Below are 282308 nucleotides of genomic sequence, written 5' to 3'. Positions count from 1 at the left end.
TGTACGTCCTCTTCGCTGTCATCGCCGCCATCGTTGTCACCGTGTATGAATAATAACAATCTCACACAGATGGCCAGCGGATGGTTGGGTGATGGCGGTGGGAAACTCTACGGCACGCGCGTTCCTATGATACAACGAGTCCGGTCCTTTATCCTTCCACGGTGGCCTTATGCTGTGTATGAAAGCAAAAGGAAGAAAACAACAAAAACATCACTGGACGTAAAACAGCGGAGCGGAAAAAGCTTAATTTGCAAAGCGACTAATGACAAGCTCTTGCGCGCTGGAGAGTTCTGATTTGATCTTTTATTAGTTCCTGTAATTCCACTCCAACGAGCAAGCAATGGAAGTTGCCAATACAGATTGCGATGAAAACTGCATCCTTTGGACTGCAGATCCGTCTGTTATTCTCGCTGATCAATTTACATGGAAGCCAATCAAAGTTTTAATCAATCTTTAGCTTGTTTGTGAAACTTTTTGTGAAGTCTGTTTATGGACGTAGATTGAAAAATACTTGCAGTGTGGATAAGGAAAAACAATTCGGTGAGGCATTAATGACAACAAATAAATCAAAACGTTAAAGCGTGGCATATGATTAGCAAATAAATCAAAACGGGTCCAATGCAGATGCGGATTAAGCGTTCTAGGGGCTCCAAGCAGCAATAAGTTGAAGGCCACAAACACATGCAATACATTCACTATTCAGTTTTATATTTCAACATTTATAAAATTGTAATTTTGACAAAACCACACGTTTTTAATAAATTCGAATCGAATTTAAATTCAAGTAGAATTTTCCTTGATGTTACATTTTGAAATGTTTTCATCGCCTAAAGTTTGATTTACGAAGCTATATTTTATGCGAAACGATCAATAACTTTTCAAGAGAACTTTTTTCATCGAATATAATTTTCTATGAATCAAATTGCCAAGTAATTTATGTTGTTACTTTTCAATAGAATATTAAGTGATTGAAAATTGATAATCGTGAAATGTTTGAAAAAGAAAAAGCAGAAATAATGTGAAGCAAAATTACTACTGCAAAATAAATACTTAATCAATCTTATATTTTAAGCCAAAAGGGGTCCGCGACAGCCCAGCGGTAGCGCCAGATAGAAAATTGGGCCATGAGCGCCGGGGCTCACCACCTTGACGGCGTGGGTTCGAATCCCAACCGTGACCGGACCCTCCCCTGTACGAGAGGACTGACTATCCTCGTACACATCGGGTCTCGTAAGTCTCGTAAGCCCTTAAAGGGCAAGTATGATCAACAAAGTCGATACGCCAAGAAGAAGAAGATTTTAACCCAAAACCTCATCACGCATTAAATAAAACATGCAACTGCATTCCTCAAAAGCTCGGGGCCCCAAGCAGCTTCTTTGTTTGCTTATCATAGGATCCGCCCCTGGTCCAATGTTTGAAATGTGAGTACTAACATTGACTACTATTATTGCACTAGTTACTTTCCGTCGGAGACACGCAAGTGTTACAATTTGTAAGGATCTAAAATAAGTCATTGTGGTTTCCATTTCGTTGGTTTAGTTCAAACTATAGAAACAGAAACAAAACACATCAATCAAAACTTTCAATATTCTCAAATGGCCCTCTTCGACCATAAATTAGTTTGTACCACCGTATGATAAATGGCTGAGTGAATCCTACGTTCGCATTCTCGTTTTTGTTGTTCCTGCTCCTTCATTTCGAAAACGGTTCCCTCCCTCAAGGTACCGCACTACCTACCATCCCTCTCCTGGCACCCCTGATAGATGGGCACTTCCCCTCCGCAAAGGGCGATGAATTTTCCCGAGTGTAAAACGCATAGTTCATGCCCAACACCGGCGGAGGGGAAAAAGGATCAACTTCGTAAATGGCTGCATGCAACAGTTTTCCTTCCGGCCACCAAAGTGCTGTCCTGGGCGCCTGGAAGCGCTGCTCGTGCTCGACCTGGAAGTGTTTACAGTATCCTGTTTTCCGCAGTGCCCGCAGCAGGCAGACTTCAGGTTTGGCTAGCGCCAGACAGTAGGTCACTGGACGGCCAGTGACGAGCGTCGACGCTCTGGGACAGTGTATGAACGTTTTCTGTTGGGCAAGTGCTGCAGAAGTTTGCAAGTCTACCAGATTGTGGTGTCTTTTGAGTCGCAGTAACAACATTTGTTCAATGTTGTTCCTTGCTCAAAAGGGAACTTATGGCAACGATTATTTCTGTTTCCCGTTTTTGCATTTTCTCGCAAATTGGTTTTGTTTCTAAAAGTACAAATAAAAGTCGTATAAGATTACCGAGAAGACTACAAAATACATTGTTTACCTCACACCAAACAGACAAACCTGCATGCTCCCGGCCGATCCGCCCTTTACATTCAAATACCCAAATTAATACTTACACAGTTAAATAGTACCTAAGATCTCCTCACAAGGCGCATACTACAACAGTAATCCACGCGATGTCTGCGGTTTGACCCGCATGAGCTCCATTAAATGCACAGCAAAACGCCATGCCGATGGAGCCGCCTGGTGGCTTTTGGTGGCGTTCGGGCTTTTACCGAGTGGTTTCTAGCAACGAGCCAAGGCACGGTTGGCGCCAATGATGGAATTTTATGCCCATTAATTACCATGCCCTGACAAAATTGTCCAATCGTGCTACGGTAATCGCTGGTACTTTGTGGCCGCGGGATTAAGGCATTGATTAACAACAGCCGTAAACACTGATTGAAAGATTCAATTGCAGGTTGAACGTCGTGTTTAAAACGGCTTTAAACAATTTTTAACATTGTGATGGTTTCAATCATCTCTTTTTTTAAATACAAAATAATGTAAAACAATGTGAGCAAATGGAGTTATGTATGTAGCGTTGTATTGATTAATATCTGAATGTTTAACATAAGTTTAAATTTGAAACATTAAATCTTTGTAATCATGTAAAAAACCCTCCTGACATTGCTTGAAACTAAAAACTACAAGCAGAAGTATTTTTTCTACTGAAAAAAAAAATCGTAAAAGATGTGTTTTTTATATCGTAATATGTACTAATTTGAAAAAGCTCCTATGGAACACTATAAGTTTACTGAAATCTTACTATTTTAACATACAAAGCTTTAATTGTTTGCAAAACTTTTGAATGGTATATCCTTACACTCAACAGTCGCGTGCAATTAAGCTTTGAGACAAAGTTATTTGAAGTTACGCTTCTAGCCTTTGAAGGACATGCTCGAAAATCGAGTAGATGGCGCTCAGGGTTGATAAGAGAAAAGAGTTTAATGTCCTTAAAGATAAGCTCATGGAAAACCCACTCAATTGACATATGATTTGTTAATGACAAACAAAACTGTTGCCGTGTCATCAATAGTAGCGAACAGTAGGAGGTATTTCCTCTGATTACTTATCTCAAAACAGTAGCTCGATTGACGGCATTGTGAGTAGACCTTACTGTTCATTCACAGCCAACACAACGAGTAATCTTCCAAGATAAGCGATTGGGTTGAAAAGCCTTTATCGTCATCATTTAAGGCCAATTTTGCGCATCACTTTGTCGTGATTTGTACGTCATAAGATTGCTGCGATCCGGTAGACATGAGATTAGACGCGAGTAGCCAATCTTATCGGTTGAATGATTGTTCTATATTTATATCGGCTCAAACAAAAACATGAGATGCGAATTCGTGCGTTAATTCGTGCTTCCGTAGTCACTCGCGTATTGGTTGATAAAGTCCACGTAGTACGACACCTTGGTCAGCACGCCCGGGTACGGTGCGATTGTGCACGGTTTGATACTCCACGACACGATTCCAACCTGGACGCCATCGTACAGCAGAGGTCCGCCAGAGTCACCCTAGAAGAGTTAATAATAGATCTATAAGTTTCGGGGATGTAGATAGCCAAGAGACTTTGGACGTACGCTGCACTGTCCCTTGCCGCCACCTGGTTCGGCAGCGCAGATCTGAGTCGGATAGATGTGATTGCTGTGGATGCGATTGCACTCTTCGTTCGGGACAAAGTAGTAGTCCACCTCCTGCAGCGTTGTCTGCACCGGTCCGTCGGAAGCGTTACGACCCCATCCGATTAGAGTTACCACGTGGTTCGGCGTCGTTACGTCGATCTCGGAGAAACGCTTCGGAAGCCGTACGGGCTGGACACGTTCGTTGAACTCCAATGGCTTGCGCAGCTTAAGCAGGGCAATGTCATCGATGTAGCTGTCCGATGGGTTGTACCCCGGATGGATGACGACGTCCTCGATCTGGTACACGGACTCATCGACATCGCGCGAGATGTCGGACCGGCCGACCTGGATCGACTGCGTGAGAGGCGTGGTGTAGTCGACGCAGTGAGCCGCCGTTAGAATCCAGCGGCTGTTCAGGATGCTTCCACCACACGAGTGTCCTCCGCTTCCTCCTCGCAGGGAGATGATGAACGGATAGTCTTCGATCCGCGCATCAGTACCGTTTACGATCCGACCAAGATCGAGGGGGCCAGCTGATGACACAAAAATGGTAAATTTTCCACATATCAATCACACCAAAACAACACACTCAACTCACCGTGAGCTAGCCCACAAATCGCAATAAACACTGCGAGCGATACGAACATTTTGCCTCTTGTCCTCTATCTCCAAATCGAGCTTGGATCCACTTCAAGGCACTTGGATCAACTGGGTTTCTTGGGTGATTAGCTGATGGTTTATATACGAACGATAAGCGTTATACCGGTTAAAGAAAGTGTTTCGTTCAGGCTCGTCGTGCATTGTGTTACCATCGTAATCGGCCTATTGTGAACGTTTGGTCGAACGGAATGTTTAAGAGCTGGAATCCGTCTAAGTATCGAACATACTCACGATGCTTCACTATCTACCTTCACCCAGTTATAAATCATCTTATCGCTTGATTAGGTTGCATTTGCTCAATATGTTTCGAATTATGATATCACATTCAGTTCGTTTATCAGACGGACGATAGTAATAGATATAGCGAAATATAAAAAGACAAAATAAATGTAACAAGTACATCTGCAATTCGCTATAACATTTACCTTCGAATCTTTACATTGTTTTCTGCCTCATAGTCTTTATGGTTATCATTTACCTAGTCCTACAATAAAACCATTCTGTACCTTGTGCTAATATGGCTGAGAAGCTACATTTAATTGATAATTAGTAAAAACCCATCAAACTAAACCAAAACTATCATTTCGTGAACTTTCTGTGAATGCTGTCAAAGCAAGAATCTGTTCTTCCTATCAATAATCACTTGTTTGTCACCCCTGACATTGGACACAATCGAATAGCTCTTGTATGCAAAGTTGCACCGAAGCTTTAATGCGAGCCTCGCATCATTTTGATTCATTTCTATCAAAAACTCATAGTTTTTTAGAACCTTTCTAGTGTGTGATATGATATGATTGTTATGTTCCATATAATAAACAGATAAATTCTTATTCGTATTTGATTTAAAGTAGATTGTAATTTCAACAATTCTTTTCTTATTCGGGTTGCATTGGCACTGGTACTTTGAAGGATAGTAATGTGTTGCATCGCTGTATGCATTTTATTTGTCTATTGGAAACTGCTGTGCAAATAAACCACATCAGCAGTGATCGGTCTCGCGGTGGTGATCATCGTCAACTGTAAGATCAAGCATCGTTTAGTCATAAGTTAACCGTCAAGGTAGACCATCACAATAGCTATGTTCAGTATCATACGCTTTCTAATATACGTGACAACTTTGACCGCTCTCAGTGCATCAACATCCGGGAAGAGCAAGCCTCAAGGAAGTTCTCTCAACGACGATCTGGTAAGATTATGGCCATACCAAAAAGTTTTAATCGCTGGTAATAAAACGTTCACCCTCGATGGCGTAGTTTCCAATCTACCAATGTGACGATCGGAGCCGTGCGTGGACGAAACGCTGTTTGGTTCCGCTGACCAATGCTCAACTATCGCTGGATCTTTGTGGAACCGGTGAGGTGTGTGACGCATGTATTAACTTAATATGGAATGCATTATAACTCTTACTTCTCTGCATTGGAATTTCACAGAAAGTCGAGCTAACGTTTGTCAAAGGTTGCGCAAAAGAGTTACAAATCCTGGCGAAGTCTTGTCCGCAACCCGGACCTTTGTCGTCGATGGCCATGGATATGTTTGTCCACAATCCGCCACCAGCCCGTCCTTCCGCACCATCGTACGAATCGCTGAACACTCCAAAAGTGCCAAAACCTAAAATACATCCTGAAACGGGTGATAGTAAGAGAGATAAGTGGTCACTTTAGTGTCATTGAACGTCAAGCATTTCAAAGATGAAGGAAAAATACTTTACCAAAATGTATGATAAATCAAATTAAAATCAATATCGAATCAAAACATACAATCAATAAACGAACAAAAACGTCAATCGACGCAGGTTTTCGTATCGCCATCGTACATGGTGCCACATTTTATCCCTCCATCGGCCTGGAGAGGACGTTTAAAATTTCCACTCACGAAAACCCTATATTATTCCAGCTGGTGGCACATGTCATCAGCAGCCACGGCTGGCCGGAAATGGGCGATCAGTCAAGTACCTTCGGGCGGTTCCACAATCGGAATACGGACCATTTTCGAAATCGTGCCATGGCCGAGCTGGAAGCGAATCGTGCGGTGTCGTAAATGAAAATTTAACTGCACCATCGCTCGTCCGCACAAGTGGCAGGCCAATAAAACTGGCCAATTTTTAAGTAGCCGCTGCCCTTTCGTTTATCGTACGCGTGGGTTGGAAGTGCATCCGGATGTTGGTGGGGGTCATGAGGAAACATATCGGTTTGGGAAAAACCTCGGTACGCAAAATACGCATCGTAACGTGCGTAAATGCAATCCTGAACCCGCAGCAGTTCAACAACATCGTGCGTTTCCCACGCACTGCCGCATTGCATGCGTATGCACAGCTGCACGCTAGAAAGACAATCACACAAACAAACACACACACATGCACATGGACATAAAAGTGCACAGCACTTGGAGTGCGCTCCTCCGCCTCGTGCTGCAGTAAATGGTGCATGTGCATGTTGGATTAGAGGAATCGCCCCTCTGGTGCCGTGATGCCGGGTTTTTGCTGTTTACGATGCACAAAATGCTTCCCGGAACGAAGTGGGTCGATTTGAGGTTGACCCGAACCGCCCGAATATTGCATACTGCAGCATACACATCCGCTCCGCCAGCTGGCTTTATCATCGGCGTCGTTAAAAACTAATTGTCAGAATGTGTGATGCAACGAGGGAACAGTGGGGCAGCAGCAGCAGCGGATGGGATGTTCTTTGCCAAATCACTCACCATAAGCTTCGGTAATCTCCTGTGCCTGAACGGAGGAAGGGATGGAAAACCATATGATGCGGCGAAGCCGGCGAAAAGCGACAATAAATGATGGATCTTTCCATTCTTCCGCGTGCTTAAATGATGATGAGCGTCTCGTGGGAAAATCGCTTGAGCTTGGGCTATAAAGTATCGATGATGGGACGTTAGGTAAATTACTTGCAATCTAGGCTGATTTTATTTGGGTCATGTGTGCTGAATATTGAATAATTTGGTTTTGGAAAACATAAAAAAAATTATAACAACGAAATAAATGCTCAAACAATCGAATTTGATTCAACTCTGATACAAGGCACAAAACACCAATTGAAATCAAATTTTAAGTAAATTCGTTTACTCCGGATATTTTTGAATTTTTTTAAACATTTGATTTCCTACTTTTTGTGAGCTTTTGGAAAGTGTGATGTGAACAAAATGTTTAAGAATCGTTGAACGCATAGTTTAAGGTGATTCACGATATAAAGTGATTCAATTAGTTGGAAAAATTTTGAGTAACTTTTCAGTCGTTTCCACCTATCTTTGCCACTAATCTATCCATGATTGAAATATCGCATCAACCTCTATCTCTAACGCATTTGAAATTGTCTCTAACCTACGCGTGTTTTTCTCGTGTTTATGTGGTTTTGTATCCTGATTTGAATTTCGTCCTTGTCGAAAATGTTGTTACTTAGTATGAATTTAAATATGAAGATTATTGTTTGCACTAGAAGTTACTTTACAAAGCTGTCTACAAAACAGAAGCTAGGTAAATTTATTAAGAAGTTTAAAGTTTGAAACTCACCGCTTCTGTGCGGATTTCGAAAAAATCAAACAACATTTTACTTGAAAAATCGGCACAAGGTAACTTTAAATCATAATGTAATTGGTATTTATTGGTATTACAGCGCAATTACCCAGCAAACTAACAGTTGCGCTATTCATTTTCATGTTTCCGGCAACAGACAAACACTGTTGAGTTAGATACAAACTCAAATGCGTTGGAGGTAGAAGTATTTCAAAACATAGACACAACACCACTTTCTTTCGAAATACATTTTAGTGGCAACAGGTGTATTTATTTCATTTTGCAATATTTTTTTGAAATTTTAACTACAAAGATCACGAATCAAGCAAATCAATCAATAATGTTCCCGAGGAAGCCTGGTTTTAAAAACTAAAACTGAAGTATGACAACATAAAAACATCTTGTGAAGTATTGTATGGGTGTCTGAGTTTTGTTTGTTAGCTGATGTCCTCCTTACCCCTTCAACATTGTATCGGTTTGACAGCCTCTATTAAGGCGTTAATGATCATTTGAAAGCTTTGTGCCATGCTATTAGTTTTGGTTCTTTAATGCTGCCAGGTATTTTATTTATATGTTAGTTTATTCAGATTTATTAGACCTCAAATTATACCACCTTCAAAAGGCGTGGGAAAACGAATTTCCCCTGCACAAAGCTGGCGGAAAATCATAAGCTACATTTCATGACGACAGCAATCCATTCATTCTAAACCGCGCCTGCCCGCGTTATGGATGTTCGCTAGCGTGAATGAGGAAATCAATAAGTACCGCATAAATCCTAATTAGTGTAGTATTCGATTCCGATATCCTCGCCTCCACATCGGCCAGATTGCGAATGTTTTATCGACACTTCAATCCATTACCCAGCGCCGGCCGGGGAGGGTTCGATGGGACGGATTTTCCTCCCGAATGCCCGCGCAAAAAGAAAAGAAAAGAAAATAATTCCGGTCCGACGACAACGGGCCAACGGTATTCCCAGCTTCTCGTGTTTTCTTTTTCCTTCCCTTTTCCGGTCCGTTTACCTCCTCGGAGAAGAGGACGGACATCACGAACCATTCCGAAAAAATGGCCAAATGCCGAACCCGCCGATGGATGACAGTGATTTAGTCAATATTGCTCTGCTCAGGGCTTCAGTCGAAGGGAGGGAGTGGGAAGGTAACTGGAGCTGCTTGGAATTTGTTCTGAAGAAGATACTCCTCCCCCGCTTCCCACCCAACTACGGGTGAGGATGTAGCGTCGCCCGGTTCTGTGTGACGCCACACTCCACTTCGGTTTCCGGTGGGTGTCGAATTTTATGGTCAACCGGAACCCTCCAGAAAACATGGTCCGGAGTGGGTGGGCGCGAGTGCTGGGTGTAGGGTGAATGATGGTACCGGGCTGATGGAAGATGGTGGTAGTAAAAAGTATTGACGGTAGACACGTTTCAAGTACGCACTTTTTCTTCGTCGCCTTCCACCGTGAGCGTACGGTGTTGGGAATAAATAGAACACCGTCGTTAAGTTATCCAACTGCAAGTTTGATTAAAATATTGAAAGAATGAATCATGCGAAATTTAATAAAATGTGTTTAAATAAAACCGGATCGATGAATAAATAATAATAAAATTTAATTGCAATTCAAATATTGATGTTTAAAATTCCGTTGTTTGAACAACTGATTTCAAATAATGGATTTTATGTTGTTCAAATAACACATCGCTGTTAAAATAATTCCTCCACATAAGGTCAACCAAAGGCAAAGACATGTAAGTATCGAGCCATAAGAAAAAGACTTGGTGTCGTCCCGCATTCCCGCTTTTATTCGTCCTGTCGCGCTGGTGGTGCGTGACGAAGCACTTTCCTCCGAGCCATTCCCGAAATAGACGGTTAACCGGAATGCAAACACGCATTCCGAGGTGGTGATGGCGGTGGTGGTTGTGTCGCATGTACTGGAGAGGATGCTATTGGCCTTGGAGAGAAGGATACATTTGAAGAAAAAACAGAAAAAAGGACGCTCGTTAGCGGAGCCAATACATTCTTTCGAAAGAAGTGCGTGGTGGCTGAAGTGGCCATAAATTTGAGCTTCGTCGAACGCCAAAATGGGGATTCATTGGTTTTTCTTTTTGCTCCCGACCAAACGACGGATGGGAAAAGACGGGAGGGAGGGTTGTACGAGCGGTGTTCGTGACTGACTTCGAGACTTTGCGTTGTTGTGATTTGGTTAGGCTGGGATTTCTTGCTCTTTCCCCCTTTTCCCAAATTCACGGAGATGTGATTGACGCCCGGTTGGTACAGACCCTTCCCGCATGCACCTTCCTTTAGGTTCATTCGAAACTGATTCGACGCCGACAGAAAAGTTGCTACCGAAGCAGCATTCCCAACTCATCAGACACGGCCGGCTGGCGGAAACGTTAAGCAGGAAGTTCCTGTCTCTTACTCCGCAACCCCACCCATTCCTGCGCCTATCTGTCTGCGCCGAGGCATTTCGTTTGGCCCGCTCGAAAGAGAGCAAGCTTTTTCCAAAAAAGACACGACGGCTCCTTGGGCTTCTTGGTCAATCAACTTTGCGCTCGGGAAAATCGAATAAACTCGCTGGAATGACTCCAGCAGCTTTGGCGAGCTTCCGGGACGGCGGACGGCTGAGTTTTGCCGGTGGCCGTTACTTTTCCGTTCACCTGGTCACAGTCGAACGAGCCTGGAAACGCAAATCGGAATGATTGACGTTCGGCTGTGGAGAGTGGAAGCCGAAATTTTGAATTCCAGACAGAAACAAGAAAAACAAGGACTACCTGAAGTACTACCAATAGCGATCAAAATCTGGCTTTTCATCTAACTGCTTGAAGTTTCACAGGTTTGTAGAGAAACTGCTTAACTTGTTTACTGACAGTTAAACTTGATTCTACATTTAGAAACTGAATTATATTCGGGTAGTTCCAAACATTCGAAATTCCTTGAATACGGAGGAAGCATAAAGTATCATCCAAACAGCAATGATTTCATTTTTCTGAATAGATTATTTGCCTCATTTGTAGCGTTTAAAAGTGATGTTTGGTAATTGCATGATAAAATACCCAACAGAATAAATAAATATGACTTATTTTATATTACATTTTGACGTCATCTCAATAAATAATTTTTTTGTATGACATAAATAGTGCATTAACCTGTTTCTTTTACATTTCACGAGGTTATTATTATAATTCAGTTGAAATGATTCATTCTGATAATGTTTATTATTATCAAAACGCCTTAACCTAATGAATAAGATAAAAAGTACAAGTTCAACTTACTTCTTATTACAACAAAATAATGATAATAAAAACAAATATGATTTTGATTTATATTTAGTTTGTTAACTAATAAAACTATGAAGCTATTGCTCAACGACGTAATTAGTTCGTGAATATAGCTTGTTTGGTATTTCTATTTGTGCTTCTGACAAAACACTCAATTAATTTTGTTCAGCTTTCCAACATTAACTTTCATCATCCACGTCCTAATGACGAACCATGTTCGGTGGATAATCAATACCCGGTATCAAAGGGGAACCCAAACACCGGCGGCCCAAAAACATGTCGGTCGGGTTAAACAGGGTCAAACAAGCCAATAACAGCCACCGGCCACAGAACAAACGCAAACCCATCCCACACCGATACCTGATCCATGGTACGCTGCGTCAAGAAACTCGAAACCCATCCGATCGACCCTCTCGGACTGGCTTCCGTTCCCCCCTCGTACACCTCTCAGAGTGGTGCGAATGTTGATGACAACCGAAATACCGTATGATATGCGTCCGAACCATGTATCGCTGGGCGAAAGTCCGCTAAACGAAGGCTTCCGAATATGAAATTCTTCCCGATGCTCCCTCCACCACGCGGCCGATTCGAGCGGAAACCGTTCGAATGGTAATTTTACACAACATTGACTATTGATCCTGTCTGTACCCTTCGCCCACCATTCACCACCACGTGGATGACCTTCGTAGGCGTTCAAGTGGTCCGCATGATGGACGAGCGAATGGATTAGTCGCGACGCCGGGGTTGGATTCGGTTACACTAATCGATTTTCAAGTCTTACCCGTCCCCTAAAAGGTGACGGAAATTAGAAGAACGTTACGAGGCGGCTAATGGTGGAAGTAGTTTAGTTTCGATCCGAACAAAATGTCAACCGAAGGCCGGTCGATATTGTGTCCTATTACATATTTGTTTTGTATGTATATTTTGGCACCCGATGTCATTTTATTGAAAAATTTTTGGTCATAAGTTTTCAATATTTTTCGCTTGATTTGATAGCTTGTGTTGAGCCAAGAAGTTTTTTGTTATACCAAATTGTTCTTCTCTACTTCTTATTGAAACCGAGGACTAGGAGTTTCAAAATTATTCGTTTCTACTAGAATAGTTTTACTAAATTTGTTGCGCAATAATTTATTTAGCCGTCTGCTTGAAGACATTATTTTTCCATTTTTTTTTGTCATAAAAACAATATTTCCCTTTCCTTTGACGACAAAAGCAAAAGGTGGACCAATTTTGAACAAACCAAAGTTGAACTTTCAAAAGATCCGCTTAGATATAAGTATGAATGATTGAACGGGCCTGGGTCCGATAAGAACACACTCATACTCTTGTCAAACAGAGCCGAATTGCCGAACCATCCAGCACCTGTAAAACCCTCCGCCGTTCTGGCCAATGTTTATCGTCAATCATAGTTTTCAGAAACCGGAGAAGTCCGACCCCCTAGGTGGGGGAGGTCAAAACGTAGAGGCTTGCTGGAAAATTGTAAATGGTTCGTCCACTTCCGTTGTGTGCGGAAAATGGTGCTCGTAACGGAGTCAGAGACCGGCACTGTTTGCCTTCGCCTACGAATTGGCCCTAAACCAACAGCGTTCGCTCGTGTCCTATTGTTCTGTAGTTGTGCCATTCAAATACCATTCATAAACGGAGCATGTGTGTGTGTGTGTGTGTGTATGTGACACATTTCTATGTGGTTAGCCAAACCTTCCACAGTCTGACGGGTCTGGGTTGACCACGCAGCAGCAGGGCCAGTACAGTCTCTCGTTTCCGTCGCTGCATCCTATCGATCGATGCTGAAGATGCAGTTCAGTGCACGCACGGCCCACTCACCTACACACACACACCCACACCCACATGCAGCCCCTAGTTGCATGCGAGCGACCTAATAATGATGCACCGCTGCAACAGATCGGAATCGTTGGAGGGACGTGACCGGATGTGGCAGCGTGTGTGACCAATGTCCGGTGCTCCCTTTCGTACTGTGTGCATGGAAAACTGTGTCTAACTGCATCTCCATGCGCAGCAAGCTCACGCCAGCAGCAAGAAAGGGAAGCCTTGGTCCGAACGCAAATTGCATCCCAATCCCGGGCCTCGGAACGATGGCCACACCACACACATCGAACTAATTGGGAATCCGAAGCGAAGCGGTCGGCGTTTGATCCGGTTTTCGGGGCCACTTGGAAATGCACATAAATGCAGCAGAGTACTTTCGGCCATCGTTGGCCATCGTTGGTGCCACCACCAGGGAAGTCCGGGGACAGTCAGCAAAATCCCACGAATGAAGGGTTTTTTTAATCGGGTTTTTTTTAAAGAGGTGTTCTCGCGCCATCTGTCGGGTCTCTGGAACCGTTCTTCTCTGAACTTGGGGATTCTTTCCCGGGGGTTGCAGGAAAGAGTGGGTAAATACTACAAGTAGAAAAAAGCAAACTCAAATATACACACTACCTGGAAAAAGGGTTAGAGCCAGGGGAACTGGAATATTGATTAAAAATTGTTCCGCTTTTTCGACTATCTCGTCTCGGCGACGCAACCGCAAATCCATTTTCCGGTTCTCGGTCAACGGCTGGTGGAACCACTACCGTTTTTCGTCCGTTTGGCAAAAATCCCGCTGCTGGAAAAATAATAGCAAAAAAAAAATATTGACGCGCACAACGTCCTTGGGAAGAGGATTGTCGAAGACTGCGTTTCATTATCGCTTTCAAACTCTGCTGTGCAATGTGAAGTTTTCTGCTTTAACTCATAAAACAATTGGTTAAAAGCTCTACGCTGTTATCTTTATCTTAATCTTTAAACACGATTCTAGAATAATAAATTTTGTTTGTCGATAGTGAGTAGTTTCTCCAAATTCAGTTAAAACAAATCACTAGTAATGCAGACAGGGGTAGTGAAAGTACGTTTTACAATACCATTTCCATTCTGCAAGCTGTAATTCTTACAAACACCATGATAAACTTAAGATTGATGTTTAAAAGTTAGCCGTAAACCTCAATTTCTCCCTTTAACCGTGGTTTTTAACCCCTTCACAGTTTTTGTTGCCTGCTTCAAAAACACGTCATTACATGTTTGTACATTTTAACTCATTTATGTGATAGTAATCAATGAAATTGAACAACATTAAACACAACATTGATCTAAATCACAAAAAATCTCAAAAAACACTGTGACTGTTAAGGCGTTAATTTCAATCTAGAGCAATGCACCATACAAATGTAATTTAATTTCCGATTGGTGTTCTTTGTTTGCATTTTCCACTGGTATCTAATTTCCCTATAGTATTTGTTCATACGTTAATTCCGGGAAAGATAAATGGAACCAATATCTATGTATTTAATGCAACCATATACGTTGTTGTTGTTTACTATCACATTTATATTTCCTCAAATTTGAAACAACAACCGAAGCTGCCTTAACAGAAAAGTTACTTAGGAGAAAATATGTTGTTTGAGAAATAAAACGAGAAAGTTTACTCTGCTGTAAAATAAATCTATCTGTTTCATTTTTCATCGCTTTCCCATGAATCGGTGCAGATGTTTGAACAATCAATATAGGTCGCTTTTGGTTTTTCAACAAAATGAATCTATTAAAAATGCTGAATGGATATCCTAGAGAATACCTGACTATCTGGAATGTTGTTGCCTCACTTAACCCGACGATTTAATTGGTAGGTTTAGAATGGCCAATTTAGCTTGATAATAAATTTAACCGTACAGTGTAAATGGTCAGAAGATTTCGTAGTGAATTGATCCATCGACAATCAAATCATTTAACAACAACAGAAAATGCTTACAAATCAGTTTCGACAATATTTTCTCACGATCCAAACACGGTACCGGCAGAAAAAAGAGAACCAAAAAGGAGAAGAACGAAATGTAGAACTCAACCCTGATGTATGTTTCCGCACGCTCTGTATCTTACAAAATCTCAAATGTATTGAAATCCATCATCTCGGGTGTGGTGGGCGAACGAAATTGGATTCTCCGGCGCCTTGTGACGCTTGCCTCCCCCGCGCTATTCTTCCGTTTCCCCCAGAACCCAGAATGCTGTCACTTTGTCAGTACGTGAAAATGTTGATTAACGGCATTCTTCGCACCAATCGGGCCACCTCCAGTGCGACCCTCATCTCGTTATCTCATAAATTTACATTACACGTACCGCGACCCTAATAATACGAGACTGCGTCCATTCACCCTGGCACTGGGGAGCCCTTGGAGTAGGGGACGGGCTGACGAAGCGAATGTTGTCCTGCCTGTTCCATCCTTCAGCCAGGTTCAGGTGGGGATGTTTTTTTTCCGTTGCATGCAACGGAACTGAAGTGAAGTCTCGAAGTAGAACGTCCGGACGATTCTCGTACACGTTCCGCTCGGGATCCACGTCCGTTCCCCGGTGGAAATGCGCCCAAGATGGAAATATGCGAGACGTTTGCATCCCTCTCGAACGGCCCGGCACCTGTCGTGTGTTATGCTAAACGAGAGGTGCATGCACTTACAGTACGATTCCGCATAACCGTTTCGTGTAAAACTGTCACACTGTGGACAAGACAGTTCAAATCCTACACCGGAAACGAAGCAAGTGGTAAAACGTTTTACATACTTGCTATGGAGTAGTTTAAAGGTTCCAGTTTAGAAATTTGTCATGAAAATGATAGGAGAATTTAAACAAATAGTTCAAATGTTGAATTGAATTGGACAGAATATTGTTTGATGCATTAAATGCTAGAGTGGATATTAATAATAAAAATGTTTAAAAGCTTGCTGAGACCAATTCAGATTTTTCTCAGTGCCTCTAAACCAGCGATGTCAAACTCGTTTGACCTCGCGGGCCGGATTTCCATTCAAAATAGGCTTGCGGGCCAAAATGTGTAATTGATTGGATTGATGAAATTATGTTCTTATCAGTGTGGTTTTATCTTAACAGTCAATCATAGTTTAAACTTTCACAATTTTTTATATTTTGTATTATACTTCATATAAAATTACAATTTCTATTAAAAAAGTTTCCTGATCAATCGCTTTCCAAATGTTAACCAATTCAAATAAAGTTTATTTAAATATATGTTGCAGTTCAACACTATTGTGCATTATAGAAAAGATTTAATAAAAGTAAAGGTGTATTATTACTATAACTAACTTATTGCTCCCCATCTATTATTTTATTTAGAATGCTCTTGTAGTTCATCACGTTTGTGTAAAACCTTTGCTCCTGTCAACCGCTATATATCGGCGTGATGTGGATTATTGTAGATTTTAAGTTTTATATTTCTTTCTTTTTGAAATTGTTTAAATTGACGTTCGTTCAGTTCGCTTGCAATTCGCAGTTCGTGAAACGAAAACGGATACTCAAGGATCCAAACTGTATTTTCGATGCATTGTTTCAAAGGGGTCGCAGGCCGCATCCAATGTTCTTGGCCGCATGTTTGACATCCCTGCTCTAAACATTTGACAATTTATATCTATTTGCCAAACCGTGGAACATAAATTATGCGGTTCTTCTAGTGAAGCTAAATTGCTCGTGGATGCGAAACTTCCTGGATCGTGAAGGTACGTTTTGTGCATGTGTTCGACCGAAAGTGTCCGCAAGGATTAACGTGTCACAGTTTTGACCCCTTGAACAAATACAACACGAAAATATGAAGGGGCCCCAAATAGCATGCAGTTTCCCAAACGATTAATGTGCTATTTACGCACCACTGAACAATACGAAAACAAGTCCCACGTTGCACCCCCCAACCTCCACCAACGAACCTTCCAGCCACCCGGTTCGATGCGGCCGACATAATGTAAGTGGCCACGCCCGGAACACCCCGGCATCGTTTCCAACCCGATCCGAAGCGTAAGCCCAACTGTCACGGCATCGACAACCGTGACCCCTCTCGACGACAACGGCAGCAACCATCCTGCAATCTCCTCCGTTCTTCCACCGCCCCCTCCCTCTCTTGTTGTAAGCATTTCCCAGCGCCAAAGGAAACGGCCTCGACGGTCGTTGTCGCCGTCATTACTGTCGGATGGCTGGTGCGGTTCGTTTTTCAAGAGCACTTGAAGTCTTTCCGATGCTGAAGAGTTTTCGGGGGCCAACCTTTCTCTCCCTCTCTCTCTCTCCATCTCTCACTCGTTCTTCCTGTGTGTTTTTTTCTGTTGCTATCATTCCATCCCTTCCACTCCATCTCGTTACTTGTCACACGCAACGGTAACGACCGCAGAAAATGCAAAACAACACCACGTTTTACCACCAGCAAACCTGCTCCTTGACAGCCTGTCAGCGAATGCCAGCGAACACACCGCCGACCATTCCGCGGCCGATTTTTGTCCACAGTTTCATTTCTGCCGGCCCTTCATTGCCCCCTGCTTCTTGCTTTCTCAATTTCCCGGGCACATTGACACCAACGCGCCATCGCGTGGGGCCGTTCGCGATGAAGCTGTCGAGTTGGGAGTTGTTTCACTTGTGTGCTTCTGTCGAGATTTTCAAATCCCAATGTTTTTCGCCAGTTTTTCTCATCCACGATGACGGTGTAAATTTTGTGAGGACAACGCACCTACCCTGACGTAGCTACGGGAACAATTTTTCGTATGTCTCTGATGGGATCGGCAGTGGCGGGATTTGCTGTTGCTGGTTGGAACGGTGCTGATGTTGCAGTCTGGCCACGAAAATACACTCGAGAATGTTTGCGACTGAAGAGGACAAAATGCTCCTCCATATACATATTACACAAGGCATTCTCAAACATTCGTAGTTTGTCACTGTGTTATTGCGCCTTCTTGTTATGAATGTTTGTGGGATCAAAGAATGAGTTGTTTCAATTTTATGCAAGCATGATTATATAAACCAACGATGTACGTGTAAATAACATGTTCAAAATTTACGATCTAAAAAATTTCAATTACATTAAACATCATTTTCATTTCTTTTTACTAATTGCTGTTTAATTATGCTCATAAGCCATGGATTACTACATTGGCGTTACAGCCGGTGATCTTTCTTGACATCACGAATCTCAATGAGAAACCACAAACATCGTCAAACTGGTTCAATTTATTATCAACAGTTTAATTATGGCTTCGCCTATGCCATCTTAATTTTGTATCTAAATTTTCAGTCCATAAGTCTTCGAATCCTTGTAACTTTACGATCAAGTAGGGTGAGTTACATCCATTGTCGAAGTCGTCATACTTTTTCTTAAGGACAAGGTACTTTATATCTCTCCAGCCTCGTATTCATAGGACAAGTGCGTGTACTCTATTTTGCATGTTCTGCAGAAAATAAAGATTCAAAAACTCTCGTTTTCACCTCCCCTTCGACGGTCTACTCTGTTTGGAAGGCATCGTAAGCATGTACCTACAGTTGCAGCATTTGTCTACGGCGGATGCAATCTGCTGGGAGAAGCGAATATAAAGAAATATATGAAGAGCTTGAGAGAATAAGTGCAATAAGGTACATAGGCAGAGAGAAAATGATGAATGGCAAGTGGACTCTATACTCGCACGTACACAAACAACCCTTCCAAAAACGCAGCCTGCAGTTTTTGAAATAATTTTGCCTTCCTCTTCGAGCTTCATTATGCTGCTCGTTATGGTCTCGCTCGTCACCCTTTGACTTGATTTGCATCGACATGGGCATCATTTCTAATTTTTACGAGTGTGTGTGCATTTGCGCTGCGATGAAAACATTCCATGAAACATCGAGAAAATATGAGTGAAAAAAAATTTACTCCTTCACCATCGGTTCTTTTCATTTTCATTATGCTCACAAGCGGGGAGTTACTGCATGGTGCAGAATTTTTAATTCCACAACTGAATGTGCACCCCTCACCACGTTCCCCGTCCTTTACAAGACCCTGCATTGCACTCAAAAGGGCTCTCGGTTCGTTGCAAGGGCAAAAAATAGGGGCTTTTGCAAATGGGGCAGTGCGAACCTCACCGACTCAAACAACGTACGAAGGGAATTTTTGTGTTGTTTTTACTTTTCAAGTGCAACCCGGGACCGGAGTTTCGAGGGTTTCGTCGATCGATTTTCGTGTTTCACCACTTGCACCGTGGAAAATTACAAAAAAAAACCTGAAACGAACCCTGCTCATATCAGGTTTTCGGGGAAGCGCTCCGTGATGTAGGGATGTGGGTCGATAACGGATTACGGAGCACTATTCGCCTGTACGTAGGACTTTTGCCCGGGACGCGATGTGTTTACTCAAAACTTTGGGTTTATATGTCCATATTTCGCTAATTATAGGGCAATCAAATAAAAAGAGGGTAAATGTCAGCATTTCCATTTTATCGTTGTGTCCTGGATTATAAAGCTGATTATAAAGATTCGTAGAATGATAATAAAAATCCCTATTGTTCAAATGCATAACATGGAAATAAGTTAACTGATGATAGTAAAACTTACGAAAATCCCTATCGATAGAACTGTTTTATGAAATTTTAAATAGAAACTTTGAATAGCATTATGCCCTGGAAATAACTATTTAAATTAAAGCGTTAATTCAAGGAAAAAGTTTTAAAATATCATCAACAATTCCGCAACAAAATTGGACCATTTGTTTTAACGATATAGGGTAAGTGCACCCATAGTGGAGCTAGTACCAATAGTGGTTGTAGTGGAATAAAATCCTAGCTCTACGCCGATATATATACAATGGAGTTATTTGTTCTTCTATGAAATGTTCTTTGATCTCCTGCGGAGTGTTAAAAAGATGAACCATCTCATTCCGTAATATAGAAGCTCCAAAATTCATATTTTCAAAACAGGTTGTCCCAACATGCTGCATTCCTTAAGAATCTATAACGAATATAATGATTTCCTTAAGGCTATAAATCACTGCAAAATCATTAAAACTATATGATTTCGCTACTGACATACCCCAATATAATTGATTTATACGAACTTAGTGCATTTTAGCATAATTTTATTATATTTTTATAGTTTTTACTATAGTGCCACTATAGGCACAAAAACCCAAGTTGTTCCAATAGTAGCCATAGATTTTTTTCACAAGTATATTTTAGTTTCATTCCGGTTTTGGCCAATATAATCAGGTAAATTTAGTGATTTTATTCTGTTTCTACAAAATACACAAAGCGGAGCTGGAGAGAAGGCTCAGCAGAAGAAGCAGAGGAAAGAAAAAAGAAAGCGGGCGAAGGATACGCTATAAAGCGTATACTATAGTTTTAGCTGTAATATTCAGAGCATTTTTTATGAATTAAAATTGGACATATTTCGGTAAAACAATACAGTCTTTTCAATGGCAACGCATTGGTCAAGGAGTATTTTACGTTCTGTTTTAAATATGCTTCAAAAATAAGTAATAGTCAAAATATATTAAAGTTTTTCGTACTACCACCACTATAGGAACACGATACCACAACTATAGGAACCATACCACCATAATAGGAGCAACCGACTAGGAAGAAAAATACGCTTTTTTTCGTGTATTTTGTATAGTTTACGGTGAAAACAGATGTTTTTCAGAAGAAAAGGCATGTTTCGATCATTATTGATTCAAATATGTAGAATATTGTGTTCTTAACACTCGTAAATTACACCTAATTGGTATTTACATTACTAAGTGCACCACTATTGGTACAGTTACCCTAAAGAGAATAATTCGAATATAAATGAGCACAAAATACTGTAAGAAAGATACAATTTCTCTGTTCTTCAATTTACTTCATCTCCTTGAGAAGTCCCAGCGCGCCCTTTCGGTATCCCGTTTTCCTTTTTTTGCGGCCACCAAGATTAATGTGTCTTGAGAAACAGGCCCGTCAGGGGGTTGGAGAAGGGGGGGTTGCAACAATCTTGTTGATAATGATAAGTATGTCTTAACGACAAAAATTATTCAACTTTTCTCCTTCTCACCGGGAAAACGGCACGCCGGACGAAGGAGGAACGAAAAAAAATCGGAGCCACAGTCGAAAGTGAGCTTGCGAAATCGATTACGCTTTTTAACGAACCAAACTTCGTCACGGGGAAGCGAAAGTTTCCCTGCTCATGCTCTGCCTCTTCGTGTCGTTTTTTTCTGTGTGTGTTTTGTAAAAGTTGCTTTATTTTTTTCTTCTTCTTGGCAAAGCCGTTTCAACCGTTGCCAAAGTATACTCGACTCGTCTTCAGCCTGCCGATGCACGCGGTGCAACGTGGCTGTCCGTCGGAAAAGCAGTGCCGACCGATGCTGCCGGAAACGTGTGCCCCCCTCGAAGTGTGAGAAAAGTGAAGGAGCGAGCAAAAAAACGCAACGCGGGAAAGGAAAACAAGATCCTCCCATGCCAAACGGGCAGACACAGACGACGCTGGTTCCGATTCCGAGTGAAAGCACAAAAATCAATTTGACAAGGGAAATTGCATTTCTTTCAGCGCGGCTTGCTCGGCGGGAACGACGACGGACGACGGGAAAGTGCGGCCCGGCGACTCGGCGATAGCGTCAACGATGACGCGACAAATTGAATTTGACAGAAAACGCAGAGAGTGAGCGCAGCGCACGAGATGCAATGCTTATTTTCGTAGCCTCCACATCACTTCGTCGGTGTGGGAGGGAGGGAGGGAGGTTCCCAATGGGTGGATGGGTGATGATAGCACCGTGCGGTATGCTAACGTTGTGTCCTCGTGTGCTTTCCGCGCTGGTTCCGTGATGTTTCCCGGGCTAGTACAAGTTTCCACATGGCAAACTTTTCGGCTGCATGGAAGTGGCAGCGATAGTGGCATGTTTACAAGATTTGGTTAATGTTGAGATCAGCGCTATAGATACCATTCTTCGATGCTGTTCAATACGATACCGGATGTGAGTTTGCATTCCCATCGTTGGACGTCTAATGCGAGCGGTTTACATGTTATCTTCTCCCAGAAATCTTGTATAGAAATTCGATGGTACGAGTGTAATACGTCATTCTGCAAAAGATGGATTTATCCTCAAATCTGATGAAACCCTTCTGGAAAATGCATTGCTTAAGATTGTTTTAAAACATTTGTTCGGCTTTTACAACGCATTAAAGTCAAATTTAATGGAAACTTTTTATTTATTTGAACTTACCGAATAGCTTTTCGCTTGGAAAAACTTAAATGTCACCGATGTGACATTCTTGCGTGGGAAAAGATTCAATCGTTTTACGTAAATTCCACACAATGTCAAACATCAATCGCCCCTGTTCGTCGTGGCATACCCATTCGATCCTTTCGGGCTCGATTTTTCCCGCGGCTGAGCACTGTGTCTGATTGCATTCCTTCTGTGCAACGCGGTGAAACCCGGAAACGAACCGCACTCCATAATCCGCCCTCCGAATCCACGCTCCAGCTCTCAAGGATCTGGCCCGTAATCGTCTTGTGTGGGTTTTTTTTTGTGAGTGCGTTTGTTTTATCCGCAACATATCACAAACGAGGAGCAATTCATTTCGTTAGGGTTTCCATGCAATCCTTGAACCTGTTTTATTTTGCCCGTTCGTATGTTTTTTATGTTTGCGGTTGCTTTGCAACATTTTATTTAAAGGAAGATGCACCGTTCTGGAAGGGAAGGTTCGAAAAATGTTGGTTATTTTTTCCATCTTCCCTCGATCTCGCTGATGCAGCGGAAGCTTTCCTTCATTTCGAGATCATTTGCATATTTTGCTGCAGTACGAAAGCGAGTGGGAAAAGCGCATCCATGTTTGAGCGAGGTCGTTTTTGTTAATATTCAAATGTTGATTTCCACATCCATTTAAGTTCAATAAAATTGTGTTTTGAAAAGTGTAAGAGATTTATCGGGGTTTGTTGAGATGCATTCAAATATTCGATTTTAAATAAAAAAAATGTTGTTTTAAAATATACCAACATCATGTTATCCGTTTCAGTCTGCTGGCTAAGACATGAATGAATTGTTTTTGTGACTATTAAAATAAACCACTCCGTAGAAAATGCACAACTCTTGACTTTGGACAGGAAAACTCATATATTCCATCGAAAAAAGGAAACGACAAAACAGCAAACCAAATACTTCGTCATTTCCTCGTACGGCGCACTTGAGAAATTTTCCATCCGAAAAAAATAGCTAGACTCTTTTCGGTCGATAAATTATGTTCTTTAAATAATAATTTCTCCGACCAGGCATCTTTCATGCTAGTGCCGCCATGCATAGTTTCCTTCATACAACGGTAGAAAATTCAGAAACAATTCATCACCATCGTTGAATCACATTCTTCCTACCGAGCACAATTGAGAAAGGTCTTCCAGTCCGGTCCGGAAGGCGATCTATGTTGGTTCACGCTGGGCAAAGAATAATTCATCCTTGAACGATTTCGGACAAGAATGTTGTCTTTCTTATCTCCTCAGCTGACCAAAGGTTAGCCAGCCTCCGGTGGCTTGTGTGATAAGAGAAAGACTGTTTATACTTTATGACTCAACCAATCCCTGTGTTATCATGTGCCCACCAAGAAAAGCTCACTTGCAGCTGGTGTGTCATCATTTCGTTATCATAGATCAAACACAGGATCGGTGGACTCGATGCTGCCGAAGATCAACAGTGTTGGCCAAAAATATACTCTACCTCCGTCGCGATAAGCGATCCGTTTCGTCTCATCGATATCGATTGGGGTTTCTTCCTTCTTCCCGATTTTCCGGTAGAATTTCGGTATAAAAGTGATCGCCAGTGAGGAATGTAGCATCACAGCACTTCCGGACGTGTTGAGGAAGGGTGTGTGTGCCGGGGGCAGCCCAGTAGCCGATAGTCAGCGATGGCGGACACATTCCTGGTGGATGTTAAGTAGGCACTTGCAGGCAAAATGAAATTCCAATCGTTGACTGCTTTTTCCTACTTTACATTGAGTGCAGGATTATTCAGCGTTAGATCCGCATCGTTTTCGTGCCTGTGATCGTGCCTGTGTTTATACAATTGCCTTTGTGTGTGGTGCCAGAGAGCTTAAAACAAAAACCGGAAATCGCCGAGAAAGGATTCCTCCTTGGCCACCCCGTTTTGGAGGGGCGGAGCAAAAACTCTTGTGAATATTAATTTCGGGTGAAAGCAAAGACTTAAACTGTGCTCCATCAGACGTCATCAAATGGTCGCACCTTCTCTCGCCACATCAGCAACGTGCTCGCATTCAGGATTGTATGGCTTCCGCACGGGTAGGTATTTAACGGAAAGTAATATCAAACCCGTATCAAACCGTCTCTGCCAACCCTTTGGCGCGCCGTGGACGTGCCACCCAGGGTCGGGCACGTGTGCATACACTTGAGCACCGTTTTGCGGGCGATTCACTTTCGGGTGCAGTAACTTCACCGAAACCATGTTGACAAGCTATGCTAAGCTAAGTATTTTTAATAGCAACAGATGCTCCGGCAGGATACCAGATCGTGTACGAACGTGCAACGGCGGCGGCAGGCGAAAGTTAGGTGCGAAATTTCCCACAGACCACATGCACAGCACATCCCGAGACCCTGGTCGCAGGTATTTTCCGTGGACTGGGTTGGGTTGTGTTTCTCCGTTGCCGTTTTGGGGAAAAGGAGAAAGTTTTAATTGCTTCAAGATCACCGGATCTCAGCCGGACGAAGGGGTGGTGCAGGCGGCTGGTGGCTTTCGGCAACGACGATGTAGAGTTTCTTTAGAGGGTGATTATGGGTGGGATCATACATTGCTTAAACCATTCGAGAGTGGTTTTGTGTTGCAGCGATAGGCACATCGTATGTTATGAAGAATGTGGCTAAAAGAACTAGAAAGAATATAATACTTTTCCATCGAGCTGTTGAACTGTTTGAAACATGAATTAATAACTCATAAAAATAAAAACAGACTGCTTTTACACGAGCAAAAGTGAAAACATGAATTAAACCTACGTTTAAAGTACAGCATAAATGGACAAACTGCAATATTGATGAAAAGGTAGTTATACAAAGAACAATCATAGTTAATGGATGGCAATCGAGAATGTTTCAGCAAAACACCGTTCAATCTATCAAAAGGGATTATGGAAAAATGAAGATAAACCATCTCCAACTAAAGGAACAAGGTTCATTTATCAAACACACAAGCTGCCGTAGCGTTGATCTTTTCCGGAAGCAATTTGTAAAAGTAATCAAGACAAAGATAGTTAAATCGGCTTCCCGGAGCCGATGTTGAATGTTTGATAGTCCTTCTGATAGTTTCTGCTGCCAGGAAAGCGAATAGAATTGTACTAATTGTATTTAGTACTGAGCAACGACTGTACGGCACGGTTTCGAGCACGAGGTCCACTTTAGCAATGAGTTGTTACATCTTTGATAATATTTAAATTTGATTCAAAGGTTATCTGGTAGTACAAATGTTTAGCCGGAAGTGTTACTAATTTATCTATATTTAAATATTTTAGGTCATTCCGAAATTAACGGAAATCACAAAATGTGAAAAGTATTACAAAAAACTAAAGTAATCTAGGTAAATCTTTCTTCTAAACCCGTACCTACAGTTTTAAGGTAAAATTCTTCCATCAGTTGAATTTTCAGGTAGTACAAGAGTTATTTTGAAATCCAAAATATGAAACAACACGGGTTATTTTTTTCTGTGATGATACGTTTGGTTGCCACCTTTGAATAACAGATCCGAAACAAATGAACGATTGAATACGAATGAAAAAAGTAGTTCAACTAGGTCGTTATCTAAAAAATAAATGTACAAACTATTTAAACAAAAATAAATGTTTAGCTTTATGCTATTTTTAGGTAGAAGGACTTGAAGACAACCACACTTAATTGTCCCAAGAAGCTTCCGATCGCCATGGCAATGGCCTACCAGCTTCCTCTGATCCCAATATGAGATCTTTCTCAGAGCAGTGAATCTAGAGATGCTGAGAAATTCCATGACCTTTCGCTTGCAGTGAGCAACATTTGTCCGTTATCTGTAGCACGAGAAGCCGGAAGAGCAAACGGAACCAAAATGCACGACGAGCAGCTGCATCTAGTGCGCATGTCCGCTCAGTGCGAGTTTTCCCCAACCGGAGGCAAACCGTTTGACAGTTGACAGGTGCTTCAAATAGCCGGAAGCATGTCTGGCTCGGTGCTCACAATCCATTATCGTCACAATTTGCAAGACGGAGGAACGTGTCATTTCTAACGTTTGTTCTGTGGTCAATTATTGAAGCAAGTAGAATGGAATGAAAGATGATAAAAGGTACAGGCTTCATAGAAAATAAATCTAGAGAAAAACATAATAAAGCCTACGACTAGCCGAAAACCTATCTCTGTATCCTTATCAGCTCTTTAACCGACGTCAAAACAATAGACGAAAGCTCACTGGATGCTGCCGTGTAAGCGTAAGTATCATCGGGAGATTTTTCCTGTCCCTGTTCGATCTCTTACGCTCCCATCAGTTGGAAAAGCTCGCTCCAGCAGAAGTCCTCCTGCTGCCGTGTGCCGGCGAGCGTGTGTGCGTGACTGCAAGGCAAAAACCCCTTTCGGGGTGGCATGTCAGGATTTTCGCAGAAGCGCACTCGGCGGGCTCTCAGTTGTGGAGTAATCGTTGTGTCGTTCGGATCGCAGCAGGATCAGGCACCGGATGCCATCAACATCAGCGGCCTGAGGTTTGTTCTCAACCCTTGAAAGCCAACCGCGACGCGGGAAACGAGGGCTGGTACCGGAAGGGGTCGGTTCGGCTGCGGGAAAGTGGTTGTTAAAAAAAGGAGCAAGAGTAAAATTAAAAACCTCACGCGGGAGTTTTTGGACAAAGTCCTTTCGAACAACGCTTCTGGACATCCAAGTGCACCGTAGGGATTTTATGCTGCTCTGAGTTTCACGCGTGTGTAAGTTTGTGTTTGTGCATCAACGGGTGAACGGTGGGCGAACTGTGTTTCATCTGTGCCAGCAAAAAAAGAATTCGCGTCCAATACATACCATGTGGTTGCGCTCGTTTCCATACGACCAATTTTCCCATTTTCCAAAGCCCCGCATCCGAACGGTGGTGATGAAGTTCGTTCGGTAGGCAAGCAGAGATCGGATAACCTGACACAATACAAGAAATAGTAGGCTCTGCCTCATATGCGGAGTGTGACGAAGGACCTGTTTTACGCGGGAAGTTTGGAGGCTTAGCAATGCAAGCTATTGCTGAACTTGCACGGAAAACGATGAAAGCGAGAAACCTATGAAAATGTGTGAACATGTTTTCTGAGTAGCAACTGCAGTGAGTAGAGCATTTTTAACAAGTTTTGAAAATAGTTCTCCGGTGAATCGCTTTTTATAGAAGCGATCCAATCTAGTTGCCATAGATGAAATAAATTTGAAAGAATTTAGCGTTCGGTCAGCTCATCATCGTACTACTCGTTTTTTCATACAATCCCACAGTTTGATTGAAATGAAAATGATTAGAGATTATCAAAAAACCATAAAACAATAGTCTGTATCCCCGGCAAGGAGTGCGGTGAAAAGAACGACCCGATAGCCTTTCCGCAAAGTGATTGGAAAGGTGTAGTAAAGGAGAAAAACATCCGAAATAATTAGTGCCACTAGTTGATAGGCCACTCCTTTCCAGGAAACCGGAAGTGATTGGAATCGTTTTTACAATCGATTTAAAAAAAAGGAACACAATTCAGTATTGGCAAGCGGCAAGCCTTGATTGCCCCCCTTCCGCCGGTCAAGTGTCCGTGAGTGAGTGTTTGCGGTGGTGGAAAAGTGTTTGAAAAATGGTAGCGGGTAAGCAAATGCTGCCGGATGTCGCAAAAGTACTGGCCGCATCATGCAGGCCGTTTCCGGCCTGATGGGGGCCTCGGACGTCCAGCGACGGAGGACGGAGCGTGTGAAGTGAGTGTTTGCAACCCTTTGATGTGACGGTGCACTGGTGCCCGATTACCGGAGCGTTTTCCAGGTATCCAGGTTGGTGGTATGTTCGAACGTGTGCAGTTCCGAGAAGCGGCTGGCAATTAGTGTGGTTTTGAAGTGGTAGGAAAGCGGTGCGGAAGGAAGGGAAAGGAAGGGTGCGAAACAAGTGACGGAATCAAAGCACGATGGCACATCGCAGCGGCAGGATGTGGAATAGCAGTGTTTCGTTGGTGTTGTTTCTCTTCGTTATTTGGATTAACTTTGGTGAGTAGATTCAATAAAACATACCTATTATGAACATATAAAACATCAATGATCCCACCATGCTGTTAGTAACAGTAGGTGTTATATAAATCATATTAAAACCCATAACCACACACATGCTGAATAAAGATCCCGAACCAAGATTTGCATAACCTCACGCATTTGAGCTGATGCGTCAGCGTCGGTGCGTATTCCCACCGTTATACAAAAGCATATCGGAGCAAAAGTTTATGGAACACCAATGAAAAATTCAATTCTCCCCACCAACACACATAGCCCTCTAGTATTGTATTAAACATTGATGCAAAAACAGCAACAGAGTGACCGGCACTGTAAAACTAAAAATAATCTCGCCCTTGCGCACCAAATCTCGCCCAAGTAACAACCGGCAACACATAAAATGCCCTAAAATCCGTAACAAAAGGAAAGAAAAAAAAAGATGTTCGAAAAAAAACTTCATAGCTGAATTATTCAATGCAAAAAAGGAGAGACACCGTTCAAATGTCGGCATCACGGTGATTTCGGAAAATATCGAACACGCTGCGAAAAACAGCAAATCGAAAAATGGAAACAAAAAACCATTCCAGTCCTCTAACAGAGGGACGGTGGGACGTTGGGGTGCATGATGGAATCGGAATCTGGGAGGTTATTGGATTCTTTCGTGGTTAAAACGAGTATCACAACGTGCGACCCAGCGACATGGCGATGCCGCCGTTTGCATGGGAAATCGTGTCCTTGAAATGAAGTGTACTGGAAACCGAACCAGAAAACGAAAAGAAAAAAGGGAGACCAAAACGCAAGTCCCGCAATATCCCGTGGCGTGCGGTACAACGGATTTCTTGGAAGACATTTATTGGCCGCATGAACAAGGCAACCGCGCGTCCGCATTGTGTAGTTTTTCGCATTTTTCAATCCCCGGAAACCTCAAGACCTGCCGAGTGGGAAGCTTGTATAGTGTTCCAGTTCCTCCATGGAGATCAGGGAAGGAGGGCTTTGGCTTTTGAAGAGACACAGATCGCAGCATGCAAACGCACCGCACGAGCTTCGGCGGCTCGGGAGCGTTAAGCACATACACGGGACTCCGGATTTCCGTTTGGGCGTGACGTGGTGCGCTCTCGGCGGCCGTGGCGTAACCGCAGAATGTTGCGTAATGCACGGTTGGGCTCGGGATGACCCCGCTGCGTTCGGTCGTTATTGTGATTTGTCGGTAAATCATGGCCCTGCGTGAGTTGTGCCGGGATGATGTTGCAAAGTCACACACCATCGCCCAGCGTGGTAGGTCACATGGAAAAAGGGAATTTGTATACACGCTATGTTTATGTGCCATGTTTTAGAGAGAACAAATATTGTACGGATTACGGCCACCGGAACTAAACATTTTGAACTAGTAGCATGCAGGAAGACGGGGAATTTATAACTCAACTCACATTCAATATCGACATTTAATTATTGACTTGATAAACAGTTGATCCCTGATATCTTGAATTTTGTTGCTGTGAAAAATACTTGCAACAAACAAGCATGTTCAAAACGAACCTTTTTTGGATCGAAAATATCAGCTTTAAAGTCGATAAACAATCATAGCATAGTTCAATAACCCTGCACTGCGTTAATAGTTTCAATACAAGCAATATCTATAACAATGTGTAACCATATACTACAACACAGTATCATATTGTGAAACTTGATCAGACATTACACACTAAACAGCAACTGTTGTTAAAACAACACACTAAAACAGCAAAAAACAAAATTAGTTTGACGAGCTTGCTTTGTTGAGTAGTCAAAACGAAATGATGAAAGAGCAACGCAATAATTGATAATGTTTGCTGTGAATTATTATTATTTAGAATTTCTGAAAAGAACGTAACATTTTTTAAATCTTGGAAATTTCTTATTGTTTGCCATTCTTCTACACTTAATTGGTTTCAAATATTTTGAATAATCTCGTTTTTTTTAATAATTTAATCTCAATCAAGTTCTAGAAGCACGTTCTCGCAAGAATCAAATCAAAGTGCAGCCGGACGAATATATTTAAGTGAATAATCATTAGAATATGAAAATTTCTATCATAATATTGTTCATCAACACAAAATAAATAACCTGAATTTTTAAGTGAATCGAAAATCAGGTCTCTGTTATCAGATCTCATTACACTTTTCATAAAAAAGTTGTTTTTTTCTATGAATAACTTTAAAGATTGCTAAAGTCTTTCGTTTTTATCGTACACATTTGTATCGTGCTTTTATTCCAACTACATTCTTTCGCATGTAATTTATGGCATTTTTGTCCGGGAAACACTATTCTACCAAAATATCTTTCCTATCTGCAACTTCACAAGAAACTAACGCACGTCATGGGAAGTTGTGTCTTTAGTTCGTTTTCCCTTTTAATTCCTCGCCGGCAAATGTGAACGCAACAAATGCGTTCCGAAACAGAAACGAATCTAAAGGATGGCCCGTTCCGGGGCCAAACAATGCTGCCAACGTTCGTCCGAAGCAGTTGCGCAAACACTTGAAGCAAGTGTGTTGCAGCATGGAAAAGGTTTTTAAAGAATCTCTTTGGAAAACACCGAAATGCTTCTCCCTACCGGCGTCTCGAACGGTTGTCGGTGATATTCGATGCTTCCTAGGGCCGAGTGGCCGAATCTGGCCGAGCACCTAACTGACTGCTAATATGTTTATACGTCCACGGGTCGGTGGCTGCACTGTGTCCGCATCCAGCACTCACCGCTAACCCCGCCGTGACGTTGGCATTGGCAATATTGCCTCAAATAATGGAAAACCCCTCGTCGGCCGAACATTTCCTACCGAACCCTTGGGACGTAGAGGGAGGTTTTCCTTTCCGATGAGGCTGGCACTGGGAGGAAAAACAAAGCATTACAAAACCCCCAGCCGGAGCGAAAACTCACTGCCACGGCATCGTAACATCTTGGGGATGCTTTTGTTGCTTCTCTTCCACCCCGCATCAAAAACCATTCACATGAGGCTGGGAAAACGGATGAACGGGTTGACAGGTGGGGAGGAAAGCGTGGTAAAAGTTCGAAGTTGAATCTGAATCCCTCGGCCTCACTCGCTCCGCAGGCACGCCATTGCTTAAGCGTGCCAAGATAAATATTTGCTGAAAAAACAACGTCTCGCGCGGGTCCTGTGTCTTGCTCACGAATTCGAGACAAGGATTTTCGCTCCTTTACGAGATTATTTTTCAAACCCGGTGCCGCCTTGCCGTGCGGCTTTCCGATTCGCGTGGTTTGGGATGTTCACTCGCCAAAGTGTGTGGGACGATTTAGACGATCACCTTCTTGGCGGTTTTCGCAAAGCAGTGTTTGTTTCTTCGTTTTCCGCTTTATGCAGGGAAGTAAATGTTGATCTGTTTTCATTCGGTGGTATCGTTTGTTTCTATTCCTGGAAAATAAACTCCCCTAAACGACCCACTTTTAAGGTCTCGGAAGTCGAGATTTGTTACAGGAAGAGTTTAAAGTTCTATTAAAACAAATCCATGCTGGCACATTATGTGAGTTATGTCGAGACTCTGGATAAATGTTCTCATCCAGTTATAAACTTTTATTTATAGCCGCTGTATAATGTTGTTTTCTTCATTCGTTGGGTTCATTATCCATTTTTGAATGGGATTTGAATAACAAAAATCTTATTTTAAACATTTGTACATACGCTTACGAACGTATCTCGGCCCAGAGAAATACTTATTAAGTTTCGCAAATTAATTCACTCTGTCACTGGCGGTTGTGAAAAGTTATCAGCACGATTCAATGAAGACGTTTCGGCCCGTTAAGATGCCCTTCCCGATAAGACTGTGGACATTAAACGTCGCTGATCAAACACAACCTAATTGTACGGCGGCGCCATAAAACCATTCAAAGTCGAATCGGGCCGGCTTCCTGACTTACCCCGGGACTCCCGGGGTCGTAAAACGCTGCTTACGCATGTCCCGCAACACATCCCGCATACTATAAAACCCCTTTTTCGGGGAAGTCTTTCCCACGTCCCAAACGAAGCCCGAGAGTGTTCGTTTCAATTTTCTTACCACCCTTTTTTTTACTTTTTGGAAGGATTCGGGTGACCCGAGGTGTGGTGAAGGGTTCGCAATTTTATTTATGATTTGCGCTGCGCTTTGACGCGTCCATCCGCAACCCGTCCCATTTGGCCTGGTGAAAAGCTCGTAAAACCGTCAACATCCACGACCACAAGACTGCAGAGACCGACCCGGGGGCGAAGTAAAGGAAGGGAAGGGGCGAGCAAAGAAGGTGAAGAATATCCCGGGTACGACAAGGCCTTTTCCGTCTTCGGAAAGAACCTTATCTTTGGGTATCGTGTTGTTGAGGCAGGAGGAAAAACAATTTCCTTAGGCCCGGACTTTCTCCTTCCCTTGCGCCATCGTTGTTTGTTCTTTGTGATGCGCTCGACACGACTAAATTTCCCACCGGACCAACTCGGGGTCCCTTTACGCTCTGTCAGTGGGAACCACCCGGCCCGACCAACTCGCTCTGCGCACCCATTTCAACCCCCGCTACTTTGCATACCCCTCCGAACAGTTGTATGGTTTGTTTTCCTTTCTTGTCGTTTGGCATTGTTCGCAATTTTGAGATTTTTATTATTTCTCTGTTTTTCTCCAAGTCGGTTCGCATAAGAGGTGTAGGCGTGCGTCCGGAAGAAAGTTTTTAAATTAAGCGATTCAAACACGAGATTCTCGGGCAAATTTATGTATATTAAGCGAAGTACACTGGAAACGCAACACAAAGCTAAATGAGCGTAAACAGCCGAACAGCAAATAAAATCGTTGGTGAGTGTTTAAGCGTGTCGCAATTGAATATCTTGGAAAACCTTCAATCTGTATCCTAGAAAGCTCAAGACGCGATTGATCGAAGAATAAATTATTGATTCGTTGTTTGGACAGAATAAAACAGAAGCAAACTGCACTCAACTAATCTGCATGAAAGTCTGGGCATTGACCGTACGGCAAGGTCTGCCATTTTAAAATGAATAAAAAAAAAACTTCCCTTTGCCAAAAATTCCATCTCAAATGGAAATGGATATAATTGCAGGAATATATGATTCTTTAGATAGCTTACTAATTCTACGCTATTTAGAAGAAAACGTTATATGGACTGTTTCTAGTAAAGTAAATAGTGGATTTGATGGAATCATATTTGATTGATTAAAATATTTTAACCTTCATCCCATAATCGCTTGGTGAAGAAGGTTTTGAATGAAATTATAATCTTCTTGTTTGAAAAGAGATTTCTTGATATTTGCATCGAATGGAAACATGGAAGACTTTCAAGCTTTCCATAACTTCATTGAATATCGCAAAAACTACGCTCATCTTGATGGTGCGAATGTGTTCTTTCCTTCCTCCCGGGGATTCTAAACAACCAAAGTGTATTTCAATACGGTCTCATCATACATTTCACTCAGCGAAACTCGATCCAATTATCGATAGCAGAGGAATTTTCCGATTTTTCCTTCCTTCCTGCTCGACGCTCGTCGCAAGTGCTTTCGATTCGTAATTTTCTTTTTCAGTACGAAAAAAGATAGGACGAAGCGTTTCCTTTGCCACCCTTTTCAGTTATCGTAACAATGATGAGGACGAAAAGCTAGAGCTGGAAGTTTCATCTGTGTGAAAATTGATCAAAAATTTCCTTGCTGTGTAACGGAAGGGAAGTTGTTTTTTCTTCTTTTGGTTATCACAGCCTTTCTCCCTTCAGTTGATTTTGATATAAGCTACGGGTTTTGGGAATCGAGCGCCCGCGATGGATTAGCATATTCAATAGGATTGGAACTGGTTGTGTCCCATCGGGCAATGATTTCTTTTCCTCGACCAAACCGATGAAAGAAAATCGAACCGGATAAATCGTTGACCAAACGTTCCCCGGCAGTCGCCGGATGCAGCGTCACGGTAGCGATGAATATGGAAATTCCTGCAAAGCGCATCATCGCCAGGGCCGGCAGTGACGGTGGGATGCAATTTATTCATTTGATGTCACGTGCAGCTCGAATGATATATTATTCAGCAAATATTTACCCATGCTCAGTTATTTGCAGTTATTTTGTCCCTTGCCTTTTGTAGTGTCACCACCGTTCCGCACCTTCGCCCGGGTTTGGCTTCCGTCCCGGTCGAGTGTGTCGGAGATGATGGGCCCTGTAATGAAAATGGGACACACTCGATAGAACGGTCCCGCCTTGCATATTCCGGTTGTGATTCCTTCTTGAAGGATGCTAAAAAGCAATCGAAGCATTTCCATTCCAGTACCCTTCTAACGGACTTTCAACACCTTCTATCCCTTTTCCGGACACACAAGAACGTTCTCCTGCCACTCCAAGAAAGGCACTCGTGCCAAACCGGTGAAGCTTATGATTTTTACCGAGATTTTCCTAGCTCGAGAAGGATAAACACTGAGAAGGCGATCCTAGGCGCCCGGGGTGGGAGGTTCACCAGGCCAATATCTGTTCACTCCGTACCTTCTTTGCTTTCCGGACGGGCGGGCAGCGTGCGGAACGAAAAGCGAACGGCAAGCGGATGCCATCATGACCGTCCACCTTCTCCCCCATCGGAATGACATCACGTAAACGAAATGATGTTGCTTAACGGGTGATTGGATTGTGAAGAAATGCTTTGTTGATTCTTCACGTCCACTTTGTAGACGCCTTTACGAGCAGCTGGCGAGCTTTACGAACGACGAACGAGCGTGATGTGCGATTGTTTTCCAGTCACGTGATTTTCGTTTCCCTTCCGGTGTTTTCTTTTATTTTCTCCTATTTTTTTGGCTTGGGGTTCGGAGGAAGTAGCACACTTCGTGCATCGCACGCACACGTTTCGGGCTAATTCCATTTCGCAAATAATTCGCCACCGTCAAACCACCACGATTGCTCGCGTTAGGTTTCCGCTGCCAATTGGAAATCTTCTCCACCGTGTACGCGATTTAATCTGCCTACTTTGGTTGGAGGAGCAAATTCGACCACATCGCGCGCATCTGTCATTGGCGCTCTTTCGGAGCATTGATACGTTGGCTGCTGCTAGAAAATCGTGCCCACGTTTTCCGCGCCGTCTCAACCGTATACCATCTTGCGCGGTCGGAATCGTTGGAGGCACGACGTGGGAAAGTCCTCCAGAAACTTGCTTCATGTTACACATGGGCAATGAAAATTTATGAACCGCCTTCGAACCGGCTCGGAAGGTTACGCTCAATGGCACGGAACTGTCAAACGAGCAACAACGCGCTTCCCCGCCGCCTCCCAGCCGCCTGCCGTGCGGGGTTGCAGTCAAACCGCGAGACTTTGCCCAACTTTTGCCGCAACAAGCTGCCTTTACCCCCGGCCCCTTCCTCTCCCCCTTCCTTGGATTCTGACTGTCGCGTGCTGGGTCGGGTGTCGCCTGGGGCTTCTTTATCATTCGTCTTATCGTAATCTGGGATCGAGCGCGCGCGCGCGCGCTGTCTTACACGCTCCGGTGAAAGTTGGTTCCTTATTGCCGGCTGGAGCCCTTCACAGTGCGATCGGCTCGTACGGTGGGGCCGGACGTGGAAAGCTGTGGGACAAATTTGGCTGTTTAGCTGTGGGGAAGCATGAAAAACAAACCAGCACGAAGTATTCAGCAGGTGTTTGCGAAAAGTATTAAGCGATTGAATATGAAATCACACAGCATTAGAATGTGTTCTTTTGTACTTCATGTTGTTATAGACGAATTTTAAAATTGTTGAAGCCTTGTAGCGTTTAAAGAAATTGTTGGTTTTATATAATTTTCCTTTGTAAAAAATACCTGCAAAGTTAAAAATGTTCCATAACCATTTGGAAAGGATCATATTTTCATTTCAAATGTTTTTGAACGGCTATCTTACGTAATGATTAGAACCTAAACAATGTCCATAGTGCAAATTTTTCAATTGGGGTTTGTGAACAAAGCTATAATAATCTGTTCCTTTATTATGAAGTTCAAACAGGCTTCTTTTGGGAATGGGATCGGTTATGTTAACATTTTGTTATGTTCGGTGTTAATATCGGTTATGTTAACAACATTAAAAAAAATATTTGTTACGGTCGGTTTTAAGCGAGTTTATATTTTATTTCAATAATTTAAATGTCTGTGCGGTTCATGCGTAGTTCACAGTATTATCAAGTGAAAATGTTCAAATATTACCTTTCAACCGATTTCAACGTTTAGTTCATTTAAATTGCCTGTTATTTCGTCATCCGGGATTCTATTGGAGCAAGCTTAACAATTTCTAAGTAAGAAAATGTTTTCTTGTTATTGTAAATGTTATTTTTTAAATTTGTTATTTTGTCCACTCACCAGCCCAGAGCGATCCCACCGTTATTATCCTGTCTGCGAAGTCTATCACCTTGTTGTTTATTATTCCACCCGCACGGACACACTAATCCGACCGCCGCGCGACACCTAGTGGTTAAACCTGGCGCACCAAGCGCCTCCCAGTTTCGCCATTGTTGTTTGCTTCGCCGTTCCTTTGTCAAAGTTGTTTGATTTTTGGACATTTATTATTCCCACAGCAGCGCCCGCCTGGTCGCCGTGGACCCGCTATGGTTTGTTCATTTTGGGGATGAATTTTCTTTCATCTCACACCGGCCGCTCGTTCTCCCCGTCGTTGAAAGACACAAAGAATTGGGCAAGTCAAACCGTCCTCCGGCACGGGGTTCTCCGAATGGTGTGGTCGCCTTGGGAGGGAAGTGGCCCTCTTTTCCATCGTCGTTCCGAGCAAAAAGCTGGGAAGAACAAGAAAGATGGAGTACAAATAAGACCGAACCGAACCGCCCAGTGACACAACCTTCGACAAGAAAACAATAAAAACGAAAGCAATAAAGCCGCCCTTCGGCGCTGGCGGAAGCGGGACGAGACAATCTCGGCAGAAATTAAGTTTGTTTTCTCGGTCGGTCAGCGGCACACAGCAAGAAGCATGGCTGTGGTGGACGCGTTGCGGCTATATCTATCGGCCCAGCGGACCGGGACGGCGTACCGAGTCGTGTTTTCCAAACGCTCTCCGAGGAAACCGTTTGCGCTCCTTTTCCCCACCTCCTCTCTGTTTGCCCCGGGTTCGCTTTCGGCCACCGAATATGTGCCTCCAAGGAGCAATCAATTAAGTGGGTTCTATCTTTTTATGCTGTTTACTGTTTTCGTGTTATTTTGTTTTCCTCCCCACACTGAGAGGGGGGGGGGGGGGGGGGGTGTCTCTGTCGAACGACCGGTCAACCCTGGATCAACCTGGAAACGGTTGTCAGGGGAGTTTGCAGCTAGACTCGCTATCGGAGATACGGCTCCTGGACGGCTCCGGTCGGGCAAATTGTGGCGCCGTTTTGTGCGCAGGTGATGATTGCAATAACGTTGCGAATTTCCCTCTGGCAGCCCGCTGGCGGACGAGCGAAGGCAATCGCACGGCGAAGATGTGTTCAACTAAATGTTGATTGCCTATAAGCGTCGCCGGTGAATGGCGTTTTGGGGGAAAACGGAAATGAAATGTTGCGAAAGCTCGTCGACCGTACGATGAAAATAGATTCTCCGACAATGGTGTGCGTCTCTCTGGGCATCGATTGGTTCACTTAAATGTGCTCAGTACCTTTAGTTTGCACATTTTCAACCAAACAAAGTATTTTACATTCATCAGGAAACCTTTTTCCTAACATTAGAGTTCCCAAACTGGTTCACCTTCTCGGAAAGAAAATGTCCCCAAAATCGTTCGGTCTACCTTTAAAAACACTGCCAACTGGCAAAAGTCGTGGAGCGTCGAGGGACTGTTTACCCGCGCAAACAACTTTGCGTCCCGGACGCTTAGTTTTCATCCGCCTAATTGCGCGTTAAAATGAGTGCCGCGTGGCGCAACAAAGACCGGCGTCCGTGGGCGTCTACATTACCCCCTCCACACACCCGACCCGGTAGCAAACAATGGGCTCTCTCCGAAACGGCACCGTTACCGTTGGAGAGATTTTCCGGATTTTCCGGCGAACCTGCGAACAATGGCACACGGTCCTTCACGGTTGTCATGCGCCACAACGCCGGCAGAGGTGTTCCACTCCTTTTTACCCCAATACGAAGAAGAATGTGAGGGGCCAAACAGGTGCATCGGCGAAGGAGAGGACGGGGGGGGGGGGGGGGGGGGGGGAATGGAGAGAGCTATGTGTGCAATGTGATTTACCATCTTGCGACGGTCTATTAAGCTAATACACGACGCTGGAACGTGTCCCCCGGAGGCAAAGCATAAAATCCTTCGCTTTTCTTCACAAACAACTCTCCCTACCTTGGGTTCTCTTTTTCCTTTTTTCCATTTCACCTGGCACATATTCACTGTTTCTGCCATCTTTTTTTTCCGCTCAGTATTTATTTATCGCATTCAACCGTGCCTTTGCTTCACTTAATCTTTCGTCCTTTGATGGCTGTGTGATTTAGTGAGTGGTTAAAACATTTCGCTGGAATTTTCCGGCTTTGAAAAAAGCAAAGCTAAAGAAAATTTTACCCCCTCTGAACCGGACCACATGAATAGACAAATCCCACGACGCACGTGTACCGCCTCGGGAACGAGCACTACTGTCCCGTTTCCGGTAGAGTTTCCATACATTTCGTTTCCCGACCGGGTGCAGTGGAGAACATATAGTACGTAGTCTAACGTATCCTTTATCCCAAGCGATTTTTGTTATGTTTGTGGAGAGCCAAACCGGATGTGCAAGGCTTGAGTTGTTGAGGGAAACGAATAAAAAAGGAGCTTCTAGGAAACATGAACCTTTCAAGTGTATCGTTCAGAAGCACAATGAATTTGTTTACAGTTGCTAGAGTGTGTGGGTATACACTTGGGTACTGATTTATAGACATATATTTATTATGTTCTATAATCAGTTTGTATCGTATTAGTATTATATTATATATAAATTATATTTGTTTATGCCAATCTTGAAACGAATAGATGAAAATATTTGGATACAGGAACATCCTACCTCAACAGTTAAATGGTTAAGAGACGACACAACAATTCAAGGAAAATGCGAATCGCAACCGGGGAGGAAGCTTACCGTTCGGAAAAAAATCCTTCTTCCCACTAATCCCCTTTTAACCGAGCGAAACGAATCCCCGGAGGAAAGATTTGGCGTTCCCCAGCAGGCGAGACGAACTCTCCGACAAATGCTAACGACCTACAAAGTAGAAAAGCACATCAATCAATCATCTTAACAGACTCGCAGCGCCCCGGCAACGTCTTAGGCTCGAGACAGTACCGACTTCCCCAAAAAAAGAAACCCGGCTGCCCGAGAGATGAGCCGACAATTTGGTGCCTGCTGACTGCTGAATTTGCAGCCTTCAGCTCGGACCTGACGTTCATCAATCACGCCTAAAAACCGTGCCATCGCAGCGAAGGGCACGGTGTGTGTCTCAGGATGTTCTTTTATCCCCGAGCGGGTTCGGGGCGCCAATTTCCACTCCTAGACTAATGGCCGTCACTCAAAGTCGACACGTATCACATGTGGTGCTGGTGCTTGGAAAGGGGAAGGATGCGAACGGTAAGGTGCTTTTGACCTGACGGTGTTTGATCCGAAAGGGGGGCTCCAACTCAGAATGGTGGAGATCAGCCATGTTTTGACAACGCCTGGCTGACGAGACACGGTTACTCCAATTACTGGGATCCCTGTGAGGGAATCCGTTTTCCATGCGTAGTTGGACAAGGGAAAAAAGCAGTCCTCAGGTCAAATAGCCTCACTAATTGAGATGTTCACGAATTTTATTTATAGTACTGTGATCTTCATAAGCATAAACGTTTCTTTTTAAACCAATATTCCTCGAAAAATTATCCATCAGCTTGACAACACCATTTACCGCACGATCGCGTAATCAAAAGAGGAAAAGTAACTCACCTAATGACTCACGGTCCTAATAGCTACCCATCTTCTGGCACAACAAACTCAGCTCGGAAGGAAATAGAGTGCGCCAGAGCAAAGTCCCACGACGAGCGAAAGAAACACATTATCAGGGATAATACGATTTTTATGATGAGAAACAATTCCGGCAACAAACGATCGCTTCCCATGCGGCCTGCCGACGTGCCCCACCGTTGGGACCGGGCCTAGAGACCAAGCCGACCGACGATCTCGGCCGCTCGGAAGGCCCCGGGTTGGCCACACCGCATGCCACAAATGTTGCGCGTGGGATGCCCCGTGTGCTGGACCGGGAGAGATAAAATAAATGGAAACAAGTACTCTCGTTTGGCAAAGATTTACGAAATTCAATTTCCACCCTTTTGCTGCCTCACCGAGAACCACTCGGCTTTCGCCGGAAGCTTTTCCTTTGCGTTTCCATCCATTTTTTTTCTCCCGCCTGGTAGAGTAAATACTTTCAGATCGGTCCTCAAGTGGTTTGCCGCACGTCACTCATGCTCATGCACCTACCGTGCCGTATCTGGCGAGATGTAAACACGACAGTGTGATAATCCTTGTTATGGAAGGACGTTTTTCTGCCCTTTTTCTTCAGCCTCGACTCGGGCAACACGCTTTCGTGAACTGTTTTCTGCTTACTGCTTAAAGACACGAGCTGAAATTTATGTGTGTCATCAAAAAAGCTCAGGAACTTTTCTTTTAAAATTTATTTCTGATACCTCTCTGATCGAAAAATAATTGTTGGTGATCGTTTTTACGTTCAGTGAGATGTGTTGTTAAATTACAATGAAGTATACAAGAAATAAACTTCTTTCAATTTCATTTCTGCTATATTTTTATAAACAAAAATTTATTTGAACAAAAACATATCTTAAATGATGTGAAAAAAGTTCTATTTCAAACACGTAATTTTTCATAAAGTGTTCCGTCTAGATCGGAAGTTACGGAACGCCTAAAGGTAGGCAATATAGTTTAGAACCAAACCTGTAGAACAGAGTACAGAATAGAACTGTAAAACGCGAAACGATATGAAAGACGTAGCATAAACGATCAGTAACCAAATTACAGCGATAAGAACTGTTCATCGCTAGCCCAGCATTGTACAGAACTAGGCAGTAGTTAGTATTTAGGTATCACTATTATAACATCGTATCGTGGGATGCCTTGAGGTTACGAAACTATTGAAATACATGGAGAACTTGGAATAAAGAAGCGTAGGCATTATTTATCAAGGCAATCAGATCCGAAACAGAATCCGACCCACGGTAGTTCTATTTGGACACCTTTTTGCCGTCTAAGTCTCCATAAGTTGGAAAGGTAGAGTACTAGTCTGTTGGCCTGCCCATCGACTTTGCTTTTATTTCCAGAGCGAGTAACCTTAATCCACGGAGGTTACTTCCGAGCTCTTTTCCGTCCAGGCAGTGGTGGCTTCCATCCGCTGAAGTCACTCCCTGGATCCTTCCTCACGCCACGAGGAAGATCGGTGCAAGTCTGTGTGTAAGTTCGTTCGGCCGCACACCGAACATAAAGATTGATTGAAATTATTTTAAAAACTACAAACGATTAAACATATGATTGTTCGAACATAGATTCAATAAAAAGTATAATTAAAATTAATATGAAATGAAACCAAAATCAAACGTAGATGGTTTTTAGATAACGAAATTATCTCAAATGTTATATCTCATTACATTATACAGGGTGCCTGACGAAATGTTTGCAAAAAATTATTCCTCATGTTTGTGTAACAATATTCGTATAAGTCTGACGGTAATGAAAGGTTTATTGTGTTGTTTATCAGGAAAAAATAAATAGAGAATGTGAAACGTATCTACATTGACATGAAAGAGCATTCCGTCAACCACTGTCCTTTCATTTCGCGAGGGATCTGGATTTTTGTATGAATATAGCAAGCCTAAACGCGTCTAGTGAACTTCTTCTCTTCGACCTAGTCATCCAGCTTCATTAGAGTACAGTTAAACTGTTTAAGGTATCGCTAAACTTCGGTAAAAAATCAATAACATCGATCCGATATCTTTAAACGTCATTAGAAAATTGTCAGACCAAAAGCCGGTTTGTTTTGATTTTTATTCCTTATCTGCATCCTCAAAATGCTAAAAAAACCGATTTTCAATCGTTTAATTTACTAATAAAGTTAAAAAAATTCATTTTGGTGTTTATCGACTTGGTATCAAAGTTTAACGCTGATGGGCTAAACAGTGCCCCAGTCATGTTTAACAATTTTTTTCAAAGTTTAAAGAGACACTCGATATGTTTTTGTTTGGTCTATATGTATAAATACCCTGTGTACGGATCTTTCCCACACTTTCCCCTGGCTAATTAAACTCCTTTACACTTGCTCCGATGCAACTAAAAGTTTATATCAATTTTTAATTTCGTTATTTTGAAATAAAAAGACAACAAAAGGAGATGACGTGAATTAAGCAAAAAAATGAGCAACAAAAAAGATAAACAAACTTTTTTATAATGAACAGAATCTTAGATAAAACTTACTTAAATGTATTGTCCTCGATCCAAGGTCCTTCAAAACAGCCGGCAGTGGATAGGTGCACGAGATGTACGTTACTTCGAGGCCCTTTGAACACAATGGCAACATCTGAGGCGACTGCTCTCTTATACGCCAGACAAAAGATATCTTCTGCCACAAAAGATTTCTCTATCAAAAGGCCTTCCTTCCGTCTTCTTCTCTACCGGCTACATACCGTGTACGGTACGGTGTAACACTAATTACAGTCAAGTACGTCTGTTCAGCGGAGCCATATCATATCCCGGCCCAAGCGTCTTCGACTGCTTTTGGAAAATAGCGTTCTTCACCGAACGAGGAATGGAGCGGGATGTGAAACTCTCCAAAACATGCTGCATCTTAGACCAGTGGCAACAAAAGGTCTCCCTGGCTCGAATGGCCAAACAACAAAAGTGTCAATGTAAGTGACGCTGAAGCTCGACGAAAGGATTTCTGCATTCCACACACACATATACACTGGAGGAAACAAGAATAGCACCACCCTGTTTTTTGACCATATTTTTTATATTTTCATAAAATTGGAGCTTTTTCGAGTTTGGTACGTTATTACAATCAGTTTCACAACTTTTTAGTGGATTACGGTCGCATGAACGTGGGCTAATAACGTTAAAACCCAATAATTCATGAAAACGGGGAGGAAATAAAAATAGCACCACTTTGGTTTTCTGTTGAGCAATTGAAGATATTCTAACAAAACCTCTATTAAAATATAATTTAATGATTTTATTAGTAAATATAAGAGTATTTGTATCTAATCCCTTCAATACGCGGTGATGTGGAGGTACAAAATACATTTTTTCAGAGAGTTCTGCACATGGCGCTCCCAGCATTCACGAATACGAATTAGCACCTAATTGTTGCTTCATTGTTTGACATTTGAAGACAACCACGATGACCATGAATAGGCCAAAGGTTTTTTATGAGATAAGGATACAAAGAACCTGCTGGCCATCTTGATAGCTCCATTCTTATATCAGGAATCCAACCTGTAGTTAACATCAACTCATGGAATCTGGTATATTTTTATTGTAAAACGAAATCTAAGCTCATCAAAGTTTAATTTTGTTCAATTAATCCTGTTTCTAGTACATCAAACTTCATTGTCAGTCAGATGCATGGCAAGGTAACTTTTCGTTGCAGTGAGAGAGCTCCCCATAGCAATGGTTTAACACCACCAACGTTCCAGCTCGTTTTAACACCAGGTTCTTGTTCAAGATCTAGCTAAAACTATTGTCAAACATGTAGGAAACCAAGAATGAACTTTATTTAGCAAGAAAAGAACTTTCTTTCAGGCATCGCTGCAACAAGTATACCTTAAAGCGAATTTGAACCGATTCAATGCATGTCGCTCGGTCATGTTAGACTTGCGGAATCTTTGTGGCTACTTGTAGTTTTCCCCGCTCAACGTAATTTGCTGCAAATGTCTTATTGGCACCTTAAGTTGAATTCTGCATGATTTAGAATCACTATTCGTCCCTGGTTTGCTCCTTATTTATAAATTATTCGCATATCCATCTCCGTAAGCTGGGTTTAACTCCCGCGTTTGTCCTTGTGGCCGTCGTTACCGGAATGTTTCATCAACCCTACTGCTATGATATGTAATCGGAAGGTTTTTAGACCGATTTTCAGGGAACAACCCTCTACTACCATGGTCAGTTTTGATGTTTAGCTCGGTTTTAGCGAAGCGATGCTGTTCCTGACCCATGTCTTCTAAATGGCTTGGAAAATCAAATAACACACGACTAATAATATTATATTTCTGTAGTTTAGGTTCCATACTAACTACTTGTGTCTTAAAAACTCATTTAAGATTATTAGTTTTTTAAATATCTTCAATTGCTGAACAAAAACCAAAGTGGTGCTATTTTTATTTCCTCTCCGTTTTTAGGCTTTTTTCGGTTTAAGTGGTAATTCTCCACATTAAAGCGACCGTAATCCACTAGAAAGTTGTGAAACTGATTGTAATAACGTACCAATCTCGAAAAAGCTCCAATTTTATGGAAATATAAAAAATATGGTCAAAAAACAGGGTGGTGCTATTCTTGTTTCCTCCAGTGTATACACTAAAATCTCACGCTACCATGTGCAGCATCATTTCCTTACTGAACGAAAAAGGGATCGAATCGATTTCCACGAAGGAATCCCCAAGCACCCCTTTTGTTCGGTTCGAAGCTGGGGGAAAACCCCCTGCTGGTCCTTCATATGGTGTTCGATGGCGGCAAGGGTTGCTCCTCACGGATTGGCCACAAACGAGGTTGGTGTGTGAATATTTCTCGATTGAAATCTCAAGTTGCTGCTTTTTATTACTCCGCTGAAGTGTCTGCCTGCCGCCCGTTGAAGGATTTCCTTTGTGGCCACAATTCCCATTTCCCTTTCGATGCTTGCGATGTCCTCGTTTCGACTCGGTATGCAGATCAATCTCTACCATACGGGAGGAGGAAAACGGCATACTCCAGGGTCTGAATCAATCTCAGGCCACACTACTCCTTCGTGGAACGACGAAGTGAACCGAAAAACATGCTCTGGCACATGTTGGGATTCTTCCGGTGGCCTGATCTGGGGAAGGTTGCTGCACAGACTGGCGCGGTTCTTGACAACCATATTTTCAATCAAAACCATACCACTACAACATTCACCACCACCGTCACCGTCATCCCCAAGAACGGCATCTGTTCGATGCTCCAGTGGTATGTTTGATGGATAGAATCGGGCGCAACCATGCGAATAAGATTCTTTGGAAGACCCGTCTTTTTTATGTTCATTTCTATGAAGCGCACCATTTTTCCACAACAAGATTCCCAGTTTGATCAAAGGAAATGCTTAACGGCACGTAATGTGAATCAATAATAAGTAAACGCATCAATGCGTCGTATCCTCTTCAGGTCACTTTGTTTACACGCAAGTTGAAGCAAAATCTTTATGGAAAGAAACAGCAGAGAGTTTAAAAACTTGAAAAAGAAAACACATATGTTTGACGTCATGATGGACTTTTAGAAAACATAGCAAGTTAAATATTGGGTGGACTAGGTTATATAAACACGGTTTTGGTTGGTTTATTTTTATTTTTTCCGTATTTCACCAAAATTATAAATGGAATTACTTTATGAAGCGCTCCTATGTCCTAAGTATCATTTCATAAGCATTTTTTCTTAATTTTTCTTCTCTTCCAGAAATAATTATTTTGTTCCCCAAATCGTAAAGTTTTATTCTCTAATAAACGGTAAGGATTAGGTTTGTTCAACTTGATATTAAATTATCGCTTGTAAAGATCAGTAAGCAAAATTTGTAAACGGAAGTAAAACTATTTGAAAATAGTTATATCGACGATGTGAAAAATACAATAACCAAAATATATCAGAACAGACACTAACGCTAAAGAATTTATTAAATTAAATATTTGCAAACGTCCTGATAGTCATACTATCAACCAAGAAAAAACAGTGGTTCGCTCACGTATCAACAGAAGCTCCACCTGCGGCCATATTAAATGCACCGGGGACATTATCCTTATTGCCGAACCGTGCAGGGTTGGCAGGTCAAAGTTTCCTTATCGGTCGACTCAACGCCCACTCAATCAACAAATTAGCAACCGAGTCTACGCGGGTTACCGTCGTCTTTCGTTCGTTCCGCTTTCTTCTACCTTCGCGGTTCGATTTCTGCGGTGGAAAATCTGCGCGATTTTCTTTTTGACTATTTTTAAAATTACCCACACAAAATTCTTAGCACGATTCCGCTTTCGCCAGGAACTGGAGAAAAATTGCAAATATAAAAAATAGAAAAAAAACAACCTATAAGAGGCAACAGTTGCTGCGTGTCTTGCAACTTCGACTGGGATTTGTTTCTAGTGTCTTTCATTTTATTTTTGTTCACTTCCTTATGGGGCTGAGCCAAATCGTACGGGGTACTTCCTCGTGTGGGACCTTCCGAAGGCGCCCGGAATACGCTGCACGCGCAACCAAGCGAGACCCGACACCACCGAGAATGTCGCAGCCAAGCCCGCACGTACCTAATAAAGTCTTGAAGATAAAAGTTCGTCCGGTTTTTTTTTAGGTTTGGCACGAGGTTCAGTCGCGTGTGTGGTTTTTGCACTGGAAAGCCAGAAGATGTTACTTGTTGCACTCGTGTCTTGACGGCACAAGGTGTGGGTGGCATCGAAGAATCATCGCTTCTGGTGAACCATCGCACTGCATTTTGCCAGTGCGTCGTTCAGTTTTCTGCTGGTACCTTCGGGGTCCGCCAATGGCCAAAAGACGGCCGAGACCGCATCGTTTTATCACAATCTAAAATGGTGCAATTTGAGACTTCACTGAAACAGTGTATTACTAAAGCCGAAGAAGCGGGCGAATCGATGTGAGAGGAACGCCCGTGGAAAGTAGGTTATTCCCTCTTTCGCTCTCGCTCCCTCTTTACCTCTTTTGCATCACATTTCCCGGCCAGAACTCTAAATCCGGCAACGGCACGGGAGTGCATCCGCTTCCGAGCATCGGATTCGAACGCGCGAGTTCGTTTGGGGTGGATGATAAAAAAAACTGGCATGGAAAAAGGATATCCAACCAGCAGCCGGTCGTCTTTGCCGCGCTGGCAGCGAACAAATGGTGTCGCTTAATCACTCTCCCACCCGACGCCACCGAAGCTCGCGAAAGTTACACCATGAAATCCGGTTTTAAGGTTGTAGAATCTGCACCAGATCAGCTCCATCGGCGCGACGGCCTGCAACGGCATCCGAGATGGGTGATTTTAGGATGGCACCGGAGCTGGAAAATTTGAAATTGAAATCCGCGAAACAAGATAGCCAGCACGGTATGGCTCAGACACCGTAGTTTCTTAACATTGAGACTTTTAAAGAAGAAAGTCTTCTTGTGACGGAATGCTAGCTAAATTATTTCATGAATGTTGCTTCGGAAATTTGGCCGTTAAAGTTACCTTTTATCCAATTTTTTCAGCATTTCAAACCAAAGCATTTCAACCAATATTGGATACTTATTTACAGAAAATAGTGCTCAATAGTCTTACATAGACATATGTAAGGTTTTGAAATAATATTTTTACATTTTTGGGTTATTTAATAATTGAAACATGAGAATAGCCGTTAATCACATCAGTTATCACAACTTACAAAAACAAGTTTAATTGTTCCTAAGATTACAGAATCAAACAGTTTCTGTTCTAATACACACAGTTTTATTCTAATCTTGTTGTATCTAGTTTTGGACAATTGTTTTTCAATACAGCTATGTTTTCGATTGTGTTTTAAACTTGATTTTTACGAAGAGATTTGGTTGTTAGATTAAAATACTAAGAAAACCCTTGGTTGCTGGCAGTAAACATTAGTTACTTTTTTTTAGGTATTTTTTCTTATAGTTTTTACATTTGTTACAAACAAATTGTTACCTTTTTTGTTACAAACAAATATCGGAAAATACAAAAGTAAAATTTTCGCTATTCCCCCAACCAAAGTTGACACAACTATCAAAGATTTTTTTCTTAATTCACGATTGTTTGTAACAGTACTTTAGTGAAAATTTACATCACATCACTAAATAATCTAACAAATAGTAGAGCTTTAATGTTGAGTATAAAAATATTAAATTTCTAATCTGTCGTAAACCCTACTACTAAACTGTAGAAAGAAAAATTTGGGCTTGAAAACCGTGCAGTAACTTGAACAGGCTTCAAACTACGGTTGAAAAGAAAGCAACAGTTACTCCCAATCACGCATGCAGCTGCTCACTCGCCCGATGATCCCATAATAGCCAAATTATTAGTACATAAAGTTAATCAAACATAAGCACCATCTTCTTCTGAGTTCTTCCCTCCGTACCAACCGCGCTAGATTCCAAAGCAAACACGAAAAGAAAAACAATCGGTGACAGATTCACTATTCTATTTTCATCCTTCCCTGTGCGTGTTTCATCCAGCTTTTTTCCCCCGAGAAAAGCTCTCGTTGTGCCACTTGCCTAGCGTTCGGTTTTCGTGCGTACGTGACAGGCATAGCAAGCGCCAGGAGGAGCGTTGTACGACGAGCAGAAACTTTGCAGACTCGGAAAAGGATTCCAAGCTCCCCGAAAACACCGTTTTGGTATTTGTGGTTGTGCGCCGTAAGCAGGCGCTCAGTATCGCAGCGAACCCGCGACGAGTATTTATTTCATTTGCCTCAAAAGATAACGATTTTACGGTTGTTAAACCGCTTTGATAAATCATAGAGCCCACTAGATCCAAATCCATGCTCCTAGCTCTGCGGTTGGAAGGAAAACAGATGCTTCTTAAGCTGTTTCTTTTTGCTTTCACCCGTAAAACCCTTTCCCTCAGAAGACAAAACTATTGCGTCCACGGCCTGCTGGGAACGATTTCCTTCGCCGCCGGAAGCACGCTGGGTTCGAAATAAATCGTATCCCATGCGTAAACTAAACAGAAAGCGCGATGTGCGGAGTAGGATAGTATGGCGACGTCCGACGGAGCTAATTCTTCTTCCCCCTCCCTCCACAGCGGGCACAAATACAAAAGACTAGGACGGGAAGGGCGGAAAAGTGCTTTTTCCTCCTTTCATCGGCTTTTACTAAATCCATCCATTTCCGGGATCCGGCCCTGCCAATGCCCGGATGGCCGGGCAGAAAGGGCTGGTTCATATTTTATGCACAGTTTGGTCCACTCGCTTGCTTTTATATTTATCGGCGGAAACCGGGCTCGGGGTTGGGTGGCCATTTGGCGCTGGCAGGATGAGCATTCCCTGGTGGCGCGGTGTGTGGGAAAACGCAACAGTCTCATTTTCGCTCGGTGCGGTCGATTTATCCACCACCCGTCTTACGACCGGCCGTAAGTCCGTTTCCTTACGCTTCAGCTACTTGGCGTACTGCGTCTTGATTTTGCCTCCTGCTTTTTTTTTCTTTTCTTATTACCACTTTTTTCTCTCATTTTTCCCGCCATCCATTACTCACCGACGGGCAACAAAAAGCATCCCAACCGATCGGGGGAGGAGGGAGAGGAGATTTGAGGTTCGGGTTCGGGTCGGTACATCTTACGCTCAACAGGCCATATTTCTTTCCCGGGGCCGGCGCGCTTCTTGGCTTTCCTTCGGCATGTGTCGGAGTGGATTTAGTGCGGCTGCCGGCCACCAGAGCTGCAGACCGTTCCGGCGGGAAGGCAGCTGGAGCCTGTGCGCTATCCGGACACGCTGGTATTCAATTCTCTTACCACACCGGGCTCCGGCAGCATTCGGTTTCATCCGTCCGAGGGCGAAAAAGAAAATCGTATGTACGGAAAGGAAATGGAATGGAAAAAGGGAAAAGGCCGTGGCTCAAGTTGGGCTTTGGCAAACCGATTTTGCACACCCCTTAATGGGCTCTGGAATCCGGCCGCAAGTGAGAGGCGAAAGCGTTGAAGGCCCTCACATTTTCCCGAAAAGCTGGGGAGCCGAAAGAACACCCGTGCACCCTAAGGTCGAAGGGGGCATCATTCCTCGGCACCATTAAGCGTAAAACGCCCGGCAGGGCCAAAGGAAAACCACCGAGGAACGGTTCGGTGTTGATGGAGAACATATTTTTCCAGTTGTTGCACCCGGGAAGCAACAATCCGCCACGGGATGCCAGGCGCCAGGTTGTTTCTCCCGGCGGCTTCTTCGTTCGGAATCGAATTCTTAAATTTTCTTTTTCTGCTTGCGGAAGTTCACAATCTTAAGCGACGTTTGGTGGCGATCGCTTGGGAAAAGGGGATGGGAGTGCGTACCACGGGAGAGACTTCGGCAATGCTGGCCTGGCAATGGCGCGTGGAGCGTGGCACACATTGCAAGATTTATGTTACACGGCACAATAAAACTAACATTTTTACAACCTCCGCTTTCCGCGCGAGGGGGAAAAGCGATTCGATTCGCCTACCGGAATGCCGAAGGTTGCAGCTTTTTTCCACCGCTTTTGGAAAAGCTGTTCGAAAACGCGGAAACCAAACCGAACCAGAATCACTTATCACGCCTTCCGTTTGTGAAAGGGAAAGGTCTTTTCCCTCAGACTCAAAAAAAACTCCGACATCGAAGGGAAGGTTAACGGAATCTGTACCACACCACACTCTGCAGCCCTTCGAGGAAGGAGCTGGTAAGCTTTTTCCGGCCACCGTTGCCACTAGCGACGTGCGAGAAATATAAACATGCGAAACACCCCGAAGTGTTTTATAAATTTTCGCTACTGATTCTTTTTTTTCTTCTTTTTATTTACACTACACTCCACCGACAACCCTTCCGATTGAACAGATGCAATCGTATGGTTGTTCAAACACACACGTTTAAGGGAGTGAGAAACACATAAGGTACCCAAATTTATGTCTTTCGGTACAGGAAGCTTAGATTGTGTGGAGTTTCCATTTTGAAAAAAAAACTCGTGAGCATCATGTTTTGTTGAATTTAATAAATTAACGAAATTTAAAATTCATGAATACATATAATTTTTATATTGTCTTATTTTTCGCAAAAGAAATAAATGTGCGGGTGATACAAGTTAAAGTATAAGAATATTTTCAAACCCAATACAGCAATTTTAATAGATTGGTAACTTTCTAACTATGAACATAATACAATTCAAACCAAAATCATTGACATCAACAAGAATTTTAAACGAATAGTCAAGCATTAACTGTCAACAACAAAAGTTGAAGAGCAACGCTTTAGTAAACGAAGCTGTCCCGAGAAATGTTTCCTTTTTATAGTAATTTAGGTTTGAAAAATCCAGGCTAGAGGATCAGGAAACGCTCGACAGAAAGTTAAAGAGCATTATATGCGTGCATATTCAAGGTATGGTTTTTAATAATCTTCATAACAACTTGGTCACATATGAAACTATTTTGTTAACCAGTTAGCTATAAATCGGGCCACACATTAATCAATATTTTTTTTTTATATTTATTTAGACGGCCAGGCCGTATTGTAAAATCAATTATTAAACCATCTTTAAAAAGTTTGAAAAAGTGTAGCAGAATGGAAATAGAATAAAAGCAGTTAAAGGTTGCTCGGCAATGGTTTTTTTTACGCTTTTCTTGAACTAAAACAAACGCTAGACGGGACAGCCCTCATTCCTACATATTCTATTGGACCACGCATTTTTCTGGCATGTTTACCATTTTGGCAACGGCTGCGATCACTTTAGCCTCATGTCGATTCTGCTACTGCACGTTGGCCGTTAACATATTCCATGGCATTTAACCACACAAGCCCAAGGCAAATACTAATAAAACGCCTCGCTCGAGCGCCTTCGTACCATCGAGTTTTTTTTCGCGCATCGAGTGATTAAGTAAAAGCATCCAGCGACTCGATCAAACTGAACGACCTACCAGCGGCGCCTCCGGCGCCTTGACGGAGGACGGGTGTTTTCTTATTTCGTTTGGTTTATGATGGTATTTATAGCGGAGTGTTTGGGGCCGTTTGTCCCCGGTTTGTCTTTAGAAGTGATGGGGCTGTGAGATGTGAGGGAGAAAGAATGGCTATGGAAGGATGGGAAAGATGGATGTGTCTGCACACGTTTTAATTAACCCAAATGATGTGGCTTGTAAACGCATTTGCTGAACGAAATATTAATATCCTTGTTGCAGAATTAATCAACGACAGAAACATACCAATATAGAACCAATTAATTTATCATTGATGATATTTTAATGATTATCAAATGCATTCGATGGATATGAATTGATGTTTTTGGTTATGTATAAAACAAAAATAAAACGAATAGTAGATGTTCATAAGAGACACGTTTGTATATTAAATGATCTTTTGTGTTCTCAAATTTGGCAAAGAAATTGACAATGTTTAAGACAATGTTTATCATAAAGAGTATTTGAAGTCAAACGGAATTACTTTAACCAAAAGATGATCAAAACCCGGATAAAACAAAAACAATTGATTGCAGTAATAAAGAAATCATGTACTTTTTCATTGCATCACACTTCTAACCATCAAACCGAACTCTTCATCTTGTTCTCCTTTCGTTACCGAACCAAACAGCACAATTGATTTTTAGCACACCTTTCCATTCTCTTTATTTCTTTCGTTGCCTCACAAAAACCACTCCAAATATCGACCCTACCGTGGGCGAAGCAGCTGTGCAGGGATGAGACAAATAAAGTACGCCCGAAGTTGATGCTGGCCACGCTCATTAATTATCTACCATCTGCCATCAGAGACCACCGAAACATTTCGTTCGACCCTGGATAAAATTGCCTTCCGATCACCCACCGCGCGCGAGATCGGGGAAGATTTATGGCTTTCAATATCGATGCAGATTGTCATCGTACATCACCTGGGCTTTGCGAGACGCGCAATGTTATTTTTCCCTGCGATTTTCTCCCAAGAAGCCTCCCCCACGCAGCCAGGAAAGCGGGCCTTTCTCCCCCGTGGTCGTGTTTTGAAGCCTCGCTCGCCGGTGGCTTGATTGTGCTCGTAAACAAGCCGAAACAAAAACCTTCATATTCCTTGGCGCCGCGCAGAGTTTTGCGTAAAGTTGGTGATGGCGCACCGGCGAAATAAAACAGCTCGTCTATTCGGATATTTGGCCGAAGGTAGATTTTCTAACACGCGCTAAAATCTTATTTACAGCAATGGCTTACACCAGAACCATTTACGCAAGACATAACGGGCGCACACAAACACACACATACCGTCCACCGGTGTTGTCCTACCGACAACACGGGCGTAGAGTGGAAAGTTTCCCGAACGACTACGGCGACGACGCCCGCGGCGGAAAAGTGTGGCGTGGGGAAGGAAATTGAGTTTACGAGCTCAATTTCAGCTGTGAAATTACTTAGATAGCGTCAGTGTCAGGCGACCGAGATCCCATTCCCGCCGACGGGGCAACCAAAACGCCAACGAGCTGTAAAAATGTAATTCCTCGACAATTTTCCACCATATCGCTGCAATGGCGAAACTCCTTCCCGTCCGAAGCACCTCGAACGGGACGCAAAACCGTCAATGTTTCCATGCGGGATGATGCGACGCCTGAACGTTGGTTCGTTCCAGGCTGCCCGGCGTGTTTATAATTCGTAATTTTATTTTTATTTAGATTTATGCACTCCGGCTCATTGCTATCGCCCATTCCGTGCCCATTCCCTAGCTTCAGGTTGTCTGAAGTCGTGCAAGAACCATTACTGCGGTTATGGTAACAACACTTATCTACAAAAAAAGAAGAGAATCTAAGAAGCGTATCTCCCTTTTCATCGTTCACTCAACGATCGAGAGTGGTTTTCACTTGCCTTCAACACTCTTGCCGTAAAATGTTCGTACACCAATCGATTTTATTCATTTATTTATTCATTTCCCTCCCACCAAACTGTCGCTTCTTCCAGCTGTTCAACGCCTTAAGAAATGAAAGTGAAGCCGTTGCTGCTGCTAGAAAGGGCCCGTGTCTATGGTAACATTTCTCAGCGCTGGTGGACGATGCTTTCGCTGCCGTTATGATGTCGAAATTACCGACTTGTACCATAAAGCGAAGGGGAACCCTGGGCATAATATTTATGTAGGCGATTAATCTCCCCCCGGATGGTCGGGGGAAGCGATGGTGAAATGAAAGATAGCGCTCGTTGCGATGGTAATTGATATACCATGGGAAAGAAGGTGAGAATGGCAGCCCGGAGGGCAGCGGAGGACTCTCCCTCATCTTCCCTGAGGAGTGGAATAAAAAAACATCGAAACGGCAAGTTTTCAATTCATCATATATCGGTACAGTAGAGGATTTTTTTTATCACACAATTACAATGGTTTGCAGCTTCCTGGTATGCAAATGTGAAACAGTTTCCAAATGAATGCTTGTGTGTGATAAGCCCTTCTAGAGTGAAACATCCCGAGCCCGCATAAAACTGGTGTTTTAGATTCTGGTACCTTAACCTTCTTTCGTTTGGATTATGCAAAGTCCAACAATCTACGGCAATGTAGAATCATACCACTTCCTCATTGCATACCATCGCCCTTTTCGCAAAAGTTTTCCAGCGTGAACGTTCTTAGAGATTGGGGAATCAACAAGGTGGAATGTATATTCTTCCAAAGCCGTATTTAACGGGTCATTAGCAGATAAATGAGCGTGAAATGGCACGGTACACATGGCCACATTGGAACCGGGCTTCTACGACGTCGTGGCTGAACCAACCGAAAGCAAACGCCCGCCCCGAGTAAAGTTTCGTCAGGCCCAGTACGCCTCACTGGATTGTTTTAATCACTATCCAGACACAGGGTTTTCTGGGGTAAGCTCAACCTCTGTACCGTAAAACTCCGAGCTCCGGGGTACCGTTTGGCACAAGCTAAACTGCTAGCGAGCTTGCGGCGAAACTGCAAACAACATACAACCTCAATAAAAACGGTTTTGATTAATGGATTAAAATTTAATGCTCCAATTTACGACTTACTGGCGGCCGAAGCCGGAGTCCCGGTGGCGACGAAACGTAAAAGAATCGGTACAATTTACTCTAACACTCGCCACCGGGGAAGGAGACGTAGAAAGGGCCAGGATGGAGAGAAATCGTGTGAAATTTTTATTAAGATCCTCCTTGTCCCATATCGCTACCGATGGAGGCGCCTGGTCGCCTTCGGTGGGAAAAATGGTTTAGCGCAGCAAAAAGTGGACCGTAGTAAATAATAATAATAAGAAAAGGAAGCAACACCACGACGGTGGACCAAGATTAATTAATCATTTGTTTTTATTAGTCAGCCCACCGAGCTGACGACTACATCGTTCCAGCCCCCGGTTTGAACTGGTAGCGTTTGATATTTGAGATTGGTGTACACAAACATAAAAAAAAAACAAACCCGGAAAGAGTCTTGGACCTGCGTAAGATTAAGAAACACGTCACGATGCGCACAGCTTGCCAAGTTTCTTGGGTGTCCTTGGGGTCGTCGCGCCCTTTCCGACGAACATTACCGGCCAGCTAATACGCAATCGCAGTTGACGAGTTGACACCCGTGGGCTATTAAGATAAATGCTTGCCGGAGGTTTGCACAATCTCGAAAATCCCTTTTTCTCTCGTTGGAACGGCTCACGGAGCGGTCACGTCATCCGTGTTAATTAGTGCTGTTTGCGTGATAAATGAGCCCTTCTGTGACGGATGAGAAATAGCCCCACGGAACGGTGAGGGTGGGATGGAGGAGAGGGTGTGGTGGTACACGCAGTTCAGATTGTGAAAGGATAAAAAACATCGTATCAAAAATGGCTGCTTTATTGCAAATGCAAGGTTAAGAACGGGAAAGAAAAACACAAATATAACAATCCTTCCAACAATGTCCTGGTTCATAAATAATAACTGTTCTTGCCAGTTGGTCTGGAGTTATTTTAGAAAAAGCGCTTTACTTCATGCACTTAGTTCTCCTTAATATCTTACTGACTTTATGAAATACCATAAAAAGTTACACAATACATTTCCGCACCGCGCTGAAAGATACATTTGGTATTTAATTTCCTTTTCAAACCCCACCTCTTTTGTTTTCCACGTCAGCAGCACGGTGAAGCAGTGATAAGGGGTGTGACAATGTGTCCATGTACCTCCGGCCAACGTCCTCATAAAAGCCAGATCGGAGGCTGAGGTTAATATTTTTACACAAAGCGAATCAATCGATTTTCATCACCGAGTCGCTTCTTGCTGTAAAAGCGCCGGTGTGCGCTCCCCTTTTCATCATGTTTCCGAGTCCTGTGCCACCGACCCGGTGCGCGGAGTTTTCCGGCGTCCCAGCAGACTCGGCAGTTATTTTACTGCAGCAATTTTGCCCGCCAAGCGAAGCTAATGCTGCTCATCGCACACGCACAGGGAGGATAGGTCGTGGTGCATCCAGTACGGAAGCGACCGCCTTTGGCAAGTAAGCTCAGTAAGGGCGAGTGTTGCGTGTGTGTGGATGTGTGTGATACCATCGGCAGTGTGTACAAATGGTGTATAAAGTGAGCATCGGATGCCGGATATGGCAAGTCAGCCATTCGTTCGCCTACCGAAAGGGAGAAAATAAACTGAAGCCCATGGGGCAGCGGTAGCGCGAGGATACAGCACGCCACAGTCTGGCATACTCCGGTATTACGAACAACTGACCACCGATCTATAATATAACGTCTTTCGGTCACAGTAACTCTCTTCAGAGAGAGGCTATGTCCCACTAGGGAATGTTGTAGCACATAAAAAAAATATATTAACAATAATTATTAACCATTGTTCATTAGTACCAATTCATAGGTTTTCAGACTACAGGACTACGATTGCCAACCTTAGCTCGATTAGTTCAAACCATTACAGCTTCTAACGGAAATGCAACTTTTTAGATATTTAAACTTAATTGATGTATGCCACCCATTGCATAACGTTTAGGCGCAAATGTAAAAAAATATGGCAAACATACGGCGAAAACACGAGGCGAATCACCAGCGGGACTGCAGTTGATCTTGTGTTTTCTTTTGTGTCTTCACTTGTCGCACTTAAGATGGGTGCACTAATCTGCCATCCGATTGGTTACGAAGTAATGTAGTTACACGTGTTGTAGGATTCTTTCACCAGGTAAACTTCGTTCTTGCCAAACATATACTACAAGTTCAGAATTTTCGTAACACGAGGTTCGCGGCTTAGATCACAAATTGAGTTGGGAGCGATCTCTAGTTCAAGGTATGGCCGATTGAAAACTTCAGTGGAATGAAATGTAAAATGAAAATGAAATTCGGTACGAACAATCAGTTGATGAAAATAGTGGTTCCATCAATTCAAACGAACTCGGTCCGTTGTACATCGCATTTCCGGTACTTTTCCAGTATTTCTGTAATGGAAGGAATCACTCAGCGGTAGTTTCCATATTGACTGATGTGACCACCATTTTCACAGCATCTTATAGGTTAGCATAAAAGAAATTCAACTGATCGTAGAGTTGAGATACGTTACAATGGCATTTCAACGTTAAACGACTATCGCAGATCTTAATGTCGTGCGGAAGGCATTTGAAGCTTTCGGACCAATTAAGCAACATATTCGAGAAACAGAATAATTAAGATATGCGAACAGCGATTTCGTGGGTCAAATAGCGGTGCGTTTTATTTTGCCATAAAACATCGATGTATTAGATCAGGGCCGCTCAGCGTCACTACAAAGCGAGGTGTACGTTACATCTCTGCCAGTTTGGCAACCTGATGCTGGAGTTCCCTGTACGTAGGCCGGTTGACCGACAATTGTTGCGACCGAAAAGTTGCACACATAGGTGATATAATGATTGCCATATTCATTATCATGCATCATGGCGCATCCAACCTTAGACGCCTTATCGCCGAACACATTGGTCCATGTGTCGGGATAGCCGCTAAATTAATAGAGTTTTGTAAAGAAAATTATATCATTTTTTCGTTAATTAAATTATGTTGAATATACATTCATTCAAACACACAATACACAATACACAAACATACTTACTTATCCACATAAAGATTAGTAGTCGGAGAAAGCAATACGTTACGAATGAGGTCTATTTTTGTTTTACTTAAGTAATTTTGGTCCATGATGGAAGACAATACTTGTCCAACATTAGGGAAATCAGCTGTATTACGGCAAGCATCTTTACCGTAGGTACAAGTGCGCACATGGTGACCGGCCTGCGTTGCTAATTCAGCATCCCATTTCAATTTGAGCATTCGTGTAGCTGAGGGCAATGAAGGTGTACGGGCCCCTCGTGCGATTTCATTTCGTTCTGCATTAAAAACATCCAGAAACGCTTGTTGCTCAGCTGGACCGACCTCCAATTGTACTGCATTAATTGCCTGACATCTTGCGCTTCCAGCGGGAGGTAGCGGATTGCAACCGACGTTCACTACACCAGCGGGGCAAAACGAAGTTTCACAGTAGTTTACTGGTATTGGAGGCGGTACACTGAGGATGAAACATGCTAGAAAAGAACCGAAAATGAATGAAAACGACAAATAACTGCCAGAAAGCCACCAAGGATACCCCAATTTCACAAAACGTGTTCATATTCGTTCTGGTTTCGATTGAATTCATATAAGATCCACTACTCCCGCTAAGAAAGAAACAGCTAAACTAGGAACTGTTTAAACTTCTTCAAGGAGCACTAAATATTAAAAAAATATACATATTCCTCACTGATGCTATAAAAGTTCACAAACACTGAATTTTAAACGATCTACATACTTACAGAAAATCAATTTGGCCATCCTGATGAATGCGGCTACTGTCACTTCTTTGAACGAAGTACCACGATAACTTTAGTCATCGCACCGAACCAACTCCCTTTTAATTTGCTATCGGATAGATGTATGCCCGCCTAGTGTAACAGATTTACAAACAAAGATATCTACGTGTGTCCTCGACGTAAATATGCGTCAACATTGCTCCGAGCGGTCGACATACAAAACGATAAACGTATACGTCTTACGTATTCTGCACCTGAGTACATTAGCCGAAAGCCGCTCCTTCGTCGGAAATTTCCTTGGAATTTTGTGGACGTAAGACGTTTTGCACCAAGTATTGCGCACCATCATCACTGAGGTTCAGTGAGGTGACGCATCTTTCAATCGTATTGAGCACATTGAAAACAAATTGTGGCAAGCGAGATCCTATCGTTATAAAATGCTGTGCAAACATGCATATAGCATTGAACTGTTGTCATCCAAAACGAACGGTAGCCAGCACATTTATTTTTTTTTTTTTATTTATATCCCTTCAGTTATACGTGTACCATATCGCCGTCGCGTAAGATTTTCAGCAAATTAAAACACTGATCAAAATGTAGCATCATTCATGATGGGATTATTTAATCCTAAATAAGTTATAATAAATAATAAATAATCCTAACAAACGTTAGGCTTTCTGATATGAACTAGAATCCAAATTGGGGTCATTTTGACCCCAACGCAGTTTTCGATTTTAATATCTCGAAAACGGCTGAATATTTTTACATAAAAAATAAGGCTTTTCTTAAAATCCAGCGTTATATCGCCCTCTTAAATTACAGTTAGACGTAACGATGGCATTAGATAGCAATAGCGAGAAGTGAGCGAGCGATGGGAGGGTGAAAGTGAGATGGACTGTGCTGACGCGTCAGGTTCCCCTTTACAGCGTCGGAATTTCCCCTTAACCGCTATGCTGTTGCTAAGGGAAACCAAATACCGTATGCGTGATAATGTTTGCACCACCGTGTACCACATTTACCGTATGCGTAATAATGTTTGCACCATCGTACTGAAATAGTTTCCGTTTTCTCTGAGCATACAAAAGGAAATGAAACGTTTTCGTGATTTTGGGGATAATTTCGAATCGAACATTGCATTTACTCTTGGGAAAGGTGGCAACGAGATGAAAATAACCAACGCAGAATAAAATTAATAATATAACTACTTCCATAAGGTTGGGCCCTGTTACCGGGCCGTGTAACGGGGTCCTGTAAACGGGCCGCATTACCGGGCCCTGAAAACGGGCCGTGTTACCGGGCCGTGTTACCGGGCCGTGTTACCAGGCCATGTAAATGGATTCTGCAACCGTGTCCTGTAAACGGGCCGTGTTACCGTGTCATGTAAACGGGTCATGTAAACGGGTCCTGTAAACGGGTCCTGTAAATGGGCAATGTAACCGGGCCATGTAAACGGGCCGTGTTACCGGGCCCTGCAAACGGGCCGTGTTGCCGGGCCCTGTAACCGGGCCGTTTTACCGGGCCCTGTAACCGGGCCATGTAAACGGGACGTGTTACCGGGCCCTGTAAACGGGCTGTGTTACCGGGCCCTGTAAACGGGCCGTGTTACCGCCGTTTACCGGGCCCTGTAACCGGGCCGTTTTACCGGGCCCTGTAACCGGGCCATGTAAACGGGACGTGTTACCGGGCCCTGTAAACGGGCTGTGTTACCGGGCCCTGTAAACGGGCCGTGTTACCGCCGTTTACCGGGCCCTGCAAACGGGCCGTGTTACGGGGCCATGTAACCGGGCCATGTAAACGGGCCCTGTAAACGAGCCCTGGTACCGGGCCCTATAAACGGGCCCTGTAAACGGGTTCTGCAAGTGGGCCGTGTAACCGGGCCGTTTTACCGGGCCCTGTAACCGGGCCATGTAAACGGGCCGTGTTACCAGGCCGTGGTAAACGGGTCCTGTAAACGGGCTCTATAACCAGGACCTGTAAATTGGTCGTGTTACCGGGCCCTGTAACCGGGTTCAGTCAACGGGCCCTGTAACTGGGATCGTGTAACCCGGGCCGTTTTACCTAGTCCACTCTAAAATTGCGCTTAAAGGTGACGTTGGCATTAGATAGCAATAGCATGGAAGGCGAGTGAAGGGAGCACCTAAGCGAGATGCAAACAATTTCGACAATTTCGACCTTGAGCTTAGACAGCAATAGCGAAGATGCCGAGCGAAGCAAGCGCCAAAGTGAGATGCACTGTGCTGACGCGTCAGGTTCCCCTTTACAGCGTAGAAATTTCCCCTTAACCGCTATGCTGTTGCTAAGGGAAACCAAATACCGTATGCGTGATAATGTTTGCACCACCGTGTACCACATTTACCGTATGCGTAATAATGTTTGCACCATCGTAGTAAAATAGTTCCCGTTTTCTCTGGGCATACAAAAGGAAATGAAACGTTTTCGTGATTTTGGGGACAATTTCGAATCGAACATTGCATTTACTCTTGGGAAAGGTGGCAACGAGATGAAAATAACCAACGCAGAATAAAATTATTAATAAAACTACTTCTATAAGGTTGGGCCCTGTTACCGGGCCGTGTAACGGGGTCCTGTAAACGGGCCGTATTACCGGGCCCTGAAAACGGGCAGTGTTACCGGGCCGTGTTACCATGCCATGGGTTACCTGGCTCTGTAAACGGGTCCTGTTAACGGGACGTGTCACCGGGCCATGTAAATGAATTCTGCAACCGTGTCCTGTAAACGGGCCGTGTTACCGTGTCATGTAAACGGGTCATGTAAACGGGTCCTGTAAATGGGCAATGTAACCGGGCCATGTAAACGGGCCGTGTTACCGGGCCCTGCAAACGGGCCGTGTTACCGGGCCCTGTAACCGGGCCGTTTTACCGGGCCCTGTAACCGGGCCATGTAAACGGGACGTGTTACCGGGCCCTGTAAACGGGCCGTGTTACCGGGCCATGTAAACGAGCCCTGGTACCGGGCCCTGTAAACGGGTTCTGCAAGTGGGCCGTGTAACCGGGCCGTTTTACCTAGTCTAAAACAAAAATTTCAGATTTTTCTGTTCGACCAGTTCCGAGAACCAACTTGACTATACCTAGAATGCTTTTTAGGGGTCATTTTGACCCCTACTTGTAAAACGCTATAACTTCACTATTTTTGAAAAAATTTCAAATCCGTAAACTGTTACTTTTTAGTATATTTGTTGACTATCTTTTGACGTTTTTGGTTTTTCGATGCATTTCTTCATAATTCCGCTAGCTCGGTGTATAGCAAAAACGGTCGAAATTGCGTTTTTTCAGCTTTTATTCATTCAAAACCTCTAATGTAAATCTAGAAAAAAAGTGTGCGCTAAAAAGTTAGTATGTTGAGCAACATTTAAAAAATAAATTAATATTTTTGCCATTACAAATGACTCCAGAAATTGACCTCAAAGATTAAAAATAACGCCAATTCCCATAGTAACGCATCGCGCATAACGCTTCGAAACGCTCGCGCACGGAATAACGGAACAAAGCGCAGAACGGAAACTACCTATGGAAAATGTTAAAATCCACAACTTCAAGATCAATTTGTGGCGTTGTTTGTTAATTTAAAAATATGAAATTGTTTTTCAAAGGTGGCCTAATATATCAACATCATAGCGCACACTTTTTTTCTGAATTAACATGATACATTTTGAAAGAATAAAAGTTGAAAAGGATTTTAATTCGACTCATACCGATCTTTTTTGCTATACACCGAGCTAGCGCAATGATGAAGGGGTACATCAAAAAATTAAAAACGCCAAAAGATAGTCAATAAATATACTAAAACTTAACAGTTTACGGATTTGGAAAATCTTCAAAAATAGTGAAGTTATAGCGTTTTCAAAATAGGGGTCAACGGGGCAAAACGAAGTTTCACAGTAGTTTACTGGTATTGGAGGCGGTACACTGAGGATGAAACATGCTAGAAAAGAACCGAAAATGAATGAAAACGACAAATAACTGCCAGAAAACCACCAAGGATACCCCAATTTCACAAAACGTGTTCATATTCGTTCTGGTTTCAATTGGATTCATATAAGATCCACTACTCCCGCTAAGAAAGAAACAGCTAAACTAGGAACTGTTTAAACTTCTTCAAGGAGCACTAAATATTAAAAAAATATACATATTCCTCACTGATGCTATAAAAGTTCACAAACACTGAATTTTACGATCTACATACTTACAGAACATCAATTTGGCCATCCTGATGAATGCGGCTACTGTCACTTCTCCGAACGAAGTACCACGATAACTTTAGTAATCGCACCAAACCAGCCAGCTTATAATACGCAATCGGATAGGTGCATGCAAGCCTGGTGTAAAAGATTTACAAACAAAGATATCTGCGTGTGTCCTCGACCACAACAAGACGCAAATACATATGTGTCAACATTTTGACATTGCACCGAGCTGACGACATGCAAAACAAGCACATAACTTTCGTATTATGCACCTGAGTGTACACTGGCCGAAAGCCGCTGCATCGTCGGAAATTTTCGTGGAATTTTCTGGAAGAAAGACGGTTTGCACGTTTGGCACAATAAAGGGAGATTTAGTAAGGTGTCTACGTGTGTCTTCGGTCGTATTGAGGTCGTTAAAAACAACATATGGCAAGCGAGATCGTATCAATATGAAATGCTGTGCAAACATACATGTAGCAAGCACATGTGCAGCGTACAATGACCTAAGAGTCCAACAGATTCGTTTTTATATCTTCTCAGTTACACGTGTACCATACCGTCATCGTGTAGGATTTTCAGCAAGCTAAAATATTGGGCTAAATGTAGCCGCATAGCATCATTCATGATAGTATTAATTAATCCTAAATAAGTTATAATAAATGGAGGTCCCCATGGCGCAGCGGTAGCGCGAGGAAACATCACACCGCAAGTGTGGGATCGAATCTCGAATCTGGCACCCCCCGGTTACACGAACGGCTGACCACCGAACTATAAGATACCTTCTTTCGGTCACCAAAAACTCTCCTCGGAGAGGCCTTGTCTCACTTGGGGATGTCGTGCCACATAAAAAAAGTTATAATTAATAGTAAATAATCTTAACTATATTAGGTTTTTAACGTAAATGAAAAAAAAAACTTTCAAAAGCCATACTGAGCAAAAGCAGGAATTAATTGCTGATAACTGAATCAGTTATGCACTAATCCGTGCTGGCGTATTTTTTTTTTAAATACAGCAATGCAATAAATGCATACCGTCGTCAATCATCCATTGTTCGTTTTTTTGTTTTACATTTTTTTCGTACACACATATTAATTCTGCCCAGCCCCCCTGCAACACAAACGTTCCAATACCAACACCATCAAGCACTCTAACTACAATAAAGAAAAACTTCCCTTCTTTTTTCATTTTTTTATTCTACTGAACCCGATGTGGACTCGTTCGAAGATCAGCCCTATTTATATATTTCGCTTTCTTGTCAGCCATTTGCACCTGCACTACAACTACTACCAATACCATAACTACCACCAACGTGTGCTTTTTTAGAACTACGATCATGCAAATTCTTCCAGCTTCACTATCCGGCGAAGGTACTATCAGTTGCAGAGAAGGATGGAAAAGGGGGAGCAATTAAAAACATACTCGCAAAAACAAACACACACACACCGATAACCCAGCAGTATGCTGTCCACCGTCGGTTGCCGTAGGCTTCGGCATCGAGTCGGCCGCATCGCATCCTGTGACGCCGGATTCTGCAAGTTCACGATAGGCCACTGGGAAATATGTGGAAAAGCGGTCCGTGTCGCAGCACGTCCCATGCCGCTGCACATTCCAGTTCTGTTTGCCGTCGGATTCCAGCTCGATGTTTAACTATCCTTTCGGTCTCGCGATACCCACCGAACCATGGTGAGTCGAGTGCCGGTTCATCCTTCAAGTGGGCAGCGAATTTGTGCATGCCTGGTAGATCTGGAAAATGAATCTTTGCTAGATTGCACGACGTGGAGCGTCAACTTTTTACTATTTTGTTATTTTTAATTACCGCATCTCACAGCGAGTGAAAGTGGATGTGTAGCACCACAGGAACATTCCATATAAAAAGGTAGAGTATTGAACAGATGAATGAAAGTACGCAATATACTGCAAGGTATCATTAGTAAAAGAAATTAATTACACAAACATCCCGGAAAACGACACAATTATAACATACGTTATGGTGAACAGCTTGATTAGTATGTTGTAGATTAAGCAAATACCTTTTGACACATTCATTAATCTTTAACAACAAATAAGTTACCTTTAAACGTTGTATGTCAATGAAAAGTAAACAGAAAACTTCGAATTTTATTAGAAAATAAACTTTTATTCCATATTTGTCATCATTGGCATACACATTAATGAGGATAACAAACTGTATTTTTCTTTATTGTTGAAATATGAACTGAGTATTGAAACATATAAGCAACGCATGAGAAATTTAAGAAAACCTGATGTTTGACATAATTTTAATCGTATGCATACTGTCTTCTTACCATCAGCCTGCTCATTAAAGGGTTTCCCACATCCTTTTGCCAGTTCGTTTTTTTGTATCTATGCTTTGTCACTGCTCTCATCCATACGATAGCGTCTACATCTTCCACTATTACCACCACCACTACTACAACGCGATGCCACGAGCTGATGAGCGTGGTCGTGTGCCTTCCAACGGCTGGATTCCGCTAGATTTTTTTTATTTTGCTCCGCGCCAGACAGCCATGGCTAAGCAGAGATTGCCGAAGAAAAATGAAGCCTAAAAGAGCCGCCATCGTATCGCAAATGCAAATTGCAGACACAACCCGTACCGAAGGATATGCGTGTGTGTGAGTGGGTGTGGAGGTTGAGCTTTCCGGGCCCTTGGTAGGGGATGTGAATAGAAATTATTCTTGCCAGCATTTTTTCCTCCTGTTTGCAACGCTACGATGTGTAATGGATGTGCCGTAGTGGTGGATTTAAGAGGAGCCAACAAGGAAGAAAAAAAGAAACGGTAAAGAAACACACCACACATCAACCCTTTTCGTGTAAAGGATGATAGGACGGTGGGGGAGCCAAACGATGGACAAAGATTGACGAGTCCCCGGGCAGCGCGCATGCATGCAAGCACGATTTGCCTCCGCAAACACATTGCCCACCCATGCTTTGGCTTCCTTTCGCTTCGTTCCCCATCTACAGACTCCCTCCAGTGCGGCTACGGCCATCACTTGTCATCATCCGACGGCATTTTGTTTTTTGTTTCCACTGCTTCCTGTTCATCGTCATCGCGTTCTTCAGTGCTCTTCAACGTTTATTGACGCTGCGATGCTCCGGTTCACCTGATTCTGGTTTGGCAACGGTTTCGCATGTATCTTGTTGGTCGTTGTGCAACGGTATTTTTCCCCCCAGGTCCAAAGGAAGCCGTACTACAACCAAGGAATGCACTACCGTGGTATTGATGCACATGAGATAACAGTGTTTAACCCTTTACGGATTTCAGTTAGTAAATGTAGATCTTCATGGTACTCATGGAAGGTCTTTTATATTTTAAAAAGTATGACTGGGAATTCACGAATGGCAAGCTCTTGAAAAATGGCTTTTCGAAAAAGCATCCATCAAAATATCGGAACCCACGGGAACAATTTTCTCGAACTTTCCGGCATAATTGGAGAACCACCGAAACAGATTAAAAAACAACCACCAAAGGCTCCGGGCTAGCGGGATCGATATTTTTTCCTCCCCTATGTATGAGTGGCGGGAGGTTTTCGTCGTCGGTTTTTCCACCCACCGGTGCATCCCACATTCCAGTCGGTTTAATTTCCGCGGTTTTTATCGTACGCTCCCGGGAGAACAATAGGTATTTTTTTTTGTGATATCCTCTGTTCGATGCCATTTATTGAGCCATGCGGTGGAATATGGTATATTAAGAGAGGATTCTATGCTTTTGCTGCAATAGTAAAGGTTTTTGAAAGAAATAACTCAATAGTTTATGAAATAAAAAACCAGTAACACACTCAATACAATTGCATCTCGCATTTGTCGCAACGAAATCTCTCAGCAATACATAAAAACTGTGCAAACACACAAACAACGTCGACCTATCATGGTACAAAACGAACGGCTTGTTAGCTTTGAAAAAAAGAAAGAAAGTGTTAACCGCGATAAGAGATTTAATTTTTTAGTAAAAATTTGGGATAAAATTTAAAATATTTGTGATGAAATCATGGAGCATTCTTCGTGATATGTTTTGACTAGCATTACCATTTCTGTATCAGCACTAAACCACACCGAAACCGTACTGCACATCTGTAAGGCTTACAAGAAGATTCATTAATTTAAGGATTTGAAATTTGAAACGCAATCGGCAGATTTATGACGACAGATATTTGCGACTGCCGGTGCACACATGTCTTGAAACACATTTTCCACCACCACCACCAATTTTCACATACATCCGGCAGGACCGTCGAACGCAAAAGCTCTTACGCAAAATCCACAAGCGGCCGCCCGTTCCGGGTTGGGAGCCTGAAAACAATCTTCGTACGGACCGTCGAGCCCCGGGATCGTCGTCGGACTGGGCAAGTGCAGTGCAATTAAAACAAGGTGCCTATAAATCTTTTCCCGGTGGTTTCTTCACGCCATCCACCGTGCGGATACCGAAAAACCTCACCTCGTTCAACTGCACCGTCGGGCCGGGTTGCTTGTGTGTGGCTGTGTGTGCCAGCGAACCCGGGTCACACTATTGCTTCCGGATGGGGTGTTTTATTAGCTCCCTGGGTGGAAGACGCCATAAAAGTGGACTACGGGGACTGTCGCTCCTAAGTAATAGGAAGATTTAGAGGCGTCTCCAGCAAGGGGTTTATGGGATGGTTTATTGTTTTGCTTTTTTTTCTGCCACCACCCAACGGTGTTGCTTATTTGCCCGCCAAGAACTGGGAAACATACGTCTCGTCTCGGATGATTTGCGATCCTGCTTGTTAATCTTGTTTTTTTTTTCTACAAAACTGTGTAGAGTAAAAAAGGGGGGGGGGGGGAACGGGGGGGGGGGGTTGAATGTGATGCTTGAAAGTATTAATTGTGTATAGTTTTAGAAACCATATTTTTCATAGTAATTTCTGTAAGAAACTACAGTTATTTTAATTAAAAAAATGCTAATAAATAAATCCATATTTCGCAGAACTAATAATTACATTCTCAGTACGACACAAAAGTTAACAAAAACCCCCTATTAGGCAAACCAACCATCATACTTCGCATGCCAACCGGTAGCTAATCGAATTCTGATTAAACGGAAAACGGAAATGGTTTTCAATTGCCCTGCGAATTAATCAATCTATTTCCTTCTCACACACATTAGAGTAGTGCTTTACGGTGAACACATTGGAACATTTATGATTGAATTAACTTGTGGTTAAAACTACATCTGTTTGATATTTTTACGAAAGGCCATAAAGTGACATCGTTTAGTAAATTAATTTGTGCCTGAATGTTACAAGTTACCGTAACGCTGTTGGGACAAAATGTCATAAACGTTTGCCAACGACTGTAGAACTCTCACCTTAAAGCTGCCTGCCAGTGGCTTCGGAACCCCCCGATGGCCTACAAAGTTGCCAACACCCGCGATCCGATCGCAAATGCAACGGAGAAAAAATCGGGGATACAACAGAATTACGGGGAAATATAACGAGCTTCCGTCCCCGGGGCGCAAAATGGTATTTCCAGTCACTTGCAGCTGTAATCAAATCTGCTTGGATTAAAATGAAAAATTGATTACATGATCCAGGGGAGTGCGGGGGAGGGGAAAATGGCTGGCTGGTCGGTCTGAAAGGTCAAGCCAAACGGTCCTCCCAGCCTCAAGCCCGCGTCGACCGCTGACCAAAAACCCTCCCAAGCCGGAGTAATAATAATTCATCATGCAAAACCCGGCACCTTTCCCAGCGCCGTTGGAAAATTCTAGCTCCCACTCACACACAGATGCGCATGGTTCACACAAACACACACACACACACACACATGGGCGCGCACACATTTGCAAATCAAATCACATTCATAAACAATTTAATATTAATGTCACAATCATGCTGCGGTCAGCTAAACTCGCCCTTTTCAAGCCCCGGGGCTAGGATCGGGCGAGAAAAAGCTCACCGAAAGCTTCCATTTTGATTTTCACTCCTCGTGCGTGCGTGCTTGCGTGCGTGTAAGGGCTTTCGGTTCCCTCTGTGTGTGGTGGGTTCCCGTTGTTCATAGCCTGCATTTTCCTGCCCAGTGCTTGGGGGTGAGTGTGTTGATCCGTTTTCCCAGAACAGCGCCCGTTTTCCATGCGTGTGTGGATGCACAGTTTTCCCAACCCGGTGGGGCTGTTTTCTCCACCCACGCGAGCGCAGCGCAAACTGCATGTATGTAGATGCATCAAACGACCCCGCCATTCCCCTTCTGCTGCTCTGCCCTCCTCCCTTGCATCGAACTCGAGGGCGTCTATGTGCGTCAGAATGAAAAGCTACAACACTTGCGTACACGCACGGCGCACATCACCGTACGCACTGCACCCTTTTCCGTTCATTTCGGCTTGTGGGAAGGGAGGAGGTGAGTACGAGTTGCGTACGAGTGCGTGGGCCGCTGGAACGCACACAGCTGCGCGCAGCGTTGCATGTGCATGTGCAGCATCGTCGTACGGGCTCTGCATCGCCATGGTCAGTATCGGTAGGCCTACAGGCGTATGAGCAGTACATAGGCCCGTTGTACGCCCGTGTTTCACATAGGGAGGCAGCAGGAATATCCAACTCGAAAGCGCAGGTACACGAGATCCCCCGGGAGCAGACGGAAAAAGCGAGATGGAAAGAGGGCGCGTACCGAACGGGGAACGTTCCAGCAAATGCTGCATCGGTCGAATATCGAATTGACCTAGATGCGTAGGAAATGCATTTTACGGTGGGGTTTCGGTCGTTGCAATTGCATCGAATAGTTCGACGAGCACCTACCGCTGCTTGAAAAATGGAAAAAAGTGGCTCCAGGGAACAGGAGCTTAAATTGGTTGGAGCTCACTCAACATCAAACCGAAGGAAAAATTCGGATCCATTAAAAAGAGCTGTGAAATAAAAAAGGTTCGGTCCCATTCGGAAGTATTGGAAATTTTCCCGGACGTCACGATGGAAAAACGCCTACGCAAGTGCACTCACACACTTTCCGCTGGGAAAAGCGGAAGCCTACTTCCGGCTCACAGGTGTATCTGCACGCTCCAAGGGCAAACGCCTCGCCCCGTTCGACGATCGACCGAACGTCAGCCCGTTTCGCACCGACATCACGTACGGCCTCGCTGATGAATGACATAATCAAAGCAAAAGGCGTCACCGAACACGGGCATACGCACATGTTTAAAACCTCACACACTCTAAACCACGCTACCACGCCCAAACCCGCGGCTGGGTGGAAGGGTAAAACAGCATGAAACGCGACCCGGTTGGGCCGGGAGTGAGGGTTTTTCCCCCAACCGCCAAAACCGCCAAACTCCGAAAAGACGACCCCCATTCCGGTTTGACCTTTTGCCACAATGATTAGCTAAACTTGTCGATTGCGGCAGATCCCCTTCGGTGGTTGGACTTTTCCGATGCTTCCTTCGGAGACAACGCCGCATGGGATCAGGAGACCGCTAGAAGTCCACGGCCACAATGCAGCAGACGGTGGACCGACTTTTGCCGCTTCGGGCGCGATTAATGTGCGATAAATTATAAATGGCACGGGAAAAGAGTCCCATTTTGAGCCCAACTTTTCCCGTTGCGGTATCATCAAAGGGAATATATGGGCACGAGAGCGAAATGGAAAAATAAAAAAAAAACATGAACCAACAGCTACCCGAACCGTGTGTTCGATAGCAACTCATATCTATCTGGAACCTTTTTCCTGTTTTTTTTTTTTGTTTTTTGGGAAACCCGCTCAACTGCCTGCTGCGGACCACATGCGGTCGATCGACCATTGTGTCTTTGTGACCAACGACAGTGGAGAGCTTGAAATACGGGTCGAGCTCACGCACACACACATACACACACACAGTTTTCCGACCACGGCTGGCTACGTCCGGGAAAATTACGCATCGACGACGCATGTTTACGCACGAAACGTGCCCCTGAATACTCCCTTCCCTCGTCCACCGGCCAGTTGGATCGTTTGCTGATTCAAGATTCATTTGCATGCTGCAGTTGCAGTTTTCCTCCAGTGCATTTCCACTGTTTCTCTCACGTTCGTTTCCTCCTCTTCTCTCTCTCTCTCTCTCTCTCTCTCTCTCTCTCTCTCTCTTGCCCTTTTGATAGTTTGAAAAGTCCGGTGCAGTGTGCACTTGGCGTAGTGTTGGTCAGTGAGGGTCACGTTGCGAAACACGGACCTTCACAGTTCATTGGGAAATTTAATAAAAACAACAAACACACCACACACACACACACACACACACACGCATACACGATGAAGCCATCATGATCGTCATCATGTACCGACGACCGAGTGCACCAGCTGGGACCGATGGCACAACCGGAGCTGGAGACCCACACACCGAAACGCATCCAGCACACACGCACTCCGTACGCAAACGCATTTCCTTGCGCAGTTTTTTTTCCAACCTCACTCACTCCAGGCTCTGGAACTTTCGGCCGATAGGTCGGTCCTGCTCCCTCCCGGATACGGTTTCATCGCGTGAGAAAAACCTACCGCCGATTTTTCCCTGCCAAAACCCGGGAATGGGCGAACGGATGGGTTTTCCGTTTCCCATCGATCTGCTTGTAGGGTGATGTGCGTACGCGTACCACTTTTTAATCCTTTGTTTTGTGCATTCACAAAATTTTGGATTTTTACTCATAGAAAACGTGCGGTGGGGTTTCTTTGGGGTAGGAAAAAAATGTTTTGTTACCAACTGTGTCGGGGAAACTGAACCAAAGGCTAAAAAAATCCGATCGGGAAGCTCCAGCGTTGTACATAAGCCAGCGTGACGGGTGTTCGAACAAGTGCAACACATTCCCGCTCCGATGGCTTCATCTTGAAGGGCCGCTCTGTATTGTACATACACACACACACACACCAGTACTCATCCACACACGGGTTTCACATTTGGACAGTTTAAAAAATTACGCTACGCGCAGCGAAAAATTTCGCCACTCGAGCCCGAGCTTACGATCGATCGAATTTGACGGATGCACATTGCGAGCCAAAAAAAACAGGCTCACCTTTTTCGCCCCCTCTTTTTTCTCACGCTGTCGCCCAATTTACTGGAGCATGATGGAACTGTCCATGTGTGTGTTGTTGGCTTTTTATTACCGAAAAGTTTGATTATTTTGCCCTGGTTGATATATTTAGCGCTTCGGGTGGAACGCTTTTTTGTATTATTCACGCCCCGTGAAAAGTCTAGTCTTGTGAGTTCTTCGCCTTGACGCAAGCTGTCTTTGTCAGGTGAAAAGAAAAATTAAATATAATACACCAAACACTTGATTCACGGAGCCATTTCTGGGAAAAAAGAATCTCGTTTCTGGTTAAAAAAATATCCGGAACAACACCACAACACTATTCGAGACACAAATTAAACCGAAGTTTATTGTTTTAAAATTTAAAATACTATTGCATTGCCGAGTGGTAGCGCCGGTTAGAAAAATCGGCCCGTCAGCGCCGGAGCTCACCACCTCGACGGCGTGGGTTCGAATCCCAAAGATTTCGGGTTAAAGGGTACAACAAAGGGTTAAAGTCTCGTAAGGGCAGGCATGACCAACAAGGTCGTTACGCCGAGAAGAAGGATTGCATTTCTAGGCCATGTCTTTGTGCAGCGTTTAAATCATATTGGATATATTTAAACAAAATAATAAGTAGGTTAAGATTTCACTTGGGCATTTATGATTTCTGATTACATACTTTGCTAAAGTATGCTGCTGGTATTCAAATTTAAATAACAATACAATGTCATTTATTTATTTTCATTTAATTGCATGGCATGCGCAGGGGTATGCTTAATTATTACAGATATGCTATGCTTAATTATAACAGAACACGTAACAAAAGCGATAATTCTAAATATTTGCAAATAGACACATCGATTTGAAGAGGGCTGTCAATACATGGAAGTTAAAAAACTGCAAGAAGATATTAAAAGCTGAGCACATAAAAGCACGTTCCGGCTAGATCTAGTCTTAAAAAGTTGTGCATACATCCCTCAACAACTGAATACATGCTTCAACAACTGGGAAACCAAGTCAATTTGGGTTTTCTTCGTTAATTTAATGATTAGTAACAGATTTTTAGTTGAGGCAAAAAAAATGTTTTCATGGTTTGAACAATAACTTATCTACCTACCTGTTATATCTTTGACAACGACGAAAACCGGGGCTAGCGGAGTAAATTTCTTACGTTTATAATACCTACTCAAGACTTGACTAACACAAAACAAACGTTGGTTGTGTACATTCTTCTCGTGTGAATTTTCAGTGGTTGATATGAAGGTGTTCTTCAAAACTATAACAAAGTTTGTGTATTTAATCATCAAATCAATGGCCATCAACCGTTTTATATTCCGTTTTACTTCTTTGGTTTCCATGCCGTGTAGGTTTACAATTCAGTGCTTCAATTGGAAGATATTTTTAATTGAGCAAAGTAGTCTGAAGCAGTAAACCTGCACTACTCGTTTATGAGTCCATGTTCGGATCTTCTGTCATATAAAATGCATTGAATCATATGAGTAAAGAACAAAGCACGCTACTATAAACCAGCTTCGAACGATTTGTGAAACGACGAAAACCGAGGCTGACGAAAACCGGGGCCAGTCTGCACTTTTTTCATGTCATTATAGCAACGAAAAATGCCAAAGAAAAAGCTTACACAAATGGGTTTAGAAAGTGAAACAAATTTCAATGTCTTTTTGCTACCGTCAAGGATGCGATGGTTTTTGCTTTTCCGGTTTTATTGGAATGCTAAAACAAATTTAAAATTACAACTAAAAACATCATAATTCATTCCACTGATTTAATAAATCAATGAAAAAATGAAGCCTTTGAAATTTTACTTCGGATAACATTGGAAAAATAGTAACTCTATTATAAAAAGAAAACAAACCCCGTTTTAGAATACCAAATTTTCCGATTAATGGTTTCCTTTTAACAAACTATTTTTAACGACTGGTTGAATTACGACTAAATAATTAAAACTACACTTTGTGAATTCTATGTTTCAATGCTTTAAAGTTCAAAACTTGCCAAATGCCCTCGCTTATCCATCACGAACCAATTCGAGGGGAATTTCAGTAAAGCGCGACGCCGTTCGAGCGCCATTACTCTTGGCGCAACTTTTCACACATCAATTTTGCGCTTCTCGCAAATCAGTTCACACGATTTTTGCCCCGGTTTTTACGTCAACACTTTGTCGCCAAAAACAAGCTGACAACGCAAGTACTCGCCGTACCTAGCACACATATATACACACACACTCACACGTCAGAATTTCCCCTTGGACCACATTTCGGTCGCCGTGCAAACCGGAAGCATGTCAGCGACTTCCTGGACACTTACAGCCGCGTTACAGCTTCCCTACACGCCGAGGCAACGCGTTCACCTGAACGGGAAAGTGACTTTGTTGGTCCCCTGGCAGGTGCTTACCACACCAACACCTGCACCTAAACGCAGGAAGTCCCTGAAGACGATGAAAAGAGCACGCTTCGGACAAGTTTTCCCTACAACCCCTCTTCGGTGGGCTGTGAGTGGAATTTGCTTTGGGGCTGCTGGAGCATTTTCCATTTCACACCGACGGAGTGAATTACGTGACGGCCCTTACGTACACACACACACACACATACCAAACATCGCCGATGGAATGCGAATGTTTCACGTCACGCCGGTAGGACCGAGAAACGGTGGGTTTCGTGGTTGAGCCGTCGTTGCAGGAAGGAGCGGGATTTGTTGTTTTCTGGTGACGGAAAGATTAATTCCCTGCTAAATGCTTTCGGTAAACAGACGGAAATCAACACCGGTTGGTCGGGTTAAACCGAAACGTTCGGGCGAGTTTTCTCCGAAAAACCATCCGACTGCCTCGCATTCCAACACGAAACCAGCGATAAGGATGAGGGCTTTCCGTTGGGTTTCGACAGAACGGGGAATGGAAAACCGATGGCAAAATGTTCATTTTCACTATCTTCTTGCTAGCTCTCCCTCCATCCCCCTCTCTCTCTCTCCCGCTATTCTCTATACCCTCCACAAACAGAGCATTTCAGTCTCCGCGGTTCCATTGTGTCCCCTTGCCTCGAACGATTCCCTCAACATCAATACATATTCGTACTAGGTCGTAAGTCTAGCCCGTAATGAGTTTTTAAGAAGTTTAGGTTTTGGCGGAAAACTTTCGCACCGTAATTATGTTTGGCCATGGACCCTTCCTTACCGTGCGGCCACACTGTTTCCAATCCCCCGTGCCGGGCGAACCTTCCACGGTGGGTTTCACTCGCAAGGCAAACCACAAATGGTGTTGATGTGTCGGCTGAACGGCTCATTTATCCCCTCCTGCCTGCGAGTCTGCTTTTCCCTTTTCATGGCCATTCAGTTGGAATTTTGCCGTTTCGCTTTCAATCCATTTGAAGCTTGCTGAGCACCGCGGGAAGATCCCCGGGACCAAGCAGGTCCCAGCGAAACAGTGTTCGAAAAGGTACGCGCGCCCGTAAACTCCCACAAACACACAGGCCGTTTCCGGGGGGAATGACTTGGTCCTTGGTCGTTGGGTTTGCTGGATGTGTTTCTCCTTTCGCTGAAATGTACGCTTGGCTGCCCTGGAAATCGAGTGTAATCCCCCACGGTTCACGGGGCCAACGCCGAGGATCGGGCTTTCGATTTTAATTTTCCAAATGGATCCTTAATGATTCAAACCACGCGGACGGATGCAGACGCCAAAGACCTTCCGACAGTTCGCTATCCAACTGATAAAACCATGGGACGCATCCGATTCCGTTTACTAAATCGAACAGTGTGGCTCCTCGCCACCAGAAGGAAGAGGAAATGCAAAAAACGCCGAACTTCCCTGTCTGTTATGATTTGATGTGGTTTCACAGAACTAGAACTATTGCTGCTGTGTCCTGAAAAAGCGGAACAGTTTCGCCGGTAAAAGAAAACTCTCATTAGTAAAGTAATTGCAATCGTTCTTTGCCAGAAGCATAGAAGAAGTTCGAGAAAATATGGAAAAGAAATTAATAAATGAGACTCACAAGACAAAAACACGCGAGCTAAAAATAGCTAGCAAACAAATAAAGATATTATCACAATTGACAATTGGCATAAACTAAAGATTCGTTGATATGCACTTATTTTCACGCGAAAAGAAAATGCGGTGGTATAAATTGTGTTTAAACTTTTCCTAAACGATTACTTTTTAATCTACTTGCAAATATGTTTTCCAGGTGAAAATGATCAACCAAATCCTGTCTGTTCAACTGTCAGTATATGATTGCGTTAAGTTTTCCTCTGTGACGGGTTTCATTTCTGCAACTCCGTCGGGTTAGGATTAATGCTGTCCCTCTGTGGCATCCTTCTTCAAGAGACCACATTTATTTGGGTTCAAAATTGTGACCAAAATGGGGCAAACCTGCCTCCCGAAAAACCGAAAAAGATACATTACACTCCAAAATAAGAGCACACAGCACTTTCATTCCAATGTGCTCGCCCGTTCGTTCGTTCGTTTATTGTACCCTTTTGCCAAACGATTTTTTTTTCACCCTCCTACCCCTCAGAAAGAAGGGGAGGTCTGTAAATTGTGGGTAAGGGTGATTGGCAGCATATCCTCGGGGCGGCTCACACGTAGGTGCTATAGGTTTTTTTTTACTTTGCATTCTTTTCTGCTCATGCAAAATACGGAAACCTGCGAGATGAAGGTACAGAGTGGCGCAAAAACCCTGCCTAAAAGAAAATCCCTCTTCCCACAGGGAATGACATTATTCTACGAAAACTCTCAAGGGCTGGGGGAAGGGGGAAGGAAGGAATTCGGTACGCTAAAGGATACCGCAGGGACTTTAAGCAGCACGACCCAACGACGGTGAAAGCGGCTCCGTCCGGAACATCTATCCATCCAGTCAACCGGGCGATGGTGGGAAGAGGGTTCTACATGAACCGTAAAATATTAATGAGCAACTTTATCCGCCCGAGGGCAACGCAAACGAGTCTCCTGCCCAAAACCCAACACACCAAGCTACCGGTGGTTCTGGTCTATTGGAAAACCATTCGGCTCTAATGAGAGGGAGCAAGGAGAGTAAGGGGGAGGGGGGAGGCAAGGCAGAGGCTCTCGGAATACATTCAAACGAAATCTTTTTCTGACCCAAATAGCACGGGATAAAAGGTGCAATCAAACTTAACACCTTTTTTTCTTTTTGTTGTAATTTTCCCAAGTGATATTGTGCCGCGTTTTCTTCGCGAGCAGAAGTGGATGTTGGGAGAACAAAAAACCAAGCCCCCGATAATTTTCGCCTTTCAGATAAATTGAACCGCAGGATGGAAAACTCCGCTTTTTAATCGGCCCACTCGGTTTCGGGTGACACGACTCTAAACGAGCCCGTGGGGAAACAAATACGTAACCCCATTAGGGTTGTGGGAGATGAGAACATGTGCGTGTTTATGGTTTCCGGTTAATTCCTAGAAATTTTACAACAGGATATAAATACGACGGGTCTTACTTTTCATGTCTGTGTAGATCAATGGAGATGAAACTTCCTCAGTTGATAGAATATCATTTTAAGGAACAAAAGCATTCATTTTTGTTCAACTTTTTGCTAAAAGGGGTGCTTTGAATGAATCTTCTGGGTGAATGAATGAAACATTTCAAAGAAAGAAGTAGTCACTTAACAAATGTTCTCTATAAATTCTATCATATTATTTTAACGCACGTAAAAGGTAAATGGAGAAGACAATAAGTAATAATTTTGTTGATTTAAATCATACTGTAAAAACGAAAAAAAGTGTCCATATTTGTAAGAGAATTCACTTACTACGCTCTAAATAATTGTTAACAAGGGTCATGATGCCGTTTTGTATCAGACACAAAGCTACTATTCAAATAAAAGGTAAATTCCAATCTTCGACTAGAAAAGAAATTTTTAAAAAACCAAAACAAACCAAACAGAAACAAAACTCATTCCCTGCCTTTACAACATGCTGCCTGCAGTTTTCCGAAAGGGATGAAATCGAAAAATAATATTTAGCAATTTTTAAGTACGCTCGCAAAATAAACCAACTCGGGCCATGTTTATCCGCGAGCTTTATTGAAACGGAATCAACCAGGGAGATGCTCTCGTGTACGCTGCCGCAAAGGAGAATAAAGCGAAAGTATGCTGTACTTTAGAAAAAGTAATGACGAACAAAAAAAAACCAACATCCCATGTCGTTCGTTGAAAAGCTTGTGGTACTTCCATGATGATTTTTTCCGTCTTCCATTCAACCTTGCCTATTTTAGTTTGCCCTTTTGGCAAAGGCTCTGCACGTGCGAATGGGAGGGAGAATATTAATTAAAAAAGTTTTGCTTCATTCACGCGCCATTCCTCGGCCGGTACACAAACACGGCACTCGGCACTCAAAAGGACTACGTACAGGGCATTCATATTATTTTTGCATTCTTTATTTTGCTTTTGCCGCTTGCATGCGCTTGTTTCTCAACAAACAGCATGCGGCAGAAAATTGCCAACCAGCACGGTAGAGCCGGATGATCGGTTGGAATTAAACTCGGGCTGGTCAGCCGAGCGGCAGTTTGTAACTTGCCTCGGAACTACATTCAAGTGGCGCTTGAGAATGGGTTGAAGTCGAATTCCGTCTCGATGGGATGAGGCGTAAAAGCGAGAACGGTCCTTTCGGTTCTATTTCGAACGTTCATTTAGCTTTATTCTGGTTAAAGAAGCGAAAGGATACAAACGATAGTTTGAGTTTTTTTTTTTTTTGTTAAGACTAAGAATTTGTTTAATGTTCATTGAAGCTTAATAAGATTGCAAAAACTTTGTATGTTTTTTATCCTACATCGTTATAACTTGCAATGTATTATGTATTTTAATACGTTCTTTTCTTCTACCACGAAATGTTTTATTTGTTTCAATCATTCAAAACCATTTTTCAAACAAACCAATCCCACAAAATAAACTCTTATCTAATATGAAGTAATAAAAAAACCTAAATAGACCATAACCGCCAACACACAGGAAGTGGAAACGATCCTGCCAGACAAACGGCGCAAAGTAACCTAATCATATTACAATTACTCACAATCAAAGATCCTTATTTCTGCTGGCAAAACCCATCATCTCGGTTTCGGCTAGTGAGCCGCCTCCGACCCTTAACAACACAGACATACACACTCGCTCACACACAAACTGGTGGAACCGCAGAAAACTTTACCATTTCAATTTCAATTTCCAACTCCATTCGTAAGTGGCTTACGAATCCGAACCGCACCATGCCGGTTACCGGGTGCCGATTTCGGCTCGCAAAAAACCCACTCTCCTCGAGCCGCCCGTTCCGGAATGCCGATGGGATGCCATCGAAGAAATTGGGATGGGAGCTGGTGCGCTTTTTTTCCCCCTTCCAATCTTCTCCTATTTGCCACACTTGAATATGATTGCATTTGGCATGTTGCACCACCGTTGCAGCAAAACTGGAAAGCAAACGGGAACGAGCGCGGCACTGTCTCTGGTCTGTGTCGGTTGGGTTACACCATTTCCCCTTGGATTGTTGGAAATAAGTGGCCTGGTGGAAGAAAGCCTTAACAGAGGGCTTCCTCCGGTCGCGTGTTCGGGAAGCAAGCAGCCTGCCAGCTGACGATGCTGGAGTTTGAAGGAAAGATAATTTTTCTTCCCACTCCCAAACTGCAGCCAGTGGGAAGATTTATAAATTGGTGTGATTTCGAAAATCGACCATCTGGTACGGTTTGCCTGTTCGTTGCGATTCCGCGAAAGATCGTGGAGGGTTGTTTTATTCGAAATTGATGTACCTCGATGCTTTTTTTTATAGTTGCCAATATGTTTGCGAGAACTTTTGTTCAGGCTGCGCCTTTTATTCAAGATAAAATGTTAAGGAAAATTCAAATCGATTTTCCGGAATATGAATCTGTTCCGTCTAGATCGGAAGTTACGGAACGCCTAAAGGTAGGCAATATAGTTCAGAACCAAACCTGTAGAACAGAGTACAGAATAGAACTGTAAAACGCGAAACGATCAGTAACCAAATTACAGCGATGAGAACTGTTCATCGCTAGCCCAGCATTGTATAGAACTAGTATACACAGCAGTAGTTAGTATTTAGGTATCACTATTATAGCATTGTATCGTGGGATGCCTTGAGGTTACGAAACTGTTGAAATACATGGAGAACTTGGAATAAAGAAGCGTAGGCATTATTTATCAAGGCAATTAGATCCGAAACGGAATCCGACCCACGGTAGTTCTACTCGGACACCTTTTTGCCGTCTAAGTCTCCATAAGTTGGAAAGTTAGAGTACTAGTCTGTTGGCCTGCCCATCGACTTTGCTTTTATTTCCAGAGCGAGTAACCTTAATCCGCGGAGGTTACTTCCGAGCTCTTTTCCGTCCAGGCAGTGGTGGCTTCCATCCGCTGAAGTCACTCCCTGGATCCTTCCTCACGCCACGAGGAAGGTCGGTGCAAGTCTGTGTGTAAGTTCGTTCGGCCGCACACCGAACATATGGTCCTTCGAACCGGATCCATTGTGCTAGTGAAAAGTGAAAAGACAACCCGATGCCACGAGTTAGGCACACCCCATCCAAGCAAGCGGATTCCCCAACGAAGACGCCGAGTGAGTCGAGTGAGCCGACAGCCAGTACATCAACAAGTGAACCCCAGGACAGCGAGAAGATGGAAAAGGCGCTGAAGACGGCAGTCCGCCAACGAGCGCAGATCCACTCCAAATTACTTCGAATCGAGCAGACGCTGCAGGAAACGAAAGAGCCAACCGTTTCCCAGCTGAAGGTGCTCGCCAAAAACGTTGCGACTGTGTACGCGGAATTTAGTGCCATACACACCACCATCGTAGGCCTAATTCCAGACGGCGCAATGGCAGAGCAGGACGGCGTCTACGACGAGTTCGAAGAAGTATTCTACGAGGCGTCCAATAGAATCGAGGAGTTGCTGCTAGCCGCGGAATCGAAGACAACGAACAACAAGCCTGCCGCGGCTCAAGTTGTCATCCAGCAGCAACCGCTCAAGGCACCGATCCCGACTTTCGACGGCACTTACGCTGCATGGCCCAAGTTTAAGGCCATCTTCGAGGACCTGATGGCCAATGCAGGCGACAGTGATACTATGAAGCTGTATCACCTTGAAAAGGCATTGGTCGGCGAGGCTGCAGGTGCAATTGATGTCAGCATCCTCAACGCTGGCAATTACAAGCAAGCCTGGGAGATTCTGACGGAGCGCTTCGGCAATCATCGAGCCATAGTGGACAGCCACATCCACGGATTGCTGAACCTCAAAAGGATGACGTCAGAAAACTTCCACGAGCTAAGAGCTCTAGTCCAAGAGACTTCCCGACATGTGGAAAGTCTCAGGTTCCTAAAACAAAACCTGGAAGGAGTGTCGGAACCAATGGTGGTCCATCTGTTGGTTTCGGCTTTAGACAAATCAACCCGAAAAGCCTGGGAAGGGACGCAGCGGAAAGGTGAGCTGCCCCGTTACGAGCAGACGATGGCATTTCTAAAATCCCGATGCCAGATTTTGGAAAATTGCGCAGCAGCGTCATCATCAGCTCCTGTGGCCAAACTAAAGGGCAACCATCCGCTTTCTCCGAGACATCCAGCCCAGAAGAGCTATACAGCAGCGGTCATTCAGTGCGAAATCTGTGGTAAGGACCATCCTAATATAAATTGCCCAGAACTGCTGAAAGGGACACCACGGGAAAGAAGTAACACCGCACAAAAGGCAGGACTATGCTTCAACTGCCTGCGGAAGGGACATCAGTTACGGGAATGTCCCTCCAAGAGAAAGTGCTACAAGTGCCAGCGTCGCCATCATACGCTCCTGCACGAGGACGTAGCACCCACCGGCCAGCCAACTATTTCCATGGCAGCAGAAGTAGAACCTCAACCTCCGACCCCAAGAGTGCATCCTCCATCGACAGCGGCAGAGTACGGCGGACCAGTGGTACGAGAACAACTTTCGACGGCATGTGCATCGCAAACCATCAAACCCAGTAAGAACGTCCTGCTGTTGACTGCCGTGGTCAACGTGCTGGACGCCAAGAACCAGCCACATCGCTGCCGCGTCCTCCTAGACAGCGGTTCTCAGGTCAATTTCCTTGCTGAGGAAATGGCCAACCGTCTAGGACTGCCAAAGAGACCGGCCAACGTTCCGATCGTGGGAATCAACGCGTTGCGCACGCTCGCTCGCGACAAGCTGACCGTTACAATACAATCCCGGGTGAACAGTTACCAAACAAGCTTGGAATGCTTGGTAACTCCAAAAATAACTGGCACGATCCCGTCGTGCAACATCAACATCGACAACTGGGACATTCCGGAGGGAATAACCTTTGCTGATCCAACGTTCTACACGCCAGACAAGGTTGATTTACTGATCGGGGCTGAGTTGTTCTTCGATATACTCAAGCCAAGCCAACTCGATCTTGCCGATAATCTACCTCGTCTGCAAGATAGCCAGTTTGGTTGGATTGTGTCCGGAGCCATAGTAGAGCAGCAGATTACCATCCCAGCCATATATTCCCACCACGCTTTGGTCGACATCGAAAAAAGGATCCAGCAGTTTTGGCAGATTGAAGAGGTTCCAGACGTCCCGGAACGATCCATCGAAGAAGTGGAGTGCGAGAACCATTTTCTAACTACATATAAAAGGGATGAATCTGGAAGGTTCATTGTGCGACTTCCGTTTAACAAACAACAAACCCTGTTGAACAATGGTCGCACAGTAGCCCTTAAACGGTTTATGATGTTGGAGAAACGACTGCTTCGCAACCCAGAGCTACAACAACAGTATGTGGAGTTCATCCGAGAGTATGAAACTCTAGGGCACTGCCGACCAATCCGTGAATCCGACGATGTACCCAACCAGCTGTCCTACTATCTGCCACACCATGCGGTTTTGCGGCCATCTAGTTCGAGCACGAAATGCCGAGTCGTGTTTGACGCCAGTGCAAAGGCATCTCCAGCCGAGTTATCACTCAACGACGTGCTGCATGTAGGACCAGTTGTACAGAACGATCTCTACTCCATTGTTCTGAGATTTCGAATGTACAAGGTAGCCTTTTCGGGAGACATCGCCAAAATGTATCGTCAGATTCTCCACGCTAAAGAAGATCAACGTTTCCTGCGGATTTTTTGGAGACCACACCCTTCCGAGCCACTACGAGTCTTCGAGTTGTGTACAGTTACCTACGGTACAGCATCAGCACCATTTCTTGCCACCAAATGTTTGCTCCAATTGGTCGAGGAGGACGGGGATGCCTTTCCGATTGCATCTCGCATAATAAAGGAAGAGACATACATGGACGACGTTCTCTCAGGTGCGGACTCGGTTGAGGAAGCTATAGAAGCCCAACACCAACTTAAGCGGCTTCTCAACCAAGGAGGGTTTCCCATCCGCAAATGGTGCTCAAACTCGCTGGAGTTTCTTGAGCATATTCCAGTAGAAGAGCAAGAAAAAGCCATCCCAATGGCCGAACGAGGAGTGAACCAGGCGATAAAGGTGCTTGGGTTACTCTGGGACCCAAAAGCAGATCATCTATATATCGCTCACCAGCCGAAGCCAGTCGCAACAGCTGACCAAAGGGTTACGAAGCTCATCATTTATTCAGAAGTAGCCAAATTCTTCGACCCTCTGGGGTTAGTGTCTCCGGTCATCGTGTTGGCTAAGCTACTCATTCAACGTCTTTGGAAGCTGAAAACTGACTGGAACGACCCCATCGACGAAGGATCGATGAAACAGTGGCAAGAACTCCAACCATCCTTGCAACACCTGCATCGCATCCAGACTCAAAGGTGCGTCACATTTGAGGGAGCAACGTCGTACGAGCTGCACGGATTTTCCGACGCCTCAAATGTGGCCTACGGGGCTTGTATATACCTACGAAGCCTGTTTCCTGATGGTTCAGCGAAGCTATGTTTGCTCACTAGCAAATCCAAACTGGCTCCACAGCACGACGTTTCCATCCCACGCAAAGAGTTGTGCGCCGCTCTTCTCCTCACCCGGTTAGTACAAAAGGTTTTGCCAGCCCTGAATTTGAAGTTCCAAGAAATTGTGCTGTGGTGTGACAGCACAATTGTTCTGGCTTGGATTCGAAAACCATTGAACCAGCTGCAGCTATTCGTCCGAAACCGAATTGCGGTAATCCAGAAACACACGGAAGAGTGTCGATGGGAGTATATAAGGTCTCATCACAACCCAGCTGACATCGTTTCGAGAGGCATGCTACTAGAAGCCTTGGAAACCAACAACCTCTGGTGGAGAGGACCCGATTACCTTCATGAAGCGAGCTATATGGTTAATCCAGCAGATCCTGTTCCTGAGGACGAACTTCCCGAATTAAAAGGAGTGATGGCCAACCCAACCGTGACTATTGAACCATTTTCATTTTTTGAACGGTTTAGTTGTTTTCGGACGGTTCAAAGAATCATGGGATACGTTCTCCGGTTTGTGGAAAATTGTAGAAGACCCGCAAACCAACGACATACCAGCCCGTATTTAACGATTCCCGAGTTGCGCCGTTCTACTGAAGCCGTCATCCGTGTCACCCAACTCATCCATCTTGACGACGAAATCCAGCGAGCAGTGAAAAATGAACCATCGAAGAAGTTTGCAAACCTTCGTCCAATCTACACTGAAGGTTTGCTCCGTGTGGGAGGCCGTCTGGATCGGTCTCTTCTACCCTTCGAAAACCGCCATCCTATTATTCTACCAAACAAGGATCCAGTTATTCGTCTTATGGTTCGACAAATGCATGTGGAGTTACTTCATGTGGGACAAACCGGCTTGATGAACGCCTTACGTCAACGATATTGGCTCTTGAATGCACGCTCTACGATTCGGTCTATCACCCGAAAATGCGTCACCTGCTTCAAGACCAACCCAGCCCCCGTAAGCCAGTTGATGGGTAACCTGCCAGCCGCCAGAGTGACGCCATCACCACCGTTTGCAGTTACCGGAGTGGACTACGCCGGTCCAATTTTCATCAAGCAAGGTGTTCGTCGTCCAGCAATGATCAAGGCATACATAGCAGTCTATGTGTGTATGGCAACAAAGGCAGTTCATCTAGAAGCAGTGTCTGATTTAAGCACAAATGCGTTCATTGCATCTCTCAAGCGGGTTATCAGTCGACGAGGAATGATGCAGCAGATTCACTCGGATAACGCAACAAATTTCCGAGGCGCAAAACACGAGCTACATGAATTGTTCCAACAATTCCGAAACCAGCAAACCCAGGACACCATCCAAAGTTTTTGCCAGTCCCGAGAAATTGAATGGCATTTCATCCCGCCAGATGCCCCTGAGTTCGGAGGTCTTTGGGAAGCTGCGGTGAAATCAGCAAAAACTCATCTCAAACGCATCGTAGGCAACACCAAACTCACCTTCGAGGAGTTATCTACCGTCCTCACCGAGATCGAAGCTGTACTAAACTCACGACCACTCTTCAGTATTTCTAACGATCCCGCGGACCCCCAAGTGATCACGCCCGCTCATTATTTAATCGGTCGACCACTCACGGCTTTAGCGGAACCATCTCTACAAGACACCAAGGCGACTCGACTAACTAGATGGCAACACCTCCAGCTTATGCGTGAGCATTTTTGGCGTGCATGGCAACGAGATTACCTGAATACGCTGCAACCGAGGAAGAAAAATCTACGCAGCCTGCCGAATGTTCGCGAAGGAATGATCGTCCTCATCCATGATCGACATCAGCCGCCGCTCCATTGGAAGATGGGGAGAGTGGAAGCAGTATACCCTGGTGAAGACGGCCTTGTACGAGCGATTGATGTATTCGTAGACGGAGCAACATATCGGCGACCCATAACAAAGATTTCATTATTGCCCATAGAAGAGTAAGAGTAACCAAGAAATATTGAGTAGCCTCAACGGGGGGTGTATGTTCCGTCTAGATCGGAAGTTACGGAACGCCTAAAGGTAGGCAATATAGTTCAGAACCAAACCTGTAGAACAGAGTACAGAATAGAACTGTAAAACGCGAAACGATCAGTAACCAAATTACAGCGATGAGAACTGTTCATCGCTAGCCCAGCATTGTATAGAACTAGTATACACAGCAGTAGTTAGTATTTAGGTATCACTATTATAGCATTGTATCGTGGGATGCCTTGAGGTTACGAAACTGTTGAAATACATGGAGAACTTGGAATAAAGAAGCGTAGGCATTATTTATCAAGGCAATTAGATCCGAAACGGAATCCGACCCACGGTAGTTCTACTCGGACACCTTTTTGCCGTCTAAGTCTCCATAAGTTGGAAAGTTAGAGTACTAGTCTGTTGGCCTGCCCATCGACTTTGCTTTTATTTCCAGAGCGAGTAACCTTAATCCGCGGAGGTTACTTCCGAGCTCTTTTCCGTCCAGGCAGTGGTGGCTTCCATCCGCTGAAGTCACTCCCTGGATCCTTCCTCACGCCACGAGGAAGGTCGGTGCAAGTCTGTGTGTAAGTTCGTTCGGCCGCACACCGAACAGAATCAATTTCAAACCCAAAACGGTTAATAAAAAACACTGCAACACTCAAACAAGAAACAACTTTTTATCAAACTTTTTACGAATTTATGAACAAGAATAACATTAAAAAGATATTTCTTACAAAATTCTCTAAATCAAAATGTGGCCAAAAGATCGTTGTGGCATTTATGGCTCCCAACTTAGAATCCTCAAATCGTGATGAAAAAATATAAATAAACAACGTTGGAAAACACAAAATTTTCAATCGCAATAAGTAAGTACAGTTTTGTCGCATCATTGGAAGGATTGCATAATAAACTGATTACATTGCGGTATATTTACATCAAAAATACTTTCCTGATAAAAATAAGTTGATAAAAAAATTTAAAAATAACTTTCTGATAAAAATGTTTCACGATTCCATATAAAACCCCTCCGATCCCCTTCATACGCTTTGTCGCTAGAGTCGACAAAAATAAAATAAAACTTTCCCCGATCGGTGCCATTTATAACGAGAAGCAAACAGTCCGTGCGTATGTTGACTGAGTGCGGGAAAGGCTTCCCTACCTAATTATTTATTTACCTTCGCAAAAGAATAATCGATCGTTCGAGGCAGGACATTCAAGCCCGCTTCGTTAGCACAAACCGACACCATACCGAGACGGTAACGGCAGCAAATACTGCAATGAAAAAGTCGCCCACAAATCAATTTCCCCCTCCGCCTACGCAAACGGATCGAGTTGCGTTTGGTTTCGTTTTGCAATTTGCACACAATTAAAACGGGTTCCGTTCAACATTTTATTGGTTTTTGTTCAAAATATTTCGACCGATGTCGAATTTCATTGCATTCATATTTATTCTCCAAGCAATAAAGAGGATGTACTTTTATTTTCTTAATGTTTTTTCTTCCCCCGAAACAACCTATTTTTTGCCTAAACTATGTTAACGCCATCGTCGAAAAGAGAGCAAGAGGAAAACCACCGGCTCACCGTTTTGCATTTGGATGATTGAAATGAGGCCAGTTTGCTAGACTCGGGCGTACCTCCGATCTATCGGCAATCATGCAGGCATTGAGAGGGAAATATAGGCCGCTTGTGACGCTTCGATTACCATTCCACCGGCGCACGGGGAGCGCTTCAAATGTCTGCAAAATATGGGTGAAATTGTGTTTGCCTCCCTTCTTGCTGGCCCATGCCGATGCACAGCCTCCAAGGGGCAATGTCGGTGTCTGGGCAATCGGGCGGAAGAAAACTACAGCGTACCTATCGAAGCAGTCACGAGCCATGTGAGCAACAGAGTGAAACAATATAGAAGAAAGGGAGCAAGTTTATTTGTATTATTAGAGTCAGTAGCACGATGGACGGAAAAGGGGAGCGATTTTGTGGCAAGATGGCAAAAAGACTCGTCGTCCAATGCAAAAGAGAGCCTTTCGAATCCATCTGCAACACAGTACCGTTCATTCATATCCTGGTACGGTAGAGTGCCTGGTCTCACCATCATCATCATCATCATCATCATCATTTTCATCATCGTCGATGTCGATGTGGTGTAGCACACCTTTTAGCTTACGGATCCATCCGTTACGCTCGGCTCGCTATTCGCCCTGCTGGTAGGCTGCCTCTCGCTTCCGGCTACCCTTTTCCTTCCATTGCACACGTTGCAGAGATTAACGTTTATCTGCGCAAGCGGCTGGGACACGACTGCCGAGCGACTGAAAGGGGTCAACTGAAGCTGTCCAAACCGAAACCATATGGCGTCCGAGGCAGCTCGCAACAAAAATGAGTGTCTGCCGGATGGAACAGTGAAATGGATGAACAAAATGAAAAGAAAACTCAGGAACATCATATCTACGTGCAACAATAAAGGGAGGTAGACGATAGAGAAAACCACTCGACATCCCGCTTTGAGCTGAAGTGGGATGTGAAAGGACGCTACAAATGGGTCGGAACTGAAAAATCGGAAAAAAATCCGGCAAGCGGGATGGTACGTCTAATTAAAAATCAATATTTCTGATACGGAACGGAGATGCCAGCCAGCCGGCACTTTCAGTGCGAGCAAGACCGTTATAAAACATTCGATACCATTTATTTGCGTACAAATTCAAACATATGATACGATCCCCATCAGAGAGTACGAACCGATGTAGGGTACCGGTAATCAAATATTATTCTTAAAAGTAAATCAGTACGTTCAGTTGATTTATTGACTTAAATTCACACATTCTTTTAAAATAAAATAAAATTAAATCGACCAATCGAAAGGACCAAATACAAATGGAGACGCCTGGTGGTTTATGATAACGTGAAATATTTCAATGTTGAAAAAATAAGCAATAAAACTTGTCGATAGAAATAGAAGGTTACGATTCAACTAAAACTTCATGAAAATAAAAATATTAATAAAAGATTGTCAAAGCTACCTTTTCCATATCTAACATATCTGTCAAAAAAAATTATTAACCCGTATTTCTTATGAAAATTTATTTTACATAATAATGTCCCTAAATGAAAAAGAAGTTATAATCGATCAACATTATAACCCATGTAATGTTCATTAGTATAAAATTTGCATTACTTGAAAAGTTATACAACCCTTAGCGCTGGCTTTCCAAACAAATTAGTTTTAATATTAACTAATCGATTCGGACATGGAGGCGCCTGGTGGTTTACATTAAATAACTAAATCGTCTATTTTGTTTGAATCTGCTTCGTTTATGGAATCTGCTTCGTGGACTTCAAAAAGCAGTAACCAGTGGTTATAGTTCCTATATTCAGTTTCATAAACAGCTTTGGTTTTTGTTTTTCGATGAAACAAAGTAAACATTTAATGGAATTTTTAAGTACAGTTCTGTTTCTCGTATTACAAAACAGTTTGTCTGTAGTCAAATTTGATCATTTAAACAATAATAATGCTTGATTATTATTCGTTTACTAGTTTAAGGTTAAAGCAAACGAGAATCGTGAGAAATAAACATATTCAAGAAATAGTATTTATCTGAACAATCTCTTCCAAATGGATTTAAAAGCTCGATGTAAACTGACCTAGGAATACACTATAAGGAATTTTGAAAAAAAGTGCATTCAAAGCAGTCCTTATGAGTTTTAATATTAATACTACAAATTATCTTTGCCAACAAACATAAAAAAAACCATCTTAACCACAAAATATTGACCATCATCAGTTCAATGGAGACGCATGGTGTTTTGTGATTGTGTATCAATAATTTCATTCATAATACCTTCTTTAACATAGTTTTTAACCAGCTAAGAACACTTTAATTTTTGCCAAGCACTTTAGGCAAGTTTTGTAAACGCAAGAGACTTCTAAAATTGGAAGAAACAACTTCCATGTCAGGCTCCCCACATCCAACATCCCACATGCTAAAAACTCTTGCACACCTGAGCAATGCCTGCCAAGGTAATACCAAAGCAATACTTGACAACCTCTGTTTTTCTGTCAGAATAGCTTACCTTGGCATTGCTCATGTGTGAAGTATCAGCGCAAGTTGTCGACAAGTTGGCGACGACAACATTGTTTTAAATTTCATTCTATACTCGTTTTTACATTAAAAATAAACAACACCAGTTGTGTTTGAATGCGAATGGTTGTTTACGCTTGGTATACTGGTTTGTTTACCATTTCTGTACTAGGTAATATTGAATTGTCAAACATTGGCGAGGTTGCAACCAAAATTTTTTGGTTGAGCAAGATTTGGTTGCAATTTTTTCCGACAGATGGCGATACCATAGAATCTGCATATTGGCAGTGAAAGTTGGCGCCAACATTGGCAATGTGTGCAAGAACTTTAACGTCTTGCTCTAACGACAATCGCATACATTATTATGCAACCCTAATAATCCACCCGAAGCCAAGTATACCAATATTTGCCGACAACCACGTCGGTTCGGTATTGAATTAACAGGCGGTTAACATTCATCAATTTGAGGTTCAGTATGTACACTTGCGTGCCGTAGGCAGTAACGGTTCCATCGGTTTTTTTCTCTTTCGTTCGCTTTCACTCTTCATTCCTTTCTCTCGCTCTCTCTCGTCATACTCACTCCACTTTGTTTATATCATCTCTTTCTTGGCCAACCCGGGAAGGCTTTGTTATTGTAGCTCAACACAGCTCGAGGGTGGAATGTTGTCGTTGGAATTCGCAGAATTGAGAACCGATTCGCGTACGATACGACAATATTGACAACAAACCACCCGATTTGCAACGTCGGTTTGCCGCCGAGTGTCTTTTGTCTACCGCTACGAGCAGTGTACGAGACGGTTTCTTGACGGCAAGATTCGAGCGAATAAACAAAACTTAATTATCGTCTCCGGGTGCGAAACTTCCGGCTGGGCCGTGATTGTTGACTTTTAATTAGTTTTACCGATTAGACTTATTTACAGAACCAAACCCAGGCACAAAATCTGTCCAAGCGTTCAATGCAAAATGAGGGCCTGGTTTTTTGCACAACGTTCCTACCAAAGGAAGCCAATTTTGACTTTCAATATCTAACTCAAGCTTCGTTTCGCGTCCGTACAACACTAATGATATTTTATGCTCAACTCTAACTCTATTTTCCTACCTTCTCCACTTTTCCTCCACAGAACTGTCGGTGGCATTCGATTCGCACCTCCGGGGACCGTCGTTCGTGATGGAACCACCGTCACGGCTCGAGTTCTCCAACTCCTCCGGCGGCTGGCTGGACTGTTCCGCCTCCGGCAGTCCGCAACCCTCGATCGACTGGCTGTCGGTGGACGGGACGTCCGTCGGCGACGTCGGCGGCGTCCGGCGGGTCCTGCGCAACGGGACGCTGGTGTTGCTGCCCTTCCCTGCCGCCGCCTACCGGCAGGACATCCACAGTACAATCTATCGATGCGTGGCGTCGAACACCGTCGGGCGGGTGATCTCGCGGGACGTGCAGGTCCGGGCAGGTAGGTTTCCCATTCAATTTCCGCCCAATAGTACAACAGACGAACACTTCACACCGGCCAGGACAGCGGAAGGAGGCAACGAGAACCAAGAGAAGGGAGACGGCAACTTTTCCGGTTCCGCTCGAACACGCTCTCAATCACATTATAAACGAGAAAATCTCGTGCTACGTGATTGGAATTAATTCCGGAATTTTTACTCTCTTAATCTTCGAATCTTTTCCGACACATTTCCTTTCGACCCCGGCCAACTCGAACTTCAACCGAGGCACGAACTACGGTACGCCCATGAACCCCTCTCCTGGGGGGAAGGGGGTTCGCTTTTCGCGGTCTTTTTCCTGACACGCAGCAATACACCATTGTTTGTGTTTGTTGTTTCGTCTGTCGTTCGTCACGGCTGGCAGAGATCCTTGCCGACCGGTCTCTTTTTCCCAGCGATACAGGGAGTGTTTTTCACAGTGGACCAAGCACCGGAAAATTTTCCCAACAATGGGATTAAAATTAGAATAATAATCGAAGGGTAGTCAGGCCACCAACCATGCTTCTAAAATAAATAAGAAAGTGTCGATCTAGGCCTTAAATAATTAAATCATTTACTTCATACAATTAATTAAACATAAGGTATGCTTTTTATGAGCTTAGAAATGGTTGGTTGCAGTTTAATTATGTTGGCATAAATCCACTCACTTAAACCACCGTGCGTTCGTGCCATGGCATCGTGAAAAGTTTTCTCATCCCAATTCCCATAGAAGAATTTCAAAGTGCGCCTCGTGGTGACGGATAGCGTGACTTGACACAAACGTGAGGCCAACGATGGTTGCCCATCTCGAACCATGGCCCGGCCAAGGTACAGATGTTTAAGCATCGCGAGTGAGTAGTGTTGTCTCAATTTATCAATGGTGTTCGATGGTCATAAGCATTTATATGGGAAAAACTCACCGAAACTAACGGAACAATTAATTTTAAAAGAGTTCGTGAACGTTATGAGTAGTTTTTGGGCAGGGCGCCAAGATAAGATCGAGTATTTTTAGAAAATAATATAGGTTTTCTAATGAAAGGTAATCGATAGTTTTCATGAATGAGCACCATATCTTTAATTTAAAAAATGGAACACATGCGACTTTCGACAATCGACATTCGAAATGAGATTACCAACGTAACAAGCATTCAAACTTTTACAGTTAAATTAGATAGTTCCTTTTACAGTCAAGTAGCTTTGTTAAGTTATGCCTGCTAAATAAGATTATTTTAAGCAAAATAGCAAAAGATATACCGAAATCGTTGGTTTTAGCATACAAAGAGAACGAAACAAAAAAACTGGTCACTTCTTGTATGTGTTCCTGTTTTCAACACATTGGACCATGCAAACATGAACAAAACTAGACATTTTCTAGCCGTTCTCCTTCCGATAGCTTGTGATTCACGGCAAAAATTGCAGAACATATGCCGCTGCGCCCACTGGGAAGCATATTCATAGCCGTGGCAAAATATTCCCGTACTCAAATGTTGTCAGCATCCACACTCACACTTTGCGCCATGAGTGCGCTCCGTGGCTCATGTAATAAAACGGACCACACGAGGCTTTGGAAAGCACAGAAACCATCGCCGATGTTCGTTCCTAGTGAACCGGCCAACAATTTTCTGCACACGGCAAGGAATTTTGCATAATTGGATAATGAATCGGGACGGAGTAAATTGATGAAATGGTTGGCTGGTGAACGGATTAAGAGCGGTGAAAAATGGTCCCACCGTCAAAGGAAAATAAAGTCGAAGCAGGCTTGCCCCTGTACACCTTCACATTTGCTACCCCCCGTTGTGTGGACTGTTTCACTTGCTTTAATCCGTGCAACTTTGAAAGAGTCGAACCATCAGAATGAAACGGCTCGGAGTAATTGAATTTCCCAAGCATCCACTGTATGAAGAAACGATGCAAAAGGAAATAACGCGAAATAGATTAACTTTGTGTGGGCATTTTTTTTAATCGTTTAACTCAGGAGCCTCAAAAAAGAATCTGAAAACATTTAAATTTACTGCCTTGAATTAATAATCATACTTGACCATTCCACAATTGTGACATTCAGGAAAGATTAGCTTTAAATTTATTCAATATCAATCGGGTTATCAAAAGTCTTGACAAATGGGGTTAGATACTTCTGGAACATGTTGAGCGCAGTTTAAAAATAAACAAATTTGCATACCTATTTGTTTTCCAACACACCTTACGGTAGGATCAGCAACAAACGAAAAGTCATGTCTTAAGCTTTGAAAGAATAATGCGCTTTGCTGAACAACAACGCCTAATTCAATTTCCATACCCTCCTCCATCAAACCCTTCACATGATCCACCTCTAGTATTTACGAAACAAACTGGTCTGGGAATTATTTTTTAAACTATTGCACCGGCGCAACATTCTAACGAGCTCGGTCCATGTTGAACACGCGGACGATCCTGTTGGAGTGTTTGTAATTAAAACCGGCAAACGAAGCGAGATGAAAAAGTTGCATATCTTTGGCACAATGGAGTCGAAAACCACGGCCAGCCCATCCCACCGGAACGGGCAGAGAGTGAAATAAATAAAAATCAGGGAAAAAAACGAAAAACTAACTCTCGTTGGGTGGGAAAAACACCGCGAAAAAAATAATATAAAAGCTGAAACCCTGCGCCATTTGCCAGCGGCATCCGGACAACCGGCAATGGGTGGCGCGGGGGACAGGCAACGAAGCGGATGGAAACGAAATGGCAAAAAAAATGGCTGAAACCGATGGCAAAACCCAACCGGTCGGAAACACGTCGAGAAGTCCTCTAATGAACCAACACCGGTCGGGCGTCGGAACGGATGGGTGGACCCGGTTCCGGTCCCGTCCGCAAAGCGAACGAATTTGTTTTGCCAAGGTGATTGCACTCCCCGGGCGAGTTCCCGCGGGGCGCGTTGCGGGAACCGGGAGCGGACATTGCTTACGCATTTCTTTTTTCTTTCCTTTGGTTCGCCTTGCTGTCGGCCCTCCGATTCTCGGTACGGCATTTTTGGCTTTGCTCGTTTCCCGCCCGTTTTGTGTGTCTGTGTGTGTGTTTTGGCAAAAAGTTCGTTTACATCCAAGCTTAAGGTGAAATCATGTCGACAAAGACCGGGTGGATAAGAGCTAGCCGGCCGTCGTCGCAGCTAGTGCTTCGTACGCTCGCTAATTACTTCGAAGTCGGTCTGAAACTCCACCAAAACCCGCACCCCCAACCCCCTCCCTCCCCCACAGTGATCCGATGGGACACGGCCCGGGCCATTATGCGTGGTGTCCAACCGAGACGAAAGGCTGCCGTGCGACCGACGCTTAATTACTCGGGAGTTTGCCTCCGCGTAAATTCACCTCACGGGCGGGCTTTCTTTTGCAACATTTTTGCCCACTCTTTTCACATCCCTCCCCATCCACTAAATGTCCACAAACACAGAGATCTAGCCCTTTTCATCTGCAACCTGTGTCTTAGTTTGATGCAGCGCGTCCCGAGGTCAGACAGGTACCGCCGGCAAGCGAAATTGTATACCAAAAGCATCTCTTTCACCTGCCGAGTAATTCCAAAGTGATTCACATTCAAAAGAAAAGCCTGTTCGCTACAGGATAATAACAATTGTGGATAAAAACAAAAAAATATGGTTTGAATAAGGTGGATGGAAAGAATTTTGTTTTCGCAAGGAAACGAAAATGTTCTGCCTGCACAGTAATACATTCAAGGCAAATGCTAAAAAAGTCGATTAAGCAAAACTCTCTTATCTGAAAGTTTATACAAAAAGAAATCTTTGGTTTTGGTAGTGACTTTGCTATTCCTACGGAATCGGCAATCTAAACTAAAGGTATCAACATTTGCAACGTGGCCATTTGAAAAGTTTTTATTGACAGCACAGAAACGTGCGCATCCAAATGGGAAAGCTTCCCCAAAAGGGAAAAAAGGATTCCGATAAGAACCTGCCTTACGGCAGACTATCGCCGTTTTGCCGGATAAAGAGGTTTTCTCCCTTACATTAGCCATGTAATCGAAAGGACACGAGTAACGCAAGCCTAACAAACCCAATCAACCCGCCTGGGGCGGGGGACAAATGGGACGGAAAAATAGACCTCCCTAGCAACTGTCCTCCCCGTGGCCGGGTACATCCCAACATATCAGGTGTTACATTGATTATGACGAATGTAACGAAATAATAAGGATCCGTTTTATTTTTCGAAATGTGATTGGGTTCGCAAACGAGATCCCCTGGCGGATGCGCACACCCTCAAGGGGGGATCGCAGGTACACAGTAGAAAAGGGGGGGGGGGGGAGGGGGTTTTCTTTTCTCGCGCGACCTCTCCGGAGGAGGGTTTATAAACCGCTGGCAAATGTTTCCCACAGTCTTCGCTGCGAGCAAACTCGTCACAGGAAAGGAGACAGCCGGGGAGAAAATTATTTACTTTTTATGACAACGGCAAAGCGTGTTGGAGCTATCGAAAGGCAAGGATGGAAAACATGGTCTATGACTTTTTGGCCCGAAGCTAGGAAATGGTCGATTGGTTTCCACAGGCATCCCAGCTCCATTCTTTAACGGCGTCGGTACAATTCTTCTTTGTGGACTCATAAACGCTTTTTGTGTGTTTCGGCACGAAGGATCAGCAATAAAACGAAACAAGTCATCGAGGGATGAAACATTCGTGCTCATTAATGTTATTTCGGATGTGACCGATAGTCCTGCCTGTTTGTAGGGAACTTCTAGTATGGCGATAGAAAGGTAGAAAAGGGTCACGATGATATGTGTATCCAATGATATTCGAATTGGATCTTTATCCTTGATAATATGTCAGAATTATCGCATATATAGCAAGCCCCCTTGGAAAGGTTTCCAAAAAGCCATTTGTTTGTACCACGTAGAACATAACTGTGAAATAAAATAAATTTGACTGCAAGTGTACGACATACATAGACATGTTCAGACCAATAAAACCCAATCGTTTCAAAAATAGTAATAGAAGCACAACCTAAATAGATGATTTTGCCATAAGCAGTCGGAATACTCTGCCATAAAATATTGCATGCGTCCAAATGTATGCCATCGCAGTGACATATGAAATTTATCTGTACATACTTCCAGCTCAGGGATGGTTCTTTATCCATTTGTTCCTTATTGTAGTTTAACCACATACAACCTGGTGGTTTGGAGCAATATTAATTTTACTATTCTGTTGTAAAATATCGACGAAAAACTAATCCCATATATTTTTGTTTATTTCAGTGGTTGCTCAAGCATACAAAGTTGATGTTGAAGTGCTGGCAGCTTCCCGCGGCTGCACCGCGATCCTGCGTTGCGTAGTGCCTAATTTTGTTAAGGAGTTAGTACGGGTCGTGTCCTGGGTGCAGGAGCCGGCATTTTACATTTACCCATCGCTGCAGGGAGGTAAGCAACGCGCGCGAAAATATTCCCCTATGGCAATCCTCGAAGATGTATGGCAATGATGCGTCCGTTTCTACTTGTTCTACCTTTTCCACTTGTAGATGGCAAGTACCACCTGCTGCCGACTGGCGAGTTGCTGATACACAATCTAGAGTATAATGATCGGTATCCTTCCTATCGGTGTCGGACGATGCACAAGCTCACGAGGCAAGTCGTCACGAGCAATTCGGCCAAGATTCGCATGAACGGTAAGTATCGGAGGGAAATTCCCTGCTGTAACCATCTACGTGGAAGACTCCCCCTTTGCCTTTGCCATGTCGCAGATGTGGTTTGCTCGTAAGCGATAGTACATCAGCGTTGCTAAAAAATGGCACCATTTCCTTAACTGTCACACGGGACGTCGGGTACAAGCTGCATACGTCAATTCGCAGGAACCACACTCCATCGGAGTGCACAACCACTTCAGCTGCATTTACTGTGATTTGTTCGAGCAAATAAAACTCCAACACCATTGCGGCACACACACAAAGTAAGCAGGGTGCTCCCTGCCTACCTTCCCAAACAAACGCACCTAAGATTCGTCCCTTTTGACTCCCCGTTCGAAGATAACCGTCTGGATGGGCGACCGTTTATCGGATAGTTTAAGTAGAACATCGTTCGCCTGAAGTGTAACGTGTCGGGGGAAAACTTCCATCGAACTCTTGAAACGCCACCATCTCTCGACTGTGTTTTTAGAATGTTTTTTTGCTCTCTTTTCCACTGTTCTTTTGCCACTTTTTTCACCCACCGGTCAGGAAAAGATCCCATTTGGGGCGCTCCAAGCGAGACTGCTGTCATAAGTTTCCACGTCGTCTGAAAAACTACCACCGGACAGAAGACGAACCGGGAACTACTGGCCGGTAGTTTTCACTTCGCTGAAAGGCAAAGGAAAGCGCTCCAAGTGAAGCGCTACTGGTACGGGCCGCTGGACTAACGGACAGCATGACACTTTCGACGAGAAAGATCCGTTTCCGTTTCGTTCGCGGAGACGATTCCTTTCCAGTAGTTGGCAGTTCTATGTTTTTTTTTCAACTCTTCACTAGCCCATGCTCCAAAATCAGCTTATGTCAGCTTGCGTAAGCGTCGGTCGGTTGGAACCCGAACGTGTGCAACTTCTCGTGAGTGCCAAGCTCTAATGGGATAGATGCCGGGCCAAATGGGAAATGAAACAAAATGCTGGACGCTTCGTGCAATTGCACCGTTCCGGGGGCGCTGTGTTTTGTGTTCGTCTATTTTTTCTCCCCGTTTCTTTCACATGAGCCTTTGATGCTAACGGACATTACCTTTTTCTTGCTACCCACCCAGCAACTACCGTTCTGCGAGCGTCATAGGGTCGAAAAGCTTACAGCATAACATTTATTTCACGCTTCATCATAACAATGGGATTAAATCTTCAACGTAACGGCATCAGGGTTTGATAGGCAAAGGATAACGTGCGGAAGATGGGTGGCATTTTCTTTTTTGTCAGCACTTTTAGCTAAGAATAAAAGACTACAAATTGAAACGCTTAGTGACATGATCGTTGAAAAATATTACTACACGGAATTCAGCAGAAGTGGGAAGACAAATTAGCAATTTTATTCTTTTCTCGATTACTTTTCTGCATTTGTTCCAATAGCAGTATGTAAGTTTGTATCAAACCACTAATATCCCTCGTACTGTTTTGTGCTTACAATAAAACACGCTCGACCAAGCAAAGTCTCAAGTGGAAACATAATTATCAAAGTAATTACACACTACCGCATTTAATGACTTAAGTTGCGTTCAGTTCTTCAAAAAATCCTTTCTTACATCGCCGCACCGTGCTTTCTCCACAAGTACTTAATGAACGCCGTTAGGGCGTTAAACGGTGCTCCCCCCTCTCTCTCTATCTCGGGGAGACTTTATGCTTCATTTGATGTTGGCCACAAATGACCTGTAGCTGTTCTTTGTTCTTTTCTTTTTCTTTTCCTCCTCTTTTCCAACCACAGAGCAACGAGGAATAGTTTCGCCAAGTGTCGTCGAACATACGTCACACGTGTCCGTCTCGCAGGACGAAGGTGCCGTGCTGCTGTGCGTCGCCCAAGGCTGTCCCTCGCCGGAGTATCGGTAAGTTTCCTTTTTTCCGTAGCTTTTGTGGCTTTTCTTAGTTCTCTTCACCATCATCGAATATCTGAAATCATTGTAGGTTTTTAGTATTATATATTTTTATTTAAACTTAGCTCATCAAACATAATTTAATACTGTTACCTCAATTTGTAACCGATTGAATTTCATTATTCATTAAAAATTTCATTTCGGTTTCCTTTGCCTGCTTTCATATAACTCAAAGTGACGGTAATCGATTTTGAAAAGCAAATTGGTGTATGTTTTTAAAAGCTTTGAATTCCTTTCCATTCCTATTTTCAATTCAACCCAGAAGGTTCCTTCGCGTCACATTTACTGCCAGAAAGACGATTATTGTATTAATTTCCATTCATTCGATTATTCGACAACCATTAGAGGCAATGTTAAAACACTCCGCCATCCTTTTCGGAAACATTTCATGGATTAGACGAATGGCGAAAGACCACACACAAACTCACATAAAAAAAAAACCAACCAACGCCGCACAAATCCGTGAATATTTGCCACCAATCGATGTTTTCCATCAATTTCCCTAGATTATCACATTGTGCATGGTGGGACAAAAAATAATAGATTCGCATACATTTTCTTCTCGCCCTGATAAGACATCCGTGGCTGGCGGCTTCGGTTCGCATGCACGCCCTACAGATCGGCTCACCCAACCGTTACCTTCCGTCGCAGCCGGCAGCCCATCCGTTCCACCCTTCGAGCGTCCTGCTTTGCTTTTTCGCCCCGTTCGGTTGACAACGACGGGGCCAAATTAATTCAGTACAGCGTCTGAGAAAATGCCGCACTGATTTCCATTGCAAATTAAGTCGAGACAGGCCCGATTCTACTACGGGCCGATGGAAAACGATGAATGAAAATTTGATTCGATTTTATGGTAAAAATATTTTGAATAAAAATGTCTTTACAAATTGTACATACATTTTTATTTTAATAAAGTTAAAAGTTTACTGGTTAAAACTAACTATCCCTTGCGAGTGTTAAATAAAAACAAAAACTAAAATTAAATTTTAGAGTTTCTTGCTTCGGACCTACACTTTAATGACACTATTCGGTTCGTCGATGTAACATAGTAGATCACAACCTTCCACGCCTTTGGCCTGTCTTTGCTGTGCGTGTCCTGGTTCGTGTCGCCCACTTGGGATAATTTAAAACGAATGACAACGTCTGCTATCCAGCATCATCATGATTAATTGGATTTGGCAATTTCCATTTCAGTATCGTTTCCTTTTTTTTGTTCTTCTTCCATTGGCAAACCCACTTTTGCGCCCTTGTTCGCCACTAATTTCCCTCGTTTCGTTACGTTAGAGTGTTTTTCCGAGTGTGTTGTTTTCCATTTGGTGCATTCATTTTGCGCCCGCTCGCTCCGGTCCCCCGGTCCTCTGGAATGGATCAAATTGTCCATCAGCCCGGGCTCGGGCGTAGGTCAGACGGAAAGCAAAACATCATCATCATCAAACGTCAATTTGAGTTGGTGCAAGTGATCGGCCAAAGTGTGACAGCACTCCTGGCACTTGCCGGCCGCCCCAATACAATGTACGGCCGCTGGGAGCTGGAAGCCCATCCCATAAGCCGTCCATATTTTCCGAGCAATTATCCATCTGTCGACACCAGACGGTACACTCTGTCGCTCGTCCTTCCTGCTTCCGCATCCGCCAGGAGGTGTTGCGTCGGGTGGTGGTTTAGGTCAGTGTGACCTCCTGACGGCCCACCCGAGTGGATGGTTGATTTCAATCCTTTTTCCCTTTTCCGTTGCGTCATTCATATTGGCCTTTGTGAACTACATTTCATGCTACAAAGTTGCAAATGGCGACCGGTCCGAGGAGAGTTACTTCCTTTCGGGAGCTGAAAACACGACGCGCTGATGGATGGAGCCCTCGTTCATTAACGTTCGCTTCAGCGGATTTGATTCAGTATTGTCATTACTTCGTTTCGCTTCACTATTGCTTGCCTCTCTTTTGCCCATCAATTACCAGATATTCCGGTCTGTTTTTGCTTTTTTCAACCCATGACCAACTTCACCCAATGACGCTAAGGGGTTAGCTACAATCCAGGCCGGTCGGGCGCTTTTCTCTAATCACCTTGGGCTCAAGTTCATCAGCTTAGTGCTTAACCCTTGATTGCACAAAGCACACGACTCAAAGAAAGCTCCTCCTAGCACCTATAACCCCTCCCCTATGCAGCAAACCCCCTCCCAAATGCCAGCATCCTCCACTGCAATTATATTCATTTCCGCCCGTTCGTAAATGATTGCTAATTACGGCTGCCGGAATAAGGCATCGCTTCCTTTCATCCTTCGTCGAGGTCGAGCTCGTCCGCCCGCCCCCGCTTGGTGCCGCCGACTAAAACTGGCTGAATTCCCTCCGTGATTGCGTGACGGAAATGGGAAAAGTTTCGGCTCATTTTCCGCAAATCGTAAATGGCACGGTTTTGTTTCGGGCCTTAAAGTTTATCGGCTTAAGCGCTTCGGCAGCACAACGGCAAAGGAAAAATAACACGAAATAACAAAAAAAAACACCAATCGTGGTCCACAAAGCTCAGGAAAAACTTTGGCGTTGCGCTAAATTTTACGAGAATCGTTAAATATTGTTTTATTTATTGCGCAGACTTTGTGTAGAGTGAGTTCGGTTCCGCTGGGCGCTCGGCAAATGGAAATGCAAAATATAAGTTCGGCCCTTCTATGAGAGCACATTAAACGTTATTAGCAGAAGCCCGTGTTTTTGGTGCTGATGGGTGCTGATGGAAAATGCCATTCAAAAATTCAGCAACATTTATTTTACCCTTCACCTTTCGAACGTAACCTCCCGAGGTTGTCAGAAAAGTGAATCGACAAACTTAGCAAGCAAGCAAGCAAATTGAAAACTAAACCATTACAAACAAAACTTACTTCCTCAAAACGATCGGAATCAATCGAAAAGTACTTATCGAAAATGAAATCGAGATCTTTTTGCTCGTCCATCGTTCGCGGCTTACCGGCTACACGTCTTACGAGTTCCATCGGTTTTGGTAACAAAAAACCAAACCGTCCACCACAAACTTGCCAAATTCAAGTTTTAAGCTTCCTAGCTCGTGTTATCCAGCGCGTTCCGGAAGTGGAAACCAGGAAAAAAACAAGAAAAAACGAAGGTCCTACTCTCACTCTCGCTCTCTCTCTAGCACAGCGTTCCCTTTCATCGGATGCTCAAACTTTCTAGTACCTATTTCCGAGCGTAAACGAATCGAGGATATCCGACTTTTGTTCCAGCGCGGTGTTTTTTAGCCAGTTGTCTTACTCTGATTCCTTTCCTCCCAATCCTACCCCACCTCCTGCGCCATTGTTCGTCCCCACGTCCCAGCGAATGTTTGCGGTGCTCAATCGGACGGAAATTAATTTTCAACATTCGATTGACTGCGGGACGACAAGCTGTGAAATCGACTGCACGATCGGTTGTAATCGAGCCGGACTGGAAAAGTTTTCACCATAGTAGGCTTTGAAGTTGGAGGAAGAAACAACTTGTTCTATTCGTTGTTTTTTGATAGTTTCTCTTTTCCATCTCATCCCAGCCTTACCGCACATCTTGATCGACACACATTCAACGTCATTTTATTTAACATACGATCGGTTGACCTTTATTGCTCTACAAATTTCTTATTAATCAATCAAGTTTATGTATTAATGTGTACTATAGAAATAATGTTTATACTTTTTCATTTTTCTCTGATATTTTTACATTTTGATTGTGATTGTTTTACATTGTCGAATAGTTTGAACTTTTTAATCTACAAACTTTTTCGATTTGGTTCCTAATGGCTACTTTATTATATGCTAACTATTTTAATGATTAAAGACAAAGTTGTAAACCAAATATCTAAGGCAGATTATACCAGCAAATCTTTCTTATCTTTTCTTGATAATTTTAACACCGGTTTAAATTGTGTTTTCGTTTCAAATCGCCTCAACAGATGGTACACGCACAACGGTCCGGAGCCGATCCCCGTCTCCTCCGGGCCCCGGATACGACTGCTCGGGCCAGTGCTGGCGATCGAGGCCGTGACCGGCGAGGACGGCGGGGTCTACAAGTGTTCGGCGTCGAACGCGGGTGGCGAGGCGAGCGCCGACCTGCGCCTGACCGTGTCCACGCCGATCCACGTCGAGATTTCGCCGAACGTGCTGAGCGTCCACATGGGCGGCACGGCCGAGTTCCGGTGTCTCGTCACGGCCAATGGGATGGCGGCCGGGCCGCAGCACATCGTCTGGTTCAAGGATGGCCGCCAGCTGCCCAGCTCGGGCCGCGTGGGCGACACGCTTCAGGTGACGGGCGTGACGCGCGAGGACAAGGGCATGTACCAGTGCGTGGTAAGGCGCCAGGAGGGCGACTCGTTCCAGGCGTCCGCCGAACTGCAGCTGGGAGGTACGTAGCGAAAGCTCATTAGCTTGGGATGAGATTTTTGAGCCCCTGCGGGTTTCACGAGCTCGATTATGGCCTCGGTCAACCTTTTGCGGGGGCCTTCGGTTATTAGAAAGCTAATCAGATTTTGCATTAGCTGAATCGACTCCCTTGGGGCGAAGAAAAACGGTAGCACCGAGCAACCTTCCGAGAAGATTTAGAAAGGATCTTGAAAAAGCTCAAAAACGAAAGCGCCGCGGGCCGTTTCTTCAGTGCGATGAAAATCTTTGACCTCCATTTTCATAATTTACACCTTCGTATTGCTTTTATGATTATCCTAAAACAGTTAATGGGCTCTTTTTTAACGTCTCTCGTCGGCATCTATTGCAGTCCATGATTCTACAACAAACGATTTTCCTCCAAATGTTTCCACAAAACGCCGACACCTATTTGGTCGGATGTTTGAGAAAATTAAAATCCCCCACCAGCGTGGGCATTCGTGGAATTAATAATTTGCAACCGAAATGGTTAAGCAAAGACGACTTAACCAAAATCGAGAAGAAGAAAAAAAACATTCGTGGCAATTTTCGGTTGCTGGTTTTTGGTGGATAAAAATATAAAGCATAATTTTCAAACCCAAAACCCTCAGAGCGCCCGGTTGTTCGTTTGCTTTGCGTCCCCAGCTCCAAAAGCGGTTGCTTTTTCGGTTTTACGTTTTCCCTGTTCTTTTATTTTTCTTTTGTCGCGCCTGTTTGTTTTTTTAATGACGGTAATTTTTCGGCACAAACTGAGAAGGGATTTGTCAACACCTTCTCCTTCCATTAAAAAAAAGGGTCACCAGTCGCGTGGGCTTGATGTTTTAAAAGATTTAGTACATTCGCCGGCACGCCCGATCGTGAGGAGATGAAGAAAAAGTGGGCAGCGTAAAATAAACAAACCGACGGACCAAGAATCCTTTGACCGGTAATTTCCGGTCGCAGGATGTTGGAGGCGCGTTTGCTCGACCGCAAATTATTTTCCACCCGCGCGCCGCACCGACATTCCACCGCAGTGTTGCCGGCATGGAAACCACAAAATGACAACCGTAGGAATCGTACTGTGTGTTTTCTATGCTTTTATTTCCCGTTTTTATACCCTCGGAAGGTTTTCCTTTTCGGCCGAACCTTCCAAATCGTGTCTCGCTTGGATGAGCCGTGCGCTAGCGAAAGTCGACCAAGTTATTTATGATAATTATTGCCCTTTCACCGACCGTTGGTCTTCTCGACTCATCTCCCTCCCTAGATGCGCCCCCGTCGCTGGTGTACAGCTTCATCGAACAAACACTGCAGCCCGGCCCGGCCGTTTCGCTCAAGTGTTCCGCCCAGGGAAATCCGACGCCCCAGATTTCCTGGACACTGGATGGATTTCCACTGCCAACGAATGGGAGGTAAGATATAGTTAGAATGCATTAAATCTGGACTTGTTCTGAAATTCTTCTTTTGTATCGTTCAACCTTCTAAAGATTTTATTTATGAAATCAATATCGTGGGATTTGATGAGGGGCCTAAAAATTATTAGATAAGAGTTACTCAACCAAACACTACTCGTTGAATGGTTCATTTGTTGGAGAAGCATTTAAAATTCCACTACGCTTCTACGTTAAGTTGTAATTAATAAAACATGTGGTGCTGCATAATTCTATCAAAGCCAAAAATCAATCAAACGAAAATATTTACAAAAACTTTTTGGTTTCAAAACGATAATATTTTATCTCCATTTAACTTATAGCGAAAACTGTGTGTGACGAAAACATTTTCAACATTAATCCTTGAAAGGGAATCTTGTTGCTCTATTCAAAATATAAATTGAAATTGACTAAAGATTGGTAGTGAGGTGAAAAAAACTACCCGACTTTTACTAAAAAAAAATTCTCGATTTATCGTTCCTTAAGCAGAACAGCTCCATCGGGATATTTAGTTTGGAGTATAGAATTATTTCGTTCCCACCATTTTCACCACATGGCATCGGTGAAATAGACTGGGTTTTTTTCCAGCAACCCAGCACCATAGAAACATGCACACAACTACACACATACATGTACAAATACTCGGTTCGGTGCGATCTATTTCTATTTCTCATTTTCTCATTTTCCCGTGGCCATATTTGAATAATCTCGTTTATCTTCATGTTTGCTGTAGCAGACATTGACGGGGCGTTTGAGTGGCTGGGATGGGATTCCACTTTTTTTCCACCAACCTTCAATCGACCCACTTTCCCGGTTTTCACCCCGCACCAAACCACGGTAGCGCACTGCGTACCGGTCCAGCGTGCTGGCACCGCATCGACCACCGACTGTGGGGACCTTTGCCGTCACCGGCAGCCGCGCACATACACACACACACACACACACACACACACACACACACACACCAACGGATGCGACCCGTAACGGCACAGGGAATGATGGGTTTTACTAGAGCATCATTTTTTATAATTTCCTTCTTGCCTCCGCCAACATCCGGCCAACGTCATTTAACGGCATCTTGTATCCGGGGATCTGCGCGTTCGGTGCGTTTTGAAGCCAAAGTTGATCCGATTTTCCATCCCCGCGCTGCTGGCCGGGGGCAAGATATTCCCTACCTGAAGCCAACCACAACCGATCTGGGGGGGAGTTTATGTAATCACCGTTATAATTTCTTCTCGTACATTAGGTACCCTCTGGGTGCGTGTTCGTACGCAGGCTTTAATGTCAATTTTAATTTAAAAAAAAATCAGCTTCATTATAACATTCAATTTCTAATCGCCCATTTATAAACATGACTTCACGAGTTTTCTATTCGTAACGCAACATGAAAACACGAAAAATAAAAGAAAAGGACACTCAAATCCGATCCATCATGTTAGATCATATTTTGACATTTCGCTTCCGGGATCGACACACAAACCGTTCCGTTGCTCCCAAAACCATGCTGAAAATCAAACAGAAGCTCAATCATTTTCTCACAAATAAACACCTCATTCGTTATCGTTTGGAGCGTGAAAAAAGAAGATTGCCCCGTTTGAATCTCCGTTCCATCCGTTCCATCCGCCCGCGTTTGGCTTCCACGGGCGGATTCTAAATCAAATAAAATTTATTAGTTCGTATGGAAATCAATCTTCGGCTGCCGTTAACGATGCCAACGAAGAAAAGTGGATCCACTATCCCGGTAACGGACATAGCTTGCCCGCAAGCTTCCAGTAAGCGGAACCGTCCCGGAGCCCCGGAAAAGCGAACTGGACACTATTGTGATTAATAAGTTTCTGTTCAAGCGCCGCTCCATCTCGAGGTTCGCTCTGCGTGCTTCGCTTATTGAAGTTTCGCTGTCAGTGTTTTGTGGGCCAAGAGGCGCAGGATATGCTCTCGTCTGTCTGTCCTTTTTCGCTTCCTTTCACTTACCGTGGGATTGGCAAGTAACGGAGTTGGGCTGCCGGACGGAGCGAATCTTAAATTAATGACTTTCCGATGGTCCGCACCGATGTCCGTGTGGACGTGACCACAGTAAACGCTCGTTCGGGGAAGGGTCAGGCTTTCCACTCAACCGTCGATGCCCGGGAAAACCCGCTCGAAATCCACCACCATTCGGTTCGGAGGCTTCATATTGATCGATAGCACAACGCTTGAGGTTGACGTTGGAGAGTTTTGCTCGTGTCATGTCGGTGCTATGTAGCAAAAAACCAAACCATGTACTCAAACTTCGTTGAAAAAATTTTGCGGGTTATGGATCGCAAAAAGAGAAAAAAAAACTTAAAACAGGGTGCTTTAAAAGCGACCCATAGACCAACAGTATGCCTTTAATCCCCGGTTCGAGAAGGGTGATGGCCATTTGATCGAATGATTGATTGATGGGCTTCCGTGGCCCTGTCTAATCTCGAACGGTTTAATGAAGCACCAGGTTAATTATCGTTGTGAGCGATTTAAGTTCGAAAAATTCTTTAAAACTACGCATAAACCGCAGCCCGAAAAAGGACTTGTAAGGATGCCTCTTACCCAAAATGATCAGATTATGAAAAAGACTGAATGGAAAAAAAACAGTACATACTCAACAGTATTCGACAATACTTTCTAGTTTGCTATTTGATTCAGACACCTTACAACCTTTCTGAAGTCCCAGGTAATTCAGTTTTTTAACGTGAGCTTGTCTTTGTCAATCATATCAGAGAACTTTTGAAAATAAAATATGTAAAATTCAAAAATACAAAATAAAAACAAATGTGATTTTGGATCACAAATAATATGAATGGTATAATATCAGGGACTTTAAATGCATTTTGTAACATAATACGAGAAACGAAAAGAATATGTTTTTCAAATTTAAAATCAAGACTGAATTTCACACAGTTCGAAACTTTTCGGCATTATGATTCACAATCTCTGCCATCGAGTAATATTTTATTGGAAGTCGCATACTTCCTCATTCAAATAAACTTGAGGTTAATTTTCCATTTACAATTAACCTACATTGGCGACATGCGTAAACGATCTGCACCTAACGTCGTGTGTCATCAATTAATTTACTTAGTAAAGACAGAGATTCCCTCCCCAGAACACCTTTCCCATTTGCCAATTATTGACACCGACAAATATTTTTTCCCTCCCAATCCCTCCATGTGACCTTTTTTTATAGAAGCACTGAGCAGGGGAATGGGGAAGCTGTTTCGAGTGACAATTTACCGTGGCAAATTTTAATCGCATAATCGTTAAAATCTAGCCTCGGCGGAATTCAATTTGCTTCGCACGACCCGGTTTGCCGTTGGAGAACATCCCACCCGCCTCGCACCGTTTACAGCTTGCCGTGAACGGCGCGATACCGGGTTCGGAATGCTTCAACTCCGCTGCCGGCTGACACCCAACAGGATGCGTAGAATGAAATACGTAACGGAATATTTCAGCGAGATAATTTAATTACAACCCAAAAACCAACGAACCGCGCGCTACCCGTGACCAATGCCGCTGCTTGTGTTGGAGGGAAATGAAAACGCTCCCCGATTACCTGAGCCAGCACTGGATTGCCAAAGTGCGAACGGAAAACCTCCTGGTAGGCAAAACGGATCTCGTCTCGGTACTCCACCTGCCCCAACCGGATACAAATTCCCTTTCCAAAACGCTGCTCACTAACCGAAACAGTTCGTGTTCTCAGTTCATTTCGCACGCAATTTTGACACAAACGTTCTGCCCTTTTCATAACTGTACGGGAGGAGGAGGAGGAGGGGTGGGTGAGTTTTTCGGATATAATTTCCTCCCCTCCGTATCGCAAAGAGTGTTGCCGGTGTTAGGTAAATATTTTAATAAACTTGGCCCAAGCGTTCCACCCCGAGCCAACAGCTTTTGCGGTTGTTCGCTTTTTACTTTCTATTTGCCTTTCGCTCCCTGTGCAAATGAGCAGAACCGTTTTGTATACCTGTCCGGTCTAATCCTAATTTATATGCGACACGGTGCGATAAAAATAGACAACCAATTTCCACCGCCACCAGGGGGCCGGTAGCTTTCCTGGGCGCAATTTGTGTTGCTTTAGAAAAACAAGGCACAAACTGCATGCAGTGTTGTAACGCGATTGGCTCTTCTTGTCGCTTACGACTGTCTCATGGCAAACTTTAATTGTTTCTTATGAAAACGAGCAGTTATTTACATTATTTGAACGTGCATTAGCATCATTGAGCATATTTTTTCTCACCGCCCTTTTTCTGGCTGTGTGTTATTTTGTGATAATCAATTATTTAAAACAAATGTAATATTATTATTATTATTATTATTATTCTTTTTTAAATTAATTGTGTTTGCAAATTTTTGGGACAACTCCTTTCCAATTCTTTTTTCGGTTGTATATTATTTATTGGTAGTCAAAAATTTAAAACGACTTTTATTTTTACTAAGTACAACTAGCTTAAAATATTCTTTAAAAATGGTACAGAAAAAAATGAAATTTTAATTTCTGTTGGTGTATTTCGAAAAAAAATCCTTCACAAACGCAACATTTAAATAGACGCAAAAAGGTAGATCCACCGTAATGCCATCCAGAGTATGAAATCAACCCTTATCGGTGCCTACCCACTCAGAACTATCCAATCAATTTCCAAAGCATGCCCCGTCCTAAGGTAACATCCCCTGTGGATGCCCATAAGTCATAACGCCTTGCTTCCTCGGTGTGATAGTGTGCGCTAAACTATCCGCGATGGCTCGTGCAGCGTTATGCTAGTTGATAGTTCGGGCAGTTTGTGCCATTAGAGAAACCCCCGGTTGATCCTCCGAGTATGCATTCACCCCTCGGTCCCTGAAGAAACCCAGCTTTTTACCATCGATCAACCCGATATGTGCCCGACATGGCCTCGGAGGCAATACATGGAACCATTTCGTTCCCTTCTTTTTTTCCCGCCCTATTCCGTTTCCTCCATGCTCTTGTTTATAGCATCGCCCGCTCGTTTTCCGTTATGAACACTGGCCGCTCACACACGCGCGGGCGTGTTTCTCCTTCGATAAACGTTTTTATTTTCCTATCTTCAACCGCCTTCCTGGTGCAAGAAACAAAATGGTGCCCCGACAAGAAGCCAACGGTGGTAGACAAGCGAAGTACGATGTCTTCCGGGTGTGAAAAACAACCCGAAACACGACGGCGGGCGCCGGATGTCACTGGGTCGGTACTTACGGGTGGGTGTGTATGTGTGTGTGTGTACTTATAAAATATACATCCATGTATACGGCAGCTCCGGATGCATATCCGCTTGCATTTTGCTCCCCCGGCGCGTGTATGTTAATATTTGACACATTTTAGTTTGACACCGTGTACGAGACCGGGAACGAGAGGGCATGTTCGGTCCGTTTTATCTGACACACATTGCCTTGTAGTTGCAGTTGGTAGGGGGTAGCGGAAATGGCTTGAGGGAGGGGAGAGTTACCCTTGCGGCGAGTGCTCGTCTTGTGCAGATGGTGTCACACTGGTGGGTGGTTGGGATTCGGAAGGGTTGGTGCTTGTGTCAGGCAATATTCTTTGGAGTGTTTCATTAATTGTTGATACGATGCTGAGGAAACCCCGAAAACATAAACCAAATATTGTCACCCAACAGCTTCCGGCAGAGATACAGGAAATACTCAAGCAAGCAAAAGTTTCATGACCTACGTAAAGATTAAAATTATTTCCACCTACGCGAAACGCTATTAGCAACTGAATTTTATTTTGAATTTTGTATTGTGTAAATTGAAAATTTCTTTACTTTGCTTTAATAGAATTTTTTTCTTGATAAAAGTGAAGAATTGTCACCCTTTTTTAAACATAAGGAACTGCGTTTTGATCTTAACACAAATATGTAACATTACTACACCAAGACTATTACAGAGAACTCCTTAAAATTGAACAAATGTTAACATTTCAAGAAAAGATTTTAATCTATTTTATTTTTCATATAAATCACATGATTACAAAAATCCCAACATTTTCTCTTGAACTGCCTTCTAGGTCCTTAGCAAATGATATAAACTATCGATAAAACACTCTGAAATTTATGTCAAAAATTCTTAAATTTCGATAAGGCCATTCCATTGAAAATATTTCGAATCCTAATGTCTTCTTTTTCAATAAAAAAAAAACTGGCACTTAATTAATTTTTATTCCGACTGCAAAAGACACACTCGCTTAATGGCAGTGTTATCACAATCAACATCATTATCATCACGCCAACGAGTTCGCTCGTCAAAACCGTTTAAACAGAAATTATGCTCAGTTGGGTGTTTTGTTTCTTCAGGCAGATTTTAGTATGGCCAACACAAAAAAAAAAAAAAAAGACCCGCACCGGAAGCGCGCCTGTTGGCAAATTTCAATCCCAACAATGAGCGATAGAATTCATGGGGGAAAACTTAATCGAGAGCGTTGCATGTGCCGCCGGCGGGGTGGAAAACTTTTGCACCAACTACGCATGCAGCCGTTCGTTTAAAGTTTTTCTCGGCAGAAAGAGCAGTCCCGTCAGTCAGTCAGTCAGTCAGTCAGTCCGTTCGTCTTTGGAGCATCAGCGATCCTCCGCGCATAGACTTCTCGCTGGGAAAGGTAGACTGATCCCAAGTCAGGCGGCACTCGGTCGGTGAGTCAGTCCACTTTCCTAGACGTTCTACTTCGACCCAAAAGCAGTCGACGGAAACGTGCGCGAAACGCTGAATGGAGCCTCCGTAAGACAAACTTTTTTGTACCCTCGTTGAAGAGAAAAAGGCCAATCTTTGGCTGAAAAACCACCGGGGTTCCTAACAGGGTTACTCGGCGTTGTCAATTTCTTCTTCATCTTTTCCAACGAAAAGTGCATCGTCAAGTGGATGCGTGTCGTGGTACCAAGGAGCAAGCAAGATAGAGCTGAACGAAAAGAAAAAATTTGAAAGGATACGAAAAAGCCAGTTCCTCCCGAACCTTCCATCAAGAGAGGGTTGCGGTTGAACCAACGCGGGCAACGGAAATAAAGTCAAATATGAAATCGGTGTTGGTGAAAGTTGCAAACTAATTTAAATTCTTCCCAACGGCGTCACGAGCGTCACTAGGGCCACCAAGGCAGATGGAGAACTTTTGTGCCGCCTCGTCGTGAACCGAGGTAGGACGGTGTGGGGTGTGCTGGTCCGATGGCGTCGAGCGAACGGTTTGACTTCATCGCTCAACGAGCCGCACACAATGGACAGCATGGTTGCGGATGCATCCAGCACGCCCCCGTACCCCCCGGTCGTTCGCTCGATTCGAAATGGTTCGAGTTCACAACTTTACAGCGTCTTCATCTTGCTTCCCGCCAGAGCTCGACAGTTGACAGCCGAAGATCAAATTATAAAAGGGGTGCGGATTAAAATTGAATATTTCATCCTTGGTCGTAACGTTGGAGTCCTTTCGTCGACGGAGGCGGAGCGACCGGAGGGGAGCGCGCGGTTTAGAGGGCCTCAAACATTACTTTGCGAACGAGAACCGCAGAACGACACGTACGACACGGTACGGTGACGTTTCATAACTTTCTCGAACCGATGCCACCGCCAGACCTTCGGTGAAAAACCCTAACCCCAAAGATCTAGTCCTCGACCGCCATTCCCTGGGCTGCACAACTCCGGTTCTCTTGGGTCCGATACTCCCGAGGTGTGGATGTGTATGTGTGTTGAACTTTTGCGGTACTAAAAAGCCCGACTTCAAATTAACTTCTAACCAGCTCCCAAATCGCTTTGCGGCTTACCAATTTAGGTCCGGAGGACACCGGAGGATATGGGTAGTGAACTAGGAGGATCCAGTCAGACGTCTTCTCGTTTCGTAATTAGTTGCCACATAAGTTAGTTCGCGATTGCGGTGCTACCGTACCTTCCTAAAGGTGCTAAACCTTCACAACTAGAACCATCGTATAGCGTAGGCCAAGCACTTACGCTCGTTTAACTACCCTTATGAAGTGCGAGTCGAGTTCCGTCTTGCTGTCATTGCTGCAAAGGAAGCGTGGAATTAATCGGCTTTGAAGAAGCTTTACGACACCCTCCGAACCACCCTCTAAGGTCCGTGTGGAATCTAATGTTTCTAAACTATATTTTCTCTCCACGCTTCCCCTTTGACGGTAGGTTTATGATTGGCCAGTACGTGACGGTGCACGGCGATGTCATCAGCCACGTGAACATCAGCCACGTGATGGTGGAGGACGGTGGCGAGTACTCGTGCGCCGCGGAAAACCGTGCCGGCCGGACATCGCACTCCGCACGGCTCAATATTTACGGTACGTAGCGCTGGGTCGGAAAGGGGTTGTCGATCGCCGTAAGTAACTCCCAACGGTGTTTTCGAAAACAGGATTACCGTACATTCGGCTGATACCGAAGGTGACGGCTGTGGCCGGCCACACGCTGTACCTCAAGTGTCCGGTCGCGGGCTACCCGATCGAGGAGATCCACTGGGAGCGTGGTGGACGTGAGCTGCCGGAGGACATGCGCCAGAAGGTCCAGTCGGACGGTACGCTCGAGATCAAGGAGGTCCAGAAGTCGCTCGACTCCGGTGTCTACACCTGCTGGGCGCGCAACAAGCAGGGCCATAGTGCGCGCCGCAGTGGCGAAGTGGCGGTTATAGGTCAGTATAGTCAGGGTAGCTGCTGGGGTAACAGATGGTTTTCGTTTTCCCTTTCCAGCGACGTTCGACAGGTGAATTCTTCAAGTTGCGGGAGGTTTTCCCTCGCGACGTTCTAAGGTCGATCGAGTGAGGTTACGTTGAGATGCAGTCGACAGTTGCACTCAGAGTGTCAGATCACCCGATCGACCTTCGAACACGCTGACTAATCGCATCGCCCCCTCTGCCCCCTTGCAGTCCCACCCAAGCTGAACCCGTTTCATTCGTCGATCCTGTCGCTGAACGTTGGCGATCGCGCCTCGATCACCTGCTCCGTGATCAAGGGTGACATCCCACTCACGATCGCCTGGCGTAAAGATGGCCGCCCGATCGATCCTACTCAGCGCATGTCAGTGACCCAGGTCGACCAGTACAACGCCATCCTGCTGATCGAGAACCTGTCGGCGGACCATACCGGGAACTACTCGTGCGTGGTGCGCAACACGGCCGCCGAAACCGAGGGTCACCAGTCGCTGCTGGTCAATGGTAACCGTATCGTGCCCCAGGTCCTGACTCACCTGTGTTCTCTCTTTCTTTCTTTCTTTCTTTCTTTCTTTCTTGTTTCTTGTTCCTTTTCATTCGTCCCATTCGCTCTTCGGTTCTCCTGTTTGCCCGTTTTCGGTTGTTCCAATCTACTATCATCACTACTTCTACTGCTACTACTACTACTACTACTACCACTATCGTTACTACTACTGCAACTACTACCGCGTAACGTTGGTGTCGGTGGGACGACTTTGTCCAAAAACATTCCAAACCATCTCTCGGATCTTTGACATCATCATTCCCAACCCCTAAAACCCTACCAAAACTCTCCAAAAATCCTCCACACACAAACACCCACCCACACACAAACACACATGCGCAGTTCCTCCCAACATTGAGCCGTTCGCGTTCCAAGACGGCCTGGCCGAGGGCATGCGGACGCGCACGGTGTGCGGCGTGTCCAAGGGTGACCCTCCGCTCACGCTCAAGTGGCTGAAGGACGGCGATCCGCTGCTGTCCACGCTGCTCGGGGCCAACGTGTCCACCCTCGACCAATACTCGTCCCTCCTTAACATTCCCTCCCTCTCGGCGGCGCACTCCGGCGACTATACGTGCGTGGCCAGCAATCCTGCGGCCGAGGTGAAGTTCACGGCGTCCTTACAGGTAAAAGGTAAAGTAAAGTATACTCTTTCTCGCCTAGTTCTCACACACCTTGGTTTTGTCCCCCCACCCCAACACACACACACACACACACGCATAAGCAGACTGCCACGCACTTACGCTACATACGAGCACCATCCACCAAACACATCCACAGAAAAGAAAAACACTGCCAATCGTTGTTGCCTCTCTTGTTTTGCACCAATAATCAAAACTCCTGCGAAGACTTGCCATGTACTAGCGCCATGATATACGTACCATGCCACAACACATATACACGCGTATTTATAACCTTCCGCTAACGTAATGTATCCACTACTGCTGCTGTTTGTTGTTTATGATAGAAATTATATGTTGCCACACCATCGCCCTTCTTGCGTTTGCCTCTATTAAAAAAGCGATGCACAATTGCTATCAGCAAAATTTACAAGAAACCCCCACTAGAGAAAAGTCCCACAGTCAATACCGCTAAACCGCAAATAATGTGCCAAATCCGCTAAATTTCTACATTTGTTATTGTGTCCCTTGTTCTACCCAATGTGGCGGTTATTCTCGAAGTATCGAATAATAAACACCCGCAGTAGTTCGGCGCCTTCCCTTTGTTGTCCCTTTTTTTCCTGTACTACACCTCACCTCACCAGTTCCGCCTGAAGCCAGCAAGCAACTCGTACAATTTATCGTTTTTAAAAGCAACTCGTACACACTCGTGTATTTTTCTCTCCTTTGTATCGAATGTATTTTTCGTGAGCAATTCCGCCTATAATATCACCAATTGTGTGTCCCTTTCCCAGTTGCTTTAGCACGCAGTGGGTTTGCGGCCGATCACCAGGTAATTGTTTTCTGCACCGATAATATTGCTTTGTTCGTTTGTTTAGTTCGCTACGTAAAGGCAATCCACGAGGTTAACTATACCTTCCATCTTACAGCAAACATTTAACTTTTATTTATATATCAGCTATTCTCAATTAGGTTGATTGTATAATTTTTCTTTTTTTAAATGTTGATACAACCCTCGAACTGAACAGAGTTGATTTTTTCCTACACTTATAATTGTTGTCATTGTACCCAACCCAACTTGAGGATAACAATTTAAAAAAAAAAATTTCTTAAAGTAATCTATTTTTTCTATATATGGTTTAGAAGAGACTTGTGTTCCCCTTTTAAACCCCCTTATGTTGATTTAAATTCCAGCATGAAGTTTCATCTATCATTTGCTAGAAGCTGTACGTCTTGTAGAGATGATATTATTTCTATCGGTATTAGTTTTAGTCTTTGATTTGTTTCCTCACGCCATACCAACACGCTAACATCACGAAAGCTGTGTTCTAACACAAAATATGAAAATATTTTCACCACGCTGTATGCACCTTGGAACTTTCTTCTGTCGCAATACTTGTCAACCAATTAAGTTGAGATATTTTTAAAATCGTATAGCATAGTGTTGATCCACTTTGTTTTTATATGTTATGTGTTTTCCATTTTTCAAGTGCAATTTGTGCAATCTACAAAAAGAATTACAACTATAAATTTGTATGAATCTATTGTCTACAAATTAGGGTAGATGAAATAATGTTGCAACAAAAACAATAACTATGGACCTAGAACAAAAACTTTTCAGCACTTTTCTGTACCGTATTGCTTTTCTTTTATGAGCTATTTGTTTTTGTTTTTTGGGTTGGTTCACAGTTGTGTGTGTATTTGTTTTTTACTTTGTCAGAAGGCCTCCGCAAACCCAAAACCCACGTACGCTACCGTTAACACACTCGCAACCCCCGCAAAAAACCCCGTTTGTTATTAGATGACACCTTGCGTATGCGTTTGTTAGGCACACCCCCGTTATGGCTCACTGTTACACCAGATTCCTTCGCCCGGGCTTCACGATGCAACATGTTTCGTCCAACACCGCTATTATTACTCCCTTTGATTCTTTGACATCTTGCACTAACGATGCGCTACCTTGTACCTTCGCTTGTCGATTCTTTTTGAGTGATATTGGTTTCGTTTTCTTTTCAATTTGCCTTTTCCATCGTCTTGTGCATCATGCAAGCACACCCGTGCAGCTTCGTATTCCAGTGTTTTCGCCTCACAACTGCACTCCCAAAATGTATGCACACCAATTAGTTTGCAAAACCATATGCTAGTTAGCTTTGACTTTTCCATCGCTGTTCGGCTTGACGTGGCGCACGGGGATGGAATCGATGCCATGCAATGGCTGGTTAGGGGGAAAAAGGTCGCGATAAGCAGTTCGGTAATATAAATAGAAGCCTTAAAATATGTCTTCATAAATGAATGCGAAAACATCTCTTTTCATTCAACAACACGACCAGCGTAATAAAGAACATAATGTTAATGAAACAATATGGAAATCATTACCATCAACAACAAACAATAAAGCTGCGCATTATCTTATGTTTATGTACGCTTATATTTGTTTTCTATTTTTTAGTCTCTATTACAAGGTTTAGTAATTTTTCTAAACGTGCCTAATTCATTTTGGTCATATTATCATTCTCGTTTGAATTAAGAAAGTGTCCTCACATTTCTCCGCACTTCCACTTGTATCAGATATTTCTTGCCTTCTTTTAATCTAAAGTATGATAACAGTGGCGAATATTTTCATCAACAACAGATTATTCAACTCATTCGAAAACTAATCCTCAACCAGTTTTAGAACACAGCTTTCACGAACCACACACACACAACCCACTAGTTTTCTTGTTTTGTTCATTTTTGTTGTCGCTCGTTCTGTCTGAAGTTCTCTAATTTATTGATAACTGACCGAAAATCTCCCGTACAATGCCGGTTTTGGAGCGTTATACCATTCAACTCGCTTTGTCCTTTTCGGTCTTCATACTCTCAACTCTTACGCCGCTCTTTTTCTTTTCATGTTTCTCTTTTCCACATTCGATTTTGAAAATGTAGTTCCATTTGGGTTTTGGTTTTGAAATCTATGTGTAACCAATTGTAGTCTTTTTGTTTGACAAAGTGGCGCAAGTAAGGTAACTATACCACACGAGAATTTTTTCCCGCCGTTGCGACATAAATGAATCCTCTAGGTGAAGAAAAGTTGTGATTCCTAGTCAAATTTTCTACACCACAACATAATTTTTTTTCTGTTCTCAACGTAGAATGAGATTTAAATTCTACGGAGTTTTTGCTCAAACAATACTTTGTTAAAGGCAACGTTTGTAAGTCTTTTCGCTGTCGCTGTAAACAATAAAAACAGAACAAGAAAGAATGTTTTACTTAATCCAACTTCAGCCTACGAACATTGTTGGTTTAATTTGGGTAATCAAAACAAAAGATAATCGGCAAGAAAAAAAAACAGAGTAGAAAACAATTCCGGACACAACAGCATCCCAACTGCGTAATTACGTTTTGTAACGGAATAAACAACAACAACAACAACAACAACATCATCCACCAGCATAAACGCATGCAAAATGTGCATATGCCTTTTTTTGAATTTTAATTTTTTAACTTTTTCGTTTTAGTTGTGCAGATGAGATTGTTTGTCGGTTCTTGTTCCGTTCTTTTTTGTGCCACCTTGAAGGGACTGTTTTCGCAAGTCAACGTCGCAAATGTACGCATCCGCAAACCAAAACAACAGCAAAAAGCCAACCCACAAACCACCAGCCAGAGCTAGCCACTGCAAGCGTATTTATTCTGTGTACTTTTCCGTCAAAGAAAAGCCCAAAGCCGAAGTGAATGCCGAGCCGAAAGAACCAAAACATAAAAAAAAGAAAAACAACAACGCAAATCGGTCCGGTATTCAACTTTTCCACCCGCCACCCGCCGTACGCCACCTCGCACACACCACTACCACCACCACCACCACCCTCACTCCTACTGCCTCTGCTGCCACCGCCTACAACACCTTTTTGTCACACTGCTTTCCCCCCTTTTTCACCCCACCTGTCAGTCACCTGTATGTGTACGAAAAAAAGCACCACCCACCAAACGCCGTAGAGACGAAGATGAGCAGAAAAAAAGATAAGAACGTGGATTAAATTCCAAACTGCTCCCAGCACTCAGCGTGTCCCCTCCGCACCTTCACCGCTCAACTGCGCACAGCGTGTCGCTTACATTTAGTTCCAGCTCTGGTTCTCGTTCGGGGTTGCATCGGGTTAACGAACGGGTGAACGCCCATCAAGGTTGTAGAAAAAAAAATAGGAGGGAAGGAAATGGATTGTACCCCTTTCCCACCGACAACCGATTCAGTCCGACATCGAAGAGAACGGGAACATTTTTAGCTCATAATTTCCGACGCCGTAAGCAAAACCCCTGGCAATGTCATTATAATGACACAACCTCTAATGAATCTATCCGTTTTCCCAGCGAACAGCGAAGCATTGCGCGAAGAACGGCACAGGAACAAAACCTTGAGCCTCCCTCGGTACCGATTCGCGGAAAAAGGAAAACCCGCTCACTCAGCAACTCAGCACAAGCGGCTTTTAATCATCGCTACAAACTGAGAACTGGGAAAAAAATAAACCTTTTCCCATTTCCATGTCGGGCTGGTTTTAAATCATTAATTTACACGTGAATATTATCGTTTTTTTCTGTGGAAATCTATTCGGAAAGAGATGGATATTTTCAGCATCATATTTTGCCCTTTTGTCTTGCCACTTTTGTGCATACGACGAAATTTTGCTTTTCGGTCACAAACACTCACCGAAATTAAGAGTGTAACAATAATTGAAAAAACGAAACTATAGCGCTCAACCGAAAATCGACCCATTATTCGTGAATTAAAATACATTTTACAGATACCATTCACATTCGTTTTAACCGATGCAACCCCGCCAGATGATCAGGAGCATAATACATCGCCGTGTGTTTTATATGTTTGAATTTCACGCTCCTATACTCTCTGTCTCTTTTTCACTTCTTCAACCTCTTTAGTTTCACCAGTTTTGTTTTTGTGTTTATGCAGTTCAAAAGATTATCTTTTCACTGATGCTAGTGCAAGAATAATATTTTACGTTAAATTCTTCGCCATCTCATGCCCTTTGCTCACTGTTTGACACTGCTTTTTCTTATTTCCACCCACTATTTAACCTATTCCGAAAGCACCTCTTATTGCTAACCACTGCAAAATAAAAACGATATCCTCCGAGCTTTCGCTATTCACATCCCTTATTTGGAGCACCGACACCTCGCACCTACTTCAATTTCATGCTGTTTTGTACCGTACCTTGATCCAATCCACAATTTGAGTTTTCTTTTCAGTTCAGAAATTATTAGAATAGAAACGTGTTAGTTTTGTGGATCATCGTACCCAAAATTTCTTTTCATTTCCTGTGAAAGTAGTTAGGAAAATAAATATTTATAACGACCAACAAAGACTTGTAATACCCGCTTCCCCTCCATCTCCCATCCTAAAGGTTTTGCTTTTGCGTTTTTTTGTTTTGTTTTTCCTGGATGCAAACTGGAAGCCGAAGGAAAATTTTTGCAAGTGCAGTTAACGATGAGCACCGGTATCAACGGTATAAATCATTTAATTTATTGGCTACTAATTAATAGCGAATGTCAGCGCGCACATTCTCGGGGGATGTTTTTGTTTTTTGTTTCCAAATTACCATCCTCTTCGTCCATCGTCGTTCCAATCAATGGTTTTTATCGCATGCTCCGTGAAGCCACCTTTCATTACCATGTGGCTGTCTTCTTAATTAGCGTTTATTTATGATGAAATTCAATCGGCCTGATATTAATTATCGGCCAATAATACAAAAAGTCACGCTGCCTATCGCTGCGGAAGCACTTTCAGCCAGGTTCGGTGAAAAAAGCAGAAGAAAGAGGAGCAACATAAAACCCATCCCGCTTAGTTCGCACGTTTCCCTATAAAAGCTCCTCCCTTGGTGCTTTTCGATTGCCTGTGCCATTAATTACGTTCCATTTCCGTTTTTGTGTGCGCTTCGAACCGTGCCATATATAGCCGTACCATATAAATTCCCTCTCGTTTTTCGAACGCATTCCAATGGATGTTAGATGTCGTATCACAGCTAAGCTGAGATGCAAATTATCGTACTTCCCAAACCGCTTTCTAAATCGCCCCTACCTCGAAGCTCCCCATAAGCTGTTTGTTCTACAATCCTAGATAAAATAGATCCTGGGCACGTTCGTTAACACGATCCCAACCCCTTACGCACACGCAGGCATCAAAACACACGGACATAATGTTATCGATTCGATCTGATTGAATTTTCCGCACTTGGCACCCCTGCGTTGGAAAGTTGTGCTAATAAAAACACACCCAGGTGGTAATAATCAATAACGAAGGCTAATATTTCTCTTATTAGTCAGCAATTAATAAAACAAGCCCCCTCTCTTTCCGGAAGCGCACCCGCCACATTTGACCGCCCATATGGAGCAAGCCCTTTATTGAAGTGCGGATGTAGGTGTAAAGCATTCACCCTCATTTGGTATTACAGTCCCGTCATCATTGCCAACCGAACCATTCTCGACGGGAGTACCGTTTTTATGCTCCACGGTTATTTGGCCGCATTTATATACTTTGCTTTTTCCTACATTTTATTTTACAAAAAGCGCTACGCAATGGAACGAATACGTACGCACGCAATCACGCACGTCAATAGAGCACACGTTCGATGACGCTGGAGCTTTTTATTGCTGGTCCATATCTCCGAACCAGCCGCTCCCAAACGCCCTTGCCTCCGTTGCTTGCTACCGTTTGTGTCTCATTCATTCGCAGCTTTTCAGCCCAACTGCACTTCAATGCAACGGCGGGCAAACATATTATATACCGACCAAAAAGCGATCGATCGTTCGATCCGCATCGTTTGTGTTTGCTAACGACTATTTTCCTCCTAGCATGTTTTTTTACATTCCTGACTTTTTTACCGATTCAAACTCGTGCAGGCGCTCCCCCGTATCACTTGGCCGCTTTGTTTGACTTTCGGTCGTGCTTTTCATGTTTTTGTTTGACCATACGTGATAAGCGAACCGAGTTTTCCGATATGAGTCTATGCATCGCCTATAGAGCGGCTCCGAACGACAAATGCGTACCGTTTGCGGTTGGACGTCATTTATTTATGTCACTGTTTTTTAGTTTATCCTTCGGTGCATGAATATTTATACGGTAAAACAATATTTGTAATCAGAAATAACTTTAGCAAAATATTTTCGCTACAAGTGTCACTCTTTAAAACAGTCTAACGTAAACAATCTCTCTTTTTTATTGAAATTTTGTAAGAATATTTATGAATTTATCTTCAATGGAGGCGCCCAGTCTTTAGTACTGAGTTTAATGATTATTCGATATTTTTGATGCCATGGTAGTATACCTTTTCCAGTGTACTATCACATTACCAAGAAAAATTATAACCCTTCATCTCATTTGGAATTTTAATTTTCCAACTCATGTTCTGGTTGAACGGAATCGTATGAGAGATTGTGATAATGGAGGCGCCTAGTACTTCTCAATACATTCAAATGTTGTTGGCAAGACATTTAAATGTGAACACTCTTTAGAGAGTAACAAAATTACTCCACTTAAACTAAAGTGTTTAAGTTGATGGTCTGAAATTATTACACTTAAAAGTTGTTAATCGGAATATAGCGTTGTTTAATCAAGTCGTTTCAGGTTATAGATGCATAAGCAATAGAAATCATACTTGATTTGAGCACAATATACTTGTCGTGTATGGTTTAAAACGCCCTGAATGTTTTTTAATTTCATCAATGTTCCTCACTCTCAACCCAACAGCCTGACGTGTTCACCTTAGAATTTAAGATAATTAAATTATATTAAATCATTCAATCAATTTCTTATACGAAACATAACTTCCTTCTTTCGTCAATGTGCTCCCAGATAAAACACCTTATGCACTAACCACATGCTCAAACGGTGTTAATTTCGAAACGAACAACTTCCTCCAAAGCACTTCCCTACAACAAGGCGAAGCAAAAGTTTCGCCTGCTATGTTTCATCCTGGAGTTGGGGGGTGAATAAAAAAAAACCCCATACATATGTCAAACCAATAAACCTAGCAACACCTACGCAACACACTTGTAGCGCTGCTTTGAATATGTCATAACACTAGAGCATGCAAAGTTTTCGCTTCCTTTGCCCATCCCTGCCCTCACCGTAAGCTGCCCACAACAGTAGTGGTGTGCGAAGCTGGAGTTGCAAAGAAAACTTCACGAAAACATACACACAACAACGATCGTTGTCGCACCGCTGCAATGCACCTGCACAAATCTTCCCGGCGCTCTCCAGTTTCCCAGAAGCAAAAATGCCTGTTTGTCAAAAAAAAACCAAAAAAAAAACAAAGGCTTTCAGAATGAGGCAAACATAACCAACTTCGCCATGCAAAATATATCACTAACCCATATCAAACGCAAATAGTAAACAGAGAAAAAGTCAAAGCAAATGTTTCGCAAAGCCCACAAACCCTGCTTCCTTGCTCTTCCTGCCTGTCTGCCTGCCTACCTGCCTGCCTGCCTACCAATCTGTCAGCCTCCCTCCACCCATCAATGCATCACTTGACCGAGAAAAAACAAGATCGAAAATCCACCGAAAAACTTTCGCCACAGCTCGAAACTCTGCTCTCACGCTTCGACTAACGATAAACTTTTCTTCCGATATCCCTCCCCCGGAACACCTCGCTCTCTTTCTCCACTCTCTTCCTTTCTCGCTTATGCGTCGGTTCGTCTCTTGTGGCTACCACTTTGCTGGGTATGGTCGTGTGTGCGTTCGTGCCTGGGACGTACCTTGAACGCCACCCATTCAATCATTCTTCCCCCGCCCGGGTGCAATGGAACGGATAAAATGGCACCCGAATCCCCCCGCCACAGTTCCACCCCGCTGGGTCGTCGAGCCGACGGACGTGAGCGTCGAGCGGAACCGCCACATTATGCTCCACTGCCAGGCGCAAGGAGTTCCCGTGCCAACGATTCTGTGGAAGAAAGCAACAGGTGAGTGATCACAGAAGGCTTTTTCCCGTCGGGTCGAAAATTCGGTCCCATTTCCTTGTCTGCTTTGGTTTGGGAAGAAATGTGAAGCAAACAAAACGAAACGGGCGAACGGATGGAAGCCCTAACCGACGCTCGTAAATCACCTCCATCAACACCGGTTTGCGCTCATTGGTCTTCCTCCGGCGACCGACGTCGGTTGGATCGTGATATCGTGGCGGGCCAAAAAAAGGGCCATCCGAACGACGACCGAACCCTCCGGGGGGTCCCGGAAAACTCGACCGACCGAGGAGCTGCAAAGTATGGAGCGAGAGAGAGAGAAAAAAAAAGCTAAACGGGAACTCATTATAACTCAATTTCACTCTTCCTTCGATCCCTAATCTGTGTTTATTTTGCACGCATTAACTTTTCCGTCCGCCCTTTTTTTGCGCTCCCCCCACCACCCGAACGGCGTCAACGACTCGCAGGAAGTAAATCCGGCGACTACGAAGAGGTTCGGGAGCGCCCGTACACCAAGCTGCTGGCCAACGGGTCGCTGCTGCTGCAGCACGTCAAGGAGGACCGGGAAGGGTTCTACCTGTGCCAGGCGAACAACGGCATCGGTACCGGCATCGGGAAAGTTATTCAGCTCAAGGTGAACTGTGAGTATTGGATGGAGGCGCCCGATCGTGGGTGGTTGGGTTTGCTTTAATTAATTGCCAAGTTTACGTTGGGGGCAAGGTAAAGAGAACAATTAAATGGAATAACTTTTCGATGCAAAATTGTTGCCCCATTCGAACGCTGGGATTAAGATTGATTCTACCCGCAAACCCCTGTTGCTTGTGAATGGAAATGATATTTTTCAAATTAATCTATTTCGAGTAGGGTTTTCTTGAAAAATCAAATCCTTATGTTGGATGTCAATTCATATCCTGATGTTTAGATTGAAAGCTCCTATTAGCACCGATAGTTACAGTTTATGTTTAGTTTTCCAAATTTTTCTTCATATAAAAGTGTAGAGATTTTTTTGCCTCATAACATTTTGAACATGCCAAATAAGAATGTCAGCGGTTGTATCAATTGTAATGTCCAAAATTAAAGGCATATCTTGAAGTTAACATCTCCTTTCAGATGTTCGTGCTACAGTTGCTCGTTTTTTGTTTAATTCCAGCTTCCCCGTACTTTGCCGGCCAGTCGAAGATGGTCACCGTGAAGAAGGGAGACACAGCCATCATGCAGTGCGAGGTGAAGGGCGACAAGCCGATCAACGTCGTATGGCTTCGCAACGGCAAGCACGAGCTTAACCCGTCCACAAACTATCGCGTCTCGATCAAGCAGGACGCGACGCCCGAGGGCATCTCGGCCGAGGTGCAGATCGCGAACGTGGACAGCAGCGACAGCGGGGCGTACTTCTGCCAGGCGAGCAACCTCTACGGCCGCGACCAGCAGCTGGTGCAGCTCCAGGTACAGGAGCCACCGCAGCCACCGTCTTCGCTCGAGGCCGCAACCGTGTCGAGCCGGGTGGTGAACCTGAAGTGGCAACCGCGCGGTGGCGACGCGGCCGAGGTGTCGAAGTACATCGTCGAGTATCGGGAAATTGACCGGCAGTGGCAGTACATCGAAATATCCGACCCGCCCGCCTACTCGACCATCATCGAGGGCCTGAAGCCGGCCACCAACTACGTGTTCCGGATTGTCGCCGAAGGTCCGGCCGGGAGAAGCTCCCCGAGCCAGGAGCTGTTCATCAAGACGGACCCGCAGCGACCGGCAGGAACTCCGCTGAATCTTGGCGCCCGACCCGTATCGTCCACCGAGATTCTAGTCAGCTGGATGCCACCCTCTTACGAGCTGCGTCACGGTGAGATCCAGGGCTACAACATCGGCTACCGATCGATGCACGCGACGAGCAACAGCTACAACTTCACGTCGGTATCGGGTGACGGTGAGGATGGTACCGGGGAGCTGCTACTGGCTAACCTCGCCAAGTACACGCGTTACACCATTGTGGCGCAAGCGTTCAACCAAGTCGGGCCGGGGCCGCTCTCAGAGCCGGTCACGGCGCAAACGATGGAAGACGTCCCGAGTCGCCCACCGGAAGATATCCGCTGTATGGCGCAGAGTTCCACCTCGATCCAGGTATCGTGGCAACCGCCGCAGGCCCACCACACGAACGGGTTGCTGCAGGGCTACAAGGTGTTCTACGAGTGTGCCACCGAGGACGCGATCGCGAGTGGCGAGATGGAAACGCGCAAAACCACCTCCCTCACCGTTCATCTGTCCAATCTGCGCAAGTTCTCTAACTACAGCATTCAGGTGTTGGCGTACACGCGCATGGGTGATGGTGTCATCTCTCCACCCGCCTTCTGCCACACGGACGAGGATGCCCCCGAGCCACCGGCCGACATTAAGATTGCGATCAGCTCGCCCTCATCACTGTACGTGTCCTGGTTGCCACCGCGCGATCCCAACGGTATCATCACCAAGTACAACCTGTACATGCGCGCGGTGAACGGCCGCGAAGAGCTGAACAACGACAAGCGTAACCTGCAGGCGCATCAGCATCACTTCGAGGCGAAGCAACTTCAAAGCCACACCGAGTACCAGTTCTGGGTGTCGGCATCGACGCGTGTTGGAGAGGGCAAGAGCTCCCGCGTCGTTTCTCAGCAGACGTCCAACCGCGTGCCGGCCAAGATCGTTTCGTTCGGTGGTTTAACGGTGCGTCCCTGGAAGTCGTCCGCTTCACTGAACTGCATGGCGGTGGGACAACCGAGGCGCGAGTGGTTCAAGGGTGACACACTGCTACGACCCGGTACGCAACACAACATCCAGCTGCTCGACTCTGGTGAGATTATCGTGACGATGCTTCAAACGAGTGACACCGGCAACTACACCTGCCAGGTGGACAATGGCATCGGAACGGATCGGCTGACGCACAACCTGCTCGTCCAGGTTCCACCCGGTCCGCCCGTCCTCTACGTGACCAGTGCCACCTCTAGCAGCATTCTGCTTCACTGGAAGATTGGCTCGACGGGCAACGCACCCATCACCGCCTTCTCACTGCACTACCGACGGGTGCACGGGAACCTGGAGGAGATGCAGCTGTCCCGGCACTCCGCAAGCCACGACCTGAAGGGTCTCTTCTGTGGCAGCACCTATCAGGTGTACCTGGTGGCGCACAACAAGATCGGTTCCTCGTCCGCCAGCACGACGCTCAACGTGAAGACACAGGGTCAACCACCGGGCATCCCGCCCGATTCGGTGCTGATCGCACCCAACTCCACCTCAGTTGTGTTGCGCCTGAACGGATGGCCCGACAATGGCTGCCCGATCATGTACTTCGTGCTGCAGTACCGCTCCGTGTCCGGTGGGCTCGACGACGAGTGGCACCTCGTCTCGAACGCTCTGAAACCGCAAAGGCGCTTCACGCTGCCGGGCCTCCTGCCGTCGACCATGTACCGGCTCAAGATGGAAGCGCACAACGTGGCCGGCTCAACCAACGCCGAGTATACCTTCTGGACGCTCACCAAGGACGGAGGTACGTCTCAATCGTCACAATCAATCGAACCCAAACATAAACTTTCTACGCTTTTCAGACCCACCACCGCCGGAGCTAGTAGAAAGAGGACACCGTTCTCAGATTTTTTATAACAATATTCAGTTGCTGATACCGATCATCATCACGATCACCGCCACCATCATCTGCATCGCGTTCACGGTGGTGTGCTACAAATACCGTAAGTCCTGGGTTCCCTCTTCATACAGAGAAGACCGCTCAGGTGTCTTTACCACCATACTTCCTATTTCTCAGGCCAGCGAGGTAGACAGCGAAAGGACACGATGGAAAGCCAACAGACCACCGACGCGCAACGGGATCGCTACTACGCCACGATCCACAAAGTTGCTTTGCAAGCAGGCGATAAAATACCTGGTAAGTTGATGGATGGAGAACGGGTAGTTTTGTGAAAAATTTTAAATCTTGAGATCCATGTGATGTATGAATCCAGAAAACCCTAGCCTTAAAGTGTGAGAACGAGAATTTCAAAATTACTCCTTGCAAGATCTCTAGTTGGGATCCTAATTGAAAACAATTACACAGTATCCATGATATTCTCGTACATTTTTTTCAGTGAGCCGTAGTGGAGACGCCTCAGCCCATACACTTGTTATTATTTTTTTTTTTTAATAATGTAATGTCTTTACACGAGATATAATTTTTTTTTCGTTTTTTTATTGTTTATGATTAATAAAAGATTAAAAGTTATGGGTTTGTCTTTTCCGAAGAAGTCCATTTGTCCTGCTGCAGGAGCCTAAATATGTTCAAAATGTCAGAATGAGATACAAATGCCGTAGTTCCAAAACCCCGCTCGGTCATAGTTTATGGGTATTTTAAAATGACCAGATGGGGTTATTCAATGGGTGTTTTTGTTTTTGTCAAGCTAACATTTTAGTCAGGAATGATTGGGCTCTCAGTTCACTTGTTGAAAAACAAGCACAACAACTAGCAAAAATATAAACAAGCAAAACTTGTCCACCTTGACCCGGTTCGATGCCAAAATTCTTTGAATTTGAGAGAAAATTATTGTGGAGAGCGCTGGCTTTTTAGCGTATCGCACGAAATGTTTGAAGCAGGTCAAACGAAATTGCGACTTGAGCATCCAAAAAAATGTGCTGTAATTGATCTGTAAAAATAGAGCTTTCAACTAAAAAAACAAGATCTAGAAAACCCAACTTAGTGTTATGAAATAATGTTAATAATGTTTGAATTTCTATATGAATATATTGGACAACGTGTATTTTTTTTCTTTTATGTTTCAAACAAAAACTGTTAATTAACTGAAAACCATCTTTTCCAGAAACATCCGAAGATATCTCGCCGTACGCCACGTTCCAGCTTTCGGAGGCTAGCACTCTAGCGCAGCCACACCACAGCGGCCCAGCCAACACCCTGCTGCACTCCTTCATGTACCACGAACGCGCCATGACCGAGGGTTGCGCCTCGCCACCACCCGCCGCGGTACTGAGACTTCACAATCAATCACCATACTACAATATTGTGCGTTTTCTCACTTCTATTATCCTGTCTCACACACACACACAAAACACCCGACACTGATTGGCTTTTGAGCGGCTTCTTGTGGTTTGAGTTTTTCGTTTGTTTCAGTTCGATTTTGGCATCCCTCCCTCCGACATTTTAGTTTTCCCTTCCTCGTCGTGACATGAATCCTTCTAACGGTGAACTAAATTTGAACACACCAACAACGGTACCGAACTGGTACAACCCAATCCTTCGTCCTTACCCCAAACAGTAACGCCCCTCTACTTCCTCCGTTCGTTGAGTTGGTTGCCATGTAGGTTTGTAGGCCTGCGGCTCTTGTGTTTGGTCTATCTTACGTTTCGCCATGGCACGGCCAGCTAGTGGCGCGTGTTTGCGACACAATCAGCTTCCCCCGGCTGGATACGAATACGTATACTAAACCGTGCCCTCAACACCCTGTCTGCCCTTCCAGAACTCCTCCAAGGGCCGCCGAAGACATTCGCGCAAAACGGAGCCCGAAAGCGAGGAGTCCGACTCGGACCAAGACCAGCTGACCTCGAGCCGTACCGAGTCGTCCAACCAGCTGGACGCGAAGATGAAGCACAGTAAGGATCTGGACGTGGGGGCGGCGGGCGGCCACCCGGGCGACCACGGCTATAACCCGAACCACTATATGCGTTCTATTCCAGGTCTCATTTATCACGGCACGCAATCGAGCACGTCGTCCGATTTGTCGCCGATGTCCGAACAAAAGTCCTTACCGCGGCGTGGCCGTTCAAGGTACCATCATCTTCACCTTCATACCACTAACACCACACCACGACACAAGTCCTCCAAAGCTCAGTCACCACTAGCGTCACCCCGTAGTAGCTGCCCGAACGACAGCAACGTCCCGATACAGCTTCCCCGCATGCCGTCCCAGTTTCGCCCCATACACAGTAGTAGAACAATCGGCTCCACCAACTCTCGTCTGTCTCCCAACTGTTGATGAAATGGGTGTGCAGGGAAGGACGTGACCGGTGTCACGGTCGATAGCAGCAAACCGTTGTTAGAAGAACCGTTTCTCCGTTAGGTTCGATCGCTCGAAGCGAAGCAAAAGCTAACAAACAAACATAAAAAAAGATGCCAAAAGTCAGCTTAGGAAAAAGGACGGAAAAAGTCCCTTCAAATTGTTGGTTTTAAAAATGGGAAAACAAAATCCAAGTAACCGACTACTTATCGAAACCAGTGTTGCCAAACATCATCCGCATTTTGTAGCAGGAGAGAATACATCGTTTCATTCGACCCAATTGACACCACGTATCGTAGCGGAACCAGAATGGTAGGCTTGCAAGCTCAGATGGGATTTGTTTTAACGACAAAAAAGATTTAAAAAAAGGATAATGCGCCACCGTCCGTCACTCACACACCTGTGTCACTATAGCTAATGTTCGCCATCACCATATTGGTAAAAAAAAATCACAACCACCATTTTCACCAACACCATCACCACCACCACCATCACTTCCACCACAAACGCTACATTCACCTTTCACCAAACAAACAATTCAATTATGAATATGATGATCGTTCCGCCCATTTTGTTTTACAACGTCACTAAAACGGCTCTACCTTCTTCTCGGTTCCGATACCTACTACTACAACTACTACTTCTACTACAACTACTTCTACCACTACTTCTACCTACTACTACTACTACTACTGCCTCTCATCACCTGTTTGTTGTTGCGCCATCTCTCAAAAAACCTCAAAATAAATTTTAAAAATAAATTATACGAACAATATCGATTGTAAACGCTTACTACTGTTAATGGCTTAATTTAAACGAATCGAAAACGAACATTGAAAAACTAAAAAAATGCACACACTAAATTCGCTTTTCAATCAAACGAAAACTACAAAATATGCGGAAAAACCAAAATCAAAATTTTGCAAACCCAATCGACATTTGAAAACGTTTAATTTTGGAACCGAACCGCCTTCCCCCCGAACAAAAACCGAAAGTCAAAGTCAAACACATCACATCTATATGCCCAGGGGAACGATGCGATCGTTACTGACACCGTTGCACCTGCCGGACGGGAGTGCCCCGGGCGGGGGTCCCCTGTTCCATCAGGTGCCGATCGAGGGCGGCACTCCGGGTGGGCTCGAGTTGTCCGAGGCCGAGTGCGACATAGACACGATCAAGAAGCTCAAACTCGGCATGCGCTCGTCGCTCTGGTCGCGCCCGAGCCAAAGCAATGCTGGAGGCGGTGGCGGAGCAGGCGGAGGAGGTGGAGGAGGAGGCGGCGGGCTTACAGGAGCCTCCAATAACAATAACAACAACAGCATCGGTGGAGGTGGCAACAACACCGGTGGCGGCGGAGGGGTCGGCGCCGTCGGCAACAACAACAACAACGGAAGTAATGGCAACTCGATCGTGGGCAGCATCCTGGGCGGAACGGGCGCGGGACCGAACGGTGGCCCGGGAGCGGTCGGTGGCACCCCAGGACATCCTTCCGATTACTCGATCGCAGTATAATGATCGGCAACAGCGGCGGCGGCAACGGCAGCAGGCGTAGGCAGGAGGCGACGCGCAACCAATCAAATCAAAACCCCCTTCGACGATCAACAAGGATTGTGGTTTTAGAGGCACCCCGTGAGTGCACAGGACAAAATAAATAGACGACAGAAAAGCTAAAAAGAGCTTTGTGTGTGTTTGCGTTAGGAATCAGGAACAGAAAAAGTATAACAATGGCAGACCAGTTGGATCGGACGATCTCTAAAACTACACTGACTATTAGATCGAACTGATCGATGAAATCCTGCTATACTACCACCGACTCCCAAGCGTACACGGTGGCGCACTCAATCAAAAGTAGATAACATTTTATATACGAAAATTGCGAATACACATCCAACTCAAACAGAGGGGAAGACGATTTACCAGTCTGGTGCGGGAAGCCAAGTCTGATCCGACTAGATAGCGAAACTACACGAAACTTAGCACGCCGTGGCCGTCTGCACCTGAGGCTAAAACAAACAAAATGGTAAATCTAGCTATCTTTAGGAGCTGATCCGTTCGTTTCATTACCCTACGATCACTACTTGTTTATGAAATCATTAAATTGTGCCAAAAAGAAAACAGAAAACATCAACACTGATTTTCTGCCTTCGGAACTGTCCTCATATTATTCTAATGATAGAAAATCTTTATCCAACCATTAACGTTGTGAAACGCACGTATTATACAATTCTATTGGCAAACTGTTTTCCGTTTGTTCCATCCCAAATGCCTTCGGTATAGTCAAATATATTCACCACGTCGTTTTGATGCCATCTATCTGTTGATTTGCCAGCAATTGGAATCGTCTAGCAGTAAATTGAAGCTATTTGACTATTTTTCATTATGTATTAAAGTTATCGTAGGATGGATATCTATTAATAGTTACTGAGAAGGCAGATGCCAATCTGTCAAATCAAAGTAGGCTCCTATCGCTGTAAAGAGGGTGGGGGTGGTATACAAGATCAAACATTAGATCCTATAGTATTCCGTAGAGCAGTGGGAAGAGGGTCATGCGTTTAACTGAGCAACTACTCATGCAAGGATTTTGTAATCTGTGTATAAAGACTGAATTTTCATTATAACTCTCTTAACTTTAAAACAAAAAAGAAAACAGCCAAGCAAAACAAATGGGTAACAAATAGAACGTATTATAGAACGTGAACAACAACAACAACAACGGCACAAACGAGAAACAAACAATTCCACGCGAGCTCCGAGTTTAAGGGTTCTTTGAGGGTTAGTAAAATCCGTTAGACTTCAAATCCGTAGGAAAAAAAAACTAAACGGTCTTCGTCACTCGATACAGAAGAGGATAAGAATGTGTATGAGAGCCGGCATCATATACCGCAGAGTCACATTTACAAAATGGCCGATAACTATAGGGTCTGAACGATTTGCTAGCACAGCCACTGAGAATGATACGAAAGGGGATACCCAGGTCTGATGTAGAAAAAAAATCCGATTCCACCATCACACCCGAAATTTAATCATACACAAAAATGTTTCATAGATGCAAGACGAACAACCATTACATGCTAACAATTAGATGTAGCTCAAAGGTTCACATTTTCTTTCGCTCTTTACAAAGTATAATAGAAAAGGGTAAACTAGTTTAAACAGTATAGATATCGAAATAAACCACATGGAGGTACTGTTTTACGCATAAGAAAGGCCATAAGCTAAACCATTACAACGTTGATGCGATAACTGTTTGTAATTCAATTTCTATTACCCATCGGAGATGATTTTTTCTGTATAAGGTTTTGCTATCAACTTTTTAGATGGGACGTTCTTCAATCAGAAAGCAATCTTGCACTCCTTTTGCTACGTAACACGCGATTAGTTAGTGCCGATGGGAAAAGTTTTGTCCCGAAGCCATTTTTTCCCGCTCGGAGAGCCGTTGGTTTTATGGTGTATAATTTTTTCTTAATTTTTGATACTACGATAGTGTTACGTATATTCTAGTAGGACGAATTTATATGTCAGTTAGTAATGAACAAAATGTAGTAAGCAATGTGCAAGCAAAACGAATTACCTGTACCCGGTACGATACACACCCAACCCAGAGGCAAAGCACAAACCAGCGGAAGCGGGAGCTCGAAAAAGAAAAACGGAAACCGTTGTATAATATAATACTAATTTTTCACTCCAATCGTAGCCAAGAAATATAAAACCGGTAGATTAACGTTAGAAGGCCAAACATCGAACTGTACGAATTTATTGATGACGAAAAGCCTATTCACAGCAATTTTCGTATGTAGATCAAAATAACAAAAAAGAAAAACAAAAGGCACAAAGCACACAGAAAACAACCAACAAGATTCTGCAATGAAAAGAAGCAAAATAGTAATATCGCTGCCGAGGGGATAAAATTATCACTACTTATCGGAAAATCAACTAAACCACATGCAGTTCTCAAACATGACCACTGGAGAGGAAAACATCCTGAAACATTCTTTTACGAGCCAACAAACCTCCTCAATTTAAATAGGCAATTTTGCTTGGCGCAAAAAGTTACTGGACTTTTTTTATCGCTCCGCTTCTTATGGCGTGAGCTATTGATTTAGTTTTTTGAATCTTACAAACAACCTACGAAAAATAGGAGACTGTTGAGAACGAAGCGAACAGTTGGTATCCCAAATAAGTTACTCAAATTAGCAAAGATCAAAAATAGGTATATGATAAAGAAACTAGTATATTTCCAAAAGATACGGCGGAAAGAGTGTTGAAAAACAGAAATCCATAGTCTAACACAGTACGCCCTAGAACCTTCCCAGTAAACACATTATTGAATCATACGTTGTGAAACTTACTATCGGCTGTACGACATTCAAAGCAACAAATTCTAGTCAGATAAAAATTAACATGTACCAATTCAACAAAAATATTGTACTTGATATACCAATGCCAACGTGCGGCATAAGAAAATGGATCCAATTCTCAGTTAATGGTTTGCATTTTTCACGGAATAAAAATTCGTCTGCAGTGTTATGCGAAAGTGCAGCATTATGTTCACATTTCCCATCAAATAGAGACACAAAAACATGCTTTTTTTCTACAAACACACATACATATACCCTGTTCTAGTTTTTTTCAACGTTATTTCGATCAACACAAAGACCACACTACTATCCATGCGGACATCATCCTGCGATGTACAAGCCATAGTGCAAATGTTTCGGCATATCTTTTTCGGCCAATTTGTAAAATGATGAAGAAAAACAACAGAACAACCCAAGCTAGCGGAGCAATGCTAGCAATATGAGAGATGAGAGAAATAGACGTGAAATACGAAAACAACAACAAACAAACAAACAAAAAGGTGATCAAAATTAAGAGGAAATTTTTACTAAAAAGAAATTCAACACAAAACGATGAAGCAGGACACATAAGATGTAGTGTAATAAAAACAAGACAACACAATGCAAAAATGCAACCACACAATTCAAACCAAACAAACCAACAAACAAACAAGCAAACTGCCCTCATGAATTATACATGGTGAATGAAGTGAACTCAAAGTAAACTGAAAGCAACAACTTTTAATTATAACCACGCAACAAGGCGAGCGAAGCAACATACATGTAAGGAAAAAACACATGATAAACATACCCGAATCTCTACGCAATGTGGAAGCAGGAAATGATAAGGAATACAGTAGATAAGCAGATATATATAAATACAAATAGATGTACGACAGTGGATATAGACAAGTCAGAAAAGAACGAAGAAATGGTTCAACCGTCGTTGTGTCTGATAGACTAAATGTTTCTGTTGAGATTGCGAAGCAACAGCTTAGGAGAATGAAAGAAAAATAAATCATTAAACAAACCGAATGACTCACAAATGGATCGAGAAGCCGCCTAGTTGACCTAATTGCTGGAGGTGAGAGGATATGATACGGAAAAGTTAAAATGGCAAACAAACCAAACAGAACAAATATTACCGAGGTGAATGTAAAAGAACATTAACGGCAAGCATGGTGAATAACGATGATGGGAAGCTGCTGGGTATTGAAAGACTTTAATCCTGATTGTTTAAGAACAAAAATTAAATAGTAAACGGTGGACAAGAACATTATAATATAGTAGCATACAGACCCCAAGAAAAAAAAACATAACAGACAACATATGGAACCACTTGCAATAGAAACGAGTGCATCTCACACACCTAGACGGCATTTAATGTGGTCAAGTAGAACGAATGACTATCCGTGGCAAAAACACAGTACTGTGTCTAAAACAAAACAAAAAACAAAGAGCAGAAAAGACATGAAGCGCCCAAATTCCTGTAAACAATCTTAAAGTAATGAATTTGAATGGCATTTAAACTGAATGTATCGAACATAAGTTGGTGCAGGTAGAGAAGCGTGGCATTGTAAACTGCAGATGCGCCAGGGACAGAGAGCAACGGAAGCCAGAAACTAAAAAATATGTTAATAAAAATGAAATTGTTTGTATTTACATACGCCGCAAATGAATGCGATACCGAACCCGTGGTCGCTATCTTCATTTCTCTCTCATGTATAATACTCTTTTAAAAGGGATTTCTAAAGCAGTAAGTATCAATCATTCACAATGAAGCAATATTTCGGATGAATTTCATGACCACATCTTTCCTACAGGAAACTATAAAGACAACCATGTAATATTAATTATTATTATATTTACCCTTGTTTCATCAGTTAAGTATTTCATCGATCTTTTTTGGAAGGGTTTTCACTACTTCCTGTTTGGCGTGCTTCTTCAAACTTAAAATCGATCGGCTTATCATATCCCATAATCTTAATGTAGTGTGTAGGATCTGGGAACAGCTGTGGGTCGACAAACATTGCCTTATTTTTTACCAGAAAAGTGGTAAATAAACCACCGACTTCCGGTACGGTAACATCTTCGATTTTGAAGTTTGTCTAGAAAAGAAAGAAAACTAGGATCAGATTCAAAAGGCAATGTTAACCAGAAATGCCAGCAATTACCTTCTCACGCTGGAGGAAAAATGTGATCGTGGTTGCTGTGTACTGTTGTTTCACCGGATCATAATGAAGCTCCGTGACGTAGCGTTTCGTTACCAAATGCAATAGAATGGGTGTGACGAAGGTGAAGAATCCGGCGAATCCACATACGGCCACAATCATGGGCATGCCACCTATTTTGCTTGCCTGTTCGAGCAATATCGGTTGCGCAACTATACCGCCGATACTTGTGGCAAGCGAGAACACCTTTACCGCTCGGATTTGTGGCGTTAACGTACCGTAGTACACTTTACTAGCCTCGTCCGGTTCCTTTTTGTTTTGCTGTACGTAGTCCGATGCACTCCCGGCTACCGGAGGCTTCGAGCAAAGTGTGCGGACAATCGAAGCAGTTCTTGTTGGTCCGGGGAACATATTGCACAAACGATGCTTCGATATAGGATGCACTGTTGAGCGGATCATATTGGACGATTGTGCTACAGCAAGACATCGTGGTAAAACAATTCTTATCGAATGCATATTTCACTATTTCAGAACGAAACTTCCACCTAAACTAGTACGAACAGAATGTTGCCGGTATTTTCGATCAAATTGTATAACCTTTGTTTTGCTGTCATTCTGACAGCATTTGGCAAAAGTAAACAAACTTTTCGAGAAATTCGATTTCATTTCAAATCCGCACGAGCTTCTCGACTTTGCGTTAGAAACGAAATTGACAAAAATTATAAACCGAAGAACACTTTACAAAATGTATATGAAAAACTAAACCCACAAATTAAATGTTTATGCTACGAATTCAACAGAAAAATGTAATTTATATAACCGTCTTAAGATTCCGGAACGGAGTTAACGGTTATCGGATCGTTGACTGGGTTCATTTTTGATCGTAACTGAAACTTGTTTGAAAACCTCGTTCCAAACTAGCAGAAAGTAACTCGGGGTCCACACTGCAGCGCGACGTCCCGTTTCAAAAGTAGCCCAGTTTCGGCAGAACAATCGCGCAACCCAAGCGCGACAGAGGTAGGAGAGTATGTGGAAATATGTATCACATTGGGGCGCAAACTCGGCTAATTTTTTTTATTGAATTTTGAGGTAGTAATGCATGATATTTGTTTAGCTACGTATTGTATGCACCCTGAGTGAGTTTGGCGCTTCCACATTTGAAATTCACTGAGAAAACAAACTTAAACAGACAACGACGATATTTTGGCCCGCCGTAGGAGGTATATATTTCCACATCATCTCCTACTTGTTGAAGAGCAGTTTGTCTACGTTTCGGCACCCGAAAAAAATTTGGTAAAAATATCAATTAAAACGGAGTTTGATAACTGAATTTCATTTGTGAATGTTAAAAATAAGTAGTACAACGAAAAATCCGATGTTTCGTGGAGAATATTGCTAGTTTTGTTCGCGTTTGTTTTTCGGTTTGTTTACGTTTTGTCCAGCGTCGGTTTGTTTTCGTTTCAAATTGACATTTGACAAGAACTAGCGTGACGTCGCGTTTTTCGCTGTTTCTACACTAGCGCGATTTGTGCGACATTTTTTTGTATGGAGTTCGGCCGCCTGTCAGGCGACGTCCCGTTTCAAAAGTAGCCCAGTTTCAGCAGAACAAATGCGCAAGCCAAGCGTGACAGAGGTAGGAGAGTATGTGGAAATATGTATCACATTGATAACTGAATTTCATTTGTGAAGGCTAAAAATAAGTAGTACAACGAAAAATCCGATGTTTCGTGGAGAATATTGCTAGTTTTGTTCGCGTTTGTGTTTCGGTTTGTTTACGTTTTGTCCAGCTGTCGGTTTGTTTACGTTTCGAATTGACATTTGACAAGAGCTATCGCGACGTCACGTTTTTCGCTGCTTCTACACTAGCGCGGTTTGTGCGACATTTTTTTTGTATGGAGTTCGGCCGCCTGTCAGGCGACGTCGCGTTTCGTGACGAGACGTCGCGCTGTAGTGTGGACCCCGAGTAAGATTAGCCGTACAAATTGAATGGATTAGTAACGAACCGTACACATTAAACGTGTTAATTAGTGATGAGGAAACTGAATCCCTACAGGGATTCAAATCTTTCGATTCAAATCCATTCTGAGATCCGGATCTTCGAATCCGAATCCCAATCCGTCTTATCATACATGCTCATCTAATGCCGATTTTTCATGTGATGTGTTTAATTCAAAGAATCATTTACATAAGAATATCAGTATAGTTGACATTATTTATCAAATTTTATTCAAACAACACGAACAATCTAGTCCTTTTTGGGAATATGCAGACTAACTGATTTACCCGAGTTTATTCCAAGAAGAGTAGCATTTATTATGTTTCAAAAACAATTATGACAGCGTTATCATTCAAATTGAATCCATCATAGGTCACTGAAACAGTGAAGCAAGTCCTTTGTGATGTTTTTGCGCACTTTCCCGGCGGGGACTTTATCGCGGATCGAACATGTTTGATGTTCCGATAACATTTTTCACAAATAGCGCCTCAGACATGGCTGCTACCATGTATTTAAAGCTAGACATGTAAGTAAACTGGTGCTTTGCGTCCATTACAATATATCTAATGTATTTGAGATATATGGGGGTGCCCATGGCGCAGCGGTAGCGCGAGGAAACACCACACCACAGGTGTGGGATCGAATCTCGAGTCTGGCACCCTCCGGTTATACGAACGGCTGACCACCGATCTATAATATACCGTCTTTCGGTCACACAAACTCTCTTCGGAGAGAGGCCTTGTCCCACTAGGGGATGTCGTGCCACATAAAAAAAAAAAAACGTAACGCGACGTCGCCTGACTCGGGGTCCACACTACAGCGCGACGTCCCGTCACGAAACGCGACGTCGCCTGACAGGCGGCCGAACTCCATACAAAAAAAAGTCGCACAAATCGCGCTAGTGTAGAAGCAGCGAAAAACGCGACGTCACGCTAGCTCTTGTCAAATGTCAATTCGAAACGTAAACAAACCTACAGCTGGACAAAACGTAAACAAACCGAATCAAAACAAGTGCATCAGAGCGGATGTTAGCAGTGCATAAGTTTCCTGAAGTAGTTAGCGGAAAAGTAAGGTTACGGCACGACCGCGTGGTGACGCCGAGCTGGAGCTCAGGTCAGATAAATCCTAGCTGCCGCACATCTCGTTCTGTTTGAGTCAATCAAGCGGACCACGAGTTCTTGTGTCCTGACAACGGAAGGAATTATCCCTCCCGTGGCCGGCGGGTGGACATATGGCTATTATTAGCCGGTCCTAAAGGACGAGCCCCTTCATAGGAGTTCGGACAGAGTCGGTACGCCTCTGATTACGAGTAAGGGAACAAACGTTCGACTTAGCGTAGGAGGATATACCCCGACTCGCATAGCGAAAGAAGAAGAAGAATATTCTTCACGAAACATCGGATTTTTCGTTGTACTACTTATTTTTAGACTTCACAAATGTAATTCAGATATTTAATAATTAATAATTTGATATTTTTACCAAAGTTTTTTCGGGTGCCAAAACGTAAACAAACTGCTCTTCAACAAGTAGGAGATTATGTGGAAATATATACTTCCTACGGCGGGGTAAAATATCGTCGTTGTTTGTTTAAGTTTGTTTTCTCAGTGAATTTCAAATGTGGAAGCGCCAAACTTACTCAGGGTACATACAATACGTAGCTAAACAAATATCATGCATCGCTATACACATTGCGCTAACTGAGTGGTTCCATTAGATAGCACGATTGAGTGAAGTGAGCACGTAAGCGAGATGCACTGATGTAACGCTTTTCTTACGCTTAGATAGCAATATAGCAACGAACGAGCGAAGCGAGCGCGAAAACGAGATGCACTGCAGCATACCGGTTTTCCCACGCGTTTGCTATTGCTAAGGATACTAAGGATGAAGGGGAAATTTTTGTTGCGCTCTGATCGGGTGAACGATTTGATGAGCGAATTTTTGGTAGTTGATGGTTACTTTGATTATCGATGGCTACTTTGCCGGAAAAAGCGGAAATCTGCAGACACAGTTTCATTCAAAGTTTGTAAAAGGAGGGAAATGAAACGTTTTCATGATTACGGAAACAATTTTTTCGAACATTGCATTTACTCTAGGGAAAGGTGGTGCTTCAACGTGATGAAAATAACCAACGCGGAATAAAATCAACATTTAAACTATATCCATAAGGTTAGGCCCTGTAGCCAGGGCCTGTAAACGGGCAATGCAAACGGGCAGTGTAACCGGGGCCTATAACCAGGCCCTGTAAACGGGCACTGTAAACGGGCACTGTAAACGGGCACTGTAACCGAGCCCTGTAAATTGGCCGTGTTACCGGGTCTTGTAAACGGGTCCTGTAAACTGGCACTGTAACCGGGCCCTGTTAACGGGCCGTGTTACCAGATCTGTAAACGGGTCCTGTTACAGGGCCCTGTAAACGGGCACTGTAACCGGGCCCTGTAAATTGGTCGTGTTACCTGGCCCTAAAACCGGGTCCTGTAAACGGGCCCTGTAAATGGACACTGTAACCGGGTCCTGTAACTGGGTCCTGTAACTGGGTCGTGTAACCGGGCCGTTTTACCTAGTTACTACCTCAAAATTCAATAAAAAATTTTAGCCGAGTTTGCGCCCCAATGTGATAAATATTTCCACATACTCTCCTACCTCTGTCGCGCTTGGCTTGCGCGATTGTTCTGCCGGAACTGGGCTACTTTTGAAACGGGACGTCGCGCGGCAGTGTGGACCCCGAGTGACAGGCGCAGAACTCCATGCAAAAAAAAACCTAGCGCGATTCGCGCGACATCGCGCAAGGTTTTTTTTATATGGAGTTTAACTCCTGTCAGGCGACGTCGCGCTGTAGTGTGGACCCCGAGCCAGAACCCCGGTGGCAAAATCATCATGCTTTCTCATTCTGTCCAATTGACAATTGATACCACCAGAACGAGAAAGCATGATGATTTTGCCACCAGGGAATCTAATCAAATCGAGTCCCAAACCAATCAAATCTGATTCGAATCCTAATCAAATCAAATCTTTAAACTCTGTCAGATGGGATTCGAATCTTTAGAATCCGTCAAATGGGATTCGAATCTTTGGAATCCGTCCAGGGATCGAATCTTCGAATCTTCCGAATCCCGATTCTGCCAACACTAGTGTTAACATAATGTCAAAGTCCGAGGCTGGTCAATGTTTATAAAAACGGTCACAACATCTCCAAGTTGCTTTCATTTCGGTGATTCGACTCTAGTGGACGGTCAACGACAGAATTACTCCACATCTTTGTGCTGCGAGTGCCTTGTTGTGAAATTGTAAATCGTTTACAAGTTTTCATTCGTCTCCAGTGTTTGTGACAGTGATCTGCGAAAATGTCCCGCAACCCAGCCGAAAACCAGCTCAACCTGTACAAGGAAGCCCAGAAGGTATGTGTTGTTCGGACGTGCTACTTTTCCCATGTTGGTCGAATGTTTTCTCTAAGTGATTGCCATGGAAAATCATGTTAAACCTGTTGAATGCTGCTACTTAGGTTTAGTTATGGAAAACTTTGGTGGCTAACTGTGTATTTGTCAATTCAACGTTAAACGCCGTCGTTTACACATGGCAGAACACCCCCCCGCCGTCGCTGTATCGTTTATTACCGATCGAGTACTAAATAGTAGAAGAAAATGCGCATTGCACGATCCAGTGCAAGCACTAATGAATGATCGTTGTGTCTATTTAGAAAAAATGTACTTGGCGTGAAAAATGTAAATTCATTCATCTTTCAAATAACGACGCCATTGCATTCATAGATTAACTAGTAGGCCTCGATTCAATGCATCAAGAATCAAAATTTTACAAAAACCGGGTGGAGTAGTAGTTTAGTTTACTCATTTCGAGTATTTTTGTTCACACTTAAAAATATAGTCAACAAACAACAACAGCGTCATTATCAGAAAGCAAATGTTTACTAAACGCAAAGCTGCCTTTTTTTTGCAGCTCCTCTGCTTAGCACACTACGATCACTGTAGGCTGCAACGGCCACCATGTCTCGACGGGAATGATTTGCAAAAAAATTAGCAGCACTAAGCAGCCATGATTCAATGGACATACGAGCCAGTTTTGTTGGTGGATGCTAACCACCAGAACCCCAGTTGTATCTTCTAGCTCGATTGCGTCTTTCAGACGGGGTTCTTATTTAATATGCTGCAACAACAAAATAAACAACAATAAAAAATGGAAGTTATTAACCTGCGCAACGGTTTCACTTCGATGGCCATCGCAGGAAAATAAAATATCCGGTTGAAGGAGCTGATTTATTTGAATGATTTGATTATTTTTCACCTCCTTCAAGGTCAATCGAATGGAGGGCCAATGTTCAGGAGTGTGGAACAATAAGTAAATAATAGGTAGTGAGGCAAATGTTTACCTCCCGCCCGCCTTTTTTTGCTCGCAAAGTGTGCTGGATTGCATAATTATTTGCCAGATCGTAATCGAAACTTGATGAACTAGAAGTGCAGTGAACAAGAACTGAAATCGAGGTAAAAGGATTTCCAGACGGGCGTTACGGTCCATGTAATATTGCACAACACGAGACAACTTGTTCCTAAGGTGTAAATAAGAATCGATCATTTATTATAAATCAATGATCGCCATTGGTAGAATTGCAAATAAAACGTTAATTGTCCGTTCGAAACCAATCTCGGAACAGGTAGCAGGTACCCACTATTGATGTAATTGTAAAGGGAGACAACGTCAAAACTAACCTCCGGTCATGCGAGTCATTAGCGAAACCCATTACGTCGTCAATTATGTCCTCAACCGAGATCTTGGCCCTTGGGCTACCGATCACAAACACTCGCTACATTGGGAGGAATAATCAATTAGTGATCGAGGTGTTGAGAAAATCGAGTCACAGCCATCGATCGTTGGATGTTTTATACCCTTTTCTCACACTTGTGAGTAACTTGGAAAAATTGAAAATGAGCCACAAACAGTTACACTAACGGTTGAAGGCAGTACATTGAAATTGTTGTGTACTACAATTCACCGATCTTTCAAATGACCCTAGAAAGTTCATTGCTATGGATAAAAATACCAGCATACAATTTCAAGGGATTGACTGCTTTTCGTTGTGTGATATACACCAATTGCGCTGCGACGACAGTTTACTCATCAGTTGGTCAAACGATGATGGCGTTTTGATGACTATTAAAGTGTCGTATCAATCACGCACGTTGGAAAAGGACCAATAATTATTGGTCCATGCGTAAAACAAGGCAACGTTTTCGTATCAAGCTGTTGTAAATTACACTGCTGGTTCACATCTTGATGGGATGTGCCTTTACGTGAGCAACCGGTAGCATAATGCTAGGCCCTTCTTTCTCTTCAGAAAGACAGTAAAGACGACAAGACATGCAATGTTTTATCAACACTATCGCTATGGTTCAATCTGCTGACTCGATGTCAAAGTCCTCCTATCGGCTATCACGTACGTGACCATAGGGAGGGGAGCCAGTTAATGTATGTTTTCCTGCAAAAGCCACCAGCCGATTTATCGACCCTACAGGTGAGTGATACAAGATAACGCGCGCCAGTTATAACGTGCCAGGCTCACAACCTCTTAAGATCGGCGATAGCCGGTGACAATGGCATGTGTAGCCCGGGCGTACCCGGCAACCGGTTACACGGATACCGGCATCTTGCTTTCGTTGTGTAACCGCCGCAGACCGCTGGATTTAAAATTAAACACCTCCTTACCGAAGGAAGCACACACTATTGGACAAACAAAATCGATTTTTATGACCCAAAAAAACTGACCCACGAGAGGGGGGGCTTGCTTTTCTTGACCTCCCTGATGCTCGACATGGGGTGGAGAGTTGTTACTCGAAATACAACGAAATGCTGAAGTAAAGGTAAAATTCCGTCCATCATCATTCCGGCTGATAAGGGTCCCTAATCCCTAATAAGGGCCGGTCGGTTCGAGTCCGCACCGCCTGTTTACCGTTGTGATTCGTCGCAAAGTCTTAAAAATCGACTGCTCAAAGTACGGTTAAGCCGGTCAATAGGTCAAACCCAAGCCAGTCTACCAATGGTTCAGAGGTCCACACAAAAATAAGTAACCGATGTCAAAATTAAGAAATTAAAAATTCCTTAATACGGGTACTTAATTTAAGGCTGCCTTAAAGCAATTGCATAAAAACACCGAGAATGTTCTTTATCAAAAAAAAACCAAAAAAACCGCCACCTAGGAGATAACTTATCATCGCACATGGGCTTAAATCCCACATTGCATGGTATAACAGTTGCGAAAATGGCAAGGTATGATCCGGGAAAGGAAGTGAGGAGCGCCACTCCGCTGCCGTACTTGCAAAACCAATACAATGCAAATGAATATGCAAAATGCGCATTTACAATAGCGATGGATGTTGAATAATTATGAAGATTGTTCCGGGCAGCCATTTTCTTTCTAACGAGTATTGCGATCGGGAATTAGTATCCGTGCTAGCGAACAAACCACCCCAGAATTGGTGCCCTGTGGTGAAGTAATTCGTTTCGAAACTACCTCATTAGTTAACGTTTTCTTTCGGCCTTGGGGGACATTTTGTTCTGGCTGAAAGAGACACTTTAAATAATGTGTTTAAATACAGTTAAAAAAGGAATGAAAATATCTCGGCCTGAAATGAGAAAGTGTGACGAAAAAGTAGTTTCATGCTGCTGTTCTACTTCACTGGTTAGAACTAGCTCGCGTTTCACATGGCATCGTGTCCAGTCAGTTCGCGGTTTCTGCAAACTCTCTCCACATCGCTAATCGTGTCCGTGGCCAAGCAGCGAAACTCCGTCGCGAAGCTTATTGCGTCCACCAGTTGGCTTTGTTAGCAAGTCATTGCGATATGGACTTTTCTGTTTGTTTGTGCGGTTTGGTGCGGCTTCTGGTGCGCAACGCAACCGTCCACCCAGACCACCATCGCACGACTTTGAATCAACAATGATAATGAGCCGAGCATTATCAGCTACAGACAGGCGGACTCGCGGGGTTCCAAACGGCCGAACAGACAATCATACTCCGTTGGGGGGACCTTAGAGAGTTTCATCGAGACTAAGATTGAAATATTTAAAACAGAAACGTAATCAAATCGGTCAAATAACAAGCGACCTTACGGTTCGTCGCTTATATCTCTACTGTAGATCAACATACAGAAACATGTTTCAAACCCTTGACAAACTTCACAACCTTTCCATTCTATCGTGGATAAGCAATAAGGAACAGAAGATATTTCTTCCCATTGGCAGTTCACTTCATTTGTCGACATCTTGTACCTCGAGCAAGCAACCCGTGGGCCTGTGATCGCCCGGTTGGGGTCAGTTTGAAGTCATTCCCTACTACGACGTGTACAGCACGGAGAGTGGCCACAAAACGGGTTTTCGAGACGCACTACGACGAGCGCGATCGGTTTTAGCTTTTATGTGGCTGCCCGAATTCTTTCCTTATTTTTTGCGCTGGTTCCCGATTGTGTTTTCACTTCACGAGCACAAGCAACCAAGAAAGAAAAAACGATGGCGAAAGTACGGCAATAAAAGTGCAGCCGCAGTTAAAGATAAGGTGGTACGGCTTTTACCGTTAAATATCATTATAGCATGTGTGTAGCATAAGATAAACATGCTTCCGTCTTTCCGAAGGCTGTTTGATTTTGTTGAAAATCAACAAGTACATTATGTTGTTTTAAAAATTTGTAAAAGTTGAAACAATCGACATAAAAGATGTTGCAATTTTTAAAATATGTCCAATAACTATTTTATTTTTTCGCAGCAAATATGCAACATTCAATGGTCTCCAAACTGCAGTCTAAACTGTGAATAATTTGAAGCTCAGGAACAGAATGAAAACCAAACAAGATCTTTGACGATCGCTAGCAGCAGTCTACGATCATTGAAGATGGTTGGTGCATATCGTGCATTTTAATGCAGTTTGAAAGTGGTCAGAAAAAAAACAAATGAACTGAAATGTCTTAACAAGCCTCCAACGAAGACATGGACGGCCGGAGCGAGCGACCGGAGGAAGCGTACATATAACTACGTCCTACGGAAATTAATCGTGACCGGTTTTTGCTTTTCGATGATGGTGTGTCGCGCCACGCCAGGTATGCATTTGTATGCCGTTCGAGTGGCGAAACGCACCCAAAGACACACCGAACCGGTCCCAGAACGGGATGGTTTTTATTTTATTTTTTACTTGTTTAAACGGCCACTCCGCATACTTCTGCCGGTAACTAGTTTATTAATGTTTGAGAGAAAAATGCCGGTGAGGCGATCTGCCTTTGCGGCTAAGTAGAGTGAAGATCGCCTATGTCTTACGAACATTTCTATACTTTTATTTATGTTGCATTCAACCTAAATATATTCATTACATCCTGCACATCGATTCAAACCGACAAACCTTGTGTGTTCGAAGTGCGAACGCTGCTGATAAGACAATTCACAAGCTGGGAGGTGAAAAACAAAACCGTTTCAAATCTTTACTGTTAAGAGAATATTTTCGGCCCGGGGGGCTTTCATAATTTGATGACCCGTTCAAAATTGCCGTGTAAGCTGATAAGATAAAAAAAAATCGCGTTTCATTCGAGCTTAGTAACATGATAACGCTCCCCGAAGCAACAGTGTTTACATAATACCTTGTTCACTTGCATTTTAGAGATGATAAATTAGATGTTTGCTTTAAAATATGTTTATGGTAGTTGTGTTCTTTACTTTTGGAATTTTATATTTTTAACATTTGTTGATAACACTTTTCCATGTTGTAAGACCGGTTTTAGGTGATCCGGAACAAGATCTTGTTAGATAGACGACTATCCGTGTTTACGACATCGGCGCTGTATGGCGCTCTCTGGTAGTTGTTTGCTAAGGAGTTGCTTTTGCAAAGATAGTATTCCACCATATTTGATCTGGTCGATAAAATTTTGTAAACAAATCCGAAGAAACAACAATACATGGTTATTCGCCTTGTTCGCCTCAACTAGTTGGAGATTAATTGCATCAACATATTTTCATACAATTGCGATGTAGGGCACATTCCGTGGACCGAGATTTTATAGAAATACTAGCGTCATTCGGATTCGAGAACAGCCACGTCCTCGTGCTGCAGTTAAGGTGACCATTTTATGTTCACATTCCGTTCTATTCCGTCAAAGTCGTCGGAGTGCTAATTGAAAGAAGGCATTTTCTACTTTACGCTCAAGTTTCACCGCACTAAATTTGTGGTTGTTTTAACGTTCAACATGAACAGTGTTGATTAGACCGTTTTTCTGCCCCAGTTCCGATCGCGTTAGAACAAGCCGGTAACGTGTTTAGGAGCCATTCGTCATAGCACTTGTTTGTGGCACCATTTTTTCCACTTCTTCCGCGCCGTTAAAATTGCATGACTTAAACGAGCGAGTGAGTCAAGGACAGGCGAAAGAGCATCAAGTTGAGCTAAATGTCGTGTAAGAAAACATGCAAAAACAAATTCGGAAAACTGCAAGCAAAAACTAAATACAGGATCACTAGCAGAATATGTATTCTTACTTACTATGTTATTCTATTTTACTCTGGCAAACCTTCTCCACCAGCTTATTGCAACAGGTAAAAGCTGCATGTAGTTTGCAAAAGAACAACCCCTTGTTCCTGCGATCACCGAGGATCGTTGCTGAATAATTCATTGGAAACCATCCACCGGGTCCACGCCATATCTGCACACGAATGCGTCCCAAAACCGACGAACCGTGACCGACTGTCTCAAGCACTATACAGAAGGGTTTCCAAGCCAAGTTCCTTCCGACAAGCAGCGGGGCCCCAAAAGAAGGAGGAATCATTTGCAAATTAAATTTCCTGCGATGGGCTTCGGCTGTGAAGCGCAACTGGTGCGAATAATTACCATTGAGCTTGGCGTGGTGGACAACACCACCGTTTAAGACAGCCCGCGGAAGACGATGTTTTTACAACACAGACACACGCAAATGGATAGTAAATGGTGGTTCAACAAGTCCAAAACATTAGTTTGTTTCATAGCAAATAATAAATGCCGAATGGAAATATTGTTTGTGCTTGAAATACTGAAAAAGATTGAAAATTAATAATAATAAAATTAAATTATAAAAAGTAAATATAGTGCGATATTAAACCGTGTCTGGTTTTGTACTCAGTTGTACTATTTTACACAATAAAGAGGTTCAATTTCTCAAAAAGCAATGCACGCAGAATAAACGGTTATTTCTCCCGTGTCTGCCTGCACGCCATTCGAAAGTATACTCCCAAAAATTTCTCCAATCTCCCCGATTCGATCGGTGTTTCGGTTGTTCCGAGTGTGGGATCCAACAAACCCGGTACTCCGATTCTATCTGGGTCAATCCGTGGCTGGTGGCTTAGCTTTGGCGGAACATGGCCTATGGCGGAGAGCATGGGCACTGGATGAAATGAACGGTGAAATGGAATCTTAAACTAAATCTCTTACCTTCGTGGTGTGTATTTGAAAGGGAACGTGCGTATGTTGACTCGGGATGATTTTTTCCCTTCCAGTAACATCGATTGATTTCGGTGATCTGAACATGAACATACTCTTAATGAGGCACTTCTTGTACGGGGGGTCGATGAAAGGTCGTAGGTTTAATGCGTAGATGATGGGCTACAGATGGGCTAGCATCCCGTGACTTAAAAATCAAGAGCAAAGTGAAAGGGAGCGTAAAAATTGAATGTTTTTGCAAATTCATTACCTTTCGTTTCTAAATGTTGCTCAAACAAATCAAATTTAATCCGGAAAATGTGATCATTAACCAAGCGCTATTGTGCTTCTTTTTTTGTATTATCTATTTCACTTGAATCTGGGTCAGGGAACAAGAACGACTCGCAAACACTCTGACCTGTTCTATTAAATCCATTCTAATAAATGTTCCCCAATGGGATTGTGCTCTCCGATCTTTGTAGGATAAGACGAAGGTCACCACCAGCCATGGAGCTCCGATTGGCACGAAGACAGCCTCCCAGACGGTGGGCCCACGTGGTCCGATTCTGCTGCAGGACGTGCACCTGATCGACGAGCTAGCCCACTTCGATCGTGAGCGTATTCCGGAGCGTGTGGTCCACGCCAAGGGCGCCGGTGCCTTCGGCTACTTCGAGGTGACGCACGACATCACGCAGTACTGCGCGGCGAAGATATTCGAGTCGGTCGGCAAGAAGACGCCACTCGCCGTCCGCTTCTCGACCGTCGGTGGCGAGAGCGGTTCCGCCGATACGGCCCGCGATCCGCGCGGGTTCGCCGTTAAGTTCTACACCGACGAGGGCGTGTGGGACCTGGTGGGCAACAACACGCCCATCTTCTTCATCCGCGATCCGGTGCTATTCCCGAGCTTCATCCATACGCAGAAGCGCAACCCGTCGACGCACCTGAAGGATCCGGACATGTTCTGGGACTTTATCTCGCTGCGGCCGGAGACGACGCACCAGGTGATGTTCCTGTTTGCGGACCGTGGTATCCCCGACGGCTACCGGTTCATGAACGGATATGGCTCTCACACGTTCAAGCTGGTCAATGCCCAGGGTCAACCGATTTACTGCAAGTTCCACTTCAAAACGGACCAGGGCATCAAGAATATGGATGTGTCGCGTGCGGACGAACTGGCCGGATCCGATCCGGACTACAGCATCCGCGATCTGTACAATGCCATCGCGAAGAAGGACTTCCCCAGCTGGACGCTCAAAATCCAGGTGATGACATTCGAGCAGGCCGAGAAGGTGCCGTTCAATCCGTTCGATCTTACCAAGGTGTGGCCACAGAGTGAGTTCCCGCTTATTCCAGTCGGTCGTATGGTGCTTGATCGCAACCCGAGCAACTACTTCGCCGAAGTTGAGCAGGCGGCGTTCGCCCCGTCGCATCTGGTGCCCGGCATTGAACCGTCCCCGGACAAGATGCTCCAGGCCCGTCTCTTCTCGTACGCCGATACTCACCGCCATCGTGTCGGTGCGAACTATCTGATGCTGCCGGTGAACTGTCCATACCGGGTGGCCACCCGCAACTACCAGCGCGACGGTCCGATGAACAGCACCGACAACCAGGCCGGAGCACCGAACTATTTCCCGAACTCGTTCAACGGCCCCGAAACGTGCCCATTCGCTCACAAGCTGCAAAACTCGCCCTGGAAGGTGTCGGGCGATGTGGAGCGCATCGAGACGGCCGACGAGGACAATTTCTCCCAGGCGACCGTGTTCTATCGGCGCGTGCTGGATGACGCTAGCCGCCGCCGGTTGATCAACAACATCGTCGGTCACCTGCGCAACGCTTCGCCATTCCTGCAGGAGCGTGCGGTGAAGAACTTTGCGATGGTCGATGCCGATTTCGGCCGCCAGCTGACCGAGGGACTGAAGCTTAAAAAAAACGCTAGCCTGTAAGATGGTAGGCAAAGCGCGGGTATGATGTAAGGTTTTTCTAAAGCTTAAACCGCGGGAATGTTAATAGCCGCATTGTATGGCACACGGTCGGGAACTGTTTCGCAAATATATTCTTTTTCATGTCATCACAATCCACACGCCCAATGGGAGCAATCACATTCTATAGCGAGACATTGATGATCACGTTTTTGTTATTTTTGTAATCTATTTCAATAAAGTTAATACATAAAGCGCACCGTTTTGTTGTGATTTTGAATGGGTAAAGGGGACACAGCAGCAATGGGTAGAAAGTGAAAGAGGCGAAAAATAATAGTAAAGTATGCCCATTACCAGTTATGGTTGTTTTGTAAATAATAGAACGAGCTTTTCTTGTAAATTTATTAAGTCGCCATTTATTATAGAATTATTAGTATTATATTCAAATCAATAGGTAAGTCTTATTTTAAACTCTTTTTAAAAGGAAGCACCAATATTTCCTTAGAACACTAAACATTTATAACGACATTTTTCAAGCGACACTCTTCTTCTTCTTCTTCAATTCGACGAGGATTTACTCCAGTACGGCTATTGAATCCAGCTTCCTGGGCCTTCGCAAGCTAACCTGGAGACATAGACCTCTTTAGGTTAAGGACTGGCAACTAAAGGCCATATGTCCTGATTTTCTGTGGTTTTCGATTTTCTGTAGGCGTCGCCTTTTGACTGCCACCATGCGGCCAGGAGCACTGCTAGCCAACCACGCTAGTGCGCAGTCAAAATGCGGCTGTTCACCCGCCGTAACGAAAGGAATATTTCCTTCCGTTTGTCAGATCGCACGAAACTCGTGATCCGCTTGATTACTCAAACAGCACGAGATGTGCGTCGAGCCGACGAAGTGTCAAAATCGCTACGCTACGATGCCGTGTGGACGCTGCCTAACTGTGGTTGGAAAGTTCGATTTGAAATCGAAATGCAACAGAGCTTTCAAACTGATAGCGCGTATAGGCTTTCACCTGGATTGAACACAAACCAGGCAGTGTAAACCCATTATCAGATTCAAACAAGTTTCACCGCCTTGGGCTGTCAAACGTCAGTGACGTACAGAACCACCATACATTCTAGTGATGGGAAAACTGAGTCCCTACAGAGATTCGAATCTTTCGATTCAAATCCATTCTGAGATCCGGATCTTCGAATCCGAATCCCAATCCGTCATATCATACCTGCTCATCTAATGCCGATTTTTCATATGATGTGTTTAATTCAATGAATGATTTACATAAGAATATCAATATAACCGGTGAACCGGTTCAGGCGAAACGTTGTTTCTGTACACGCACCGCGCATGTGCAAATACAGTGCGCGAGAGGAAATTTCCTCTTTTCTCTCGACGTGAGCTGGTAGAATAACTAGAAAAGATGGATAAAATGTAATATGAGACAAAATTACGCGACTTGCAAAGACCTTTCATTTGAGGGGTCATTTGTGGAAATCGGCCAAGGAACTAACAAGTTATGCGAGAATTGGCTTTTTTAACCTAAATTGCCAATCGACCTGATTTACCTTTTCGCCCCCTCGGGCGAACACATTCCCACCTGTGTAGTATAAAAGTACTGTGTAAAGTACGGAAAAATCTACCTTCAACGCAGTTGTGCGTCTTGAAAAGACCTTTCCTTTAAGGGGTCAATTGTGAAAATTGGTTTAGCAAATCAATAGTTATTAACAAATAGGCAGATTTTGGCTTTTTAGTTATCGATGTTTATTCACCTTGTTCCCGGTAGAGTGCTGTCTCTTTTCCACACAATTAGTTTTCTCAAAAACATATGACAAATATGAATGGATCTATTGTAAGATAGAGTTATGTGTCTTGAACAGACCTTTCATTTAAGGGGTCACATGTACAAATCAGTTCAGCAATTGTAAAGTTATTCACAAATTAGTTATTTCAGCAGAAAATACCAACCAAGGTTTCTGCACCTACGCCTCAGAATTTCATAAACTAAGAATTGCGCAAGAGTCTTTGTTGCACAGAGTTATCAGTCTTTAAAAGACCTTTTATTTGAGAGGTCTGGCGCTAAAATTGGCCAAGCCACTAAAAAGTTATTGAGAAATTAGTTAGTTTTTGAAGCTTGTTGCACAAAGTTTGGCGCGCAGCTTCGTTCGTAGTGGTTGGTAAACCGAATCCCCAAATCCGAATCCCAATCCAAGAAACAGTCGGAACAGTCCAAGCAGCGGATAGTGTTCCTTTGGAACTGTGGTCTTTGTGTACAAAATTTTGAAACGCCTGGTACCAGCGTATTTGGGGGAAAGGATAGTAGTTAGGACTCACACTCCTAATGCCGGTGAGCCAAGACTTCCCGGCTATCTGTCTGGAAACGTCCGAAATTCGTTGTTTTGCAAAGGAGTACAATAGTACAACAGGATGCCGAGAGAGATTAAACAAGCGTGAAATCTTAGGGAGTTCAAACGCCTATGCGCCGTATACGTAAAGCGGGTAGTCTGACGCTGTGCTTGCAATGCATTTAGTAAATGTTGTAGTTTTTGAGCCCGTAGTATTGCATTTGTCAACATGGTCTTCGATTATGATGATGATGAGTAAAAAAATGAACAGGGAATTTTTATTTTTATTATCTTATTTAACTTAATAGAATGAATGAGTCTACATAGTTTTGAGACACGCGCGCGTAAATGAGGACAATTGGTGATAATTTCTGTACGAAAAGAACTAATAGTATCTACACATCTCGCTGTAGTTGGGTCCCTTTCTGTTCTTGATACTGGAACCACATTATCAACCAATGGTAATTGGCGGGGGGAACTACAAACAGAGCCAAAATATTCTCTTACACTCCGGAAAGTGGTGCCTCGTTAACCTTGGGGGACTCGGCGATTTACCTTTCGAGGTGATTGCTCGGGACCGTTGTATGGAAGGAGCTAGATCAGGTCCCTTAAGTAGTACTGGTGGATTTCTCCACACTATCAACCATTAATAGCTGGCGGTGTTAACCAAAACTGTGCGAAAATACCTGCCCTACTCCGGAAAGTGGTCTCCTTTTGCTAGTTGGGAAATCTAAGATGTACCCCCTTGTGCAATCGATGGCGACCGTTGTATGAATGGAGCAGAGTTGGATGTGATTGTTCTGGAGAGTATTACCCCAATGACCCCTCTCGTTTGATGATTTATATTTAATATCGCAAGATACTTTCGTCCCTCTCAAACCTATGTAGGGGTAGGCGGTGGGACTCATCATCATCATCATTAACATCATCATCATGTAAACAAATCAATGTCGGTCTGGAAATTGTTTATCCTAATCAGAATGCCCAGAATCCGATTCAGAATTCGGTAAAAATGGTCTGGTCCTGATGAAATGGGTTTGGTTGGGTAGAACAACTCGGATCATGGACATTCTACTGTATTTCTTCGTAAAAAATAGGTTCCAGGAATTTTTCTCTCTTTAGATCGACTAGTCAGGAAATCTCTAGATCGACTATTTATGTGACTAATCCGACTCAAATCATTGTGAGTCGATTCATACAGTTTAGGAACAAGTCAGAATCGAATCAAATCGAGTCCCAAACCAATCAAATCTGATTCGAATCCTAATCGAATCAAATCGTTAGAATCCGTCCAATGGGATTCAAATCTTTAGAATCTGTCAGATGGGATTCGAATCTTTAGAAGCTGTCAAATGGGATTCGAATCTTTGGAATCCCTCTACGGATCGAATCTTCAAATCTTCCGAATCCCGATTCTGCCAACACTAATTCATTCGCACCAAAGTAGCAACCGCGACGGGTCCGCCGCGTCGTCGACGTATAAAAATTCTTTCGTTTCAATTCGATTCCCGTCCCGACGAAGCAAACTGTACGTGCGTGTCGAAAAAGTGCGAAATAATTGTTGATAGCAAAGGTGCCACAGGAAGGAAGCAGTGGTTCTTGCGAGGCAATTGTTGTTTGTGCGACTCGCTGTGTAGTGTTGACGCTTTATCTGCGGAAAGGTCATTATCGATGAAATTTTTCGCCACTGCTCCAACAAGCTTGGTGAGATGATAGCGACAAGTGAAACCGTGAAAGGATAACGAGAGCAGGCATCGAGAAGTGTAATCTAGGGCGAACGCAAGCGAAAAGCGCTGAAGACAAGTGGAGTTTGTGGGCATCCGGAGCCACAACAAAGCCAAGTGACAGCTTGTTCGCAACCAAAGCCCAGGAAAGCAGTGCCGTTGTTTTGTGAAGCAACCACCGCGACCGACACTCCACGAGCCTACAGTGCCGATCTAGTGCCACCCGATTGTCCACGCGCTCCCATCCGTCGAGAGACACACACACGGATCGGGAACCAGAAAAAACGAATTTGAGTGTAGTACAATTCCCCGCGCGCGCTTCGGATTCCATCTCTCGTTGCGATTCGTCGAAGCGCGAATATATCGGTCGTCGGTAGGGCGATTCGGACGTTGTCGCTACCAGCAGTAGCAACAGCAGCAGGGGCAAAACACAACACGGTGCACAGAAACGCGACAACCCTTCCCGGACATTCTTCCCCCGAAACCAGCCCCGTTGGGAAAACGGATTGCACATCGTCACCACAGGCGAGCCTTTTTGCAGCGGCTTCCTCGGTACGCCAAGCGCGTACCAACGGATCCCTTTTCCTACGCATACGCACGCGCCGAGGGCGCCTCGGGTAGGGCGATTCGAGGGACAAAAATTTCCACCGGGTGTGGCGGTGGCAGGAAGCGATTGGCAGACAAGCGCACAGGAACTCCAATATATCCCATCGTCGTTGTCGACGTCGGTGTCATCATCGTCGTTGCTCGTTTTTCTCGTGCACAAGGACCGAGGACGGAAAGGAAATTTCGTCGAAAATATCCGCCCGTGACTTTCGGCTGCTGCGCTGGTGCTACATAATCACATTCGCTCTGCATTCGGGTGAATCTTGTGTGGTTTTCGGTCTGTCGTCATCCTCGTTTGTCCCGTAAATCGGTCGAAGCGACAAACGTACACACATACCTCCACCTACTAGGAACACAGTCGTCCTTCGCATTTTTACTGTCCTTGCTGTGAAACCTACTTTCCACGACCGCCACCAGCAGCAGCAACAACACCGCTTCGCAGGAGTAGTCGCTGCTTTCGATGGATACAGATATTCCGGAACTTTCGGATGAAGCTGAGGAACACGTTAAACTAGAGAACGGCGATGAGGTAACGTATAATGGGTACCTTCCGCCAAGTGTAACTCATATTACCTGCGGTTATGTTTTTTTCTGAAACACCCCTGATGTTATAATTTCTTCTCTCCACCATGTACAACACCAAGCTCCATCGGACGTAGTAGGCTTGGTGGTTTTATTTGATAATTTTATTTTGCAGTTTGACAGATGTGCTTGGTTTTATTGTCGAAATAAGGGAATTATACATATAAATTAAAGCACTGTCGAGTGTTGTAAACAACAAACTGTGTTCGTAGTGAGGACGTCCATAAAATTGGACCGATCCAAACACCGAAGCGCCACGCTGTAGATGAATCCATCAACTAACCACCAGACCAAGTGCGGTTGGGGAGAAAAAACAACTGGAACCGAAAGGATCATCTCACGATGCACCCCCGGGATAATGGCGGGCAACCACCGCACCGCGATTGCACTGACAACACAACAGAAAAAACCGACCGACCATGCCGCCCGATCGGGCGAGATCGATCGGACCGCACGGACGAGACCATCGAGCGCAGCAGCAAACAGCAGCGGTACGTCTTATATACGTACGCCGCCCGAATATATCGGTCAATCTCGGCCCCGCCGCGAGAAACGAAAGGCGAACGAACGCGTGTCATGCTGCTGGCGTCCCCAACATTAGTACCGGGAACCGCTGAAAATACACACACACACGCGCTCGTACGCACACGTACATGCGGTTCCTAAACCATCGATGGCAACCCGCGGCGGCACGGCTTTGGTCGTCGGCGTCGTCGTGGTCTTCGTCTTCGCGATCATCGTGCGTCCGTCGTTTTTCATATCGCGGCTGTTACATTGTTTGCTGCACCGATTTCTCCGAAGCCTCGGCCACTTGCTGGAACACTAGCGCGCTGCGTCTCGCGCAGTAGTGGCGCTACGCTGGACAGCGAAGAACGTACGAAGGAAATTACAAACAAGAAAGACGTCCGCATACTCCCAGCAGCCTGACCCCGCGAGGGTGTGTAACGTTTGGCGTTAGCAATCCAGTTGTTGTGACGTAAGCGGCTGCTGTGTAGAGATTCGCACACTGATTGCTGTGCGTAGCATGCTATAAAACCTCTCGTTGCTGCTCAAATTATTTTTCATTCATCGTCGTTATGTTTAAACAACAAGTAAAATCACCCCAATCATCAATGACAACTTACAAGAAGAAGCTGCTAGCGCTACTATGTTTTTTGTCCAATAATGGAAGAACATTGCGTTATCATTGTGTGTAGGGAAGCACACAAAAACCCTTCGTCAGCCTCTGTACGGTTCGAAGTTGTTGGTGCGCATGCATTATACGTGTGTATGTGTGTACGTGTGCTACGATAACGGTGCTAGGCAAGTCAGATGATGAAGGTACCGCGACTACATGCGTGCGCGCATCCGTCAACTGGAACTTTTCCTAACTGTATTTTTCTGCCGTATGTAGGACGCGGCGAGATGGGAAGAAACACCCTAAATCGAGCTAAGGAAGAATTTTTCTTTCATCATGGTATTCAAGAATTTTGTAGAGAAGCTTGCAAGTATGTAAGGCTTAATTTTCAAAATTAAAATCAACCACACTGGATTGATTGAGCGAATTTTTATTTTCTGCATAAATCTTACTGTACCGCGACTCAAATGTATTATGTCCCTATACTATAAGAAAAATATCATGGAACTTTAGGCATGTCATAGTGTCGAAGTAATTAAAGGCAAAGTACTTCAGAGTCTGGAGACAATTCATAGTATTAGTTTTCAGTATTTTTAAAATTTACTTGTTTTGGGGTTTGATAAATGGAATTTTTTGTGGTTGTTGTATCGATTCCTCACAAAAACTGGTCACTGGGACTGGGTTTCGTTTTGTTAATTGGAACATAAATATTAACTCTAGAACACACCCCCTTACCAATTGCTACTCAATTGAAACGACCAAAGTAGACCACATTGTAGAATTCACATCCCAAAATGACCATCAAACTGTTTGAGAAGGGAATATCAACACTAGAAATTTACCGGAACACTTGGATGGATCTTTTTTCCGCGTCCAATGGCATCTTAGACTGAATCTTGCTTTGAACCTGACAGACGGTTTCAGTTACAAACACAAGCGTTTTTAATCGCGGTTAAATTATCGCGATTGTCCGATCTCGACACGTGGTAACGAGGGGATGATGTATGCCTATCGTAAAGGGTATAAACGACGAAGTTCACCGGTCGTGTACATGGCCATCCGCGATCCTACAACCTCTCTCCAAAAGAGGGGCGGTAGAACTAATCTGCGAGTGGAGCATAAGATCGTGCGATCAGGCTTCCATCTCCACCGAATCCGCGCATCCCACATCAGAGTGTGCTGGGGATCGTATGTTGTAACGAACGGCAACGAATGAGATGAGCTTCGCATCTTCACTACGATATAGCCGCGGCATTGCTGTACGTCGTTGTCGTCCGGGTTGTTTTGGTCCCCGATGTCGGTGAATGAAAAACGCGCGCCGGACAACCTGAACTTGGACGATTTCATCTTTCCGTTCGGGGTGTATTTTTCTTTTTATTGGATCCACCTCCCTTTCATCCCGGCGCGCGCGACCGTTTGGTACACACATCTCTTCGTCGGTCGAGAATGGGGGATGTCGATGATGGCGCCAGGCAGGTTGTTCGGAAACGGCTCGTCGTCGTGAGCGAGTGAACGTGTGTATGTACGTGCGGTCGGGTCGGATCGGTCGGAATTGGTTTCCGTCGGCGGGTGTTCGCTTTCCGCGTACAACATCTCGTAGCGGCACACGGTACGTTGTTCGGTCGCTCCATTCCGTTCCGTTTCGGGCGAAGCGTTTTGCGGCCCAGGATAGGTTTGTTTACGTTTTCTCTCTAACGCCTTCGTGAATACGCGCGCGGTGCGTTTTAGTCGCGCGCTACTCCCCACCCTCCCTTGGGGAAAGGGATGCTTGTATTTTGCTTCCTCCCACTCCCCCGATGTTGTTATCGTTGTTGGCAGATGTGCCGTCGCGTTCGATGGACGGGCCAGACGAACGCGGGCTATGGCCTCGCACGCGCCACTCGAGAGGCCGACCGAATCGGACTTCGGTCTTTCGGGACCGGCGTCAATAATGAAAACACCACCCCGGGAAGGGCAGCAGACCGGGTGGCTGCGGGTGGTGTTACTGGTTCGGTTCGGCTGTGTCCGTTCGATGTCGGGCCTACACCAATGTGTGACACGCGCGAGACCTGCCTGTGCCATGTGTTCACTCGGGTCCGGGATGACGTGCATCGCTCCAGCACGAACGCATGCACCAAGCATCGTCTCTTCTTCCTCCCGCAGAATATCTCCGCCCGACGACGAAACCTCGGTTGGCACGACGCTTCATTCCTCACGCACGGCGAAAGAACGCCGTGAATCAGCCACATGCAATTCCGTAGCACACGCAAAAGCGAGTGAAAGGTCAAGCTTTTGCTGCTAGAGGGTCAGACTTGCTAGAAAGTAGAGCAACCGGGCACATGATTTGCCTTCACGACGTTGCTCTCGGAGCACATGGCGGACCCCGCAGTACATGGCTATTTTCGCAACTGCGACCATTTACGGGGCGAGCCCGAATGCCGATGACGGGCGAAGGAGTCCAATCGGTTGCGGCTTTCAATTTTATCTCGTTCTCAATTCACTTTTTTTGTTTTATTTGCACCCGAACACCCCGTTTTGGTCACGAATCTCACGGTGCTTCCTTCCTCCGAGGACGACGAGGGTAAGATGTTGTACTTTCACTTCCACCTTGAGGAAGCTGTAGCACATTCCTTCCGACGGCTTCCGAGCGTCGTGTCAGCACGATCGTACGAGCTCTTCCCCGACTTTTCGATTGAAATAGAAAGCCATCGATACAACTACGATCTTTCCTTTTGCCCGCGCCTCGTTGGACGAACGAATGAGACAACAAAACAATTTAAAGAAAAAACATCACACCAAGGAATTTAAGGACATTCGTGTTCCGATGCCATGGACGGCTCACGTGTCGCACATTTGTTTTCAACAATACTTGATCCTTTTTCCTGGTTTTGTTCGTTTAGCTCATTAGAATTAGTAACTGTTTTGTTTGCTTTGCCAAAGACGAATTATGAGTTGAAAACATTAGTTGAATAATTGATTACTTTTTTTTTGTTTTTGTCCATTACAGTCTACGGCCGACGAGAGAACATATTAATGTTTCAAATAATGGCTCTTTTGAGCTGAGTTTTTTAGATGGCTTTCATTAATAGATTGTCTACGCGAATCCGATGGACAAACCATTTTTTTTCTTCTATAGGTTTTTGAGCAAATGGCTTTGCCTTTGCAAAACATGCAACGGATGAAAAAATTGTACTATGCTACTAGGACAAGGTGAATTGAAAAAAACAAGGAAAATTGTACTATGCTACGATATTGAAATGGTGCTGATCCGTGAGCACTTCACCATATGGTTATAAAAATTTACATTTATTTTGAACTCGTTGATTTGAAATTTCACTTCTCAACGAAAACAAATGAAGCTCAAAAAAGCCGTTGGTTTTATAAAGTTGCCATCGCAGCGAAAAAAACGTTGCTTATGTGTTTAAAAGTACTTGCTTAGGGTTCAGAAGGCATTTGGCAGTTCGGCATTGATCAACACATGCTGTCGTATAAAATAAGCTTAACGGACATCTTATGCTCATCATATTGTTGTTGTTGTTGTTATGTTTATAGAGATTTTGACCGGTTAAGGATGCTCATCATATGATGCGGTCATCATAATGTAGTAATCTTTGAAAAAAAAGTAAATCCCAACGTTATCACAGTCTGAGCCTTACCATGGTTTTCCTCTCCTTTCAGGTGGCACTTCCTCCTCGCACACGCCTGGTAACAACGGCCGACGTTCAGCAGGGCAACACACAGGTGGTACAAGTACCAGTCTCCCTACCGGTCGGCACACTGATCGGTGGCGCTACCTTTAACGTGCTCACCTCGGACCAGATACAGCACTTCAAACCGATGATATGCGTCGACAACAACGGGTTCGTCTCGAGCAGCACGGTCGTCGGTGACCTGGGCGGTGAGCTGAAGCAAACGCATATCGTCATCCAGCAGCAGAGCACCGGCGACTCACAGCAGGATGACGTGCTCGACGGTAACCAATCGCAGAACAACTCCCAGCAGGGCTCGACCCAGGAGTACCGCGTCGAAAGCAACAGTGCCCTGGCGAGCCACCTGGCCAACGTGGAGGTGCTCCAGGTGCGCTGCAAAACGACGACCGGTGAGCTGTACAAGAGTCGGCTCGGTTCGGGCGGCCGGGGGAAGTGCATCAAGCATAAGGATGTCTGGTACACGCCGAGCGAATTCGAGAACATTTGCGGGCGCGGCTCGAGCAAAGACTGGAAGCGCTCGATACGGTACGGAGGGCGCAGCTTGCAGACGCTCATCGACGAGGGCATCCTGACGCCGCACGCCACCAGCTGCACCTGTTCGGCGTGCTGTGACGACGAGTCCGGAGAAAGTAAGTATTTGTCTCCAATTCGGCAACACGGAGGAATCGAGAGGTTCTAAGCAAAAAAAAAAGCTCAAATTGGTTAAGTTTATCGCGAACTTTGTAAAACTCAGGTTGTCTCGTTTTAAGGATAAATGGTGTAAACTAATCGAAGAAAAGAACAGGATACTCTTTTAAATTTTATTTTAACTAATTTCAAGTTAGTGGTGACTTCTGTAGTATTTCAAGCACGAAAATGTTTTACTATCTTTCGTTAAATAGAAGAAAAATACTGAACATAATTTCCACACGGTCATACGACTACTAGCAAGTCGGCGGCATGCATAATTAATACTAATCCATCAATCTTTTACCTCCTTTTCAGACTCAACGTTTCGTAAATATAGATTATTTGTTGTGCTATTAAAAAATACTGTTTGATTACCTACAGGCTCTTTGGCAGACTTTTTTGTAGTCATAATAATAAGGGAGAAACATATGATCAAACTGATCCAGTTCAAAATAGGAGATCCATCTAAAACAGGAGTAAAATATGAAAGGCCTATAGATACACAATTAATAGTTAGGGAAATGTAGAACAATAAGAGAATTTAATGCAATTGAAGACGAAAAACAAGTTGTACATTGGTTTGTATTTTTTCCGTCTATTTTTAAGCTGCGACTGGACCTGTCCGATTGTTTACCCCCTACAAACGGCGGCGAAGGAATCAAGCCGAGCCCGAACTGGTTGTGCTCGAGCAGAAAAAAAAGCGGATCATTGTGACCAGCGGCAACAGTACGACCACGACCGGAGGTTCGTCGAACGCCACAAATACATCCGCCTCGAATGCCGCCAATAACGGTACCAACAACAACAACGCCATTATAAGTAACAGTACCAACAGTTCCGCGACCACTACTGTCACCAGTGTGGTCAACAATTCCGGTATCGCCCAGCATCAGCAGCAGCAGCAGCAACAACAACAGCAACACCAGCAGGTTGCGGTGCAAGCCGCTCAGGTGCACGCGACGAGACAGCAGTTGCATCAAGCGACCATTAATGCGACACCGATTATAACCAACAATACAAGCACCACAACGACCACCACAACCGTCAAGGTTGTTCAGCAGCAGCAGGAGCAGCAGGATCTGCAGAACGAGCTGGCCATCACGACCAAAGAGGAACCGTGGCAGACGCTAACGGAAGGCATCGAAAGTGCGACGGAGTACGTGGACCAAACAGCGCAGAGTAAGTCAACCGTTTACTAAAGATTTGAAACGAGAGTGTTACAACCATTTTTTTTTTGCAGTACTAACCGAGAACAATCTGCCGTTCGAGAAGCTGAAAACATTCTGCTCCCAACTTACCAAGCTGGCGCAGGAGATGCGAAAATCCGTCGTCGAAACGCAGGAGTTTTACAATCGTCAGATCGACTGCATGCAGCGGGAACGGGACGCTGCAATACTGACCGTAACGCAGCTCGAGCAAGAGCAGAACATCAACAGCAACTGTATTCCGCCCGGATCCATCCACGCTAATAAGAAGGTAAGCATTTCGAGTGCCGCTACTCTGGTTGAGATGAGCGGATCTGGAAAATTGACACCTTTCGTACGTTTTTTTACACACTAGTGCGCCAACTGCAACCGTGAAGCCCTGGCCGAGTGTTCGCTGTGCCGCCGGACGCCCTACTGCTCGACGTTCTGTCAGCGGAAAGACTGGATAACGCATCAGAACGAGTGCGCCCGCAGCAACCAGGAACCGACGCACCAGATCATGCTTATAGTGGATGAAACGCAATAGCCTTTAATGTTCTAATCGGGCCATCCCACCCCCTCCGGGCGGGAAGAGCTGATCGAAGCGGGAATCCACCGCCCCGGCAATTAACACCCCAACAAACCGATCAGTTCGGCTCCGATGACGAACACATAATAGGAACAAATGAAACGAAACTGAACAAAAACAAAAAAACACAACTCACGCCACAAACAAACCTTTGCTTCAGTGGAACACTGCGATGGTTTCCTGTGAGAGTGCATCAAAGAGAAGGCGGTGGAAAAGGAAACTATCGACAGTGGAACAAACCGCTAAGGAACAAGTCCCAAATCGAAGCAGGCCCGGAATTTACAGTGCCGGACAATCGTTTAGCTGCATCTCTCGCTGAAGCCTTTCAATGTGGAAGGGTGCGTTAAATGATTTGGCTCCTCACTGTAGTTTATTTGCTTTGCTTTTTATATTGTTTTTTCTTCTTTTAAGCATCAGATTAGATTCATTTAATTTGGAGGATTTGTTTAGTACATTGTGTACTAAATATACAACTGCATCAGTCAATATGATTGTACATTGTGGAGCTGAATCGGTTTCCTTCAGTTAGGCAAAGTAAAAGTGAATAGAGTATATATGAGGGATTAAAAGACTTACTTACCACCCGATAAAGTAATGCGGACTCACAAAACATCTGCAGCCCCCGTGAAAACCGTAACCTCTCTCAGAACCCATGCCCCGCGTCGTGGTAATGTTTATATAGGTAAAAGGAAGAAACTTAATTGTGTATGAAGACGACCATCTTTTGTTTTAAATAATTAATAATATTTTGTATATAGTTAGATATTTGTTATTTTAGATAAATTTAACCCATTAAACCTATTTAAGTAGAACGGTTTCCTTTTACTTTCCGTTTTCCTTGGCAGTATGGGGTTCGCAAACGTAGAAAAATATGTTTTTTTTAAAGCACTACTTATTTTTCTGTTGTAAGAATGTAACATGGAGTTGTTGTGCATCGTTTTATAGCTACAACTACATTGTACTGGACTGCTGTCGAAGTTAGTAGGTTTAGTGGGGGCCAACATGCTCGCCCGCTGTAAGGCCTGGGCGAAGGAAATACATCATCCGTCTAATGGCATCTGGTTAGAATCAGGCCGCTCTTCTGTCTGCGTCGAATCGGAAGTGTATTTGTAAAATCACAGTGTGAGTTTAGGACAAGATGAATACCGTGTTCAAGAAAAAAGCAGAATACGCTATTAACTGAATTTATTTTTTCTTGTTATTTCAATTTCCTTGTCATGAACGTTTGTTATTATCTTCTGTTGTTTTCTCTCTAATGCTTTCATGCTATTTCATATTTGCTTTCAAAGTTGATTTTATCGAAAAACAGACAATTACAAAACAAATTGTCAGTCATACTACCTTCTTTTTTGTTGGTTATTTTCTAATTACAATTATTTATCGGGAAGAATCATTCATATTTATGAATATACACCTGGTTCTGTTACTGTGTAACAGAGCTTAATTAAAAACTTGTGCAAATTATGTAATGCTCGATGGATTATCAATTTGAGGTAGGATGGAACACACGATATGATCATTAGATTTTACCTTCTCGGAGTGTTATTTAATCTTGTGTCAGCACACTTTTACAGCAGCATGGTATAGCCGGCTAGCGTTGAATTTACATCATCACGTAACAACTTGAGGAAAAGTAGAACCTATTCACGATCACTCGTAAATGCTGGAAGGTGTGAAAAGTTGACGAAAAATTTCAGAAAAAAGAGTGTGCTAAATTCAAAAATTCATTATCCATCGCATCGAAAGCATATTATAAACTATATAGGATTGCACTAAAGCGAGTCGATCAGGCGATACAATGATGTAAGATATAATCAATTCAAACAATTAACTCATATTTTGGGTAGATGTGTCAATGTACTAGATTCTAAAAATATTTCATTTTGGTTGTGTAGAAAGGGTAACGATTAAAAAACACACACATCGGAGATTGCACCAAGAATGGGGGAAGACAACATGCGTATCGAATCACAAAAAGGAACCAAACAAAATTAAAAATGAAAGAAATTTGTAGTTGAAATTTTATCTGTGGTGATCCATTCGTTTTGAAATATTTGAAATCATATTTGTACGTACCTTTGAGTAATTAGTCGCATTATCCATGCACAGCGACCGCGATAAATTAATTTACAAGCATGTAAATCTAATGAGGCAAGAAATGTAAAACATGAATCATAGCGGAATGAACGAAGGCATCATAATTTAAATTAACCTAAATAGCCCTTGTAGGTAACGCGCGACAAGGATCGATCGTTTCGATAAGTCATTCATTCGATTGGTTCTTAATCTGGACGAGTTTCTCGCGAGCCGAATAGAGGCTATGCGTGAAACGAAACGATTTTATACAATGAATGCAAATACGAAGTGAAAGACTAATGGAATAGAGATGAACGGCGCGATTCGAAGTAGATGTATTGTGGATCCCGAAACACGTTAGCTAAATACAGGTACTGGACTAGAGATTACTTGTGTATTGTAAAGAAAAATAAATCTTCACTGCAGACATGAGTGCAGTTGTCACTGTATCTCTACATAATTATCATATTCGTTGCATAAGGTAGCTTTTCTAATGAAAGAAAGAGAGTTATATAATTTATGTTAAAAAAATGTTGCTTTCCTTCGGTTACACTTATTTTTGTAAGTTAACGTTCACGATGTGCTACGATTCAAATTGAACGATATAGCATACTGAGCTACTATTTGACATGTGCTAGAAGGGGTGGTTTTGCTCAAAAAGGGTCCTTCAATTTGCTGCTTTAGTAAATCACATGCTACTGATAACCCGATACATAAACTAAAAAGAATCCAATAATGTTGTTTTAGACTTTTGATGCATTTATGGATTTTCATTAACAGAATAATTGATGAAATCCCAAATGAAACGTCCTTGCTGCAACTCAATCCATTTTGAAGTTTTCAACATGGTATTAAAAACCAGCGTGCTGGTTGTTTTGGTGAACCGTATGTTTAGAATGTTGATAATTATTTTTATTTCTCTGCGACAGCTCGTCCTGCTGCGTCGTATTGTGTGTTAGTTTCCTGATCTACCTCGAATAAATTTAATAATGTCCAGGATCTACCACGCCTTAGTGAACACTGCCGACAAGTTCGTGCCCGGAGCGCTCCAACCCCTGTGGAATCATGCTGCTGGTGAGTTTTGATTGGCAACATTAATTAGGTTTATATAACACCAATCATGAATCGTGCGTACTGTGAACTAAATATGATTTGATTGCAGGTCCCAAAACGGTGTTCTTCTGGGCCCCCGTGTTTAAATGGGTAAGTTCTTGGCACTGCCGCCAATGGAAAGGTAGAAACATTTCAACAATCGAACGAGTGCTGCAATGTTTACAAGACAAATTAGATACAGTGTATCGCTCGTAATGTTTGTTTTAGGGTTTGGTTGTTGCCGGACTCAGTGACCTTCGTCGATCCCCGGATCAGCTGTCAATTTCGCAGTCCGCCTCGTTGGCCGCGACGGGAATAATTTGGTCGCGGTATTCCCTGGTCATCATTCCCAAGAATTGGGGATTGTTTTCGGTGAACTTGTTCGTGGCCGGGACGCAGGTGCTGCAGCTGTACCGTGCCTGGGACTACTCGCGGAAAACCCAGAAAGCCGCTGTGGCGGCCCCCAAGTAGTGGAATTGACGAACAGGACGAGTAACTAATGTGAAAAATGTAGTAGTGTTTAAAAAATACTGCTGCACTTCGACCACTTCCTGTATACACTGTACGGTGCGGGTTTGTATATGCTGTTAATAGGACGTGTACAGTCTAAATAAATGCACAAGAGATTTTTTTTGTCGAACTAATGAGATTTAATTTTGTAGTAGCAATATTTGCATGATTTTGAAAGAAAAGTGCATTCAACATTACAGGACATTTCATTTAACGATACTGCTCTTCATTATCATTTTTAAATTAAATGCAAATTTTCGTTCAAAGTAATGCATAATGTCGAGAAACGTTTTTTTTTAACTTATTCAATATCAATTTTTAAAATGGTTCATTTTGACTTATGGAGAATTAAAAAAAAAATGGTATGATATTTTCTATTACCATCTCATTTCTATTCACACATAGAATCCACAGCATTCGCCATTTTCTAACAATTATCTAGTAATTTTTTCCGTACACTTGTGTTGAAGAAAGCAGGCAAATTACATTCTTTCTACAGGAAATTTTGTGTCTTTTTTTAATGTTTTCAGCATATAATACTGTTTTGATAAACTTCCTTGTTCTTTTTTAAACGGCGTTTAATGAATGTTAATGCATGTTTGAAGTATTTCTAAAATGTTTCTGACTGTATTGTTGGGATTAAAATGTAAAATTTTATCAATAGTCCACCTGAGCCCTCCAACATCTGCCTCCAGCTGCCAGTAGAGATGAAAAAACAATCTTAACATATGCTTCGAAAACTGTAGGCGTGGCTGAAAAGAGTTCGACCAATCACAGCGCAAGGATGCTGTATTTTCAAGATGGCTTTCAGGACGACTGCCGTAATCTGTGTCGATCGATGCTAGGGGTGCCACCAGCATCAAATCAGTTTGCATTTGAAACCCGGCCGGAGTGGATGGTTTTTGCGATTTAACTTTTCTGTAGTTCTCAAGTTGTGAAGCATAAAGAAAAAAGAATTGTACAAAGACTGTAATATAAAACCAGTTATTTCGGTCGTGTATGATATGTGGTAATTTGTCAGTGTATGTTATTAAAAACAAAACAGTGTAGACGCAATCGATTCAGAGCTGCTCTCAATAAATTGTACGTATTGGAAAATTATTGTCACAAAAACGGTGGTGATTGTTGAGTGAACATGCCTTTGAAATACAATATACAAAAAAAATGAGCATAAGCTTACATACCAAGTGGTGTAGAGAGCATTAACTTGGCAATCCAGATAAAATATTTGAATTTGGAAAAGTTTGAAAAATCTAAAGACAAGAATATTTCAATAAACCTTAAATTTATGTAAATACTGTTGCTTTTCGAAGAAAATTAATTTCAGCAAATGATTTACCGTCACTTCAGTTTGATATTTAATACTTTTCTAGTCTTACGTTTTTTGAAAAATCATTTATCAGAAAACTTTCTTTTATATTTAGTTTATTTGAAAATTTGATTTTGGTATAACTTTTTGTTAGTTAATCTCAATTTAGATAAAACAACTCAGGCCAAAACCATGGAAACATTAATTCACGGAAAACACTTTATTTTTGTCGATGGAGACGCCTAGTCGCTCATAATAATTTACAAATATAAATTGAGCAGAAAAAAAATTTGAAACATTGAAAAGTCATGTTTGAAAGGCCAATTTTGAGACCATTATAAACTGAGTGCATAATACCGCCCTCTTGTACCTTCGCAGATGGTTTATCAAATTAAAGACACAATGGAACTGTCGTCATGCTCGGTGGGTGTAAGAAAGCCACGGACAAAGAATCCGCCCATCTGTCCCACCCTCGAGCATCCCGGTGGCCAGCAACCAGTGTACGGCAATGGCACGGGCAATGGTCCGGCCAGAGTGCGCAAGCAACAACCAGACGGTTCTGCCACCGGAGCGCCGGAATTTTCCAGCCTATCGCGCGAAGAACGACGCCGTAGGCGCCGGGCAACGCTCAAGTACCGGACGGCGCACGCCACCCGCGAGCGAATTCGCGTCGAAGCATTCAACGTGGCGTTTTCTGAGCTGAGGAAGCTGCTACCGACGCTGCCGCCGGACAAGAAGCTGTCGAAAATAGAAATACTCAAGCTGGCAATCTGTTACATTTCCTACCTTAACCACGTGCTGGACGCTTGATTTGCTTATGTTATTTTCTTTGTAAGTATCAAATAAATAATCAATCGATTTAATCAATTACACTTGTTTTGATCATTTTTGATTCAAAGATTAACAGAATTCTATAGAAAGAAACGTTTCCATGTGTTTCATGTTGTATGATTGGAAATCATAGTTTTTTGCAAGAGTAAGAGATGTTATAATTTCTAACGAAAAACCTTCAACTCGACTGAATTTTCACATCTTCACGTAAATGATTTGTTAAGTCTTATGGTCTTCTGTTTATAACAAAGGTTCATATGTGCAAAAGGGCAATATATTTGTTAGTCATTTGAAATTTTTCGGTTTCCCATTTTTTTCTAACCTCATTACCTTAACCTACTGAAGGTAATCAGTTTGGAAGTATTAAAGGACAAATTTGTTTTACATTGAATCTAACAGATCTGCTGCAGAACGAAGATATTTCGTTGTTTTTTTGAAAATATTTCAATACTCTATTTAAATGAGGAAGTAGTGAAATCGACGTTTACACTCACATATTTTCTGGAAACACTTTAAAGTTTTTCGTTGCTTTCGAAAAAGTACCTGGTTGGACAATCAGCCCATGTTCTGTCGCTTACATTCTGTGCAGCAACATTATAACTACAAACGAAACTTAGCATTGATATTTGTGTGCCAAGTTAAAATAGAAGTTGGGAATAACTTTTGTTGAAACTATAACATTAGAGTGTAAAAGTTCTGAAATTTGTCGGTAGGATAGTAGTGAACAAAACGAAACAAACGAGCAAGATAAAATGTAAAATAATTCTACTAAGTAACAAACTCCCAAAAGGATGGAGAAATAGACCGTCGACATGTTTGTTGTGTAAAGTATGTCGAAGAAGTGACCAAAATTGTTCGATGCACAATTGACACCATCGAAAAGAGAAGATATGAGTAGAACATAGTGAAAGGTTTCCACAACCAATCATGGGTTCGTTGAATGCAGCATTCGAGGGGTTTTTTTTCCATAAATGTTTGATGCACCTACCCTGCAAGCCAAGCCAGTCGTGTGGTGAAACGCTTAAAACCAATATGCAATAAAAAAGGGAACCCTTTCCCTCGGACGACAGACAAACGGGGCTGCCCCGCCCGATGTGGACTAATATGCTGTAAATCATCACACTTACAAACCATATTGGCAAGAGTTCCCTCGAGAGAGCACCAAATATCCTCTTATGTTTTATTGCTTTTCCATATCTGACTATACAATATTCGCGCTATCCGAGGTGAAAATCGGCAAAAAGGAAAATCATTGACTAGTGGGTGTATTCGTGGCTTTGTGTGTATGCGTGTGTGTGTGTGTTCGTTAGTGTGTTCTATGGTTGAATGAAGAAATGCGTGGACGCGATGTCATGACGTTCGAATCATTGACGACAACATTGTCCTCCTCCTCAAGAAGGTTCACTGGTAGACCGTCTTCAGCAGTGGGTATTTCCGCTTCTCCATCGGCTTGTTGTACGCCTGCTGGTACACGCTGATCAGCCGCCAGTAGTCCGGATAGCCGGAGCCCTTCTTCCAGAACGCGAACGGCGGTGCCAGCGTGTCGATGACGTAGTTCTTCTTGGTGTACGGTTCCCGGGGAGGGATGTGCAGCAGCTTCTTGTAGTCGGCCGGCTTCCGGGCGGCATGGCCCGCGGGCCCACCGGTATCGAAGCTGCTCAGCGTACCGGACACGTTGCTCTGCGGAATGCCGGCCTTGAACGCGCACCGGTACTCCTGGTGGAAGTTGTACGGGAACTCCTCCGGCGCGAACTTGTGGCAAAAGCGTTCGATCTTCTCCGCATGCTTGACGGCCGCCTCGTGCAGCTGGCGTTCCATCGAGTTGGCACTGCCGGGCGGCAGGTGGCGGTGGTCCTTCTGGTGCTGGTGCTGGTGCTGGTGGTACTCGGCCAGTTCCTTCCCGTGCGATCCGTTCGAGCGTGCCGACGATCGTACCGCCGGCAGATTGTTGTTGTTGATCTCCATCGTTTCGTGTTCGGGATGCTGTTTCCGCTGCTGGTCGCGTCGCTCGCGGCCACTGCTGCCTTTGCGATGCTGCTGCTGGTGCTGGCGAGCGGCATTGGGAGACTTGGACGACCGGGCCGATCCGTTGCCGTTGTTGCCACACTTGCACCGGTTGCTGGTCGGACGCACCAAGCGCTTGTGCTGACGGATGACATCGCGGTCGAAGAAATCCTCCTCCCCGAGGGTGTTGGAAAACACCCCGCCGGCATGTACCACTACCGATGGGAGAGGACGCAACAAAAGGGGTTAGTGTTTGCTAGAAGGAATGGAATTTATTGTGTCCCTCTCCCCTGGGACCAATCCCGGGGATGGTACGTGATGTGCGGTGGTTTGTGGTTTTAGCGAATTTCCCGATTGCGCTTACCCGCGGGCAGATTCAACTCCTTCGCCGGTTCGACGACTTCGAAGATTGGCGGCGCCACCGACGGCTTCGACCCGTCCATGTACGTCTGGGCGTGCGGTTCGTGCTTGGTGCGGAACTCCCACCCGATGGCCAGATCCATCGCTCCAACCTTCTTCTTCACCCGCACACTGTCCGGCCGCTCGGGCGTCTCGAGGGCGCTCGGTACCTTCGGTATGACGCCGCACGTCTTCGGCCGGTACACCCGATATTTGGTGCACTTCGTTGGGCCCGCCTTGTAGTTCTTGCATCCAACACCTGGGAGGCGAAAGAAAACAAAATAAAATAAATAACGCAGGGTGCAAACAGGACCCGTCCCCGCACCACCTACCGGTTGCGTACGGGCCGACGCTCAGCTCCATGCCCGGGTTGGGAAAGCCGGCCGCCTGCGCTTTCCGAAATGCAATATCGATGACTGCATCCGGCAGCGGCTGGTGCTCGAGGTTTTCCTGGGCCATCTTCCGGGCCGTTTGAAAGTTGCAAATGGCCGGAATGAACTGCGACTTGGTGCCGGCGGACTGAGCGCCGAACGAACGGGGCTGCCGATGGTGCCCGGCGGCGTCGGCCCCGCCGTACGATGTTTCCGGCCGCGGACCTTCGCCCGATTCCAGCAGCTTCAGGTCGCGGAACCGGCTGATCATGTCGGGCGAGTGTGTTCCGTTCATCATTGGGACAAATTATTGAAATGACGAGCAACAGCAGAATTCTGTTGGAAAAGTAATTTATTTATTTATTTATTTTTATCTTCATTAAACACTTTGAGAAAAAAACATTTAATGAATTGATCATTCAAACACAAGAATTTGGTTGACAATTTTAATCTTTTATAGTTTCAACCGTTAATGATTTTTTAATTTTCATCGAACCGTACTTTTCAGTCGTAACGTGTCTGTTCACAACGTTCAATGATGAAATGTTGTTTTGATCGAGAATTTTGTAAGTTAATTAGGGTTTGCTATTCGATAGCATCAAGGCATAAGTTGAACATGGTTTGATCAATATTGATTGCACAACTCTTTTTTAATAGCTTAAATAGTTTCTACTCAAACCAACTTTTATTCAATTCTGCTGCTCTCTTTTTAGGTTTTACTCTTTGTTGGTATATTTATCTTTTTAGATGGCATTTTACTCTTTTTAGTTTATCTGTAATGAACCGTTTTATCCGAAGCTGTAGTTTCAAAATTACAAAATGATTATAGCCAGTGAAAAACTAGTTTTAGCTCAGAGCAACCCTCAATTGTAACATACTATGGATGGTTCGGTTTGATATGAACGAACATATTTGTTCTTATTTAATTCCTAAAATTATGGGCTGTTCATTAACACTTTCATTAGAAATGTACGGGCTCTATCAATTTAACCAAAATTTAATTCATTCATTTTATCAGTAAAACTAGTTTATCGTAAGGAATTACAATAACAAAGAAACAATCGGCAATTCGTAGACGTTCAACAACATCCGGGGGTTTTTCTTATCTTTATGTTACAGTAGAGTCAAGCCATGTATAAAATGCTGATTACAATAGCGAATAATTACATTACAATTGCATATTATTTCAATTCAAAAATTAAAAAAAAAAAATATTTTAATTTTTTTACTGACGTAAAAATGATTTATTTAGTCTTTTTTTATTATTTCAATCAACATTTGGTTGCGGCATGCTCAATTACTGACGGATCTCGTAGTGTAATAAAAAACCAGAACAGGCTGGGAAACATTGTCATCGACCCGTGTGATGTTTACCAAAATCATCAATTTTTAATGTAGTGCACGTGGCTGCCCAACGTTCTTCGGCAGGCTTTCTTTACAATCCGTCTTCGTTAATGTACCAAGCAAACCAAAAAACATGGTGTGAAAAGTTACACACTCGTTAACAACCGGTGGCAGATATAATTGTTGCAGAACAATTTTACGGATTAAATTCCATGGGCACGGTTTAATCCATCTTGTCCTAATTGCAGCCCCCAAGTTTTGGGCTATTCATCTCCATTTGGCCGTGCAGGATTTCCCATGCAAGGTGTTGATTATCGGAACCGAATTGAAACCCTTAGCCATCTTCCTACCGAGTGCGAACGATGCTCGTCGAGTGAGACGTCCCGAGATAATTGTAATTGAATGTTGTATCATATTTTCATCGACCGTTTCGCCACGCACTTGTCCGACGCCCCTAATGCTGGCCCTCGTCTCGCCCACCGACGTTTGACTTCCCACACTCGGCCGCTGTCAACACTTCGTCTTCGGCGCGTGCACTTGCTGCATAATTTACTTACGCCAAACAATTGGCGCACCCGTGACCATGACGGATCGGATGTGTCTCGGTTCGGTTACGCGGTTACCCAGATTAAACCGACCCTCGAGAGCTCTTCTCGTGGAAAAGGGAGAAAAAAAAAACCGCGACCGATCCTTGATCGACGTACCGGATCCCAACGACCGACCAATTACATTGTAATTATGGGGCGTTTGCATTCATAGCTCGTAGCTTTTCCGGGTGCATGCTTGCCGTGTTTAAATTCGAGCCTCTTCGGTCGCGCTTTTCCCGATTTCACACTTTACCGGGGCGTTTTCCACCCCTACGGATAAGGATAGCGAAGATGCGCTACCGGTTTTCCAAGTTAATCCCGAAATCAACACGTGTTTCAATTACCCTGGAGGGTGGTTTTGCTGGTAGGGAGTGTTCAAAAGGACACAACAATAGGGGAAATTCGTATAAAATAGTTTAGGGATTGTAGTGTAGAGAAGCATTCGGAGAACAGGGAAGTTGTTTGTCCTGGTCTTTGAGGGTTGCTTTAAAATATACCACGTTTGGGAAACGAAAAAAGAAGCAAATGGTATCTAGTAATAAAATTGTATCCACATGCATGAATAACCACTCTCACGCACTCTACTTTTAAATAAAAAAGTATCTCAAAAAAAGTATCTCAAATTTATCGAAGAACTGAGAAGATTCGGACAATCTTTGTTGATAGATGGGTAATTTTTCTTAAAAATGTTTTCTTAAAAGGTCCATATTTCTGATAACTTTCTACAACAGTAAGCATTATTTTATTCTTTCATCTTTTTCAGTTATAAATTTTAAAAATCATAAATATGACTTATTTAGAACACCCACAAATAAACATTTTTGATCCACTAAAGTGCTTCACTTCAATTCACACAGAATTTTTTGGTAAAGTTATGATGTAGCGAAGAAAATGAAGTGTACCTTAGTATAAAGAAACAATCTAACATGTTAAAAAGCTTACAATGGCCACAATATGTAACAATATGAGATATTCAATGCAAAAGTATAAATAACTAAACAGAAAAGAACCAATATTATTATTTAAAAAATCGCTGCATAGGACTCCAATTTGATTCTTTTAACCGGTGTTAGATCTCACCATCCTTGTATTCTATTATACTTGAGCATAAATATAGTGTTTAAAATAGTACAGGTACAAAAATCCTTTGCAAATAGCTCCCTTTGAAATCGATAACATCGAACACAACAGAGTACAATAAACACTTTTTCTTAACTGTCTTTTAGGAGTTCCTCGTTGCGTTCCGAATTTTCACCGAAGCACTTTTCGTACAACCCTTTTCCTGGTTTAAACTCACTTTAGGCACTCCGCAGCCTGTGCGGGTGTCTGTCTGGCTGTCTGTCTGTTTGTGTTCCTAAGCACACTTGATTTTCCCTGTTTTTTTGCCATCGTTGTTGCTTTTCCTGTTGTCTCTTCTGCTTGACACTGTTCCGGCTAGCCCGCAGCTGGGTCGCGCTGGCTCACGTACTTACGGCAAGGACTTTCTAGGGACACATGTGCACCAACCAAGCGACCACCCCGATCGAACCTGCCAAAATGGGATTTTACAATCTGTCTAGGGAACAATTTATCACTGCCGGATTTGGTGTCCCGCCCTCGTTGCGCCGTTGTAAATACGAAACAATTGGTTCACAGCGTTCCTCAACGTGCGCTTCCCGGTGGAAATTATTTGGCGGAAAATTACCATCATTACATTATGCGTTGCTGATCGTATTGCAGTACAATCGACACTATCGGCTCTTTTCCCCATAGGGGTGTGTGTCCAGTTTTCCGGACCGAATGGAAGGGTGGAGTGTCATCCGGTTCAGTTTAGTTTCCGGTAAATCACTTTTCGATTGCGACAAACGCCCCCGCGCGTCGATGTCCACTTCGGAATTAGTATTAGCGAAAATCGAATGTCCAGTACCTCCTCCGCAGCAGGAAAAATTACTTTACTTTTTTTTCATTTCCCATCTAGTTTCAGTTACACGCCACTTACCCTCCCCGTCGTAGAACCAATTCGGTGATCGGTGTGAAATACAATTAAATACTAAAGGCAGCAGGAAAGTGGCTGGCAGGAAATTTTTTTGTAGAAGAAAAATGGAAGATAGGTTAGAAATAAGCACCACTTCTTTTCCGATTCGGGTTCCTTTCCCTCCGATAGTACGGGTCGGAAAACTGTGCGTCACTGCGCCCTTTGCGAACACTGCAAAACACACCAAGCGCACGCCAAGCCCGCCAGGCGCGAACTGTTGTGTTATTTGGCAAATCACACAAAAATTGATTTTCCCCGCGGGAAGTGGTGCGTGCACGGCCTGTTGTGGAACGATAAACAATGCGCCGTTGCCGTGGGTTATGTGGGCGCTCTTCTCTGGTGCCCGTTGGACACAGACTTCGTTTGCTTCGGGTTTCCGCTTTTCACGCCCGTTTTCGTCCCCGAGCGACCCCTCGGGAGGGGTTGCCAGGATTGTTCCACCCACTCAAATCGGCATCCGAAATGCAACGAATACGTTCCAAAGACCCATTGTACCGTTGGTATTCTTGACCCGAGCGATCGGGCATTCCGTTGCCGTTCCAATGGTTTATGAGTTGTCCATTTCTACGAAAAGTCAACATTTTTTTGCTGCAACACTTTCCTGTGGTTAATTCAAGGCATAGGTGTGTTAATAGATAGGCTAAGAATTATGTCTGTATATAATATAAAACCTACCTATAGTTATAGACATAACTATAAAACCTACACAACTCAAACTAATCAACCCTGGTTTAACATAAATTAAAAAGAGACAAATAATGAATGGCACGATTATGAAAATCACCCCTAGATATCCTTTTATCCTTGTGTTTTCTCTTTCTAACTGTCGTAGATACACCCTCCCGATAAAATGCGGTGAATGTGTTAAAATCTATTAGCGCATCCAAACCCGGGAACAGTTTAAAGCGCCCTCGAATCGCAAGGGGAGTTCTCAAAACTAACCCCTCTTCAAAATTCCAAGGTTTGTGATACCGTTGGCCACTGGTGAGTGTGTCGGCACAGGGGAAAAGCTACATTCTCTAATATCCTACATTGGAGGGTGGATAAAAAATATGTTCAGTGGGTGGTACCAGTTTTGATTGAACACGATGTTTGTTTACATACATTTTATCCCATACGTTCGTAGGATTAAAAAAATGATAAATTATTCCTTTCAAATCCTGTAATTTTCCGATTCGATGGAACATATGTCTGATATTTTTGTTTGTAAAACAGGACTTCTTCGGGGTGGATGGTGTTTTAGGTCACTTTAAAACACTGTTATCTTAATTATGTACCATTTGACATTATTGGTATTACATGAAATTATGTAAAAGATTTCACTTTCACTTTTATTAGCTTTATTTAGCTTCTCTAAAGCACGAAGATGTTTTTCGATTCATATGAAGAAATTATACAACCCACACATGCGAGGATAGAAGGGTATCGCCATCAAAGTCAAACGGTGTTCAAAAATAAATATAATAATCAGTGATCACGTGAGGTTATTAAATGATATGTGTGACACGCTAATGCACTAACTCACTGCAGCATGATAGTTCATTCTATGACCATGATTTATTTTCAGATTTTCTTTCCCGGTGTGAGGTCAAAGTATTTGGCTCTGATGAAAAAATATCATTTTACCAGGAGCTGCAACAATTTATACATGAAAGTGAATCATGTGATTCGACCAAGATCTCAAAGAAACATATAAAAATTAAACTTTAGATGCAAGAAATTGTGGTAGTCAAGTTCTGAAAAAGGTGTTAAACGGAAGATCAATTAATACAAGATGAAAACGTACAAACTTGAAGGGAGTCTCAAGAACCGTATCCTGATTCGCTACCGTATGCGACAGGCGGTGGACAACAGCACTATCAACGGGATGAAGTATCTCGGAACCCGATGTAACCGCTACGGAAGGTGACTCACACCAGAGTGCAACATTAAATAGTAGTTTACTACATACTCTTGGTATTCCCTGTGGGCAGAAGCTTCTGGGTGCTGGTGTTGTGTGGATCGTTCGCCTCGATGGTGTTCATTCTGCTGTTCACGATCGACACCTTCGACGAAACGATCAGCGTCAGCCCGGACACATCATTCCTCCGGTGGAACAGCACCTTTCCGGCGATTTCGATCTGCTACTCGAAGGGGCGCACCGGGCAGATTTCCAACTTCCTGAAGGAACAGTGGATAGCGAGTAACTTTACGCCCGCCAAGAAGTAGGGAAATTATATTCTCCATCGGGAACAACATTTTCGTCCATTTATAGGATTTTTGTATTTTTGCAGTACAGCCTACTTGTGGCCCAAGTTGGCACAAACATACCTCTTTTTGAACCCCAACACTAACCTGGACAACGATATTACGTCGGTATGCGTTGGCTTAAACAGGACATGCAATCTTAATTTGGCAATTTTAAAGACTATGGTTGGAATATTTTCTTTTTCGCTCATTAACATGTGTAATAGTTCCAAGTAAAGCTCGATTTTTTCCTTTCATTGATTCATAGTTTTTTCCAACTGATTGTAAAGAGGTACTGTTCGATGTGAAGGTCGGCGGTGTGAAGTACGATTGTGATCGCATCTTTAATTACACTCTAACGGAAATGGGGAATTGTTTTACGGCAAACAGCATTCACGATCAGTGAGTACGAATGTGATACATTTTTATGATCATGAAGCAAGAAAACCCTAACATTTCACTATCAGTGACTTGCAGTTTGACCGGTTACCGCTCAAGTATAACTTTTGGACTCGTAAAAGACGTTTGGAGTTCCAATATCGGAATATCGATGTTATCAATTACATGGTACGCATTTATTAGTGTTTTCCAAGTTTTTTGTGCAATGTTTTAGACTGTTTGAAGTGTATAATTATCGCGTTTTCTAACATTGGTTTTCAGATGTACATTCACAGTCCGGAAGACTATCCCAATTTTGTCGAACCTTTCTATATACTTAGAAAGTCGGGCATGGTATCTCACTTTATGCTACAGGTATCGCTTCTTATTTTTATCATAAATTCAAAATCCTGCATCGAGCGTGTTGGACCATTTCAGATCAAAGAAACCTACAACCAACCTGAAGTTCGGGATGAACCGATCGAGAAGCGAATGTGTAGATTTCCCGACGAACCAATTCCTCCCGCGCGGGCGTACAGTTTTTCCCATTGCTTTCAGTACAATCGCATCCAGCTGGAGCTGCAAGCGTGCAACTGCACCATCCCTACGTCACCTAAAGAATGTAGGGTTTGGTTAGATACAAGGAAAGGAAGACTTAAAAATTGGTTGATTTTAACATACCTTGTTAAACCACTTTGTTTTGTAGATGAACACTTGTACTGTGACATTAAAGGATTACTATGTATCAACGATGGTAAGTTAGTGAGACTATAGAGTGAGAACGGCATAAACCAACCATATTCTATATCTTTTTTGAGTAGCAAACGTAAAATATCGAACAAAGCACGTTCACACTGTGCATAAAGATAGATCCTGCATGCAAGCCTGCCAGGCACTAGAAACGCTTGTGATTGGGTAAGTAAAAAAAAATATAACGATCCTCGGGATACTGAATGACGATGCCGCTTTGGTTGGTTAAGGGAAACGTATAATCCAACACCATCGAATTCCGATCCGGGAAAGGTAATTTTGGAAGTCCTAAATGTGCCCGTTTTCCGCTATCAAAGACGGGTCATACGGAATAAGATTGATTTTGCAGGTAAGCCATCATTAGACAATGTCTGTATTGTCCGCTAACTTTACCTTCCTCACAGTCTCTTTGGGTGGTATAGGTGGACTATTTTTTGGAGCATCTGTAATAAGCCTCATCGAGCTTGTATATTCGATGTTGTTTAAACCGTACCATCTCAAAGTGAAAGTTTCAATTCCACAATTTAGAGCAAGACCAGTGTGGTAGACATTTTTCAACATCTGATGTTATGAAGCATGCGGTGTCTATTGTCTAAATTCTAAAAAAATAATCAGTGTTAAAATAAATGAAAAATGAAAAAAAAACCATTTTATGAAAAGTACATATTTATGGATATCACACAAAATTCGCAAAATAATAAGTGCATGCTTCTAAAATGCTTGAATCAATCTATTATGATGTAGGTAATGTTGTAAGTTATGTATACCAATCAACGGTCGATGCAACGTGTTGCATTTAAATTCAACCGCGAAAGGGACTGATGACATCGATGACAACCATAGCTGTCAAGCCAGATTTTTTAAATAAAAACAAAAAACATAGTGAAAAAATGAACACAATACTCGGTAAATCTTGCAACTCTAGGTTTTTAAAACTATTATTAACACAAGCATCGTCTAACGTGTTACGCGTTTCCAATCGGACGCAATGCTACAAACCGGTAAGCAGGAGGGCGATAGCAGAAATCAAAAATCTGCGACGGGATCTACCCAGTGAAAGCAACAATGGAGCTGACCGGCGTACACTTGCGGAAACTTTGCATGCGCGGATACGTGCGACGGGACCAATAACGGTTGCCACCTATATGAGGGAAGTTCTACTCAATCCGTCGGCCGGATACTACAGCACGAAGGACCAAGTGTTCGGTAGCAGCGGTGATTTCATCACAGCTCCAGAAGTTGGACAAATCTTTGGGGAGGTAAGTACATGACACGATGGACCTTTGTAGTGGCTATTAATAAACTTGTTTTCATTTAAAGCTAATTGCCGTCTGGTGTATAAATGAGCTGCAAAAGTTTAACTACGATGGCGAAATACAACTCGTTGAGCTTGGCCCCGGAAAGGGCACGTTAATGCAAGACATGCTCCGTGTCCTCGAGCGGTTCGGACTCTCGAAAGACCGGCTGAGTGTCCATTTGGTAGAAATGAGTCCACACTTGCAACGGATGCAAGGTGAACGTCTTTGCGACGGGAAGGTGCATCGTACCACCGTGGATCAACATGAGTCACACGTGCAGCAAGGCTTGACCAGTGCCGGTGTTGGCGTTCGATGGTACACCGATATCGTGGAGGTACCGAAAAAATTCTCCATCGTTATTGCGAACGAGTTTTTCGATGCCCTACCGGTGCATATATTTTGCAAAGAATCCACCGAAGCTGGATCAGCATGGAAGGAAGTTTTAGTCGACATCGACGCCAAACAAACGGGACCTGCCTTCCGGTTCATTCAGTCGAGCAAAGCGACTCCCTACTCGGTGGTGTTTGGAAAACGATTCAATGAAAATGAATCGCTGTTGCAAGAGCGGAACCGTGTGGAAGTTTCCTTCGAAGTAGAACAATTCGCCCAAAGTTTAGCAACGCGATTCGACGCCTATGGAGGGTTTGGTCTGGTCATCGATTACGGCCACGAGGGAAACAAAATGGACACATTTAGAGTATGATATTATCGGTTGTTCTGCGAAAAAATGAAACACACTCATTTCGGTAAAATCCCAAATGAATCTAACATTCTAATTTTTTCTGCACATCTTTCCTCAGTCTTTCAAGCAACATAAGCTACACGATCCACTTCAGGATCCGGGAAGCGCTGATCTGACCGTAGATGTGGATTTTGCATTTTTGAAACATTTTCTAGAACAAGATGAAAAAGCCTTCACACTCGGTCCTGTGGGACAAGGTGCGTTTCTCGAAGCAATGCAGGGCTCGGAACGATTGAAGGTAATTAAAAAACATAAAAGCTACGTATCGAATGAAATTGGCTAACATTACTTCTTTTTCATCTCCTTTCAGAGCTTGTTGAATGTTACAACTGATGATAAATACCGCCAAATATTAAAAGATGGTTACGATGTACTAACAAACCCAGAAAAAATGGGGGAACGCTTCAAGCTGTTGTCAATTTTCCCTGCTTCTTTGAAAAATCACCTTTTAACCTCGAACAAAGTTGTAGGGTTTGAAAAGTAATCCGTACGGAATAGCAAAATAAAAACAGAAGAATACAAAAACTTTACACTTTTAAGTACTGATTTCAATGTTATTATTATTTTCGAGAAGCTATTCACGTTACATTTGAATACACGGAAAACTAAAACCTCTTTCCTATCGATTTTCCACCGATTCGCCTATCCTATCGTTAATCTCATATACACAATCACCATATTCATGCTTTCTGTTAATTCATGCTGCTCTTTAACACACCATGCCATACTTTTCCGCGTGTAATGTGTGCTGTTGTGTCCCTATTGCCTCTTCCTTGTTTATGCTTCCACCGGTGGTTGTGATCCTCCACAGAGTGTACGAGTGTTATTTTTGGTGTGATTGTGGCGTTTACTACCAACTATTTTACGTGATTCGTGTGCGGTCAAGGTGCTTATATATTCCGTAACTATACCTAGTCCAAATCGTCAACGATTCGACCGCAACTGTGAACAGATGGGTGTCCATTTATGTGACCGCTAAATCTCGCAAAAGCCTGAACCCGAGAAACACACACGCACACGTCATTCGTGCCAAATACCCGCTTTCTTATGCGACAAAAATGTTGAAAGAAAACCAAAATGTGAAATGATCAGATGTATGCATGACTTCGAATCAGTATTTCAATTTTAAGAACATAAAAATATTATAATTAGGTGCGAGCATAGCCATAACTTTGTATGAATTAGATTATGAGTAAACACAGCAGATTCTTCATTTTGAATGTAAAACTAAATCGAAGTTATGAAACCATATGACTAGGTTACAGAAATCTAAGAGCATTTTGAGCGTGAGTACAACACATTCAACTGGGTTAGAACATATTTCGTCGGTTTAAATGGCATAAACACTTTTCATTTTTCTTAGAGAGCGCAATAAAGCAAAAAGCAAATATTAAATACAAATGACTAAGTTTTCAAATTAACGAAATCGACTTGTGCCACGACTTATTACTAAACAATAGCTATAGAATATATAATTATTCTGGCATCACTTCTAAGAACGAGATTTGTTTTGTAAGGAAATCGAGGGTAAAATCCCAAATGAAGCCCACCCAGCCGAAATCGCTGTTGTGGCTACACCATTTGTGAGCGGATGCACCGTAAAGGTATGCAATTGGTGAAACGTGCCGTTGTGTGAACCGTTTGAATTGAATTCTCGTTAAATTAAAGATGATGATTATACTGGAAAGGATGTACAACATAAACTCCCTCATGCATTACTTACATGAGTGTATCAAAATTCGGCTACGCCATCAACCTAGGGGTGCGGTATGAGGGGGGCCCACGGGCCCCCCTTATTTCACAAATTTATAACAAACTCCCTTTTTCGGTAGACCTAGCGCAGTCCGCTCGCTGCGCTCGCTGCGGGCGCGCCGCCGTTTCAAACTCATTTCTTCAGTCCAACTCATTGGTTTATGATCTCCATCTTGCTCAGTTTTACCGATTAGTTCAAGTCATTACAGTTTCTAACGGAAATTCAACTGTTCAAATATTCAAACTTAATTGATGTGCCACCTATTGCATACTTTCAGGCGCACATGTGGAAAAAATGACGACGATGCGGCGACGGGGGGGCTTCATTTGGGATTATACCAAATCGAGAATACATTTTTGTGACACGTGATAAAGACGTGACCAAATAAAATGGAATCAATGGTTCGTTATAATCATCAGTGGGTTGCATACATCTGATTCTTTCCCACCGCAAAGCCAAAATCACATTCAGTTCATTAACCTCAAATGACAATGATTCATGCGTCTGCATGGGACGTTATATGATGGAGTGTTTTTCTATTGCTCCAACCACGAGCTCGTTACCGAGTTGGGACTCTTCAGCTGTAGAGGAGATGAAATTGAAAAAAAATTAAGTAAAACCAGTATGAAATTCCCAATCCATCTTAACGATGCTTACACTAATGTTGAACTGCTGTAACGTCTTCTCCAACCCGTTCGCGTTCCCAGCAAAATACGCTGCTATGGCGTTATGGAAGAGCAGCAATTGTTTGTGCATCACTTTGATCTAAAAACATACGAGAGGGTTATCGTCTGTATTGCGTTCATAACTGCAGCCGTTTTCCAGCATCAACCTACCCGATTTTCTTCCAAAAATTGCATTTTCACCACTATATCCGAGCGAAGCTTCTCGTACTGTTCCTTGCATTTCTCGTACTTCTTCTGTACCTCATCGTTGGAGTACTTCTGCTGCGGTTCACTGCCGCTGGTTCGCTGCTGCTCCAAATCGACCCGGTATGCATCGTACTCGACGCGCGCCAGCTCGTACTGTCGAATCGTTAGCAGCGTATCCTCGATCGTCTTGTTGCACAGCGTATTGATGGACGATATGAAAAAGTTCAACGCGTTCAGCAACAGCTCGCCGTTCTTCGTCAAAATGCGCTGTGTTTCGGCGTTCCTAAGAAACTCCTCCTGCAGTTCCGGACTCTTCTGGGCCAGATCGGCGAACGTTTCTGATAGCAGGCTCTGCGTTTGCATGCAGTTATAAAAGTGCGACGTGAAAGCACGCGATAAGCGCAGTATGCTGAGATACTTCTTCTGCGTCTCCTTTAGCTGATCGATCTGGGCCTCGAGCTCCAGGTCGACCGTGCGCGTCGATTTGCCAAGCTTCTCAAGCATTATCTGTTTGGTGCACTTGTACGTGGTAATGCTCCAGTTGCGGAACGTATCGAGCTTCGACGAGCCGTTCTTGATGTACGCTGATTCATCCTCCAGGCTGATCGACGTCGGTGACGAAAGACTGTGGTTGCTAACGTTCCGCAGGGTCAGCGTAGTCGAGTGCTTGATAGTTTGCTGCTCGGAGCCCGTGTGCACCACATCGGTACTGTCGTTCATGGACGGAGTGTTTTTTAGCATTTCGTGTATACTTTTCTCGTTCGTTTTGTTCATCGCGAAAATTCTGTTTCCGCAACTGGTTCCTGGATGTGCACGGTGCAAAGAATCGAAAACAAACGGCTACCACTGCTGCGACTGCATGCAACCAGATAGGCTGCTGTTAATTCAATTGCACTGGTTCTTCCAAAGCGTACTTTGCTACTCACCCGAGCTGTGAAATTACTATGTTTTCGTGGACAAAATGTAGATAAACTAGCGACAGTTTTTCCGTTTTTGTGTATACTTCGCGACAAATGACATTCTTCTTTCTGTCATTCCTCGCCACGTCTAGTGTTGGCAGAATTCGGGATTCGGAAGACTCAATCCCTGCACGATGCTCTCGGATTGGATCCCGGTTAACAAGCTCCTGTCAAATTTAATTCGATTTTATGCATTTGGGACTTGATGTGATATGATTTAGTATGGATTTACTATAGACTAAATTTGATTTGAAGTTAGCAAATTAGATTGAGATTTGCTCGGAATCGTTTTGAACTCGATTTGCCTCGATTCCTAGATCGCACCGCGCCTGCGCTCCAACCAAGGTTACTGAGACGAAGCAATACTACCTTCCTAACCAAGTATTGCTTCGCTCAAGTCACCTTGCTCAAGACAAAAATTTGAATTACGAAGCGGATCACGAATTCGTATTAATACCGTGCAGCATGGCAACTTAGGCTTTATTCTTTGTCGTATCCATTATTTTTGATATTATAAGGTTCACGGATGGTTGCACATATATTTCAACATTTCAAATTACCTTTACATTTCTTCTTCTCGGCGTAACGACCACTTGGTCATGCCTGCCCGTTAAGGGCTTACGAGACTTGTTTCCCTGTTGTACGTGGATAGTCAGTCCTGTCGTACAGGGGAGGGTCCGATCTCGGTTGGGATTCGAACCCACGCCGTCGAGGTGGTGAGCCCCGGCGCTCATGGGCCGATTTTCTAACCGGCACCTTTACATTTGCATGTATCCAATCAAGGAGGGCCAAAAAGTACATAGAACCGAATTAGTATAAATTAATTCTTAATGTTTATTTGTCACTGTTATTTCCTACAAACCGTCCCATGTACAAAACCAATCCAGTTGGATTATGTCTCACCAAGTACAAAAACGGAGTGTCGAACGTAAGCTTACTTTCTTGAGCACGTGGTGCACCGGCTGCAGAGCGATCTCGATACAGAATCTTACGCCGATTACGCCTCACCAATTTGTCCGATGATGCACTGGCCAGTAATTGATCTACCGATGGATTCCTAACCAAATTGGTAGAAAAGCTACGGAAAGGTGGAGCGCCCCGCCCGGTCCCAGCCTCACTGGCACAGAGTGCAAACGAGTCCGTCTGAACGGTTTCCGAAAGGTGCAGGTTGGAAACGGCGGAATCTTGCAGTCCATTAAAGTTGGCCACGTTCGGTTGGAACAAATTTTGCAGCCCGAGCTGCTGTATGCTACGGCTCATGTTATACATGGTGGTCTGGGTAAAGTAGGGCAACTGTACCTCCGCGTACGCCGTCCGGACCGTTTCATCGGGGAACAGTTTAAGCACGGCCGACACGCTCTGCGTGCGGATGTGGGTTTCGAGATCCGTCAGACCACCGGGGGTGGATGGTTTCAGGAAAAATACAGACACATTGCTAGTAGCTCCCGGCAGGGACAGAACAGTTGCATCGAGGGTATTGGAAAAGCCCGTAGAAAATCCGGAGCGGAAGGAAACACTGGGGATGGTGATAGTGCTGTCGGCACTGGCTGTCGATTGCTTGAAGTTCATCACACCATACGTTGTAGCGTCGTTACAATCGTGCTGTGAATTATATTCAAAATATAATGATAATATGTTAACCCACAACCAGTGTAATTTAAACCTACCCGATAACGGTTTCTGCTGATGGACACCAACGGTGAGCGCAGATGCTTGAGGGTGCCCACATAATCTCGAGGGAAATCGCCACTCAAATGCTTCAGTAACGTGTCCTTTTGCTGAAAATCGACCGTTTCTGCAACGGCGGAATATATCTCCTGAATGCGTGCCTTGAAAAACCGTTGTAAACCTCCGCGAGTCTTGTCACTCAGTAGTGTACGTGAAAAGAACGATCCTCGCTGTTCCTCGACACCCGGAATCGTCGAACGGCGCAAGGGTTTCGGTTTTAAGTCGTCTACGATCGACTTGAAAAATAGATGCGGATTAAAGGATGTCATTTCGTCCAGCCCAATCACGCCGTTGATACTTTCCGCCGACGCACCACGTGTACCGAGAAACAGCATCGAGAGTGTGGTGATCGTTGCGAACGGCGAATAAACTAGACTTCGGCCTTCCAACGACCGCTCACCCGCCGACGAACCGGTCAGGTAATCGTACACATTCGTGCCCAAGTTGCCACAAATCGATAGGAAGCGCAATAGTTCCGTTTCCTCCTCATCGACGACCGTTTTTAGCTCCAGTTGCGATCCTTCCTGAGGCTCTACGCCACTGTTGATCCGATTATTATTGTTATTATTACCATTGGCCATCGTAAGCATTTCACCAAGCTTCATGAATGAGGCAACCGTTTCGTTCAGCAGTGATTGTGTTGTCAAAGACTGTGGTGGGCGATTTGGTGGATCTTCCCGTTGCTCTACCTCGGCCTCGCCTTCATTGGAAATGATTGGTTTGAGCGGTCGTGTCTGTGGGAATTTAAGCACCGACGCTACCGTCGCCGTTCGGTCAACGTAATCGGTCATATTTAAATCAGCAGGATAGTTGGAAAGTGGGTTAAATTTGGTGAGATTCATCGAGTAAGTTTCGTCGCTTGGCAGGTTGGCAAATTTGCTTAGGAACTTCTCGATCGTTTCCATTATGTTGGTGTTGAAGTTTAGCCCGCTGGATGATGGTTCTTTTTCAACAGCTATAGCTGGAGCGGATGTTTTCAGTACCACTTTTGATGTCGTTGGAATGGCCGTAGAAGTCGTCCTCGCCGTAGTAGTTGTAGTAGTTGTAGTAGAAGTTGTTGTTGTTACGGGTGTTGTAGAAGTGATTGGCACAACGGCAACGGTGGTTTTCCTTTCCGGTGCCCGAGAAACTGTACTAGGTACCTCTTCCGTCGTTGTCACGATCTCTGTGGTAGTAGCAAGGAGCGAATTTTCACCACTGACCAACGAACCCTGGCCAAGCGATTGAATAATCGCATTAATGGAGCTTTGCGCGTCCGTGTCATAGTTTAACCCGGCCATGTCCATCGGATATGATTGTTCCTCCTCAGAAATTTCCGACTCTGACTCATCGCTTGCGTTGCTATCATCGTTGATCGACTGCAGTGATTCAATGATCTTGTGAATGGCATGTTGCGCATCGGACGGTATAGTGGAACTGTCCAATACCGTCGTAGCACTGCCCGAAAAATCTGATTCCGTTTGCGACGGTTTGTACGTCACATCGGTTCCGATGGCCGTTGTTTCACGATCCAATTGAACTTCAGTACTCTGTTGTACCTCTCCGGACTCTTCGCTACCGTAACCCGTAGAGTCCTCGAATGTCGATGCATCCGTTTCCACGGATGTTGTCGTCGGTATTGTCTCCTCCAAAGCAATTGTTTCGACAGTTGTTACCTCCGGGAGTGTAGCGGGCTTTGCGTAAGATGTTGTGAGTTTTTTCTCCGGTTCAACACCGGCCGACCCTTGATTGGTAACGTAGTGCGCCACAAGATCGTTGGGCAGCGTGCTTGATGAAGGTGTCGTGATTTCTTCACTGTCGGTATTCAATACCATTCCCACCAGGTCCTTAAGTGCCTCGAAAGCTCCCAACGGTGAAGGTGTTGGCGGAGCTTTAGTCGTAGATGAAACAACTTCGTACTTCGTTGGCAGAGGTGTGCTTGGCGAAACACTTGGTTTAGATGCCACCGTGGTCGAAACCTTACCACTTTCTGTCGTTATTACAATAGAAGAAGTTGGCTTCGTTGCAACGCTGACCGTTGAAGACTGCACTATCGTTGCGGGTGTTTTCAGCCCAACGGTTGATCCAACGCTTGATTTGACTTCCGTGTATCGAGTGGCTTCACTGGACTGTTCATACCCCGATTTTTCGGAGGAGTCTTCTGTCGAGTACTCCATCGAGCTTCCGTTTGTCGCTTCCTCCGAGCGAAGCGTAGAGTAATCCCCAGACTGTTCGGATGACTTTTCCGTCGAACTGGACTCAGCAGGACTCGTGGGAAGAGGTTTGTTCGTTGCCTTAATGATAATCTTTTCGGTAGGCCGTCCCGTAGTGGTGGTGGTGGTGGTGGTGGTGGTGGTACTAGTAGTAACAGTGGACGCTTCCGTTATCTTGAGTTTTTCCGTAGTGGGCTTGACAGTGGTCGTTGATCTTTCGGCTTGTTTCAATATGGGTGTCTCCGTAGGTCGCACAGTGGTCGTTGTAGTTGACTGCCGCTCTGTGGACAGTTTCTGAACCGATTCGACGGTTGTTTTTTGGGTCGTTGATTGCTCCGTTGTGGGTCTAACGGTCGAACGGATGGTAGTTCGTTCTGTGCTTTTAGCTGTCGTTGATGCTGGTGTGGTCAGGCGCACTTTTGGTTGTTCGGTTGTTGATCTTACCGGTGACTCCGTTGTAGGCTGTACCTTTTCCGTGGTCGTTCGAATCGTTGAACTTTCCGTTGATCGCATTGTCGACGGCTCAGTCGTTCGTTCGGTGGAACTTATCGTTGGTCTTATCGTTGTACGCTCCGTCGTCCTTACCGTCTCAAATTTTATAGTGCTCTCCGTCGGACGGGTCGTTGTAGTCTTCGACGTCCAACGTTTGGTCGTGCTTTCGGTCGGTTGTTCCTTGACCCGTACAGTTGTTTGCTCCGTTGGGCGACGCGTCGTCACCTCCGGGGATTCTTCGGTCGACTTATCTTGCGTGTACTCTACCGAGCTTCCATCGGACGCTTCATCCTGGTCGTTGATCATTTCCGAGATCGGGAGCTCGGCGGCCGAATTGTGATGGTCGGAGGAGCTGTCCTGACTATGCATCAAGTTAAGCTCGTTGTTTAGCACATTGCGCACGTTGGAAACGACACTGGACACGATGCGATCGTTGTTGTTGGTGTTCTCCATCAGCTTGAACCCACTATTGTCGCTACCGGCAACGATACTCTGAATTTCCTTGAACGTCATGATCCGTTTAACCACCTTCCCCTTATCGTCCAGCGTGAAAAACTCGTATCGATCAGGATTGAGTAAATTAATTGGACTTGCTATTAATCGCTGATCATGATGACCGAGCCTGCAGAACGAATACAAACATGTGAGTCACCAAAAAAAAATCCTTCCACCGAAGGGCATTAGAGATATTTACTGATTTTTTATGCAGTTTTTGCAACCTCCAGGGCCACGTTTGGCGCCGTTCGCCAGTGCGACGATGGCAAACAAAGCAAACAGTAGCCACCGTTCGCCAACCATTTTCCACCGATCTGTGTGGGATCTGAGCGTACGCGATTCAGCGGATGCACTCAGAAAGAAAGCTGAGAATATACATTAAAATAAAAGAACAACAAACCAAGGCTTTTAAAATATTGACACACGCGGAATTTTTCCTTCAATAAACTTTCACCTCACCTTCTTTCCACCTTCAGCTTTACTTGTGTTAAAGAGTCACGTTTTTTTGTTTGCGTTTGGTGCTTGTGCCCTGGAAAGAGGAACAAATAATTTGCAATCCAGGGTTGCTTCCTCCAGCCGATAGAGATATAGAAATTTAAATTGCACTCTCCCGCGTTTGATTTAACCCCGGTCGCAGTCCACCACTACCCGGTGTACACGGAAGGAAAACATTAAATTAAAAACATTTAAAGACAATCATCAGCAACGGTAAAAAAAATAATTCCACCAAGTAATTGCCACTAATGGCCTTACGGACGCGAGATGCGAATGTGAAGAAGCGCTCGCTGTGCGCAAAGGCTAAAAAAATAGAAAAACCGTTAAACGCAAACCGTCGTCGCCTGCAAGAGTAGAATCCTCCGGGCGTGGGTCATCGGTTTTCCGGTTTCCGCAGCGCCAGTGAAAAGAGAAAATATTCTTCTCATTCGGTGTGGGGCCAGTTTTGATGCAGTTCCTTTTCTCGACGGTGACGTAAAGCGGCGATTTCTTTGGCACACTTTTTCGATGGCAAACACACGCTCGCTCCCGCACGCGTCCCGTTATAGGTTCGGTTGAATATTAAATTAAGTTGACAGATCGAAAAATATGTGGAACAAGGCCCGCTGCGGGAGATTGGGGTTGACCGAGAAGGAGGTGGGGGAAGGGGGGCAGCCACTGGCACCGCGACCACTTTTTAGGAAAACTGTTCCGGTGAATGTTTGGAGTCCGTTGGGAAATGGTTCAATCGTATATGTTTTCGAAAGTAGGAACTCCTCTTCCGTTTTCTTCGCTTGAACGAAAAAGGATATTCGGGACGGAGCAAAAGAACGAACGGAAACCGTTTCTTGGAAAAGCGTAAGCCTACGAAAAGCGCACGCCTGCACACGATTAGGTACACTTACAGGCTACACACGGATCAAACCATCGGCTCTGGCCTATGTCTGTCTCGATCACCACTCACAATGCTACTGACATTGAACTTGAAAGCAACGGATCTTGCGCTGCTGCTACTGCTGCTGCTCTCAAAAACCCATCCTGGCGTTGGCCAATCGCTGGCCACTCACGCATTAGCCCAACCGAAGCATTCATGATGCGATGATCATCTCTCGCGCGATCGCTTCCGCAGCATACATGTTGCGCATGCCCACTTAGCTCAACACGCCTTCGCTGGCTTCTCGGAGTGGGTCTTCGGCGGGCGCCCCTCTTCTTTCGTTGGACCGGCAGGCTCGCGTGCGCCCGTAAGTGTGGGCTCGCGACACTCTCGTCGGCGAACGGACGACACAAGCACACTCCATCTTCTTCCGCCAAAGGTAATAACAAGGAGGGAAAAACAAACCGTCCACCGACCGGGCCGCAGAGTAGAACAGGTGAAAACCCCTCGCGATCCCGCGACGTTCTCCCGAGAGCGCTACTTTCTATTCGCGGCGTCGCGAGAAAGTCATGTGCTCCAGAAAAGCTTGTCCATCCCCGGCTCCACCCGGTTCGCATGCCGCCGTACCACATCTTGGCCCTCGGTTGCTGTTTACTGCACGAGACGATTCCCAACGATGGGAACGGCACATGCTCGCTACGTGTAGGCCAGGGGTCGGCAACTTTTTTTTGTGAAAGCCCAATGAGAAGCTTTACGTTGTGGTTTCTGCGTGGGTTTTTTCTATTGCGATTTAACTATAGTTGTATTACATTATATAAATATTTAATGGAATTATCCTTTTTTAACAATTAATGCACAGTTCTAGGTTCAAATAAATATATTATTCTATACCACATCCAAGTAGGTATTTAAATAAGCTACAGTGGAAAGTTGAGGTTTCTTTCTACCAGATTGCAACCACGTCTGGGCTTTAAGACTTTGCCGACCCCAGCTGGGAACGACGAACTTTAGGCATGATTCGTTGGATCAATTTCCAGCCCCGATCTTTCTGGAGCCGCCCTGGAGCTGCGGGGGTAATGCACAATCTCGTGAGCTTTCTCCACAAATACTTTCTCTCACTCTCTGCATTCGCGTTGCGGACCCGCTTAAGATCGTGTCCGGCACCACTTGGTACGTGCTTCCCGATTGGAATTGGCATCGTCTTCAGAATACAAGTGACCAATGACGTCGATCAACGGTGCATATTTTGCCGTTGCCAAAAGCGCAAAACTAGCTTTCCTTTCCATTGCCGGCCGAGTGCATACTTGACCGTCAATGATTAAGCTTATCCTGAATTTCCTCTGGTTGACTAGAGTGTTATTCGCAAAATTTAAGTAGATAAACAAATCAAATCGTTGTTGTGGCAGCCACGAGAACCGGAACGGTAATTACGCAAAGCAGCTCCATCAGGCCAATTGAACACGGGTTTTCCCAGCACGTTGGCCCCTTGTAAGATCTTTTTTTCCTAGTGCTTTGCTACATCCCGTGAGAGCGGCTGATTTTTCATCCATCGCCAGAGCAAACCACCTGTTATTTGTAGATCAGTCATAAACGGTGGAATTCGTGACTGCTAGCGTCTCGTTTTGACCGAAATCTATTTTCATCGCCCTATTGGTTGTGCATATATGGATCAGAAGGCTCCCATCCCTTGCATACAGCAACTGTACCATGTTGTTCTGATTTTCACAACCTTCATATTGAGGCACTTAGTTGGACTGAGCTATTACCTACATTTTTTGTTAACCAGAGGGGAAGTTAAATGTTGCTTTGCATGGCACAGCAAAACCGTATGAAGTGAAAATTACAAGAAACAAAATTAAATGAAGAACTCCCTTGGAATCAAGATGGAATAACAAGGAAAAAGACAAGTTCAGTGACCTGGGCGGAAGCTACGGGTTTTGTCACATTTCTTGTTGCTTCTCCGTTCTTTTCCGCATGGTCTTAGCGAGCGTGGGGAAAGGGAAAATTCGAAACGGTTTTAATACCAACATTCATGCTTGATTGCGAAAATCATTTTAAATCGACATTTTCGTAAGACTGCATTATACCCCAGTATCCAAATTCTAAAACATGCTCCAAAAGAGAAGATTAGCAGCATTCGTATAAAATGTTTATTGTTATTGATATTCACATACTTCATAACTAAGTTGATGAAAAATTACGCCTTGTTTACTCAGCACACAAAAATAAACTGAGAAGGCTGCATGATTAGGTACACAAAGTATAAAGGATTGGGACGATAGCAGTATGCATTAATTTGTTATTTAATTTGTTAATGGGTGGCAAACAACATTTATATTTAATGTGCCCACTTCTCTATCAGGTGGAACAATCGACCAGTGAGTGGGAAACCGGTCAAATAGAACGATTTCCATGACACAACATCCATTTGCATCCTTAAACATGGAAAAGTCGGTCACAATGTCGTGTTGGTCTAAGGTACGTTTAAAGTAAGATTTAAAACTAAGCAATGAAATTTAAGGACTCATGTATTGAACATTTTTCTGCTAAAAGGTTATTGGGCTTCAACTGTATAACAGTTACGCGACAGATGCAGCCGGCAAACCACCTTCTCTGTCGATATTGCGTTTGTTGTACAGTATTGCCTTTTTCGTCGCTTACATGGTGGGATTTATCAAAAGCACCGAGGTTATTTTCAAACCCGATCTGAACACCAACAGTCCCAGCATTTTCAAATACGGTAACGGGCGTCCAGATTTGCATTAATTTTCAATACTTCAAATTGATAAGGAAACAAGAAAACCTATCTTTTCTCTTCCTTGTTAGGACTTATGACACAAATCTACTCCGGTGTGCTCGCAACGGTCGTGTGTTTTGTGTGTTTGTGGCGCACGGAACGGATGAAGAGCGTCTACGTCGAAGGAATTAATTTGAACAATACGAAAATTAACGATCGCTTCTACCAGTTCCGCAACATGCAGGTTCCTTCGAAGCAAAGTGTGATGGTCTCGATTTCGACCACGATACTTTTTGTTTTATCGGGCTGCGAAGCTTACGCTCAGTACCGGTAAGAATTACAGCCGGTTCTAAATATTAACAGCAAACTACTATTAATTTGGGATGTGTTTTGTTTCATTTTTAGTGCAGAAAACTATTTTACCATCATCGCCATACTCTATCCTTTGTGGATGTTTCAAATGACGCTGTATCAATTTACGAACCTAGTGAAATCAACGGAGTGTATTATGACGAAACTTAACTGGTAGAGCTTGACGTTTATGGTGTCTTTGTCTCCTGTTCTGCTCTACAAATCTTCTCTTTGGATGTTTTTTTACAGGATGTTAGATGCGTTTCTGGAAAGCCTGCAGAGACAGACCACCGGTGTGCAGCAACGGATCGAAAAGGGAGTCAAGAGTAACAAGATTCATCCGCTCGACCGCACACCGTTCGTTCCCGAGCACGAACTGCTCAGTGGCGATCGACTCACGTACATGTTCGTTATTCACGAAAACGTGGCTAAGCTGGCGGAATTTATCAACGCAGCGTATTCCGTGCAGATCATCGCCATCGTAACGGTTACGTTTGTCAACACGTTGTTTGGATTTTTCATCGAAACTAAGGTAAGTGGTAGAGTAAACTGGAAAACTAAAACTAACGAAACTAACTACCTAAGAATGCTTATTGAATTTATGGTTTAAATTAGTTGCTATTTTGGAACCTAGAAATGGTTACATTGATAATACAAGCGGTACGTTATGCCGGTGAATGCATTCCAGCATGCTTGCTAACATATAACATGCTGATAGTGTGTGCTTCTACGCATACAGAGGTGGGTGGCAATTGGATTTAAATTTTTTTTTCTTCCTCTTAGATCGATTTCTCACCATAACCTTATGGTTTTGTTATATACATTACAGATGTTTAAATCGGCAACCCTCCTTCATAAACTCTTGCAGTACAAGTCAAATTATTTCATTGATGATCAGGCGTTGTTCGAACGATCAAAGGGCATCGCATTGCAGTTGCTACATCGTAAGAGATTCTCGGTATTCGATGGAAGCGGCCTTTTCAAGTTAGATTTTACTTTCATCTTTTCGGTAAATACAAATTAGATCAATAGATCGTGTATATGTTTTAAAAGATATTTTTCGTTGTTTTTAGATATTTAGTGCCGCAACATCGTACTTGATAGTGTTGCTCCAATTTGATCTGTCGAAAGATTTGCAAAAAGCCACGATGAACTGAAATCAAACACAATTCGCCAGATGGTATGGCTCAGCGCACTTATGTTTGTTGCAAATTAAAATTGATGTTATTCAGCACATGCAAGATCCGTGTTCAAAATATCAAATAAACAGATGTTTCAGAAGATATCATTGTCTCATGTTTTGTTATATTCAATACATGTGCTCCATAAAAGTAGCGCAATTTGTAATTTTTGAAAAGTAATTGATGTGAAAATCGATTGTATAAATTTGGTGGAAATAAATTCTAAGGAATATCAATATTACACTTTTGCTACAAAGATTAGACAGTCAGATGTTCCCTTAAGAAAAAGGACAGTTTTTGAAATAGTAGGACAAAAGAAATTACTTTCATAAATGAAAGTTTCTTAGCATAAGTGTATGAAATAAAATAAATTTTGTAAAATAAAGTTTAAGCGGAAATACATACTTACTTGCATAATTTTCCCCAGAGGTTGAAATTTTATGAAATACGAAAATTGGGGATGACGTTTAACTACACTTTAACGTAGTAGGCACCTAATCTCCTTGCTAATTTTGATGAAGTCGTTGTCTGATGTTTTCAGAACTGAGACTCCTCGCACTGAAATGGCACAACTTGCACAATCATGAAACTTTTTTTCGGATCGAAACTGCACTGTACAACACACACCATTATTACGTTTTTGACAAAACCGCCGATGAAAATACGGTTTTCCCACTTCTGTATTGTATCGCACAACGGTTGGACATATTTTCCAGCATTTTCACCGATCATGCAGCGCTGGTTTACTCGTTCTCCTCCTCATCATCATCGTTGGAGCTGATTCGGAAGTATCGCAGCTCGTACAGATCCTTGTCGTTCGACACAACACGGATCCAGTCACGGAGGCTGTTCTTCTTCAAGTACTTCCTGGTCAAGTATTTCAGGTAGCGCTTGGAGAAGTGGACGTCCGCATTGACGTACACCTTCATCTTCTGGCGCTCGAAAGTAACGTTGCTGCCGAGGTTTCCGGTCTTTCCGTTTACCTTGAAGCGCTCCTTCAGGAACTTTTCCTGCAGAGGGGAAAGGATGTTGATTAGGAGGAAACGGTTCGTAGGTGTTTTGGTTGTTTTCCCGATACTTACAAAGTCAGCAACATCCATAATGTTGTCTTCGGCAATGTTGGTGCAGTCAATGCCGAACCGAAGCTGCTCGCGCTTCTTCTTGGGAACATTCTTTCCGCGGAGGACATTCTTGGGACCCTTAGCTGGAGGGGCAGCAGCCTTTCCAGGCTTGGTTTTGACGTCAGCAACCAATTTCTCCTGTGTGGGGTAAAGAAAACAATGAGCGGCATGAAATAACCATCGTATCAACAACTGGCATCAACTTAACCTAGGATTCTTCACATCGCTGCCAGGCGTGAATGACACTGTACACACTGACACGTGCATGATGATCGACGACTTTTAAACCACAATTGCAGCTTTGTACGCACAATCATCTATGCACCGACGGTGCGCCCCGATCACTTACGATTGGCAATTCATAATGGCAACATGAAAGATACGATAACTTTCCGAAAACATGCTGAATTTTGTAAATAATTCACCTACCGTAGTAACCATGGCTCTATCGGTCGAAAGCTGAAATAAGAAGGAATTTTGGTTGCAACTTCGCAAAGTTGGTAACACTGCGGCTCGGTCGGGCTGTCACTAACAGGGTTTATAGATCAAGCTGAGCATTTGACAGCTATCAATCAGGAATTAGTTTTTATCTTCAATAAAAACTTTTCTGTATGAAATTAAGTTACTAAATAAGGTGCATGAGTATCCACCGCAATAGTAACATTTTCTAATTGTCTTTTTTTTAGGTAAACTACTTGAATAAATTTCCACATAGGAGCTCTACGAACCTTGAGCCACAATATAAATATGTCAGCGTGACAGATAAAGTCCGGTAAAAAAATATCTCATATTTATTTACAACAAAGTGCAAGCAAATAGGCGAAGCAATTTTGTAGCTGTTTAATGTAAAAATAAATATTTGTGCCTGCCAAAATGCTTCGCTACCGAGGCGTGAAACAGGCGCTAGATGCCGTATCTCAATTGGATGCATTCCCTAAAGTGAAGGAAGAATTTGTTCAGCCAACCAGAGTCGGTGGAACATGTAAGCAGACATCACTTATCAATGCTATTGGACGTCGCATGCTTATCCTTTTACCTTTCTGTTTTTTGTATCCAGTGTCGCTCATAAGCCGGTTGGTGATCATATTTTTAATCTACAATGAAGTTTCATATTACCTAGACTCGCGATTGATTTTTAAATTCGTCCCCGACACCGATCTGCAATCCAAGTTGAAAGTGCATATCGATCTGACGGTTGCGATGCCTTGCAAATGTAAGTTTGGCCACGTCAGACCATTTCAAATGCTACCTGGACGGATGATGATTTTTAATGATACCCACTTTAGCGATAGGAGCCGACATTCTGGATTCAACTAGCCAGAACGTATTTTCGTTCGGTATACTGCAGGAAGAAGACACTTGGTTTGAGCTGTGTCCGAGCCAACGGATCCACTTCGATTTCATGCAGCACCACAATTCCTACCTTCGCAACGAGTATCACTCGGTTGCCGAGATTTTGTACAAATCGGACCACGCAGTTGTGTACAGCATGCCCGAACGTGTGTATATTCCAGAGAGGCCCCATGATGCATGCCGCATACACGGTGTGCTAACGTTGAACAAGGTAAGTTAAAACGTGCTCCGGAAGAACCATACATTTCCTAGAGACCTTACAATTTTTTGTATATTTTTAGGTTGCTGGTAATTTCCATATAACTGTAGGAAAAACGGTCCATTTTTCACGTGGCCACATTCATCTGAATAGCATTTTCGCAAATACGCCTACGAATTTTTCTCACCGGATCAATCGATTTAGCTTCGGAGAGCATACTGCCGGTATCATACATCCACTTGAGGGAGATGAAAAGATTTACAACAACGGTAAGTGTTCGTATTTGATGGTTAAAATTAGAACTGATTTTTTTTTTAATTCATCAGGTCAAGTAATGATGCAGTATTTCATCGAAGTCGTTCCTACCGATGTGGAAAAGTTTTACTCACATTCCAAAACCTACCAGTACACGGTGCGGGAGAATTTGCAGCACATTGGTAAGCAGTTAATTACACTACCACACGCGTATACATTCTACCCCCTAAGCAGGTATCGTAAAACCGGCCCTAAACACGCGTCGGGCAGGCTTAACTTTTTATCGTTTCTTGTGCAAACGCACCCGATATCCTTATCTCTGACGCCTTACTCCGTTTAGGATTAACTGGCACGATTAATGTCACCGTAACACGTATGAAGAGTAAAGACTTTTGGACCGTGCCGCCGACAAAAGAATAAAAAAATGATGCGAATAACTGCATTTAGTTACAGTTATTTTCTCATTTCATAAAACTCTGATTTTTTTGGTATTGTGTAACTCTGTTGGGTACGTTTTATTTCTTCTTATGCATGTACAAATGTACCGCTTCCCGTGGGTACTTGTTTCTCGTATCGGGCGTCGTTAGCACCGCGATGAGACATTTCAGTAGTATCACACCCGAGAACACGAGCGTCTTGATGTAGGTGTTCGTAAGCGTACTCGGTACATTGAAGTAGATGATGTACACCACCATATGACCGACGTACTCGCAAATTAGAATGGATGAAACGGACAGCGCTCGCTTCTTCGGTGGGAAGGCCTCCGAAAGCATAATCTCCGGTACCGGCAGCATACCGAAGGTGTTGAACACCTCCGCCACCATGTAGAGGAATGGCGGAATCCACGATGCAACCACATCGTACGTCGCCAGGATAATACCGAGTGCCAGCATGAACGAGCCGGTAAAGACGGACGAAAAGCCGTACTGGAATCGGCGCGGAAGCAGATCGATGATGAAGATCGCCAGCACAGAACCGGCGAACTTGCTCAGCCACAGCATTGGTGGGGCCCAGTTGTGCGTGAATACCGTTAGGGTGAACATGAGTGACATCAACGACATCTTGGCCGTGTTCATGGAGTAGTTGAAGAACAGCAGGTTCGCTAGTTTCACGAGCAGTGCCAGCTGGAACGCGGGGAAATTTCCCTGCGAGAGGAAAAACGGCGACAGGCTTTCGCTTTCCGCGGCAAGCGTTTTCATATCCTCGAACTCGTCCATTAGCGACGGTGACTCCACGCTCAGGCCACGCAATTTGATCAGGTTGCTCCTGGCTAACGTTTCGTTACCGGACGTCGTGAGCGTGTGCAGGGGAGATTCGATCACCAGGAACCAGGCGGGCACGAGGGCGAGTGTACTGAGGGAAAGGATGACGATGCCGATCGCTCGGTTGGCATGCATGTTCGGTTCCACGATGAAGATGGGGTTGGTGGTCACCATCGAAAGGACAGTGAACAGAGCGACACCTCCTACGATGGACGATACCAGAATGGCTACCAGCTTGCCGCGGAAGTTCCGTGAAGCAATTTCACCGACGTAGATAATTGAAACTACGTGGCAAATTCCATGACCAAATCCTGAAGCAAAGAATATAAAACATGATCACTTTCAAACCTCATACGATCTGAGGATACAGTTAAAGGTTCGTTTCATCCTTACCTGCAATAATGCGCGTTGCCACCGTTGCGGCGTAGTACGTCGGCATCGCAGTGAAAAACACACCGTTGATCATGAAAAAGAAAGCCGACAGTACCAGCCAGATGCGTGTCGGAACCAACTGCTTCGTGGCGGCCACGATCAGTATGATAAAGCCGCACCCGGTAAAGAAGGAAAGTATGGCGAAACGGAACTCATCTACCGAAATACCGACCGCCCACGCGTTGCCGCCCATGTTCAGGTGTGTTATGCTCCAACCGATGTGCATTCCGCCGCAAAACAAGAGCAGTATACCTACGGAAGTTAGACATTCAAAAACGTTGCTATAAGTCCTTTCAAATTGCGCACGTGAATATGGTCACTTGTTGTACGCACTGCTCAAAATGCAGGAGAGTTGCTTCCCAAACCCGGACATTGTGCTGCACGGGGTGAATGTACCAAAGGACACTGGTTTGTTGCTCTAAACAAATGGACGGTGGCACGGCACGGACACGACTGAGTGCGCTGCAGCCACTGGGTGTGAATCTAACCCGAGGTCGATCGGTGCACGCTCCGCCCTTCGTCGTACGCACACCAAAAGGCAATGGATCTCGTCCCATATCTAGTCTTTAATCTGGACCGCACCATATCGCACGAAAACGAAAACAATCAGCATTGGTAACCCGGTCCGATTTTAGAGGGGGTTGGGGGTAGGTTAGATATCGCACATTTTATTTGTATCGGCAGACCAACGAAAAAAAAAAAATGCATCAAACTTGAGCGCAAATCCCGTGCGGTAGGCATAATGCGAATCGCTCGCTGATTCGAGGATAAACTTAAGGTAGAATAGCTTGCTATAGCAAAGATCCGCCCGAGAACCGCCCGACGTCTATTGGAGGTGGGATATTTTATCTTCATTTTATCTTCTTTGGCCGATACTTTACAGCTACCATTGTTTCATAGCACACTATGACGCATTTTGCAAGACGAGAACGGGGGGAACGTGCCGTGGCCCTATCGCGAGAAAGATTTGCGATTTATTAAATCCCGGTTTACTTCTTCTATTTTCAGATATCGATAAGGGAATGCAAGCGGTTGCCGGTATCTACTTCAAGTACGACATGTCTGCTCTGCGAGTAATCGTCCGGCAGGATCGGGACGGCATTGCCCAGTTCATCGTACGGCTGTCGTCGATCATTGCCGGCATTGTCGTAATATCTGGATTCCTCAGCAAGTGTATGCATCTGATCGGCGATCTGTGTTGTCCGCGAAGCCATGACCGATTACCGACCGAAACTGCCACGCCGAAGCCCTGTAAGGAGCAAAACCTAACGAAAGGTGCAATCGTTATCAGTTGACGAGCATATTTGCATGCCACCCGCCCCATCGGCAAAAGTGGCTCATAGGCTTGCTGTTTTGATTAGCGAAAGTGTATCAAGATCTGAAACGAATAAAACGATTTAAGTGATAATGTCAAATGTTGTTATCGATTTGTTGCTACCTGCCCTTGAAAAAAAATGTGCAGGGGGGACCATAATTCAGACGAAATGTTTTATACCGCTTGTATTGATAATCGTTTCTACACGACGATAGCAACATTTTTTCTCCAATATATTAAAATGTTGCTTGTTCTCCATAAGCAGCAGTACAATTTAAAAATAGGTAATACCAAAGGTACCTGTAAATAACCCCTTGGTTGATATGACTGTCCATGTCTTTTTTAATTCTTCGTACTCCAAAGTTTACAAAAGAAAGGGTAGAATATGTTTTGTTTCGCATGCTGGACAAATTTTACTGTCTACTAGTGATACAAACACCCTTAAAAAAGATACAAATTGTTAGGTGGTCTGATAGAGAATCGGTGGACCATCGTACACCTTATGTTAAGCACCTAATTTCTATACAAACCCGCTCACAGCACCGATACGGTAATTCACAACGTCTGCCGCACATTCCAATGCACCTTCAGATACATTTCGATAACGGCCCAACTTCAAATTCGTCTGATAAAGCTCCACCTTTTTTTTTAATGCAATGTTTCCCTTCCTAAGTGCAAAGATTGAATCAGCTTATGAGAAGCGTAATATCCCTGGCAGTCGATAAGCAAACGCTTATCAGCAGCAGTTGATTTATCATTGCGATAGTAGATCATTTGGGGGAAACGAGAGTTTTATCTCTCGGGAAATCACCCAAGCCTAATTGCTGTGTCCATTGTAAGGCCGATGTACTAGGGTGATCAATCGGCAAGGAATTAGTATCGATTGAGGCTTGCAACATCCAGGGAGTGAAATCATCGTAAATCATTTGTAATTTTGCATCGATTAAGATTGGCTCAAGATGAAGTAAGATCTGTTTTCTTTTCTTTTATTTCATATGATGAAAAGATCATAACTTTTGATGATATGATTGAAATAAGAATGAAATATTTTTAATGAGTAATGTTAATTTGATTTGAATTTCTATTTCAATGATGAAAAATCGAAATCGAAAATCTTTGGTTTTCAATTTTATTTTATTAAAAAAAAATCTTAAAAAGGTTCTTTACTTTTTTGTTTTAAAATCTTCTGAGCAGGGCGCAGTGTTGATCCCGTTAATATTTCTAAACTGAGATATTGGTCAACCAAGGATTAATTCAAGTCTTAATACAACGTTATGTAAAATAAGCGTAGGTTAATCATAGAAGATTTATTGCTATGCAGCAATATCGACGTTGCCATCTTCATCATGTCACGAACATCGGCATCGCAGTATTTTTTTGCCATTTTCCTGAACATGTTTTATTTTCTCCGACAGTTACATACACGCCGTTGCGACCGTTCGCATTCAAAAATGCACATTTCCGGTAGAGCACGTGGTAACCGCCATATAAGCGAAACAGTGGCCTACGCCAAATCGCCGTATCCTTCCACCCGCACGCTACGAAACCCAACCGGAGGCATGACCCCATGGCGAGGGATTTGCTTTGCGGCGGCTGGCGTTTTCCGGCACCAAGAAAATTTGTATGAAAATGCTGTCTGAGGTTACGAGTGTCGCAATGCCCCATTGCCCAAAGCCCGTGGGATTATGCACACCTCAACGTGTCGGTTGGTCACTCTACACATCGCCAACCACGGTGACCTTCCGGGGCTACTAGCACGGCCCGGCAGCAAATGGAATTATGAGGGTGGACACACTCTCTCTCTCTCTCCCGCCATTTAGGGGATGTTTTATGGCGTTACCACGTCCCTAGGCGGCAGGTGGAAGAAATCAATGCATATGGCGTGTGGTGCGGGACAAACGAGTAATGACTGCAGACCGTAATACGTTTTCCTTTCGGGTCAGTCAGCTCGGTCCCAGTGGACGGAAAGCAGGTGACAAGGGGGCCCCATCAGTGAGGTGGTTCTAATTTTACAACCTCACTTCGGCACGCGGGAAGCAACCTTAAGCCGGCACCGCAAAGTGTGTCCCATTGTGTTCATAATGGCGTTTTTGTCGCAGTTGGAGTCTTACGGCCCAAGATGATGCCCCTCGGAATTGAGCTGCAAAAGAAATAAATAAATAGAAAATAAAATAAATAGACGGCCTAGAGACGGCCAAAGCCCGTCCGAAAGTCATCACCGCGATCGCGATGAGTCACGGTCGTATTTTTAGACCGGAAATCAGCGGAAGCGCCCCCTTTCCCTTTGCCGCCCGGTGGTTCGATTTCGTCGTCACGGATATGTTTATCGTGAAGTGTAGACCTAGACCAATCGTAGCAAAAAAAGTAAATAAATAAATAGAAAAAAACCAACATGGTAAAAACAACACCACACAAACTCCCCCTTGCCCGCGAAGGGGCCGCGTGGTGTCGTCACATGGCGATGCGACAGTTTTTTAAACTGACCGCGAAACAGGGAAAAAGCAGCGAAAATACTACAGTCACACGCGAACGCGCGTTGACGCGATGGGGCCCGAGGATGGATGGCGTTGACATCGAAGGGTGGGCAAGGAGTGGGCGGCTGGTGTTTCGGGTCGGGACTTGGGAAAAGGGAATTTTCTCACCATCATGGCCATCGTCATCATCACCATCATCAGCAACATCATCATCGCGGGCAGCCAGAATGGCAGCATTCGGCTCGAAAAAAAAAAGACATTTAGCAGCAGAGAGAGAGGACGACCATAGCATGCCGAGGCATATACTCGCCATCGGGTGATAGTGGTGTTAGTATACAGGAGACCGCGAGTGTCGCGCGCTGGTTCTCGTCCATCGGGGACCGAAAAGGTGCGTTCTCGGTCCTGCTGCTGCTGCTGCTGCTGCTGCGGTCCGGCCAGCATCGTCGGTGGTAAAGCATCGTTCGCCGTACTCGTCGTCAGATCGTCGGATGGCAAACCATCGGTCAGACCTGTTTTGATGGTGTCGGAATGGTGGTCTAGCATTGTTCGGCTGTGTGCTTGCATAAAAGGTAAATTTTCACGCACGCACAGAACGGTACACACGGACATCGTACTATCGCTCGATTACGCGACCATATCGAAGTGGTGCGGGAAGCAAATTCCTCTAGTTTTGGGGACATTATTGTGCAATGAAAATTTGCTCCCCTGTTGGTGTGAACCAAGTGTTGTAGTGCCCTCAAGTGCCCGGAACGAATTTCACTTGAGGTGAACTTGATTTAAAAATGTGCCATCTTCACACGTTAGGAAGGAAGCTATTCTTGAAGGAAAAACAAATATGCCAGCCTGAAGGTGCAAAAATCTGGTATCCCAGCAGCGGAATGGATTTCCTGGCGATTATACAAAAGTGAACCTCCTCCCCCTCCCCCCATTCCACGAGCGAGTGTGAGTGGCACGAACAAAAGAGAGAAAGAAAGGAAAATCCGAAAGTGTGATAAAATCAAAAAGGAAACGGAACCACGCACGAGAGAAAAAATGGCAAATGGAAAATTGGTAGAGTGAAGCCGAATACCGAAAACACAGATGACACGCCAGGAAATCAAAGGATACTACTGCGGCGAGTGAGAATGAAAGAGAGAAGGAGAGTGAAGGCATTTTGGGAAAACTTGGGAAGCGAAGGGCCGATGATACTCCGCATAACCGCATCCCAAGGATTGCGTACGGCCCTCGATCAGAACTCGGATTCTTGGGGCTCACGGGAGGCAGCACTCTGCCGTTTCTTTCCAGTGCGCACGCCCGGTGCTTCTGGATGGTCTTCAGAAGTTCGCTGTGTGCCGATGGCGTTTGTGCAGGAAAACGGAAAACAAAATAAAGCTAAATTCTGTGGATGAACAGGGATTTCCGAATTCAAGAAAGGTTCCCTTTAAAGGTAGCCATGATTGGACGTTGTAACAAAAACAACAAATTGCAGTCAATTATCACCGGGAGATCCTCCAACGGCTACTAGATAGGAGATGGTAGTAGTCCACAAGTTGCGCTTTTTCCCGACCCTGGCGCCTCTCTCCGGTCCGGTTTTTTTTTTGACCCAACATTGACTACGCGTGAGATTCTTTTTTGTGTGCGAAGTCCTGTGGATTTCCCTCCAACTCTCAGAGCAAAAGGATATGTACCTTGCTCTCTTTGCCGCTCTCGACATCTCCGACGTCCGACGATGGGGCACGATGAGATGGGCGCATCATCAATCCTCGACGCCACACCGAAGTGTTCTCGTCCGTGTTGGAACGCGGCGGACGCGGTTCTGTTTAGCGACAGGTCTTTGCGATGGTCTATTTTCTATTTTAGTTTTGGTATAATCTTCCGCGAACCCGCTGCCGCCCCCCATTGTCGACATTTCCACAAAATCCCCAACTCTCTTTCTAAGCCAGCGGGCCGCAAATGATAGCATATTCGTGCGGGAAACTAGCGCCTCATCGGTTATCATCACCCTAACACCATACCCACCCACCGGCCCACTCGTGGTAATGAAGCAGTAAATTACGATGTCGTTCCCCTCGGTGGTGGACAGGCCTCCCACCGTCGGTTGAATCGCGCTGGTATTGTGTTGGAAGCGCTGCCTCAACGACGCGTCCCCGGGCAGGAAGAACGCAGTGGTCTCTGTGCGCGCGTGTGTGTATGTGTGTGGTGTGTTGTGTGGAAAAGTGACCGAGTGAAAGCCCGTCCCTTCAAATCGAACGGGGATTATCTAGGTGAGCAATCATCCCCCGCGATGTCAGGAGGTAAAATAATCGTGAATCAACCCGATTGGAAGGAGTTTCCCTTCGCCCCAGGACGTGTCCAGGGGTGTTTTCGATGTGGACATCGCAAGGCACCCTTGTATTATGTAAAGGAAGGCACCGCGCTGTTGTGTTCTTTACGGGCAACATAAGAAGCATTTTCACAACCGAGTTTCCTTTCGCCCACCCAAAACCGACCCGAAAGCTGGAGCTATAAACAAATCCGGTTCGAAGAGCTAACCTCACATCACCAGTAGCGAAATCGAGCAGTGGTTGAAGGGTCGGGAGGGGTGAGGAGGAGAACGGTTGAAGGGTCAAATGTATCCGCATAACCTCGCACAATGGAGTGTATGTGCACATGTGCGTTTTTCTCCACTTTCGTGGATCGGAACGCGTGCGTTTTCCTCGTTTTAATGGGGCGCCTTTTTCCGGCCCGTTGTGGCGAGTTTGGTTGGGTACGCTAAATGCTTTCCCCATGGCCCGCCTCTGGCGCCATCGGCCCCCAAGTGCGAAGGAGATCGCACCGAAAGATAGACGTGAAGTGATTTTTCTTCGGTGCTTCCATAGGTCAAAGGCGAGCGCGACGGCCAAGCCAAGGAACTAAGGCTTGCGTTTCCTGCCTTTCGCTACACTCCAGTGCTCCAGCGCCAGGATGGCGTTCGTGTGAGCGCCAATATGTATGGCCGTGTGTATGTGCGTGTGTATGTGTCGATGTTTGTAAGGCTTTTAAATCTGTTGCGGTCAGCGAGAGCCGTGCTTGGAGTCAGTGCAAAAACACCATTCACCAATCCAATTTGTGCGAGTTTGAAAAAATCCACACCAAACGTTGGCGCTAGCAGGAGCGGGGAAAAACAAAGAAGAAAATGCTCAACCCGACGGAACGTCCGTCCGTGCGTTCGTGTGGTGCCTAGTTTCCTGTACGTGCGTCTCCATCTTCATTTTTGCGTCAAATCTCTGGTCGCAGGATAACGATCGAATGGAAATATAGTATCGATTGAAGTAGGCATGGTGTTTTTCCTGCCACTGAACGTGATGAGGGGGGCATTTCCTTACATTTTTTGTTTCTTTTTCATGTTCCGAGTGAACTTTCCGCGAACCTCCTCCCTCCTAGGGGTGAACGGTCAGCCACTCGGAGCGTGGCCAGTTGCACGCCAGCTCTCGACGGGTGCATGGTTTTTAAAATAGTACCTTCAGAATCAATGCGATATGGACTAGGTGAAAATGTGTCAATTATAATGGCGTCCATCCAAGTGAACACAGCGAACAGGTGCAAGCGTTTATAACGATGATGGTGGTGGTTATGGTGTTTGGTGAAAATGTGCCCCCTGCCATGTGGACACTCGATGTAGTAGGAATTTTTGAGGACTGTCCCAAGAAGCTTGTTGTGGAATTTCTAATATAAAAAAATCTTCCTATTTGTTAAACGTTTAAAACGACTTGTAGAAACAAAAAAAAACTCTGCCTGCTTCATTGACTTTATGAAGTACGTAATTTAAAGCGATCGGGTATTTGGGGGTGAATTCGTGTGTGTTTGGGTGTACGTTGGCCGATGGCCACTTGGTTAATCGTAAATCATTCTTCAAAGTTTTTTTGTTTAATTTTTTTTAAATATATTTTTCTTTCCACAGCGTCACCAAAACGGTAGGATTAAAGAAGAATTTATAAATGTACGACAGGACTGAAATCACAGACGATCAAACCAAAGCAAGGAGAAATCGTGGCGGGTTTTCGAAACTATAGCACCTCGGAATTCTGTAATGCACGCAAATGTGCATACAGATCGTGCCGGGGGCGGCGGAGGTTCCTGGCGCCTGCCGCCAGATGAAACACTGCAGGTGGCCGATCCGAAGCAAAAGGAAGAAGCGGTACGCGACATTCATTTCCGAAGCAAAAGGAAGAAGCTGTACGCAGATTGCATTCATTGCTCATGATTTGTTTTATCTTTCTGCTCCAGGATTTGTTTCCTGCCGAAGGACACAACTGGCGGAGCATTGTGTTTTCGCTGCTAGTGATAGGATTTGTCATAACCGGTATTATAACGGCGATATACCTGCTCGGGTAAGAGTTCAGTTTTCTCTCCCTGGGAAAAGGAGGGTATTGGGGGAAAACTCGTTACCTTTATGACTTCCTTCTCTTCCCTTTCTCCGCCAACCCTGTCCGCTCCAGCTATGTCGACGAACTACTCTATTGGTCCGGGAGACGGATGAAGTTGGACGAGTTTCTGCAGAAGGATATAACCCCCCAACGGCTACCTTCGGTGTGGATCAACAATCAGAAGTTTGTATTCCAGGCGGATGATGGAGGCCTTGCTGTTTTCGACACTGCCACCAACAGTGTAGCCACGCTAGTTACAAATCACACTCTGGTGAGTTAGCGCCTCGAATGGGATGGGAGACATTCTATTTCCGCGTTGGTGAAATTAGGATGAAAGCAATAGCAAATGTAACTCCAAATGTCTCATATTTTTCAATTCACTTCATTCACTTTTTGCCTTTCTGCAGAGACAAATTAACGTTAAAGGCTACCACTGTTCTCATGATTTGAAGTACGTTCTGTTTAAGCACAATGTAAAGAAGGTAAGACGATCCGGCGTATTCCGTTGTTGCATAATTCGATTCCATTTTGAAACGCATTTTTTTTCTTTTCGATTGTAAATTTTACAGCATCATAGGTTATCTTTCACGGCTTTGTATACTGTATATGACGTATCGAATGAGTAAGTATGAAAACGTTAACAACAAAACCCTTTGAGTGTATAAAATAATTGTAAAAAAATCCTTTGGCCACAAATATGTTTTTGATATATTCAACCCAAAAGAAAAAAATAGTTTGATAAGATTTAAAAAGCTTAAATGTGTGTTAAATTTAATGGAGTTATCTAAAATCCAAAGAAAATCGTACATTGACGATGTATGTTTCTTTCCGAAAGTTATAAAAAACAAGATTTTACAAAGTTTTTTTTGAAACCTTATCCAAAAACATGATAAAGTTTTAGGTTGATACATCTGACCCGGATTAACAGGCTTTTTATCAAAATCAGGCCCTTTTTGTCAAATGTGTTCAAAACCAAAGAAATATATTAATTCAGAATTAATTACATAATATAAAACCATAGCTGAATCGTGGTATGACGATTTGACACTAAGTTTCATAAAGTTCTTTGTGATTCTATCAGCATATGTTTAGTTTATCGATTGTATTGTATAAACCGTATTGCAACAGAACATTAAAGAATACATCACCTGTCCGTTTACATTCCAGCCATCACATGCCGGTACGATTGAAAGAATCGCCGAAGGTTCAAAGGGCCCGTCTGCAGCATGCCTCCTGGGCGGGCAATACAACCGCCATGATCATCGTGGCCGAGAACGATATATACTTGAGACAATCACCATCGGACGAAGAGGTTTATCGCTTAACTTTCACCGGAGAAGAGAACAGAGTCTACAATGGTGTACCTGACTGGTTATATCAAGGTGAGTTCCCAACCTTCCCGGGCGTCAGTAAACCTAACTAACATGTGCACTCACCGCAAATCGGTTGTGGCAGAGGAGATTTTTGAGTCTTTTAGTGCTTTATGGACCTCAGTAGACGGCACGCACCTCATGTACGCCACCTTCAACGACTCGCGGGTCGGCATGATGACATTTCCTTGGTTCACGTCCAACACCGTGATCGCGGCCAGCGGCGAAGGCAACCGTGAGCTTTTCCCCGTGTCGAAAACGATACGCTATCCAACGCCGGGCTCGGTCAACCCGGACGTCTCGCTGTGGGTGATCGATATAAGTAATGTAAGCAATATACGAAAATGGGAAGTAATCCGTCCAGCGGCTCTTGAGGGACAGTAAGTAATCCGTTCACTGCGCGTGGCCGGTACTCGTGCACTCATCCTATCATCTCTTGCTTTCCCTTCTACAGAGAACACTATCTTATATCAGCCAGCTGGGTAGGCAATCTGAACGTGCACGTGTCGGTCGTGTGGATGACCCGCTCGCAAAATATTTCGATCGTTTCCTCCTGCTACAGCCCCACGTGGAAGTGTGTCGAGGTAGGCACTAGCGCGTTGCATCTTGCCGAGTCTGGTGGGGACGTTTTTCACCAGCCAATTTACCATCTTTCCCATCCCTACAGCACCACTCGGAGCGAGCGCCCGAAAACGAATGGCTCGATATACTACCTCATCCGCTATTCTCACCAGATGGGGACAGCTTCCTGTTTATGGCTGGGATCCAGGAGTCGGGCACGGAACACTTTACCCACATCAAGCACATCACAATCACGCAACAGCGCATGGCTGTCATTTCCCACGGTCGATACGAGGTACTGCTGCTGTACATTGAGTGAACCGTGTGACCCTCTAAGCGATGCTAATGTCCTCTCATTCATTGCTTGTAAAACCCGAACAGGTGATACGAATTCTGGCCTGGGATACGTACAACCATCTGGTCTACTATCTCGGGACGCACGGGAAAAAGCCCGGCCAACAGCATCTGTACGTAGTGAAAGATCCCGTCAGCGACGATTTGCGAAGGTACGAGAGCATCACGTGTTGCATCGAAACAACTAGAATCTTTAGGAACTTTACATTTCTCTTACGCTATCGAAGTTTCTAAATCTTTGTGCAATATTAATACCACAATTATGTTGGTTTTGCCCTTTCCAGAGCGGAACCTACGTGCATCACCTGCGATTTGAGTGACGTCCTCTGGGGCAGTCGGTACTACTACAGCAACTGCTCGTTCTTCGATGCGTTTGTCAGTGCGCAGCCGTTCGTGTCGCAACACGTAGGCATCAATCACTACATACTGGAATGCAAAGGTCCCGGCCTTCCGTTAGCTGGTGAGTTTGAACGGAGGCAAAACAAACCCTACTATATCTGAGGGCATTTGAAACATTTCCTTCTACCCTCTCAACTAGTTGTCCATGCGGCCCACAATCATAAGCTCATGCGGGTGCTCTACGACACCAGACCGTTCTACGCCAGCAAGCTCGCGGAGTTGGCGCTACCGTCGCAACGTTCGTTCGAGATTCCGCTGCCACACGGTACCCGGGCGTCGGTGCAGTTGCTGCTGCCACCGAGCTGGCGCGAGGAACTACGGGATGCCGCATTCCCCGTACTGGTGGAGGTGTAAGTGCCCGAGCATGGTTCGTCTCTTCGGAACATGAATGCCGACCTAACCCTGTGTTTGTATCTGTCTTTGGTAGCAATGGAAAGCCCGGGTCGACGTCCGTCTCGGAGGAATTCAAAATAGACTGGGGCACCTACATGTCGAGCCACAACGATGTGGTGTACATCCGGCTGGATGTCCGAGGGGCGCGTGGCCAGGGCAAGCAGGCACTGTATCGCCATCTCGGTGGGGTTGAGGTTCAGGATCAGATCGCTGCTCTTAGGTTAGTTTCTAAGCTTCCAATTTGTCTATCCATAGTGGATTTGAAAAACTTTAACGAACCGCTATTTCCTGTTTCGATTAGACACCTTTTGGACACACTGAAGTTTCTCGACGAAACACGCGTCGGTGTGTGGGGATGGGGCTACGGAGGGTACGTAACGGCCATGATCCTAGGCTCCCAGCAGCCGGTCTTCAAGTGTGGCATCTCGGTATCCCCCGTCACGGACTGGTTGTACTATAGTAAGTACCGCCGACGCAACCCATTCTCCGCCAATGATTAGCATGCATATCCCCTTCTGCGTTTCCCCCCACTTCAGATTCCATATTTACCGAACGAATTCTCGGACTGCCGGCGGAAAACTACAAAGCGTACGTCGAGGCGGACGCGACGCAGAAGGGACGCCAGATACCTTCGTACTCGTACTTCCTCATTCACGGCCTAGCCGATGTCACCGCACCGTACCAGCACGGTATCCAGCTGGCCCGTTCCCTCTCCGAGTCCGGGACAATATTTCGCTACTTGGTAAGTGAGAGCATGGTGGAAGAGCCCCTTCCCCGCAAATGCGCGCCCTAAGGGGCGTGCATGTGCTTGCCTGCCTTGCTGCCGGCCGCTCGAACGCTAACCACACCGAACTGACCCCGAACCATGAACTTTATTTGAAAACGTCGCTGAAAAGAGTTATTAGTTACAAAACCATTCTGCGCGAACCGTGACGAAAACTGCATCACCGCGACCACTTTATTGCACTTGCGAGCACACAATGCTTGGAACAGGATATCGTGTTCGCTCCTTCCAACTCCCAACCACCTCGATGGGTATTGCTGGTGCAGGTGATGAATATACGAATTGATTAGCGTTACTTTCTTTTATCTGAAAATCCTAGACCGATATATTCCAACACGCATCTGCTCACTTTTGCCGAGCGATAGAGTTCTATAGATCTTTGGTGATGTGTTTGTTTCTTCTTTTTTTTCATTGTTTTTAACTAGACACGATCGAAAGGGTCGTTGTACCTTGAAGCAACTTTTGGACTGATCACTTTCGACATAATTTTATTGCAAAGCTTTAATTTTTTGTTGTTCATTTCAATTGCTAATTTTGAATCTTTAGCAATTGCTCATTCTAAATTGGTCACAAAAATAGCAAGTCGTTTTATTTATTTTTTCAACGTAAAAATAGAGCATATTTTTCGTTTATGTTCCATTTTGTTTCGAAACGCTGCCTGGTAGAAATTTTGTTTTGTAGTTTTCTTTTTCGTTTTGTTTTCCACAGATTGTTGACCGATGAGGTTTTAGCTGCTGTTCATTTATGTTTTCTTAGCGTTCATTTTTGAGCTTTCAAGTTTGGATAGTTTTTAACTAGACACTTCTCCACGACACGACATCCATCGTATGACACAGTACATCCCGAACGTATAAAAGTTAATTATTAAACTCACAGAACAGCAACAGCAAAAATGATACTTCGAGAACAAAAATGCACCACATCCACACCATACCAAGAGACATGAGAAATGGGTAAAAGTATTATAAAGACAATTCACATTTTTCTGTTCAGAGATCGTAGGAGTAATACTTCCATTTCCGGTCGGAAACAATTCCAAACAACACGAAATGTTACACAAGCGAATATAAACATTTGGATAAATGCTTCACTGTGGGGCCACAAGAGTCCTCTGCATAGGTGGATGGAAGCGCCCCGAAGAAAGGCACATTTTGCATGTAACAACACCATTTTCGAGTACAATTTATATTTACCAACAGAGTTGATAGCCTAGTTGAGCATTCTTCCAATCACGTCCAAATAGTTTTGACTAGGTACTTTGCCTTGTTTTTCTGCGGCCCCCTTTCTCTCATTAGATTTTCTTAGGCCCGGAAAGGCTCTAGCTACGATCGCGCTGATACTGATCATCTTTGGGGTAACTTTCTGCTTCTTTCCCCACCATTTTATTTCGCAGAGCTACGCCGACGAAGGGCACGATCTCACCGGCGTGATCGAGCACGTGTACCGCTCGATGGAGGATTTCCTGCGCAACTGCCTGTCGCTAGACTCCGACGAAGATAAACCATCGGAAGCGAATGTACCGAACGAGTAGTAGGAGAAGTAGTTGATAGTAGGATGTGCAAAAACAAAAAAAAACGAAACGAACGTAAAATGAGTGTTGTGAGATTGCGTTAGTGAGTTATACTCTGCGTTAGGACAAGTGGTTGTGTTGTTTAGTTTCTGTTTTTTGCTACCCGTACTTTTTGCAAACTCAATTGCTTCAAATTCGATTCCCGCTCGGATAGATGGACGTACAATAACTGATAGGTTCTAAATACATAGACATATCAGAGAAATATGGTAAAAAATGCAAGAAATAGACGATGCAACAGCACAACGAAACAACACGCAAACTTTCACGGCACGACAACAGGAGGTGAATGTGAATGAAAACCTCCACAACAAAAGGGTAAATGAAACAAAGCAGAAGTTTGAAGAAATTGCTAATTGAAGTAAATTCGAATTCCACCAAAAAGCATGTATCGTTTATGGAAACTGTATTTTATAATCATGTTAAAGCGTAACACCACAGCTTACAACACATCCCAGTCGAAAACGAACGAGTGAAAAGCAAATCAATCTAGCAAGTTGAAACTTTCATGTGAAAAGAATTAGCATAACAAAGGCAAATAAAAATGTTAACTCAGAGGCTGATGATGATGATATGTGAAACAAGATAAAGCCATACAAATGGCAGATTGGATATGCAGGAAGAATGGGTAACAGGCATGAGTTGAGCAAAACAAAAAAAAAAAAAGATAAAACAAAACATAATAGAAAGGAGAACAGACAAAACAAAGATCAAAAGAATTGATTAACGAAACATAAACAGTCCTACTTACAATAACGAAACTGATGAGTGAGTTTTTTCGTCTCCTTTAACGTCTATTTAAGTGTAAATTGTAGCAAATCAAAACAATGAACGAAAAACAAAACAGCGAATCAAAAACCGCCATAACCGGTACCACCCACGCAAAAATCGGGGGGGAAACCACCCCCCTGAAAATTAAAAGTAACATCTTCAATCAACGTATATAGCTAATAGATTGACCGCAAAATGTCTACACGCAGTGAAATCTAGGATTTAGTTACGTTTTTTCTCAGCTTAAGATACCACACAACATACACAACTCAGCAGCAAAGTGAATTTAATGCAGTCGCGTGACGCTTTATTGTTTAGTGAATTGAACTGCATTACAGTACCGAAGAGATCAAAATAAGCGAACAGATAATGAACAGCTCATTACAATTCTTCTTCCATCTCATCGTATAGCCTAATAGCAAAGCGAAGCTAAATAAATTCGAGTGTAAGAAGCAGCGAAAACCATGTAAGTCACACAACAACGGCAATTAACAACTCAGATGGTTAAAACAAGCAGAGAACAGTGTAATACAAAGACAGAGTAGGCAAGTATATACGTGTGAATGTGTGTGACGGTGTGCAAGTGAGTTTGTGCGTGTGTATTCGAGTGTGTATGTGTACGAGTGTAAGAAAAAGAGCCAAGTAAGGAAAAAGCAAAAATAAATGGATGGCGATTTTTCATAGTTACTTCACGTCATAGTTGTTAGAATTACAGATGAGCAATCAAGATGTAAGCATGAAACAAAAGAGAAGATCCAAGCAAGCAGAGCAAAAAGTTAAATATAAAAAGCAATTATGTCGTAAACGAAGCAAGGTAAGCAAAGCGAAAACAGCCCAAATCGAAGAATAATTTAAATGATTTTTCGAACAAACTATACAGTCCGAACAGCTCGTACAGGCGTGGGACAAGTCGGGCCCTGGTGAAGCTGAAAACTGTAAAATATTCATCGAAACGATAGTTAGACGGAGAGTACACATACACAGACAGATTTGTTGCTCGATAGTCAATGAAGTTAAAATATAGAAGAAGAAAACCCCAAACGCCAGTTGTGAAGTGCACCGCTCGATGCACCAGAAAAAAATGTCTACCAGCTGCGAACAACAACAAAATCTATTGTTCAAACCAACATAAGTCTGCAAATGGCTGCGCATTACTGCATATGTGACACTCTTACAATTTGAGATAGAAAACGTTGCTGTGTCTTGATAGAACAAAACGGCTACGCAGCGCCTACGATTATCAAAAATCGATCCAGATTGTGTGTGTGTGTGTATGTGTAGGGAAATTTACAATTGAAGAAGTTTTTGAATACGCCAGCCAGTACCACAATTACGACGATCTAGCTAACGTATTAAATATGATTGTTTTGTTTTCTTTTGTCGAGTATGTCTAAACAGGTGACGAACCTTCATTCTTCCAAGCTTCTTCCATAACTTGTTGTATGCTTTGCAATGTAAACATTATGTTTTGCGAAAATGTTCTTCCATTCAATAAGAACCACAATCAGTCCTTCTTTTTACAGAGAAATTCTAATTTATTTTCCCCGTTTCGCCGTTTGTTTGAATATAGCACCAGATCTCTACTCTAAAACGTCAATACATAAATTAGGACAAAAAGGAAATATCAACTTGATCTAATTACCACAACATAAGCCATTCGGAAACATAATAAATTGTAACTTTTAAGACGTCACCGGGGGAAACGCGGCTAGATAATTCCACTCGACAAAAAAAAACAACTCGACGCAAAGAAGCGGCGGCGCGTGCAACAGGCGGCGTATAGAGAAGCTAAAACAAGACCTAAAACGTAGGGAAAGAGTATAATTGGTGTGCCATTCTAATGTAAACATGAGTAACACAAACTAGCATCTAAACACGTCAGTCAGACACTTAAATCGATACACCGAAATGACAAATGAAAAGGCAAAGAAAAAATCACAAAGCGAAACACGCCATGAAAATAACACAAAAAGAGAGAAAAAACACAGAAATGAATAAGATAATCATAATTTATGCTTCCCAGCAAGTTTTCATTACATAATGGTTGTGAAATTGAGAATAGACGAAAATAAAAAGTGGACAGAGGAGCTAACAGATAAAAACAAAAAAACAAAAAAGGAGAAAAACATGAAACCAACAAAAAAACAAAAACTAATATTTGTAAATAAACGTTAATATATTTATAGTCCAAAGAGAGGGAAGAAATAACAACAACAAAAGTGGAAAACGGAACGGAGCGGTGAAATGTGTTCGCTAAATAAATAGAGAGTACGAAAATGTTTGGTCTTTTCTTACACTGACACTCGCATATCTGTCCTATTTGACTTTCCATCATTTTTGAGTTATCCCCATGACTATCGATGTTTTGACGTGCAAGGTGAACAAAGTATGCTATAGTATGGGACTGATATGCGAGTACTTTTGCTTTCGCCTTCGAAAGTACCCGCATATCGTGTCCATCAAGGTTTATTTTCACCATTTTAGAATTAAAAACATTTTTTTAATATGAAATGTCGTTCTCAACGAAATGTTTATGTTACAATACAAAAGTTGTAATCAAACAATCATAAATTGTTTACCACTAATAACAGCAAAACATAATCGTATGTAAAAAATTACAATCGCTATTTTCTCAATATGATAATTTTTCAAATGGGACGTATACGCGAGTATAGGCAGTATGTATCTCATGTATCTGTATGTATCATAAAAAAAATGTATAGTGCTTACCTTCTTATTTTCCACTGCAACGCCTTGTTTTATGTCTCCTTATTTGACGAATCCTGCGAAGATAAAAGAGGCCTGTAATGGTTAAATACATGAATCATTTCTTTCAATTCATCCACCTATTACCTTCTTAAAGACAACGAATTATGCATTGATTACTTATATTTGCTGTTTTCTTCAAATAGTTTTTACATCATGCTAGTTATCGCAAGCTTTTGCCTTGGAAGTTGTACGTTAACCGAATCTTTCTCTTTCAAAAGCAAAATGTACAAATCGTATGCAAAATGCATACACAGGGATTCAGTAAATCGAACGATTTAAAGTAACCTCCGAACAGAACATGAAGTAAATAACTAAAATTTAAAATTTACTGTTATAAACCATACACACTGCATTAAAAGTATCTGCCTTTTTACTGCCTTTCTAACCGACATTTGTTCCTGCAACTGGTGTTAGTAAATTTGTTGTCAATTTTTTTGTAGCAGCACAGCAAAAACCCTTTTTTGTTTACTCGAACGAAAACTAGTAAAACAAGTTTAAAAATATATAATAAAATGACTAAACATACACAGGTTAAAAAATTAACTAAACTGATCCTACACACTAAATTTGTGTAACGCAAGAGAATATTTACAAAATTAAAAACAATAAAAACTCGTACGAAAACGAAAATAGTAGCTACTAAAGTTAAACTTTTGTTTTGTTTGCTTCAGCATAACTGTAATTATCGTGTCTTTAGCTACTTCTTCTCCTGGCTTAATGTCCACCTTAGGACAGCTTGTCCACCTAGTGCATTACTAGGGTAGCATATGAGTAAGATAATCCAAGCGTAACCATCATTAATGTAATCATATTAGTATATACCACGGGTTTGATGTTTTTTGTATGCTTTTTAAACTGCCTAGATATTTTTGGGGTCAAGTAGAAAATCAACTCACTGTACTAAACTTATTCTTTGGCGGATACGGGGATGTTGGTAGGTATCATGTTTTAAGGTCCTATAGTTTCCTAACTGTTATTTCTATTATACCCATTGGTTAAGCCTTTACAAAAGGATTTGCTTTATTTTGGCAAGCAACACTTCCTTCAGTAACCAACAGAGAACCGACCAACTGAGAATGAGTGATGGGAAAGGTGTACGCTAAGTTTTGTGATAAAAATGTGTTCATATCAGAACTACGCTTTACCCCTCAATGCGCTATTAGCACTCTGTTCGCGGTTTAGTATTATTCTATGCAACTGAACGGACGCTACACAACGCGTTAAAAAGAGCAACGGCACTAAACTGGGATACAATAGTTTAAACTTCACTCTCAAACACTTTTTACCTCTTTTTTCAAACACCTTCACCTCATCTCCTAATATTTTTTTCTTGCGTGATTTACTTGTATCTAGCTGTGTTAGTTTTTATCAAATATGTTCTGGTTGTTCTTGTGTATGCTTTGTGTAAAAGACCTAGTAAAAGATAGCATGTTGTTGAGTTCATCATTCCACCTTGAACACTTAACAGATGCCTCCTTCCATTCAGCATCGTCTTCTGTAAGGTCCTTATGGTTTGAGCCAACGTATGTCACACCTTACCCCCATCCAAGTATCAAAGTATTGTCCGTCTTAGCGGTTGCTGACTTTCCATACGATAATGTAGCTCTTTTCATTGCGATTTTCTATCGTTTGGTTCGGTTCTAGTTCGACACTCGCCTCCATGTCTCCGTCACCTGCGTATGGACAATAAATGGTAAGCATATATTAATTGGATTGCTAAAACTTCTCATACGAATGCACAATAGGCGAATGAAACCTTAAATAATCATCTATGAAATTGAAAAAAAAATACAAAATGTACAACATTATAGAGGGATTGTAGTACATAATACTTAAAAAGCTAGCACAAAGGCGAACTTGAAAAAAAAGTAATAAAACAGCTACATACACCAAAGAAAACATTGAAAAATGACTAGAGAAATACGCAATTTACAATCATGCGTTGTGAAAGAAGACAAGAAAAAACGAAGGAAATCTTTACCGACTTCATATATAATGAATATTTAAGAAAAAATAAGACAACTGAATGAATGTAAATAATTAAACCATTTTTACTGCATGTTTCAAATGCTAAATTAAAAATACTTCAATTTTTATGTAACTTAAAAGAAATGCCCGATTGACAAAAATTCAAATTTTTTGCAGCTGTCATGTAGTTACAGCAAGTTTTTCCACGGCAAATTGCTGGGACTCTTGCTGGAACTACATGATAGCACCAAAAATTTATTTTTTTGTCAACCGGATGGGTTGCTTATGTCATATGAAACTTCCTAAAATAATCCAACATCACAGTAAGCTGCATGTAAAAGCAAAACAATACCAAACACATTTTATAGTACTTATAAACCATCAAGCTAGTAAGCAAGAAAACGCTTTTTAAATTAATGGCTTCCGCCCACGATGTTATTTGTTCATTCACCACCAGCACCACCGCTAGCGTCTGGCAATTCTGTGTTTCATGTGGAAATATGTTCATAATATATAGGGAAATCACACGAAGTAAAGGCAGCATTACAGCAAAAAAGAATACAATATCTACATCCATAAGCACCGCAAAACTAACAGAGTTAAAGTCCAAAGGTACAACATCAAACATACCATGTACGAGAAAGACCATTGAAATACGTAAAGAAACCTAACAAGAAACAAAACAAAACAAACTAAAAGCAACATACCTTTGCAAATAGGTTCAAAGAACAATGGACGGGTCTGAAGGGATTCGCTTTTGATCTCTATTTGATCTTTAATAAGTGCTTGGACGCTTTTAAGCATTGCTTCATTCGATAGCTCATTTTTGCGGATTTGGTACGTTTCTGTTTTTAACTACAAACATAAATCATCATACGATGAGCTAACACGCCAAACTAATAAGTGTGTTGCGGTATCGCATACATCTTCTACTATTTCTTCTAGAAGAGAGAGAGAGAAAAAAAGAGAAGAAAGGAAGGGAAGTGAACAATAATGTGACGGTGTAGAAATAAAAGGCAAAAAAACAACGATTACACATTTTCAACACTACTAAATTGACGGCAAATCAATAGAGCTGGCAGTAGGGTACTATACTAGGTACAAGCTTAATAAATCTCGCTGAACAACAGCTACAAAATGCATCCTACGGAGAAGCATTTTTCCAAACTTTTGCTTATATTATACTTGAAATGTAAGTTGAAAAATCATTAACCAACGGTTAAACAAAGCATTCAAAAGCGAAACAAACATCTTTTTGACTTTAATTTGGATTTCCAGAAGAAATCAATCATTTTTGTTGCACGAAAAACAACGATTATGCGGTAGTTTCATGCAATAGATTTCATCATGCACACAGAGTTCTTTCAATTTGCGTTATCAACAATTATTTAAATCCCAAGACGAATGAACATTTTAACGCCGTTGTTTCATCAATTCTCCATTTAGAAAGAGAAACATCTACATTGTTTAAGAAACTTCCAATAACGTCATTCACGAAAATGCATTGGGCAAAGCTATAAACGCTAAATGTATGACTGTTTGTAATGAACGAAGGACGAACGATGAAATGAGTGGTAAATTTAGTGAAGCCGATTGTGTTAGTAAGAACGAAAGCGCGACCACTTACCTAACCGAAAATCGATGTAGCCCTCACCACCGGATATAACCAGCATATCCTTCGACGTCGTCGGGAGCCCGTGGTTGGGTGGATTCATCGGTACGGAGACGAAGAACTTCACCGCGTCCCGGTGCCCGTGGAAAGAAAGTTGAGCATTAGCGAAGCGCGGTGAGTACGGTGTATTGGAAGCTCCGCTAGCATCGGTCAGCGGTACTGAAATCACAACTCCGTTTCCAGTTCCTGCAAGGGAGTAATGAAGGGAAGAAAAAAATACACATTAAACAAAATGGCCACAACGGTACTCCATGCCGCCACAACAAACAGACATACCTATCCACAACCGATTGCACGATACCAGCAGGGCGGTAATGCGCACAAATGAGAAGCCTAACTTGCCCGTTCCCAGCATTTTCGATACGTACGGATCGATGTCGATGTCTTCCAGGTGATCGTACGTTTCCGCCGAAAACAGTCTTAAGGTAGAATCCAGTCTGATAAAGGACGGAAAAAGGTGTTATTACCAATATTGCGCTTTTAGCTGATTATGTATCATTTTGGCATTACCTTATGGAAACCCAGACACCCAGTCCGGTGGTGGCCATCTGTCGGATTTGACTTTCCTTTCTCGGGTGCGCCTCGAACGACTTCAGAATACACAGCGTGATGGGATCGATGACGTGGATTTTGTTTCGATGAGCCGCCCATACCTTGTCCCCAACGATCGTCAGGCACCGCACGGAGTATTTTGGTGAGCCGAGCGTCAGAAGGTGATAGCTGTTCAGATCCCACTCGCCGTTTACCTGCCGCCGGAACACGGCGACCGTACCGTTTGCGAGCGCTACGATAACACGCGACTCGACGTGCACGATCGAGAGCACCGAGTCCGGTAGCTTTACCTTGTGCAAACAGAGGTTCCATCGCGCGACGGAACTGTGTACATACAGCATACCGTTCTGCGCGCCAAGCCACATTGTTGGCCCGATCGATGATATCGATTCTTCGATCGCGGCCGACTGCTGGTGTGGTAACGGTTTGTTGGGTGATGTCGTCCCGGCGATAGTATTATCATTCCCGTCAACTACGCCACCAAGTGTAATGGTAATGTCCTTTGTGTCTACTTTGATATCCTCTACAACGGCGTTGCAAGCCTATTAACAAAACAAGGAAAACATATTGACTAATATGCATTATTTCCCATGCCGAATCAACTTTTCGCCCGTACCTTATTATTATGGTTAAGATCACGATCATTGTTGACTTCGGTTGCCTGCTCGGGAACTGGATCGGGCGGTGGAACCACTTCCTGGGCCTGCTCGGTAGCTTTCGGGTCGTCCACGGCGGCCGTCTCTACCGGTTGTCGTATAACCTTTTCGAACGAAACCTTACCGATATCGTCCGGAGATTCACCAGGCTTCTCAAGACTATGACCTACGTTTGAAAAAGTAAATGTGTATCTTATAGTGTATCTAGTAATGAGAGCAAAAACTCTTTTTAGCAATTTGAATCATACTGGACAATCATCACAATGATTCGAATCTTTTAGTTACTCTTTTGTGATTAAAAACAAAGATTCACAACCTTGAAAAGGGATTCAAATAGCAAAAGAGTGAATAAGAATTCAAAAAAAATAATAATTACAAAAACTGTCCGTGATGTTTCTACACACTCACTTATTCTATCTCAGTATGCACATAACTACAGCGATCACTTAGAAAATGTATAACAAAGACAGCATCCTAGCAACCATTTATTGCTCTTGGGCCTCCTGCTTACCTGATTTAGTAACTTCACTGTTTTCCAGCATCGCGTAGTCCATCTCGAGGGCACCACGTACCGTACATATGCATAGCAGATGGTTCTGGCAAACGGGGAACGAGTCCAGCACTTCCGATGGATTCTTCGCGTCAATCACCGTGACGGTGCTGGCCGAATGCGTGCTCGTGCATATCCATACGTACGAGCTAAGTTCGCTATCGGCATCGAGCATCGAGGCTGGGCCGCCGAGAGCTAACAGCTTCCGTTCCAAGATTTCTCCCAGATCTTTCGGGTCCGCCGCCGCCTCGTCTCCCGTGAGCTCGGTAATCTGTGCCCCGACAGCTCCACCGACCGGTTCCTTGGAGTAGAATATGCTGGCCGCGCCAACGATACAACCGCCATCCTTCATGTAGCCACCCTGCAGATTCACCCCACTGGCACACCAGACCTTCATGTGTGGACTTGCTTCCGCTAGCGGGCGACAGTACACTGGAACCGGTACCGGGACACCACTGCCGGTCGGACGACCGCCACCACCGCCGGCTCCTCCACCGATGCCACCGTTTGCCCCGGATCCACTCGAGGGCTTGAGACTAGGTAAACTCCAACCGTACGCTTGCAGCCGGCCGTCCTCCTTCTGAACGTGAGCCCGTACCTGCCGGTACTGGTCCCGCCGCCGCTGCATCGCCCTCTCCGACTGCGTCAGCTCGGGTTCCTTCGAGAGAACCAGTATGTTGCCCGGGTGGCCACTGCGCATGAGCGCCGTCGAAGAGCCTGCACCCGAGAGGGCACCCGCTATGCCTACTCCCCCGCTACTACTACTGCCTGCGCCAATAAGCATCCGTCCCTCGGGCATGGCAGGCAACAGCGAGCCGGGCTGGTGGGGTGCCTGTGCACTCACACCGCCGTACCGCTGATGAAGGCGCCCGGGGGACTCACTCGACGGCCTGTCGTTGGAGCTAAAGAGATTACTAAAAAACTTCCAAATGCCTTGCTTCGACTTCTTGTCCAGCGTTTCGACACGCGACGCACGCATCATCTCCGTCCAGCGGACGGCGTCCTGCAACTCCATGAAGCGTTCCTTGTACTGGTTGCGCTCCATCAATACGCGCGCCATTTCGACGCGCGTGAAACGCTTCCGCTGCGCCATCGGTACGTCACCCTCCTCCTCCTGGTCGGTGGTGGACGAGGACGCTTGCTTCACCTGCGCCTTGGTCTTCTTCAACTCTTCCTCCAACTCGGTAACCTTCGCTTTCAGCTTGTTGCGTGCCAGAATGACGGCGTTCAGCTCTTCGCGCAGAATTTCGATCTCACCCGTCAGCTCGTCGACTTTTACGATTAGATCGTCCTTTACGATATTGAGCGCGTTCCTGCAGAGAATAAGCCATGTTAGAATATGCAATCCTAAATGCCCTGTTTTTGTGTGCACTTACTTCGTAGCCAACAGCTCGTTGTTTTCCATGATCAAATTCTCCACTTCCTTACCCATACCTGAAAGGACGGAAAGCAATCAATATGTTTGCATCTTTTCTTGCACAAATCACAAACAAAACAAACGCATTTTAGTGATAAAAATTTGTACAGAGACTAAAAGTGCAACATACATAAAAAAGCACATGGAAAAGCGTATTTTATGTTTTTCAACTTACCGAAAAAGTTATCATTAGCTGCAAAGTAGAGAAGCGAATGAAACAGGTTGCATTATTAGTAAAGCGTTAATGGATTTTGCATGTGAATAGAAATTTTGCGTTCGTTCGCAATTTACATTACGAATTTATCTCGATTTTAAATTAGAATAACTAAGCGATACCGTATATGTCCAAAAGGAAAAATTTAAGGCATTTAGTAAATGCCATAGATTTTGATTTCGGAGTGGCATTCAAAAAGAAATGTGAATTCAGTTCATCCGCGTAAGGAATAAGGAGGATACAAATGCCCCCGATTTTTACGGTTATGTTGTATCACAAGAATTACAGTAAACTGCCCATTATTCATTATACATTTTTCGTCTATTCCAATGGAGAATGCACTAGAGCATTAGAGTAGTTAACAGTTAATAGAATTTAAAAAGATAATATTCATAACGCAACAAGCAATTAATGTTTGAGCAATCGACAGTTGACTCAGCCTCAAGAAATTTAATTTAAATGTATTTCCGTTCTGATTGTGAACCAAGCTTTACTCCATGAGTTTGCATGCCATGTTATGCGTTGGCTTGCAAATGGAATTAAAGTGAATATAAAAAAGGTCCACATCAAAGAAAGTGATTGCACAACGGACACAACCGTCGTTAAACGTCCAAGGGTGTTAAAAGTGCGATCTTTTGATAGTTTAATTAGCACAAACATGCAATTGATGGCAGCCACGTGTGTTTGTGTGTAATATGAAACAAAAATAAAACTGGTCCCACATTGGCTCGTACCTGATGAGGCATAGTCGCCCGGATGCACCCAGGCTCCGGTAATTTCGTTTTCTTCACTCTCCAAATTATCATCCTGGAACGACAGCTCTTGATAAAGCATGTTCGCCGATCGCTGCTCCTTCTTTGTCGTCGTCTTTCCAGACACCGCCCCACCGCTGGTGGGACTTTGGAGCGTCTTGACCGCACCGGCACTCGTTGCTTCCGCCGGTGTTTTCGCCGAATCGACCTCTTCCACCTTCTCGGTCGCCTTCGTTTCGATTTCGTTCTGCAACGAGGGTGGTCCCGAGTCGGGTCCACTGTCCTCCTCGCTGCAGAGCGTTTCCGTGTCGAGCATGGTGGAGTTTTCCAGCGAAGCGAACCCATACGAGACGGGGCCGGTCGAGCGCATCATGGGCATCAGGCGCGACCGGGACACATCGAGCCGCTCGGACGCGGAACCGGCCTGCGAGTGGGTTGAATTGCCCATCATCAGCTTCGTCCGCTCCATGTAGTCGACGTGCGTCTTGAACAGCTCCGTGTAGCGCTCGTGCAGTTTGCTGTACTCTTTCTTCAGCTCCGATTCGCGCTCCTCGAGCCGGCTCGCGTGGTCCATGCTGTTTTTGTGCTTCAGCTCCAGCATCCGCACGATGCTCTCGAGCGACTCGAGCCGGCTGGCGAGCTCCTTGTTCTCCTGCTCGGCCAAATCTTCCGTCTCGAGCAGCTTCTGTTCGGCCTGCTTGCGTGCATTTTTCTCCCGCTCGTACTGCGTCACCAGCTGCTCGTTGTCCTCGCGCAGCAGCTCCAGCTCCACATCCTGCTCCTGGTTCGTTTGGTACGCGGAATCGAGACATTCGAGTACGTTTACCAGCAGAGGCATAAGCGTTTTCACCACATCCTCATCGTAGCGCTGAATCATACGCTCGAACTCTTGATAAATACTTCCGGCCAGTGATTGTACCTGGATAGAGAAATGGAATGAAAGTGGAAAGAAAGTTTATCCTTGTTCACAAATATTCCCATTTACGGACTTCATCTATTTGATTAATGCATAAGCTATTTACGTATAACTAACTAAAGACCATAATAATTGTGTACTTTAGACAAATTTACGTTCGGAAACCCCGAATGCTCCGGGTGTCAAATTACAATCTCCGTTCCTTTGACCACGACGTCGACAACAGGCCCGACGCTACCCCGGGCCACTAAGAAATCACCCAAGCAGACGTTGGGGAGGCATTCGCAATGCTACTAATTAGATTTAGTATATCCATATGCATCGGACTTTCTTTACCCGTCGACCCAAAGGCGCCGACCGCATGAGAAGCAGCGGGACGCATCAAAGCATGGCACCGGAAAGCACCTAATGGTCCGTTGAACGCAACCGCTTCCACAGAGGAAGGCTTCCTTTTATTTTTATTTTTGTTTGAGCACCGATATTCTGATAAGAGATATGTTTTGACCATTTCCTCGAAAACCTAAGCACACTATCACATGGCACCCGAATTATGGGAAACCTTTATCTTACCTTCTCTGACATCACCATTGCGGAATCTTCGTGCGTGCCGTACACGACTTCCGACGGCTCGCCCGTGTCGTTTTCCATCTTGAGTTTGCGTTTGACCTCCCTCCGCCTGCTGGACTTTAACTCCCTTGTTTCGTCACGAGTATAAACCCACAGCGATAGATTGGTGACTGATTCACTGAACGTACATTTGATAGGGTAGAGGGGATGATACCCAACGAATAAGGTTGTTTCGTTTTCGTTTCACGCACAGAAGAAAAAAACAGACTTCAGACAGAATACGCTTCCGTACACAAGCACAAACAGTTGCAGCACAAATTTACATCCTTAATGGGGAAACCATGACAGGGACTTTTCCTCACTAGTGACACTTCCTGCGGGAATCGATCTGTTGTTTCCCAACGTGTGCCCCGCGGACGTTTCGACGATGGCCGTGGTTGTCATCTTCTTCCTCACAGCACCCACCCAAACACGCTGCACGGGTGATTTTTGCACATCTCTTGTGCAGCGCAAAAGTGGCACGTCCCAGCCCAGCGACGTCGTCTACGGTACGATGGAAAACATAGAAAACTTATGCGAACACTACACAAAATGACGCAGACGCGAACGAAAACCTTTGTTTGACGGGCACCGATCGTCTCGGGCCTTCACGGTAACGCGCACCCTATCGAGGGGGAGCGGGCAAATTGCCATGCACAACCAATAATAATCACTACGGCGGGGGTGGATTATTCCGTAATTCACTTCAACCTTCAGCACGCACGATTCTACAGGAGGTCCATATTATCGTCGTCATCTTTTTGGCACGAAGAAAGAAAGGTCTTTCAAAACAAAAATCCCAGTGAAAACACTGTTGCAATAGATAGCTGGAGGCTGTCACAGCTTTTGACGTTTCACTAATGTGTCACTTGAAAGCTCCACTCGCTTGGATGACCGAATATTCAAAAATGTCGTTCGGAAATATATTCTCTTAATTGTTAATAACCTGGTAGTTCTACATCAGCGTATAAGTAATTTGAATTTGAGATTTTGTCATTATTTTGTTCATCATCACCCAGATGTTTGTTCGTTAAAAATTAGACTGAAAAAAATTCTGAATAGCGTTGTTAGTCTTGAGAATATCTTCCATTTACGATGCTCTTTATTAAAAACCTATCAAAGGACTAAAAATGAACAAACAAATTTACTTTCTCAATCTCACCTAACTTAGCTTTGCTTTTGTATTCACATTTCGAGGGCGGAGTCAATGCACTGCACATTCGCGATCTCTTTCTCGCTTCTTGCGTGGTCTTTTTCTCACCACCGCCCCTAGCGCTATCAACGAATCAGAGGCTTTTCTTCCTCCATGCTGTAATGAACACTATGCGAGCAGGATTCAACGAAAACGCGACAGTTGAACATTAACCACCGAACAGTGTATACGTTGCGAAAACAGAGGTGATAAAAGTATTTTTTTCTTCCTTCCAGTGGCTACCAGTTGTTAGTAAGATCGTGTACAAAGTGCCGTGTACAATTTTAATAATTATATTTAGTACAGTCGTAATACGAACAGTGCAAACAATTCGTGTATGTGAGGAATTCCGACAAAACTCTCGTTTACAGAACATCTGGATAAGATGAGTTGTTGATTATCCGATCAAGTGCGTGCATACATGATAGAGGACAGTGAAAAGAGAGCTTAAAGTGAACTGTGTGCAACGATTTCAATTCGATTAATCGCTGAATCAGCAATGAGTGGTGCAGGACAGCATAACGGTGCTGTGGAGACAAGTGAAACAGCGACGGGACTTTTAACAGGAAGTGAGCTCAACTCAAACATGGATGCTGTGTCTGGTACTGGATCGGACGTCCTGTGCAGGACCACGAAAACTAGCAACAATGCAAATTCATTTCGCATTGAGGCACTGCTTGCCAGCAAAGAGCAGGATGCAACTACAGGCCAACAAACATCACCAACCCTGGCGAAGGACAACCACTCGCACGGTGATCTGATGGGTGATGGACTTAACGGAAGTGATGACCGAAATTCGAGGTAATTCTTCGAAAAATATTGACTTTCGTAACACTTCATAACGTAATCGACCTTATGACCTAATTTGGAAAACGATTTTTATTTCATTTAAACTGATTCCTTCATTTGCTACATACTAATTTTTAAAGCCGAAATCTAGAAATAATGTATTGGAAAGTGTAAACAAACAAGCATCAATCCTAACAAAGCTACGAGGAAATGGACTTCGATTTATCGTCTAGCCTTATAACTGATTTTTGCGACATGATTTGAAAAAATAATATTTATAAGAACCAAACATGGACTTTGCCTTTGCCCTTTGATAACATTGTTCTATACCTTATAGACCTTATTTTAAAAATTGAAAGGCTTGAGTCAGTAGGAATATGCAGAGATGAGCAGAAATTACTTGAAGAACTTCCAATGCAATATGTTATAAAATAGATTTATTCGAATGGAGAATACCAAATACGAAAATAATAAAACCATACAGTTTATTTAATATATCAACCATTAATGCCGTATGCCATTAGTGAAGCAAAAATTACACGATAAAGGATTTTTATAAACGAATTTCATCTGTGAATATTTTTATTTTATGAAGCAGATAAAAAGGTGCTAGCATAATAGAGTTTTGTAGAATCATTCTTTTAAGCCATGTAGGCAATATGTACATGATCATTATCAATAAAATTGTAAACCAAACAAACATAATGAATTCGCCATTGATTCTATTTTCAGTTATAAACATTAAGTACAAAATGCTATCATACAGCCGTTGCCACCTATGTTCAGCTCTAACCCACCTATGATTGAAATAGCTCATCAACTGTTGCCTCTAAAGCAACTAGTATTGAAATAGCTCATTGACAGTTGCCTCTAACGCATCTCATTTTGTCTCTAACTCATCTGACTATGTCCCTAACGCGTCTGGGTTGCCTCAAGCTGAAAAATAAGGAAAAACTAAAGTAATTGTGGTACAATGTATCCATTGCACGACTCCAGGAACAATAAACATTATTATTTTGGTATACTTTAAAGCTATTCTTATGTATTTTTGAATAATTTTGCGTTTAATTTTTACGTATGACAACTAAGAAGCCGGCATTGTGGTGTTCAACTCGTCGGCATAAACGCACTTTCTTAGCTGTCAAGTGACATACATTAATCCAAGCAAGTACGTTTATGCCGCCGAGTTGAACACCGCAATGCAGGCTTCTTAGTTGATACGTATGCAGGCACGTATAAAAATTAAACGTAAAATTATTTAAAAATACATAAGAATAGCTTTAAAGTATACCAACATAATAATGTTAATTGTTCCTGGAGTCTTACAATGTATCATAACCACAATTACTTTGGTTTTTCCTTATTTTTATCCTTGCCTGCGTTAGAGGCATAGTCAGATGAGTTAGAGACAAAATGAGATGCGTTAGAGGCAACTGTCAATGAGCTATTTCAATACCAGTTGCTTTAGAGACAACAGTTGATGAGCTATTTCAAAATAACGTGCGTTAGAGGCAAAATCACCCGCTTTCGAGGCAAAGTTGGCTGGCAACGGCTGTAACGTTCTTGGTGACCCTCTTATCTTACTCATAAAAATAAATGTAATAAGAAAAAGTTGCTAAAACTTAAATGAATAGAATGCAAAGAAAACCATGTTCACCAGTGATCCTCCTATCCGCCATTACTTGCTTGGTTGCTTCGATGATTTCCCCCGTTGGTTTGCATCCTTTCTACCGCGCAGCCGTAGGTGGAGCTAAAATGGCCGCCCAATGGAAGCTGATTGTCCGAATCGCGGAAAACGGACCCGTTGTCTCAAAGTCCCTACTTTTTTTTAGTTCATACTAAAGAATGTAATTACAGTACATTATATCCATCGTTGTTGCTCACTCGAAGTCTGTTTCTTTTTCTTGTACGCTTTTGTTGTTTTATTTAACCACTTTAGCGAGAGAGAAACGTGTAAAAGAGCGAGAAAGGATATATTGATGCTTCGAAGAAAGGACTACGGTTGTCGTGGAGCATCCAAGGAACTGGTGGTGGAAGCTAACGGAAGTAGCACGTCCTGGCTGGCACTAATTGGTGATTAGAGCTTTGCTTGGTTGTAAATAATGAGTCGGTGCCCTTGGGGCGCCCGTTGATTAGCAGAAAATGGCACCTTCAGAAACCGAGCTTAGCATCAACCGCTCGGTGACGGTAGCCACAGTTTATTAGTCATTCGGGAAACTTTGCATCAGTATTCACCTCAAAAAAGCAAAGACTTCGCTTCTTGATCATCTTCGCAGTGGCGGTACTAAAACATGATGATGTTTTCTATTTACACATACACATCCTCTTACTTGGCCATAAAAAGCATTGTATTTTGGTTAACCAAAAAAACATACATTTATTTATTTAATAATCTTTTGCATTGATTTCACCTATATGAATACTGAAAAGCACAGCTCATAACACTTGCAACAGAGAGGATTATTTCTTTAATTCATACTAAGCAAGGGATGTGTTTACATTAAAATGTAAAAGAAATCATATCTTAATGTTAATGCAAATACAAAAGAATTATGTCATGGTTGATATTCTATGGAAAGATATAATTTACTGGTTTTCCCTGTTTATCAGTGTTCAACTAATTTAACAGAAATTAAGAAGATAACAGAAGTGTGCTATATGAAAGAATCTCAAGTTTCATATCACCTTCGGCCCACAATCATTATCGGATGTAATTAAAACTCTTCTGCTGTGACGTCCAAAATCAATTGGATGTTCAATTTTGGCCCGTTTAAATCAATTTTCATTCCACACACTATCTGATGCAACCCTATGCAACGGATACGTTATCATTATCAACTAACCGTGTTCCACCTTGGTATGCCTTGGCTGGCGTTATCTTCGTCGGGTCCATGTTTATGTACCTATTTTGGGGAAGCAGTACATTGCATTACCGTGCACGTAGCGTGGAGATTAATCATCTAGGCAGACAGAAGCAATCACTTACATGACAATTCCAAATTAATTTCCTTACCACCACCACTACCCGTGCGGGACTCTGGCGCACACGTCAATCAGGCCGGAAAACGCCGGAACACACGGCATCGCGTGGTTGGTATCATCGATTTTGATAGACTTATTATTGGCACCTGTGCGTGAACTAGTCACGGCGGAAGGCGTGGTGTACGTGTGCAGCTAATTAATGAGTTTATTTGATAATACGTGTTCACGACACTAATTGATAGATAGTAGTTGCTCCTGGTGTGGCAAGGGCTAGATAACACTTAGATTGTGGCGTTTGTCATATAGGCTAAACCCAGCGTGCAAAATCGTCATGCTATCTCGTTTTGTTGTTAACAATTGTCAATTAGACAGAACGAGAAAGCACGATGATTTTGCGCACTGGGAGTGTTTGGTCATGTCACTTATGAACGGGTGTTTTGAATTTATACACGTAAAATTAAATTGCACCAGTTGTTGGATTGTAAACTATTATCAGAACTAGTAGTATCAAAGTATTTGAGGCGATTGCAAAAATTTTAAAAAAGTATAGTTGTTGTTTTTTTTAAAGATTCATAAAGTAGTAAAGATTAAAATATCAAACCAAACTAACATATGCTACGTTTCTGTTATTTCTGTCCTTGCAAACAAAAATTCCTTTTTGTTTAAAATATATTTAGTATAGTTTCAGTAAGATGAATGTTATTTTAAAGTATTTTCTGTTTTTTTCAAATGCACAACCGCGTCCTAAAATCAATATTTCGTGTCTGCATGATATGTATTTATCCTGAAATGCGATGCTGTTCGTTGAAGCTGGCCGTTCATAGTTCATAGCACTCCAAAGCACAGATATATCCGTTGTCATTCGTTGTGATTTATATCAGAACGAGCAAGCATTTTCAAGTATTTTCTACACGTCGACCAAAATCAGTACGCAATCCATTTATCGCACCGAAGCGCCTAGGACCTTGTACGCCGTCGCTCAAAAAGGTGGCCGTTGCTGGGGAATGGTCCCCTGCCGGGGGGAATTCGAACCGAAATTCAGCCGAGCCCAACAAATCATTGCGCATTAAACGATACATGCGCAATGTGATTGTGTGTTCGATGCTTGATTGCCATTCGCATCAAGGGGGACGAGGGGGTTGGCATGGAACAAACATACATCTAAGCATATACACACACAAACACACATGCAGGACGAATTATGTACTGTGAGTACATCCGACAGGAAGACGGTGGCAAAAGGCACATAAGAAGATGATTGTTGCCATTCGTCGTTCCCTGGAGTGGATGCTACCGTGTGGACGATTGCCTTGAAGACGCCACACGCGGGTTGGGTGCCCTTTTTCGTCCATATTTCATTCGCCAATCAACAATTGTTGCCTCCGCAAATCGTTCGCAGTGTGTGCGTCGTTCGTGACCCGAGCATGTAGAAAGGAAGAAGAGGAAGAAAACTGCTGTGGAAATGGGGAATGATGTGCTTGTATCGATGGTAATTGGATCAGTGTACGTTGTTTGATGGGAGGGTCCTTGCGAAGTCGTGGGAAGCGGCTGAGCAGATCGAAATTCAAGATTGTCGTTAATATGTTTCTCTTGAAAATTTGATCCAAACACACAATTCGGCTTCGAGATAAATCAGGCAAAATGGTTGATTTGTTTGGTTATCTCTGCAGCGAAACTGATCCCAAACATTTACAACTCAATCTTTGCTCTCTTGTGGAAGGTGGAAAAAGGTTATTTTGTTTAACGACTGTTTTCAGCTTTTAATGCTTAATTAAAGGGCTTAATTAAAAAGGGCTTAATTTTATTTGATATTTGATATTATAATAAATTTAAAAAATCGAATATAATTTCAATTTAATATAAGTTCAAACTTTGTGAGGCTCGGTTTAATCACTTGGATTTACATTTAATAATCCTGCATGTTCTCTGAATGCAACATCTGAATCTTTACAACATTGAACCTAGATAACGTTGATTCCTAGAAACAGGGCCCAGTAAGCTTAATTTTTATTAAATCAGCAAGGATATATTTCATAGAACTTGTTTTTTGTTCCTTATAAGTAATAATCTCAACGAATAGCTTTCGTGAATTCTATTTCCCGCTATTCTATTAAATATACTCATTTCGTTAATTATTTTGTTAATCATAATTCAAATCAGTAACATAATTAAAATAAAGTGAAAAATGAAAACAATAAAATATACAAATAATGTTGTTATAGAAAATTAAAACTTTTAGCTTAAATTAAACAAAAATGAAAAAGTTAGCAATAAAGCAAACATATTATATATTTAAACAAAGGCCTTTAGGAGAATGCACTTTAAGTTAAAATAACTATCCTAGCAATAAAACCAGTCTAAAACCAAAGCCAAATTTTCGATAACCATATCAATATCGTAAAATCAAACAAATTAGTCCCCCCAATAAGAAAAGGGTGCAACCAGAAAAGAACACTAAAAACGACAAACCTCCTCTTATCACGAGACCACACGCGACCGAAGCAAATCAAACAGCATTTGCTATCAGACCAGTTATCGGTCCGAGCTTCTGGGATGATTCGGTTGGCCGGTGGGGTTGATGGTCCTTGTTGAACTTATGTGAAGTTATCGTGGCCCTTTAAAAAAAAAATGTTGTCATCGATTGGGCGGACGAGATTTGATTTGATTGACCACAGGAACTAATTGATGCGTCCAGAAAACAGCTCTCCCGGAGAGCGATAAAAAGAGACCTCTAGCGTGTGTCGTCTAGCAATCGATCGATGTGAATCACATCGATTGTTGTATTTGAGCAGCATTGCATTATCAGCTTATCACATTACAGCTAATTTGATTTCGGTAACATCGACTAATTGAAAGTGAACGATAAACATAAAGTCGTTCGAATGGTTTTATGTTGGAACGTGCTCCTGCGTTACGTTGTATTTGGAAATTTAGTTTGAATTTGAAAGTTTTACTTATTTGTTGAACTGGTAAAAAAAACATGTGCCATACTTCCTAATTAGTAGATACATTTTAATCCATTTCAGGTCCGAGTCCACCTTCTCTTCCGACTCGTGCTCGTCCATCAACCCCGGCAGCGTGGAACCGCAGGATATGGACGACTGCGGGATGAGCCAAATGGCGAAGTCCGCCTCCCCGAGCCAACATGACTATCTGCCGTTCTACAACCTCTGCCCGTCGCAGGTTATCTTCACGTCGAATGCGGCCTCCTTCGACACACACCCGGCCGTATGTAACAAAAGTATACCGGTAGGTTCTGGCAAAGCTATCCTGGTGTCCCCATCGGTGCCACTCCGTAAAGCTTCCAATACGCCCTGGGTCGTGCTGTACGGAGGATTATGTAAATTGATATTTATTTTTTCGGCACGTGAAATTATGATAATTCATACGGAATATGAACCAGGTACAACAGACTCGAAAGGAGGAGGCTTGCCGGAGAGGCACCATGTACCAAAACTGCTTGCCACAACGTCCCTTGGCTTCACACCCATGCTCCAAATTTTCCTCACAGGTCGACGCGGGGAATCGGTTCCATTTTATGCAGCTACCTCAGCTCGAGCTTCTAAGGCACCACAACATCTACTATCCCCGAATCACGGAGCTTACAGGTGCGATATAAAAATGATAATGTTCAGTATGCCATTTCTCCCTCAATCTGTGTCCCATTTGAGGCCCGTACGATGTTTCTTTTTTGCATTCGCATTCCCCTGGACTATTTACATATCCATAAATGTAAATGCTACACACACTTGATGGGATTTGCTTTTATACATAGCACCAGATTTGGAAGGCTCCGTGTTTGAGTCGGTATACATTTCAAATCCGGTCAGATTTGTAGCTTTTGATTAAGCTGGTGTTTCAAAATTTTACTTGTTATTTTCGAACTTATTCTTGTGAACCATCTAATGAATTTGAACAATAAAAATAAGCATTTAAATATAAGTTAAACAATCAATCATTATATTTTTCTAACATTCAAATGGACATCAACGCCAATGGACAAGTTGTTTTTTAAATCAAAGTGTAGCATAATGTTCTGATGTGTGTCATTTTGCAAAGTTACGCATGTAAGGAACTTACCACACAACAAAATCATACCAACTCAAGTATGAGGGAATTATGAACACTTGTCCAATAAACTGTACAATCCCATTTTTCTGTCAGTGTTTCTTTTCCTTTCTCCGTGCATTATGCAACGGGGATTTTTGTTTAAGTGATATGAACAGTTAAATTATTTATTCCCGACAGTACTTCAGCTGCTATTTAATCCCAACAGTCTTATTTGCAAACTCTTCGGTCTCACATCGATCAAAGAGTCGCAACTCACGGTATGTGTAAATTCTTGCAGAATTAATTAAATCATCGATAACTGATACTAGATCCGCGCAATGACTACTGTTCCCCCCAAGAACGGGTGGCTAATTTCGTCGTAAAGTGTAGTCAGCCGTTTAATCCCTCCGTTGTTCGGTTTGATTTTTGCATGTGCAAATAATTCCCGTCATCTGCATGAAACTCAATCATATTTCTTTGCCCTCCACTTGTCGATTGTTCCCAATTTGCAATTCCAAACATCAGCACCCGCGTAACCCATCGTCCGGCGAGAACCGTTTACCGTAATCTGGTAATGCAATCAAACCTAGCCATGTTGCAATATATAAATATATCGACGTTGATATTATTTGTGTTACCCCCACGCGTCTGGCGGTCATGTAACCCATCATCTCCAATCGTTTTCGGTACGCAGTTTCCCAGTTACTTCACTTCCTTCGATCGCAGGATCGGTATGATTGATTTTTCACTGCAGAACTGGGGAGACGGGGCGCTCACAAAGGGTGGGTAGGAGGGAGGGCAAAGCAATCGAGTTATCTCCAAATTTGTTAGCATGAGTCCAAACAACCCGCCTACGCAAACAACCGTGGTGGCACGCCGCTGGAATTGATATTTGTCGCGCTGGCGTTCCACCGAAGGAAACAAAACCCGAGGCCCAAGGAAAGGCACGGCCACCGAGATGTGGAAAGATGTGGCGGCTGGTGGCTTGTTGAGTTTCTTTTTGTTTTCGATTTTTCTCCTTTTTTTATGGCACCACCAGAAAGGCGGTCGAAGCCAAATGGGAAGATTTGACAGCCAGGGGGACGGAAGCTGGAGCCCCGAGTATACTACAATCAAGCTAGTGGGTTGGAAAAATCGTTCTTTATGGTTTTTTATGTACCGTACCATCCGTCTCTCAAGGGTTTGGGGAATCGTCGTTGTCATTTGTACGTCACGTAATGTTGTGATTGCAAATTTGCTACCAGTTCATTGATATGCCCCCGAGGAGATCCGTTCGCTTTTTGATATTTTATTTATTTGTCGCTTATCTAGGCAATAGATGCAATAGAAATGTGTGTCTGATTGAGATGTTTTATTTAAGATGAAAAAAAAAATCAAGATGCTTGTTTACTACAACGAATTAAAAGTGTCTTTCAACAATATTTCTTCTACTATTATGATATCTTATCTTCTAAAAAAAGATTTATGGATCATGAATTTGTCAGTTTTCAATTCAGCATTCTGTTTTCTTCTGAAAAATGTTTACATTCTTAAAGATTAACTACTATAGAATATTGGTAGTCGCAATATGAGTGAGAAATACCTTTTTAAAACATATTAAATAAGAACAACGGACAGAAATTTGTTACATTTCAGTGGAAAAATAATGCTTCAACACCAATCGTTTCTGCAAGATTTTCTCTGGATTTCTCATAAAATTTTCTAATCTTCCGTGTTAAGACTGAATGACAGATGATCTTTTATGTGCGTTTCACAACAATGGATTCAAATCAAAACACATCTGCAACACTAGCCACATGCTACGCGTTCCATCCCTTCCGGAATCGTTGTAATTCACTCTAATTGATTCCGATTAATCGCACTATGCAGCCGATTAAAGCCCTGTCGACGATAGTGAAATAAAATAAAAATATTCGTAAGAACACGCACACACACTCCCTTCCCCAGGTACGGTTTTAACAACGCATCCTGGCTGCGCATTTCCCGTGGCTTTCCTTTTTTGCGTGAAAATCATCGCCAACTAGATTATCTAGCAGATCCCAAACAAACACCATCTCTCTAATCACACCGAGGGTTGCATTGGAAAACTTCCGACCATACGGTGTCCGCGATCTTTGCGGTATGGTGCGCGATAAAACCCGCAACACCAGCAAGGGGCCAAGGGAAAATGAGAGAAAAGGGAAAGGACATAGGAAGGCAAGCGAGAGAGAGGAAGAGAGGCATGATGACCCTCTTGGTACACTCTGTATGTTAAATTCCCCCTTTTCGATCCCTTTCGCTTCGGTTCGAGGTCGGTGTTGGCGAACAATCAGCGTCGTCGCAAGGGGTGAATCTCCCTCCAGCGGTAATCTCCGGCGGAAAACTGAGCAAGTGTGTGGTGAAAAACCTGTCGCCGCGTCAGAACGCCCTCGCGGTCCCTCGGTGCCGATCCTCGGCAATCAGGGAAACTTAAACGGCCACTCGGTCTTTTATTATACCGACCATTTAGCATTGTTGATGTCAGCAAGAAAGTGGCGCTACTGCAAGCGTTGAAAAGTCTCTGGAATACGCGTAGTATGAATTTTCATGTCGAACTCTTTTTTGGTCCATACAAAGTTTTTTATTACTCCTGTTTTTCATAGTTAATTCTTTTAAATCATTTGAGATTTGTATTGCAAAGTTCTCTACTTCATGTTATAAGATGATGATAGGAATGTCTTGTAGACACTGTTTATTTGCAATTCAACACCCATTATTTTTCTTCGACGCCGAATTATTTGAAGCACTAAGAACCACAACTGTATTATCATTTAAATTTAATTTATTATTTAAAATTCAAGTAATTGATTTCAATGGAAATAGAGACTGACAACCAAATAGAGACTTGAAATCATTCACCTTTCTTCTGTGTGTTTGCGATTCAATATCCAATAGTTTTTTCAACAGCGAATTATTTTGAGTACTAAAAACCTCAGCTGTATTATCATTTGTATTTTAATTAATTTATTTTGTTATATCAGTTATTGAATTTGAAACTTAGTTGAACGTTGGTTTCAATTGAAACAGAGACTGACAAATAAAGACTTAAAATCATGCACTTTTCTTCTGTGTGTTGTCTTTTTTAAGAGGTGACATTTTTACCCTTTTTAACACAAGTAGTGTTAAAAGATATGGAGCTAAAAGAATAAGATTTGGATGAAATGAATTATGAAAAATTGTAATATACAAATGTAAAATGTTGACTGTTTACTCTTCTAGGTAATTATCAATTAGAAATCGTTGGACCTTACTCAGAGATCAAATGGTACCTTTTCCGCCATGGATCGATACGGTGCTTTACCTCCAGCGAGGAGGGGTGGAAAACTCTTACCACGACGAACCCGAACGAGTCCGTTCCACAAACGGCCAGAGGGAATAAAGTAAATACTTTCGGTTTCAATAATTTGATTGCAGTTAACTAGGGTCACTAATCTTTCTCCGTTATAGGGAATGTTTTTCTCCCTTCCCTTTACCCTGGTTGGTCCCTTCGTTTCGTTCATTTCGCATTTCACCACCCGCCCGCTCGGTTGCTCGTCCCGGACACTCTTTGATTACACAAATATTCCCCTCCCTATCTCCACACCGCACCGCACGCCGAATCCCGGAGGAAACCTCGGGAAAACGGTATCACCGGCGCATTTAACGCCCTTCATATTAGAGACGATAGCAATCAAATTAAACAAATTAACTTTGTACAATGACATCTGTTCTATTTACTCTGCACGCTGATATAGCGTTGGGTGCGTTGAATCGCCGCAGTTCGGTACTGTCCTTCCTTGTTTCTCTCGTTTTCATTTTCCATCACCATTTTCCACCTTCTCTACGGTCTTTTTGCCTCGTTCTCGGTCTCTCCTAGGTAAGCACCAGCTTTGCCCCCCTGCTCCGGTTTGTGATTTATGACATTTCCCTTCGCCCTTTTGATCCCTTTCGCTCTATCACTCGCCCTCCCAGCAGCACTGTCTCGCTTCCACCTTCCATCGATAACCCTCGTTGCGTGGAAGGTTCAAAAATTGCTCGCATATGTGCTAACAGACAAATTACTGATCATCTGATTAGGTACTAATTGAATTATATTCATGGGCTTCGTGCTTCGGGAGCAACATCCCCGTTCGTCCTTCTCCTCCCAAATCCCTCACGATACTATCACTTCGTCTCTCGCCACGGCACTCTCTTCATTCCACCCTATGTCCTCGTCTTTATCACCCATCATCACCCCAGACCACCGACACTGCCGAACTGCAAAACTGCGCCGGAGCCAATTAGCAGCAGCGGGGGCTAAGTGTTTACAATCAATTTGATAATTTGATAAATAAAACCCGGTCGGATACGTCGGATGCACTGGAATGAAGGGGGAAGGACGTTTTACGGCGCGGATGTAAATTGCGGCATCTCTCGGCGGGTTTGTGCCGAGTGGACTCCAGGGGGGCGCGAACGTCCCCGTTTCCGACCACTTGCACTTTGCGACCGTGCTGCACATATTAACCGGTGTCAAGTGCTCTGGTGCCGCCACCAATCGATTAGTGTTCGATAGAGCACCGTTAGTTGCAGTTTGCAAAGTGACGGAGCGTACCGAGGGTTCGAGAAATTTGCATAGTTTGACACGTGGTTGAATGAATATAACATTTGTTTAATAAACATGATCGATGAACTTTAGTTTTCTGATAGGCGATTGAAGAAGAAAAAGAATCGGTTTTAGGAATTTGATAATTAACTTCTTTTTATATTTATATTGTGTCTTAACACTCATACTTAAGGGTCTGACCTAAGACATTTATATATTATAATTATAATCAAAGCTAATACGATGATTTTCGTTAAAAATGTTGCTGATTCAAGTAGGACGCAAACTAATTAATACACATTTCTAGCATCTTATGATTCCCCCTGTACGATATTTCTCCTTTTTCTACTCTTTTTAAATCAATTGGCTGACATTAAACGTCGTTTAGATACATTTAATTTGATTTCATCGTTGCTAACAATAAGAGGAAAACGTTTTCTTTTGAAACATGTGCGGTTATGATTGTGTGTTTACATATGGAAATTGCGTTGAAGATAGATCCATTTTTTTGGTTAAGGATGCTTTTATATTATTAAAACATTTATAGTTTATTTTATTTATTAAGGTCTTAAGGGCGTTGCCGTATTGTTAAAGACATGCTTGGATCTCAGAGCATTTCGTCCCTGCAATTAGGCCTTATTACGGGCTTTCTCGGTTTATGAAAAAGAATTATTGAAATCAGTAATGGTTTGATCCATCATTTCTAAGTTGGTTACGTGCATACAATTTATTTTTATTTTAAATGACTCAACATCCCCTTGTGGGACTAGGCCTTTCTCCCAAGAGAGTTACTGTGACCGACCGACGGTATTTTATAGATTGGTCGTCAGCCGTTCGTAATACTGGGGGTTGCCAGAATCAATCGTGGCGTGTTCTCGAGCAGCGCCTTGAGCCCCCTAAATTATTTTTATTGTTTCCTGTATTATTTATAGTTATTTGAATTAGTTCGTATTTGTTGTAAGTACACTCTACCAAAAACAGTATCGAACGAATAATCTTACGAAAAATCACTTCACTAAACTCTTATCCATCCTCCGTCGGGAACGAACCCAAGCGTTACAATTAATCAACTCTTTCATACCCGTTTATTTATTTATTGTGATCATAAATTATTTATTTATCCTTGCTACCGGATAATGTGGAATACAATGTTAAACCATTTGAACGGTTTGTTAGCTTGCCCGTACAGTCGATTTCTATCGCATTTAGTAAACTCATCCACAGGGAATCATGTACTTCAAACCAGCAAAAGAAAAACGAGTAGGATGAATTTTATGTATCGTCCACATGCATATAATGCAACTGCAATTCAACAAAGAGCTTGCGCTTTTCTTTGGAAAATGCTCGAGAACAATGCAACGAATCGGCTCACGTGGAGTTCATTCTAGGCCACACCCGCGACCGGTGGGTGTGTCCAAAATGAACTTCAATATGGCGTAACCAGCTTGATGGTGGAATTCGGACGGCTTTATGTGCTTTTCGGATAATTTTATAGTCTACTGGAGTGTATTTTGATGCTTTTGGGTGTATTTTTAAATAGGTAACAGAGTTGTAATTGTGTTGCAAGCCCTTCGATTTAAATAGAACGACCATAACCGTTTGAAGGCAATTGAATGGCTTGTGTTCCTATTAACTGAGTTGGTAACGAATTGTAAAGAAGATATTTACTTATCATATGCTCGATTTCCTGGAATAATTCTTTCTTAAAACATTTCCTACCGTCAATAATGTCTAAAATCTACAGACGATATGGAACTCGGAGTTCTACAAATGAATTTTAAAACAATGCAGTTCGACTGCGGATCTACTTTCCGATTTACTCACTGCTTCATTTGACCAGTGACATAGCATTATTAAGCTATTACCATTCTATTTGAGCACTACAGATTAACAGTGCATTAGCGTTCCCCCTTCCGATGGCAGTATACCGCCTGGAACTGTTATGTACGCTCTCCAGCATCTCTTAATGTGCAAACAAAATTAGTCCAACGAGGAAGCAATGCGAAAAGCAAAATATGCTGCAAGCACGTAGAAAAAAAACTTGTTTTCCTCGGCTGATGTTTCTATTTATTTTCTTTTTCTTTTCCTCTTCGAAACACAGGTCAGAACTCGGTATACGGAAAAGCGCGACGACCGCGAACCGCGTTCACTTCGCAGCAGCTACTGGAGCTGGAAAAGCAGTTTAAAGTCAGCAAATATTTATCGAGACCAAAGCGGTACGAAGTGGCCAACAATTTGCTCCTATCTGAAACACAGGTAACCACCGAATGCGTTTTGAAGCACTGCAATGTTTAGAGTGGATTTGTACATTGACTCCGTACGTTTCATTGCCGATTAACATACATTTTTGATTTTATCATTCGGGTAAAGGTAAAAATTTGGTTTCAAAATAGACGCATGAAGTGGAAACGGTCGCGGAAGGTCAACGAGTCAAAAAAGTACAGCAACAGCTCCACCGGCGGCAATAGTGGCAACGCCAACAATAACAGTAGCAGTAACAGCAGTAATAGTAGCAGTAGTAGTAGCAACACCAGTAACCACGGTAACGGAACCATCGGTTCGAGTAACGCCCATGCTGGTGCCACTCAGCAGCATAACGGTTCGAGCTCGACGGGAGCTGCAACCGGATCCAGCGCATCGTTCGGAAGCGCAAACAAACCGTCGGAACATGATGGACGTCCCTTGAGTCGGCAAAACGAGGCCGGAGTGGTGAGTAAATTATCCGGCGTCCTGGATCATCCGAAGGATAAACGTGACAGTAATGGTGTCGCCGGCAAACAACACACGGCGGCCCTTTTCGTCAATCAACAATTTCAAACGGTCGCCGGCAGCGGTCGGGGCGTCGCTGGAAACGCGGACGACATCGTTGGCGTTGGATCCGGTTTGTTTGCCTGTGATCCACCGAATGGATTAAGTTTTCGGCCTTACGTTACGTAAACAGCCGGAAAAATATCACAACGAACCGAGAAAAACTGCACTCCACAGAGATTCGGTTTAGACGAAGCATCGTCACACTCTCAACAATTTATAGAATCGATTAAGTTAGATGGATAAATAAAATAACAATTGGAAACAAAGTAGATAAGTGTGGCTAGGGGTATCATTTGTTCATTTGATTCCCGAATAATGAGAACCAATTTCTCGTTGTTCGGAAAAACTACACTTGTGTGGAAGAATATAAACACGACTTGCTCGATCGGTGGTTAAACTGCAACTCACTTTATTCCAGTTCTTTGCTTACTTATATACACGAGAACTAGTTCTTTCGATGAACGTTGCTATTCGTTACTTCTTAATACTCCTCCTCAACGTTCATTTAAATTCAACATTTGCACCATCTTTGAATGCTTTACATTTCCTAACGGTTTCGTCAATATGTCTGCTCTCATCATTTCCGATGGACAATATTTCAGTTCAATGATTTTCTTTTCACAAAGGTCTTTTATAAAATGTTCCTTTGTATCAATATGTTTCGATCGTCTACCAGATCTTCCTGTCTTAGCGAAAGTTAAACATGCCTGATTATCGCCATATATAGTTATTGGTTTCGTTAAATTTTCTCCTAAGTCAGATAAGAGTTTTCTGAACCACACTAATTCTTGGCATGTCTCGCCCAAGGCTATGTACTCAGCTTCCATTGATGAGAGGCTTACTGAAGTCTGTTTATGGCTCGCCCAAGAAACAGCTCCTCCTGCGACAAAAATCACGTATCCAGTAGTCGATTTTCTAGTGGTCCTATCTTCAGCCCAATCTGAATCGGTATAGGCTTGCACATCCTTTTGGGGATTACCTCCTAATTTCAGTTGCAAATGTCTACTTTTAATCAAATACCTTACTATTCGCTTCGCGGCAACGTAATCTTTCATAGTTGGGTTGCTCATTTTTCGTCCTAGTATGGCAACGCTGGCTGCTATGTCTGGTCTGGCACAGAGGGCAATGTACATTAAACTCCCTATTACGCTTTTGTATTCAGTAATATCCTTAAAAAATTTACTTTCAGAGTCATCCTTTATGTAACCAGTATCCATTGGAGACAATGCTGGTTTCGCTTGACCAAGCCCAACTTTTGTAATAATATCGTCAATGTGCCTCTTTACACTGAGGTTGTAAATTCCCGAATCATCTTTTTGAATTTCCAAACCTAGGAAATATTTTGTTTCTCCTAACCACGTTATCGAAAAATGTCTACGAAGTTCCTCATAAATTTGTTTGATTTCGTCTTCATTATCGTGAGCAATAAGTATATCGTCAACATATACAATTAAGAACATTGTTGTTTTCTTTTTCTTTGTCACGAAAAGTCCTTCGTCTGCCATGCTTTTCTTAAAACCTAAACCTTCCAATACTTTTGTAAGTTTTAAATTCCAGCATCTGGCTGACTGTTTCAGCCCATATATACTACGTTTTATTTTGCAGACTTTCTCCTCCTGACCATTTAGTTCATAATTTGGTGGCTGTAACATATAAATTTCTTCATCTATCTCTCCGTTTAAGTAAGCTGTTTTAACGTCCATATTCCTCAGGATTAGCTTATCTCTTCCTGCTATTGTTAATATTGTTCTAATGGTAGTATACTTGGTTACAGGAGCGTATACTTCATGAAAATCTATCCCGGGTTTCTGCGAATAGCCCTGTGCGACCAACCTAGCTTTGTACCGTATGGTCTTACCTGTTTCATCCAGTTTTCTTTTGAACACCCATTTACATCCAATGGCTGTTTTACCGACCGGCAATTCCGTCAACTCCCATGTTCCCAAATCGTTGTGTGATTTTAATTCGTCATCCATTGCCTTCTTCCATGCAACGGCATTCGCGGAACCCATGGCTTCGTGTACAGTTGAGGGATCACCTTCCGACGTGTTGACTGCTTCCAATACATACTCGGACATCCACCGTGGCAGCTTACCTTGTGTGCTGCGAACCGGCCTGTTGACTTCTCTGGAAACATTGTCCGAATTCTCGACGGCATCAACTAATGGAAGTTCTGACACCTTTTCATTACTGCAAATTTGGCTTTCGTTTGCATCTGCCATTTCAGGAACGTTCACCGTCTCGTCCAAAGCGCTATCATAATCACTTTCCGTATTTTCCTTTTCACTGAATTGTTCGACATTCTGGTGATTGTTGTTTGATATATCCTCTGAACTGTCTTCTTTCACTGGACTCGAACCTATCCGCACTTTGTCTTCCAGGAAAATAACGTCACGAGCAGCAACTTCTTCCCTTCTCGCGGGGTTCCAAATTCGATAGCCGTTTGTTGTGTACCCGATCATTATTCCGCGCCACGCTTTTCCGTCGAACTTGTTACGAAATTGTTTTGGAATGTGAACAAACACGTTCGAACCGAACACTCTAAGATTGGACACATTTGGTTTTCTTTTGTTCCACATTTCGTAGGGTGTACTTTTACAGATAGCTTCCGTGGGACTACGATTTATTAAGTATGCTGCCGTTTGTATAGCGGCACCCCATAGTCCTTTATGAACACCACTGTCTTCAAGCATTGTACGCGCTTTTTCCACTAGGGTTCTGTTCATTCGCTCACTTGTACCGTTTTGCTGCGGGGAATAGGGAACGGTAAAATCCATTTGTATTCCCTTACTTTTACAGTAATCCATAAACCGATGGTTTTTATATTCTCCACCATTATCACATCTCAACCTGGAGATACCAATGCCACACCTTTTAGAGACCATGGCTTCATATTCACGAAACTTATCGAACACTTCGTTTTTAGTTTTGATCAGAAATACCATTGTAAAACGACTCCAATCGTCTATAAAAGTGACAAAAAATCGTTCGCCGTTCATCCCTGCTTCCTGCATGGGGCCACATACATCGGAGTGTATTATTTCAAGCGGTCTGCTGGATTGTTCACTTCGCCGTTTCGCAAACGGTTCTTTTGTTTGTTTTCCGAGAACACATGCTTCACATACTTGGGTATCGCAATTGTTTTTCACGGAATTTAAAACTGGTAAACCTAGCACCAAATTGTTCTTTTGAAGTGTTTGTAAATTCTTCGAACTTATGTGGCCATAACGCCTATGCCACAGTTCCTGGTCCTTTTCTATGCGACCACCAAAAAAAATTTTTGAACTGTCTCTATAAAATTTGACACTGTACAGTTTTCCGTTTTTCTTTCCTTCTGCGATGACATTCTTACCGCGAAGTATTTTCACTTTATTATTTTGAAAAATCACTTGCAACCCGGTTTCCACCATCTTTATCACTGATAATAAATTCACGCGCGCATGTTCCATGTATATGACATCTTTTATGGTTATAAAAACCGGTGGACCCATATTTGGAACCGAAAAAACATCTATATCACCACCATGTGTGGCCGTAATGAGATCCCCTTCCTTCACAGCAGCGATTGTAACTTGTTCAGGAAGTCTTTGCAATTTATTAAACAGACTCTTCTCATTCGTGATATGCTCTGTTGAACCTGAATCAACATACCACATTGATGCATCTCGTTCCTTTTCTGCACAATCAACCATAAAACACGTGCGTGACGAATTGTTCTTCCACTTTTGTGGTTTACTTCGGCAGTTCCGTTTGTAGTGTCCAACTTTTCCACAGTTATAGCACTTTTCTGTAAACTTTTTCACTTCTTTATGTTTTTGCCCGATAAAGGCTGCCGACGTTTCGCGCTCACTTTTCTCACCACGTATATTACGTTTTTGGTCTTCCGCGAGGAGCCTTTGTTTTACTAGCTCGATCGTTAGTTCTGCTTCTGGCATGTTTTCCAGAGCAGTCACCAACGGGTCGTAGCTATCTGGCAGGCTTAAGAACAGCTGCGAGACCAAATCTCCATCCGTAAGGTTCGCCCCAGCTGTCTTTAATTTACGAACCAGCTCATCGAAATCACGCAAATGCGTCATTATCGATGTTCCCTCGGCCATATGTAAGCGCGCGAGTTGCTTCCTTAGAATCGTTTGGTTCGCTACCGATTTTCGAGCGTATACCTTGCTTAGGTTGCACCACATTTCTTTGGCCGTGGTCGCTTCCCTAACGATTTCCAGGCATTCGTCGGCAAGGAAATTTACAATAAGGCTTCGTGCCTTTTTGTCTGCCTTCGCGAATGCTGGTTCTTCGATTTTTATGTCTTCGGCCGACACTATACTCCACACACCTTCCGCGTCCAAAACCGTTTGCACGCGGAAACACCAATTCTGGAAATTGGTGTCTCCGTTGAAAAGCGGTATGTTGTATTTCGCCTTCTCCATGGTTGGAGCTGGGCCCATAACCTGTTCGGAAAAACTACACTTGTGTGGAAGAATATAAACACGACTTGCTCGATCGGTGGTTAAACTGCAACTCACTTTATTCCAGTTCTTTGCTTACTTATATACACGAGAACTAGTTCTTTCGATGAACGTTGCTATTCGTTACTTCTTAATACTCGTAAGTATGAAAAAATAAGAATAACGATTAGGAATTTGTTAATCTTTGTTTTTTCCATAAACTAAAATTCTTTAGCGTTTCTTATTCGTTCGAGTGCAATTATAATTGATTTGATTTTTCTGCATCTTTAATAACCTGAAGCAAGCATATTACAAGGCAGTAAACAACAGTCAACCAAAGGTTTTACCCTTTTTTCCCACAAATACTCCACGAAAGCATTTTGGACACGTTTTTCCGTTGTTTTATCTGTGGGAGTCATTTTAAATTGCAACATTTCTGACAGTTTTTCTGTAATGACGTCATCGCAAAAAATCAAGGTATCTATTTGTTTATGTCTCAACAGGTTAGCTCATAGCATACATCTCCGCACCCAAGGTTTGATTTCTTTCTATATAACCAGCATATATAGCTTCTTTGCAAATAAATGCGTTATATTCATTGCAATAGTGCCCTCAATGCAAGCATAAGACTATAGAATAAATAAAACTTACACACATAGCAATATTAGGGTTTTTTTTTCTAAAATTCTATGTTTTAAAACTTAAAACACTACACAAACGTTCAAAACTGTATTTTGAAAATTGATAAAACCTTTCACTTATTTTCAATGCCGCATCTATTCTCACTTTTCCAACCTAACTATCGCGACAAACGTCAGCGTAACAAGGCCTTATCCAGCCTTCAAGATCAAATATTGCTTTTCAAATAACCTTGGTCCTGCGCCTGCAAAATAGTGACTCGTCCCTTCCCTTGTTTCGAGCTGAAATTAACTATTTGTGCATCGTACAGTGGACGTGATTACAAAATGAATGTCGCGGAAAAGTTTACGGTGGTCGACGTTTACGACCTAGCATTGGAAATCGGGAAAGAGTTTGAGACAATAATCGACACTAATGGAGCAAATGCCGTCTCGGGCTTGATTACGAAAGTGGTCAATGCGTTGGAGTTGATGGAAACGCTGACCTGCCAGAATGAAAGCGAAAATGTCACCGTGCAGGAGCTGCAGGAAAAGATTGCCCAGCTGGAAGCGGAAAAGGAGCAGAAAGCAGCCTCCCGGTCGCGATATGAAAAGGTGAGTTGGTGATAGACCATGGACGGATGGAGCGAAACTTACTTTTTTCACGTACAGGAGCTGGAAGCCATCGAGGACCAGTGGCGTAACGAGGCGAAGGAGCTGTTCAAAGTAATCGATAAGTTGCAGGAGGAAAACCGTAAACTGCAACGTGGAATTGCACAGACGGCGAGTGAAAACAGCAGCCAATTGGAGGAACGGGCAAGAGAAAACGACACGAACGGTGACTCAAACAATGGTTCGAATACGTTGGACCCGGAGTCTCCGGCGTACAAGAAATCCGAGCACAAAATTCAGCTCTCGCAGCTGGAGGAAAAGCTGAAACGGAAAGAGATTGAGCTGTGTGAAAAGATGGCCGAAATCGAGAGTTTGTCGAGCCAGAACGACCGTTTGAAGAAGGTGATAAGCGAAAGTCGCAGGCGACAGAAGCTATCGCACAGTCAGATTGTTACGCTCTGCGAAGAACGGGCCGACTTTCTGGCCCAAATACAGGACCAACATCATGAGATCAAGGCGCTGCGGAATCAACTTGGCCTGGCCGAGAAGGAAAACGAAGACTTAGCCAACCGTGTGAACGAGGACGAACGTCCCCGTTTCTCGACGGTGGAGCTGAAGGAGGTGCTGACCGATCGCAACGAACTGAAAGCTCGTGTGAGTGATCTCGAGCAAGAACTGATGACGTGTCAGGCGATCGGAGTGGTAGGAAAGACCGGTGGTAGTAACACGGACGTGTGCCAGAAGGAACCGAACCTTGATAAACCCATAGATATCAGCGAATTGCCTGTACAAGGCCCTTTGCCTTACGAACCGGACGATGCTCCGTGGAAAAAGAGTAATGAAAGTGGTATAAGAAAGTTGTAAGTATTAACCGGGTGTTGGAAAAAGAAACCGGCAGGACCAACTGTTCACTTCCTCACACTCTTTTTAGCTTCCGCAAGTTGTTCAACGAAACCTCTTCCGACTGTTCGAGCTTTTCACAGCGCTCGCTGTCAACGCTCTCGAAAATGGCACTCTCATCGGGACCACATAGTGATATACCGATTTAAAATGGTAACCTTTCGCGCCAAACGTGGATGCAGTATGAAAACACGGTAATGGATTTACACAGAAAATGGAACAAACAACGATAGTAGATGAAATAGGTGCAATCCCTTTTTCAAGTCGACCAGCTAACTCCTGGTGACGTTTTTAAAGATTAGCGTTTTGGCATGTTCTGGCACCCAAGACCCGAAGGCATTTCGAGGATTCGAATGGAACCTACCGTGTCGTAGCCATATTGTTAGCGTAGCCAATTTTTTCAGCAGATTAATCCAATTTGTAGAGCTGTCTAAAAGTTGTGTTATCGGTATTAGTGTAATTTCTCGTATAAACAGTTTCCCACCAACATGGGTATTTAGTACTCCAATCTCTCTAGTTGCGTAGCATGCACATGCAGTAACAGTTCTTTGCGAAGGCATAGTTATCAATTGTTGTTTTCTAGCATAGCGATAAACAAAGCAAACGTTGTTTCGGTACGAATTTTCGTTTTTATCACTACAAGTTTTCAGATTCGTTCCTAGCAGGCGAATAGTTCCACTTCCAACTTCTTCCATTTCAATTTAGCTTATTAAGGGCCAGTTTTTTGCAGAATGTTATGATTCCAGTCGATAGTATAGAGTGTGATTGAGTGAATCAGAAAGGAACATTCACCTAAGTCTAGTCAACATTCACCAAGCAAATTTTTGCTACATTCCATTTAACACTTTGCATTCGATATAAAACTTTTTTTTATAGCTTTTCCTTAAAACATGTTAGTTCATCTACATCTCGAATGGGACAAACTCTGGGGGTCTGTTGACAGACAAAAAGTTTTTAGATAAGGGCAATGCAATTATACAGCAAACTCACAACATCTGAACAATATTGGGGAACAGGTATTATAGGAGAGGTGTCTCGAGCGGTTCGATGAGTCTAGATTATCTTTAAACCAGAACGACACTTTATTTACAAAACCAAAAAAGAAAACTGAAACGGAACTGTGTCAAGTATTATGTGAGACAATATGATCAATTAATAGCCATTGTTTTAAACTATATATTTCCATTTTTTCCTAAACATGACTGAGCATGAGTTTTAAGCCACAACACTTCTATGTAATGATGTCGTAGGCATATTTTGGACCATTATCATAAACTATGGCCAGCTCCCATATCTAGTGAGGAATTATCTCACATAAAACTAACATTATAGTAGCGAAGTCTTAAAGGAAAGGGTTTGGTGTTGTAAGTTAACCTTATTATAACTTTTAACCGAACTAATATCATCAGTAGCAAAGCAGAAAAAACGTGTTTCTTCATTTATCAACGGGCAAAGAAATTTCCGCTCGCCTCAACAAATTAATCTCCTTTTATAGTAGCTATCTAATTGGAGTCATCGAAGGCAATGCCAATTAAATCATAACTCGGGTTGATTCAACGTCCGTTTCAGTGTGCCCCTAATTGCAATTACCCAATTCCTTCGTAATTTCCTCAGGTGCGTTCGTGATGCATTTGCAACACATCTAACCTTGTTGCAGCGGTGCATTTGTACCGTTGTTACAGCAGCTGTAGAAGGTAGAGTTGTATCAAACTTTTCGAACCCGCTGGTCCGTAGCATCCGACGCTTGTCCTTTTCATCGTATCTCCTGTCCTTTTTCTCCCATCAAAAGTGTAGTAAACTGCTTGAATTTGCACATTATTTAATAACTAGTTGCGATAATAATAACTTAGCAATGATTGTAATAACTTAGCTTTTCGTTAAGTTTATTATCGAAAATAATACAAGGAATTTATAGATAAAAGGATGAGTTTCGAAAAAAGGAGGACCAACAAAATAGTTCTAGCTCTACAGAAAATAAGGTTCTCTAAATATGTTGTAAAACTGCTCGATTCCGACCGCAGATCAACAGTAATTCCCGAACCGTTATTTCTTGAATGGAACGGATCGGACTAATGAATCGTATTCGATGCCCACCACTAGCTGTAGAGAAGCAATTGCGTGCGGTGCGTGGAAGGGTACGAGGAGTAATCGGAAATGGTTTATTTATTTTTCAAGCGACTTTAGCAAACTTTTGCTGCTGCTGATAAGATGCATCGCGCTCGAGTGATAGCATAAGGTAGTGCCGTGTGTTGAGTGTGTTTGTGTATGTTTTTGTAAAAAACAACCTACCCTGCATATACGATGAGCCGTTAATTTATAATCATAGCTTGCGACAGACACAACACAGCAAGCCTGTTACGCAAAGAAAGAGTAAGTCCCCCCAAGCCTTTGCCGACGTGATTCAGATTTATCGATTTTCTCGCAAAACAGTTATCTAATCTGAAGACCTTTACTCCAACTATTAGAATTTCCCCGAAAGTGGGCGCATAGACGAAAATGTCCGACGATGACGCTCGTCTTGCCAGTGCTGCTCCATCACCTAATTGCGCAGAAGATGTGACCACATCGACCGAGCACGGTTCGCACGCGTTTGAGCATTCCCACGGTAAAGGTGACGACGGAAATGATAAAAGTATTGTGGGGAAAGCGAAAGTACAAACCACTGACGTAAGTGAACAGGCGAAGGACGAAAATGTGGTGCATACAAGTGTACCTAAAGCAGATGGCCATGAAACGCCGAAAGGAAAACGCAAGTGCGTCCAATTTAGCACCACGGAGCACAGCGAAGCGGAGGATATGACGTTGCGCAAGTTTATTGAAGGGGATGAAATATTGGACAAAAAGAATCCGTTCAAAGACGACGATCAAGGTTGCTTTGTGCTCAAAAAGCGGGACAAAATACAAGATAAGAAATTTGATTCGAACGCGCACGAGATTGGTATCGCGCGAGATGGTAACGATGGCAACGACGATGTAGACAACGACAACGAGTTCATTACGAAGGAAGAAATACTGCGACAATCGAAGTATGTGAAAACCTACATTAAAAATCCTGATAAGCGGCTCAACTACGATAAAAGTGTGATACAAAAATTGAACGCTATAAAGGCGCAGGGGCGTGAAGTACGTGATGTGGTGGTTATTGAGTGCACCACACCACCTCCACATTTACCACATCCACAGGTGCGACCACCCATTCCAGCACCGAGGGCCGTTTATCAGCAAAGCGATAGAAACAACAACAATCGAAGCAAACGCTCACCGCAACAAGCGCACACGTGGAACCCTAAACCGATGCCAAGGGCGCGTCGGGAATATGCGGAGGTAAAGGTGCGCACCGGTTCGGCCGATGCCGAGGAGTCGCTGTACGATTCGAACGAGGTGGTGCTGAATGCGCTCAAGTTTGACAGCCGGTTTCGGCAGGTCGAATTCGGCTCGCAGGATGACATTGACACGATAGCAGAGAAGACGGAAGATGCGGATGGAATTGAGGGAGCGGCAACGGGGGAAGAAACCATTTCTCGTTCGGAAACATCCACCGTAGCTTCAACACCCGCCAAGGGCCAACCCGAAGGAAAGAAGTCAACGTTTGCCGAGGATGTTAAGAAATCATTTTCCAACACGGTTAAGAGTGCCGACTTTATGAAATATCTGCAAAGCAAAGGGCTGTCGTTGGTGCCGGCCAAACAGCAGAAGTCAATCGACGGTTCCAAACGGCCGGATGTAAAATCAATCGACAAAGGTCGCACGCTGTCCAGTGTCTCCAGCCCAGTGCCCGTAACACCACCCCGACAGCAAACCAAGCTCTCGGTGCTAACAAAGTTCCTCCAGCAAAGCCTCTTCACGCCAAAAACACCAAACGATCCGGCCTACTCGTCGTTCTTACCCCGGTCTTCCACACCAATGCATGCACGGACTCAACTTCCTTTACGAAATGGTCACACCGGGACCAACTACAACGGCTCTCTCGTCAAACGATCCGTCTCGGTGGACGCCAAACCAAAGGTTAATTTTAAACAGTTCGATCAGGTTGATGCCGCTAGCATCAGGCGGCCCGTTTCAGTGAATGATTTCGATCGACCGAAGCTTCGCACGGGTTTCGCGAACCAGTCAATGTCTAGAATCGAGTCGGCGAGACGTCCGGTTAAAAATGCTGGCGTTCAGGTAAACCTCGCGAACGGCGGATCCTCGGTAGCGATAGCTGACGGCAGAGTAATTGCTGTAGCGTTGCCGCCTAGACCAGGTAGCTGGCAACCCGTGCCTAACAATATGTCTAACGCAGGGAACCAACGAATGGACAACCGGTTCCACGGAGGCGCTACTTCTTTGCAGACAGTTGCTCCGCTTTACGCAGAACCGCTCCGTGAAATAGCGATTTCACCGATACCAATGGGGAGGAATCGGTCGGTCGTAGACTCCGGGTATCACATCTACGAACAGACGCCAGATAATTTGAGACGTGAGATGCTCTACGGTAAAATCGGACATCATCCTAACAACGGATGGCACTCTCAGGACCGTCGTTCGTTCAGTAGCATGCAGGAGGGTGGCGTTGCGATAGGAAATGGTACCTACGGACGCCTTCGTCCACTTTACGTCTCGTCGCCACTCTCTACCCAATCAACGCCAATCCGCCGAGCCTCGGAAACATTCGATCGCGAACAAATCCTTCACCGGGTCTACGATTTCTGCCGCCGATCGATCCGGAACAGTAAATCGAGCATTCGTTCGAATCAAACGGAGCCGCTCTACCAGGGCACAACTCCCAGCGTGCGCATGGTTGGTAATGGCTCGACGTTACCCATCGAGCGGCCACGGGTACAACGTGTACAAAGTTTGAGCAATCCCCGCACACCCACGGGAACAACGAACTACACGAGAGCAGCCGGAACGATGGGTTCAAACCAGCCTCCTTTAGCACGCCGCAACCAACACGATCGTAACATTGAGAACATTTACGCTTTTGTGAACAAAAAAATGAGCCAGATGAGCGTTAGCAATGGAGTAGCCAAAGGGGTCGCTGGAAGCACCCCGTCGCTCCATACGGCCCCCTCTACCCTGCGGCGGGTAACGTTTTCTCGGGCGAGCGGACCGGAGAATTCCATGGAACACGGGTTTGAGGAAGCGGACTATGTAAACATACGAGGGGCCCCCGATGGTAAGTAAATATTGATATGGATAGATTGGCAAACGATCCCTTGCCACACATACTCACTTGGTAGTTCTCAATCGAACCTATTGATTGGCTGACGTAAACGCGCTTTCGTAGCTACTGCGCCAGTATTTGGTAATGGGACTTTTTTTTGTTACATTTCCAGGCCTACTAACATACGGAGTTGGTTCACTTTGAAACGCTTTATTACAGTCACAGAGAACTTTTACACACAGAAGTAAGCTTACACCACGATCATCCCCATGGTTCCGGTAGATTTTAGTTGTTTAGACTCTTTCTCGTTCCTATTGACCTATTGATGTTCATCTTGCACACTAATGCTGTATGTGGTTTGTAGATTCCTTTCCATCACTATTTATTCACTTCATTTTTTTTGTCTAACACAATTTTCCTAAATATCAATCGTTCGATCGTAAAAGTTTCTGTTCCATTAACTTTCTTTTTATTTTATTTTTAATATTAAACAAATGCCCTTATTTTGTGCATGATACCAAATCCCAAATTGGTATGTCGAGCTGCAAGGCAGTGACTCTTTGGAAAAAATACTGGTACTATTCATATTCAGGATACAAATGACAATCTATCTACTTAAAACCTGTCCTCCTTCGTTCTGTGGATTATTTTCTCACTAGTTCTAGTATTGAGTGCATGATAATGCCTTTTTTTTAAATAATGTTGTATCGATATTTTTCTTAGTCTTTTTCGCCTTCCAATCGAGCAGCTTTTCCGTCACTGACCGCTCGTGTTTCTTTTTCTTTTTCTTCGTCTCGTTTTCCCAACCAACCCCAACGTCGTTTCGCAGGTATCCAGTACCGTACCACGCAATGCTGACAGATTTCAAATGGCACGTGATTTTGGCGATTTTGACGCCGACCGCAACCGAAACCCGAAATGCTTTCGTAGGATCGTATCGTGATAGCAGAGCAAGCAATATACAGTATTCTAAATTTGAACGCTGAACGAAGATGATAGTCAAGACAAAACAAACAAACAAAAATGATACATTTTGAATCCTATTCGAATATATATACCCGGTTTTTAAACATATTTGCTAACTACCACTTTATACATTATATAATGTCCCCAATCTCCGTACACCTACACATATTTAATGCCTAACATATGATAAACACATTTATACATACACATATATATTTTGTATATTTGAAAATAAACTTTTACGAACCATTGGGTACCGCTTGGAAAACCGCTTGTTTTTGAACCTAGACACGTCGTTACCCATCTTCTACCTAACCAATCGTCACGTTGTTGAAAGCTCACTCATTGAAACTGATCGTTACTAACTGAACAAAAATCACTGGCAAGCTAAAGTGTGAGTATAAAAGTAAGCTAATGGTTTGTATAACAACAATGTTTTTGTTTGTATAAATGTTCACGATGTTCGGCAACGATGCCGATGGGTGGGTAGTTTCAGTCATAGTGCTTTAAGTAAAATAATGTTTTGTCCTTTATTTACTTTTCTATGGCTAGTCGTTGCACAATTAAATATAATTTATTAAATTATTTGCCGAATAAAACAAAAAAAAGAGTAACATAGAATGATAATCTTGCGGCGATCAATACGCGAATTACACGATTTATGAGAAAAAAAAACATAGCGGCTCAATTGGGTGGGTCATCAACATTTATTTTGATAAGATAAGGCAAAGAGTCGTTTCATCAAGGGGTATAATAAAACCAATATGGTCAATGTTCAAATTGGTCGTCGTAAAAAAGCCATTTCTAAAAACACGATCTTGATGTCCAAAGGCAAACAAATGCTAAATACTTGATTACCACTCGGGTGGTTCCGTAGGGGAAGGCAAAGGTACCAAATCTTTAAAATCAGTCATACTGACTCTACTTCCTCTGCTGATAGTGTCTTTTTCAATGACCAGCATCACTTGATCGTGATTCTTCACATTCGGGTATTTCGTGGTAAATGGCAGTTTATTTCTTTTTAACCCCCATTTGAATGCTCTACCGATTGCAATAATGCTCACGAATACATCCTTATGCACACCGCAAAACTGCTGGCGATTACGAGCTTTCCCAACATAAAATGTATGAGCAGCAGCAGCAAATTCGCTCCGGCAACATAGATCCGGAGCATGCGCGCCGGACACTTCCGTGCCGTGTTCCAGCGTTCGCCCGGTGGGAGGAAGCGAGAAACCGTGCCTGACAGAGAGCGGCCAAAGCGAGATGGAGAGAAATTGGTTCTGTGCGAGCCACCCCATGGTAGCCTGTGCTTGGGCTCAGGGTGGACACTTTTCACACAGATCCGTCGTTGCTCGTGTCGGTGCGGTGTGCGTATTAGCTTTCACAGTCCGGAATCCCTGCGTTCGGGAGGAGTTCCGCCTTGACTGAAAACTGCAACTGCGTGTAAAAATGGTGTGTCGAAAGACAGTGTGGCTCCCCCCGCAAGTCTGGCAACTGAAAACGTTTTGAAATCTGCCGAGATCGAAGCCACCGAGAAAAGGTTGTCCAAAGTACCGACCTGCGTGTGCGTGTGTGTATGCGTTCTTTTTTTTAAATATCTTTTTTGTGGTTTCAAGCAGTAGGCAAGGTACAGGAAGAAGTCGCTCGAAAAGGAAACCACAAAACGACGGTACGTGATACGGCGCTGGTGTGGCCGTCCGGTTGTGTGGATAGGGTTTACCGAAAGGTTTCGTCGGACGCACGGTTCCCCCGAACCAGCGGAAACCCGAAGAGACGTTCCGGTCCGTTGGGTGTAGCTAGGCGTTTGGGCAGAGAATTGATTGCGTTGCATATCCGCCTCCGCGTTCGAACCTGCCGCAGGATTCCCGTGCTGGACACCAGAGCGCTGGAACCGGTCGTCGTCGTCGTAGGGGACGTATACATGTACATGTACGATACTTGGCGTCTGTAGTTGCTCGCCTCAACAGTGTGTGCTCAGGATTTCCCGACCTTAAAAGCAGGAAAATATCGACTGACCATCCCCGAATGACCGAAAAATGAACGCGTGTGTGTCAATATACGCCCCGCCGTGTAGCACCAGGTGCCGTGCGAGGGTTGATTTTCGCTCGCCTCACTCGCAACGAGGGGGTGCGCTGTGGCAAGGATAAGACGAAGGATGTCTAAACTTCCCTGCCCTAACGGCACGCCGGTGTGAGTGTGCGCTCGCGAGTGTGTGTGTAGGTGCGTGAATTTTTTTCCCTTCCCGTTTGAAACAGTGTGTTATTTGGCGAATTGAGTAGCCGAAGCAGTATGTGGCTGCAGAAAAAAAGGTGTTGTACCGTTTCTATAGCATAAGCAAATAGGTACACACCGACGAAGCACAAAAAAAAACATCCTAGTAACCTGTGGTGACAGAAGTGTGTGACAGAAGCAAGATAGATTGGTGACACGGCCCCTGTGTTCCCCCCGGCCCCACTGTGGTGTTTCTCCAGTTAATCCGACTGTAATTGAACAAAAATCCTCCAAGCCTCGCACCGTACCGGATGTTCGGGCGAAACGGACGACAGAAAGAAACAAAAAGGTGAAAGAAACGCGCAAGCAAAAGTGGCAAGAAAAACGGCGGAGTAACCCGCTGGCGGTGAAGCTGCCCCGAAAAAGAAAAGCTCTCCGGGGCCGTAGTGTGAGATCAACCGCAAGACGCACGCTGGGAAAATGCTGATTCGGTGGAAAAGCAAAGATAAAAGCTCATCCTCAACGTCATCGTCGTCGAGCACGTCGAAGAAGAAAAGAAAAGGACGAGACAGCGGTACGTAGCAGCAGCCTACGCAGTAGTCGTTTTTCCTCGTCGTTTTGGATTTTCGGGTTTAAGGTTTTCCCCCTGACAGACGTGGTGGAGTTGCATTGGCCTTTTTTTGTTGTTGGTTTTTAATTTGTCGTCCAGGGTGGGTTTTAAAGAGAAGCACACTGTGATGTCGATGACGAAGAGAAACAAGACGTTTGGCTGCTCGGATCGTCTTCGTCTTCGCGTGCGTGCGTAGGGTGGGGTTTGTATCCTTTTCGCCCAGCGCTGCTTCGTTCCAGAGCAGGGCTCTCGCAAATAAACACAACTACCCACGCACACCGTACATTAGACACACGGGTTTGCCCAATGGGGAAGGAAAGGATGCATAATTTATCCAACCGTTGCCGTTGTCCCTGCATCGGAGCTACGGGCGGCGTAGGCAGCCTGCTGAGTCGATGACAGCCAGCACACGGGGTCCAACCCTCCTCGCGAAAGGGATGAGCCAGTCCTCAAATTCTCTAGTGTTCCAGCCTCAGTCTATCCACACATGTGCACACATACAAACACACACAACAATTATGTAGTGGACTTCGCGAACCATGGGCCGCACCTTTTCCACCAGGCGATGGCACAACAACAACTCTTGTCCGAAAAATTGATCAATGTGCCCATCCATCTCAGCAAGCGATCGAAAACCGGAGTCGGACAATTTCCCCTCAATCACATCACCTTCCTTAGAGGCGTTTAATGCCACACCACCTCTCAACCACCACGACGAAGGGCCGTTCACAACGTTTCGTACAAATGGGTCAGGTTTTCTCAGCCAACCAGCATCGACCCAATAACGATTACGCTGGAACTGTCCAATACTATCAGGGCGGTCTATTAACAATTCATTCATTACTGATTTGGTGGCTCCATGCCCGGAACGTGCCCCATCTATCTTCCCGTGCGCAAATCACGAACACGCAACGGGTTCGTCGACAGATTGCGTGTCGGCGGAAGCACACGACGGAAGAAGCCGCCTTTTCGCAGCGAATCCCCATCCTTATCACTGTTAATTACCATCTCGAGTTGGCTCGAGAAGTTCGGGATTTCTGACTAGGTTGGATCGTTATGTTGATGATGATGTATGTATGTGTTTGTGTGTGTGTGTGTGTGTATGTAAGCGTGTGCCAACCTTTGAGATGAAAGGTTTCCCCCAAAGTTTAAAGGTTAAAAAGCATGGTAATGGTTAAGGCTTCCTTATCAAACGGACGATTTTTTGTTGTTAGAAGTTTGTGTCTGACCGGATGATTATAAAGGATTCATGTTGGGTGGTGTTCTAAGGTGAATGACTTCTTGAGCTGTTTTTTTTGTTCTGCAAACAGCTTTCACATCGCCTCTTATAAATCTGGCAGGATGCTGTAGACCGACTTTAAAGTAGCAGAATAATTGATTCAGTAATATGTACAGTTTTTCAACAGGCATTGTGCAGCTAAATTGCATCAGTCGAAATTTCCAATCTAAACCAAGCAAAACCTGGATATAATTGACATAGCAGCATTTAAATTTATTATTATTTTTCCTGTTCAACTATTCTCTTTTTAGATCTTGAGAAAAGAAAATATTTCATAGACACAGTCCAGTACTCTCTTGTCATGAATTCCGAAAAATACCAGATTCTTACCGGTAAAAACGTCTTCGACCTTTCCATTGCTTCCGAATACTGTAAAATGGTTTTTAACTAGCAAAGCTTCTGAACGGATTGGATTTCAAAATGAAATTTGGGAAATTTTTATTCGGGTTTTTTAATGTTATTTGACAAGTACTGTTTCAATATTTATTTATGCTATTTGTGAATCAAATTTAATAATTAAAACTAACTAAACTAATGTTTATAATTTCTATATACCAATGATAAATTCGATCAAATGTTGATAACTTATCTTTAAACTGAAGTTTATAATTTATGCACACAAATATGAAGATTTGTCAAGATTCACATCTTTATACTTTAATGCCGTCATTTAGATATAGTGGGGTTTCTCATCTACAAACTTAATGATTCTCACTAATTTATCAAAAAAAAAACGTGTTTACCTAACCGACTTACGCCATCCGCATGGCGCGCGAATTTAACTGGCTACATAACCTAATCCCGAACAAAGAACGCAACCGTTAATTGCACGGTATCTCGCAATCCATCTGTGGTCGCGACAGCGTTCCGAAGCGGTCGTCGACGTAAGAGTAAAAGCCGTAATCTCGAAGCGTCGCCGGATGACCTTGTGAAGTCGCTGATTTTGGTAGTTGGAATTCGCAATCCGGTCCTAGATAGAACTAAAACTAGTTTTTTCTGTCGTTTTCGGTTTCGGTTTCGTTGCGTTACTTCTCCAATTCCCGCCGGACGAACTTCAATCTGCAGAGGATGACTGGCAGAATGATAAAAGTAACAGGAATCCGCCGAACGATCAAGGTAAGATGATCTTTAATGAGTTTTTCTTTTTTTGTTGGTTTTCCTGCCCGCTGCCCCGCTGGCCATTCTCGGGCTCATGCTTTGATTTTTTGATCTGACATTTCAGCGATCGATGACAGGCGACGGTCGGCGCGGAGCCGCGAAGATCCCCGGCGGCACACCCTCGGTGGGGATATGCTGCAATACCAGGCCCAGCAGCAGCCTCCCAACATCCAGCGGTCGCTGGAGTTTGAGGTAACCAAGGGCGATCGGCCTTGGAGGAAAAATAGAATGGAACTGACCACAATGACTTCTTTTTCCTGCAGACACCTCAGATGCGCGTCTACACACCGACCAACCAGGGCCCACTGTTCGACGATGATCCGGGCATCATGTCGGAGGCGGAAACGGCCAGCACCGGATTTCGGCGCGGTGGCAAGCAGCGATCATCGCTCCCCGTGGTACGGACGCCGTCGAAGACGCTCGAGCGTCCACTAGGGCTAGTTTTTCTGCAGTACCGCTCCGAGACGAAGCGGGCGTTGCTGCCGAACGAAATCACCTCCATCGACACGGTTCGGGCTCTGTTCGTGCGATCCTTTCCCCGCCAGCTCACCATGCAGTACCTCGAGGGCCCGAACGTGAAGATCTACATTCACGATTCCAGCAAGGACATGTTCTACGAGCTGGAGGACGTTAGGTAAAAGCCGTTTAACCACTCCTCCCCATTCCAGGAGATGGCAGAAACGATTCTATGATATCTTCCCGATTTTTTTTCCTCAAACCGTAGATCGCACCTGCGTGAAATTCGAGATAGGTCAGTGCTGCGGTTGTTCGAATCGAACGAAGTCAGCGCTCCGCAGGTGTTACCGGGTGGTCAGAACATTCCACAGCCTCTTCAACCGGCAGCTATTCCGAATCAGTGGGATCAGGAGCAGGTACGGTTTGGAATTGGGCTTCATTTATGTCAAATAGATCGTGCTGATCGTTTTAGTTTATTGTGCAATGATTAATTGGTCAAAAATATAAAAGGAAAGTGATTAAATATGGGAGACAAGCACACAGCCTCTTCACAGTAGGGAAAAAATGAAGCTTAAGAGAAAATGTTGAATACCAGGCAAACAGAGTGGGTCCTTTAAAGTTGCATGTAAATATAACTTTACTTTATCTACTTTTTTCATCTGATTGGTTTATAGTAAAAACAAACAATGTCAAAGTTGTGCAAAAGAGCGACATTCAATGATCTTATATTTACCATTTAAACTTTCTATCTGTTTTACAGAGTTACTTTAGCGAGCCAGAATTTGATTCGGAGTATCAACATCAGCATATTCACAAAAGCAAGGTAGGTGGACACGACACACAAAAGACTTTTGCTTTGTTTTGTTTTTTTCACTTTTAGTATTGTACATTTATTACATTTATATGCATACAAAACTTGTACACCTCTCACACTTGGGCTATGGCTTCTTAAATACACTATTAACGTACGGGTTGAGGTATTGAATTTAAATATCCATACTGCTTGCGTAACGGTGGTTGCAAAGGGGCTCCCCAACGGGGGGCGTCCAGGCTCTAGAAGTGACCACAACGGGAGGACGCCTTAGCCTGCAGGGCTCCACCGAGCTCGGTTTCCGCGTCCTTCCAGGCGAACACCAGCGCCTTGGCGAACGGTTCCGGTGCACACTTGGAGCAGATGTGCATGACGGCACGGACCTCCTCCTCGGCTGGCTCCTTGTCGTGCTCCCGGATCTCGTCCTCGATGTCCGTTTCGCGTCCCAGCTTGTTCTTGAAGTCGGGCAGACCGAACTCGGCCAGCCCGTCGAAGATGTACTCGCTGCTCTGCAGCAACGATCCGTCCTGCAGCTGGAGGAGCTCTCGTTTCGCTTTGGATGCGTCATCCGAAGGGATTGCCGCGGCAGGCTTCGACTTTCGCGTTTGTCGCTTGAACAGCTTGCGTGGGCTGTTGTCCGTGGGAAGCTGCACGATGGAGTAGGCCCCACCGGAAGGTCCGGAACTGCTGCTATCGCTGGGGAATGCGAACCCTCCGGATGAAGTTGGAGTTCCGATGGAGCTGATGCCGCTGCTCGATCGCGGGAACTGACCGAGCACGTTGTTCGAGACGAGCTGTTCCTGCAGGAACCGCACGCCGGTGCTGAACTGTCCGTTGACGAAGTTCGTCGTGACGGTGGGGGAACCAGCGTTGGGCGGCAATCCCACCGACGGGCTGAATCCGCCGACCAACTGCGACGGCAGGCCCTTGGTCGGAATGCCCAGACTGCCACTGTTCTGCTGGCCACCGCTCTGCGCAAGATTGATCTTTACGCGCGTCGGAATCTGTCCGTTCGCCAGCAGCGGATTGGCCGGTTGCGGTGGAGCCTAACGAGCCGAGAAAAGGTTACCCTAATTAGTATCCTCCGAAATTGGGCGAGTTGTTCGATGATGATTGAGCGCAAAAAAGATGTCGCTCGCCATTCGCTAACGACGATGACGACAACTTACCGTCATCAGGGTCGCCGGCGTCGTGGACGTCACCTCGCCGCCGTTATGATCGAAGTGGTGCACATGGTGATGCTTGTGGTCCCGGTGCGCCTTGCCCGCACTGAGCGCCACCTTGTAGATCTGCACCGCCGTCAGCTCGAAGTGCAGCCCTACGTCCGTCAGCCCCGTGATGGACGGACCGCCGGAGAACAGCGTACCGTAGGGTTGGATTTCGTAATTTACCAACTGCGTGCGAGGAGGGGGAATAGTGATCCTATGATAGTGGTTCCAGAGTTCTCGCGGCTCGATCGCACACGATCACGCAGAAAGTGTCTCAAGGCCGGCATTTCGAGCCTGCACTTACCCGATTGTGGAATCCGCGGCCCACACGCTCCGATTTGATCCACAGCTGCCATTCGCCGGTCTTGCCGTTCCACGAGGCGCACGCGTGGTGCCACTTTCGCATTTTGAAAGGATAGTTCAACCTGTTTCGATGAGATAATATTTGGCGTTCGCCCAAGTGTGTTACTTCTTGGTCTGCTTTTGTCCGGTTTTTGGTTGTTTTACATTTTTTTGTTGTTGTTGTCATTCGCTCACTGTCTATTAATTTCGTTTAAGGTTACATAAAATTACATTCCATCTCCTGCTACCGGTCTCGGCCGAAGAACGGCCCCAAAAGCCAACCAAACCAGGTTGGGTTGCATATACGGGGGTGCCTTTTACCGGCCTGCACTTACCTAAAGAGCGACTGGCCGTGAACGGCAAGGCTGATGAAGCTCATGCCCATGCTGTTGGAGATCCAGAGCTGTATTTCGCGCGGCTCTTTCTCGACTGGGGAGTTTTTATTTTAAACATTGAATTGGTTGGTTCCGTTCCCAGGGCCAGCGTGCGGAGTTAAGGGATTGGATGGTGATTGGATAGCGGGGAAGGGCGGAAAAGAGAGAGAAAACAAAAGGGATAAGTAATCATCGGTGTGTGTGTTTATGGGAGCGTGTAATTTTAGTGGAAATGCGATTAAGGACAATTCGTTCAGTGCGTTGTGGAATCTACTGTTAATCAAGAGATGGTTGTAATAACTTGTTAAGGATCCTCACGGAGCTCACAATGGATCGAAGATGAATTTGGGAGTGATGTCAGAATTGATGAGTTTTCACAAAACGATATCGTTTTTTAAGCGATAGAATTATTCTAATCTATTTCCATGTTTTGACGGTACATTAAACAGGTCGATTTTTCGTTTAAAAGCTAGTTTTGACTGAATAATATATAAATTAAAGTAGACTTGGAATTAGAGCGGCAAAGAGTTACAGATCTGCTAAAAAACAAGAGCAGCAAATTTTTAAAAGATCAATAAATCCATTCCAGTGAATATTTGACAAGGAGATTTATCTAAAAGTCTTAGCTGTATTATTCATTGAATCACTATTAACTGCCTGGAGATGTAATTGGAAACCATACGAGCATAGCGAAGAACTAGGAGTAATAATTCCCACAGTCTTCTAGAAGATACTTCAACAATCGGTGCTTTCGATCCGTTGTCTCCTGAGATGTAATATGAATGTGATTGAATAATTGTTAGGTGCATCATTTTCCGCACCGCACAGCAAACAACCTGAAAGGACAGCGGATTTTCGGGAGTCTGATGTATTTTGGAATTTTCAGCTATCGTATTCTCTGGCGAACTCGTTCAGCTCCTGTATTTCTATGTTGCAATTACAGTTTTGATTATGTCCTATTGTCGGCCAAATTACTTTTTTGCACAGCAAACAACCTGAAAGGACAGCGGATTTTCGGGAGTCTGATGTATTTTGGAATTTTCAGCTATCATATTCTCTAGCGAACTCGTTCAGCTCCTGTATTTCTATGTTGCAATTACAGTTTTGATGTTGTCCTATTGTCTGCCAAATGACTTTTTAGCTTATTTGCTAACACACGACCTCCATCAATCAATATGATTTCAAAATGCCATTCGAAGCCTCTCGAGTGTCCCACTGTGCGCCGGATGGACTCTTGCCAGTATCGAATGGCGCACATTTTGCGCTTTCGATGATGATCGTTTCGCAGAGCTCCGTAATTCCCTTTCGCCGTGCGGCAACCGATTTCCATCGTGATCACCTGCTTCGATCGAAAAATGATGTGATCAGCATGGCATGCTGGTACATTCACCGGCGGCCTGGCTTGGAACTGGGTAGCCTAAATGGAGCCCGACCGCGTGTTGTCATAACGAGAGCACTGGGTGAATATGAAAACGAGAGGTAAACAAAACCGACGAGAAACCTTTTCCTAAACCAGTTTTTTCCCTCCAGCGAAAGGGAGCTTCGGAACGAGACGCGGATGCACTTAACGATGGCGTTGAGGCGCACGCTGCATTCAAATCAATCACTGCGAACCGTGCGAAATGCAACGTGCTGGTGCAGCGTGCGTCCTAATCAATCGGGTGGCCTATGGAGTCTATGGCCTATGGATGGGTGGATGGAAATAATGATCACTACCAGTTGGCGCTTACCTGAGTAGGTGAGGATCGTATGGTCGCCGGTGTGATTGGTGAACCGCATCCACGCGCATAGGGTGAACTGCGAAAGGGCCGGCAGCTTGTTGCCGTACTTTACCGTACCGTCGTGATCGAAGGCATACTTCTCGAAGCTGCATGTGTCCTGTATGCAAAAGATGTAGGAGGTTACTTTTTATATATACCAGACGGTTTTGAAATGTCGTAAATAGTAGTTGATTTATCGTTGGTACGGTAGTTTCTGAGCACCCTATGTTATTTAGGAAGTATGAAATGGATTGTCTTGAATTTGTCGAGCACTTCGAGCAATTCACTATAGAATTGGAGTGTATATAAATTATTGAGATTTTAAGATTTTTTATCATTCGTTTCCTTTTTCTCTATCAATGGTTAATTTTAAAGACACTTCTATGAGCTTGCAAAAAATTGCAATTTTTCCTTTGTTTTGTCGGTAGACAACAGAATCGTATTAATTTTTCAATTATTGTTTTGTAAATGTAATAAAAGTTTACCACCAAAATTTTCTTAAATGCAATATATTGTAATATTTGCTGAACTGCTGAAGCAACTATTTCGGGCATATTGTTGAACAGTGGAACTCCTCCTCCATTCAACCGACAGTTTTGGTAAACATGTGCGCACTATGTTTCATCCTATAAAGCTGGACCCACGTGTAAATCATGGTTGTATATTTACGAAATGTTGTAAACAATTATTATTCCACCTTCAATGTTACCCAAGGCGTTGTTTTGAGGCAAACATGTGAGTGAGTCAGACGAGATTTCATTCTCGGATATTGCCCGCAATCTCCTGGAGTGATTAGTATGTTGTCAGACTCATTTCACAAAAAAGGAGACCAAAAACCGCGGATAATCATGACGCAACCGAAGGCGATCGCTACTTTTCGACACACAAACAAATTATCAATAAGGCAAACGAAGGCCAGCGAAGGGGCACCCCTTTCGGTAAGGGAACTTTCGAGAGGAAATCCTTCCCGCGTGTAACTACACGCAACATGGCCAAAAGGTGAACTCATGAAAAGAAAACACGCACGACCAAAAAGTGCGCCACAGATTTCGCGCGACTTTGCGTTTTTGTACACCTACTAATGAACGATCTTTATGGTTATGGGGTGTCCTTGGAGGAGGAGAAGGAGGCGGGAAAAAATCGACTACCAAGAGGTGACATGTATCGCATGTTGGGGGCTTTGCTGCGAAATTGTGTTGACACCGCGCAGAACAGAATGTTACCACAGAACACCCAATCAGTCAAAGCCAGTTGCTGCCGAGGTGGTGATTTATTGTGTCACCTTTAAATGCCTCTTTCCCCCACCTAGGGTTAGTTTTTTTTTGTAAAGGTTGGCAAATTGTTGTATCCTATTACACCGATCCTATTTCGGAGTTGCGGTTTTTTTTCTCTTTTTGCGACTTGCGGTTCGATCACGGGTTGTCTCATATCCCCTCAACTTTTGATGCAAATTCAATGCAAATCATTTTGTAGCACATTCTACTTCTCCGTCTGTCGAGGCAAATTGACAACAAATCAACCGGCACGATTTGATCAACGAATCGCGATTGGTATCAAAGATCTGGCAAGATCTTGCGCACGCCCCATTCTAAAACCCCTTCTGGCGAAAAGAACGTCTAGACGAAGGCGGTCGAGCGAAGTAGAATGTAAGTTTTCGCACGTGGACGTCGATAAACCTTCGCCAGGATTTGTGACGTTTGCAATGGGCTGTTTGCTTTTCTCCTGCGGTGTCCAATTTATGACTCGATCATTCTTATTATCGGCCGCCCGAGTTGATTCAAGGTTAAGCGCGCGCGCGCTCGCGCGGCTTCGGAATGTCCCGCTGTCGTTGTCCTTGAATGGTTTCTGGTGTCAAGATCTGAAACCTGCCTTAACGTCGTTGCCTACGTCCACCCGTTTCGAAGTAGAGCAGTCGACTACGCATTGACCGTAAAGCGGGGTAAGATAAAAGCATTGGATTAACCTTTCGAACTGGAAACTGTCTAATGCAAACGAACGGTACTATGAATCTTTTTAATGGAATTCTGTTGACCTTTTGTGTCGGCTTTGAAGCTTTAGGTTGAAAATAAAAACATTTTAGGTTATTACTGGTTTTCGTTTAGGCATGGTAAAGTTAAGAATTACAAATATAATGCAATAAATTTGGTTTCAATGCACGGCCATCGTTACACAGCAGTGGTAGTTTTGAATTCGTTTTAAAAACATTTCCTATTTTTTTAAACACTAGGCTTTAAATTATGGTCAAGATGAGAAGTCCACTATTCGAGCTTCTTTTTTGAATATTTTAAACCTGGTTGAATATTTTCCGAGCAAAAAATCCGGGTTTTGTTTAGAATTTAAAATTGTACCGACAAAATATTTTTTCATTTGTTTGTTGTTCAAAGATTTCTCAGTTCCGCTGCTTCTGTTTTGTGAATTTGTTGACTACCAAAAGCAAGCAACATTGATTACTTGACCCAAAAACAAAACAACAAAAAAATCATTTTCTCGCAATCATTAAATTGACACACTCTCTTCTCGATAATTGAATAAAGTTTTCCCCCGATTCGCGTATATCGGGGTAAAGTTTACCAAACCAGGTGAAAATTGTTTAATTAGATAGCGCGATCCACGAATTATTGCACACGCCCTCTTCGCGAGAAAGTGTGCCCGAAGCGGTTGGTTAACATTGCAATTTAAATTGATCAACCTCTTAGCGTCCATGCCACCCCGCTCTTGTCGGGTATGTCTGGTTTTCTGTTTTTTTTTTTGCTTACGAATTCGTACCGTTTATCCAGTGGATTGTCGAAGAAATTTTGAAACATGACACATTTCCGCCTCGTGTTGTTAGCGAAACAAGAAACGGGGGGAAAACATCGAGGGTGGACGACACGGAACGATGTGTGTGTGTTGGAAATTGTAGCGTGCTCATGTGCTCTATTAATTTTGCACTTGTGCACCGAGTGCCGCCACCTTCGTCCTTCGGTCCCAGCCTCTTCGCCACGTTTGACGAGCATGACATGCGATGCGCCGCCAAGCCATGCCAAGCCAGGCCGCCGTTTTTCCGCGGCCGTTCCTTGCGACATTAAACGTGTGTGTCGGCCCGTATGTGCCGTCGCTCAAAACGCAGGCAAACGGAGGCGGTGGCATAGATTGCAGGTTGTGTTGCAATGCTCTAGGTCTGGGATGGATTGGATCTCGCTCGCTCTTTCTCTTCCACAGCCCATAGTTATGCACGACGGGGGAAGTCAAACGCCTGTGTTGTCGCAAAACCTCCGGCCCGGTGTGCATTACATCATGTATTTTACGCTGATTTTTCGCCAGTACGCGCCACTACGCCACCTCGTTGGAGGGGTCGGACGAATAGTCGCGGTTTGCCGGAAAAAAAATGCGCCAATGCGTTTTTGGTTCGCGCGCGAGCCCGCCAAGATGTGAGCTCTGTGGTTTAAGTGTTTATCATGAATGACAGCTGAGGAATCGATCGATCGAGGAAAGCAAATGGGCGGAAAGTCGACGACGACAAGAAAATGGGGGAAGGAGGTAACACTGGCTGGCACTTAAGCCGATCGCGTAAGCGATGGTTCGATCATACGCTTTGCAAATGATTGATCGTGATCGTTGGACGGCGCAAATGAAAGCGAAACAATCCACGGAAAAAGCAGCCAACGTTTGTCACTAAGAAGAACTACTTACATCACCGGTTTCATGGAAGGCGGCCAAGAAATCTTCGGATCCGGTTAGAATTCGCTCTTCGGAGGATCCGACTCCTTCCGGAAGTAGCAGCTTCGAGCCACCTCCAACTCCGGATGAAGCGCCCAGCGAAGGGAAATGGTTACCATGGTAGGTGGTGACCGTTCCCTGCGGGACAGCGGATGTGCACACAATAAGGCAGCCTAACGCCGCTAAAAACACCGACGATACGCGGGACGCCATTTTTCGAAAGAGTGACAGTCACGAGCACATACACGGTTGAGCGAGGATCACACGACAGATCACAAAGTGAGTTAGAGTTGTTGGTTCCAGGAACTTCCTGGTCTAGGCTGTTCCTAGCTCTCGTCCCCTGTCAAACAGTCCTCACGAACGGCTAACTCCACTGATGTACGTCTGAATTCTCCAAATGTTCACACGGCATACGCCGGCTCACGAGCACCCGATTGAACTTCACGACACCGTGCACGAACTTCAACTGACGCCAACTTCTGGACAGTACCTCGCACGAGGCCTACAGCAACAACGCGGCTACCGCTACTCCTACCGCGATGTGGACCGTTGGTGAAGGCTCGCTGGTGAAGGCTTGGAGCATGCTTTTGGACTGTCGCGCGGAGATGGAAACCAGACTGGACCAACCACAACAACAACAACAATGATGAAAAAAAACATTCCGCCCAATATTCGTAATTCAGTCGCGCCGGCGAGTTCGGAGGGACTTCTATGCTGTGCATTGGGGTTTTCCCACCCCACCCCCCAGTTGTTTGTTTCTTGGTGACCGTAATGTCGCTCGCACAACCCCGGGGATGATGCTGCCGGCGACCGCCTTTTCTTTTTCGGCGAGATCGACGGTTCCTCCTAAACTTTCGCCTCGGACGGACGTCGAACTTCTCGAACTTCTCGAACTCGTTGTCTCGAGACCACATTGTGCGGGGGGGTGGGTTGCCTTGGTGTGGCATAGTAATGGTATAATAGTAAGCAATGGCTCTTCAGGCGCCAACCGGTGGTGGTTCGCGTTTCGCTTCCTTACTGCGCGCGCACACCTTTGATCGGCAGTTGGACCCCGCGAACGTTTGGTTCGAGGACTGGAGCGGGTTGTTGGAGTTCCATAAACGTTGTTGGCAGCGGGCAATTAAATGGTACCATGGTCATTCGTGCGAAGAAATGGCCGAATGTCTGGCAGCGGTAGGACGACGATGGCGTGGGCAACATTTCTGCACCAATCGAACAATTGTTATATGCACTCGAAACCGTGTCGCGCATTTATTGCCATCTAATCACTCGATATATATTGTTTTGTTCGATTGCAACATGTTTCGACGCTTCGTGTAACTCGTTTCATAATGGCGTTTTGCTGGCGAACCAACAATCGATCACATATTTTTCTGTGAGAACCGAATGATTTAATTACTTTGTTGTTTTTATCTGCATGAGATGAAATAAGGCTCTCCCTTGAGAGTGTAAGGGTTGGGAAAAAAAACCTTGATCAATCCTGTTCCTCAACCAATGCTGAAGCCCTTGACTGATACCGATCGCCGCCCGCCAGTAGCCCTCTGCCGTGCCGAAGCATGAGGTGACTAACCAGTCCCGAGTAATGGGACCAAATTGAAATTAACTTGCGCCAGTAAATCATTGGTCCAAATCGGGCGTTTAGATAGTTGCAAGTAATTTCTTAAGGTGTTGCCCGTGGGTGTATTGGAAAAAATAAAAGTATAATAAAAAAATCCCATTAGCTATCATAAGCCCAACCCCTAGCTGGTTATCAATCCCAGCGGGTGGCTCTAGTGGCTCGCTAGAGAGTAGTAGCCACTAACACTTGAGGCCGCCACTTTGAAACAGGTATTGGCTACTTAGTCATAATGCGCCTGTCCGGATTGTACCGGGGTGGGCTGCGGGTTGGCCACCTGAATGCCCGCAGGCCAATCCCCCGTTTGGCTGCCCCCTGGTGGAAGAAGGTGTAAATCTTACATACAATGACGCCACGCCAGGAAAAAGCCACACGGCGGTCGTTGTTTTGCCTAGACTTTTGCGCGAAATCATACATAACCGCATTAATAACCGGCACCGGAGCGGCCACAAACGGACGCCGGGTTAGCATCGGCATAATGCGCGGGGGGGATGTTGCATGGGGTGAAATTAACCGGCAGTATGCGGTGGTATACATACACATACACACACACATACATAGAAATACTCTCACTATCACTGCAACTCCGCGCCTTACCAAGACGCCAGAATCGATCGTCGTCGATCGTGGAAGAAAGGAGCACTGATCATGAACGATGGCGCCAAGACTCTCTCGGAGGGTGGCGATGGTCCGTCGGATGGAAATGCTGCGCGGTTTTCGGAGCGGAAGGGGCGATCGACAAATACGTTATGCAATGTGAGCGGAGATCGACAACAAAAACAACATCCCCGGGCGGCGCAGGGGGAAAGACAAATTCCTTCCAACGCTTAATGCCTCATTTTGTCCAAATATTGTATTTTATGGATTAACATTCCCCTGTTTCCTGAGTAAAACTATAATTTGTGACACATACCTAACTGAGACATTTTAATTACATACCAGAAGTGAACGAGATTTTAAATGTGGTAATCCCGGTTGTTTAGAAAAATTAATTGAAAATCACTATGGAAACTAAAACCATGTTTCCACTTCCACGAAAACTCCAGGATGCACTGCGATACGGTAACACACGGTATTTAATTGGAGAGTGAATTCGATCCGATCAACAATTGTGTGATATAAAGTGATCGATCGGCGGAGCTAACGAGAAGGAAACTGTGCGGATGAGGAGCAGAAGAAGAAAGTGAAGTTGAAATTAATATATCCTCGTCAGACGAAGAGATGCTGTTTATAGCACTAGCGGACGGCCAGAAGACAGGTGGTTGTTGGAACCACCCATTTCGCTAAACTTTTTAGTGCGCCATGTTGGAAGAAAAGATTGAAGATGGTAATTAATGATGCGTTGATCAGCAGCAGATGATCGGACAGCTCGCGTCCGTTCCGACTGGAAGTCGTGCTCGGGAACCACCGCAGACGGTAGGAATTGAGTTTCAAACGCCACCCTACCCACGCTTGCCTCCCTGTCCCGGCAATATGTAGGTCGCACATAACCCTACCGGAGACCCTTGATGTAACTGCCGTGTTTTTCATTCCGTTTGTTGAATTATGTACCGAACAATCGACCGGAACGAGAGATGGACTGTGTGACGACGTTTCGGGCGGTCGTATCGGGGCGACGATGTTTATGATCGAACACCTCACCCCAGAAGGGGTTGGGGAAACGTAAACGATGAAAATAATAACAATCAAACCAGGCGTGTGCTCGACTGATCGCGATCGTTAACTCGTCACGTCACGCGGTTTGGCGCGGAGTGGACCGATTTTTGAACCCTTTTTCACTTTTCATGCCGAGCGCGATTTGCAACGCACACGACGCAGCCTGTGGCAGTGTTTTGCAGTTGTTTCGTGTTCCCGATGCAAATTTTCGCCTTTTCCCAACTTGCTCCCTCACGAAGGGGATCCCCACAGAGGAAACCGGCCGTTGCGAAATGGTGGCCCAATTTTTGTTTTTTGTTATCTTCTTTCGTGGCTTTTCACTTTCTTCGGTGGGTTTTAATGTTCCCCAATTCAGGACACTTATGCTGCACGCATCTGTCTGTGTGGAAACCCGGCTACACGTACGCCTGACCGAGGTTGGGCTTGCCTTTCTACCCCCAAACACGTATTATGGACCATGCGGTGTGTTCCAGTGGTGACTTCTTTTCTTAAATGAGAGCACATCAAAGTCAGTCACCAGAAGAGGGCAAGGGTTTGCTTTGTGGTATCCATTCGGACGGTGGAGGCTCGAGGGGGACGGTCTGCACACGTAATAGCCTCTAAGTGGCCGGTAAAGGCAAGATGCACTTTATCGTAGCCCTAGGTCTGCTGCGTGCGTTACTGTTGCTCATCTTAGTGTGACTACGCTGCGGAGGGCCGTCTCGGTGGATTGACTTACATTTGAAGCTGAAGCTGTTGCCTAAGGCAACGCTGGAACCGGGAAGATTGGTATGGTAATGGTCCGACGGCCGGTTGGGGAACTGCAATAGACAGTATCGTTTAGTTACGATCTTCATACCATAAAAGAATTATTGCTCGTTTGGTCTACGTTTGTTCATCATGCGACGAAGACGTTTTATGTTAAATTTAATTTAACTCTTATTACACAGAATCGCTTGTTTTAGAGCTCTGGTCATGTCTCTAATACATTAAATTGATAATTGGGTACATCGTGCCCATCTTGTGCTATTAGGAACAGAGAGTTCAGGTGTTGGCAAATAGTTTAAATTTGCATTTTCGCATTTTGTTCAACAGAATGTTTTTCGCTAATGTTTATGAATTTGTTTTTATGTCTTTGTTTTCCTACAGCAACCAACGAAAACTCCCTATTATGTCGGTACGACCCAGACGCTACCCAGAGGAATGTATTCGGACCGCGGCAAGGGTGGTGCGATAGGTATGTGCCTGTTTATGAAACTGGTCAACGCCAGCCTCAGCGACCAGCTTCAGGGGATGATCCAACGATTTACCACCGTCCTTTCTTTCATTTCCCTGAACCCGCGCAGGAGTAGCATCGAAGCCGATCCGTTCGTACGGTTCGCGGACTAACATGGCGGCTCCCATCCCCTACACCACGGAGCAGCTGTACAACATTCCAGGTATGCGCATTCGGATTCGCTACCGGCGCGGATTCGGTAATCGCTCATCAAACATCTACTTTGGTTTTCTTGTTTTATTTTTTTTACTTTACCACACACGTCAAACGTCAACCCAAGCAGATGGATACATGAGCTCGCCGGAACGGAGCGGAGCGTCGAGAGGAGCGTACGAGGAGCCTTACTATAGCCAATACGGTACCCGTTCCGCGACCGTGACGCCGATTATCGACGAAGAGCAGGGGTACTTACGATCGGACCGAGAATGCGTCGCGAATATTCGGTAATCGATCGGCACTAATTCTTCATTTTTCCTTCCAAACGCCAGGGATATCTCGATCGCGGACGATCAGTACGCCATGTACGGGGTGAAGAATGTTGGACGGATCCCACGAGTGCCACCAAACCAGCTGTACGACCACACGACGAGGTAAGTCCCGTGCCCCAGCCCGACGCCCACTTGTTCGGGTGTTCGATCAGCTGCTTCCGGGAGGCTCCACGTACGCTTCGGCGAACGCGATCAGCAGCCGCTGCAGCTGGTCCACGTTGTACGCATCCAGTGGGACTCCCGTGTCGTCGGTTGTTACGTAGGGCCGGGCTGTCTGACGTTTGCGTCGCATGAACGGCTTTCGCTTCTTGACCGCCGACCCGAGCGTTCCCGTGCCGGTGATGGTGGGATGATAGTAGGTTGTTCCTGTGCGGTCCGAAGAGAAGACCGAAAACGCGAGTTACGGTTAATAAGGAAACGGTGTGGCACTCCGTTCTGCTCCGGCAGTCACCTTTGCTTTTGATCGCCTGTACGATCATGCACAGCAAGTAGCCGGCGAACGCGAGAAACGCCAACCCGGTGATACTGATTTGGAAGATCGTTTGAACTTTGGACGGCTTACTGTTCCACGGTTCGACACCGGACCTCCTGGCGAAGAAGATAAAAGCAGAGCCACATCGGGGGATGTGGTTTTTTTGCGGTTGTGCGTTTCGGAAATCAAAAAAATAAAAACACTTTTAAATACCGCACCTTTCCGCCACGTTTTCCATTTTCAATGGTAATGCGAACATATTATTAGCCCGCCCATTACCATCGCCACCCGCGCCGGTACCGCCGTCGGGTAGGTCGCGTGCTTCCACTGCCGGCCGGTCGTCGGTTTCGTTTGCGCTCAAGAAGAAGTTAGTCCGCAGCTCGCCCATCGTCCGGCGCAGCTGAAGCAATCGGTCCATCGGTAGGCCCTCCAGGTAGTGGTAGTCGTTCCACCGGAACTGACCACCGTCGTACAGCAGACCATCGTGTCCACCGGGAGTTGAATGTTCGCCAAAGGCCACCTTCACAACCGTCAGCGTCGTGATGGTGGCAGCTAAAAGAGCTATATTTCGACACCGGACACTACTTCTTGCCATTAAGAGCTAGTAAGATAACACACGCAGGTTTGGCCACGGTGAACGTTCTTTTTTGTTTCACCAATTTCAAATGAGGGTTTTTTTTCTCTCCCAGAGTAGCGTGAACTGAACAAAGTGCCACCGAGTTTGATGATGACGCTCCGCTTGGCTCCGGGGCTTGTAATGAAATGCACCACTCGAAAAGACTCGAGGGAAGTGATTTTTTGTCGCTGCGTATCGCTTCGCTGCCCGGTATCGCGACAGAAGGGTGTACCTCATGGGAACTGGAGCGAAAATACATGATGGATCGAGAAATGTAATACCCCTCAGCACAGTGTCAATGCATTTGAATTAGTGTCTTAAGTTTTCCATTACTTTGATTATTTTACTTCTTTTTCTGGCTTGCATACGGTAATTTTATTTTACAGATTACTGGTTTCGTGGAAGAATTATGAATTTCGTTTTGGTAAAAGTACTTTAATCGTAACTTATCCTCTTACTGTCGGACAACCTCCCTCCTTCACCTCACTCGATATGGATGCATTGGCACCGACGCAAAGAAGCGAAACGCAATGTCACCCGAGCCATTAAACTACACCTTCACACTGAGTGCTGACTTTCCATCTCACATCCTTCATCCATATTCCGTAGATCGGAGGACCTGCACAGAATACGCGTTGAGCATATGGAGCGCCAGCTGGCAAACCTCACCGGACTGGTGCAGAAGGCGCTTACCCAAAACCCTCAGCTACCGCTAGTTAACAACAGCCCCAATATTCTAAACATCCCTGGACAATATCGCAACGGTACGTATGCGTTAGCCTGAGTTAAAGTTGTGTTCTCTTTTTTTCTTTTTTTGTTTCAATTCCGATACTTCCCCGGCCGTTAAGTTTGTCGCAACATACGAGCTATCGCTTCCGGTCCATATATCTTCTGCAATCAGGCTGATCAGTTGCTCTCCTGATCTTCTCGAACAAGGCCTCATCCGTCGTAAACAAGGCCGATCGACAGGAACGTGCTTCGCGTTGCTTTGCATTTATCAGCATCTTCTAATGGTTTCGTTCGAGCTGTTGCGGTCCACCAAAACCATAGCCATATGTTTGTTCAAATTGTGCTTGTTACGTGTGTTTTGAGCCGGTTTTGCATATACTTAGCTTGGTTTTGAACAGTTGACGTTTGCTCTTCTTGCGATTGACTAGCTGTATCGGTAACTTGAGGCCGCGCATCGGTCTGTTCTTCATACGGTTGTAATTTTATTGCTTGCGCTCGGTAACATTAGCTACATCTGACCATGCATCGCTGGCAGACGCCCTGGAATCTCATGGTTACGCTCATGGCGTTACCCAACAAGCGGCTTATGTTCTGTCTCTCAGCATCAAATTATTGTTGTTACCAGTTTTCATCGTCAATTTTATTCGAAACTATCCGCAAACGGGGTGGAATCATGTTTTTCTTTTTAGTAGTACTGTTTCGTATCAAGTATGTGTCAAACGAATGGAACCAAGTGTAGGTTTCCAGTATCTCACAGTAATGTACAGTTGAAACCGAACCGAAAGGTAGTAGTTATTGGGTTTTTGAAGCGTACGGTTACTAGCTATACGTGTGTGTGTGTGTGTGTCGTTTTCTAATCTTTCGATAAAATGGATAAGAGTATCAAGCACATTTGATTCACAGTAAATATCATCAATGATCATCCCATTTTTCAACGGCTTTCATCATCTCGTCCGCTTCTTGTATCTTGTCTTGTTTTCTTCGCCACACTAAACTCATCCAATTCATGTGTGTTTCGATCTGCCTTTGTTTTACTTCTTACCAAAACGAACCTCATCATCTCGTCACCATTGCGCAATGAACTAACAAACACTAATCATTTAGCTGAAACTACTGGAGATGGTACGGTTTGCACGCGCGAAAAACCACCAAAATTGGGAAAATCAACATGTCGTAAGTTCATTCTTTCAAGCAACAACTAACTGCCCTAAAGCTTCCCCAAAATCTTTCCTCCGACACTTTTCTTCTCCACCTTCCTCCAACCCGGGGGCACGCGTTAGCACAGCCCAAGGCTACACCACACGTCCACGTCCAATACCACCCACTTCTTTGCTACTGCCACCAGTTATTCCGCCAACCAGTAACCCAACCATTAACCATACATGATTCATCTGTTTTCACCTCGTAATATCAATATGCTTAACACATTTGTTCTTGTTTCGAATTGCGTCATGCTAGTAGTTTTATGTGTTTGTTTTTTTTAGAAAGTAATTGACTTTAGAGTGTTACAATCCGGGAGGTGCTTTCAAGTAAGCGAAAGTACGTATCGGATAATTAGTATGATTCGAGCCATAAGTATTTTGTATAAAGATTTTTTTATTGTATAGAAAACGTATTGGTGTGCTTTGAATCATGTTCGGTAACCGCTTTCGTAAAATAGATAAAACGGACAATCAAATCAAACTTATGATAAAAACTGAAATATTAATATTTGGTTTAATTTGTTCACAAGTGTAACAAAAGTTAATAATCGAAATTAGAAACTGTATATACTCTATTATAGTGGTAGGAAACTTCTATCGTTTGTTATGGAACAGTTTGCAATGACAATAGATTACTTTAGAATATTAAATCAATCCTGTTTAAATAAAAAATCGATATACTTTTATATTCCATTTATTTTTCCTCTCTCTCTCTGTTATATTAAGTAGCATGGTTAGCCACTTATTACCAGCCATTTTGCAACCGTTTTAAGAGAATAAAATACCCTCAGATACCTATTAAAGCTTACTTATGTTATACCATCAACATTTCGGGATGCCGTCCTGTGCCGGATTCCGCTAAGTTTCGTGTCCTACTCTTGAATGTTGCGGAAAGCAATCTTTTCCTCCTTTTATTCTATACCCATTTCTAAGCTTCTGGAAATTGGATATCGTTCGCCCAACTGCTAGCTGAACCCGTTGTGTTTTTACTTTCATTCGCAGATAAATCGGTTTCGTTCGAAAAATCCGTCTCGTTCAGCGACGACATTCAAGGTGTGCCAAAGTCCCACAGCCCGCAGCATTCTGGTACGTCGGATTGGGGTTTGTTTTTTTGATAGTTTGCAGGTGTTCTTACTAGGGTCGTTTATTTCTATCTTTCCTACAGCTGATACGAAACCGCCAAAGCCAGCGATAAAATCTTCCACCTTACCTAGAACTTCATCTCAAGGTGGGTTTTTTTTTCTACCGGTAACCGAAAGGCGGCTTGTATTGGTTGTGGAGCGTACTGCTACGCACCTATTACTAAAGATGTTTTAAAACTGTCGTTACATACAGAACGTGACCGCCTGAAACCTCCACCGCCGCCGAAGCCACTGGTGATGATCGCGAGCAATCAGTATCGGACCGATCTGACGCTTGCACCGGAAGTGTACAATCAGCTGCGCGGTCTGCAGAAGAAGGCGATGGACCTCCGCACGGAGGTGCGCACGCTTCGCCGGCTGACGCAAACCCAGGCCGTTGCCGTGCGCGAAGACATCAAGGATACGTTTATGAGAATACGTGCCACACTGCTATCCAATACCGGATTCGTTTGGGGTCAGGGCGATAAGGAAAGGGTACGTACATAGTTTATCTACCAAATTTTGAAAACCACACAACCGAGAAACAAGTGATCATGATACGCTCATTTGACAGACGAATCTCACCCGAGAGGAGGAGATTTACAAACAGGAAGTCATTCGGTTGGAAAAAGATCTGGCCGACCTAGAATCGTCCGTAGAAGGCCTTCGGGGGGAGGTGATCAACAGAAGAACGCGCGTCAATATGGTTGCCGTCGAAGACATGGCGCTAGTTCTTAGTCGGGCGAGGTAAGATCAGCCACATTTGCGTTTCGCACAGCGAAATCTAATCGCTACGATCTTTCCCTACATCTTTTCATTCCAAAGTAAAACGGTAGCCGAGTTGAAGATGCGTTTCCCCGTCTTGCAGCAGGGGCTACGAAATTTAATTTCCAGTGAAATGGAGCGTGTCTGCCGGGAAGAAGTTTTCCTCAAAGATGAACCGGATCGGCTGGAAAATGCATTGAGGCGATGCAAAAAGCTAACCGGAACGTTGGTAACGCTCAAAAGGTAAATACAACCTCGCGTTACTTAACCCTGGTCAAACTTAACGTTTAATTCAACGTCCTTGATTCCCGTCCTACCTTCCCAAACCTTCCTTTCTTCTTTTCTTTTTTAGACTTGCGAGCGTACAAGAGCAACGGCTACCCATCCCCGACACGACGGCAACGGACGAAACGGCCAAACCGCCAGAAACACATACCAACGTAAACAAGGTACTTATCAGTGCGACACTAGTCTACTTCTTAGGAACACTTCTATCCCTTATCTTAAAAACTAAAAAAAAACAGCAACAATAGCAAACTAAAAACCGAGTATAGTTAATACCATTTTGAAGCTGTCCATCGCTATTTGTTTTGGGTTACGTTCTCTTCTGTTTTTGGTTTCACTTAACAACTGTTTGTTATACGTTGGTTCTATTTTGCTTTCTTGTTACTCATTCTATTGTTCCTATTAGTATTCTCTTAATGGCAAGTTGTCCTCGAATCTCTTTCTCTATCTTTTTATCCCTTTGATTCTTACTGTTACTGTCACTGTCATTGTCTGTCTGAAATCCTTCCTATTAGCTACTTTTTGACTTTCAGCCTGATTCTACTGCTCTCCGATTGTTGTGTGCCCGGTTACGTCTACAGTCACTGGGGTCTCGATTTATTTCCGCTCCCGGCATGCCACTTTTAAGCTCCTCCAATAAACGGATGCAGTCAGCATTGATATCCCTTGACTTAAACAATAGTTATCTTTCTTGTGTAAACAACATTGCAAGCAATATTTCATGTTCAACTTCACTTAACCTTTTTACCGAAAAGGCCTTCTATGAACCCGGTTTAAGCAGGGCATTTTGAAAGTAAATTTAAATTGATTTCCATTAAAAATTGAGCTAAGATGGCACAATTTTTTTTTGGTAGAAAGTTGTATGATTACAACAATATGAAAGCTGTTCAAAATCTAGATTGTTTGTTTTTTCCTTTGCTGTTGTTTGGTTCTTGTAGATATTGTTAAAACGTTAACATATAGTTACATATGCTTTTTGCGCTTTGCAGCTTTCACTTCCACCTTCATATTCATGTATTCACTCATTATTTCATTTTTGCAGTCATTGGTTATGTTATAGGAGAACCTCTCACCTCGTCTTACATAAGCTTGTATGCTGCTTACAATTATGCTTTCTAAATTGATTTTCTGTTAATATGTGTAGTTTGTTATCCTTTGGAGATTTTCGTCTTCTTATAATTCGCACGTGCGATATTGTTGTCGCTCTCACAGACACCATTGGTGAACAAGTAGTTACTTAAAAACTAAAATGTAGAAACCATTTACAAGTCTTTAAAACTAAACGTAAATAAAAGAATACACAATTAAAATATGCATTGTACATAGTAGACAAGTGGACAAGTAGTTTTGAGTCTACCTTTGCATATGGTTAATATGTATGTTTTACAATTGCGTCGCATATTTAACCGGGCTTTAGATGATAAAATTATACAACCCATTAATAAATTCATATTTCGAATTTTCGTATTCCACGGATTTAAAAATATAATCCTTGATACCATAATTGAAGCATTAATGAAATGATGTTTTCTAACGTACTTTCTCTCCATGATACAGTTTTGAACTGCTTGTCAGTACGATAACATAGCTAAAACCATTCCTTTTCAAATATTGCATATGTGATTGCACTTTCATACTTTGCGCAACGTATCCCATATATGAAGTTAACAGCTTTTCTGATTGATTAGCATTCTTTTGAACTAATAATTTTCTTCTCCACGAATAAATTTATCGCCTAAGCAATGATGTCCACATAGATAAAAACAAAATCGGATCAATTGCTCGAGGTGCCTTCGTGTTCTTCACTTACGTCCGCTACATGTCCCTTCTTCCCAATCACCTTATGATCATATCTTTTCAGCACAGGTTTTTAAAGATGTTTCATTTAATTTTTCAATAATCGTGCCATGTGTTAGTTTCTTTTTTAATCTTTTCTATGTTTCATTAACTTTTGGTTCTTCTGGGTTCCAATATATATATAGATGAAATAATCAGCAATAAATAACTCGAACACCATAAAATATCGAACATTATAAACTCCGTAAAGAACAACTAGCCTAACGAACATATTCGACCCGGCTGGGCCCAGCATCGACGGGCTCAGTTCAACTCCGTCCCACCAGAAAAACGCATTCCGAACTCATTCCACTGCCTTCACATTTCCAAAACCGTTGAAAACCCTGCACCAATTCATTCAGTTTCCATTTCCTCTGCTCTCTGTCTCTTTTTCATTCTCTTTTGCTTTCCCTTCTTTGCTCTTTATTCAATGTCTTTCCTTCTCTATGTGTATATTTTTCACTTGGCCATTTTCTTTTCTCAAATCCTTTCGTTTTCAACATCCTTATACTGCGTCCCGAAGCTAATGGAAAAGTAAATTTCCAATTCAATCCTCCCACGGAGTCTCCCAGTGATATTGCATCGCTTTCCAAAACGATCGGCTATGTTGTTCCACCTCTGATATTCCTTCTTTCCAAACACATGCATTACAACCTAAATCATCTTGGTTACCCGCAACGAACCCACAAATTCACACTTTTGTGACGAATTGATGCTAAAACATGCATTCATATAATTTTGTGTTTTATAGTTCAACTGGCGATGGAGTTCTAACTTCAAAGAGGCGATCAATGAGTAAATTATGCTCCTACTTAAATAATCAACAACAAAACAATAGTTTTTTCTCGTTTTGTTTTCTTTCGAAACGTTTTTTCCTTTCTATTCCTCTTTTCTTCTGCGTTTGTTTCACGAATGTCCCGTATGATCAAAGAGCAATAGCAACAGCAGCAACAAAAAAAGTGCATATGTATCAAAATCTTTTCACCAAAATCAATCGTTTTTCCTTCTTTCTTTAAAATTAATCTCTTCTCAATCATCACCGCCTTCCTCATTCACACCTACACGTGACTATTTCTTCTCTCGCCATCTCACCCATTGGTCGTCTGTTTTTCTTATCTGCTGGATTCTCACAAAGGCACACTTGCATTTAAACTATGAAATTCCCCAGCATCCAGTAACACACATTACACACTAGTTTATGATAATGAAACGATTGAGCTGTTTTGCTCCA

The 282308-nt window shown here is 43.8% G+C and overlaps 26 protein-coding genes across 29 annotated transcripts; 17 read left to right on the top strand and 9 right to left on the bottom strand.

Annotated features, from left to right (window-relative positions):
- Window positions 1-3658: 3658 nt before the first annotated feature.
- On the bottom strand, window positions 3659-4578 carry LOC131294134 (chymotrypsin-1-like). The gene is made up of 3 exons (XM_058322178.1): window positions 4530-4578; window positions 3890-4464; window positions 3659-3823 (listed from the first exon to the last, which is right to left on the bottom strand). The coding sequence occupies exons 1-3, from the start codon at window positions 4576-4578 to the stop codon at window positions 3659-3661; spliced, it is 789 nt and encodes a 262-aa protein (XP_058178161.1).
- A 1091-nt stretch (window positions 4579-5669) lies between these two features.
- Window positions 5670-6252, top strand: LOC131294132 (uncharacterized). Its single transcript, XM_058322177.1, has 3 exons — window positions 5670-5777; window positions 5845-5949; window positions 6022-6252. The coding sequence occupies exons 1-3, from the start codon at window positions 5670-5672 to the stop codon at window positions 6250-6252; spliced, it is 444 nt and encodes a 147-aa protein (XP_058178160.1).
- Window positions 6253-80745: 74493 nt separating this feature from the next.
- Window positions 80746-88336, top strand: LOC131294131 (uncharacterized). The gene is made up of 3 exons (XM_058322176.1): window positions 80746-83879; window positions 84549-84724; window positions 88218-88336. The coding sequence occupies exons 1-3, from the start codon at window positions 80746-80748 to the stop codon at window positions 88334-88336; spliced, it is 3429 nt and encodes a 1142-aa protein (XP_058178159.1).
- A 2825-nt stretch (window positions 88337-91161) lies between these two features.
- On the top strand, window positions 91162-131121 carry LOC131294130 (cell adhesion molecule Dscam2). The gene is made up of 17 exons (XM_058322175.1): window positions 91162-91480; window positions 96727-96888; window positions 96987-97133; window positions 98895-99012; window positions 102979-103427; window positions 104685-104829; window positions 112972-113123; window positions 113195-113467; window positions 113702-113989; window positions 123470-123589; window positions 124054-124227; window positions 124737-127100; window positions 127159-127299; window positions 127374-127493; window positions 128419-128618; window positions 129073-129380; window positions 130605-131121. Exons 1-17 carry the CDS (start codon window positions 91201-91203, stop codon window positions 131119-131121), a joined length of 5958 nt encoding a protein of 1985 aa, XP_058178158.1. The 5' UTR covers window positions 91162-91200.
- A 4699-nt stretch (window positions 131122-135820) lies between these two features.
- On the bottom strand, window positions 135821-136688 carry LOC131281310 (transmembrane protein 70 homolog, mitochondrial). The gene is made up of 2 exons (XM_058310587.1): window positions 136121-136688; window positions 135821-136054 (listed from the first exon to the last, which is right to left on the bottom strand). The coding sequence occupies exons 1-2, from the start codon at window positions 136631-136633 to the stop codon at window positions 135839-135841; spliced, it is 729 nt and encodes a 242-aa protein (XP_058166570.1). The 5' UTR covers window positions 136634-136688; the 3' UTR covers window positions 135821-135838.
- A 4642-nt stretch (window positions 136689-141330) lies between these two features.
- LOC131281245 (catalase) lies at window positions 141331-150482 on the top strand. 3 transcript variants are annotated; one of them, XM_058310516.1, is made up of 2 exons: window positions 141331-141508; window positions 149022-150482. In XM_058310516.1, the coding sequence occupies exons 1-2, from the start codon at window positions 141455-141457 to the stop codon at window positions 150480-150482; spliced, it is 1515 nt and encodes a 504-aa protein (XP_058166499.1). In that variant the 5' UTR covers window positions 141331-141454. The 3 variants fall into 3 exon arrangements, with proteins under 3 accessions (XP_058166499.1, XP_058166501.1, XP_058166500.1); XM_058310518.1 differs by having other exon boundaries at window positions 141331-141517; window positions 149028-150482; XM_058310517.1 differs by having other exon boundaries at window positions 141331-141517.
- Window positions 150483-155548: 5066 nt separating this feature from the next.
- LOC131282766 (deformed epidermal autoregulatory factor 1) lies at window positions 155549-163807 on the top strand. Its single transcript, XM_058312307.1, has 5 exons — window positions 155549-155657; window positions 160485-161145; window positions 161792-162364; window positions 162426-162661; window positions 162746-163807. The coding sequence occupies exons 1-5, from the start codon at window positions 155589-155591 to the stop codon at window positions 162914-162916; spliced, it is 1710 nt and encodes a 569-aa protein (XP_058168290.1). The 5' UTR covers window positions 155549-155588; the 3' UTR covers window positions 162917-163807.
- A 2158-nt stretch (window positions 163808-165965) lies between these two features.
- LOC131291020 (mitochondrial pyruvate carrier 2-like) lies at window positions 165966-166761 on the top strand. The gene is made up of 3 exons (XM_058320215.1): window positions 165966-166108; window positions 166197-166237; window positions 166355-166761. The coding sequence occupies exons 1-3, from the start codon at window positions 166024-166026 to the stop codon at window positions 166595-166597; spliced, it is 369 nt and encodes a 122-aa protein (XP_058176198.1). The 5' UTR covers window positions 165966-166023; the 3' UTR covers window positions 166598-166761.
- Window positions 166762-168323: 1562 nt separating this feature from the next.
- Window positions 168324-168755, top strand: LOC131281658 (helix-loop-helix protein 1). The gene has a single exon (XM_058311005.1). It carries the CDS (start codon window positions 168324-168326, stop codon window positions 168753-168755), a length of 432 nt encoding a protein of 143 aa, XP_058166988.1.
- A 1422-nt stretch (window positions 168756-170177) lies between these two features.
- Window positions 170178-171845, bottom strand: LOC131282763 (uncharacterized). Its single transcript, XM_058312303.1, has 3 exons — window positions 171512-171845; window positions 171145-171438; window positions 170178-170995 (listed from the first exon to the last, which is right to left on the bottom strand). The coding sequence occupies exons 1-3, from the start codon at window positions 171843-171845 to the stop codon at window positions 170178-170180; spliced, it is 1446 nt and encodes a 481-aa protein (XP_058168286.1).
- Window positions 171846-177269: 5424 nt separating this feature from the next.
- Window positions 177270-178127, top strand: LOC131294129 (uncharacterized). The gene is made up of 4 exons (XM_058322174.1): window positions 177270-177400; window positions 177469-177699; window positions 177769-177850; window positions 177990-178127. The coding sequence occupies exons 1-4, from the start codon at window positions 177270-177272 to the stop codon at window positions 178125-178127; spliced, it is 582 nt and encodes a 193-aa protein (XP_058178157.1).
- A 323-nt stretch (window positions 178128-178450) lies between these two features.
- On the top strand, window positions 178451-179396 carry LOC131294128 (uncharacterized). The gene is made up of 5 exons (XM_058322173.1): window positions 178451-178721; window positions 178806-178853; window positions 178921-179014; window positions 179080-179198; window positions 179254-179396. The coding sequence occupies exons 1-5, from the start codon at window positions 178451-178453 to the stop codon at window positions 179394-179396; spliced, it is 675 nt and encodes a 224-aa protein (XP_058178156.1).
- A 341-nt stretch (window positions 179397-179737) lies between these two features.
- Window positions 179738-181374, top strand: LOC131294748 (protein arginine methyltransferase NDUFAF7 homolog, mitochondrial). Its single transcript, XM_058322793.1, has 4 exons — window positions 179738-180108; window positions 180170-180844; window positions 180948-181127; window positions 181200-181374. The coding sequence occupies exons 1-4, from the start codon at window positions 179740-179742 to the stop codon at window positions 181371-181373; spliced, it is 1398 nt and encodes a 465-aa protein (XP_058178776.1). The 5' UTR covers window positions 179738-179739; the 3' UTR covers window position 181374.
- A 1613-nt stretch (window positions 181375-182987) lies between these two features.
- LOC131295007 (arfaptin-2) lies at window positions 182988-184534 on the bottom strand. The gene is made up of 4 exons (XM_058323067.1): window positions 184441-184534; window positions 183479-184369; window positions 183300-183407; window positions 182988-183223 (listed from the first exon to the last, which is right to left on the bottom strand). Exons 2-4 carry the CDS (start codon window positions 184286-184288, stop codon window positions 183179-183181), a joined length of 963 nt encoding a protein of 320 aa, XP_058179050.1. The 5' UTR covers window positions 184289-184369; window positions 184441-184534; the 3' UTR covers window positions 182988-183178.
- Window positions 184535-185307: 773 nt separating this feature from the next.
- On the bottom strand, window positions 185308-189683 carry LOC131294127 (mucin-2). The gene is made up of 3 exons (XM_058322172.1): window positions 189580-189683; window positions 186141-189507; window positions 185308-186075 (listed from the first exon to the last, which is right to left on the bottom strand). The coding sequence occupies exons 1-3, from the start codon at window positions 189681-189683 to the stop codon at window positions 185308-185310; spliced, it is 4239 nt and encodes a 1412-aa protein (XP_058178155.1).
- Window positions 189684-193170: 3487 nt separating this feature from the next.
- Window positions 193171-194973, top strand: LOC131282071 (putative gustatory receptor 28a). The gene is made up of 8 exons (XM_058311461.1): window positions 193171-193206; window positions 193282-193468; window positions 193555-193795; window positions 193871-193990; window positions 194066-194348; window positions 194432-194557; window positions 194646-194825; window positions 194890-194973. Exons 1-8 carry the CDS (start codon window positions 193171-193173, stop codon window positions 194971-194973), a joined length of 1257 nt encoding a protein of 418 aa, XP_058167444.1.
- A 656-nt stretch (window positions 194974-195629) lies between these two features.
- On the bottom strand, window positions 195630-196635 carry LOC131282720 (large ribosomal subunit protein eL22-like). Its single transcript, XM_058312255.1, has 3 exons — window positions 196548-196635; window positions 196080-196256; window positions 195630-196007 (listed from the first exon to the last, which is right to left on the bottom strand). The coding sequence occupies exons 1-3, from the start codon at window positions 196557-196559 to the stop codon at window positions 195741-195743; spliced, it is 456 nt and encodes a 151-aa protein (XP_058168238.1). The 5' UTR covers window positions 196560-196635; the 3' UTR covers window positions 195630-195740.
- A 266-nt stretch (window positions 196636-196901) lies between these two features.
- On the top strand, window positions 196902-201028 carry LOC131294833 (endoplasmic reticulum-Golgi intermediate compartment protein 2). Its single transcript, XM_058322880.1, has 6 exons — window positions 196902-197100; window positions 197176-197331; window positions 197405-197682; window positions 197753-197939; window positions 197997-198107; window positions 200628-201028. The coding sequence occupies exons 1-6, from the start codon at window positions 196992-196994 to the stop codon at window positions 200912-200914; spliced, it is 1128 nt and encodes a 375-aa protein (XP_058178863.1). The 5' UTR covers window positions 196902-196991; the 3' UTR covers window positions 200915-201028.
- Window positions 198441-199992, bottom strand: LOC131294832 (uncharacterized). The gene is made up of 3 exons (XM_058322879.1): window positions 199953-199992; window positions 199581-199871; window positions 198441-199498 (listed from the first exon to the last, which is right to left on the bottom strand). The coding sequence occupies exons 1-3, from the start codon at window positions 199990-199992 to the stop codon at window positions 198441-198443; spliced, it is 1389 nt and encodes a 462-aa protein (XP_058178862.1).
- Window positions 201029-207435: 6407 nt separating the features above from the next.
- Window positions 207436-213164, top strand: LOC131280953 (dipeptidyl peptidase 4). Its single transcript, XM_058310199.1, has 16 exons — window positions 207436-207543; window positions 207633-207736; window positions 207845-208043; window positions 208180-208254; window positions 208342-208394; window positions 208940-209154; window positions 209228-209522; window positions 209597-209726; window positions 209810-209998; window positions 210085-210209; window positions 210342-210517; window positions 210596-210806; window positions 210884-211069; window positions 211151-211308; window positions 211386-211591; window positions 213027-213164. Exons 1-16 carry the CDS (start codon window positions 207436-207438, stop codon window positions 213162-213164), a joined length of 2568 nt encoding a protein of 855 aa, XP_058166182.1.
- Window positions 213165-217065: 3901 nt separating this feature from the next.
- On the bottom strand, window positions 217066-226473 carry LOC131281369 (JNK-interacting protein 3). The gene is made up of 10 exons (XM_058310697.1): window positions 226011-226473; window positions 224507-225443; window positions 223734-223751; window positions 223518-223575; window positions 222103-223454; window positions 221552-221757; window positions 220894-221477; window positions 220660-220820; window positions 220339-220569; window positions 217066-218416 (listed from the first exon to the last, which is right to left on the bottom strand). Exons 1-10 carry the CDS (start codon window positions 226086-226088, stop codon window positions 218313-218315), a joined length of 3729 nt encoding a protein of 1242 aa, XP_058166680.1. The 5' UTR covers window positions 226089-226473; the 3' UTR covers window positions 217066-218312.
- Window positions 226474-227824: 1351 nt separating this feature from the next.
- On the top strand, window positions 227825-242575 carry LOC131294126 (homeotic protein proboscipedia-like). Its single transcript, XM_058322171.1, has 5 exons — window positions 227825-228039; window positions 234036-234258; window positions 234521-234617; window positions 241740-241894; window positions 242009-242575. Exons 1-5 carry the CDS (start codon window positions 227825-227827, stop codon window positions 242573-242575), a joined length of 1257 nt encoding a protein of 418 aa, XP_058178154.1.
- Window positions 242576-247780: 5205 nt separating this feature from the next.
- On the top strand, window positions 247781-250429 carry LOC131282718 (RILP-like protein homolog). The gene is made up of 3 exons (XM_058312250.1): window positions 247781-248120; window positions 248178-248977; window positions 249049-250429. The coding sequence occupies exons 1-3, from the start codon at window positions 247854-247856 to the stop codon at window positions 249164-249166; spliced, it is 1185 nt and encodes a 394-aa protein (XP_058168233.1). The 5' UTR covers window positions 247781-247853; the 3' UTR covers window positions 249167-250429.
- Window positions 250430-251171: 742 nt separating this feature from the next.
- On the top strand, window positions 251172-255439 carry LOC131287887 (uncharacterized). Of its 2 annotated transcripts, XM_058316982.1 has the most exons (4): window positions 251172-251387; window positions 251483-254175; window positions 254336-254407; window positions 254993-255439. In XM_058316982.1, exons 2-3 carry the CDS (start codon window positions 251514-251516, stop codon window positions 254365-254367), a joined length of 2694 nt encoding a protein of 897 aa, XP_058172965.1. In that variant the 5' UTR covers window positions 251172-251387; window positions 251483-251513; the 3' UTR covers window positions 254368-254407; window positions 254993-255439. The 2 variants fall into 2 exon arrangements, with proteins under 2 accessions (XP_058172965.1, XP_058172973.1); XM_058316990.1 differs by lacking the exon at window positions 254336-254407.
- Window positions 255440-257820: 2381 nt separating this feature from the next.
- On the top strand, window positions 257821-281876 carry LOC131287905 (coiled-coil domain-containing protein AGAP005037). The gene is made up of 19 exons (XM_058317001.1): window positions 257821-257914; window positions 260295-260345; window positions 260452-260615; window positions 260657-261021; window positions 261112-261259; window positions 261604-261666; window positions 273073-273081; window positions 273437-273524; window positions 273847-273967; window positions 274052-274153; window positions 275749-275903; window positions 276988-277041; window positions 278073-278156; window positions 278236-278298; window positions 278406-278686; window positions 278766-278938; window positions 279017-279199; window positions 279309-279405; window positions 281829-281876. Exons 1-19 carry the CDS (start codon window positions 257821-257823, stop codon window positions 281874-281876), a joined length of 2343 nt encoding a protein of 780 aa, XP_058172984.1.
- LOC131287915 (uncharacterized) lies at window positions 261897-269250 on the bottom strand. Its single transcript, XM_058317012.1, has 6 exons — window positions 269011-269250; window positions 265309-265456; window positions 263540-263633; window positions 263167-263287; window positions 262824-263048; window positions 261897-262700 (listed from the first exon to the last, which is right to left on the bottom strand). Exons 1-6 carry the CDS (start codon window positions 269248-269250, stop codon window positions 261897-261899), a joined length of 1632 nt encoding a protein of 543 aa, XP_058172995.1.
- Window positions 281877-282308: the final 432 nt, after the last annotated feature.

This window comes from Anopheles ziemanni, chromosome 2, assembly GCF_943734765.1.
Source record: "Anopheles ziemanni chromosome 2, idAnoZiCoDA_A2_x.2, whole genome shotgun sequence".
Taxonomy (NCBI): Eukaryota; Metazoa; Arthropoda; class Insecta; order Diptera; family Culicidae; genus Anopheles; species Anopheles ziemanni.
This window is presented reverse-complemented; position numbering and strand designations above follow the sequence as displayed.

Excerpts from the sequence above, each read along its gene's own strand:
- LOC131294134 (XM_058322178.1), bottom strand. The coding sequence starts at position 4,578 with ATGTTCGTATCGCTCGCAGTGTTTATTGCGATTTGTGGGCTAGCTCAC. Across the intron at positions 4,465-4,529 it reads GATTTGTGGGCTAGCTCACG|CTGGCCCCCTCGATCTTGGT; the intron begins GTGAGTTGAGTG and ends TTGTGTCATCAG. Across the intron at positions 3,824-3,889 it reads GCGGCAAGGGACAGTGCAGC|GGTGACTCTGGCGGACCTCT; the intron begins GTACGTCCAAAG and ends TAACTCTTCTAG.
- LOC131294132 (XM_058322177.1), top strand. The coding sequence starts at position 5,670 with ATGTTCAGTATCATACGCTTTCTAATATACGTGACAACTTTGACCGCT. Across the intron at positions 5,778-5,844 it reads GTTCTCTCAACGACGATCTG|TTTCCAATCTACCAATGTGA; the intron begins GTAAGATTATGG and ends TCGATGGCGTAG. Across the intron at positions 5,950-6,021 it reads ATCTTTGTGGAACCGGTGAG|AAAGTCGAGCTAACGTTTGT; the intron begins GTGTGTGACGCA and ends GGAATTTCACAG.
- LOC131294131 (XM_058322176.1), top strand. The coding sequence starts at position 80,746 with ATGGAAAAGGCGCTGAAGACGGCAGTCCGCCAACGAGCGCAGATCCAC. Across the intron at positions 83,880-84,548 it reads CATCGCATCCAGACTCAAAG|AAGACCCGCAAACCAACGAC; the intron begins GTGCGTCACATT and ends GGAAAATTGTAG. Across the intron at positions 84,725-88,217 it reads TCGTCCAATCTACACTGAAG|AGATTAACGTTTATCTGCGC; the intron begins GTTTGCTCCGTG and ends CACACGTTGCAG.
- LOC131294130 (XM_058322175.1), top strand. The coding sequence starts at position 91,201 with ATGGAACCACCGTCACGGCTCGAGTTCTCCAACTCCTCCGGCGGCTGG. Across the intron at positions 113,124-113,194 it reads CGCACGGCTCAATATTTACG|GATTACCGTACATTCGGCTG; the intron begins GTACGTAGCGCT and ends TTTCGAAAACAG. Across the intron at positions 113,468-113,701 it reads TGGCGAAGTGGCGGTTATAG|TCCCACCCAAGCTGAACCCG; the intron begins GTCAGTATAGTC and ends GCCCCCTTGCAG.
- LOC131281310 (XM_058310587.1), bottom strand. The coding sequence starts at position 136,633 with ATGCATTCGATAAGAATTGTTTTACCACGATGTCTTGCTGTAGCACAA. Across the intron at positions 136,055-136,120 it reads TTTTCCTCCAGCGTGAGAAG|ACAAACTTCAAAATCGAAGA; the intron begins GTAATTGCTGGC and ends TTTCTTTTCTAG.
- LOC131281245 (XM_058310517.1), top strand. The coding sequence starts at position 141,455 with ATGTCCCGCAACCCAGCCGAAAACCAGCTCAACCTGTACAAGGAAGCC. Across the intron at positions 141,518-149,021 it reads AAGCCCAGAAGGTATGTGTT|GATAAGACGAAGGTCACCAC; the intron begins GTTCGGACGTGC and ends CGATCTTTGTAG.
- LOC131282766 (XM_058312307.1), top strand. The coding sequence starts at position 155,589 with ATGGATACAGATATTCCGGAACTTTCGGATGAAGCTGAGGAACACGTT. Across the intron at positions 161,146-161,791 it reads TGACGACGAGTCCGGAGAAA|CTGCGACTGGACCTGTCCGA; the intron begins GTAAGTATTTGT and ends TCTATTTTTAAG. Across the intron at positions 162,365-162,425 it reads CGTGGACCAAACAGCGCAGA|TACTAACCGAGAACAATCTG; the intron begins GTAAGTCAACCG and ends TTTTTTTTGCAG.
- LOC131291020 (XM_058320215.1), top strand. The coding sequence starts at position 166,024 with ATGTCCAGGATCTACCACGCCTTAGTGAACACTGCCGACAAGTTCGTG. Across the intron at positions 166,109-166,196 it reads CCTGTGGAATCATGCTGCTG|GTCCCAAAACGGTGTTCTTC; the intron begins GTGAGTTTTGAT and ends ATTTGATTGCAG. Across the intron at positions 166,238-166,354 it reads GGGCCCCCGTGTTTAAATGG|GGTTTGGTTGTTGCCGGACT; the intron begins GTAAGTTCTTGG and ends TGTTTGTTTTAG.
- LOC131281658 (XM_058311005.1), top strand. The coding sequence starts at position 168,324 with ATGGTTTATCAAATTAAAGACACAATGGAACTGTCGTCATGCTCGGTG.
- LOC131282763 (XM_058312303.1), bottom strand. The coding sequence starts at position 171,845 with ATGAACGGAACACACTCGCCCGACATGATCAGCCGGTTCCGCGACCTG. Across the intron at positions 171,439-171,511 it reads CGTCGGCCCGTACGCAACCG|GTGTTGGATGCAAGAACTAC; the intron begins GTAGGTGGTGCG and ends TTCGCCTCCCAG. Across the intron at positions 170,996-171,144 it reads GGAGTTGAATCTGCCCGCGG|TGGTACATGCCGGCGGGGTG; the intron begins GTAAGCGCAATC and ends TCCCATCGGTAG.
- LOC131294129 (XM_058322174.1), top strand. The coding sequence starts at position 177,270 with ATGAAAACGTACAAACTTGAAGGGAGTCTCAAGAACCGTATCCTGATT. Across the intron at positions 177,401-177,468 it reads CGATGTAACCGCTACGGAAG|AAGCTTCTGGGTGCTGGTGT; the intron begins GTGACTCACACC and ends CCCTGTGGGCAG. Across the intron at positions 177,700-177,768 it reads AACTTTACGCCCGCCAAGAA|TACAGCCTACTTGTGGCCCA; the intron begins GTAGGGAAATTA and ends GTATTTTTGCAG.
- LOC131294128 (XM_058322173.1), top strand. The coding sequence starts at position 178,451 with ATGGTATCTCACTTTATGCTACAGGTATCGCTTCTTATTTTTATCATA. Across the intron at positions 178,722-178,805 it reads CCCTACGTCACCTAAAGAAT|ATGAACACTTGTACTGTGAC; the intron begins GTAGGGTTTGGT and ends TTTGTTTTGTAG. Across the intron at positions 179,199-179,253 it reads GAATAAGATTGATTTTGCAG|TCTCTTTGGGTGGTATAGGT; the intron begins GTAAGCCATCAT and ends CCTTCCTCACAG.
- LOC131294748 (XM_058322793.1), top strand. The coding sequence starts at position 179,740 with ATGAACACAATACTCGGTAAATCTTGCAACTCTAGGTTTTTAAAACTA. Across the intron at positions 180,109-180,169 it reads TTGGACAAATCTTTGGGGAG|CTAATTGCCGTCTGGTGTAT; the intron begins GTAAGTACATGA and ends TTTCATTTAAAG. Across the intron at positions 180,845-180,947 it reads ACAAAATGGACACATTTAGA|TCTTTCAAGCAACATAAGCT; the intron begins GTATGATATTAT and ends ATCTTTCCTCAG.
- LOC131295007 (XM_058323067.1), bottom strand. The coding sequence starts at position 184,288 with ATGAACAAAACGAACGAGAAAAGTATACACGAAATGCTAAAAAACACT. Across the intron at positions 183,408-183,478 it reads AATTTTTGGAAGAAAATCGG|ATCAAAGTGATGCACAAACA; the intron begins GTAGGTTGATGC and ends GTATGTTTTTAG. Across the intron at positions 183,224-183,299 it reads TACAGCAGTTCAACATTAGT|CTGAAGAGTCCCAACTCGGT; the intron begins GTAAGCATCGTT and ends TCTCCTCTACAG.
- LOC131294127 (XM_058322172.1), bottom strand. The coding sequence starts at position 189,683 with ATGGTTGGCGAACGGTGGCTACTGTTTGCTTTGTTTGCCATCGTCGCA. Across the intron at positions 189,508-189,579 it reads AAAAACTGCATAAAAAATCA|GCTCGGTCATCATGATCAGC; the intron begins GTAAATATCTCT and ends TTCGTTCTGCAG. Across the intron at positions 186,076-186,140 it reads TCAGCAGAAACCGTTATCGG|CACGATTGTAACGACGCTAC; the intron begins GTAGGTTTAAAT and ends TATAATTCACAG.
- LOC131282071 (XM_058311461.1), top strand. The coding sequence starts at position 193,171 with ATGGAAAAGTCGGTCACAATGTCGTGTTGGTCTAAG. Across the intron at positions 193,207-193,281 it reads CAATGTCGTGTTGGTCTAAG|GTTATTGGGCTTCAACTGTA; the intron begins GTACGTTTAAAG and ends TTCTGCTAAAAG. Across the intron at positions 193,796-193,870 it reads GAAGCTTACGCTCAGTACCG|TGCAGAAAACTATTTTACCA; the intron begins GTAAGAATTACA and ends TTTCATTTTTAG.
- LOC131282720 (XM_058312255.1), bottom strand. Across the intron at positions 196,008-196,079 it reads TTATGGATGTTGCTGACTTT|GAAAAGTTCCTGAAGGAGCG; the intron begins GTAAGTATCGGG and ends TCCCCTCTGCAG.
- LOC131294833 (XM_058322880.1), top strand. The coding sequence starts at position 196,992 with ATGCTTCGCTACCGAGGCGTGAAACAGGCGCTAGATGCCGTATCTCAA. Across the intron at positions 197,101-197,175 it reads AACCAGAGTCGGTGGAACAT|TGTCGCTCATAAGCCGGTTG; the intron begins GTAAGCAGACAT and ends TTTTGTATCCAG. Across the intron at positions 197,940-197,996 it reads TGAAAAGATTTACAACAACG|GTCAAGTAATGATGCAGTAT; the intron begins GTAAGTGTTCGT and ends TTAATTCATCAG.
- LOC131294832 (XM_058322879.1), bottom strand. The coding sequence starts at position 199,992 with ATGTCCGGGTTTGGGAAGCAACTCTCCTGCATTTTGAGCA. Across the intron at positions 199,872-199,952 it reads ACTCTCCTGCATTTTGAGCA|GTATACTGCTCTTGTTTTGC; the intron begins GTGCGTACAACA and ends TAACTTCCGTAG. Across the intron at positions 199,499-199,580 it reads GGCAACGCGCATTATTGCAG|GATTTGGTCATGGAATTTGC; the intron begins GTAAGGATGAAA and ends TCTTTGCTTCAG.
- LOC131280953 (XM_058310199.1), top strand. The coding sequence starts at position 207,436 with ATGCACGCAAATGTGCATACAGATCGTGCCGGGGGCGGCGGAGGTTCC. Across the intron at positions 210,518-210,595 it reads TCCCGGCCTTCCGTTAGCTG|TTGTCCATGCGGCCCACAAT; the intron begins GTGAGTTTGAAC and ends CCTCTCAACTAG. Across the intron at positions 210,807-210,883 it reads TTCCCCGTACTGGTGGAGGT|CAATGGAAAGCCCGGGTCGA; the intron begins GTAAGTGCCCGA and ends TGTCTTTGGTAG.
- LOC131281369 (XM_058310697.1), bottom strand. The coding sequence starts at position 226,088 with ATGGAAAACGACACGGGCGAGCCGTCGGAAGTCGTGTACGGCACGCAC. Across the intron at positions 225,444-226,010 it reads CAATGGTGATGTCAGAGAAG|GTACAATCACTGGCCGGAAG; the intron begins GTAAGATAAAGG and ends TTCTCTATCCAG. Across the intron at positions 218,417-220,338 it reads CTACATCGATTTTCGGTTAG|GTGACGGAGACATGGAGGCG; the intron begins GTAAGTGGTCGC and ends GTCCATACGCAG.
- LOC131294126 (XM_058322171.1), top strand. The coding sequence starts at position 227,825 with ATGGATGCTGTGTCTGGTACTGGATCGGACGTCCTGTGCAGGACCACG. Across the intron at positions 228,040-234,035 it reads AGTGATGACCGAAATTCGAG|GTCCGAGTCCACCTTCTCTT; the intron begins GTAATTCTTCGA and ends AATCCATTTCAG. Across the intron at positions 234,259-234,520 it reads TATGTAACAAAAGTATACCG|GTCGACGCGGGGAATCGGTT; the intron begins GTAGGTTCTGGC and ends TTTTCCTCACAG.
- LOC131282718 (XM_058312250.1), top strand. The coding sequence starts at position 247,854 with ATGAATGTCGCGGAAAAGTTTACGGTGGTCGACGTTTACGACCTAGCA. Across the intron at positions 248,121-248,177 it reads CCCGGTCGCGATATGAAAAG|GAGCTGGAAGCCATCGAGGA; the intron begins GTGAGTTGGTGA and ends TTTCACGTACAG. Across the intron at positions 248,978-249,048 it reads GAAAGTGGTATAAGAAAGTT|CTTCCGCAAGTTGTTCAACG; the intron begins GTAAGTATTAAC and ends CACTCTTTTTAG.
- LOC131287887 (XM_058316982.1), top strand. The coding sequence starts at position 251,514 with ATGTCCGACGATGACGCTCGTCTTGCCAGTGCTGCTCCATCACCTAAT. Across the intron at positions 254,176-254,335 it reads CATACGAGGGGCCCCCGATG|GCCTACTAACATACGGAGTT; the intron begins GTAAGTAAATAT and ends TTACATTTCCAG.
- LOC131287905 (XM_058317001.1), top strand. The coding sequence starts at position 257,821 with ATGCTGATTCGGTGGAAAAGCAAAGATAAAAGCTCATCCTCAACGTCA. Across the intron at positions 273,525-273,846 it reads CGGCAAGGGTGGTGCGATAG|ATGGATACATGAGCTCGCCG; the intron begins GTATGTGCCTGT and ends CAACCCAAGCAG. Across the intron at positions 273,968-274,051 it reads ATTATCGACGAAGAGCAGGG|GGATATCTCGATCGCGGACG; the intron begins GTACTTACGATC and ends TCCAAACGCCAG.
- LOC131287915 (XM_058317012.1), bottom strand. The coding sequence starts at position 269,250 with ATGGCGTCCCGCGTATCGTCGGTGTTTTTAGCGGCGTTAGGCTGCCTT. Across the intron at positions 265,457-269,010 it reads CCTTCCATGAAACCGGTGAT|GACACATGCAGCTTCGAGAA; the intron begins GTAAGTAGTTCT and ends TTTTGCATACAG. Across the intron at positions 263,634-265,308 it reads TACGATCCTCACCTACTCAG|TCGAGAAAGAGCCGCGCGAA; the intron begins GTAAGCGCCAAC and ends AAAACTCCCCAG.